General features: G+C 43.8%; 2 protein-coding genes across 2 annotated transcripts in view; one reads left to right on the forward strand and one right to left on the reverse strand.

Moving 5' to 3' along the window:
* The first annotated feature begins 12,245 nt into the window (after positions 1-12,245).
* Positions 12,246-120,947, forward strand: DUSP9 (dual specificity phosphatase 9). Its single transcript, XM_089674940.1, has 5 exons — positions 12,246-12,492; positions 50,708-51,307; positions 61,397-61,912; positions 83,647-84,090; positions 107,285-120,947. Exons 3-5 carry the CDS (start codon positions 61,555-61,557, stop codon positions 107,587-107,589), a joined length of 1,107 nt encoding a protein of 368 aa, XP_089531066.1. The 5' UTR covers positions 12,246-12,492; positions 50,708-51,307; positions 61,397-61,554; the 3' UTR covers positions 107,590-120,947.
* Positions 120,948-212,049: 91,102 nt separating this feature from the next.
* PNCK (pregnancy up-regulated nonubiquitous CaM kinase) overlaps positions 212,050-286,626 on the reverse strand; it is a 166,626-nt gene continuing 92,049 nt past the window's right edge. Inside the window, exons 4-12 of the mRNA XM_089674941.1 lie at positions 253,411-253,485; positions 241,344-241,482; positions 238,506-238,629; positions 238,032-238,107; positions 235,052-235,164; positions 228,950-229,028; positions 218,724-218,811; positions 217,472-217,594; positions 212,050-213,311 (exon numbers count right to left, since the gene is read on the reverse strand). Coding sequence (XP_089531067.1) covers positions 217,478-217,594; positions 218,724-218,811; positions 228,950-229,028; positions 235,052-235,164; positions 238,032-238,107; positions 238,506-238,629; positions 241,344-241,482; positions 253,411-253,485 — 811 coding nt within the window. The 3' untranslated portion in view covers positions 212,050-213,311; positions 217,472-217,477. The remainder of the gene's footprint in view (positions 213,312-217,471; positions 217,595-218,723; positions 218,812-228,949; positions 229,029-235,051; positions 235,165-238,031; positions 238,108-238,505; positions 238,630-241,343; positions 241,483-253,410; positions 253,486-286,626) is intronic.

A 286,626-nucleotide genomic window follows, 5' to 3' on the forward strand; every position in this document is an offset into this window, starting at 1 on the left:
TCATTGTTGGTTGGTAGGGGATCAAATACTTATTTTACTCACTGAACTGCAACTCAATTTATAACATTTGTATAATGTGGTTTTCTGGATTTTTGGCTGATATTCTGTCTTTACCATTTAAAATACACCTATGGTAAAAATTATAGACCCTTCATTTCTTTGTAGGTGGGCAAATCGGAAAGCACCTGAAAAGCAAAAGCAATATTGTGGCTTTTTGATATATATATATATATATATATATATATATATATAATATAAATATGCATTTATATTTAAAATATATATTATAAAATATAATATTTTTAATCTTGATATTAAAATGTATTCTTTAAAATATACATTTTAATTGCATCTTACCATAGATCAGAATGGAAAGCACCTGAAAAGCAATATTGTGGCTTTTTAACACACACACATTTTTTTAAATTATTCTATTTTCAAATATAATATGTATACTTTAAATAATATTATATTATTATTATTTGTACTTTAAAATATACATTTTAATTGAATGTCACCATAGATCAGAATCGGAAAGCACCTGTTGCACCATTGGGGGAGAGCTGTTTTTTCCTGATCTGATCCAATGCTCAGAATAGTCCACACAGGTCCTAGATTCTTAGGATTCTTCCACATGTTCTTGAGTGCTGGAGGAACAATCCCCTTGTATTCTGAAGGGATGCCAACAGCATCCACTAACATGAAGCCACATACCACTGATCCTTATGGATCCCATGGTTTCCATGTGGTCATTAGGCACTTTCTATGGCCAACAAAATATTTAGTTCCTACATAGAGAGCAGCAGAGTATTTCTCTAACCATATGGTACATGGATGGAAATAAGCCGCACGCCTCCAGCTTTATCTGTATGTAAATGTTTGGTCTCTGTGCAGTTCCAGAATCTGGATTGTAAAAGAGATTTAGATGCATGCTGGTAATGATGCGTGCACTGCCTTGCATGTATTACACCGCAGATCCTGATCATAAGCTGAGCCTTTTACAGGAACTGAGACAGATATCATTTTCTGTAACCTCTCCTCCTGTAAATAGTCATTCTTTGAAGTGACATCAGTTCCTACGATCACCAGATGATAACATAATGGATGTGCATCTGTCACTGCTGCTCTGGTATTGCTTGTTCACTTTCTATTACATTGTATATCTATAAAGGAAATATACTCTGCTATTGTATTTTTTTCTGTTAATATAGTTCTAAAACATATGTCATTCATATAAGTACTGTATATTTTGTAATTTTATTTGCAGCCAGCAGATGGTGCTCTCAGTTACATTTCTATGTTTTATACGATTTCTCCTTGCTTCCTATTGAAAAAGGCTGATGTTTATAGACCCCAGTAGCTCAAACAAAAAAATTACGCAATTGTCAGAGTGGCGAATCCTTTTCTTTTTTCAGACTTTTTTCCCCTTCATTTTTAGCTGGTGATCTTGTCAGTAACACACTTCTTGTCCTAGGGTGACAACGCTTACTCACTGTACTGTATCTCTTGAGAAGCAGCATTGCTGCTCCATAGCTTTTATTAGACAAAATGAGTTTCAAAGAGTGTATGTGGTTTTTGTTCAGGAAATTTGAATGTAAAAAGCAAATAAAATTTTGAAGTACTTATGAAAACATTTGTCAAGTCATCGAATGCACTGAGAAATGTTGCTTAAAAATCTACTAGCATATGGCCAGCTTTAGTTTAGATGGATCCCAGTTGACCTACCATTACCTTTTTTGGGTTGTGGGTGGGAACCCTCTCAAACACAGAGAAATTATACTAAATGTATAGATGGTGTGGTGTCCCTTGCTATTAACAAAACCCAAGACCACAAATTTACTAAACCACAGTCCAAGCCAATGGACCAGCATGCTTCCCATCTACATTAATTTGTAACTATTAAAGGGGTGGTCCACCATAGGAAGCATCCAGATCTTCCACAACACAAGAGGTCCCATTTCTGCTTAGTAGAAGAGTATGATCTTCAAGTAGAATCACATGCCTGACAAAGGGGTCCTTCATGGCCCCGAAACATTGCACCTTGCGATGTGGTGATCTAAATAAATGTTAGGAGAATGTCTCAAAGATCTGTGGTGTGCTGGCGATATTTTCTTTGGTTATTAATGTTACCAGTTTCCAGCTGGTAGATTCCATAGAATTTTTGGCCATTGCCAAGAACGTATGAAATTGGAATATTATATAAGATCATGCAAAGAAAGATCTCTCAGACTAGGATTCATCTTAATCAAGGCTTTCCTTTTATGGTTGCAGTAGAATACATAGCATTATTTGTAAACACATCATCTGCCACATAACAGTGAAATGTGTCCACTTCCCCTTAAAAATGTCTCCTAAATTCTCCATAAACTATTTTGCTTCTCAAATGTTTCATATCCCCAGAAAACCTAGCTAGGGTAAGTTAAAATAAAGACAATTATATTTTTGGGAATTGGGAGGAAACAAGGACATCATCTTTTTGGGTATTGGGAGGAAGTCCACTTGAACATATAGAAAGATGCTAAATGTACAGATGGTATCCCTCGCTAGAAACCAAACCCAAGACCTCAACTTTACAAACCCACAGTGCGAGACATAAACCACCATGCTTCCCATCTGTGCTAATTTGCAACTATTACAAGGGTCGATCCACCATAGGAAACATCCAGATCATCTACATTTAACCACATACAGTAAGACAAGAGGTCTCCATTTTGCTTAGTAGAAGAATGTGATCTTCATGTAGGAGGACTTTCAGACTAGGATCTTTCTCAATCAATGCTTTCCTTATATGGTTGCGGAGGATTGCATAGCATTACCTGTAAACACATCATCTATCACATACCATTGAAAATTGTCCACGTCCTCCTAAAAATATATCTTAAATTATTTGTAGACTCTTCTCCACTTCATGTGTTTCATAATCCCAGAAAACCTTGCTGGGGTAAAATAAAGGTTTTTCATGATCTTTTTGGCTTGTGGAGGAAACTTGAACACAGAGAAAGCATCCTAAATGTATAAGTGGCATCCCTAGCTGGAAACCATATCCAAGACCCCACGTTTACAAAACCACAGTGCAAGCGGATAAAGCACCATGCTTCCCATCTGCAATAATTTATAACTATTTCAATGGGTGATCTACCATAGGAAGCATCCAGATCTTTCATATTTAGCCACATAAGACAAGAGGTCTCCATTCTGCTTAGTAGAAGAATATGACCTTCATGTAGACTAGGATCCTTCTCAATCATGGCTTTCCTTTTATAGTTGTGGTGGAATGCATCTGTCAAATGCCACTGAAATTAATCCACATCCTATTAAATATGACTCAAATTAGCCATAGACTATTCTCCACTTCATATGTTTCATATCCCCAGAAAACCTAGCTATGGTAAGTTAAAATAAGGAAAGTTTATCTTTTTTGGGTTGTGTAGGAAACCCAATTGAACACAGGGAAAGCATAAAGATGGTGTCCATTGCTGGAAACCAAACCCATGACCCCAACTTTACAAAATCGCAGTGAAAGCCAATAAACCACCATGCTTCTCATCTACGTTATTTGTAACTATTACAAGGGATGATCCACCATAGGAAGCATCCAGATCCTTCATATTTAGCCACATAAGACAAGAGGTCTCCATTCCGCTTAGTAGAAGAATACGTTCTTCACGTAGAAGTAGGACTCATGGACTAGGGTCCTTCTCAGTTAAGGCTTTCCTTTTATAGCAGCTGTGGAAAGCATAGCATTAACTGTAAACATGTCATCTGTCACATACAACCGAAATTTGTCCACAGCCACTTAAATATGTCTCCTAAATTCTCCATAAACTCTTCCTCTCCTCAAATGTTTCTAATCCCCAGAAAACCTAGTTAGATCTTAGTAGAAAAATATCATCTTCATGAAGGGGTCTTGCATGACCATGAAACATTGCACCTTACTTGTGTGATGATCTAAATACAATTTTGGAAAATGTCTTAGAGATCCGCGGTGTGCTCGTGATATATATTTTGGTCTATGATGTTAAATCGATTTCCAGCTGGTAGTTGCCACAGCACCTGTTTATGTTTGGTCTTTTCCAGGAACGTGTGCAATGAGAATATTCTACATGATCATGTCATGTAAAAGGAGGACTCCCGGATTAGGATCCTTCTCAATCAAGGCTTTCCTTTTATGGTTGCAGTGGAATGCGTAGCATTACATGTAAACACATCATCTGTCACATACCACCGAAATTTGTCCACATCCTCCTAAAAACGTCTCCTAAATTCTCCTCTTCTTCAACTGTTTCATACACCAGCTAGGTTTTCTGGGGATAAGTTAAAATAAGGACAGGAACGGAGTCACCTCATCTGCTTATTGTGTTTGTTTGAAAGTTTTTGTTATTTTTTTTTAATTGAAGTGTCGGGGATAGAAAGCAGACCTGCCGAGAGCCAGATTAGGTTTGATTAGGCTAATTCTGCCTTTTATCATTTAAACGTTGGGTTTGTAGAGAGTTGTGATCTTTGTTTTCCACAGCATACGAAGAAAGAACAGCAATCTAGGCACAGAGGTACTGTAACGGCTCCCATTAAAACTGGACAAAAGCTTGTTGGGAGAAGGCAGTCGGCAATTATGCCGCGCATCTGGATAGTTGGGTTGCTGGAGCTCTTCGTACATCTGTGAGTAATCTGCAGATGGGAACAATGGAAAGAGTGGACCTTCCAGGTTCAGACTACGAGTAAGATGTGAAGTCTGCAGTCAATTTGAAACATTTCAGTACCAAAAGGAGAAAAATGCTGAAATGTTTTTTTTTCTACTATATCTATTAAGTTATTCTATCCTTGCTTGAACCTCTTCAAAACTAAAGCCTGGGGAGATCTAGAAGGCTCACTTCCATTTGTATTAATGTGTTCTGTTCCTACATGTAGTGCTTTGTCCCATTTTCCTATGTGCTTTGTAAAGCTAGTCATGTGGTCAGATGGGGCACCCTCCATGGCCACCCAACAACGCAACCAGCAAGGAGATGACTGGTTTGAGAGACAACACGTTTAAGTCAGACAAATGGAGCCTCCAAAACAGCAACATCTTCTGTAGAGTATATACAACCCTCCCTGTAACCTGAATACTAATGCTCAATGTATGTCTAACACTAATCCTCACTGTAACCCAAACACTAGCCCTCTCTATAATCCAAACACTGACCTTGCCTGCAACCCTAACACCAACTATCCCTATAACCCCAACACTAAACCTCCAGGTAAATGTAAGACTAATCTTCACTGTAACCCCAACACTAACCCTTGCTGTAATCCTAACATTAAGCCCTTATAACTGTATACTAACACTTCCTGTAACTCTAACATTAATTTCAGCTGTAACCCTGACAATAACCTTCCCTGTAACCCCAACATTAGTCCTTGCTGTAACTCAAACATTAGTCCTCAGTTTAACCCTAACACTAATTCTTGCTGTAACACTAACACTAACCCTCCCTGTAACTCTATTACCCTTCCTGTAACCCCAACACTAACTCTTAGTGTAACCCCAACACTAATCCTCAGTGTAACCCCAACACTAATCCGCAGTGTAACCCCAAAACTAATCCTCAGTGTAACCCCAACACTAGATCTTGCTGTAATCATAACATTATTTTTTACTGTAACAGTAACACTAGTTCTCAGTGTTACCCTAAAAGTAACCCTCCCTGTAACACTAACATTAACCCTTCCTGAAACCCTACAACTAATCCTCAGTGTAACCCTAACACTAGATCTTACTGTAACCCCAACACTAGATCTTGCTGAAACCCCAACACTAGATCTTGCTGTAACCCCAACACTAGATCTTGCTGTAACCCCAACACTAACTTTCAGTGTAACCCTAACACTAACCCCCCTGTACCGCTAACATTACCCTTCCTGTAACCCTAACACTAATCCTTCATGTAACCCCAACACTAGCCCTTAGTGTAACCCAGGTGCTAATGCTAAGAAACCTCCTTTAAGAAAAATTATTCACTTTCATCAATCAGGGTGAATTGAGAGGTTTTCTTGAACCCTCAGACTCCTCCTCCACTCACCTTTGTCTTGCCCCCCCCCCCCACCGCCTGCCTCACTTGTGGTATAAATTCTGTGTAAGCTCAGTATTCGTTTCAGACTTTACACAGGCCTACAGACCTGCTCCCCCCCCATTCCCCCATATGACAGTGTTCTGGCCATTGGCCATACCTCCCAAATTTTGAACTTCAGAATGAGGGACACTGGAGGGAGGAAGTGACCTGTGGCGTGTGTAGCACACTGTGGCAAAAATGGGTGTGGCCAAATGCTTAACAGTGGAAGGGGTCTAAGGGGCATGGTTAACCACTTCCCGACTGGCCTATATCAGAAGTACTGCTATAGGGCAGCAAGGCTGCGCAAAATCATGTATATACACACATGATTTTGTATTTCTGGGTAGGGGGTGCATGTGTCCTACCAGCACCGCCATTGGCGGTTACAGCTATCGATCACCGGGTCCCGGCTTGAGATTCCCCGTTGGCACCCGGCGATCGCTGAGGAACACTGACAGGGAAGAGGCCTGTATGTAATACAGATCTCTCCAGTCAGTGAGGACATGCTGTTTTGTATTTCTCTGCACAACATGCCTCCAAAGAAAAAACACTCCCAGCACACAGTTAACCCTTTGATCTCCCCAGATGTTAACCCCTTCCTGCCCAGTTCCATTAGTACAGTGTCAGTGCTTTTTATTAGCACTGCTCACTTTATTGGTGTCACTGGGGATGTCAGTGGAAGTTAGTTCCCCCCAGTGTAAGAATGCCTGCTGCAGTCCCACTATAAGTTGCTGATCACTGCCATTACTAGTATAAAAAAAAACAACAAATCCAGTATCTATACCGCCATTTGTAAACGCTATAACTTTCACGTAAACCAATTAATTTACACGTATTGGGATATTTTGTAGCAAAGACATGTAGCAGAATACATTTTGACCTAAATTTATGACGAAATTAGATTTTTCTAATTTTTAAATTGTTTTACTGGACATGTTTAATAGCAAAAAGTCAAAAAGATATTTTTTTTCTAAATTGTCGGGTTTTTTTTGTTTATAGCGCAAAAAAAAGGCAATCAAATACCATTGAAAGAAAGCTCTATTTGTGAGGAAAAAAAGGGCCTCAATTTCATTTGGGTGCAGTGTTGCATAACCGCGCAACCGCGGAAAGGGGGATAAACAAAAGCCGGGCTTCCTTTTACCTATAAAATACGTTTTTATTGCTGTGCTACAAGCAGGAGTCTCCCGGACACAAACCCCGGCATAATCACATAAAAAAAAAGGAATGAAAAGCTTCCATTATAAATGGCTGGAAGAATGCGTTACACATAGTGTGGAAGGATTCAGGAGTGCGTTACGTACAGAGTGCAGGGTTCAGGAATGCGTTACGTACAGAGTGCAGGATTCAGGAGTGCGTTACGTACAGAGTGCAGGATTCAGGAGTGCGTTACGTACAGAGTGCAGGATTCAGGAGTGCGTTACGTACAGAGTGCAGGATTCAGGAGTGCGTTACGTACAGAGTGCAGGATTCAGGAGTGCGTTACGTACAGAGAGCAGGGTTCAGGAGTGGGTTACGTACAGAGCGCAGGGTTCAGGAGTGGGTTACGTACAGAGCGCAGGGTTCAGGAGTGGGTTACGTACAGAGCGCAGGGTTCAGGAGTGGGTTACGTACAGAGCGCAGGGTTCAGGAGTGCGTTACGTACAGAGCGCAGGGTTCAGGAGTGGGTTACGTACAGAGCGCAGGGTTCAGGAGTGGGTTACGTACAGAGCGCAGGGTTCAGGAGTGGGTTACGTACAGAGCGCAGGGTTCAGGAGTGGGTTACGTACAGAGCGCAGGGTTCAGGAGTGGGTTACGTACAGAGCGCAGGGTTCAGGAGTGGGTTACGTACAGAGCGCAGGGTTCAGGAGTGGGTTACGTACAGAGCGCAGGGTTCAGGAGTGGGTTACGTACAGAGCGTAGGGTTCAGGAGTGGGTTACGTGCAGAGCGCAGGGTTCAGGAGTGGGTTACGTACAGAGCGCAGGGTTCAGGAGTGGGTTACGTGCAGAGCGCAGGGTTCAGGAGTGGGTTACGTACAGAGCGCAGGGTTCAGGAGTGCGTTACGTACAGAGCGCAGGGTTCAGGAGTGGGTTACGTACAGAGCGCAGGGTTCAGGAGTGGGTTACGTACAGAGCGCAGGGTTCAGGAGTGCGTTACATACAGAGCGCAGGGTTCAGGAGTGCATTACGTACAGAGCGCAGGGTTCAGGAGTGCGTTACGTACAGAGCGCAGGGTTCAGGATTGCATTACGTACAGAGCGCAGGATTCAGGGATTCATTACGTACAGAGCGCAGCATTCAGGGATTCATTACGTACAGAGTGCAGGATTCAGGAGTGCGTTACATACAGAGTGCAGGATTCAGGGATGCATTACGTACAGAGTGCAGGATTCATTTTTAATTAATTTGACTCTATTTTCATTTTTTTCATCAAATTTGACTCCTGCTCCCCCAATTTAATTTAATTAATTTTACTCTTCCTCCCCCATTTCATTTTTATTCAGTTTTACTCCCCCACCCCGTTTTAGTTATTTTAGCAACTTGACTCCTCCCCCAATTTAATTATTAATTTATTTTACTTCTCTACCCCCCTTTTCATTTTCATGTTTAATGCTTAATTTTACTCCCCCACCTTCAGTTTATTTTCATTTAAATTTGACTCCTCCCCCAATTTAATTTGTAATAAATTTCACTCCTCCTCCCCAGTTTAAATTCAATTTTCATTTAGTTTGACTCCCCCACACCCATTTTAATTTCATTTTTAATGAATTTCACTCCCCCACCCCCCATTTCTTTTTAATTTTTAATGAATTTGACTCCTCCTCCCCCATTTCATTTTTAACTAATTTGGCTTCTCTACCCCCATTTTATTTTCATTTTTATTTATTTCCTTCCACCACTTCATTTTCATTTTTATTAATTTGACTCATCCTCCCCCTTTTCATTTTCATTTTTAATTACCGTAATTTGACTCCCCCTTCCACCATTTTATTTTCATTTTTAATTATTTGACTCTTACCCCACCCCCTCCATTTCATTTTAAATTAATTTGACTCCTCCCCATCTCATTTTAGTTAATGGAACTCCTCCCATTTCATTTTTTATTTTTAAATAAATTTTCATCTCCTCCCCAGCTTTATTTTCATTTTTGATTAATTTCACTGTGCTTCCCCTCCCCTTTTATTTTCATTTTTAAATAATTTGACTCCTCCTCCCCATTTCATTGTTAATTACTTTGACTCCTCCCCTGTTTCATTTTTATTTTTAAATAATTTTACATCTTCTTCCCCGCTTTATTTTCATTTTTAGTTAATTTAATTTTGCTCCCCCCCTTCATTTTAATCATTTGACTCCTCCTCAGTCTTATTTTCATTTGTAATCAATTTGACTCCTCCTCCCCATTTCATTTTTAATTAATTTGACTCCTCCCCTGTTTAATTTTTATTTTTACATCTCCTCCCCCACTTCATTTTGCATGCGCGGTGGTGCATCATCAGCCAGCTCCTTGAAGGTGCCTGTAAAGAAGATGGTGGTGGATTTCCAACGTTGGATTTGCTGGATGGGTGAGTATGATATTTACGATCAACCCAGCAGGCAAGCTAAGAGGGGGTTAAAAGTATAATTAAAGTGGTTGTAAACCTCAGACACGAAATATGAACAAAGCATATCCCTCTATAGTGTGTACTTGTCTCAGTCCAGAACACTGAGTGTCATTTCTCTCTGCTGCTTCATTCCTCCGCTATCAGCATGAAAAGTCTGACAAGTTTTCCTGACACCAAGAGAAAAAAGGTGACAGGGGAGGGACCTCCAGCACACAGCCTGTGATTGACAGCCTCAGCTCTCTTCCTGTGAGCTGTGTGAAAGGGGGGGGAGGTGTGTCTTCCCTCCAATCAGCTGCCAGCTGAGTTCTGCAGTGCGCAGTTTCAGTTTCCCGCTCCCTGCTTTCTGAAAGCTCGGACGAGCTGTATAAATTCTGGATTTTTAACAGCTGTAGAGAAGGGAGGGCTGCAGATAAACAGGTACAACTTTTGTAGGAGAATTTGTTTAATCTCTGTGCATCACCTGAGGTCAGTCACTTCAATGGGGATATGGAAGGGTTTACAACCACTTTAACCCCAGGGTTTCTTATTAGGGCTCATCCACATATGTGGCCAGGGGGCAGTACAACCAGCTGCTTGAGCAACGGTTTTTCTGCCCCTTGACTATTGGCCTGACTACTAACCTAAAGCCGCTCTTGGCTGTATACCACGGCTGTGATACGGAGTTTAAATGTAAACAGCATGTCGGCAGGCGGTTCTGCCACTGAATGCGACTAAGGCTACGCTCACGTGTATGCGGTTTTCAGTGCAGTGCTCAGGTTGGAGGAAATGCACTACAGCTCATGTAACATGATTTCCTATGACTCTAGTTCACACCTGTGCGTTTTGATCTGGTGCGGTTTTTTAGAAAAGGATCAGGGATTTTTTATTTTTTTTTAGAAGATTGACTTTCAGGTTCAATAGACTTCAATGGAACCACATCAAAAACGCATGCAAAACGATTGTACGTGGGCTTTTGGTGTGTTTCCCGCATGACAAGAGAGACCTCCCCCATAGCAGCATTAACCCTTGACACCTCTCGGCCCTTTAGGGGTTTGTGATGCCGGGGTTTAGGGTCATGCGACTGCTGTGATTGGCTGTCACAGTGGTCACATGATCGGAAAGGTCCCGAACTCAAGTAGTGATCAGGACCTTTCTGTGAGGCGCTGGGAGATGCACCAGGAGCGTACAGGAGGTGCACTTTCAGCGCACGTTTTACTTTTGGTACGCAAATATGAGGCCACTCAGCGTCAAGGCCCAGTCGCCAAGAGACCACATATGTGCGTATTGTCAGTGTAAACAGATTAACACATCTCAAAGTGCATCTAAAATGCATTAAAACACTTGTTAAAAAAAATGCAAAACGCACCAGGAAAATGCATGGACCGCAGTCGCCATAGATGCAAACCTAGCCTAATGCAGTTCTATGGGGGCCGCCCTGTTACCACTCCACAATGCGTCTTGGTAGTGTGCCATTTATGGTTGCTGCATTTTCCTGGTGCGCAATACGCACCAGGACAATGCATGGACCGCAACTGCCATAGGAGTGAACCTAGCCCAATGCAGTTCTATGGGGGCCGCCCTGTAACTACTCCACAATGCGTCATGGTAGTGTGCCATTTACGGTCGATGCATTTTCCTGGTGCGCAAAGTGGTCATAGGTGTGAACCTAGCCTAACGCAGTTCTATGGGGGCCGCCCTGTAACCATTCCACAATGCGTCATCATAGTGTGCCATTTACGGTCGATGCATTTTCCTGGTGCGCAAAACATGCCAGGAAAAATGCATGGACTGCAGCCACCATAGGTGTGAACCTATCCTAATGCAGTTCTATGGGGGCCGCCCTGTAACTACTCCACAATGCGTCATGGTAGTGTGCCATTTATGGTTGCTGCATTTTCCTGGTGCGCAATACGCACCAGGACAATGCATCGACCACAGCCGCCATAAGTGTGAACCTAGCCTAATGCAGGTCTATGGGGGCCAACCTGTAACTACTCCACAATGCATCACGGTGCCATTTAAAGGGTTAAATCAGGGGGTGTCGAGGTGACATATCGCCTCCTCACCACCACCTTGCACAGATCGCTTTTCAGAGGAGCCGCACTGGTGATCCCTTAATAATGTATTCATGAACGCAGAGCCATATTCATTTGCGTTTTTTAAAGTCCACATTTAGCGGACGCAGCCCTTGAAAATAAAAATCGCCATTTCCTCCAGGTCGCCCAGGGGGGTTAGGAATCTCTGCGGTTTTACAAATCTGTGCAAAAAATTTGGAGCGTTGGTTCTTTTTTTTTTTCTTCTTTGCGGAGAACGACGGCACGGTTCCTTCCCCAATTAGGCAGGAGGGCCCCCTTTGCAGGAGCGCAGGAGTTAATTCCGTCTCATGCCTGAAGATGATCATTACACAGGCTCAGTCGTGAAAATGACTCAGAAATCCCCAGGCCCCCACTTTCCTGTGTAACCTGACATCAACCCAGGCCTCTGGTACTGTGCACAGCCCTCCCTGAATCCCACATCAGCCAGTATGGAGAGCTGGGCCGGGTTTCAGGTTGTACACAGCTTGCACGTGTACTGGGAGGAGGATACTGGGGAGTGATGGAAGGAGAAGAAGAGGAGGGAGGCACAGGGGCTTGCTTCATTTTTTTTTCTTTTTTTTTTTTTGTAAGAGGAAACAGCCACCAAGCTGAGCTGGAAATCATTAAAAGTCTTGCCTGCCTGCCAGCGTGCAAAGACAAGAGGGAAAGATTGAAGCAGGTTCTGTCTCCTTTCCTTTTGGCCATCTCTAAGCCCTGTTCTGCATGGACCACATCAACAAGGGTTGTGTGTTCACTTCACCCCGAGCTGGCCAGGTAAGGCTTTTCCATACTGAGACTCCACTGTCTGCATCTGGAAAGGGGCGGTTGGGGAGCTCAAGGGAGCTGCAAGGAAGTCCTTTCCTCACCGAAAAAGGGTGGAGGATTTGTAGAAACAGCAGGGCTGGAGGGGGAGGCTAGCCTAAGCAGAGGCATGAAATAGAATGTACAGATGTAGCCTGGCTTACTGTAGCAGGGGATGGGGAGATCATGGCATTGAGTCCGAGCGTTTCTCTTTTGAAGGAAAGGAGAGGATCTTTTTCATGACACATCGAAAGTTACTTTGTTTTTGGAAGAGGTAGTAACAGTTTTGGCAACGTTAAAGGGTCAGTCTTCTTAAAACATCCTCTCTCAACCAGGGTTCTGTAGAACCCAAGAGTTCCTCCAGAGGTTGCTGAGGGTTCCTGGAATAAAGAGCAATCTCTTCATCTCAGATATGTAACCACTGACACCAAACTGTTAGTGAATTGCCAAAGGGTCAGTCCGCTTAAAGCAGCCTTTCTCATCCAGGGTTCTGTAGAACCCCGAGAGTTCCTCCAGAGGTTGCTATGGGTTCCTGGAATAAAGAGCAATCTGTTCATCTCAGATATGTAACCACTGACGCCAAACTGTTAGTGAATTGTTAAGGGTCAGTCCGCTTAAAGCAGCCTGTCTTGACTTTTTTTTTACCCTAGAACAGCCTCTCTCAACCAGGGTTCTGTAGAATCCAAGAGTTCCTTGAATAAAGAGCAATCTCTTCATCTCAGATACGTAACCACTGACACCACTGACACCAAACTGTTAGTGAATTGCCAAAGGGTCAGTCCGCTTAAAGCAGCCTTTCTCATCCAGGGTTCTGTAGAACCCCGAGAGTTTCTCCAGAGGTTACTAAGGGTTCCTGGAATACAGAGCAATCTCGGTCTCTCAGACATGTAACCACTGACACCAAACTGTTAGTGAATTGTTAAAGGGTCAGTCTGCTTAAAGCAGCCTTTCTTGACTTTTTTTTACCCTAGAACAGCCTCTTTCAACCAGGGTTCTGTAGAACCCAAGAGTTCCTCCAGAGGTTGCTAAGGGTACCTTGGGAAAAGAGCAATCTCTGCCTCTCAGATATAGAACCACTAACACTAAATTGAAGCAGTCTTTCTTAAGTGACATTGTACCTAGAACTATCCAGGCACCATCAGATGGGAGATCGATCAGCCACAGCTCAAGGAACCCCTAGCAACGTCTGGAGGAACCTTGGGGTTCCATGGAGCCCTGGCTGAGAATTGGTAGTTCAGGAGGTAGTAGGTAGAGACTATGCACAGTCTAGTGCAGCCTTTTTCAATCTTTTTACCCAAGAGGAACCATAAAAATAATTTTGATATCTCAGGGAACCCCTGGTAAGAATAATATATCAGGAGTCATTGGGAAAATGCCCGTGGTGGGAAGTGGGAAGTATACCACCCTTGCTGGGGTGGCCAGAATGACACTCTTGCAGTCATGCTGCTGGCTCTGTCAAGTGGCATTGGACCTGGAACTATGCAGGGACTAGGAGATGAGGGGTCAGTTAGCCACAGCTCAAGGAACCTCTAACCAACCCTGGAGGAACCCAGGTTGAGAATGGCTGCTCTAGTGTTTTCAAATCTATAAAATCTATCTACGTTGTTTAATCTATCTAGAAACCATCAAACTGCAGAAGATGCACACATTTAGGTCCTACCAAAATGGAGGAAAGTTTGTTTTTCTTAGGTGCTGATGTTTACGATGTTGCCTTATCCACTACGAGCCATCAAGAATGACAAAATAAGGCCCTGTATAGAGGGGCAGTCAAACTTACAGGTAGCTGTTATTTGTTTCTTTCCTGTAGTTGTATGTTGGTGTTTACCTGCTTTCCTCTAACATAGTGTTAATGCTGCTCAAAGATAATGTACTTCTGTTGTTGGATATTTAACATTTGTTGATCTGTTGACCACAGAGCACCAGTCACCACTTCGAAGCCTATCAGCAGCTTTGGAAATGTGTTGCCTGTAGATTGCTGCTCACTTGTCTGACTTGCTGATGCATCACTTAATATATGACGTGTGTCATTTCACTGACTTTGGTAACGGGTTTATGATTATATTAAGTTGACCATACATGTAAAGTTTGGGTTGAATGAGAGAAATCCACAGGTTCACCCATCCACGATAAATAGCATGAGTGGGTAAATCTAACCTGCCGGCTAATGTGTTTGGGCAGCCGATGAACAGCTGATTAACTGCAGCCACTGTTCAGCCAACTTTTTTTCCTTCAATTCCTGTAGTGTAGTGCTACCCCTGCAGGGGCCACAGGTTTTTACTGGTTCTCCCCCAAACAGTACAGATGCCACCAGCCACCCAAGCAACAGTCCATTCACTCTGGCTCCAATAAGCAGTCTAGGGTTTGTCTTATTTGTAATTTATTTCTGCTAAACTTGTAACAGAGAAGGGTTGGGGGACATGGAATACTCCAAAATGGTTAGCAGACCAGAGAGGGCAATCTTCAATAATATTGGACAGTCTAAGGCAGGAGTATGAAACTGGTGGCCCTACAGCTGTTGCGAAACTACAAGTCCCATCATGCCCCCTGCCTTTGGGAGTCATACTTGTAACTGTCAATCTTGCAATGCCTCATGGGACTTGTAATTTGGCAACAGCTGGAGGGCCGCCACTTTGACAGGCGTGGTCTAAGGCTTCACAGATCGGGACCAGTAGGCAAGTTTCTTTGGCATCTGGTTACCCTGCACCACTACACAGCTGTTGGTACCCAGTGCGATGTCATGAACACCGAACAGTACAGGGGGTACTCTTCAAGCTTCTCTAAGCTCACAGTTCAGGACACTGCTGAGGACAGGGAATGGCCAGTACCTGAGACCTTATAAGCGCATGTCTCAGTACAAGCAACCTCTGACACATATCCCAAAAGCACACAGTCACCAGGAATCAATTCAGGATCATTGCTTACAAGTCCCCCAGGATTGCAGGCACCTTCCAGCCTCCTCCGGATATGGTCCAGTGAGTGAGACCATTCTTCTCTAGACCAGATCCCTTTGTGAAGTCCTGCAATCAGTTCCATATCACTTCAAGTTCCCAGCTCTGCCACCGCTGAGACCTCACAGAATTGCAACAAAATCCACAGGCTGTCTCAGGAGCAATAGCCCCCTGAGGTTTGGAACTCTCTTTGCCAGGGAAAGACAATTTCTTCAGGGCTAAACTATTTACCAGCTTCTCCTGCCACCATTTGGGCACACCTCCCCAAGGATTGGCTAGGCCCTTATCAATATTAACAACTTGCCTACCGGGCACTTTCACCCCCTTCCTGCCCAGGCCAATTTTCAGCTTTCAGCGCTGTCACACTTTGAATGACAATTGTGCGGTCATGCAACACTGTACACATTAATTTTTTATCATTTGTTTGAGACAGATAGAGCTTTCTTTTGGTGGTATTTAATCACCTCTGGGTTTTTCATTTTTTGCTAAACTAAAAATGACTGAAAATTTTGAAAAACGTTTTTTCTTAGTTTCTGTTATAAAATTTTGTAAATAAGTCATTTTTCTCCTTCACTGATGTGTACTAATGGGGCTGCAGTGATGGGCACTGATAGGGGGCACTGGTTGGCATTGACAGGCATTACTGATGGGCACTGAAAGGCAGCACTGACTGGAACTGTTAGGCGGCACTGAAAGGCAGCTCAAATGGGCACTGATATGTGGCATTGATATGCACTGATGGGAACTGGCAGGTGGCATTGGTGGGCACTGACAGGTGGCACTGATGGGGCCACACTGATCATCAGTGCCCTGATGATCAGTGTACATGTCCCCTCTGAGGAATGCCGCTTACTGGCTCTCCTCTCCTCATGAGCTATCAGCGTGAGGAGAGGAATGCCGAAAACAGGTATTTCCTTGTTTACATGTGATCAGCTGTGATTGGACACAGCTGATCACATGACAGAGCCGATGTCATTTCCGCTGATCGGTGATCCTCTGTGTCCCAGGGACACAGCACACCACCGATCGCCAGGGCGCGCATGCACAGTTAGAGTGGGAGGATGTCCTCCTAGAATGAGAGAACCGACAGCCGTCATTTCCTTATATGGCGGGTGGGAGGCGGTTAAGGTTGGTCATTTTAATTCTCCCTCTCTGAGCTCTAGAAATTTCTTCTTGAGGCAGAGGGAGAAATCCAACTCCCAGTCTGTGATACCCTGAACAGACCAGACCAAACAATCACTGCTCCCTAGATTACAGAAGGAGCCAAAGACTAAATTTACCTAGCATCCTATGCTAAGAGGGTGAAACAGAAATTATATTTTACTTGCCGTATAATATTTTAATGAAAATCCATTGAGGGACACAGGAAAAGAGCAATTCTTAGATAACTGGATTAAAGGTAGTTGTCTTCAGGAGGTGGACATTGGCAAACAGAAGAAAAAAATGTTGAAGGCCAGCCACTGTATAACCTTGCTCCTAACCATCATGCTTCAGTTTGGTGAGCAAGCGGTACAAGGGGCCAACAAACCCAGAGAGGTTGACCTATTTCCTTCAATGGACTTCAAGAAAAAAAGATTTTACAAGTACAAAAATCTTACTACGTACAAGTCTCTGTACATTAAATAGGTGTTTCTTCCTGGAGAGCATTCTCCCCTGATGCACCACCCCAGATCACAGATGAATCCTTTCCCTAGCCAACTGTATTGGGTGAATCCCTGGGCAAGGGGAGCCAGAATCTACCTCCTTAGATCAAACAGTCCCAGATGGAGGCTAGTCAGGTTTCCCATCCGAATGCCCTTTCCCTTTATCTGGCCCAGGGGTTGTAGGACTGCTCAACTCTTCCTTCCCTGTGTGCTTGTTGGGGTGGTGGTTGCCTTCAGGCCTTCTGTGGCCTGGCTCCTTCCCTGCTGCACAGGTTGTCCTCTCAGAGGACTTCTGAGGTTGAGTGATCCTTCTTTCCAGAAACTCTGCCTGGAGATAGGTCCCTTCCCACTGAGCCCCCTCCCAGGCTCCTGCATCTCAGCCTCTCACTTCATCTTCCATCCACACTCTCCTGTTGCTGAGCAGGCTCAGTCATTCTTAAGGGGCTGTCCTGATCCCATACCAAGCCTCCTACCTGGGGATTGGTCAGGATCTGTTAAGTACACAGATCAGACCCTCCTCACCCCCACCCACCGAGTTCTAGAGACTTCTCTAGGCCTCTAGACAGAGACTTCTCTAGTCCTCTAGACAGAGACTTCTCTAGGCCTCTAGACAGAGACTTCTCTAGGCCTGTAGACAGAGACTTCTCTAGGCCTCTAGACAGAGACTTCTCTAGGCCTCTAGACAGACTTCTCTAGGTCTCTAGATAGAGACTTCTCTACGTCTCTAGATCAGGCGGAGGTATCAGGGAGCCGTACAGTCTCAATGTTCATCTGGGCTTTAGGTTTAGTGTTAGGAGTGTAGGGTTAGTGTTAGGATTAAAGTGTATCTATAGATAAAACCTTTTCTTAGTTTTGGATAAAGGCTAGAGCTGGCCACTGATAGATAAAATTTTTCAAGTGAAAATTCTTCAAAGAACCAATAAAACTACTCAAAGCTTCACTGAAATCACCTGGTTATTCCAACCCCATCCGCTGCAATTAAGCCCATGAGTAGGTGAAACACGTTAAGGGGCATGGCTTGGGAGGAGGCAAAGCTGCAGAATTTCTGAAACACATAGAATTGGGTGGCTCTCCTGTTGCGCTTCTATGTATTCAAATAACCAGGATTTGTAGCTGCTGACTTTTAATTTTTTGGGGGGAGCCTGGAACTATGTTTTAAGGCCTTCATAGGCCAATTGAAATACATAGAGCAGTAATCAATAGCAATTAATTACTAATCAACTTTCTAACTATTGTAGACTAAAAGGCCCTTTTCAGACAGGGCTGACCCGCCAGTGGATCTGTTTGCTCAGCATGATCCCTGCTGAGCAAGCGGATGACAGGTCTGCCTCTGCTCTGTTGCTGCAGAGCGGACACAGCCTGCTCTTTCCTATGGGGTGAGCGGATGGAAACAGACTACCTGTCCATTTCCATCCGACTGTCATCCGATCCGCCGGACGGATGGGGAATGAATCTCCATCCATCTGTTTTTAGCATACAGAATCGGATTGGATGCCGACTGGTCTGCTGACACCCAGTGGTTCATAGAGGTCTATGGATGGTCTGATCAGGTCCGCCTGAAAAACTGACAGGTGGACTGTTAGTGTGAAAGGGACCATAGAGTAAGTTTGCAAAAGTCAGATCATTCCCAAAGTAAAGACTGATGGGAGTATTCAGTAAGAGTATAAGTGACAACTGACAGAAACCAATCAGTCTTCCCTTTTGACTAGTTTACAAGCAGCAGCAGATTTACATTGATACCATTTATTGAATAAATTGTTGTACATGCTTTCAAGGCATGCTAACCTCGTTTTCAGGGAATACCTGAAGAAGATGCCAATGTGCCTTGAAAGCTTGCCCTACAATCTATTTAAGTATCCAATAAATGGTAGCACCTCAATTCCCCATGTATACTTTTTTCAATGGCTAACCTGGTACAACACTCTGCTGCTCTGGTTTCCTATCACTGTAGTTCTTACTCAATACCCCCTTCAGTCTACACAAGAATGTTCTGAATATGGAAATCCAGTTAAAGTTCACATGTGCACTAAATTACTGTAGGGTCTGCTGAGTTGTTGTTGTTTGCCCTTTAATTACCCTGGGCCGACTATTTATATTGTTATCTTGATCTGGAAGATAGCCATGCCCTCGGCTCCTGGCCCAGTTCCGTTCTCTTGGCCAGCCGAGATGATGGTCTGGCCAAGGATGGGGACGTTTCCACTCACAGCGGTGGCAAGATGGCATTCTCTACGGAATTATCCTTCCCCTTTGGGAACGCTTTGCCTTGGGGGATGTCAAATCCATGGCCCAGCCAAGAGTCCCAGAGAAATTCTCAACAACGTTGCTCCAAACAATTCTGTTAATTTTCCGATGTTCCTTATTATAAAAGTGCAGAAATTAGTATGATGTGGGAAGAGGACATTTGTCATCATTTACGGGTCAAAATTCCAAGAAATGCTTCCCTTCTCCCTGGGGTGGCTTTAGCTTGGGGGTGATGAACTGGAGGAATGAGTATAGATTTCAGAAACGGTCTTACTTTCCTTCTTCTCTTTCTTTGTCTATATCTCTTCCCTTGCTTTCTATCCTATCCCTTTCCTGCTGCCCTCTCCTTCCATCTCCTCCGTCTCTCCTCTTTCCTCCCTCTCTCCAGTACGGAGGCGAGCGCCACATTTTCCATGCTCTGTAAAGCTTTTGATTCCCGAGTAGGGATGTAACAGCTTCACACAGATTCCTGCCCAGTCTTTGCTTCCAGGCTGATGATATAAAGGAGACTTTGTCTGGGAATATGATGTCGTGGTGAAACCACTGGATGGAATTTAAGGGGGGATTGCTAGAGGCAAATAACTTCTATGATTTTCATGGTGTGGGCAACCTTCTAAAATAGAATGATAAAAAAAAAATGCCTTTTGTATGTCTAAAAATACAGAATTTTGAAGTGACAGACAAAGCGGACCTTCTTTTCCCCGGAGTATTGTTTTGGTTTGTCTTAGACTCATTCTTAAATTTCTCTTGTGCGCTCGGCTTCAATGTCATTTTTCACTGTGTTGGAGTTTTAAATGCCAAGTTCACACAGCATGTATTGTGACTATCTGCTAACCTTCCCCTTTATCTCTGGGATTTCCCATTTGCTGTTATTCTGATGTTTCCTTTTTTTTGTTTCACAATATTTTTAGCTTTGTGAAAATGGTTGCTGCAGGCATAGTGCCCTTGTGGGTAATAGTAGCACTATTAAAGTGGTTGTAAACCTCAAGCATGAAATATGAACACAGCCTATCCCTCTATAGTGTGTGCTTGTCTCAAGCCAGGGTACAGTACCAAGTCGCATTTCTGTCTGCTGCTTTGTTTCTTTGCTATAAGCATGAGTCAATTCTGACAAGCTTTCCTGACACCAACAGAAAAAAGGTGACAGGGGAGGGCACAGCCTGTGATTGACAGCCTCAACTCTGTTCCTGTGTGCTGTGTGAAGGGGGTGTGTCCCTTCTCTCCAAATAGCTCTCCTCACTGATGTAACTTCAGCTCCCTGCCCCCAGTTTTTCAGAGCTAAGAGATTCTGTTTAAATTCTGCAATTTTAATGAATGTAGGGAAAGATGGCCTTAGATAAGACAGGTACCAGGGGTGGACTGACCATGCCCAAGGGCCCGGGGTCAGTAGGGGGCCCCATGAGATGCCCCTGGTACCTTTCATAGGCTTTTTTGGGTGTGGTTTGAGTGTGGGCGAGGACACAGGGGCCCCATGAGTTGTCAGTCCGCCCCTGACAGGTACAACATATGAAGGATGATTTATTTAATCTCTGTGTATCACCTGAGGCCAGTCACTTCACTGGGTATATGTAAGGGTATACAACCACGTTAAAATATTAGAGCGAGAGGACAGCCAAGTTTGTCTCTCATAGAAAGCTTGGGTCAGAGGTGGCATGCAATCTAAAATTGTTTTGACTCTTGATGTAGCAGCAGATAAGTAGTCATGTCATGGAAGTGTAGCACTCACCCCTAAAGGGCCCGCTTAGTGGTCCCAAGGTTCTTTTCCCAAACCAGTGTATTACCAGCCAAGCACACAATCTCAGTCTCTCTTCTCAGTGAACAGTCTAGGGCAGATGTATCCAAATTTGTAAATAAAGGGCCAGTTTACTGGCCTTCATACTTTAGGAGGGCCAGACTGTGGCCATTGAGAAAAGAAATTGTTCAGGCATCATTGGGAGTAAACAAGGCATCTTTGGTATTAGGCAGAGGACTAGCACCCCATTGTTGATGTCAGTAGCAGGGATTATGCCCCCTTGTTGGTGTCAGTGGGAGGAATAATGTCTTGTATCAGTGGGAGGAAAAGTTCCCCAAGGGCCAGCTAAAGGCATGCAAAGGGACTCATCTGGCACAGTGGGCTGCAGTTTGGAGACCACTGGTCTAGGGGTTTCATTTTTGGACACTTTATTATAACTTGAGTCAGAGTCCAGCTTTGCTCTAATGGTGCTGCTGCTGATGCCGCTCTCTGTACTTCCATTTGTATGTCACATGGTCTCCTACATGGACTGCTAAATGGACTTATAATATAGTCATACACCTCTACAGCGCCAATTAATTGTTCCCTTTGATAACTTGAAACTTGGATGGGGTGCAGGGCAATGGTGGGATACTACAGTAACGTAAAGTATTATTATGATTATTATTATTATACAGGATTTATATAGCGCCAATTGCGCAGCGCTTTACAAAATGAAGGTAGACATTACAGTTACAATACAATTTGGTACAAGAGGAAACAGAGGGCCCTGCTCGTTAGAGCTTACAATCTCGGAGAACTTGAGGACACTTGTCGCTTCCAGGCACAGTCCGTGCAGTAGCAAATAATGGACTGAACTACACAGGGACACCATAAGAAATGTCCGTCTTTAAGTACAATCTGACACTGATGCTGGAGGAATAGCAGCAGCTCACAGTCACTGTGATCTCACACGTTGGTCTGTACTCACAAATATCTTTGGATATTTGGATGACTTCTTCCATCATCAGTCAGACATGTCTCACCCCCTCAGTCAGCTAAAGCAAAGTTTAGTAGAATAGGTCCCCCAGCTTCAACACAGCTGGGACTTCAAAGAGCAAATAAAAAAAAGAATGCACATGGACTTCCCAGAAGGGCTGCAGCTCTTCAGACTGAGGACTTATCGTCCTGGACAAGAACCAGGCTGCCTCAGGCCCCAGATCATTTATACACTCCCCAGCCACCTACTGCCCCCCCCCCAAGGATTGGCTGGGGCCTCATTAATATTCAGTTAGCTTCTGCCTATTTGACTTGTCCAACCTTTTCCAAATTTAAAACATTTGTAGTCAATAGCTGGCATGTTGTGGGGGATACTCAAATGCAAGAGAAAACAGTACACATTCACCAGGATAAATCCATAATGGAAAGACTTATAACTGCTAACAGGGTACACCTGCAAAACTTGAAAGATCTGAAGTAGCAGGTTTACTGCTCCAGGAATGGCCATTATGGACCTAGTGAGTTGTTTATTGGGTTAAATATTATCTCTGAATGGTGTGTAGCACGTTAATCATAAGTACAGAAGAAATACGGGCTTCGTTCAGTATTGCTTAACCCCAGCCATAGATGGTTTGAATCTAGCCCCGGTTCAGCAGGGACCGGCCGAGATTCGGACCATCTTTGTGCAGGCTGATTGTACCCAAGTCGATTGTTGTACAACATAGGTACACCCAGCATGTCAGATTTTCATGTGATTACTACTACTGGCTATTATAGCCCCTAGCAGTAATCACTGTGTTCTCCTGATGGGGACTGCTTCCCCTGCCGGGAGAACACAATAGCTCAGCGGGAGGGATTCCCCACTGACTGTGTTGATGGGGGAACCAAAAAGTTTTCTCTTTCCTGCAACCCATTGTTGCAGGAAAGAAAATCACATCATACATGACCTGCCTTAGACCAGGCATTTTCAACTATGCTTCTGTGGAACCCTAGCATTCCTCCAGAATTTGCTAGGGATCCCATGTGCTTTTGCTGCTTGACCTCACATCTGATGGTTCCTGAAAAGTTTTGTCACTAGAAGTAGTAATATAACTTGTCAAAAAAAGTAATGAAAATAAGCTAAAACATTCACTGCCTCATACGTGGCAAAGAGGCGCTGATAAAAAAAAAACCACCATATGCATTATTATAAGATATCAACAGACTGCAAAAATGACAAGGGTGGTTTTTGTAAAAATCCAATTAACTTACGTTTTAAAAAAAGTATGATAAAGATAGAAAAAAAAAACATATACTGTAGTGTGTTAAGATAAACAAACTGTCTTCACAGATGGTCTACCTACTATATCTATCAGGTGAGTTGCAGAAATGTTTGATAAAAGCAGCAGGACCCAAAGCCCAACTTAAATTCTTGCATGCAAGAAGTCCCTGAAGTTTGTTAAGGTACATTTAAAGCCATTTTTTTTTAACTTTTGGATTGAGTGGGGAAAGATTAGAACCTCTGTCAGGTCCCTACTGGGAAGTTTTATCTTCTCTATTGGTCCTGAGGATCATTGTCTCCTTTACAGAAGGTGATGGGAAATCCTAAACTTTTGAGTTGTCTCAGGAACAGAAGGTAATGGGAAATTTTCCAACTGGGGCACCTGTTCGGTGACAGCTGGAGGGGATATCCCCTTACCCCCCTTAGCCTTTGCCAGTAACATAGGAAAGGCTTATCTTGATACCTCAAAGAAATGGACAGAGTTTGGTGGGTCAGCAGCTATAACCCACCTGATTGACGTTGTCATTTACTTTATTCAAAATGGAAAATTGTTTCAAATACTTACCTTAATTTTCTTTTCTAGGAGCAAATCCACGACAGCATACTACCATATGTACGTTGCCAAGTTGGTGCCAGAAAAACAAAGAACTGTTTTAAATACTTACCGTAATTTTCCTTTCCTGGCTCCAGTCCTTGGCAGCATACTACTACATGTATACTGCCATTTTGGTGTCAGGAAAGCAGAAAATTGTATCAAATGCTTACTATAATTTTCCTTTCCTGGCGCCAATCCATGGCAGCATATGTATAGTAATTACCACTTTAAGGTAATTACAGCAGTTGCATTGTATAAGAATTGACTTGATTAGTTTGAAGTACATGAACCAAAATTTGGATATATATAAATATAATCTGGCATAGTTCAACGGTAAATTGCAGTAACTAGCTCTCACCGTACTCTCATTTTTGGAGAAGGGAAGCCATCCTCTTCATGGTTAATTGATGAACTACATCTGTTTACAGCACAAATTGAAACCAGGCCCCTGCGTCCAAGGAATCGGGACCAAACTGATTACTTCCATAATTTCCAGCAGAGGAAGAGAGCTGTACTTCCCTCTCCGCTCACTACAACTGATACTATAAACTGAATAAGAGATATTTTTTAATTGGTTTTAACTGAAATGACCGCTTCTTGAGGATATTCAACGATGATTCTTTTACAGTGATTCAAAATAGCTGATGGGTATAGGGCCTTGTTTACTACAGTGAGAAATGAGGTGAATATGCATCTGAAATTACTAGATCAGCCTTCCTCAACTGGGGTGCCATGGCACCCTGGGGTGCTGTCTGGGCTCATCAGGGGTGCCATCATTTGACGTAACACATATAGGCACACTTCACCTCTTTAAAAACTACAGAGGATGGAGCTCAGATCTTAACACTTGTCCTGTGTTTTCTGCAAACTCAGATTTGAGGCCATTCACAAAATGAGATTACCAGAGGGATTTAAAGAATGGCGTAGCCAACAAAGATGAATGGCAGGATGAAAGCTAAAGCCACACAGCAGGTCAGCTGCGTCCCATGAGGTTTTTTTTCTGCATACTGTAAAAGATTAAATGGGGAAAAAATTTGTTCCATTTACCACACATGCTACAAAGGAGTGCAAAACAAAAAAAGAATTCCACTCCAACTGGTTCTTTCCATTGACTCAATTGATTGAAAATGACTATCACTCCCACACACAGTCTTATTTCTCATAGATTTGATCAGAAAAAAGCATGTGTGCACACCATTTGTAGCTAATAATCTTTAATTCTTACCCAGTGTATACCCTTCTCAACCTTCATACCCCAAAGAAACCTTGAAATCATTTTCAAGTCTTGGGAACCCTTATTAAAATTTATCTACAGTTCATAGTACAAGAGCAAGTCTATTATGTTGTATTTAAAAAATGTAAATTGATAACAATATTAATTATGGTCAGAAAAGAAATTCAGACAGATTCGCTTACATTGGTGGCTAGTGAAGGGGCACCTATACATTGTGGTCAGTAGGAGAGGTGTGCCCTTACATTGGTGGTCATTGAAGAATTGGCTGCTCATATTGTGTGTAGCACTACCCTGTTAGGAGTCACTGAGTCCCCCTACAGCTCTACAAAGCCAGGCAACATGCATTTCCTTCCACATGTTGCATTCAGAGTCAATAAACAGTCCTTGAGCTTGGCTTTGTGATTTTATTAAGGGGTTGATAATGTAGATAGGGTTGAGGGATGTATGGGTTGCCCAAGGGAACTGCAAACTTGAGGACAAATACCTTAGCAACTATGTACAGATATGGACAAAATAGTCTATCCTCTGAGAGCATTCCAGCTCTCTGGTGTACCTCCTCAGACCCCAGATAATTCCTCATCTTCACCCAGCTACCTTGAGGGTATCCCTGGGCAAGGGGGCCCAGAAGCTGCCAATTTAAAGCCAGCAGTCCTGGATGGGAAGCCAGTTGAGTTTTCCACCTGACTTCTCTTTCCCCTTATGCAGGGGGTGTAGGAGTACTCACACTGTAATCTCCTGTTAGCATGGTGGGTTGGTGGCTGCCTTCAGGCTTTTCGTTGGGCTGGCTTCTTCCCTGCTGCTCAAGATATCATCCCTTGAAGATGGTGGTACAGTGGAGATTTTCTTCTCCAGAACCTGCCTGAGCCTTCCCTGAGCACCCTCCCAGGCTCCACATTCCAGCCTCTCACTCCATCTTCCACCTGACACACACTGCCGCTGCTGCACAGGCTCTGCCACTTTTGAGGGCTGCCCTAGACACCATGCCGGGCATCCTACCAGGAGATTGGCCAGGGTCTCTCAAACATGCAGAGTCTTCCCTTCTCCACCCCCTTTCAAGAAAATTCTCTAAATTTCTGGAAGGGTGGGGGAGCTTAAGAAGCCCTGATCTGTTAGAGCCTCCCAGCCTGTCCTGAGGTGAACTCCTGTCTCATTCACAGGCTGACTCATCCCCAGGCTGCTATTCAGCCACTGCCTAAAAAGAGAAAAAAAAAACAAATAGCTATCTTGCTAACCTGGAGGGTGTTACATGTGGAAAGTGAGAGGTGCCTCCTTACATCTACATTCAATGAGAGAGTATACCTTTTGCTGTACTGCAATGCAAAGAATCACAAACATGGAATGTGTACACCCCAATCAAATGCCTTTGTAGCCTAGGAAGATGTGTTGGAGGGGCAGTAAAAACAGAGCTCAAGCACACATTTCTACCACTCCACAACCGCAGAAATAAGGCCTAAGAATGGGCTCTGTAAGCAACCTGCACTGTAAGAAATACAAATGCTGCCATTTCTGGCCTCTCCTTGTCAAATGCTAGATACCTGACCATAAAGCTTATCCAGAGCCAGTAACAAGTCTGCAGATTAGTAGTTCTGATTTCACTGGCTGCATACTTGTTTTGGGTCATTGAACTGGAAAGCATTGAAGGCAGAAACAGCCAAGCAACTAGCATTTTGTTAGGGAGTTCCCCAGTTTCAGGATCCACATCTTCTTCAGTACACATTTACTTTAAATATTCTTTTCTTTTTTGACTTGTCTTTAAAAGTTTCTTTAGAAAAAAAAGTTGTATCTGCAGGGCCTGATGGAACTGAAACAGAATGAATTGCCGTAGTGTATTTCTTCTTCATGCCGCTGACAAAATTTGCCGAGACTCGGCTTAATATCCCGGATTCATTCACTTTGCTGCTGGTCCAATATGCATAGATTAAAAAAAAGGCTTTAGCTCTAAACCCAAAGCCAACCTCACTAGTCGCTTCCGGGAGAACAGGTTTTGCAAAATGAAATTGACCAGATCAACACTTAATCCGAATATTATTCCTTTAAAATGAACCACTGGCAGATATAAAGCACACAATGTAATGCCATCGTGTACTCCGGAAAGTAATGAAATGTATTTTTACATACAAGTAGTATCGAAGCTAAATCTCAGCATAGCCATCACTGGCGGTGACCTAAGGTGGCAGAGATGCTAGGGGCAGCACATCATGTCACTGGCTGGCAGTAATAGATAAATTCAAGGAGTCCTCATTGCTGCTCACCCTGTACAACCTGATGCAATGATGTTGGTGCTTTCCCAAAATGTTGTAGTCATTGATTCTAGGTGTATTGATCCAGAGTGGACAGACTGCGTCCTTCAGCTTTTCTGCCCCCAAAATCAAGTGAGTCTTGCTTGACCATGATGCCTGATTATTTTAGTATGAATAGAACAGCTAATAGGGGGGTACAGGCAACCTTTCCATACCAGGCCCAAGTACCCTGGATGACCCAGTTGGGCCCAGGACTGCCTGTAGTTGTCCTTAGTGCAGTATTCTATGGGACCCTAGCCCCATCATTTTTTATGGTGGCCCGGGGACCTTGCTGGAAACTTTGGAGGAGAATCTGAAACTCCAGCCTCTCTGCACCCGCTTCTAATTGGGACTAGGGGCGGGATCCACCTATTCAACTCTCTCTGCAGAGAGAAAGTGTCTGACGCCATGGGCCCCTGTGTCTATATTACCTCCCCTTCCTTGATCTATGGATCCTGGTGCTGGCTCTTATCTGTTGGGGCCGTTGAATAATATGGCTTATCATAGGAGGTGCTGTACACTGGGCTGTATATACTTTGGATCCTTGCGTTGTGTACATTATATACAACCGACCCCTGCATTCTGAACTTTATCCACATCTGACCCATGCACTCTGCACATTAAAGTGTTACTAAACCCAGGACCCTGCATTCACTCTATCTGGTCTCCCACAGTACACACGACATGGAAGTGAAATTATTTTAGTAAATATAAACGGCTTAGTACCTTTTCTCATCAGCAGTTAGAACAGTCTTGTGACTTCAGCAGAGCACTTGTTAAAGCTTGTAGGAGTAGTTTTATTTCTGCTCTAGGAGGATGCAAAACCCGTGACCTTCTGTCTGGACAGTGCTCATTGGCCCTGTGCTGATCACATGCACTCTCCCAAGACAAAAAAAAAACTCTCTAGCAATGCACACTAAAATGAGCATGTGCATGTGGCTACGGGTTCAGTCTGTTATCAGGAGACATGGACATTTGAACAAAAGGAGGGGCAGAGAAGAAAGGATGAAATGGCCTTTTTACACAATGCAGAGGACTAACCCCTTAGGTTCCACAGTGGGTATATCAAGTATGTTTTACTGCATATACAGACTGATTTTACTGTTGTGGGTTTAGTAACACTTTAATACACCTAAGCCCTGCACTCTATGCATTGCCTACACCTGACCCCTGCATTTTGTAATTTACCAACTCCAGACCCCTGCATTGTATACATTACATACACCTGAGCTCTGCACTCTCTGCATTTCCCACTCCTGACCCCTGCAATCTATACATTATGCAATTCTGACCCCTGCAATCTATACAATATGCACTGCTGACCCTTGCACTCTGTACATTACATACACCTAACCACCACGCTCTGTGCATTATCCACTCCTGACCCTGCACCCTGTACATTACCCACTTCTAACCTCTACATTCTTTACATTACATGCACCTGACCCCTGTACCCTGTACATCATCCATCCTTAACCTCTGCACTCTGTGCATTGCCCACTCCTAACCCCTGCATTCTTTACATTAAATACACCTGATCCCTGAATTCTGCACATTACCCACTCCTGACCCTTGTACTCTGTACATTGCATGCACCTAACCACCACGCTCTGTGCATTACCCACTCCTGATCCCTACACTCTGAACATTACCCACTCCCAGCACCTGCATTCTTTACATTATATACACCTGACTCCAGCATCATGTACATTACTCACCCCTAACCTCTGCACTCTGCATTACCCATGCCTGACCCTTGCAGTCTGTATATTACATACACCTGACCTCTGCTCTCTGTGCGCTACCTACCTCTGTCCCCTATGCATTACTCACTTTTAACCCCTGCACCTGGTAAGTTACCCACTCCTCACCTCTGCACTTTGTACATTACCCACCCCTGATGCCTACACTCTGTACATTACCCACTCCTGACCCCTGCACTGTCTGCCTTACCCACTCCTGATACCTGCACTCTGTATGTAGATTCACTTTTTAATCCCCTCCCTCTGTTAGCACCATTTTGCCACATGCACAATTTGCCATGACATGCTGTACATACATCCTTATGTAGCACCCTCCTAGGTATCTAGGGAGAGCTTTAGCTTCAATTGTTAGAGGCTGAGTAGCAGCCTGGGTGTGATAACCAGGTGGGTCAAATTTAGGTCAGAGCTGAGAGGCTCTGCAGACCAACTCGCTGGAATTTCCCCCTGTTCTAAAACTTTGGAGAAAGATCTAGAAGCAGTGGGCAGATGTAAGGAGTGGCTATTCTGTACTCTTAGAGGATTCTGGCCAGTCCCCAACAGGAGGCTTGGCAAGGGGCCAGGACAGCTGTTAAGAGTAACTGAGCCTGCTCAGCCACAGGAGAGTTGGAGGAGAGTTCAGGTGGAAGAGGAGAACGTAAGGCTGAAGAGCAGAAGTCTGGGAGGGGGCCTAGGTGGGACAGGGTCTTACCTCCAGGCAGGAGGACCTGAAAAGGCTGAAAGCTTGGAACTTCACTGGCCCCCTGGGCCAGATAGGGTAACTCTAGTGGAAAACTGGATTAGCCTGCCACCCAAGACTGTTTCACCATTTTATGTGGAAGACACTGAATCCCCTGTCCAGGGATTCTTCCAGGCAGCCAGATAGAGGAGTATCTAGGCTCTGGGGTGGTACTACAGGAAACACTGGCTAGCTCTCCAAAAGAAACTATTTGTTGTACCACTTGTACATAGGTGTCCGTTTATAAACCAGTGGTAATAGATTGCTGCTCAGTTCTCCGGCATTCTCGGAGAACACAGTTCTCCTGTGAATGCAGTTTATGAAGCAGTTCTCCGAACGAAGGGAGAACGGTCTCCAAACGCTGGAAAACGGTCTACAAACTCTGGAAAACGGCTGATTTTACTATAATCTCGTGAGATTACAGTAAAAGATCAGTTTACTAAACAGAAGTAAATTATCTCTGCTTAGTTTGCGGTTCCTCTGATTCTCCAGCTCTGGGCTGGAGAATCTGGAGGGAGAACACAGATCTCCAGTGAAGAGCTGACATGATCTCCTGAGTTCCATAAACTGTGAATGACCAGAGAATAGCTGAGATCCATTGAATCGCAGCTATTCTCTGTGTCATAAACGGACACCATAGTCAGGAAGTTGTCCTCGGTTTCTTGGTTTAGTTGGGCTTCCTGAACACCCCTTACCCCATCCAAGTTCTAAATCCCCTAAATAAAACTTCAAAACAAGCTCAAGGACTGCATTCCTTGGTGTCACCCATAAGAAAGACTGGACAACAACAAATCCTGATAGGACAGCAGATATTTAAATTTTGGCTCTGTATTCAGATGATGTTCTGGCAGATCTGATGTGAATTTACACAGGTAATGAAGATCTGGTGAACGCAGTCACAAGACTTTTTATATTCCCCTAAAAACAGAATGAGAACCTTTTTTGGCAGTTGCCGAGAAGGAGTTTTTACACAAATAGATTTTATATACATATTTTCCCCCAGCTTACAAGAGAAATCTTGGCAGGTTCCTGCTGTCATCCTCTCTTATAGCGTTCACTTATTAACGCCTCCGAGACTTCTGCCAAGCTGCACCTCATTTATATAACTCAATGCTTCCTTGTAAGAGACTCTCTCTCTCAGAGCTCTGATATCCTTCACTGTTCTAATGGAGCTAATTCAAGAAAATCTAAATTTCAAGATCTAAGCATTATAATGAATCTGCATATCAGAGGCATCGGCTGTTAGATATGAAAGAGATCACTGGTTAATATTCTGTCAGATCTTAAGTCATGGGCGCTTATGATAAGATGCTGCCGTATGTTGGCTGCACCCAAGCCTTTTCTTTTGTTCGCTACATACGCTTCTTCTGGTAATTTAATATTTTAATAAAGAATGATTACAAATCAGCACTTATGAATGAGCAGAATCTTTCGAATTGGTTAGATATGCCTTTCAGAGATGCTGAAAATCTCTTTTCAGTGCCAAGATTTTTAAAGTCAACAAGTGATAAATAAGTATAAGTCAGCCTTTCTCAACATTTTTACCCCAGAGGAGTCTCTTAAAATAATGGGATTAGTGGGAAGTGGGAAGAATGCCCCTTACATTTGTGGCCAGTGAGAAGAATGCTCCTTCCATTGGTGGTCAGTGGGAAGGATGCTATTTCCATTGGTGGACAGTGGGAAGGATGATCCTTTCATTGGTGGCCAGTGAAAAGAATGATCCTTCCATTGGTGGCCAGTGGGAAGAATGCTCGTTACATTGGTGATCAGTGGGAAGACTGCTCGTTACATTGGTGATCAGTGGGGAGAATGCTTGTTACATTGGTGATCAGTGGGGAGAATGCCCCTTACATTGGTGGTCAGTAGAAAGAATGACCCTAACATTGGAGATCAGTTAAAATAATGCCTCCCCTACATTGGTGGTCACTGGGAAGGATGCTCTTTTATCGTGGTGGTCCACGGAAATAATAGCTCTTTGTTGGTGGTTAGATGGAAGAATGTCCCCTCTTCCATTGGCAGTCAGTGGGAAGAATCCCCCTTACATTGGAGGTCAGTAGAAAAAGTGCCCCCTTACAGTGGAGTTTAGTAGAAAAAATTCCGTCCCCCCCATACATTGGTAGTCAGTAAACAGAATGCCTCTTACATTGGTGATCAGTAGGGAAAATTTCCCCTCTTACGTTGGTGGTCAGTAGGAAAAATGCCCCCCCTTACGTTGGTGTTCAGTAGGGAAAATGCCACCCTTTACATTGGTGGTCAGTAGAAAGAATGGTGCTTACATTGGTGGTCAGTAGAAAGAATGGTGCTTACGTTGGAAGTCAGTAAAATGAATGTCCCAAACATTGGAGGTCAGTAGAAAAAATTACTCCCCTACATTGGTGGTCACTGGGAAAGTTACCCTTTACAATGGTGGTCAGCGGGAATAATAGCTCTCACTTTGGTTGATGACGAGTTGAAAAAATGTCCCCTCTTACATTGGCAGTTAGTGGGAGAAATCTCCCTTACATTTGTGGTCAGCAGGAAGAATGCCCTCCTTACATTGGAGGTCTGCAGGAAGAATGCCCTCCTTACATTGGAGGTCTGCAGGAATAGTGCCCCCTTAAGTGGAGTTTAATAGAAAGAATTCCCCCCCACCCCCCGCCACATTGATGGAAAAATGGAAAGGATGCCTTTCTAGTGGTAGTCAGTGAAAATAATACCTTATACATTGGTGGTAAGTAGGAAGAATGCTGCCCTCCTTACACTGGAGGTCATTAGGCAGAATACCCCCCTCCTTTACATTGGTGATCAGTGGGAAGAATGCCCTTTACATGGATGGTCAGAATGCCACCCTTATAGATCATTGGTGCCATGCAGTTTTGGACCGAAAACTATCCAGGCATCATCAAATTGGAGGTCAATCAGCCACAGTTCAAGGAACCCCTAGCAACCTGTGGAGGAAACCTGGTGTTCCATGGAACCCTGGTTGAAAATTGTTGATATAATCTGTTAGCACCTACCTTTTGTTTTAGGGTGTGTCATTCTTTTATTACTAAGAGCTCCCCACCCCATGTAGAGTCTCCACATAGCGGACAGAAAGCACAACTGCTAACCTTATCTCACAATACAATTCCAGTTACCTACTATCAGTAGACCAGTGCTTTGCCACCTAGAAAGGTTGTGCCCACAGGTATGAGAATAATGGGATTCTTCATCTTGAACATTGTGGTGGTTTGGGAACTATGCCATAAAATGCTTGGATGTGAATATACCCATTGAGAATAATGGGATTCTTAAACTTCAGCATTGTTGCACCTTAGGAATGGCTCAAAACACTTAGTGTGAATAGGCCCATTGAGAATAATGGGATTCTTCATCTTGAGCATTGTTGCACTTCAGCAATGACACAACAAAACATTTGGGTGTGAGTGGGCCTATTGAGAATAAAGGGATTCTTTGTAATGAGTGTTGTCATGCTCAGGTGTAAATGGGGGTATACCTCAATGGAAAGGACATGTAGCTTTTGGGCACATTAGGTGCAAATTTAAGTGCACCAATGTATATCAATCATTTGTTCACAACTGAGATTATCATGAAAGAGACTCCCTAGCATGACCACCTCTGCATGTTCTGACTGCTAGTGTGCATGTACCATAACCGTGATTGGTGGGCTATTACACCGTTGCTGCCTTGGGTATTTAATCAGTTTTCACTCTCTCTGTCATAAGAAGGGTTAATGGTAAACCAAGCTGGTGGGTAACCCTGCAGCGGTGTTCTCCAGCGTGTTCCAGCGTGCTGTTCCTCACCTCAAACTGTCAGCCCCCAAACAAGTCACTGCGCGACTTGTCCCACTGCTTCTTCCCTTGGAGCATAAAACACGAGAGCTCCTGTAACCCTTCCTCCACTGCAAAAGCATCTCAAAAAGGGCTCAGTGGGCACCATGATGTCAGTTCTTTTTTTTTTTTTCTTCTTGTTGTTTTGTTAGAAAAGGCTTAACTATTCCCTGGCAGAAGGAAGTGATTAGGCACACAGCTTAGGGACCCTGTTAAAAAAGTGCTGATAGAAGTGCCATTGTTGGGAAAAGAGGCTTGCAGCTGCAGGCACACTGTGGCGGTCTGTACTCGGTCACGAGTTGGTATGGGGACAACTAGAGCAAGCTCACATGATTAGCTATATGCAATGATGAGATTACGTCTGTAGAGATGCCACCCAGTACCGGCCGTGGTAAAGTCTAGGGGTGCTTTGTATCACATTTCCTGTTTCCCGGCTATCTTTCATTGATCTATCTGAATGTAGATCTAAACCTGATAACTTATAGGGCTCTTAAATATGTGTATATCCACCTACCCCCAAAATATCTCAAAAAGTCACACTTTCTCCCCAGAAAGTAATACAATATTATAACCTTTTTGAATTTACATAAACATATTCATATTCAAATACCATAATAATAAAATAAAATAAAATTAAAATAAAAATCAAAACATCCAATAAAAAGTGTCCCAATAAACAAAAAATTGTCCCAATAAAAAATTGTCCCAATAAAAACAAAAATAGTGAAAATAGTGTCCAAAAAAATGTCCCAATGTTCAAACTTTATCATCATCTTTATCTTTATCATATCAATAGGATTTCTTCCTACTGGATGATAAAGTTTGAACATTGGGACATTTTTTTGGACACTATTTTCACTATTTTTGTTTTTATTGGGACAATTTTTTATTGGGACAATTTTTTGTTTATTGGGACACTTTTTATTGGATGTTTTGATTTTTATTTTAATTTTATTTTATTATTATGGTATTTGAATATGAATATGTTTATGTAAATTCAAAAAGGTTATAACTTATAGGGCTCATCTGCACAGCCATATATTGCCCAGATCAGCGTATTTCTGCGTCTATGGCCAAGTGTTTCCGATCAGCCATGGACAGGAATCCCATACAAATCAATGATAGGCTACCACTGTCCGCGGCTGTCCATGGCCATTCACTTTTGATTATGGATGGATGTGCTTCTCTGGACACAGGCAGTTTGTATCCAGGGGCACTCATCTGTCCCTAACCACAGGGGTGTGCAGGGGCGGACTGATCATTTGGAAACTCGGGCACTGCCCGAGGGCCCGGGGTCAGTAGGGGGCCCCATGAGATGCCCCTGGTACCTTTTTCATAGGCTTTTTTGAGTTTGGGCAAGGACACAGGGGCCCCACGAGTTGTCAGTCCACCCCTGGGGGTGTGATCACCCCATGTGTCAGCCCATCATTGATTTGTACAGGCTTCCTGTCTGGCCTCACACGTGGCAGAAATTCACTGACCTGGCCGGATGTTATCAGACTTGTACATGAGTCCATAAACATTATCATGTCAATGTCATTTAAATAATTACATTCTGTCTTAAAGAGGAACTTCAGCCCTCCACCACCTGTTAAGTTTAACATTAACCCCTTCTTACCTGAATTGCCAGGTTGAGCTGAAATAGCATACACACCCATCCACAGAATCCAGCACTGTCCTGCTGTGATCCTCCTAAAGTTGATGCACACAATTTCCTGCTCTGTCTCCTTTTTTTGTGATGTCATCAGGAGGTGATGAAAAAACAGGCACACCCCCTAGTATAGTTTTTGTGCAAAGTGCAGAAAGGATGTGGGAGGAGCATAAAGAAATAGAGTATAAATAGTGATGAAAGAATGAAGGTCCGCTAAAAACTGACTTGCCCCAGTTCCTGCTCTGTCACCTTTTTTGTGACGTCATCAGGAGGAGATGAAGAAGCATTTGCAATTTTTTTTGCAAATGTCAGATAAAATTGGGGGAGGAGCAAGATGAAATTAGAGTAAAAAAGGAATGAAGGTCTACTGAAAAGCTGTTTGATGTCAGGAGGTGATGAAGGTACAGCCCCTTTTTTTTTTTTTGCTAATTTGCAGAACTGGTGGATGAAAGATTGATGGTCTGCCGAAAACTGAGGCATACCAGTTCCTACTTCACATCATCATCATGTAACATCATCAGGGGATGAAGAAGGAACAGGCACACCCCAATTTTTTTTTTTTGTAAATTGTAGAAAGGGTAGGGCGAATAGCAAAATGAAAATAGAGTATAAACAGTGAAGAAAGATTGAAGGTCCACTAAAAACTGATGTATGCCAGTTCTTGCTCTGTCATCCTTATTATGACATCATCAGGAGAAGATAAAGAAACAGGCACACCCCCTTATTTATTTATTTATTTTCCAAATTGCTGAAAGGATGGGTGTGGGGCAGATGAAATGGAGTATAAAAAAGAAGAGTGAAGGTTCACTAAAAACTGATGAGTGCCAGTTCCTGCTCTGACAACGTTTTGGGACGTCATCAGGAGGTGATGAAGAAACAAGCATACCCCCTTAAAAATGTTTTTTTTTTATTTGCAAATTGCAGAAAAGGTGGGAGGGAGCAAGATGAATAAGAGTATAAAAAGTCAAGAAAGAGTAAATGTTGACTAAAAACTAACAATTACAGTTCCTGCTCAGCCGCCTTTTTTGTGACGTCATCAGGACATGATGAAGAAACAGGCACATCTCCTAAATGTTTTTTCTGTTTGCAAACTTCAAAAAAGGTGGCAAGAGGAGCAAGTATAAAAAGTGAAGAAAGAGTAAAGGTTCACTAAAAACTGATGAGCGCCAATTCCTGCTCCACCACCTTTTTTGTAACGTCATCAGGAGGTGATAAAAAAAGGGTCACACTCCCTAAAAACAAATTTTTTTTTGCAAATTGAAAAAAGGGGGGAGGAACAAGATGAAATAGCCTAAAAACAAAAGTGAGAGGAATGAAGGTCCACTTTAATAAATCTGCAGCTTTTATTGAATAAATACCTGGTAATCCTGCCACGAAGGTCCTTGTTCAGGCCCCTTTTTATGGGGTGACAACACTCTGTCCCCATCTCCCGGTTGCTATGCTGCCTTGTCACTCTGTTTGTCATATGTACTTCCAGTATAGGCTATAGATATCTGTTCCAACAATCATTGCACAGGCATATTTCGCTTTTGCTACCATCAGAAAGCCCACCCTGAGTTCTGGGCAGCTGCCAATAAAGCACTATAATGTAGAAACGAAGTGGCTTCAAAGATGCGGGAGGAGATCTGCAGCATCAAAAAGGCTGTAAAAAGGGGGTCAAACAGTGGTTTCTTAAAGGAAAATAGTGACCGTTAATGATACACAGTGCTTTAGCAAACAATATGTCATCCAGTTAGGGTTTACATTCCCTTTGCTGTCTAGAGCTGTTGCAAAATTATCACCATATCAGTTCATGTAATGACCACGATGCCTGAGGGCAGGGGGGGGGGGGGTTGTAATATATTTCTCTGCTCCATTCTGCCCATACCTCCCTCTTTTCCCCCAGACAGGCATTTTCTCCAGTAATGATAGTAATGATAGCATTGCCTGCCATCTGTCTATTTTCATTTCAACCAAGTCAAACAAAATTTGATTGCTACATCCCCTGGTGCCACCTAAATGTCGAAAGGTTGAGTGTGACTCTCAAGTACACAGATTAGTTAAAAAAACAAAAAAAAAACAAAGGAGAAATTAAGCTACACTCAAAAATTTACAAAACAAAATGACCTTTAATAACAAAATCCCTTAAAAAAGAAAGCTATTCCCACCGGTGCTAGGTTGCCTCAGGACTCTATTTGCAAAACTTTATTTTATTATATATATATATATTCTCTGGAGGATTCAGGACTGGCAGGTGGCATGATCTGTAGGTGTATCAATGGTCAGGACAGGTAACAGACAGGAGAGGTACTGTGTCCATTAAATGTAAGAAAGGTCTGGGCAGACAGGAAAAGTATTCAGTAACATAGCAAAGGTTAGGACAGGCAGCAGGCAGGAGAGGTACTGTATACATTAAATGTAGCAAAAGGTTTGGGCAGACAAACGAAGAATTCAGTAACACAGCAAAAGTCAGGACAGACAGCAAAAGTCAGGACATGCAGCAAACAGGAGAGACATCCATTAAATGTACTGCTGATCAGAATGGGCAGAAAATGGGAGAGGTATCCATTAAATGTAGCAAAGGTCTAGGCAGGCAGAAAACAGGAGAAGTACCCATTAAATTAAGAAAAGGTCAGGACAGACAGCAGACAGGAGAGGTATCCATTAAAAGTAGCAAAAATCAGAATCGGCAGCAGAAAGGAGAGTTATGCATTACATATAGCAAAGATCATTATGGGCAGCAGACAGGAGAGGTATCCATTAAATGTAGCAAAGGTCTGGGCAGACAGGAGACAGGGTAGGTATCCAATAAATACAAATAAAGTCTATTCAGGCAACTGAGAGGAGAGGTATGCAATAAATGAAGCAAAGATCAGGATGGGCAGCAGACAGGAGAGCTATGCATTAAATATAGCAAAGATCAGGATGGGCAGCAGACAGGAGAGGTATGCATTAAATGTAGTAAAGATCATTGTAATGTACAGCGCTGAGCGAACTGTTGGCGCTTTATAAATACTGTATAATAATAAATAATCAGGATGGGCAGCAGAAAAGAGAGGTATCCATTAAATGTAACAAAGGTCTGGGCAGGCAGGAGACAGCAAACGTATTTAGTAACATAACAAAGATCAGGACAGGCAGCAGACAGGAGAGGTATCCATTAAATGTAGCAAGAGTCATAACAGGCAGCAGAAAGTAGAGTTATCCATTAAATGAAGCAAAGGTCTGGGCAGGCAGGAGACAAGAGATGTCTCCGTGAAACGTTAATATCAAACAAATGGGCAAAGAATAAAAAGGAGGAAGCATGTAGACGATATCACAAGCACAGAGCCACAGGCTGATGCACTTTAAATAAGGTGCCCGCTGCGGCATGGATCAACCCCAGAGCTGGGCGGGTGTATGGCCAATCTACAGTTGACAAGGAAGCCAGTAGGCTGGATGCCCAACAACAGACCCTTGCTACCCAGCAGCTGACAAAGGAGGATAGGAAGCTGGGAGGCTGCCTGATAAGTTTCAATATACCACCTGCCAATAGAATGAGTATTCATCATCTTCTTTGCAGGATGCGTTTAGATTTATCGCATTTGGGAAGCAAAAGGGTCATTTTACATTTATTGTTAAAATACATAAAAAATTTGTAAAATAACATATGTGCAATAAATGACTGAATGCCTCTAGTATTGCTTTTAGTGAATTAAAAAAAAAATGTGAGCATTAAGCAGGTAACATAGGGAAATGAAATACTTCATGCGTTATGCTTTTGTGAATTGAGGCTATTGCACGTAGCAGACATTACCTAATTACTCTCCAGATGCAAGGTTGAACAGCATTTTATAGGATACTATACATTGGCCTCTTCTCAAACCAGGGTTCCATGGAAGCCTAAGGTTCCTCCTGAGGTTGCTGGGGGTTCCCTGAGGAATAGTGAATTGATCTCCCACTTCCAGTGGCCACCTATGCAAGTGGGGAATTTTTCAATTGACCACTAATGTAAGGGGTTACTTGTACGATCACCACCAGTGTAAATGGAAATCACAGTTTTCACTGTCTGCATTCTCTTCCATTATTATTATTAATTTCTGTTCAATTATATTACTTAAAATGGTTTTGGGAACAGCAGGTAGTTTCTGAATAGCAAACTTTCCTTGATCCTAAATACTTTAGGGCATTCTAAAACTTTCTGCAACTTACTGATCACTCTACATTATGTGGGCTGAAGGAATAATTATTTTTAACAAAGGTTCCCCTGAAAATTATTTCAAGGATTCCTTGTTGGAAAAATGGTTGAGAAAAGGTTGCTATACATAAATTCATATTAACTGGCTATAGAGGGGACAGTCCTTTGCCTTTCTTTTATACCAGCCATTCTCAACCACGGTTCTAGGTGTAGCTTTGTAGGTTGTTAGGCAAAATTAGTTGGTTCCTCCGAGTCAGTGGAGCAAGGGTTGATTATTGAGTCGCACAGTGTTTCACAGGCTGCAGCTCTGATTGCTCCCCCTGTATTCTAGAGGATTCTAGAATTATAGTGAGAGGAAGAACAGAATGAACAGCATGAGTTTTTATGGAAATCCAGCCAATCCACGGGGAGGTTTTCCCAGTAGCTGCTTGGAGAGCCCATAAATAGTCTGATGCTTGGGACAGAGCAGCAGAGTTCTTGGGTCCAGTCCTGCTGGAGGAGATCCTTGTGCAGGGGCTCTGTCCCTGGGACAGGTAGCCTGAAGGTACAACTAAGAAGACATCAAGGTCCCAGCTAAGTCTTAGCTGGTGGGCCTATTCGCAAGCATAGTCCTGAAATCAGTTTGGGTTTGGAGAAGCTCATTGAAGAGAACCTGGAGGAAGCTGGGGGAATGTGTCCAGCTGTCCTATGGCGGTGTAAGTCTGAGTCACTCCCGCTGTGGAGTCCCTTGTTGATATCGGAAGGTCGCAACTGATGATCTTGTGGCCGTGTAAATAAATAACCCAAGTGCTAGTTAGTGACTGCGTGTTGCTTTTGGTCTCTGGGAGAGGCCTTAGTCACCATCATCATTAAGGATTCTGTGGGACATTTTTGTACTGCTCAGCTAGCTATAGAAAAATCCTCAAAGTGTTCAGTTCATCAGTTTTGGGGTATCCCATGCTCCCTTCACCCCATCCAAGTTCAACATCACAATAAAACCCCAAAAAAGACACCCTGAGACTGTTTCTTCGAGCCAGTAGAAGAGTGAAGAAAATGCTGTGTGCCTGGCTGGGTGCACTATGGCTGGGAAACAAGTTCACTAGCGGCTCTTTAGGGGGTGCGCTACATGTGGAACTCTAGGGTTCCTCCAGAGGTTATCGGGAGGAAGCTGTGGCTGAGTGAACTCCTTTTTGGTGGTCCTAAACATAGTTTAGAGATGAATGCCACCTTCACTTTATTCTATTTATTAAATAATTTTTGACTGCTGCTGCATTCTTCCCACTAGATGCCATTGTAAGTGCCATTTTTCCTACTGATCACCAATGAACTGTTTTTTGCAAGGGTTCCCTGAGATCTGAATACTATTTCAAGGGTTGAGAAATGCTACTTTTTTTTGCATCTTGCATTTGGTGACCTGGTTATCTGTTTTGTGCTTTTTTTTAAAATTTAGCCCATTACTTTACAATTTGTAAAATGTGACTAATTCCTCATGTCCTATCAGAAACAGCAGCTATGGGAAAACCGGATGGTTGGAGCTTTGTAGCGGCTATCAAACCTCGACCATCACTTTGGTACATTGCATCAAAAATGTTGTTTCTATTCCCCTGTGACCTTCTAGTCAAAAAATGGTGTGAGCTTACTAATGGACTGTGTCAGTGTTGCATGACACGGATTTAAGTGTCTCTTGAGGGGCTTAATTCACTAACATCCAAAGTGGCCATTAAGGGTGGGAAGATTCCTTGTGCGTCAGCGATGATCTAAATGACTACTTCAGGGTCGCCTGTCCATTAGGAGTCACTTTAATATTATAGATTTTATCAATATCCCACAAGCTAATTGGCCATTTCAGGTTGAAAGTACCTAACATGTAGGATTCATTGCCTGTGACTTGAGGTTGTAAATTGGAAAGTATTCTAAACATAATGTGTTTTACTGGCTCTAGACAAGTCAGTCTTTGGCTAAGATGAAATTAGACATGTTTATTTCTTTACGATTTGTTTTTCAGATGAAAATGTATTTTTTTGAGATTCGGATGTATACAAATCTCCATATGGAGTAATGTATACTACATATAATAGTAATGTAGTATATACACATACAGTAATATACACATACATTATAATAAATGTCAACCAATCTGAAAAAAGTTATAACAAGATTAACGAATGCATATGTTTTATTCAGATGAGATCACATGATGTGATAGTAGCACAGGTCCATGGGGAAATTAATTCAAATTTGTTTGATAATTTGGATTTTGATAACAAGCAAATCCGAATTTTGTTCCATTTGTTAATTCGGATGCACATGATGCCAGTCAATATTGTCCAATGAGCTCATGCCATTTCTCCTGTTGTGCTGGACTAGCGTCCAAAATATCTAATTCTTCCAATTCAAATTTGTCCTGATAATATTTTGAATATATAGTGATCTTCTGGAAAAACTGCTAACTTTTTTCGAATCCACTCGGACCAACAAATATATGAAATGAATGTCAAAGATACAAAATGAATTCTGAAAAAAAATGGGTTTAACATAACAAAATTATATTCTTCAATTAAAAAAATACCCCCAAAACTAAATTAAAATTTCCGGCGTGCACATGTCTAGATAAAAGTGTTTCAAAAGCCATTTTTTTACCATTTTGGACAGAGTAGGAAATGGTTAAAAAAACCTGTTGGGTTTTTTGCCATCTTTGTCTCGTTGGGAAGATCCCATTTCACTTTCTGACCTTGAAACACAACAACCAGTTAGAGGAAATCTCTTAATAGTGAGGTAAATCCCCAATGCAAAAAAGTGCCCCAAAAGGAACATTTCCTCTCATGTTTGGGTGCCAACTCACAATTTTGGATTTTCCATGACTTCCAGTTCCAATGACAGTGGTCATCAGGACAAACAGTCATGTTAAATCACCCACGTGGGGGACACATAAATGCATTAAAAACTGACAGAAGTTCTTAATCACCACTTTATTTAAAAATAAAAATAAAAAATGGCTTTAGATGCACTTTAAACTTGAAGATTCAAAAGTTATATTTCAGACGGAGTCTGGTGGGCTGGGTCCCCAGCAGTGATGTTTCCCTGCCATTGTTCCTCGTTCTATTCCCCATGCTCATGCCCATTATTTTTTTAAATTCTTATTTGCTTTTTGTTGAAAAGTATATATATATATATATATATATACATACATAAAGAGCCGTCAGGCATACCCTGGCTTGAGAATATGCAATTCAACAACATCCTAAAAGATGCACAGTTTTAATAAACTTGGAAACAAATTGAACGTACTCTCTGCTCAGTTCCACATTATAGGGGTAAAGCATCAGAATAAACTAAGACAACAATTGCAGACTCCCAAATTGCTTGAGAGGAGAAAGCAAATCAGGATAAGATATGGTCAGCCCCCATTGATGAAGATGCATGTGGTAAATACAGAATAAAGTCAACATTTCTGCTCCCAGGAGTCTACAGTCCCTTTGATATGTTCCCTAGATAGAATGTAAGTCCATCTATGTCTGATTTGTAAAAGATGAAGTAAGCCAAAGGTCCCACATCTTATTACATTTACATGGACACCCTTGAGAAAGGTAGGTCACCTTATAAAGAGGTATAACTGTATTTATCAGAGTTTTCCAAAAATTAGACTTATGCCCACTCTGAGATGTTCCTATCACTCCTGCTTTGTTCCCCATTAAGTAAAATAATTTATAATGTCAGTACATCAATAAGTGATCCTTTTGGTATACTGTAGATGGAGCCTGGTGAGCTGAGCAAACCTGAGCGATTGTGCATCCCTTAGGACCTGCCAGAGAACACACTTGAGGAGCCTCTGTGTCGTATTGACTTACGTTGGGAATATCATGCTGGCATCTAAAAAGGGAGAGCATAGAGTGGACTGGGTGAACTGTACAACTGTAATACACATTCAGAGTAAGAAATCTTATTTATATACGTCGGCCTCTCTTGTGTGGGTGACAGTCACCTTGAACCTAACATTATAAAGAGATCTATGTGTTTTTTTCCCTTTTACTGTAATATAGAACTGCCTTTGAAGACATACATGCACTATATGTAAGTGGTAAATGACAAAGCCAGGTCAGATGGAATGCATGTTTATCTGTAATTTTGGACTTGAACATTTCCTGGAAAGTGCTTTAGTAGCTATTCTGTGGAAACACAAGTGTCCTTCCCCTCACGACATGTTATATAAATGCTTTTCAGCTTTCAATGAAACAACATTTGATTATTTAGGTTATCTCCTATCTGAGATATTACTCTGCTATTGTATATTCAAATAATAACTCCAGTCTAATTAAGAGCAAGAAAAAGAACCTGCACCCTTTTGAAAATATCGTGCCATTGAGATCATTGTTCTTGCTTTTGTGGGATTCACTTCAAGCGGTAGGAGCATTAAAGATGTAGCCACCCACCAACATCTTCTTTAAAGCCTTTCTTGCCCACCTTTATTAAACCTACATCAAAACATAAACAGTTTCCATGCAGGTTTTTTCAGCATTCCTCTTCCACAAAATTGAATACTCATACTAGCGTACTGGTTTTCTTTTGCCGCACCACTGCTCTGGCCTCAGGCTTAGGCCATAGTCAGTCTCCTCCAGATGGTCCTCAAACTCTAGACACACCATTTAGCTGCTTCCAATTGCACTGACTCACACCTCTCTCCTGAATGGAGACCTCCTGGATGGAGCTGTGAACCATAGTCAGCACCTAAGGAGCATCATCAGGATGCTGGTTGCTGGCAAAGTGTGGACCATGGGTTGGAGGCTTCATTCCAACTAGTACTCTACATAGCCTTTGCGCTCCAGGACCACAGTTTATAGGGGACTAAAATTGCAGTTTATTCCACATCCTGGAACTCCACTTCTTGCATGGAGAAGAACCCTAGGTGCCATCAGATCTTCTTCACACCATTACATGACTCTGTCCTGTAACACTATGTTGAGGAGAAAGCTCTTAAAGCAACCCCATGCTTTTCTTTAGTTAATTCCAACTTGCTCCACTAATCCATTCACCCTCCAGATAAAAAAACATTATTTCCAGGTATACAGGTGTTCATAACTAGGGTGTTAAAATTAGATGACCTGTCTCATAAGCTGGATGACTATCATAGCCATACTCTAAATAACCAGAGCACAAGTCACAGTAAATCTCCCTAGTGGGGGACACAAAAAGTGAAGACTGGAGTTTCCCCATTTTATATTAGGTCCCTATTGTCTGCTGTCAAGAACCTTGCAACCCCAACAGCTGCTATGACTCTAATATTTGCATGACTTTACTTCCTGGCAAACTATCCTCATGGGCTCACCTTTACATGATCTCTTCTGCTATAGCATGCACTTTGAAAATGTTTGAATAAACATTTATTGAAAGTGAAAATTATTCGTAAGGGGCAGATGGGTTGGGAGTTTGTCTAACACCAGCTACCCTCCAACTGATGGATACAGAGATTATATGAAAAATCAGGAAATTATGGAAGAAAATGGGCTAAAACATCACAGTAGAGATCATATAAGTGTAGTATTTCAAACACAGGAGTAAGAAATATTGGAAAAGGATCAATAAAGTTCAAAGTTGTATACTTGCATATGTGGGATTTCAATATGCCCATCAAGGGATTGAGCAACCTGAGTTTGGAGCTTGTGGAGAATATAGCTGTCTTCACACAGATGGAATAAGTGGTTCTACTCAATGCTTGTTGGCGTGTTATGCATAATCCTGTGTTGCGCGGAACTGGATCCCAGAGCAGAATAAAGTAGAAGGTGTTTGCCCCAAAGTAGAGAACTAGAGGTTTGGTCAGCAGAGGTGCCCATATTGGAAGATGGTACTTGAGAATTGATTCTTCAAAAGATAGATATTATTTGTCGTATAACAATCAAAAATGCCATCAAAACGTTTTGTGGTGCTGTAATGGTCATGTCTTTAGGACAGATGTATAGATGATTTTAAAATTTGCCATCTTCTGCTGACTTAAAGTGTTACTAAACCCACAACAGTAAAATCAGTCTGTATTTGCACTAAAGCATGCTTGTTATACTCACTGTGGAAAGAGTTAATCCTCTGCATTGTGTAAATATGCTGTTTGATCTCAACTTCTCTGATCCTCCCCTTCTTCCAGTGCCCCCCTTTTATTTCCTGATAAGACATTTTGTGGAGTCACTCTGCACATGCTCAGTTTGGTGTGTATTGCTAGGTTTTTTTTCTTGGGAGAGTGCATGTGATCAGCAGAGGGCCAATCAGCACTGTCCAGACATAAATTAGGGATTCTGTATACTCCTAGAGCAGAATGAAAACTCCTCCTACAAGCTTTAACATGTGCTCTGCTGGACACTGATAGAAGCCACAAGACTGCTCTAACTGCTGATAATAAAAAGGTATTTAGCAGTTTATATTTACTAAAATAATTGCACTTCCATGTTGTGTGTACTGTGGAAGACCAGATATAGTGAATGCAGGGTCCGGGGAGACCAGATATAGTGAATGCAGGGTCCTGGGTTTAGTAACACTTTAAGGACTAGTGCTTACATACATATAACGCACAGATCCTTGGCGGGTCCTGCTGTTTGTCCCAAGTTCCATTCCCTAGTGGACGCAACAGCTAGGCACACAGCAGTTTTTCAGTCTTTCAACACAATAACTAGACAGCAAGTATCTTTTTGAATCTTAATGCTGGTTAAACTTGGTTGGGGTGTGGGGCAAGTCTTCGGATACACCAAGTTTAGTGCAAACTAAAACAGAGGACACTCTCTGAAAGTAGCTAAACACTTTAGGGTAGACCTATTTTGCAAGAGATAGTGGACATACAGCTCAGGAGACTTCCCACTCTGGAAGCTACCCTAGACCAGAAACTTTGGAACAGTCTCTCAAAAAGTTAAACAGCTACAGTCTCTCCATGATCTCTCTCTCAGGCCTCTACTCACTGCATCCCTGTGTACATGGATACCTCCTTCCAGTACTAGCCAGACCCTGAGCCTCCAGTCCAGATCCTCAGCAGACTTTCTCCCAATTGTTCTCAGCAGCTTTATAAATAGGCCCCCCAGCTGTCATTGAGCTGGTACCTCGCTGAATCTCCTGCAATCTTCAGCTAATTTGCTCAGAAGGACAACAGCCCTCCAGGCTGGGTCTCTTCCACCAGGACAAAGACCCTGCTGTTCCAGGGCCCAGATTACTTATATACACCACAGTCCCCTGCTGATTATCCCCTGACCAGGGATTGGCTGAGTCTACATAAATATTTGGTCAAGGGTCTGCTTCTTTCAGCCCACTATATTCCAGAATTTACTAGAATACAGGGGAAGTAGTTGACCATGCAACCAGCAGGACCCAGAACAGCCAAAAGCAATCAAATCCTGCTCCAATGGCTTCAGAGGAGCCAAAAACTAAATATACTTAATCCTATTAGCAACCTAACTAGAAGGGTGCTACATACACTAACCAAATAACTGGTACAAATCCAACAGAAGACACCAAGTTTACCCAATTTACATTTTGACCCAACTGACTGTATTCAAGGACCTTGAAACTCCAACAGCTGTCATGTCTTTAATATTTACTTGACCCTACTACGAAGAAAAAATTTTTCACAACAGACAGGTGTGTGGGAAGTTCACCCGACACCAGCTAGTCTCCGACTGAGAACTGCTGAAGCCAACCCTCAAAGGTCCTCCAATTGGGTAAGAGTCACCTTTTCTATACTCCTCCAAAACTGATAACTTGTCCATTTGCCAAACCCTTTTACTGGATGGATAGAAACATACACCTTTTGTCAGACTGAACAGCTCCCATGTGTGTATTTCTTCTGTGTATTCAGCTGGTTGCCTGGTGTTCAGCTTAATGCATGAGCAATATCAGTATGCATTAGTCAAAAACACTTATGACTAAATTCTCATACCTGGGAAAGGCCCGTATGAACAATCGTACGAGAAAAGAAAAAAATAAACTAAACTATTATAAGGAAATCAAGAATGAAAAAAAACAGAGACAAGGATCTGGGAAGATCAGAAAGCAACTTAGACTACTAAGCATAATTTATTACACTATTTAATAAACAATATTTGGTTCAAGGTTGCAAAGATGATTGAAGCTGAGCTGTCATGTGCCCTTATGGTGTATATAAAAAGCAGGGTGTGTTGTAATGTAGACTTACCAGGTAAGATGGTAAATTTCCAGAGGCTGCTTACTAAACATCTGGCAGCTGTTACAAAGTGTTTGAGAAGACGACAATCAAGTTGCAAAGACCAGACATCCGTTTTGAAAGCTCAGGTATAAATGGAACCAGCGGAACTTAATTACCCGTTAATACAGTATCAAATGATACTTTTAATTATTTTGAACGACAGAAGATGATTTGATGGAATGAATTTGAGTTATTGCATGTTGAACATCTCTCTTTACCATGTTTAACTATCCATAGTGTTTTAGATTTATAGAAGTCAAAGAGCTGTTATAAAATGTAGAAAAAAAGTTCAAAGGGAATATAGCAGAAGGGACTCAAGAAAAGGCCCTACTATTGCTCTCAGCCTCCTCCAGATTTCCAAATTCCTTTTTTGCTGCTGTGATCTGACTTCCTGTTAGAGGTTGGCTATGTTCGTTCTCTATGGTTCCACTCTATGTAGGAACCCTTGCTCGCTTCCTAGATGGACTATGGACTGTGACATTTGTAGTGTGCATAGAGAAGTGTACATGACCGCAACGAACATGCACGGCTCTTTCCGAACAAACAGAAGTGAGAGGGGAGGAGGACAGGTTGAGAAGCTCATGGAGGACATTACAAGGAAGCAGAAAAACACAGTAAGAAATAATTTCATGAAAAATAAATCACAGGGCCATAAAGTAGTGTATGTGTATGGATTATTATTTATAGACAAAGCAGATTGTTTAGTGTCACCGCTATATGAAAATTAAACTACATACATTACATAATAAGGGCAAACTCTTATTCCCTGTGTATCGAGAGATACAGATGAAGAATATCCTTTGCAATACCCTGAACTCTCTCATTGTTCATGCGATGCAAATGACGTCAGATAGAATGATAGAGGCATTCGTCATGTAACAGTGCTGGTTAGGCAGGGAGTGATAATAAAGTTCTCCCGATACCACTTGGACATAATAAACTAGCCCTAAAAGTAGGCAATGGCCAGGTCAATATAACAGTGGACAGCTATGGCTTCTCACCTGCCCTAACAGTAAGCAATGGCCAGATCAGCATGACAGCGGGAAGGGCTCTGGGCACCTACCTGACCCACCTCTAGTACAATGAACCCGCCGGACTCACAGTTCGGGCATCAAGAATGCTTCTCACCTGCCCCAAAGTAAGCAAAGCCCAGGTCAACATGGCAGTGGGTCATGGGTCTCAGCACCCACCTGACCCACATCTAGCATAAATTAACCCACAGGATCCTTGTGCAGCTGTTTGGGCATAATAAGAAATGGCTCCAGCTTCTCACCTGACCTAAAGTAATTAATGCCCAAGTCAACATGACAACAGGAAAGGGTCTCAGCACCTGCCTGACCCACATCTATTATAAATTAACTGTCAAGACTCAGAAGGTCCTTGTGCAGCTGTTAGGACATAGGGCATCATAAAATTGGTTCCTGCTTCTCACCTGGTCTAAAATAGTTAACGGCCAGGTCAATATGGTAGTGGTAGGGGGTCATAGCACTTGACTGACCCACATCTAGTATAAATGAGTCCATGGTTCCCAGAGATTATTTGTGCAGCTGCTAGGACATAGCTAAGCCACCATGAAGAATGTTCTGGCTTTCCACCTAGCCTAAAGTAAGCAATGGCCAGGTCAACATGATAGTGGGAGGGGATCCAAACACCTGACTTACCCACATCTAGTATAAATGAGCCAATGGGCTTTGGAAGGTCCTTGTACAGGTGTTAAAAAACAGTTATGGCATTATAAAGAATGACTCCTGCTTCTTGGTTTCCCTAAAGTAAGCAATATGCAGGTCAACATGAGGAAGGGGGCCTCAGCACCCAGCATCTGCCTGACCCACATCTAATATAAATGAGCCCACTACCCCCAGAGGGTCTTTTTGCAACTGTTAGAGCACAAGTAGGGCATCGTGAAGAATGGCTGCTTCTTAACACTTGCTTTAAAGTAATCAGTGGCCAGGTCAATAGGACAACAGTAAGAGGACTCCGCACATGCCTGTCCCACATCTGGTATAAATGAGCCCACAAGCCCCAGAGGGCACTTGTGCAGCTGTTAGGGCATCCTGAAGTATGGCTCCTGCTTCTCACCAGTCCTAAATGTAAACTTTGACCAAATCAACATGACCATGAGAGGGAGTCTCAGCACACGTTAAAACCACATCTAGTATACATGAACACACAGACCCTAAAGAGTGTTGTGTGGCTGAACAGTGTGCAACTGTTAGAGTACATTTAGGACATCGTGAAGGACAGCTTCTCAACTGCCCTAAAAAGTAATCAACTTTTAGATCAACATGACAGCGGGAAGGGATCTCGGCACCAGCATGACCCACATCTAGTATAAATGAACCCACCAGACTCAGAGGTTCCCTGTTCAGCTATTAAGGCACAGTTAGGACCTCATGAAGAACGCCCAGGTCAATATGACAGTAGGACAGAGCACCTGCCTGACACACATATAGTATAAATGAGCCCACGGGAACCAGGGAGCCCTTTGTAGGCACACAATTTGCACAAATGACTGCCACTGCATGTTTGGGCCACCGCTACTTTTAAAAGGTTCAGATATTTGATGAAAGATTCAATATTTAAGGGTCACACTGGTACATGTAGGTGTCTGTCATACTATCACTTTTTTACACAAGATGGAGAAGACTTTGGATGCAGGATATGCCTTTCTATATGCAGGAAAATTGTACATCTCTGTTCTTCACATGTTGCTGTTAAATATAGGTTCGTAAAATTAGTATGTTTCCTAACATTGCCGAAAGTGTGATGATTATGATGCTCACTCAGCTCATGGAACCCTTGTATCACATCCTCTTCCACTGCTGAGGTCATGTCAGTAGGAAGCCTGCTAGCAGCATAAAGACATACGAGGGTCTTGAGGGAGGAAACTGGAAGGGGGGGGTGGATTTCCAGGAAAAAGTACAGTGAAAGCCTCTCCCTCTGGTTTGTCAATTATTCCCTACATGCAGCACAGGCTCGCCAACTCAGTCTGCTCTTTTTTCCTTCTTTTCAGTTCTGTAGGATCCTCCAAGTCAGACTCTGTACAGTGACACAGGACTTAACCGCAGCAAAACTGAAGAGCAACAAAGGGAGAAGAGACTTTTGAGAGCCATCTCACATCCCATACTGGAATATACCTGGATGCCTTCACGCCAAAGACGCATGACAAAGAAAGCAGCTTCTTTACCTGGATTGCAGCTTGGAATGTCCTGTGGTTTTGGATAGCCAGCTAAATACACCTAACTTTTCGAAATAGAAAATCTGAGTCTGCAACGCCAAGGAAATGCATTGTACTGTAGACCAGAGACAGATCTATAGGACAGAGAGTGGGCCTGCTGTTTCTGAACTAAGAGGACGGTGCCTATAGGAGGGAGACCTATCTCCTATATGGGTCTTCAGTAGAGACTTTGACATTACCTAGGTGGATTATCAGTGTGCACGATGCCATTGAGTTATTTCCTGGAAAAAGCACATAGTAATTAAATTTCAGCTAGCTCACGGAGGATCATTATGTTTGCTTCAATGTTCAGACCACATAATAGTCGCGTATTGTGAGTCATTGCCTGCTGACAAGCGTTTACTCCGGAGCAAGACAAGCACTCTCCTGAGAAAGGTAAGAACATATGTTTATGCATTAATAAGAAGTGCAGAAGAAGAAAAGGACAAATATTTGCGTAAACACATTTTTCATGGGCAGTAGCGGTGGCTTAGGAATAAGCAAGTTAATTGTTAGTGATCATAACCATACAGAGTTATATGGCATTGAGAAGAGAAATATTTATTAGAGGGACATCAACAAGTGTAGCAGAGGAAGCAACTGCAAGTTGGCCCTAGGCACTGGTGGGGGACAATTTTGACCCTTATTCTAGTATTCTTATGTCTTCACGAAGAATCACAAGGAGGTGTAAAACAGTTTTCATTGACAATAGTGATGGCATAGGAATAAGCTAGTTAGTTAGTGATCATAACTACTCTCACATTTACAGAATGAGGCACTGGGAGGACAATTTTCATAAAAACAATTTTCATGGACAGTAGTGGTAGCTTAGGTTGTGATCACTTATTTGTGATGGTAAGCACACTCAGTGTTATAGATGTAGGAATTTGGAAGACAAATGTGTATTAGAACCACAGGAAAAAAGTGTAGTGGAGGAAACAACTGCGAGTGGGCTATATGTATTGGGAGGCCCATTTTTGACCCTCATAACAGAATTTTTATATTTTCTCCACAAAGCATCACAAGGATGTGCAAAAATAATTGTCATGGACAGTAGTGGCTTAGGAATAATTTAGCTATTAGTGATCATAACCAGACTTATAGAGTGAGCCATTACTAGAACGGAAATTTGCATAAAAACTATTTTCATGGACAATAGTGGTGGCTTAGGATTAAGCTAGTTAGTTATTAGTGATAATAGCCATAATTGGGAATATAAGCACTTTTCCTGAGAAAGGTAAGTACATATGTTTATCCATTAATAAGAGATGCAAAAAAAGAAAAGGACAAAAATTTGCGTAAAATCAATTTTCATAGACAGTAGTGATGGCTTAGAAATATGTTAATTCAGCCTTCCTCAGCCTTTTCAACAAAAGAGGAACTTTACCGTTGCAGGGAACCCTTGCTAAAATGATTATATCTACAACTCATACTTTACTGTAGTGGAAAGAATGTTCCTTACACTTGTGGTCATTGGGAAGAATTACCCACTTACAGATACTGTAGCTAAAAAGATCAATGGTGTCAGTGGGAACTTATCTGAGAGGCAAAAATTGCCCATTGCTCAAGGAACCTCTAGCAACCTCTGGAGAAATCCTAGGGTTCCATGGAACCTTGGTTGGGAAACCCTCAGCTAGTTAGTTATAAATGATCATAACCATATTCAGACTTATACAGCATTGGGAAGAGAAATGTGTCTTAGAAGCACAACAACAACAAGAATAGTAGAGGAAGCAAATGCAATTTGGCCCAATTCTGGCCCTCATTCCAGAACTTTTATCTCTTCTCCACAAAGCATCTCAAGGATGTGTAAAAACAGTTTTCATGGACAGTAATGGTGGTTTAGGAATAAAATAATTACTTATTAGTGATCATAATCACAGTCAGACTTTTAGAGTGGGGCATTGGGAAGAGAAATGTGTATTAGAGGCACAACAAGTGTAGTGGAGGAAGCAACTAAAAAGTTGGCTTTAGGCATTGGGGGTTCATGATGGCGCATTGGGTCAGGGACATGAATTCCAAGTAGCCTTTGCTGCTCTCTCCACTGCTGTGGGTAGAGAGCGGCACTGCAGGGCAGTGTGACACGCACCAACAATGAGGAGACTACCGGCATGCTGTAGTCAATCTCCATTAATGCACATAGCAGGGTGACAACACGACTTATGCAGGTGACAACGCCACTGCTGCAATGCAAAGCAGTAGGTGAGCGTTGTCACCCTATAGCAGGAAGTGCTGTGACTGGCCAGTTAAAAATTCTTAGATGTATACCCGTACTGTATAAAATATATGCAAGAAAGGTGTGGATCATATCAATGAATTTTTACATTATATTTATTATGATGTACAAATACTCTAATGAATTACAAGTGATTTTGGTGCTTACACATTTGTTGTAATCTGTGTGTCATTTGAGTACAGTATGTAAATGTTGTATGGTTTTGGTGCACATTTTGCAGACGGCCCAAAGGGGTACAGTTACCATTGGATTGTAGTCCAGCGTAAAGCGATATTACATTCTTGGTTTTTTAAGCACTTTCAGCAGCCGATGTAAACACTTACAGAGAATGCAGCTTCTTTATCTTTTAATCCTTGAGTATGTTCCAGTTTAAGCTGGTGCCATGAGTGCTGCCCCAGGTATCCTTTTTCTTGCTGCATCCTGTGCAGCCACCATGCAGGGACTAGATTTGTGCCTCCCTACATTGTGTGCATCAATAGAAACACACAGCCCCATAGCCCAGGATGGCAAGGCACTGCCATGCTCCTTCCTCCTCCTCCCCTTTCCAAGCTAACAGATTGATTGTAGACTGCACTGTCCACAGTTAACTCTTCCCTGTCAGGACTGCTGTTAGAAACCACCCTAACAATTGCAGAACTGAACAACTTGAGGACTTCTTAACTATCTGGCTCCACTTCCACACAAAAAAGGTATATCCCCCAAGATCTCTTTGTTGATGTAGTATGCCTTCCAGAAGTTAAAAGCTACACACAGTCACTAACTCTTCAGAACTGGGGTCATATACTCACATAGCCACAGGACCACCAGTTGTCTCCTGACAATATCCACCAGGTTCTTCCTAGTGAGGGGGATTTAAAATCTCAACACCATAAGACAGCTGGACTCTTCCCAACCAACTTGATCTCTGGACTCAAACTTGTGAATAGGCCCCACAGCCAAACCTAGCTTGGACCTCAGTGTCCTCCTAAAGGCTTCCTCTAGATTCCTGCCCCAGCCTCCTCCTGCAGGACTGGACCCAGGAACACCGCCCCTGATGCTCTGGCCTCAGACTATTTATGGGCTCTATTTACCTACTGGGCACACCTCCTCAAGGACTGGCTGGGGTCTCAAAAATATTCAGGCTGCATGCCCTGTGTTTCCTTCCACTATGGTCCTAGAATCCTCTAGAAGATGGGGGAGATACCAGCCTACTTTAAAGGATCACTCCACTCAGAACAGATATATTAGTTAGAAGTAGAGGCCGGTGGGCTAGGTCAGCTTCTTATATATCAACTTTTTTTTTACATGGGGCCTCAAGTGTGGCCCCTGACATTGTCAACAGGCCACACATAATGTTCAGTAAATATTCAGTGCCAGAGACAGCAGACACAACCAGATACAGTCAAAGACTAATGGCATGATACAAGAGATAGAGACTGGGGACATAGTACAGGAGCTGGCCAGAGACTGGGGACATAGTAAAAGAGATGGCCAGAGACTGGGGACGTAGTACAAGAGATGGCCAGAGACTGGGGACATAGTACAAGAGATGGCCAGAAACTGGGGACATAGTACAAGAGATGGCCAGAGACTGGGGACATAGTACAGGAGATGACCAGAGACTGCTGGCATAGTACAAAAGATGGCCAGAGACTGCAGACATGATACAAGAGATGGCTGGACACTGCCGATGTTCTTCAAGAGATGGTCAGACTGGGGACATGCTACAAGGGCCTACAAGGTTTACAGGGGCCCCAGGGACCGCACAAAAATTGCTAAACGGCCACAGGTTGGGCACCAGGGTATTAGATGATTGTGGTCTGATTTTGCAAAAATGAATGGGAGTAGGCTGCAACAAATACATCTACCAGAGACCTTGACAAGTTCTACTGGTGGGAAGCAAAGCAAGAAGCTGGACTTTTACACATATCAAAAATATTTAAATGTGGTCAGGAAATGCAGAAAAGTGAGAAAGAATTAATTACAATTGTTGGATTGTGGCACTGCCCCCTCTCACCCTTCAGCACCAAACACAGACCCACAAGAACCAAATGTTACATTGTGCCTTGGATGCTCTTAGCCCTTAAAAATAGTCTACAGTTTTTTTTTTTTTAACAACTTGTATTTGATCAGCTCTCAGGAATTCCAGATGGTATCAATGTGTAGGTTTGTGAATGGGAACAAATGTTGGAGCATCCGTCAAGGCCGGATCTCAGTTTTCAGGAAGAACACAAAGACCTAGGACAGTATCAAGAATATCAATCACTGTGGTGTTGGTGTATTTAAGATGGTGCAGACAGGAGAGTCTAGAGGGCAAAACCTAAAAATGGAGCTGAAACTGTATAAAAATGTAATAGTATAGCCAAAAGACTATATAGACAATGCTGCACTATGTGTGCTGTTTACTGTATCACACATTTTGTAGTTGATAGAAAGGCCCCCCATTACACTAAACCTACCTGTAAGACTTAAACTATCTAATACACTAACTTTAACTGTAACTCTAACATTAACCCTACTTGTAATCATACCATTAACCCCCTCTCTCGGTTGCACTCCTGAACGCCCGCTCGGTCTGCAACAAACTTACTGCCATCCATGACCTCTTTATCTCCCGCTCCCTTAACCTTCTAGCCATCACCGAAACCTGGGTACAGGCCACTGACTCCACCTCCCCTGCGGCACTCTCCTATGGAGGTCTCGTCTGGTCCCATTCACCAAGACTGAGCGGTCACAAAGGTGGTGGGGTCGGCCTGCTCCTATCACCGCTGAGCACCTTCCAGGTCCTCCCTAATCCTCCCTCCCTAACCTTCTCCTCCTTCGAGGCTCACTGTATCCGGCTCTTCATCCCCACCCCCCTAAGGATCGCAGTGATCTACAGGCCGCCCGGATCCATACCCCGCTTCCTGGATGACTTCGCTGCCTGGCTTCCCTTCTTCCTCTCCTCTGAGCTACCAACCATCATCCTCGGGGACTTCAATATCCCCATCAATGACAACAGCCTGGCTACTTCCCAACTCCTCCACCTAACCTCCTCCTTCGCGCTCACACAGCACACTCAATCCTCCACCCACATCATTGGGAACACCCTGGACCTCGTCTTCTCCCACCTCTGTACCCTCAACCAGTTCTCTAACACCCCCTTCCGTCTCTCCGACCACCACCTCCTCACGTTCTCCATCTCCCCTTCCCCTAACTCCCCCCCCCCAGAGCGCCAAACCATCACCAGCCGCAACCTCCGCAACCTGAACCCGGCCCCCCTCCACTCAGCTGCCGACCGCTTACACGACAGCATCCTTCCACTGTCTTGTCCTGACCTAGCCACTAACACGTACAACGACTCACTATCAGCTACCCTAGACTCTCTGGCACCCCTAACCACACGCTACATCAAACCCAGACCGCTCCAACCCTGGCAGAACGACCACACTAAATGCCTCAAACGTCGCAGTCGCGCGCTAGAGAGACTATGGCGCGAAACCAGGTCCCCCCGTTCATTCTCCCTCTACAAATCTGCCTTCCTCACTTACACCTCCTCCCTCCACGCCGCCAAGCAGGCTTACTTCGTAAACCTGATTAACACCCTCTCCTCCTGCCCTCGCCGACTCTTCTCCACCTTCAACTCCTTGCTCTCCCCCCCCCCCCTCCTCCACTCAGTACCTCACTCACCGCCCACGAAATTGCCACTCATTTCCACAACAAAATTGATGCAATCCGTCAGGACATAGTCAACTCGCAATCTACCTCCCCACCTAGCCTCCCCCCCCCCTATCTCCCCCTCATCTCTTCCCTCCTCTGACCTCGCAACCGCACTGCCCCCCTCCACACCCAAGACCCCGCTTACCGTAACCCCACCAGCTCTGCACTCCTTCAGCCCTACTACCACTGAGGAAGTCACCAGGGTCTTCTCAGAAGCCCGCCTCACTACCTGCCCCCTGGACTCTATCCCCTCTCGACTCCTCCAGTCACCCCCCTCTTCCCTCATCTGCTCCCTCACCCACATCTTCAATCTCTCCCTCTCTACCGGCGTATTCCCCTCCCCCCTAAAGCATGCGCACATCACCCCCATACTCAAAAAGCCCTCCCTGGACCCCTCTGACCCAAACAACCTCAGACCCATCTCCCTGCTGCCACTCACTTCCAAACTCCTGGAGCGCTTAGTCTACAACCGCCTAAGCGCCCACCTAACTGACAACAACCTCCTTGATCCACTACAGTCCGGCTTCCGTCCCCTACACTCCACCGAAACCGCCCTCCTCAAAATCACCAACGACGTACTAACCGCCAAAGCCAAAGGCGACTACTCTGTCCTCCTCCTCCTGGACCTCTCCGCGGCCTTCGACACAGTTGACCACCCCCTCCTCCTTAATAAACTACTCTCCCTTGGCATCAGAGCACCGCTCTCTCCTGGTTCTCCTCGTACCTATCCCGACGCTCCTTCAGTGTCACCTACAATGGTGCCACCTCCCCCTCACTCCCCCTCTCTGTTGGGGTCCCCCAGGGCTCTGTCCTTGGACCCCTTCTCTTCTCCATCTACACCTCCTCCCTTGGCAAACTCATACACTCCCACGGTTTCAACTACCATCTCTATGCTGATGACACTCAAATTTACCTCTCCACCCCTCACCTCACCTCCACTTTCTCCGCCCGCATCACTCACCTCCTAAACGACATCTCTGACTGGATGTCGCTCCATTTCCTCAAACTCAACCTCTCCAAAACCGAGCTTCTCGTCTTCCCTCCTGCCCGCGCCCCCCCCCCCATCCTATCCATCACTACTAACATCACCACCATCAATCCCGCCCCGCAAGCCAAAGTCCTTGGAGTCATTCTGGACTCTAACCTCTCCTTCCAACCTCATGTCAAATCACTCACAAACACGTGCAGACTCCACCTCCGCAATATCGCCAAAATACGCTCCTTCCTTACCCCAGACACCACTAAACTACTTGTGCACTCCCTGATTATCTCACGCCTTGACTACTGCAACTCCCTCCTCACCGGCCTACCCCAGTGCAGGCTCTCCCCGCTTCAGACCATCCTCAACTCAGCGGCTAGACTCATCCACCTCACCACCCGCTCCACCTCTGCCACCCCCCTCTGCCTCTCCCTCCACTGGCTCCCTATCGCCCAACGCATCAAATTCAAACTACTCACTCTGACCTACAAAGCCATTCACAACACTGCCCCTAACTACCTCACCAACCTGATTCCCAAGTACCACCCTACCCGTACCCTTCGCTCTTCACAGGACCTCCTTCTATCTTGCTCCCTGGTCTCCTCCTCACACGCACGTCTGCAAGACTTCTCCAGGTCCTCCCCCATCCTCTGGAACTCACTACCCCAATCCATCAGACTGTCACCTTCCCTCCTCACCTTCAGGCGCTCCCTGAAAACCCACCTCTTCAGGGAGGCCTACCCCACCCTCACCTAACTGCTGCTCTCCTTCATTCCTCCTACCACTCCATCCCCCACAGCCACTTCCTCCTGTACCACTACCCCCTCCCTCCTAGATTGTAAGCTCGAAAGAGTAGGGCCATATAACCCCTCCTGTGCTGTTTGTAGTTGCTGTAATGTTTCATGTATTGTCCCCCCCTCTATTGTACAGCGCTGAGCAAACCCTTAGGCGCTATATAAACTCAATGTAATGTAATGTAATGTAATTAACCCTTTCTACAACCCGAACACTAATCCTACCTGTAATCCTAAAATTAACTCTTTCTATAACATAAACCCTCCCTGCAACCCTAACACTAATCATCCTGTAATCCTAGCACAAAGCTTAACTGTAACCCTAACACTAACCCTACTTGTAATCATACCATTAACCCTTTCTATAGCCCTAATACTCTCCCCCCCCCCCATACCCCTGACCCTATGTGTAAACTAACCGTCCTTGTTATCCTAACATTAATACTTTCTATAACCCTAACACTTAACCTACCTGTAATCCTAACAGTAACCCTCCTTTTAATCTTAACATTACCATTTCTATAACCCTAACACACCCTGTATCCTTCACACTAACCCTTCCTGTAACCCTAACACTACCCCCCATTTAACCCTAACACTAACCTTACCTGTAACCATAAAACCTACCCTACCTGTAATCCTACTACTAACCCTAACACTAACCCTACCTGTAATCCTGCCATTTCTATAACCCTAACACTAACACAACCTGTATCCTTCACACGAACACCTCCAGTAACCCTAACACTAACTCCCATTTAACCCTAACACAAACCCTACCTGTAACCATACAATTTACCCTACCCATAATCCTACTACTACATAGTTACATAGTTAGTCTGGCTGAAAAAAGACAAAAAGTCCATCCAGTTCAACCATTAAAAAAAAAAAAGTTATAACCCTACCTGTAACCCTAACACTAACCCTTTCTATAACACCAACACTCCCTCTAACCCCAACACTTATCCTTCCTGTAACACTAACATTTTATGATATTGTTTTGGTTACTATTTATTCACTTTTTTTAAGAACACCTATGCTCAAAATCATAGAGACAGAAATCCAACCTTTTTCTTCAGTATATTTTTTGACGTATTGCCACCTAATCAGTCAATGTCCTAGCATCTCTTTTACTGGGTCTAAAAGGAAGGCCCAGTGTTAAAGGAAGAAGCAGTACATAGAGCCAAAAAAATTCATGCTTTCACGGGGGCGTGCTGATAGGAGGAGAGAGCAGAGAGAAAGAGATGAGCTCATCACTGTGCCACATCTCTTTTCACTGTCTGTTCACAGGCTGGGGGCATGTGCAGGATAACTGGGCTCAGTAGAAGTGGGTTGAATGATGCTGGCCATCAACCTGATGAAATCTAGTGGCAGAAAAAAGTACTGCAGGGAAATTCTCTGGATGGTGGGTAAATATTGAAATAACGCAACAAATGTTTTGGTTAGTTTACTTTTGAATTGGGCTATTCATTTCTTATCTTGTTTCTTTTGGCTGGAGTTCTCTCTTTATACATATCCATTTTATTATTTTGTTCCGGTTATTATTTTATCACATCTTTTTTTAAGAGCACCTATGCTTGAAATCCCAGGGACAGTAATCCAACCCTTCCTTTCAGTATATTTTATGAGGTATCGCCACCTAATCAGCTTACTCCATTGTATCCGCTCATGATTTATTTGACACCCTTTAAATCTGCTGGCCGTTGATAATAAATGTGTTTGTTCCACAAAATACCTTTTCTTCTCCATCTCTACGCCAAGGTATAAAAGCAACAGACTTTATAGAAGAGATATCTCACATTGGCAGGATACAAATAAAATAAACCAGAATACATGAATTTAAAGGAAAAATATAATTTATTTTCAGTAAGAAAAAATTTGGAGTTAATATTGCAGCATTTACCTTAAAGCAAAACTCCAGTTGAAAATAAGATAAATTAATAACCCAATTGAAAAAAAAGGTTAAAAAAAAGAAAAGTAGGTTTTTGCTGAAATATTTACCTACGTCCATAGATTTTCCTTGCAGTAGCTTTTTTCTGTCACTAGATAATCTCAATATGTTGTCCAGCATCATTCAACTTAATTTTCTTAACCCAGTTCATCCCGGACATGCCCCCAATTTGTGACTGGACAGTGAAAGGAAAAGCAGCACAGTGATGTGTTCATATCTCCCTCACTCTACTCAAGCTTGCCCTTTTTTTGTCATTGTAGCAAATGTAGACGTCTGTAGATTAGTCACTAGAGATGGAGTACATAGGCAACTACTGTGATGCTGCTCAAAGTGGAACTATGTAAAAAAATGAAGGTGGTTCTAAGCCTGGGTTCACACCGATGCGGTGCAGAATTCACAGTGGTTTCTGTGCGAATTCTGCACTGCATCACAATCACACCCAGTTCATGAGAACCACTGCGGGTGTGTATGTTAACTTAACAACACCCCGAATTCAGACCGCAAAATGCAGTGCAATGTGCAGAATCGGATCACATGGGTGTGAATACCCATGCGATCCGATTCTAGTGCAAACCAAAAAAGGATCCTGCACCTTTTTGGTGCAGATATGGTGCGATCTGAGCTATACAAAATGTATGGCTCAAATCGCACCACCCAGAATTTGCATGTGATTTGCACAGGAATGCAGTGCGGTTCCTGTGCAAATCACATGCAATATGCCACGCCACACCACTAAAGTCACAAAAATTTTTAGCTTAATGCATGCCCTGTCATGGAGCCTGAGATAGGTTTAGCCGATTTGTAAACAAATCTCTTTACAAGCATTTTATGTGTTCTAATTTTCCAGGGAAATGCCCTGAACCATCGAGGAACACCACAGAAAGCACCTTTACCACCATTCCATGTTGTGAGAGAACCTTGAAACCTATTCAAGCAAATCTGTTTGGGTGGAAAGACATTCTCCTCCCTTTCACACCTATGGTTATCCTCATGTGAGCTGGACAGATGGAGTCCCTTTGTAAATCCACCACCTGGTTGCGGGATGAGCTGGACTCTCCTGCTCAGAACATTCGTATTCTGGACTGTCGTAACCGGGAGCTTTATGACTCCTCTCATGTAGAGAAGGCTCTCCATGTGGCATTGCCTGGCCTTATGCTTCGAAGGCTACGCAAAGGAAACCTTACTGCCCACTCCCTTCTCCCAGGATCTCCTCCAGCTTCGAGAGGAATGGCTCTTCTGTACGACGAGTGCACTGCCAGCCTCCCAACACGTGTAGGGGTTCAGTCAGAAGAACAGGAATCGGTTCTCATTACCTTACTGCAGAAACTTAGGAAGGAAGGGTGCCAAGCTTACTACTTGCAAGGTAAGTGATAACATCTGTACATTTTTAAAAAGTTCCAGGTTTGATCTGTATGGCGTAGTTACATTGGTTCAGCTTGGACCAATCTAATTATGCATATTTCATACCTGAGGGGTTGCTGGGAAAGCTGACAAACTACTAGAGTAGTCTATGCTACTACAGGGATAGCCCTGACCTTCTGGGTCCTGTTCTGAGCACGTTGGTCACAAATGAACAGCACTCTATAAATGGTTGAGGTGAACCTTTCATTCATTTGCTTGCCCTCCATTCATAGAGTGCTTTTCACTGTGGGAAGCAATAGTACAGCTTCTATGAATGGAGGAGGGGTACTGAAGGTCAGCACAGTCAGCACTCTTGACCAATGCCAGTATTAACCCCCACAGCCAGGTTTATCCAATACTCAGGGCAAAGTTGCAGAACCCCCCCTCCTCTGCTAAAGCATGCCGTAGAATGGGTGTACCACCCTGCACTTGTTTTCTCTGCCCCCTTGCTCCTGCTGTCTATGGTTGGCAGGGAGTGTGCACTGCACTTGTGCGGCCAATTGCTTTCTTTCTAGGAACTAGACGGTAGTTGCACATGCACTGTGTTGTTCACATCAATTGTGGTTGGATAGGGTGGAGAGTGGGCATGTTGGAGTACAGTGTGACAGAGCAGTAGCTGGCAGATTAGATATGAAGCGGTAACCGACTGGTTGCCAGTCACTTATCTGGAGCATGCATGCAGTCAGGGAGTGCCCTCCTGCCCACCTTCAGATGCCCCTCCTGCCAACCTCTTGTCCCGGCCCTGCCTGCAGCAACAAAGGTTTACCAGTATGGGGGGGGGGCAGAGGACTTTGGATTTCACCTTAGAAAGTAGCCACCAGCACAAGGGACACTTCTCACTGAAAGATGGAACTGCCCATTATGCTGATTTACAAGAAAAAAGTGCATTAAACTTAGTCTATAATGATAAATAAGATCCAGCATACGAGTCATCAAAAACACTTTTTTTACAGATATAATTTAAAAAAAAAACAAGCAAGAAATGCGTTTCAAGTTCTATATATTTAATTTATTAAATTGTTTTCAGCTTCAGTTCATTTATGCAGTATCTATAATTTCATGCAGTGTTAGAAATTGAATGTAAATAATAATTTTAGCAAAAGTGATTTAATTACGATGATCATAAGGTAATTTGCTTTTCTCCCAGTCTGCTCAAATCAATAAATACATTTTATTGCAGAAGTATATATTTAGATTTTATTCTGTGGGGGGCGAAAAGAGTGAATTAACGAGGATAGGCCTTGAAGAATGGGATTTGGGATATGGTGATCCAAGAAGGTCCGAGGAGTTCGGCTGCAAAAGGTTGGTTATAGACCCATGGGGTGATTCGGATTGTCCATTAGAAAGAGGAAAGCCTGTGTAGTGAATGACTCCAATATAATGATTAATGTATCTGTTGAATCTAAAGGAAATGACTTACAACTGCTGAGGTTGCAACACCCTGTAGGGTAGAAACACGCAACCTTCCATGAGCGCAGGGGGTGAATACCTCCATGTAAAGAAAACAGAGGGCACACCGGCCTAGTGCATTACCTACATAAATGTAATGAATAGTGATATACTTACAAACGACAATGATAAAAAAGTTCATCATGAAACACAGCAATGTCCAGTCTGCCTGTTACGTGATCCTTACAGGAACACTGGACCTCCAGTAGGCTAACGTGTTTTGAGGACTTGCCCTTTCCTCAGAGGCTCCTCCTTGAGGCTCTGAGGAAGGGGCAAGTCCCCGAAACACGTTAGCCTATTGGAGGTCCAGTGTTCCTGTGGGAATCACCATAACAAGCAGACCGGACATTGCTGTGTTTCATGATGAGTTTTCTTATCATTGTCGTTTGAGAATATCACCATTTGTTACTTTCATCAATAAATTTATTTAGGTAATGCACTAGGCCGGTGCACCCTCTGTTTGTTTTCTTTACATATGTGTTTTGAACTTCCCCAGTCTTTTGAGGGCAGCAAGGCATGCAATATCCAAGATCTTCCACAAGGATCCGTAGTTACACCAAGCTCACTCCCAAGTACAGGAGTGTTTTTGTGTTTAGTATTTGGGTGAATACCTCCATGCAGGATAGGAAAAGTCATTCCCAATACCACGGGGGGCCCAGTCATAGATTTTCTGCTGGGTTCTCAGGGGGGTGCTGAATCAGGGGAGTTGGATAACGTATAAAAAGCCCGTTGGAGGTCAGAGGCACCCCTTAAGGATGGATCAGAGCCATCTGGTTTACCAAACATTGATTTGCTTTATTTCACCAGGCCTTGGAGACAGGAGAATTAGGTTAATACAAGTGTGCAGAGCATGTGGTGAGCTTTGCATGCTCATGGAGTGTAATACCTATTCTTAGTCATTTCCTTCAAAGCATTCATTGTAGACTTGGGGCCATACATTTATGATCAATCCCCAATTATACACTGTTGGATACCTATTAGAACATTAGCCATGTTTGTAAACCCTATTTGCCAGCCACATTTACCAATTGTTCTTGGCCACCCCCATGTTCCTGTGTGAATGTAGCCTAAGAAAATATATTTGCCGGGATTAATTCTTTTACAAAGGACATTTCCTTTTCCAGACCTGGCATAGAATACTATGAAAAAAACAAAGAACAGAGGGCTCGCCAGCCTTGCGCATTACCTTAGTAATAGCTAAGGTAATGCACTAGGCTGGTGCGCCCTCTGTTCCTTGTTTTTGCAGTAATCCTTCTGGGTTTCCCTGGCCCAATAGGGGGAAAACAAAGCAGGTGCCAATATGGGATTAGCCAAAGAGTATAGATTAACTGTTTTCCAGTACACTTCTCTTGAGCGTAGGAGATTGGTCTCTTCTTTTTTGCATCAAATATTATGACATTGTGTAAATTCCCGAGATGGAATTTGTTCGGAAAATGGAGAAATAATCTGCGTGATCACAGTTAAATGAAGCTCCATTTTTTAGACATTTCAATAAAGATAAGAAAATACAATAAAAAACTAAGCCGTGCAATGAAAGAGGTCTCGTTGGTGGTCCAATTGGCAGAGGCTCCCATTGTTATATGCCTGAGGATGGGTCAGAGTCATCTGGTTTAATGAAGATCAAAATGCTTTATTTTGCTGATAAAATGTGTTGCGTGGCTTCAAATTGGTACATACGCAGTTCAGGGTGATAAAGTGATGTTTAATCCAGCTGCACACATATATCCAGAAGCCATACATCCATCCAGACCACTTTGTCTTTAAACCAGATGACTAACCTATACTGACAGGTTTTTCTAGACCCTTTTCAACTCACTTAGTTTAAACACCATCCTAAGAACCCTACAGAAGATCCAGGATCGGGACCCCCGTGACATCATTAGCAATCAGAATTATCCTGTGTGGAGACAGGGTTTCCTCCACCTGCCCAAACAGAATATTGGGTGTCTCCACTGCTCAGGGTGACCACAACTTCAGATATTTTTTCGCCTTTATCTCACTGATGAACATTTTGAGCTAAATATCCCTTAGTAACTTACTACACTCTAAGGGCTCTCCCGTCTCCCACTTATCTTCTACGGTGGACACCCCAAGCTGCCCCAGAGAGACTACTGGTCAGTCCTTTTGGGACTGAACCCATCAGACCCATTGTTACAACACACACCAGTGTGCGTGTGTTTTAGTGTGCTGGCTGGTGTGAGCAAGCCCTAAAAGCCATCATAAAGGTACCAGTGGACCTCCATTTGTCTCTATGATGGTGTGTCAAGATTGGTCCTGATATCAGCAGATGTTAAAAGTGGACAGTTGTAATTTGTGTCCAATCATATTGTGAAGGGAAAAAATGCTGGGCTACATGAAACAATGGCACAATCCTTATACAACAAAAAACAAAGTGAAAAAATAAAAATATATATATAGAAGATAAAATAGTTGAAAAAATTATTGATATTGAAATAAAAATATAAATTGATTATATATATATACAGTGGGGATCGAAAGTTTGGGCACCCCAGCTAAAAATTTGTATTAATGTGCATAAAGAAGCCAAGGAAAGATGGAAAAATCTCCAAAAGGCATCAAATTACAGATTAGACATTCTTATAATATGTCAACAAGTTAGATTTTATTTCCATCATTTACACTTTCAAAGTAACAGAAAACAAAAAAATGGCATCTGCAAAGGTTTGGGCACCCAGCAGAGTTAATATCTTGTACTGCCCCCTTTGGCAAGTATCACAGCTTGTAAACGCTTTTTGTAGCCAGCCAAGAGTCTTTCAATTCTTGTTTGAGGTATCTTTGCCCATTCTTCCTTACAAAAGTCTTCCAGTTCTTTGAGATTTCTGGGCTGTCTGTCACGCACTGCTCTTTTAAAGTCTATCCATAGATTTTCAATTATGTTGAGGTCAGGAGATTGTGAAGGCCATGGCAAAACCTTCAGTTTACGCCTCTTGATGTAATCCCCCGTGGATTTCGAGGTGTGTTTAGGATCATTATCCATTTGTAGAAGCCATCCTCTCTTTAACTTCAGCTTTTTCACAGATGGCATCAAGTTACCATCCAAAATTTGCTGAAATTTTATTGAATCCATTTTTCCATCTACCCGTGAGATGTTCCCTGTGCCACTGGCTGCAACACAACCCCAAAGCATGATTGATTCAACCCCATGCTTAACAGTTGGACAGAGGTTCTTTTCATTAAATTCTGTGCCCCTTCTTCTCCAAACGTACCTTTGCTCATTCTGGCCAAAAAGTTCAATTTTAACCTCATCGGTCCACAGAACTTGTTTCCAAAATGCATCAGGCTTGTCTATATGTTCATTTGCAAAGTTCAAACGATGATTTTTGTGGTGAGGATGTAGAAGAGGTTTTCTTCTGATGACTCTTCCATGAAGACCATATTTGTACAAGTATCTCTTTATAGTGGAATAGTGTACCACAACTCCAGTGTCTGCCAGATCTTTCTAGAGGGATTGTGTAGTCAAACGTGGGTTTTGAATTGTTTTTCTCACAATCCTGCGAGCTGTCCTGTCTGATATTTTTCTTGGTCTTCCAGATCTTGCTTTAACTTCCACTGTTCCTGATGACTGCCATTTCTTAATTACATTCCGAACAGAGGATATTGACATCTGAAAACGCTTTGCTATCTTCTTATAGCCTTCTCCAGCTTTGTGAGCGTCAACTATTATCAGTTTCAGTTTTCTAGACAACTGCTTAGAAGAACCCATGGTGCTAATTGTTGGGGCAAGGTCAGATGAGTCTGGGCATTTAAAACCTTTGAGATTGACATCACCTGGTCTGCCCAGACGATGATTGAGAACAATCCATGACACTGGCAGGTCTCAGCTTGGCAAAGGGGGCAGTGCATGCTATAAATTCTGCAGGGTGCCCAAACTTTTGCAGACGCCATTTTTTTGTTTTCTGTTATTTTGAAAGTGTAAATGATGGAAATAAAATCTAACTTTTGTTGACATATTATAAGAATGTCTAATCTGTAATTTGATGCCTTTTGGAGATTTTTCCATCTTTCCTTGGCTTCTTTATGCACATTAATACAAATTTTTAGCTGGGGTGCCCAAACTTTCGATCCCCACTGTATATATATATATAAATAAAACGAAGACCACACAAAAGATAAAAAATATTTTTAAGTATGAATCAAACAAAAGTCATTCAAAAACTCAAGTTTAATCAATAAAATGTTCTTCAGTGAACCCTCCTTTGGATAAAAAAAAAAAATGTGCATCTGTCATAATTCCCATGTAAATATATCCTCCACCATAAATCTGCTCATCTCACGCAGTATGACCTCACATTATACAATGCTACGGTCTAACTGCACTTTTGGTCCCATATGGACTCAGAAGATCAGCTTGCTGAATGAAGACTCCAAAGTAAGCTCCCTCCTGATAAGCATCTTTGTATCAGCCGTATTCCTCATTAAAAAGAATTTGACATTGTGCTTTATCCTTTTAAACTTTTATTCATCAATTAAACATAAGAAATACACTCACGTTCCGGAGGTGTATTTTGCACCAGGTATGATGAAGATCCAGTGATGTACAGATTACACACAAGATAGCAGTATCATCTCAGCAGCAGAGTCCTGTACATGCTCAAAACAGACACCATAGGTAATGTAATGCAAGGGAAAGCATGGGCCCACTTAGTGAATGCTATTGCCTGCTGTAATGCCGTTCCAAGAGCCGTTTACAGAGTACTACAACCGCTGTCCCGATGAATGGTAACATCGTGACGTCATCCGCAGACTCCTCTCCAACGCGTTTGGTCACTAGTCACGTGACTTTATCAAGTATATCACTGGCTGTTCATCATAGCTGGTGCAAAATATACCTCCGGAACGTGAGTGTATTTCTTATGTTTAATTGATGAATAAAAGTTTAAAAGGATAAAGCACTATGTTGAGTTTTTCAATTTCCGGGTGTGAGGGGGCATGCATGCGCCCTTTGCTGCCCCCCTGTCAGTCCAGGAAGAGAAGAGAGAATACCATATTGTGAGTAAAAGCACTACATTTTACACTTACACATTAGATTAGCACATTTAACCCTCTATTGCCCTTCGATCAACCCTATCACCCAGCCAGTGCCATTAGTACGGTATCAGTATGTAGAATCTTTCACTGATCACTGTATTACTGCCACTAGCAATGTCAGATAGTGTCAGGGTCAGTAAGCACCCCTCCCAGCCAGGGTCAGCTAGCTTTAGATCGCCCTCACACTATTGCACTCGCGCTATAGGTCACTATATTGGTATAGTGTTTGTACGGATCAATATACTGATCACGAACAGAACTATACTAGTGCCCCCTTAGTATAGTACAATGTTAGCAGAACCAGCTGCCAGCACTAGCGTTTAGCCCCTCCGCTGTTTTTCAGGGAAGATTCGTACCAATTGATTGTGGGTCAAAGCAATTTATATGCACAATACATGGCTGCCCAATCAAATTCAGCTCTTGCCAGACAATTCACATGGAAACCTATCACAGTTTCCGACTTTACAACTTTTTTGGGCCTAACCTTCAACATGGGCATTAGGAAAAAATGAATTGTGGTCATATTGGTTCATAGACCCAATTCATAATATGCCCATGTTCTCTGCTGCCATGGCCAGGCATAGATATGAGATAATGCGCTTCATGCATTTTAGTGATAACACTCATGAATAAATAAAAAAGAACATTACATATATGCCCAATAAGGACCAGTAAAGTGCTGGTACGTCACTGGACTTTGAGCGGTTATACCAGGAAGATGCCTCTCCCGTCACACCAGGGAACCCGAGAATAACCATAGAGCTGAATGGCTCCACTCATCTCTATGGTCTAAGAAACTGGAAGCAACAAACATTTCATCATGTTGGTATATAAACAGCACCATTTTTAAAATTATTAAAGCATCTGATCACACCAATCATGGTGCGATCAGATGTTTTAAGGGCAGAGGAGAGATCTAAAATCTAATAGACCCCAAATTTCTCAGAAAAAAGTATTTGTCACTGCCTATTGCTATCACAGGGGATATTTACATTCCCTGTGATAACAATAAAAGCGATTTAAAAAAATGAAAGGGACAGTGTAAAAATAAAAAAAACGAAATAAATCAATTAAAAAAGAAAAATCGTGCTCGCGCACAAAGACAAATGCAAGTGTCGGTCCTGTGTTGGTATGTAAACAGAGAGATTGCACCATGCATGTGAGGTATCACAGCAAATGTCAGATTGAGGGCAGTGATTCTAACACTAGACCTCCTGTGTAAATCTAAAGTTGTAACCTGTAAAGGCTTTTAAAGCTTCACTTATGGATATGAAAAATGTATGTAGTTTGTCGCCATTGCACGGGTATGTGCAGTTTTAAAGCATTCATTTTGTAAAGCGCTGAGCAAACTGTTGACACTATATAAATCCTGTATAATAACAGTAATGTCATGTTTGGTATCTATTTACTCGCTGTAACATCTTTTATATTTAATCAAGCAGTTGTGCAATATGTGTTTTTGTGCATTAAAAATTCAAAAAAGTGTATTTTTTCCCAAAAATGTGTTTGAGACAGAAATCAATATACACGTATTGGGATTTTTTTTTTTTTTTTACAAAGGCACGTAACAATACATTTTGGACTGTCTTTATGACTAAATTTGAATTTATTGGATTTTTTTTTTTAAACAAAGTCGAAAATATTGTTTCTTTTTTCTAAACTTTCAGTCTTTTTTCATTATTTTAACACAAAAAATAAAAACTCCAGTGGTGATCAAATACTACCAAAAGAAATCTCTATTTGTGAAAAAGGACATTCATTTTGTTTGGGTACAGCATTGCATGACTGTGCAATTACCAGTTGAAATGGCGCAGTGCCGAATTGCAAAAACATGGCCTGGTTAGGAAAAGGGGAAACCTGGGGCTAAAATGGTTTCTTTGATGTTTACAAGGTGATTTGCCTGGAGTTTTTCTTGAGGCCCCTTGCACACAGGGCCATTTAGCTGCAGCGCATCTTGTCTTGTAGTCACGTCTAGCTCTGCTGCCTGCAGCCTGTCAAAGTCTATGGTAGGCTGTGGCATGATGAGGCTGAAGTTGCACCCGTGTTTAAGGCCCTATGCATTAAGGGATGAATGCCCGGAACACAGAAGTCTTGCCCCTCCTGGGCGCACTAAAACACTATGAGGGGAACACTATAGCTAGATGGCCATGTGCAAGGGGCTTTAAACATCTGTAATATGTACTCTGGACCCAGTCTGAGAAGTGGAAATATGTATCCCACAAACAATGAGAAATGCCTGTTATGCATTCTGCAAGGTTTGACTCTCGAGGATTTTTATTTTTTTTTTGTGTGATTATAAGTGTGAAGCACTTACCTTGAATTATGCCCTCCTGTTTTCCTGTCAAGTCTTTAACATCCTCAATAGATAATTGCAATACAAAGCGAGTGAAAAACATTTATAGAAGCTTCCTGCCAATGATCAGACCTTCACTGGAGACTTATGAGAACACTGGCTATTTATAGCTGATCTTAAAGTCAGCCGTCAGTTCACTTATTGCTTTTGTTGTCTGGATGAAAGCGTGTTGTAAAATATTGTGTTTAATTTTCCAGTTACTAGAAAAGATTTAATATAATGTACAGCATGCTTGAACTGCACAATCACACGGGGAATAGGGTCAACTAAGTCCATTCTGTAAAAAGTGTTTTATATCATTGTTGACATGTTTGTACGTCGTCTCCCAACATATTACCACAAAAACTGGGGCAAAAGCTGTTCCTGGCCTTGATCCACAGCTGATCCATCACACCAAACAATGACCATGTTTGGACAAAACCAAATCCATTTTTATAAGAGTTTAGGTATATTATAATGAATACTGTGTTGCTATAATGTGGTCAGTTTGGTTATAGCTTTCTACTACTGCAGACAAAATCAGAAATATTTGAAGCTCCTACAACTCAAAACCAAACCCCTGTGCGATGTACAACACACTGGAGACTCTACTATCACTTCGTGAGTAAGGTCAACTAAATCTGTTCATTAAAAACAAATTGAATTAACCTTTATCGTGTCCAAGAGGTCAGTGTGACCCAAGTTTGTGCTGAGACAACCAGTTAGGAATTTTTGTGGTTTGGTTTTATGCCCGTAATAGAAAACCAGTATGTGAGGAGGATATAAAAGAGTGTAATCATGTAATCAATTTTATCCCATTGTTCCTGCATGCATTGTGATCCGATGTACATCATAATTCTTCAGTAAACTTATATCAGACGAATGCAACACAATTGGCGTTGATGTCCTTCATTCCAAAGGTGGACTTAATGTCGTTGTTGACATGCCCATACGTTGTCTCTCAACACATTAGGACAAAAGCTAGGACTAATGGTGTTCCAGGCTTTAATCCACATTTGATCCATCAAACCCATTTATGACATATTTGGGCAAAACCATATCTATTTTTATAAGATTTTAGGTAAATTATGAGTACCCTGGTAATATAATAGGGTCATTTGGGTTACAGCTTTCATGTAGAAATTGGTTTACCTACTACAACTCAAAACCAAACTCATGTACAACATACAACATGCTATGACTATCACATGGGGAGTAAGGTCAACAAAGTCCATACAGTAAAAAGTCATTGTTTTATCATTGTTGACATGCTTGTACATCGCCCCCCCCCCCCCCAACAAATTAAGAACTGGGACAATAGCTGTTTCTGGCCCTGATCCACATCTGATCCATCGCACCAAACTTTGACCATATTTGGAAAAACCACATCAAATTTTATCAGGTTTTAGGGATATTATCAGGAGTACTGTGTTGGTTGATTGGGGATACAGCTTTTATCTACTACTGCACCCAAAATCAGAAATCAGGAGATCTCCCAGAAACTCAAAACCAAACTAGTTTAAAATGTACGACACACTGATCACATAATCACATGAGAGAGTTAAGTCAACTAATTCCAGTCAGTAACAGTTATTTTTTTTATATCATTGTTGACATGCCTGTATGTTGTCTCCCAATATATGAAGAAAAAACTGGGACAAAATGGAGTTCCAGCTATGACCATTATTGGACAAAGCAGCATCCATTTTTGAAAGCTTTTAGGTATATTATAAGTACCGTGTTAGTATAATAGGGTCAGTTGGAGTCATACCTTTCATCTACTACTGTAGCCAAAATCAGAAATCGGTAGACCTATAACCAAAACTCTTGACTGTGTGCAGCAAGCTCCATCAAAGACTACCTCCTTTATCTCATATACCTTATTTTTTAGGTAGCAGTGCCATTTCCTACCTGCTTGATACAGTCAGTAACAAAAAGGCTGAGATTTTGAAAAAAGACACAGAGAACCTGGGAATAGAGTTGACTAGATTTGGTCATTTTCTTTGATGGGAATTTGATGGATTTGTTAGTCCTCACTACCCCAGTGAAGCCTAGGAAAAAAGAGAGATGTTAGTGCTTGCTATTTTATCTAAAGAGGCACTAGAGGAGTGATGATAAGCCTGTAGCCTGAGGAGGTCCATCTGTTGACAAAGGAAGCATTCCAGGTGGAATGGGATGAGTGTGGCCCTAGAACGTGTGGTACCCATCTGCTGCTGTCAGGAGGTTGCTAATAGAAAGCATCTGAATTACTGGTAAAAGGATCTTGCTCTGCCATTGTACAACTACTCCTAAAAAGAAAGCTCTCTTTCATGTGTTGCTTCCTGTGGCACTGACTATATATAGGCTTACTGACCCAGGAAGGCACACAAATAAATATCCTCCCCTATAGTACCTATAACCAATCAATACAAGGTTTGAATGATGAAATTAACATGTATTTAAACATCATTTTTTCATTTTTTTTAAATTAAAATATCTAAAAGAAAATGTAATTAAAAGCAGAATTGCATGAAATTACTCAAATTTGAATTAAAACCCTGTTGGGGAAATTATGTCTTTCCTCATTAGTCTAAAGTTGGCTATCGTTTGGCTATTGTCAGTGTCTTTGGAAGTATTTTCTTTTAACATAATAGAGACTTTTTTATTACTTTTTAAAATGTATTACAATTAAAAATCATATTTATGAACAAGATTAAAGTTGTTTTTGTTGGATCTTCATTAGGCTGATTCTTGCTATGTTCTAAAAGAATACTTTGATAAAAATAAAATGATTATATCACACGCTACAACACACATACAAGAAAGAAATTATAAGTAACAGACATTGGAAAAAGAGTTTCGTAGTAGTTAATCAGCTGGTGGTGATGTTAGCCATTTTAATCTGCTACTTTCTAGCCTCTGGTCTCCACCATTTTCCTGGGATCTGGAGAGCATGCCACTATTTCGCTCAGTGCTCCAGCAACATAATTAATTGTTCTCCTCTGCTTCCATAGAGCAGGGGTATAGCACTACCCTCATAAGGGCCGTTGGATTTGGTTTGGGTCCCCCTATACTCTGCACAGCCAGGCAACCTGTATTTTCCACACTTGTACCCAGAGTCAGTAAACAGTCCATGGGTTTTTTTTTGTTAAGAAATTGAACTTGGATAGGGTAGAGGGGTTATGGGATGTCCAATTTGTAGAAATAGCAGAATGAGGATGTTTCCTGCTCTAGCACACTTAGTAGAAAAACGACACACTTGTCTGCATTCCAGCCGGAACCATTACAGTCCTTAGTAAAGTAATCCCCTTCAAGGAGCTTGGTGTCCCTTGAGTGGATTTATAGTAACACGACAATGTGTAGGAACTCTTGGTCCCCTTGGTGCACAGAATACCAGCCCACCTGGCTACGGTATCTGATCCCAAGACAAGGGATTGGGTAAGCTATGGACTGTCCCCTGAAGACTTGATTCTAGCAGACCTCTCCCTTCTAGGCCCTGGGGGTGTAGAGGTACTCACACTGTACTTGTCCTTCAGCTGTGGATAGAACTGCTTTCAGGCTTGTGAGACTAAGGAAGGCAGGGGGGGAGCCTGAACATGGCGGCATGGGAGAGGGTGTAGTAAGCACTCTCCGATAGCCTCCCCTCGTTTATCCTCCCTATGAGTCCTTGACAGAATGGCCAGCAGCATTAACTGAGTGCAGAGACCCACCTACAGGAGAGGGTGCGTGGAGGCCCGAGGACGGTCGGACCCAGGAGAGTGTCGGGAGAGAGACGGGAGAGGGACACCTCTGGGTTTTTCCCCGACGCCTGCAGCTGTTATCGAGGAGGAGCGGGGTTGCCAGGGTGACGGTCGGGCAGCCTGGAGCCAGGAGAGAGCTGAGAGAGGGAAGCCTCGTGGTATCCTCTGGCGTCTCGCGGCGTCACGCGGTGGTTTCGGAGGAGCAGGGTTGCCAGGGAGACGCCAGTGAGACAGGCGAAGCATTGGAGAGGCACCGACACGTGGGAAGCCGCGGAGGAGCTCTGGGAGCTCTGTGAAGGAGAGAGATTGCCCGACATCAGAGCAAGTGGGTGAAGTGGCTGAGAGCAAAGGACATATTGCTCCCACAATATATACAACTTATAAATATCTACCTGTCTCCTCCTCCTAACCTACCTCCACTCCATATCACCTCCATACCATTCTCAACCTTACAACCTTACAGTTTTATAACTTTATATCTCCAATCTCATAATATGGTTAAAAAGCATACCTCCTACACTACTCCTTTCTCTATTAAGTACTAACCTGCATATTAACTCCAATTTAAGAGGACCTGTGACCTGAAGATAAGCTACATGAACTACGAGAGACTCCTAGGAATCCCTTCAAGAGGCTATAAGGGGACAAAAATACAGAGGAGGACTGCTTCTGGAGTGAGGTTCCAACGCGGTGGGTGAGTGATGACCGTGGGTTTGCCTACAGGTCCCCTTTTACACACCATTTACATTGGGTCCGTATATTAGACTTTTATATATATTGAGTTCCTGCACTAGTTTCCTAAGTGCCCAGAATAAGACAGTGCCTTAAAAATTCATCCTGATAATAAAAGAATTAGTGGATTCCTAGGTTAGGTCTGAAGATCGGGAGGAGTAAGAGAACCGAAGTTTCATGAAACAAGAGTAAAATTTTCAATAACAACATGAAAGGTAAAAATATCAAAGGGAGCGGGCCTAAGAACACCCAAACCGGTACGATTAAGAAATATGTGTCACAAGGAAATGTTACTCCAGAAAGAACTCAGGGAATAAGTGAAAAAAGTGAATTGGATATAAGTGTGGATAATAGTCCGAGACTTTCCCTGGGCCCAGTATATAATAATCAAATGAAAGGTATTGAACCGAGAGAGTTGGAAAGAGATATGCAAATACCTAACAAAAAAGAAATGGCGGAGATGTTTAAAGGTTTGGAAAACTCAATAAAGCAAGAGATGGAGATGATCCGGGAAGATCTGGGACAACTGTTAACTAGGGTGGAGGAAGTGGAGGAGAAGGTACAAGCCCAGGCTCAGACCATCCCAAAATTAGAGAAATGGATAATTGAAGATAGAAAAGAATATAAGAGATTGCTTTATAGGATGGAAGAACAAGAAAATAGAGAAAGGAGAAATAATATCAGAGTAAGAGGAGCCCCGGAACTGACAAAGGGGGAAGACCTAAAAGAATTATCTGGCAAAATCTTGAACTTCATAATGGACAACTCGGATGAGGAGATGTTCAAAGTGGATGAAGTATACAGGATTGGGAAGTATCAACAAGGAAAAGGGGTAGAAAAACCAAGAGATATAATTGTTAAATTTCATAACTATGGAGATAGAGAAGAGATATGGAAAAAGATCAAAGGAAGAACAAATATCACATATGGAGGGAAAAATATCCAACTTTTTGCAGATTTGACAGCAGAGACTCTGAGAAGGAAGAGACCACTGAAACCCCTATTAGAAGAGATGAAAAAACAAAGTGTGAAATACAGATGGGGTCGTGACTTAAGTTTAATTGGGTGGAGGGATGGAACTACAGCTATCTTAAGATTCCCGGAAGACATGGAGGAATTTTGTGACAAACTTGGACTGCAGAGACAAATGATACCTGGTTGGGAAGTGGAGGAGGGAGAGTTGGATACTTGTGGGTCAGGAAAGTGGCAGCTGGTTAAAAGAGGAAATAGAGAATCAACAGATAAGGGGACTTTGGGGAGGAGGGGGGGGGAGGTAAGCGGTCATGGGCAGAGTCGAACCACTATAGAGGGATCAAAAGTGGAATATGATCCAAAGGCATGGGAAGCCTGGGGGGGGGTGGGGAGGCGGGAGGGAGGGGGGGAGGAGCTGGCAGGGGGGGGGGTTAGGAAGGGTGGGGGTTGGGGAGAGCTGTGGGTGGGAGGGAAAAGGATAATAAGGGAAATACTCTGCAGGATAGAGAGAGGTATTAAAAGCAAGGGTAAAGAGAAGGAGGATAGTTATGTGATCTCTAGTTAGAAGGGAAAAAAGAAGGATTTAAAAAAGATGGAAGATTTACAAGTCATCACTTATAATGTAAAGGGGTTAAATTGTCCTGGGAAGAGATTTAGGTTATTTAAGGAATTACATCATCAAGCAGCTTCGGTGGTTTTTTTGCAGGAGACACATCTTGAGATAGAATCTAATGTGAAACTGAAATCTAGAGATTACCCAATATGGTATTTTGCAGATTCCCCGATTAAGAGTGCTAAAGGGGTGGCAATAGGGTTCAGAAAAAATATAAGATTTGAACTGAAGGACAGAAAAGTGGACCCAGAGGGGAGATATCTGTTTTTGAAGGGTAAAATACAAGGGGTGGAGTGCACAGTAGCTAATATATACTGTCCAAATAAAAAACCAGAGGAGTACTTGAAGGGTGTGTTAAAAAAGTTGATGGATTTTAAAGAGGGTTGTATAATAGTGGCGGGAGATTTTAATTTTTGTATGGATCCACAAATTGATACAAATTCTAAGGTGCAACGAGAGGGGAGTAGATCTCTGAGACTATTAAAGAAGGTGATCCATGAATGCCAATTGGTAGATTCATGGAGAATCTTGCATATGAAAGATAGAGACTACACATTCTTCTCAAATGCACATCAGATATATTCAAGGTTGGACTATATATTGATAGAACATCACTTTATAGACTCAATGGTTAAAGCAGATATAGGAGTAATGACGCTTTCGGACCATGCCCCTGTTGTATTGAGGATGGGATGGGGAAAGAGGAGAACAGAAGGGGTAGGTTGGAGGCTGAATGAAGCACTTCTCATGGACAAGGATAATGCACAGAGGATTGGGAAGGAAATTGAGAGATTCTTTAAAGAGAATGAGACGGAGGATGTGTCTAAGGCAACAGTATGGGAGGCTCACAAGTCATATATAAGAGGAATTTTGATTGCAATTGGGGCAAGAAAAAAAAGAGAAAGAAGAGAAAAAATTAGTGGGTTCTTAAAGGATATATCGGAGTTAGAACAATTATACAAAAATAGAATGCTAAAAGAAATTAAGCAGAAGATAATAAAAAAGAAAGAGGAACTGGAAACTCTGATGGAAGAGGAGAGAAGGAGAGTGTATAACAAAGTGTTAAGTGAAAACTATAAATGGGGAGATAGGCCAGGAAAATATTTAATGAGAACCTTAAGGAAAAAAAAAAATAGGAATTATATAGATAAAATAAAAAGCCCTAAGGGAGAAATGGTCCACTCAAATAAAGAAATTGCAAAGACGTTCGTGGACTACTACAGGAAGTTATATAATATCACTCCATACGATGAAGTAAATAATATGGATAAGGAAAAAAGGGAAAAAAGGAAGATTTATCTAAAAAATGCGGGATTACCAAAAATAAAAGAGGACCAACTAAACTCCCTTGAAGCAGAGATTACACAAGAAGAGATAAAGATAGTAGTAAAAAGTATGGAGATGGGGAAGAGTCCAGGACCAGATGGTTATACAGCAGGGTACTATAAAAAATTTAGTGAAATATTAAACCCCAAATTGGAAAAATATATGAATGCCCTGGGAGGAGAGATGGACATGAGGGGAGAATCTTTGCAGGCTCATGTGGTACTGTTACATAAAGAAGGGAAAGATGTCTCGCAATGTTCAAGTTATAGGCCCATTTCACTGTTGAATTTAGACACCAAGATATATGCAAAGGTCCTAGCGAATAGGTTGAAGGAGTTTATGCCTAAATGGATACATAGAGATCAGGTGGGCTTTGTCCCAGGAAGAGAGGGCAGGGACAATGGGCTGAGATCCCTGATGCTGATACAGAGAAGTAAAAATGGGGAGGTACCAGTGGTGGCCCTTTCAATTGACGCAGAAAAGGCCTTTGATAGAGTAGACTGGGGCTTCATGATGGACACCTTAGAAGACCTAGGAATTGGAGGTAGAATGAGGGAATGGATTGGAAAACTGTATAGTAAACCCTCTGCAGTGGTAATAGTAAATGGGGAAAAAACAGAGCCCATTGGGATGTCAAATGGAACAAGGCAGGGCTGCCCTTTGTCCCCCTTATTATATGTTTTGTCATTAGAGCCTCTTTTATCAACAATAAGGAAAAATGGAGATATAAGGGGAATTCAGATAGGAAGTGTAGAACATAAAGTGGCAGCTTTTGCTGATGATCTGCTGTTTTATGTGGGGAATCCCAGGATAACACTCCCAAATCTAATGAAATTGTTGAAGGAATATGGAGAATTATCAAATTTAGAAATCAATCCAACAAAAACTGAGATCTTAAACATAAATATCCCAAAAAGTGAACAAGAAAAAATACAAGAAGAATTTCCCTTTATTTGCAAAGGAAGAGATATAAAGTACTTGGGAGTAAGGCTCAGCGCGTCGTATAAAAACTTGTATAAGCTAAACTATATTTCACTATTGAATGAAGTAAAAGGGGAATTAAAAGCGTTAGAGAAAGGAACCCCATCGTGGTTAGGACGTATAAATTTGGTAAAAATGATAATTGTACCAAAAATTTTATACAGATTCCAAATGATACCAATTAAACTCCCGGAAGCTTTTTTTAAAGTGATAAAAAAAATGATAACGGGATATATCTGGAGGAAGAAAAAACCGAGGGTGTCCCATGAGGTATTAAGTAGAGATAAAGAGAAGGGTGGTTTGGGAGTTCCAGATATAAAGAGATATTATAAAGCAGTAATATTAGGTAGAATCTTTGATTGGACGTTCAATGTAGAGGGGAAAAGTTGGGTAAAAATTGAGAATACACTTAGTGGAGCTAAATTGAATAGCATAATATGGTTACCGACACAATATAGAGGACTGAAGGAGGATTTAAGTTTGTACACTGTAAATGTATTAAGGGAATGGGATAAAATGCACAAATATATGAGATGGGAATTTAATTCTATACTTATGCCACTAAGAAATACAGAATTTTTTCCACCAGGTAGAGAAGAGATAACAGGTAGATGGTTTATAAAGGAGGATGTCCAACTCAGAGATATAATGGGGGATGGGAAATTGAAGACCTTTAAAGAGCTGGAAAAGGAAAAGGGAAATATTTTCACCAGGCTGGATGAGTGGCGATACTATCAATTAAAATGTTTTTGGGGAAATCTTAAAAAACCCCTGAGAATGAAAGAGGATTGGAATTTGTTTGAAAGGTTGTTGGATACACGGGGTGATGGGAAACATGGAATAGCCAAAGTATATGGAATTCTCACAGATTTAGGCACAAATATTAAACCATTGCACATTGTGAATTGGGAAAGAGACATGGGGGTGGTACTAGATGAAGGAAAACAGAAGAAAATAAATAGTTTAGTTCAAGGAAATGTAAGTTTGAGGGATGTGGAATTAAATTATAAATGTTTGACAAGATGGCACATTGTTCCGAGTGTGGAGGGTAAGATAAGCGAGGAGAAATCACAGTGGTGTTGGCGAGAGTGTGGGGAAGTGGGGACAGTTTATCATATTTGGTGGGAATGTCCAAAGATTCAAATATTCTGGAAAAAAATAATATATTTAATAGAGAACATCATTGAAATGAACATCGGGTTAGACCCTGGGATATGCCTGTTACATAGTTCAGAAATATCAATTAGTAAATATAAGAAATTAGGTTTAGGGTACTATTTGAACGCAGCAAAAAGCCTGAGCCCCAAATATTGGAAGAAAAAAGAAATACCGAAAGAGGAGGAATGGATAGAGAGAGTAAACTGGACTAGGGAGATGGAGAGGATATATTATATACAGGAAGATAAGCTGGAGATATATCTCGCGAGATGGGAAAAATGGGAAAATTTTGTAACAAGTAGGAGAAAGTGAAAAGTAGAACGTCATAGAGAATAATCGTGTAGGATATGCTTGCTTTGGATACAAGACAAGGAAATGCAGAGTGCGGGGGGGGGGGGGTCAAGGTTTTAAGAGGGGGGTTATTGAAACTATAAGAAATAATCGTATATTTATGATGATAGAGATGAAAATATCTTTTTGTTATTTTTTTTTTCTATTGTTATTTCTGTGCAAATTACTAATAAATATTTAAATACAAAAAAAGAACTGCTTTCAGGCCTTCCAGCTGAGTTCCTCCAAGCTTTGCAGGCTGTCCATACCCGAATGGCAGGGCAGTGGAGCTCCCTCTTTCAGCTTCTCCTCAGCTTCAAGCCACCAGCCTCTAAGTAGAACCCCTTCTCCTCTAAGGCTCCCTCCCAGGCCACACAGCAACACCTCTCAGCAATCCATCTTCCACTCAACTCCCTTGCTAGCATGGCTTGCCTCTTAGCCTGGGATTGGTCAGACTCCCATGAATATGCAGATAGAGGTCTTCACCCTTCCGCCTAATGGCTTCTGGAAGCTTCCGTGGACCTCTAGAACCCGGTGGAGGCGAGTCCCAACCTGATGAGTTATCCAGCCTAACCTCACACATTGCATTGAAGTTTACAGAAAATTACATCAGCTGTAGGTTGAAAATAAAGGCAATTAATCAATAATTTCCTATATGGCTTGTGTAGCATTTTTATATGCGAATTTTATTTTTTGTTATTTTTTTCACAAAAGTGGAGTTACCCTTTATCTCTAACCTTTCCTCCATATATTAAATCTAAGGAAATTTGTGGCTTTCATCTGCTGAGTAACTAAGGAATTCAACTGTAAATACTCAGCTGCCTAGAAAGGCGAGATGGGATCTGTAGTTCTTCACTGCATAAATAGACAGAGGTTCTGTGTAGTTATATGTAAAACTGGGCCCTCCAAATGTCAAATGCACCTTCACATGAACCTCAGATATTAACCGCTGTGTGTAGGTGTTAATTTACGGTTTCCGTTTTTGGCCCTGCGTCCTTACGTAATGAGATATTGAAATGGCATATATTCTAGTTACAGCCCATTCATGTGCAGCTTGCAGAATGGTTAGCTATCCTTCCAGTTACCAGGAAACAGTCCAGTCTGGAAGCAAAACAGAGCCAGAGAAAGCAGAAATATAGACAATTAGAACTAATTATAGTATGTGGACATGTGTTTTCATATTATCTAACGATGCATCCCACAGAATAGATGCAGTTAACCCTGCAACAGCAAATCTTCACAAGAAAAGGATAATTGCGTGTTATTGTACACTTGGATCATCTTCTCGTACACTTTTTATTGAGAAAAAAAAAAAAGCTCAATATGTTTGTGTAGGTGGTGCCACCTTTAGATCTGGTCATCTGGGACTTGTCAGATTAAAAGTGAAGGGCCAAATATGTACTGGAATTCTGTTCATTGTTTCTGTTTACTCTTTATCTGTGGGTTACACAGAAGGACTCCTTAGTCCCACATATGTATGCAATGTTTGTTTCCTCAATCTTTCTGTAAAATGCCAATTCTACTTATGTTCATACCTGAATATTGTCCTGAGAGCTCAATATCTCTCATCTATTTGTAGTCGGTTTGTACGTTTGGTCTTTTCAATAGAAAGATTTTAGTATAAAAAGTGACACAGGTGGAAAAGTGAAGGACCACTGTCAAAGCCCCCCAAAATGGGCATTGCTATGGTTAAATATAGGTATGGTTTAACGCAGCCATTCCCAACTTGGGTTCTTATGGACCCAAGGGATCTCTCCACTATGTGGAGGCTCTACCTGGGTTGGGGAGCTCCTAGTAGTAAAAGAATGGCATGCCCTAAAACCAAAGGTGGGTGCTAACAGCTTACACGCACAAGCCACTTTATTAGGTACACCTTGGTTGTACCGAGTTGGACCCCATTTTTCGTGGCATAGATTCAACATGGTGTTGGAAACATTCCTCAGAGATTTTTGTCCATATTGACATGAGTTACTGTTGCCTATCATCATCATCTTGAACCAGTCTGCCCATTCTCCTCTAACCTCTGACATCAACAAGGCATTTTCACCAACACGAATTCCCCTCACTGGATATTTTCTCTTTTCGGACCATTGTCTCTAAACCCTAGAGATAATTGTGCATGAAAATCCCAGCAGATCAGCAGTTTTTGAAATACTCAGACCAGCCCGTCTGGCTCCAACAATGATGCCACATTCAAAGTCACTTAAATCCCCTTTCTTCCCCATTCTGATGCTCGGTTTGAGCTTCAGCAAGTCTTCTTCACCGCATCTAGATGCCTAAATGTATTTAGTTGCTGCCATGTGATTGGCTGATTGAACAGGAGTACCTAATAAAGTGGCCGGTGAGTATATATCAGCTATTCTTAACCAGGGTTCAATGGAACACCAGATTTCCTCCAGAGGTTGCTAAGGGTTCCTTAAGCTGTGGCTGATTGACCGCCCATAGTTCCAGGGCCAACACCACCATTGAACTTGATTAATTAATTTTAGCTGGTGTTCCCTGAGACCTGAAAATTATTTCAAGGGTTCCTCTGGAATAAGAATAAGAAAAACTGGTTTAATGGGTACAAATTAATCTGAACTTCGTAAGATACATTCAGGAAACCATAGCTGGATCACAATTGGATCAAAAAGGGCATTTTCATTGCTTCTGGTAATTGAAAAGAGCTGTAGAGGAGTGAAAGAAAGGTGTGTATATGTTGACAGAGAAGGGTGGAGGGGTGCTCTATAGAGAACAACACGTTCCTCTGCTGTGTAGATGGATCTGTGAATGGGTGACATGGCTGTGTTGAAGGAGCCATACACAGCCATGCCAAATTTAAAAAAAATACTAAATGCTGCAGGACAAAGAGCCCTGAGATTCAGGTAAGGGGTAGTAGTTTGAGGGTGCAGCACCACATTTAATGTCACAGCCTAAATATGGGTGTAACAGGAAACAATGGCAGAAAGGTGGAATTAGCTTTTAAAACAAATTTATTTAAATTTAAGTACTCTTAGAACTTCCTACCTCATTTTCACTTGTTTCTGTATTTACAGGTGGCTTCAGCAAGTTTCAGGCAGAATTTCCTCACCATTGTGAAACCAACCTGGACTCTACCAGTTGTGCCAGTAGCTCACCGCTGCCCCCGACTCCGGTGCTAGGACTTGGAGGTTTGTCCATCGCCTCTGACTGCTCTGACGCTGAGTCTGACCTTGACCGGGAGCCATTGAGTGGAATGGACTCTGAAGGCATGAGCCCACGTAACCAGCCTCCATCATTCCCTGTTCAAATTCTGCCACACTTATACTTGGGCAGTGCAAGGGATTCTGGGAATATGGACACTTTGGCCAAGCTAGGTATACGTTACATCCTAAATGTCACCCCAAATCTCCCCAACATCTTTGAGAAGGATGGAGACTTTCATTATAAGCAGATCCCTATATCTGATCACTGGAGTCAGAACTTGTCTCAGTTTTTCCCAGAAGCCATTGAATTTATTGGTGAGTATGATTAGAATACATGGTTAATATTGCTTGTTAAATACATATGCATACATGCATTTCTCTTCCCTTATATTGACCCCATTGCCTGTATTACCCCAAACCTTTACACAAGAAACCAGTACTATTTATTCCCATGGTAGATAGGTGCCAAGGAGGCCACATTGCTAACAGTAGGACCAGGTCCTCCTAGGGCAGGTGTGCTCATCATTTCGAAGAGCGAGGGTCATTGAAGTGATTTGGTAAGAGGCCGCGGGCAACAGTGGAATAAAATGCTTCAGAAGTTTGAATTTTTTATTTTGAATAGCATAATGAACATTTTCTTTCTGCAGCCAATGAATTCTGGCAAGAGGGAGAGGAGGAGAAGCCAGATTTCAGCGGTTGCATGCAAAAAATGGAAAGGATCGGTTCCTGTATATGCCATCCCTTCTGATATTCTGTAAAACAGAATGTGACAGGGAGACCGCATGGGCCCCCTGGAGCAGGGGCGGGGGCCACCCTTGTGACCCCTGATGCTACACAAGTGGTTGGGAATTTTTGGTAAAGACACATCTCAACTATGGGGTTTTACCCCCCTCCCCCAACTGCAAATGTAAAAGAACCCTTACCGTCCTGAGCCCCCCTATAAGGCTGCTTTCACACACTGTGGTTTACCTATACTGCAGGTGCAGCACAGTGTACCTGTGGCTTTTCTGTGCATTAGCTGCGCTTTGCCATAGACATCTGCATTTAGGAGTTTTGGCGCACTTTTAGAAAGTGCACTAAACCCGCAGGATATAATAGAAGAGTGCTTCTCTGGTTTGGGGTCGAGGGCCACAGGAGTTCACACCAACCAGGAAGTGCCTTTTCAAGGCTTGAAGGCCCACTTTTATGTTAAAATAAAGTCCCCTACATCAGGTTTTCCCATGCAAGAGTTTCAGTTTCACACTGCATTTAAAGCAAAACAGCCTCCTGGCTAAATAGCAGCTGTCCTCAAGCTACACAGCTTCCACCTATGGTGGAAGGAAAGAAAATCGACTCATCTATGGGCGGCTTTAGAGGGGCCTCTGCTCCTGGGAGCTTACAATCTAAAGATCATATTCCAAGATACAGTATATTCATATTAATAGATAACTGATAATAGTCTGGTTCTCTAAGAATGGATGACAAATAAGCTATCACACTGGTCACATAGTAGTGACAGTAAATTCAAAGTATAAACAATCCTCATGTCTAACTGGGCAAATTAAGGACACGTTTGTGTGTGCATGTCTTTGAGAATGACCTTGTGTCTGGCATCTAGCTGCCTCCCGGATAAGGTTACCTTAATGGATGTCCCTCCTCCCTTTTCCCCGCCACTTATTGCCTTTGTCTGAGAGCTATTTTTACATTACTCCACTCTGTGGTGTTATTGGGATTGTTGTTTGATGAGGACACACAGTTAGATAATGATAAATAGTCCTCTCTCGACTTTGGGGTGAAGTAAATACATTGTGTTTCTCCTTGGTACAAAACATTGTCATTGAATTGCCTAGCGTTTTTATCATCACTGAAAAATCTCTGGAAGTCGAAACTTTTTTAATTGGTATAGGGGTGTCAATTACGGAAACATGCATTAGAATACAAGCATGTAGGGCTGGTGAAAAGGACTTCTGAAGATTGTTTTTTAAAGATGATTGGCTTTAGGAAACAATCTCCAAAAGACCATTTCACCAACCCATTATCCCAGGCACATATGTACATGCCTGTATTTTGAGGGCCAGACAAGTATTCCAGTGCCCAAGGTGAACATACCAAACTGTGCCCCCCCCCCCCCTCCATGATGTGGGTGCCCCCAATGTTCCTTTGCCCCAGCGCCGGTCCCCATTTTTGACAGCATACCCTTAACTACAAACAATGGATTTCACCACCGGAGACATCTCTGCTGCTCTGCTTGGGCAGCCCCAAGGCAGCAAGGATGAAAGTGGTGAGGGTAGGCTATCAGTTTGGTTGAAATTATTCTATGGGTTGCTGCCTCACAACGTGCCCCCCCAACACATAACCCAACCAAGACATTGTCCCAAGAGGAGCTGCCCTTCCTGCCCTCGCCAGTATCTGCTCTGATTCTAAGACATGTTTAAGAGATTGACCCCCAACCTCATACTGCCCTTATAAAGTATCCTGCTTCAGAGACTTTTCATTGACAATAGAGGCCATTGGATGTCTGTCTTGGTTCTCATAGGTTGTCATATTGTTATTGCAATGACTGGCCTAAGAAGAGCATTTTACAAAATGCGATACAAAAAGCTATATATACTGTACATATCTGACTTATAAATACCACTTGTATTCATAGCAGAAAAAAAATCAATTGGAGAGGCATGCCTTATTGTGACCCAGCTGCTTATATTCTGTTCCATTTCTTTCTTGATTGACCTAAAGATGAGCAAGTAAATCTGTGAATCAGGCAGACTGCAAACATTTGACCCTTTCTAGTGAAATGCAATTCTCTAATGCTCTTGAATATTCACATTTCACACTATTCACTTGGACTTTTCAATTCATGAATACTGGTTGACTGGATGCAGGAATTACATGATTCACTGTATATTGCATAATATTCATGGCAAGTCTGCACGAATCTCAGATCAATTAACTCATCTCTGCTGACAACCCTTTGCAAATAGACCTCGGGTATTTACTGAACTGTCGACATACAGAGAGCTTTAAAGGCATAGGATTCAGTTAAACCTATTACCAGCCTGGAAAAAAAAATTATTTACTTGCAGGTGTGTTTGGCAAGAAAGTTAAAGTTAAAGCAAACCTGTGACAATAGAAATATGAGAGCTGGCACTGATGCCTTGTTCGTAATGGTGCAGGCTTCTTAACCTGCATGTTTGTTCCAGGTCAGTGACTGACTAAGTAGTGAAGGCTCCATCAACATGACATCATTTACACCCTACACCCATTTGTTTATCCTCACAGGTTCACTTTAAAGCGACTCTCTCACAAAATGAGAAGATAGCAAAGAATGTTACCCTGTAAAGAGAAGATAATATGCATATTTGTCACACCACTTGTGCAGTTGATCTTCATACTCCTCAAGAGCTACAGAGGTCAGGGAATTCTCTTATGACACATTTCTGGGAGTGTTTGAATGTCTGGTCCTCTGTCAAGGTTGGACTCCTTCAGCCGCTATAGGTTATTACTGTGTGCTGCAGGGATGTAGGGGATGGTGAAAGGAGCCACAGCGCTTAATGGGGAACCAGGAATCCAACACTCCCAGGTGTTATATATTATCTTTTCTTTATGGTTTAACATTCTTTGCTAGTTTGTTATTTGGTACAGGGTCTCTTTAAATGCCTCTGTACATAATGAGTAGAGATGAGCGAAGAAATGAAAAATTCGATTCGACTGATTCGGCGAATTCGTGGACAATATTCGATTCGAGTCGAATAAATTCGCTGTGAATTTAACTTAAAAAAGGGTGTTTCTAGGCTTCAGAGAGACTTAATATTAGTGCAGAACACTGTACCTTTAATTTAAATGCCCTTGGAGTCTGCTGGGGAAGAGAAATAATACTGTCAGTCAGTATGACATGCAGATGAGTGCCGTCGATCTTAGAATCACCGCACACTTCACTCATTTGGGCAGTCACGGGGCCAAAACCAGAGTGTGGAGCCACAGTGTGGCGGTGGAGGCAGCAGCAATGGGAGGCCATACAGCACCCTATGACAAAAATGGAAACCACCAGCAGTGTGAGGAGACCTGAAAGTGGCACATGGCAGAGTGTGGCGATAGAGACAGCAGCAATGGGAGGCCGTACAGGGACCCATGACACACTCTGGACCTGGCAGCAGCATGAGGAGGCGGTACAGGGGCCCATGACAGATTACGGGCCTGGCAGCAGCATGAGGAGTCGGTACAGGGGCCCATGGCAGATTACGGGCCTGGCAGCAGCAATGGGAGGCCGTACAGGGACCCATGACACACTCTGGACCTGGCAGCAGCATGGGGAGGCGGTACAGGGGCCCATGACAGATTACGGGCCTGGCAGCAGCATGAGGAGTCGGTACGGGGGCCCATGACACACTCTGGACCTGGCAGCAGCATGAGGAGGCGGTACAGGGGCGCATGACAGATTACGAGCCTGGCAGCAGCAACTTGGACAGGAGGACGTTCAGCTTCTGCACCGTCGGGTGCGTGCTCGCAAACTGTTGTCTCTTGGAAACGGATTCCAAGAAAGACTGCTGACGGAATCCGTGAAGAGGAGTAGCAGGAGAAGGAGCATCTGAACGAGCGGAATATGCCAACAAGCGACAACAGTGGCCCATGACAGATTACGGGCCTGGCAGCAGCATGAGGAGTCGGTACGGGGGCCCATGGCAGATTACGGGCCTGGCAGCAGCTATGGGAGGCCCGTAATCTGCCAGCACCCTATGACAAAAAATGGAACCCACCAGCAGTGTGAGGAGACCTGAAAGTGGCACATGGCAGAGTGTGGCGATGGAGACAGCAGCAATGGGAGGCCGTACAGGGACCCATGAGAGACTCTGGACCTGGCAGCAGCATGAGGAGGCGGTATAGGGGCCCATGGCAGATTAGGGGCCTGGCAGCAGCTATGGGAGGCCCGTAATCTGCCAGCACCCTATGACAAAAAATGGAACACACCAGCAGTGTGAGGAGACCTGAAAGTGGCACATGGCAGAGTGTGGCGATGGAGGCAGCAGCAATGGGAGGCCGTACAGGGACCCATGAGAGACTCTGGACTTGGCAGCAGCATGAGGAGGCGGTATAGGGGCCCATGGCAGATTAGGGGCCTGGCAGCAGCTATGGGAGGCCCGTAATCTGCCAGCACCCTATGACAAAAAATGGAACACACCAGCAGTGTGAGGAGACCTGAAAGTGGCACATGTTTGGGGCATGATTCATGGCGGATTTAGTCAGTTGTGTCAGGAACTGGTGGTTTGAAATCCAGACTAATCCACGCCTGATTCATTTTCACAAACGTGAGTCTCTCCACACTTTGGGTGGACAGTCGTGTCCTCCGCGGAGTTGCAATACCTCCTGCCGCACTAAACACGCGCTCCGATGCCACGCTACTGGCCGGGCATGACAGCCTTTCAAGGGCAAATTCAGCTAGTTGGGGCCAAAGGTCAAGTTTCGTTGCCCAGTAGTCAAGGGGATTGTCTACCTCGGTTGGCAGGGTGCTGTCCAAGTAGGCCTAAGCCTGTTGTTTGAGGTCCTGCTCCAGGTCCACCTGATGCTGCTGCTGCTGCTGCGGCTGGTTAGTAGTTTCCTCACTGCGCTGGTGAAGAAAGCTACTCATCATCGACTGCAGACTGAGGCAGCCGCTGCTGGTGGAGCTGCCACTGCTCCTACCACCCCACCCCTCCCCTGCTGCCATGGCAGCGGAACACGAGCGCACAGGGCCCACAGTGTCTGAGGATGGACGTTGGCGCAGACAGGCAGAGACCAGCTGACTACATAGGTGTTTTTTATAGTACGTTATTTTGGCCTCCCTCTCAGCAGGTGTGAAAAAGGCCACCATTTTTGAACGGTAGCGAGGGTCCAACAAGGTGGACAGCCAAAAGTCATCCCTCTGTCTGATGGTTATTATTCGGCTGTCGCTACGCAAGCAACCGAGCATGCTATGGGCCATTTGTGCCAAGGAATGCGAGGGACTCCCTGCCTCCATCTCCACAGCATACTGCCACGGTGCGTCTAGGTCCTCTGTCTCCTCTTCCTCCTCCTCTACCAGATGCTCCTGCTCCTCCACTCCTGTCCGCTGAGTGGAAAAACCACCCATTTCACTCAATAATTCCTGAGCACCAATGTCCTCCTCTACCTCCTCCTCTTCTTCCAGTCCTGCCCCCACAGGGGCCATGTGGCGTTGAGATCTGTGCGCCACGTCTACCGCACCCTGACCAGCCATTGTTAACAGCATTTGTTCCAGGACGTGCAACAGAGGAATGACGTCGTTCATCCCATAGTCCTGCCGACTCACGAATAGCGTGGCCTCCTCAAAGGGCCTGAGCAAGCGCAGGTGTCACGCATGAGCTGCCAATGGCTGACATCTAAGTTACACAGGGAGTACCTTTATCTGCTTTTAACATCAGGAAATCTGTGATGGCCTTTTGCTGTTCGTAAAGGCGGTCTAACATATGTAGGGTTGAATTCCACCTTGTTGCAACGTCACAGCATGAGGAGTCGGTATAGGGGCCCATGGCAGATTAGGGGCCTGGCAGCAGTTATGGGAGGCCCATAATCTGCCAGCACCCTATGACAAAAAATGGAACACACCAGCAGTGTGAGGAGACCTGAAAGTGGCACATGGCAGAGTGTGGCGATGGAGACAGCAGCAATGGGAGGCCGTACAGGGACCCATGAGAGACTCTGGACCTGGCAGCAGCATGAGGAGGCGGTATATAGGGGCCTACGGCAGATTAGGGGCCTGGCAGCAGCTATAGGAGGCCCGTAATCTGCCAGCACCCTATGTCAAAAAATTCAACACACCAGCAGTGTGTGAGGAGACCTGAAAGTGGCACATGGCAGAGTGTGGCGATGGAGACAGCAGCAATGGGAGGCCGTACAGGGACCCATGACAGACTCTGGACTTGGCAGCAGCATGAGGAGGCGGTATATAGGGGCTTATGGCAGATTAGGGGCCTGGCAGCAGCTATAGGAGGCCCGTAATCTGCCAGCACCCTATGTCAAAAAATTCAACACACCAGCAGTGTGAGGAGACCTGAAAGTGGCACATGGCAGAGTGTGGCGATGGAGACAGCAGCAATGGGAGGCCGTACAGGGACCCATGACAGACTCTGAACTTGGCAGCAGCATGAGGAGGCGGTATATAGGGGCCCATGGCAGATTAGGGGCCTGGCAGCAGCTATAGGAGGCCCGTAATCTGCCAGCACCCTATGTCAAAAAATTCAACACACCAGCAGTGTGAGGAGACCTGAAAGTGGCACATGGCAGAGTGTGGCGATGGAGACAGCAGCAATGGGAGGCCGTACAGGGACCCATGACAGACTCTGGACTTGGCAGCAGCATGAGGAGGCGGTATATAGGGGCCCATGGCAGATTAGGGGCCTGGCAGCAGCTATGGGAGGCCCGTAATCTGCCAGCACCCTATGTCAAAAAATTCTACACACCAGCAGTGTGTGAGGAGACCTGAAAGTGGCACATGGCAGAGTGTGGCGATGGAGACAGCAGCAATGGGAGGCCGTACAGGGACCCATGACAGACTCTGGACTTGGCAGCAGCATGAGGAGGCGGTATATAGGGGCCCATGGCAGATTAGGGGCCTGGCAGCAGCTATGGGAGGCCCGTAATCTGCCAGCACCCTATGTCAAAAAATTCAACACACCAGCAGTGTGTGAGGAGACCTGAAAGTGGCACATGGCAGAGTGTGGCGATGGAGAAAGCAGCAATGGGAGGCCGTACAGGGACCCATGAGAGACTCTGGACCTGGCAGCAGCATGAGGAGGCGGTATATAGGGGCCTATGGCAGATTAGGGGCCTGGCAGCAGCTATGTGAGGCCCGTAATCTGCCTGCACCCTATGTCAAAAAATTAAACACACCAGCAGTGTGAAGAGACCTGAAAGTGGCACATGGCAGAGTGTGGCGATGGAGACAGCAGCAATGGGAGGCCGTACAGGGACCATGACAGACTCTGGACTTGGCAGCAGCATGAGGAGGCGGTATATAGGGGCCCATGGCAGATTAGGGGCCTGGCAGCAGCTATGTGAGGCCCGTAATCTGCCTGCACCCTATGTCAAAAAATTTAACACACCAGCAGTGTGAAGAGACCTGAAAGTGGCACATGGCAGCAGAGTGTGGCGATGGAGACAGCAGCAATGGGAGGCCGTACAGGGACCATGACAGACTCTGGACTTGGCAGCAGCATGAGGAGGCGGTATATAGGGGCCCATGGCAGATTAGGGGCCTGGCAGCAGCTATGTGAGGCCCGTAATCTGCCTGCACCCTATGTCAAAAAATTAAACACACCAGCAGTGTGAAGAGACCTGAAAGTGGCACATGGCATGAGAGACTCTGGACCTGGCAGCAGCAGGAGGAGGCGGTATAGGGGCCCATGGCTGATTAGGGGCCTGGCAGCAGCTATGTGAGGCCCGTTATCTTGCAGCACCCTATGTCAAAAAATTTAACACACCAGCAGTGTGAAGAGACCTGAAAGTGGCACATGGCAGCAGAGTGTGGCGATGGAGACAGCAGCAATGGGAGGCCGTACAGGGACCCATGAGAGACTCTGGACCTGGCAGCAGCAGGAGGAGGTGGTATATAGGGGCCCATGGCAGATTAGGGGCCTGGCAGCAGCTATGTGAGGCCCGTAATCTGCCTGCACCCTATGTCAAAAAATTTAACACACCAGCAGTGTGAAGAGACCTGAAAGTGGCACATGGCAGCAGAGTGTGGCGATGGAGACAGCAGCAATGGGAGGCCGTACAGGGACCATGACAGACTCTGGACTTGGCAGCAGCATGAGGAGGCGGTATATAGGGGCCTATGGCAGATTAGGGGCCTGGCAGCAGCTATGTGAGGCCCGTAATCTGCCTGCACCCTATGTCAAAAAATTTAACACACCAGCAGTGTGAAGAGACCTGAAAGTGGCACATGGCAGCAGAGTGTGGCGATGGAGACAGCAGCAATGGGAGGCCGTACAGGGACCATGACAGACTCTGGACTTGGCAGCAGCATGAGGAGGCGGTATATAGGGGCCCATGGCAGATTAGGGGCCTGGCAGCAGCTATGTGAGGCCCGTAATCTGCCTGCACCCTATGTCAAAAAATTTAACACACCAGCAGTGTGAAGAGACCTGAAAGTGGCACATGGCAGCAGAGTGTGGCGATGGAGACAGCAGCAATGGGAGGCCGTACAGGGACCATGACAGACTCTGGACTTGGCAGCAGCATGAGGAGGCGGTATATAGGGGCCCATGGCAGATTAGGGGCCTGGCAGCAGCTATGTGAGGCCCGTAATCTGCCTGCACCCTATGTCAAAAAATTAAACACACCAGCAGTGTGAAGAGACCTGAAAGTGGCACATGGCATGAGAGACTCTGGACCTGGCAGCAGCAGGAGGAGGCGGTATAGGGGCCCATGGCTGATTAGGGGCCTGGCAGCAGCTATGTGAGGCCCGTTATCTTGCAGCACCCTATGTCAAAAAATTTAACACACCAGCAGTGTGAAGAGACCTGAAAGTGGCACATGGCAGCAGAGTGTGGCGATGGAGACAGCAGCAATGGGAGGCCGTACAGGGACCCATGAGAGACTCTGGACCTGGCAGCAGCAGGAGGAGGTGGTATATAGGGGCCCATGGCAGATTAGGGGCCTGGCAGCAGCTATGTGAGGCCCGTAATCTGCCTGCACCCTATGTCAAAAAATTTAACACACCAGCAGTGTGAAGAGACCTGAAAGTGGCACATGGCAGCAGAGTGTGGCGATGGAGACAGCAGCAATGGGAGGCCGTACAGGGACCATGACAGACTCTGGACTTGGCAGCAGCATGAGGAGGCGGTATATAGGGGCCTATGGCAGATTAGGGGCCTGGCAGCAGCTATGTGAGGCCCGTAATCTGCCTGCACCCTATGTCAAAAAATTTAACACACCAGCAGTGTGAAGAGACCTGAAAGTGGCACATGGCAGCAGAGTGTGGCGATGGAGACAGCAGCAATGGGAGGCCGTACAGGGACCATGACAGACTCTGGACTTGGCAGCAGCATGAGGAGGCGGTATATAGGGGCCCATGGCAGATTAGGGGCCTGGCAGCAGCTATGTGAGGCCCGTAATCTGCCTGCACCCTATGTCAAAAAATTAAACACACCAGCAGTGTGAAGAGACCTGAAAGTGGCACATGGCAGCAGAGTGTGGCGATGGAGACAGCAGCAATGGGAGGCCGTACAGGGACCATGACAGACTCTGGACTTGGCAGCAGCATGAGGAGGCGGTATATAGGGGCCCATGGCAGATTAGGGGCCTGGCAGCAGCTATGTGAGGCCCGTAATCTGCCTGCACCCTATGTCAAAAAATTAAACACACCAGCAGTGTGAAGAGACCTGAAAGTGGCACATGGCAGCAGAGTGTGGCGATGGAGACAGCAGCAATGGGAGGCCGTACAGGGACCATGACAGACTCTGGACTTGGCAGCAGCATGAGGAGGCGGTATATAGGGGCCCATGGCAGATTAGGGGCCTGGCAGCAGCTATGTGAGGCCCGTAATCTGCCTGCACCCTATGTCAAAAAATTAAACACACCAGCAGTGTGAAGAGACCTGAAAGTGGCACATGGCAGCAGAGTGTGGCGATGGAGACAGCAGCAATGGGAGGCCGTACAGGGACCATGACAGACTCTGGACTTGGCAGCAGCATGAGGAGGCGGTATATAGGGGCCCATGGCAGATTAGGGGCCTGGCAGCAGCTATGTGAGGCCCGTAATCTGCCTGCACCCTATGTCAAAAAATTAAACACACCAGCAGTGTGAAGAGACCTGAAAGTGGCACATGGCAGCAGAGTGTGGCGATGGAGACAGCAGCAATGGGAGGCCGTACAGGGACCATGACAGACTCTGGACTTGGCAGCAGCATGAGGAGGCGGTATATAGGGGCCCATGGCAGATTAGGGGCCTGGCAGCAGCTATGTGAGGCCCGTAATCTGCCTGCACCCTATGTCAAAAAATTTAACACACCAGCAGTGTGAAGAGACCTGAAAGTGGCACATGGCAGAGTGTGGCGATGGAGACAGCAGCAATGGGAGGCCGTACAGGGACCATGACAGACTCTGGACTTGGCAGCAGCATGAGGAGGCGGTATATAGGGGCCCATGGCAGATTAGGGGCCTGGCAGCAGCTATGTGAGGCCCGTAATCTGCCTGCACCCTATGTCAAAAAATTTAACACACCAGCAGTGTGAAGAGACCTGAAAGTGGCACATGGCAGCAGAGTGTGGCGATGGAGACAGCAGCAATGGGAGGCCGTACAGGGACCATGACAGACTCTGGACTTGGCAGCAGCATGAGGAGGCGGTATATAGGGGCCCATGGCAGATTAGGGGCCTGGCAGCAGCTATGTGAGGCCCGTAATCTGCCTGCACCCTATGTCAAAAAATTAAACACACCAGCAGTGTGAAGAGACCTGAAAGTGGCACATGGCAGCAGAGTGTGGCGATGGAGACAGCAGCAATGGGAGGCCGTACAGGGACCATGACAGACTCTGGACTTGGCAGCAGCATGAGGAGGCGGTATATAGGGGCCCATGGCAGATTAGGGGCCTGGCAGCAGCTATGTGAGGCCCGTAATCTGCCTGCACCCTATGTCAAAAAATTTAACACACCAGCAGTGTGAAGAGACCTGAAAGTGGCACATGGCAGCAGAGTGTGGCGATGGAGACAGCAGCAATGGGAGGCCGTACAGGGACCATGACAGACTCTGGACTTGGCAGCAGCATGAGGAGGCGGTATATAGGGGCCCATGGCAGATTAGGGGCCTGGCAGCAGCTATGTGAGGCCCGTAATCTGCCTGCACCCTATGTCAAAAAATTAAACACACCAGCAGTGTGAAGAGACCTGAAAGTGGCACATGGCATGAGAGACTCTGGACCTGGCAGCAGCAGGAGGAGGCGGTATAGGGGCCCATGGCTGATTAGGGGCCTGGCAGCAGCTATGTGAGGCCCGTTATCTTGCAGCACCCTATGTCAAAAAATTTAACACACCAGCAGTGTGAAGAGACCTGAAAGTGGCACATGGCAGCAGAGTGTGGCGATGGAGACAGCAGCAATGGGAGGCCGTACAGGGACCCATGAGAGACTCTGGACCTGGCAGCAGCAGGAGGAGGTGGTATATAGGGGCCCATGGCAGATTAGGGGCCTGGCAGCAGCTATGTGAGGCCCGTAATCTGCCTGCACCCTATGTCAAAAAATTTAACACACCAGCAGTGTGAAGAGACCTGAAAGTGGCACATGGCAGCAGAGTGTGGCGATGGAGACAGCAGCAATGGGAGGCCGTACAGGGACCATGACAGACTCTGGACTTGGCAGCAGCATGAGGAGGCGGTATATAGGGGCCTATGGCAGATTAGGGGCCTGGCAGCAGCTATGTGAGGCCCGTAATCTGCCTGCACCCTATGTCAAAAAATTTAACACACCAGCAGTGTGAAGAGACCTGAAAGTGGCACATGGCAGCAGAGTGTGGCGATGGAGACAGCAGCAATGGGAGGCCGTACAGGGACCATGACAGACTCTGGACTTGGCAGCAGCATGAGGAGGCGGTATATAGGGGCCCATGGCAGATTAGGGGCCTGGCAGCAGCTATGTGAGGCCCGTAATCTGCCTGCACCCTATGTCAAAAAATTAAACACACCAGCAGTGTGAAGAGACCTGAAAGTGGCACATGGCAGCAGAGTGTGGCGATGGAGACAGCAGCAATGGGAGGCCGTACAGGGACCATGACAGACTCTGGACTTGGCAGCAGCATGAGGAGGCGGTATATAGGGGCCCATGGCAGATTAGGGGCCTGGCAGCAGCTATGTGAGGCCCGTAATCTGCCTGCACCCTATGTCAAAAAATTAAACACACCAGCAGTGTGAAGAGACCTGAAAGTGGCACATGGCAGCAGAGTGTGGCGATGGAGACAGCAGCAATGGGAGGCCGTACAGGGACCATGACAGACTCTGGACTTGGCAGCAGCATGAGGAGGCGGTATATAGGGGCCCATGGCAGATTAGGGGCCTGGCAGCAGCTATGTGAGGCCCGTAATCTGCCTGCACCCTATGTCAAAAAATTAAACACACCAGCAGTGTGAAGAGACCTGAAAGTGGCACATGGCAGCAGAGTGTGGCGATGGAGACAGCAGCAATGGGAGGCCGTACAGGGACCATGACAGACTCTGGACTTGGCAGCAGCATGAGGAGGCGGTATATAGGGGCCCATGGCAGATTAGGGGCCTGGCAGCAGCTATGTGAGGCCCGTAATCTGCCTGCACCCTATGTCAAAAAATTTAACACACCAGCAGTGTGAAGAGACCTGAAAGTGGCACATGGCAGAGTGTGGCGATGGAGACAGCAGCAATGGGAGGCCGTACAGGGACCATGACAGACTCTGGACTTGGCAGCAGCATGAGGAGGCGGTATATAGGGGCCCATGGCAGATTAGGGGCCTGGCAGCAGCTATGTGAGGCCCGTAATCTGCCTGCACCCTATGTCAAAAAATTTAACACACCAGCAGTGTGAAGAGACCTGAAAGTGGCACATGGCAGCAGAGTGTGGCGATGGAGACAGCAGCAATGGGAGGCCGTACAGGGACCATGACAGACTCTGGACTTGGCAGCAGCATGAGGAGGCGGTATATAGGGGCCCATGGCAGATTAGGGGCCTGGCAGCAGCTATGTGAGGCCCGTAATCTGCCTGCACCCTATGTCAAAAAATTAAACACACCAGCAGTGTGAAGAGACCTGAAAGTGGCACATGGCAGCAGAGTGTGGCGATGGAGACAGCAGCAATGGGAGGCCGTACAGGGACCATGACAGACTCTGGACTTGGCAGCAGCATGAGGAGGCGGTATATAGGGGCCCATGGCAGATTAGGGGCCTGGCAGCAGCTATGTGAGGCCCGTAATCTGCCTGCACCCTATGTCAAAAAATTTAACACACCAGCAGTGTGAAGAGACCTGAAAGTGGCACATGGCAGCAGAGTGTGGCGATGGAGACAGCAGCAATGGGAGGCCGTACAGGGACCATGACAGACTCTGGACTTGGCAGCAGCATGAGGAGGCGGTATATAGGGGCCCATGGCAGATTAGGGGCCTGGCAGCAGCTATGTGAGGCCCGTAATCTGCCTGCACCCTATGTCAAAAAATTTAACACACCAGCAGTGTGAAGAGACCTGAAAGTGGCACATGGCAGCAGAGTGTGGCGATGGAGAAAGCAGCAATGGGAGGCCGTACAGGGACCCATGAGAGACTCTGGACCTGGCAGCAGCATGAGGAGGCGGTATATAGGGGCCCATGGCAGATTAGGGGCCTGGCAGCAGCTATGTGAGGCCCGTAATCTGCCTGCACCCTATGTCAAAAAATTTAACACACCAGCAGTGTGAAGAGACCTGAAAGTGGCACATGGCATGAGAGACTCTGGACCTGGCAGCAGCAGGAGGAGGCGGTATAGGGGCCCATGGCTGATTAGGGGCCTGGCAGCAGCTATGTGAGGCCCGTTATCTTGCAGCACCCTATGTCAAAAAATTTAACACACCAGCAGTGTGAAGAGACCTGAAAGTGGCACATGGCAGCAGAGTGTGGCGATGGAGACAGCAGCAATGGGAGGCCGTACAGGGACCCATGAGAGACTCTGGACCTGGCAGCAGCAGGAGGAGGTGGTATATAGGGGCCCATGGCAGATTAGGGGCCTGGCAGCAGCTATGTGAGGCCCGTAATCTGCCTGCACCCTATGTCAAAAAATTTAACACACCAGCAGTGTGAAGAGACCTGAAAGTGGCACATGGCAGCAGAGTGTGGCGATGGAGACAGCAGCAATGGGAGGCCGTACAGGGACCCATGAGAGACTCTGGACCTGGCAGCAGCAGGAGGAGGTGGTATATAGGGGCCTATGGCAGATTAGGGGCCTGCAGCAGCTATAGGAGGCCCGTAATCTGCCAGCACCCTATGTCAAAAAATTCAACACACCAGCAGTGTGAGGAGACCTGAAAGTGGCACATGTTTGAGGCATGATTCATGGCGGATTTAGTCAGTTGTGTCAGGAACTGGTGGTTTGAAATCCAGACTAATCCACGCCTGATTCATTTTCACAAACGTGAGTCTCTCCACACTTTGGGTGGACAGTCGTGTCCTCCGCGGAGTTACAATACCTCCTGCCGCACTAAACACGCGCTCCGATGCCACGCTACTGGCCGGGCATGACAGCCTTTCAAGGGCAAATTCAGCTAGTTGGGGCCAAAGGTCAAGTTTCGTTGCCCAGTAGTCAAGGGGATTGTCTACCTCGGTTGGCAGGGTGCTGTCCAAGTAGGCCCAAGCCTGTTGTTTGAGCTCCTGCTCCAGGTCCACCTGATGCTGCTGCTGCTGCTGCGGCTGGTTAGTAGTTTCCTCACTGCGCTGGTGAAGAAAGCTACTCATCATCGACTGCAGACTGAGGCAGCCGCTGCTGGTGGAGCTGCCACTGCTCCTACCACCCCACCCCTCCCCTGCTGCCATGCCAGCGGAACGCGAGCGCACAGGGCCCACAGTGTCTGAGGATGGACGATGGCGCACAAAGGCAGAGACCAACTGACTACATAGGTGGTTTTTATAGTACGTAATTTTGGCCTCCCTCTCAGCAGGTGTGAAAAAGGCCACCATTTTGGACCGGTAGCGAGGGTCCAACAAGGTGGACAGCCAAAAGTCATCCCTCTGTCTGATGGTTATTATTCGGCTGTCGCTACGCAAGCAACCGAGCATGCTATGGGCCATTTGTGCCAAGGAATGCGAGGGACTCCCTGCCTCCATCTCCACAGCATACTGCCACGGTGCGTCTGGGTCCTCTGTCTCCTCCTCCTCCTCCTCTACCAGATGCTCCTGCTCCTCCACTCCTGTCCGCTGAGTGGAAAAACCACCCATTTCACTCAATAATTCCTGAGCACAAATGTCCTCCTCTACCTCCTCCTCTTCTTCCTGTCCTGCCCCCACAGGGGTCATGTGGCGTTGAGATCTGTGCGCCACGTCTACCGCACCCTGACCAGCCATTGTTAACAGCATTTGTTCCAGGACGTGCAACAGAGGAATGACGTCGTTCATCCCATAGTCCTGCCGACTCACGAATAGCGTGGCCTCCTCAAAGGGCCTGAGCAAGCGGCAGGTGTCACGCATGAGCTGCCAATGGCTGACATCTAAGTTACACAGGGGAGTACCTTTATCCGCTTGTAACATCAGGAAATCGGTGATGGCCTTTCGCTGCTCGTAAAGGTGGTCTAACATGTGTAGGGTTGAATTCCACCTTGTTGCAACGTCGCAGATCAGGCGATGCTGTGGAATTCCGTTCTGCCGCTGCAGCTCAATGAGGGTGTTCTTTGCGGTGTAGGAATGGCTGAAATGCATGCACAGTTTACGTGACATTTTAAGGATGTCTTGCAGTGGGATGGTGGATTTTAGGAACCGCTTGACAACCAGATTGAACACGTGAGCCATGCATGGCGCATGGCACAACCTTCCTTGACGCAGAGCAGACACCATGTTCTTTCCGTTGTCAGTCAACATGGTTCCGATTTTTAGTTTGCGCGGAGACAGCCATCTGTCGATTTCTCTGTTCATTACACTCAGCAGTTCCTCCCCTGTGTGACTACGTTCGCCAAGGCATACCAGGTGCAGCACAGCGTGACACCGTTGCGCCCTGCACATGTGATATGCCGGTCGGGTAATGGGACTTGGCACGGGGGTGGCGGCTGAGGACACGGCGGAAAAAGAGGTGGTAGAGGCGGACATGCTTGCTGGACCAAGGACGTGCAAACGTGGAGGCAAAAGCGTCGTGACCTGTCCAAGTTGCTGGTGCGGCTGTGCCGGCACCACGTTCACCCAGTGGGCCGTAAATGACATGTACTGTCCCTGACCGTAGTTACAGCTCCACACGTCGGCGCTGCCGTGCACTTTGGCAGAGACCGACATGCTCAAAGACTGGCCCACCATCTCTTCTACATGTGAATGCAGGGCTGGCACTGCCTTTTGGGCAAAGAAATGACGGCTTGGCACTCTCCACCGCGGCGCGGCACAAGCCATCATTTCTCGGAAAGGTGCTGAGTCCACCAGTTGGAAAGGGAGGGACTGCAGCACCAGCAACTTGGACAGGAGGACGTTCAGCTTTTGCACCGTCGGGTGCGTGCTCGCAAACTGTTGTCTCTTGGATACGGATTCCAAGAAAGACTGTTGACGGAATCCGAGAAGAGGAGTAGCAGGAGAAGGAGCATCTGAACGAGCGGAAGATGCCAATGAGTGACAACTCCCCTCAGCAGAGGTGTTGGAGCCTTGACTGGCTGATAGAGGGCGATTGACGACGTCGGGTGACGGAGCAAGTAACGGAGCGGGTGATGGAGCGGGGGCTGGGGCAGGCAGAACCGCCGTATGTTTATCACGGTTTTCCCAGGCCACCGAATGGTGACGCTGCATATGCTGACGCAACGCTGTAGTCCCAACATGGGCCCCCTGGCCACGCTTGCATTTCTGGCCACATAGTCGACATACGGCTACATTTACTTCCTCGGGCGGCTTGAGGAAAAATTGCCACACCACCGAGTAGGAAACTTTGCCCCCGCTACTCTTCACTGGCTGACTGCTACTTCCTCCGTGCGCACCGGCACCACTACTGGCCGTGGTGGTAGGCTGCAGTGGAGCTGGTGCTCTACTCCGTGGACGTTTGGCTCCACTGACACTGATGCGACCCTGCTGCTGTCTCCTGGGCAACCCACCGACTGTTTTGCTCGCTGCCAAGCTGCCACCCTCTTCTCCTGATGATGCGGAAGAAATTGCCTGATGACGACGAGGCTGCCAAGTGCGATCAACCTCCTCATCATCAAGTAGGGTCTCCGCCTCACTACTAGCCCCCTCGGCTGCGTCTGGGTCAGGAGACAGACCTGTCTCTAGACCGGCTACCGAGCCACTCTCCTCGCCAGTACTTGTTCGCTTGGCTGCTGAAAAGGCCGATGTCTCCCCCCGTTCCTGACCGCCCTCTGTTAGCTCTTCCTCACTGTACAGTGGGGCTGAGCCCACAGCATGCGATACTTCGCTTGGTGAGGGAACAGCAAAGGACAGGGGCAGGTAGAGGACACGTGATTTCAGTGGGCTTGGTCCCGGGCCATGCCAACTAACGGTTGTGTCTGACGTACCCACCGACCGTTGGCTGTAGGTGTCAGAGGTGACCTGGGAAGAGGAAGACGACCGAGCCAACCAATCAATGACGGCAGGGTTGTCGGTGGAGACACGACCGCTGGATGACACCGGGAGCACTGGCCTCTGGCTGCGAATACTGCTGCCTCGACCCCTTCCTCTGCTGCCACGTCTGCTCGCTCCTAAAACATTGCCTCCTCTGCCACTCCTCTGCATGTTGTCTGACATACTATTTAATTCAACGATTAGGTGTCCCTGAGTAACAATTCTCTGGCACTCAGTAACAATTCTGTCTGTCCCTGAGTATGAATTCTGTGGCCCTGAGTAACAATTCTGTGTCTGTGCGAGTAACAATTCTGTGTCTGTGCGAGTAACAATTCTGTGTCTGTGCAAGTAACAATTTTGTGTCTGTGCGAGTAACAATTCTCTGGCACTCAGTAACAATTCTGTCTGTCCCTGAGTAACAATTCTCTGGCACTCAGTAACAATTCTGTCTGTCCCTGAGTAACAATTCTCTGGCACTCAGTAACAATTCTGTCTGTCCCTGAGTAACAATTCTCTGGCACTCAGTAACAATTCTGTCTGTCCCTGAGTATGAATTCTGTGGCCCTGAGTAACAATTCTGTGTCTGCGCGAGTAACAATTCTGTGTCTGTGCAAGTAACAATTTTGTGTCTGTGCAAGTAACAATTTTGTGTCTGTGCGAGTAACAATTCTCTGGCACTCAGTAACAATTCTGTCTGTCCCTGAGTAACAATTCTCTGGCACTCAGTAACAATTCTGTCTGTCCCTGAGTAACAATTCTCTGGCACTCAGTAACAATTCTGTCTGTCCCTGAGTAACAATTCTCTGGCACTCAGTAACAATTGTGTGTCTGTGCAAGTAACAATTCTGTGTCTGTGCAAGTAACAATTTTGTGTCTGTGAGAGTAACAATTCTCTGGCACTCAGTAACAATTCTGTCTGTCCCTGAGTAACAATTCTCTGGCACTCAGTAACAATTCTGTCTGTCCCTGAGTATGAATTCTGTGGCCCTGAGTAACAATTCTGTCTCTGTGCGAGTAACAATTCTGTGTCTGTGCAAGTAACAATTTTGTGTCTGTGAGAGTAACAATTCTCTGGCACTCAGTAACAATTCTGTCTGTCCCTGAGTAACAATTCTCTGGCACTCAGTAACAATTCTGTCTTCCCTGAGTAACAATTCTCTGGCACTCAGTAACAATTCTGTCTGTCCCTGAGTATGAATTCTGTGGCCCTGAGTAACAATTCTGTCTCTGTGCGAGTAACAATTCTGTGTCTGTGCAAGTAACAATTTTGTGTCTGTGAGAGTAACAATTCTCTGGCACTCAGTAACAATTCTGTCTGTCCCTGAGTAACAATTCTCTGGCACTCAGTAACAATTCTGTCTGTCCCTGAGTATGAATTCTGTGGCCCTGAGTAACAATTGTGTGTCTGTGCAAGTAACAATTCTGTGTCTGTGCAAGTAACAATTTTGTGTCTGTGAGAGTAACAATTCTCTGGCACTCAGTAACAATTCTGTCTGTCCCTGAGTAACAATTCTCTGGCACTCAGTAACAATTCTGTCTGTCCCTGAGTAACAATTCTGTCTGTCCCTGAGTATGAATTCTGTGGCCCTGAGTAAGAATTCTCTGGCACTCAGTAACAATTCTGTCTGTCCCTGAGTATGAATTCTGTGGCCCTGAGTAACAATTGTGTGTCTGTGCAAGTAACAATTCTGTGTCTGTGCAAGTAACAATTTTGTGTCTGTGAGAGTAACAATTCTCTGGCACTCAGTAACAATTCTGTCTGTCCCTGAGTAACAATTCTCTGGCACTCAGTAACAATTCTGTCTGTCCCTGAGTATGAATTCTGTGGCCCTGAGTAACAATTCTGTCTCTGTGCGAGTAACAATTCTGTGTCTGTGCAAGTAACAATTTTGTGTCTGTGAGAGTAACAATTCTCTGGCACTCAGTAACAATTCTGTCTGTCCCTGAGTAAGAATTCTCTGGCACTCAGTAACAATTCTGTCTGTCCCTGAGTAACAATTCTCTGGCACTCAGTAACAATTCTGTCTGTCCCTGAGTAACAATTCTGTCTGTCCCTGAGTATGAATTCTGTGGCCCTGAGTAAGAATTCTCTGGCACTCAGTAACAATTCTGTCTGTCCCTGAGTATGAATTCTGTGGCCCTGAGTAACAATTGTGTGTCTGTGCAAGTAACAATTCTGTGTCTGTGCAAGTAACAATTTTGTGTCTGTGAGAGTAACAATTCTCTGGCACTCAGTAACAATTCTGTCTGTCCCTGAGTAACAATTCTCTGGCACTCAGTAACAATTCTGTCTGTCCCTGAGTAACAATTCTCTGGCACTCAGTAACAATTCTGTCTGTCCCTGAGTAACAATTCTCTGGCACTCAGTAACAATTCTGTCTGTCCCTGAGTAACAATTCTGTCTGTCCCTGAGAATGAATTCTGTGGCCCTGAGTAAGAATTCTCTGGCACTCAGTAACAATTCTGTCTGTCCCTGAGTAACAATTCTCTGGCACTCAGTAACAATTCTGTCTGTCCCTGAGTATGAATTCTGTGGCCCTGAGTAACAATTGTGTGTCTGTGCAAGTAACAATTCTGTGTCTGTGCAAGTAACAATTTTGTGTCTGTGAGAGTAACAATTCTCTGGCACTCAGTAACAATTCTGTCTGTCCCTGAGTAACAATTCTCTGGCACTCAGTAACAATTCTGTCTGTCCCTGAGTAACAATTCTGTCTGTCCCTGAGTATGAATTCTGTGGCCCTGAGTAAGAATTCTCTGGCACTCAGTAACAATTCTGTCTGTCCCTGAGTATGAATTCTGTGGCCCTGAGTAACAATTGTGTGTCTGTGCAAGTAACAATTCTGTGTCTGTGCAAGTAACAATTTTGTGTCTGTGAGAGTAACAATTCTCTGGCACTCAGTAACAATTCTGTCTGTCCCTGAGTAACAATTCTCTGGCACTCAGTAACAATTCTGTCTGTCCCTGAGTATGAATTCTGTGGCCCTGAGTAACAATTCTGTCTCTGTGCGAGTAACAATTCTGTGTCTGTGCAAGTAACAATTTTGTGTCTGTGAGAGTAACAATTCTCTGGCACTCAGTAACAATTCTGTCTGTCCCTGAGTAAGAATTCTCTGGCACTCAGTAACAATTCTGTCTGTCCCTGAGTAACAATTCTCTGGCACTCAGTAACAATTCTGTCTGTCCCTGAGTAACAATTCTGTCTGTCCCTGAGTATGAATTCTGTGGCCCTGAGTAAGAATTCTCTGGCACTCAGTAACAATTCTGTCTGTCCCTGAGTATGAATTCAGTGGCCCTGAGTAACAATTGTGTGTCTGTGCAAGTAACAATTCTGTGTCTGTGCAAGTAACAATTTTGTGTCTGTGAGAGTAACAATTCTCTGGCACTCAGTAACAATTCTGTCTGTCCCTGAGTAACAATTCTCTGGCACTCAGTAACAATTCTGTCTGTCCCTGAGTAACAATTCTCTGGCACTCAGTAACAATTCTGTCTGTCCCTGAGTAACAATTCTCTGGCACTCAGTAACAATTCTGTCTGTCCCTGAGTAACAATTCTGTCTGTCCCTGAGAATGAATTCTGTGGCCCTGAGTAAGAATTCTCTGGCACTCAGTAACAATTCTGTCTGTCCCTGAGTAACAATTCTCTGGCACTCAGTAACAATTCTGTCTGTCCCTGAGTAAAAATTCTGTGGCCCTAATAACGTTTCTGTGGCCCTAAGTAACAATTCTCTGGCACTGAGTAACAATTCTGTCTGTCCCTGAGTATGAATTCTGTGGCCCTAACTAGCGTTTCTTTGTCCCTAAATAACGATTCTGTGGCCCTCATTAACAAGTCTGTGTCCCTGAGTAATGGTTCTCTGTCCCTAAGTAACTTCTCTCTGTCCCCAATTCTCGTTTCTGTGGCCCTAACTCTGTCCCTGTCCCTAGTACAGAGCGGTCTGCCTCTGTTCAATGACTGCAGGCAAATGAAGATTTCCAAAATGGCCGCTATATATACCTCGACCATTACACAGTGCTGGCTGGCTGGCTGCTGATTGGCTGATGCGATCACATGTCGTTGAGGAATGCATTATGGGGCAGCGCGCCTTGTCTGCGCGCCTTCCCCGACATCCCCGCTCCGTCGCCGCACATGTCAGCCGCCATTTTCGGAAAAATTTCGATTCGCGCGTCCGAATTAGGCTGTTTTTCGGATTCGGCACGAATCGAAATTTTTCCGATATTCGACTCGAATTCCACTTCGGATACTTCGATTCGCTCATCTCTAATAATGAGTATACAGCCTGTTTAATCCTAAGTACTAGTAAGTCTTCTCCATTTGGGCCAACTACAGCCAGAAGTCAAAAGTGCTCAGTCAGGGTGAAAGCAGTTGTCCACTTACCTAGGTTATGGAAAGGAGCTTACATATCTACTCAGAAACACCATCCAGTGGCTTTAGTGTTGAAAGGCATCCCTAACCAAAGTCATTGCACTTTGATACCTGGAAACCTCAATATTAACATCACGTAAACTAGAGTACCTAAAATTTGGGATGGACTCATGCCTATTCCTTGTGTTGGTGGTCAGGCACTATTGCAGACCCTTTCACACAAAGCAAGCAGGCCTACTGGTACTTGGTTGCCCCCAGGTCTTATACACAAAGCTATGGTGCCTGGCTACTACGCCAGGGCAGACACAAGCTAGGCACAGCAAACAGGTAGCAGACAGGCAGAGTGGCCCAGTGGCATTCCGGGTTCAAGGCAGGCAACATTCAGAGAGTAGTCGGGGTCAAATCCATGGTCAAAAGGCAGGTTGAGTTCATAGAGTAGTCCAAAGTCCAATCCAAGATAAATAACAAGGAAATTCAAACTAGCTGGCAGGGTAGGGATCTGCGAAGATAGAGGTTAAGGCATGGGAACAAGGCAGGTAAACAGGGAGCTTGAAGCATGTGTTGCCATCCCTATCACAAGCATGACACTGAAGGCTTGGCAATCTTAATACAGGTTTGGACACCATCTGGAGGCTGTGTCTAGCAATCACCCAGCAGATGGACAGTCAGACAGGGAGAGGGCAGCTCAGCCAAAACCAGGATGCTGGAATAAGACCAGCAGCTACCATGGGTTAGGAGGTTACACGCTCCTGAGATATAGAAGTTACATTTGCCACTTGTATACCCATTCTCACTGTTCTTGCTTGTATAACCCCAGCAGAAAATTTCCAAACACTAATTGTACTAATCAATTAGTGCCTTCACCTGAAGTCAATCAGCATAAAACATTAACGTCATTAGTTGTCTGGTAAAATGTCGTGCTTCTCTTTTGTAAAAATAGCGGTTTCTTTTCTCTTTTCAGATGAGGCAGCTTCTCACAATTGTGGGGTGCTTGTTCATTGTCTAGCTGGCATCAGTCGATCTGTCACTGTGACGGTGGCTTACCTCATGCAGAAACTCAACCTGTCCCTGAATGATGCCTATGATTTTGTAAAGCGCAAGAAAACCAACATCTCCCCCAATTTCAACTTCATGGGCCAGTTGTTGGATTTTGAGAAAAGTTTGGGACTTAGCAGCCCGGATGACAATCGGCCACACGGCCACTCATTTTTCACCAGTCCTTCCAGCGATGATGTCTTTGAACTAGACTCACTAGACTCCACGTAGGAGAGTTATTTCATATCATGAGGATTTTCAAATATTTTATATCTGTTTTGAGCCTACCCATCTATAGAGGAGCATCAGATAAGTTGAAAAATGTCTTCTCCTTCAAGGCTTGAGATTCAGCAAACATAACTCTAATTGGTCCAGTGTCTTTTCCAATCGAGCATGAAGAATTTCTGAGAAAGGGAAGGAGATGTACATATATTAGGCGGGCATTTTCAAAACCTACAGTATTTCCTCGGTAGTGGCTCTAATTTGATGTGTCTTGACCTGAAAAATCCAGCACAGCTGTTTCTCAAGGAAGTTGGTGGAATAATGTATCACAGATGAGAACCAAAGCATTCAAAAGAAAGATGACCTTACAGAGGACCCTTTTGAAGACCAGCAGCAGTTTACATGGAGCAAAACCTTGTAGCCTTCACCTGAAGTCATCAGCCAGTAAGCTATCAGCAGTACGCTATCCCTTCCAGCATCCAATGGGTTAGCATTGTTCTGATTCATTTTTCCTAATTGCTGAATTTTAGAACAGAGGCATCAGCTGCTCTAAATGAAGTATACTCAACTGGGAATATAAACTCAGACCGGGAACAAACCACGTTCCTTTTTGAAATGGATCACGACAAGGACTGACTCACTTGTTTTGCTTGACTGGAATGATAAATCCTGTGAGCGGAATTCTCAGAGTTTGGAAAGTGAAGGAGCAGGTGGTAAATACACTAACTCCATCTGGAGTCCACGAACATCGATCAAGATTCTACTTTATTGCACAAGATGAATCCAGGCCATTGTAGGTTGGGCCTGAGCATACAAAGCCATGTGTTTTTTTCTCTTGACTTTTGTACAGTATTTCGATTCTAATGTTTTACTAGCTCTGTGTTGAACTGTGTATCTCCTTGGCTGGTTGCCATAGGTGTTTTCTTAAAGATGTCACTCTTCTCAGGCCCAAGGCTACAACAATTTACAAAGCAAAGAAATAAGAACTCAGGATTTCTTCTGGCATTCAAAAAACCTTGTAGGCAGATGGGCTGTTATCAAGAATTTGGATTTACATATTATTACATAAGCTCCACAACCCTGCAGTGCAGGATGGGAATTATCGCTGCTTAGAGTCACAATGACCTTCAAAGGCCAAACCACTTCGAAAAACCACTTCTGGTCTATTGGGGGGCAACACATATCTCTAGAGCTGCAGCAGGATGGCTTTTCTTTTTATATGATTGCTACATAAATTCTAAGTATTGATAGGATTTGTCTACAAGAATTGATTTTAGGGGCGTATTTACAAATTCATGCCATTTATTAACCTCTGCAACTTCATGTTTCCAAAGGTGTAACATCAGCATATTTTTAATATTGCCCTTTGATCCATACAATCTGACTGTATTTGGGTAGACCAATGGCACTTTTGTTGCATTGAGTCCAAAGATTGGGACTATCCAAAAAAGTGTAGGAGGTATTCTTTTAGCTTTATATTCCTGTCACCAGCTAAAAGAGGTTACACCAGAGGCACCCTTCAAAATAAGATGAATATTCAACTCTCTGGCAAGTGGAAACTCCATTCTTTACTCTGTTGTGGATCTACCATTGCTATTTCAGCACTTGTGGGTGTATCAAATAAAATATCACCCCATTGTGCTCCCATTCCATTTCTCCATAGTAGTTATGTTGGGGTCAACAGGAAGAACCACAGTAGGCAGTGGAGGACACATCTGCAATCAAGGCTGCTGATAGGGGGGTAGAGAAGGCCGTCTCATACTGGGCCCAGGATCCATTAGTTCAGCCAAGGGGCCTGGGGAGGAAAGGGGACACTTTATTTTCCACTAGGCACTAGGCTCAGACAGGGCAATCCTGTGGGCCACAGCTCCAACCAAGGTAAAGGAGCAGATAGGGACTATTTCCTTTCTTTCATGCACAGGTAGGGTAGGGTAAGACCCAGCAATTAAATGAAAGTGCTGGCCTGTTCAGGGTTGTCCTAGGCAGAGTCAGGTAGGCTGTATGGGGCCCCATGTGTTCTATTGGCAGCCCTGCCTGCAACTGTCAGATAGCAATTGCGACGGTAGCTCTGCAAGGGAGTTCAGTTTGAATTAGCCGCCCCCCAGACAAGTATAAATTCTTCTTTTATAGGGTTGCTTTGGTGTTACTTCTTTCAGCCCACGACAGGGTCATTTTAGTTTGCCAACAATTGCAGAGTATATGGGTCATCACTAATTTTATGTATTAGGGTGTAATGCAAATATACAGTATGTCTATTAATGTATTTCTTTTTAAAATATGGATAATTTCTTATCTTGATATCATTTTTCTCCCTCTGCCTTAAAGTCCTGTGGAAACTAGGGTTGTCTGCTATCCATTAGGCAGACCTGTACTCTAAATGTAAATGGCTTTTCGAAAAGTTGTCCCCAAGTAAAAACTTTATTATGTGCGGTTTGATTTTCATTTGAATTGTCGGCCACAGAGCCATTGGTCAGTTTTCAAGGGGTCAGTTACATTTTAAGTCATTTATTACAAAGGCCTAAAATTAGCACTTATTGAAAGAGAGATGAACACGGTTTACTCTTATTGCTTAATATAACAATATTCAATACACTGCTCAACAGATATAAAAGAGCCATTTATACTACAAGAGTGTTTATTAACATATAAATATGTAGTATATTTCAAGAATTTAGGAGATATTTGGAATGAATTTGCTATTATGTAAAAAGGTGTTTTCAAACATGTGGAGCTCCTGTGCTGCACTCCCATTAAAAGAATACTTCCTGCCACGATGCTTAACTTGTATGTATAGCCAAAACATTTTTTTTATTATTTTTTTAGTTTTGAATAGTGTAGTTTATTTTTCGCAAGGTAATTTTTTGCTGACTGTGTACTATTTGGTAAATTTCCCTTAACTTCCTGCCCCAGAGATACAACAGGAAGTTAGAGCAAATTTACCAAAGCAGTCAGTTGTCCCTGAAACATTTGGCCCATTGGAAAATGTCTTCTTACGTGTTCTGGGGACAGCTAAAATGTGGGATTTCCCCTCACTTTTTCTTGCAATAGTGGTCACCAGTACAAATAGAGAGCTTCCCCAATAGGGACACAGACTGTATTAAAAATTGGACAGAGGGTTTAACCTTTCCGCACTCTGTCCAAAACTGAAAAAAAAAAAAGGTTTGCCTAGAGATACACTGTGTTCTTTAGCTTAAAATGGCTGAAAACATAGAGCAACAGATTGCACAGTAAAGTTATAGTGATTAATAATAAAAATTAAAAAAATTCACCTTACATAATGGTGTTACCGAATGTAACAGTAAAGTTTAGGTTTATGTTTCAGGAGCCAGAGGATACAATATATTCGGACTATTCTGGTGACAGTAATAAAGGGTCGAGAATGTAAGGTCGTAACTATTAAAGGGTTAGTTCACCCAAAATAGAAGATTCTGAAGAGTTCAACAATCATGGTTTCCTGAGAGTCTCACTGTTGAGATTACACTTGAGTTTGCGGAACTGACAAGATGTTCTGACCATATTAGACTTTAATTCAGCTGATACTGTGGAGGATGCAACAGAAAGAGTGGGAATACCCTGGCCGCCCAAAATGCCAAGATAGCAGGAAAGCACAGCCTAGAGCTATGGAAGTGAGATCTCGCCGTTGGAGTCTTCACGAGATATAATGCATTATCAGATGACCCTGTTCTCTGCAGAATTGATAGAAAATAGATACTGTAGAGTTTGATAAAATAATGTTTTCTTAAAAACTTTAGGGATTACACTGGTGACATTGCACTTGACTTTACAGGACTGTCAAGCTGTGGGAACCACTCTCCCTGTTAGATTTTAAAAAAATGTGGTTTATATTAAGGAGGATGCAACAGGAAGAGTTGGAACACCCAATAGGTGGAACACTCAAATTATCAAAACAGCTATTGCAGGTAGATCTCCCCAGTTGAGCCTCCAAGAGATACAAGAAGCTGGTGACTCTGCTCCCCAGTGTATTGACAGAAAATAGAATATACTGAAGAGTTCAACAACCTAAAAGGTGTCTTAAAAGTCTTAGGGATTACACTAGAGTTTGCAGGGCTGCCAAACTGCTGGGGCCACTCTCCTTGTTTCATTTTTTAAAATTTGGTTTATATTCTGGAGGATGCTACAGGAAGAGTGGGGACACGCTATAGGTGGGACCACTCAAAATACCAAGATAGCTAGAAACAGACTCAAAACCTATGACAGGGAGATCTCACCATTGGAGTCTGGAAGAGGTATGGGGGGGGGGTTTATGAAATAACCCTGCTCTCCAGAGTATTGATAGAAAATAGAAGGCACTGAATAGTTCAACAACCTAATGGTTTCTTAAACATCTTAGAGGTTACACTAGTGAAATTGCACTTGCATTTGCAGGGCTGCCAAGCTGGTGGAACCACTCTCTCTTGTAGATTTTTTTTATTTATATTATGGAAGATGCAACAAGCAGAGTAGGAACATTCTATAAGTGGGACCACTCAAAATACCATGATAGCTAGAAACAAACCAAAAAACTATGGCAGGGAGATCTTGCCACTGGAGTATCCAAGAGATACAGGAAACTGAGTATGATACTGAGTATCAATAGATCAAATACAATTTTAGGTGAACTTACCCTTTAACCTATTCTCTTTTATAGCTACCTTATAGTGTTGTAAATTGACTGAAGTCACAATCCTTAGCAATTCCAAGATAACCGTAAAATACAAATTTTAAGTATTTAGTGCCAGAAATGTACCTGCACTGTCATGGGTCACAGAGGCCAGTGACATTAATGCGGGTGCGATCTAGCAATATCATCAGTTCCCAACTGGTGCTTTCCCAACTTAGGTCAACTAACAATGAATGCCACACACATATATCTTTGTTATATTACTTTCCCATCTTCAACTGGGATCATTTTCCTATGAGTGGAGACACTTGGGATGACCTTTGCTTGAGTCTGTGAAGCCTTTGCATCATGGATATCAAGAGTCTTTGGAGAAATTGCAATGTTTATTTCCTCAGTGCTTATTGTATCTCTTAAAAGTAAGAGTATTCAGTGACAAATAAGTTGTTTTTATAAGACCTATCCAGTAAAAAAAAGTTCACCATTAAAGTGAACCTGTCCCAGCTTTCATACATCTATGAACACCAAACATTGTGATGGTGGGCAGCCAAGCGGGACTGAAAATGACTTTAAAAATAAACCTATAAAAAACGCCATCAGCCGTTGCTGACATATTATTCTGAAAATGTCAGTTGCTTGACTATGATGCTGAACCTCTAGGTTCAATTCTTTGGGTCAATGACAAAAATAAGTTTGCAAATGAGGAGTTCTGATCTTCCAGATGTGCATACATGTTCTAGGTCAGTGACTAAGAAAGTGTTCAGGTTAACAGGTTCAATGGCCTGCTGCAAGCGCTAGGTGTACTCAAACCTCCAATTTGCTGTGATCAGAGCTTACTGTCTTCCCACCACACATGACAAGCTTGTTCAGCAGGAGGCACATCAGTCAACATACACTCAGGTAGGAGATGGCTGAGTGATATTTCCCATTAAAGTTTAGGTAAATCCCAACAATGGACTATCATTTGTTCCCTTTTATCCATAAAATATACCATTGGAAGTGTTTCGTTATATCTGTTTGACAATTACTTGTTGATTCTCCCATAAATACGGTGTTGTCCTGTATGCTCTGCAGTGTTATCTCAAGCAGTTTTATCAGCCTTGCCCAGTTTTCTTACATGAACTAGAAAATGCCTCCCTTATGCTATGGAGAAGAGGAGGGCAGGAGGTGTTCTATAGTCCTAGTTCACTTCCTGTTCTAGGGTGATAACACCACCCCTCCATAGACAGTGAAGATTAAGTGTTGTCACCTGAGAAGAGGAAGTGGGTTACTGACAGAATCACTAGGTACTAGTGACTAGGACTAGTGGACTGCAATATATTACATTTTGGGGGGATTGGGCATTCTTTAACTTTTCTGTCTACTAGTGATACTTGATGAGACTGAAGCTCACCACACAGGTTACAATCTGATTGTAGAAACACTTTTATATCTCCAACAACTGCGTAGTGCAAGGGCCTGCTTGATTGGTTACAAATTGAATAGATAAATTAAGTAGGCCCTTATATTATATAGTTTAGGTCATTCTAAAGTTGATTGTACAAAAAAATTATTCAAAAATGAATCCCTTGCCGCCACCTCTCAGCAACCCTTAAAGTGGGTGTTAATGCCAGAGGCAGAGGTAGCTTCCTAATTACATAATCACTGTAATGGGCTGTCACAGCGGTTAAATGATTGGGAACCTACCATGCTTGCAAACAATGTCTGGGATTTGTTATTGTGCCAGGAGGTCCAGTGAGTGCAATCTCAGCAAAGAACCTATGACACATATGTGCAGTGGCCAAGTGTTAAGGTACACTCACCATGCTGCTTCATATATGCGTTACAGTCAGCAAGAGGTTAAGTTGCACAAAATAACAGTTTAAAAAATTATTCCTGTATCCCCAATACAGTGCCTAAAGTCTTTACCAATCCAGCCGTGAAAAGGTACATGACCCAGGGTCAGGCTAATGACGCTCCATGCTTGTTCCTATTTAGAGGGGAGGCACTTGGTTAAAATCTTCAATCTGGCCCATCTCATTCAAGGACAATAACAACTAGTTGAAAGTGTGGTCAGGGAGAGTTGTGTCCAGAGGAGGCACTTAGTGGACATATCCAACTCAGCCTATCTCATGCAAGAAAAATGGCAATTGGTTGAAAGCTAGGCCAGGGAGAATTAAGGAGAATCTACTGAACAACAAGCGTCGGGTAATATGACCCCAAATGGCCACATTGGTTGAATGTTCCCTAAGGTCTGTAGTACCTTTCACCAAGATATGATTTATTAAAACTAGAGGTATTAGTAGCCTTTCTTCACCAAGTGCTAGCTCATTTTCTGGGCAAACACATACTGACATCAGAATTTCTAGTAGCCATAAATGACTATTTAAATGCTTTCTCTTTTGCGGAATACTAGTCTTGTTTGGGTATTTGAACCTTGTGAATAGATGTTATCAGCAGTATTACAGATCTATATATTTATATTTAGTATATTATTGCTGCTTATAAACTGCACAGTTACATTCCCCTGAGCTGGGGCAGTCCATAAGAAAATGTTACATTAGATCTCTACTTTACTGTCCAAGTAAGTTACCAGTTTTTGTGGGATGGATACATAAAGCATAATGAATATGCTAAAATACTTATCCTGGAGAAAATGCTACTCAAGGTTCCCTACAGTGTTGGTCATGTCAAACATGATTGGTCATGTCATCTTGTGCATTTGGCCATGTGCTCTTTTGTTGAAGGGGTCAATCATAATCCAGATGTATGTCCTCCATAAGCAGAAATTATGTATGCATGCACCCAGGAGATATATTTTCTCCAGGTATAGCAAGTATTTTCTCACTTCTGTGGTTCTTTATCCATCCTGGCAAAACTTCACATAGATTTAGATTATATCTGAGTACAGGTCTACTTTTTGCATGTCAGATAAGTGAAATAAATATCACCAAACTGTGCCAGAGGCCTTCATGTAGGATTGGCAATTTTTCACTTGGTATGTAATAGTCCAAGGAGGACCAACATGTAGGGCCCCTTCAAATTATGTGTAACCAGTGGTGTATTTAGTTCTTGTGCTGCCCTAGGTAACACAAAACGTGGTCATTTACCGTTCCCGATTAATACGCTGTGCCAGTTTCCCTCAGGTGCCAGTTTTGAGAACAAATGCTGGCTCAGCAAATGGTGTAGATTGGTGTTGTGGTAAAGTGAGCAGCACTCTGACTTCCTCATCCAAATGAGTTGAATGGGAACATCAGTACACATCTTCGACTTCTGCAAGCCGTCACAAGTAAAAACTATGTTGCAAAGGATGATCATCGCAAATAATTTATTATCATAGATGGCTAAAATCCAGCCCAACGAATACGCTAATGTGTTTCAGCCATTCGGGCCTTAATTATAGATTGGTGTTCGGTTAGAAAAAATAAATGGGCAACTTTTGGTGAACATCAGTCACCTAAGTTTTTTAGGCTGAGTTCATATGAGTAGTGACTTGGGATTTGATCACATGACCAGCATTAGAAGGGGCCAGGAGCAGAGATTTCACCAAGAAAGGTATGGGGGATGTTATTAGAGTATAGGTCCATGGTAGGAGAATGAATAGGAAAAGGGAAAGAAGAACAATGAACAGATGAACAGCTGGGGAAGAAAGTTATAGACAAAAGGCATTTTAGATGACAGAAGTTTTCTGACTGTAGCAGATACCTATTAAGGGGGTACAGTCTGTATTCATGTACTTTATAGCTCCCAACTGTTCCTCATTTAGAGGGACTGTCCCACCTTTGAGACCAAATCCCTCTGTCCCGTGTGTAGTTTCAGTTATCCCTCTTTTTGGTCCGATGTGCACATCTCTATATAAAATGCACTATTTTACTACCAAAACTGTTATGCTGCACTAAAAACTTTTTATCTTTTTTTAACTTTTTGTGTTATTTTGAAAAGTCAATAGAACGGAAAAGAGGTCAAACAAGCACTTGCGTGGTTTAACCAATGATTTTCTACTCATTAGTTTTTTGTGGTCTGTGTAACCTGGGCTGTGGCAGAGAAGTGTCCTTTGCCTACATATTATGTGCTAAAAGGTGGCCCTTTTCATCCTTTCAGAGAGTTGGAAGGTATGCTGTATCAGGCACCATAAAGTTGGAAGGGTGGCCCAGGCCCAGTGGGGGCTGCCTGTGCATTCCTCCACCAAGTCCAGTCACACTGCAGTTCCAATGCCGTAGTGTTCCAAGCTCGCCAATATACCACCAGTGATGTCTCCACTCCTTGCCTGTTGATATCCACAGGCTCACAAATTCTCACAAATGACTGAATTGGCCAGGCTCTGTGCAGTTGGGATCCTGGTTTGCCACAAACTGAAGAGTAAAGGCAGCAGCCAAGTGATCAGATACTGAGAGTTGGCTCCTGGCTCACACTTGCCCTCATGCAGCCCTTCCTTGGGAATAGGGATGTACAGTCTATATTCACTTGAAGGTATCTTGGCATGAACAGGAACTCAGACTTCCTGAGAGGCCCTAGAAGCTGTGGCACCTCTTGGATGTATGCACACATACCCCACTGTTCTCCTGAGAACATGGGGCATCTGCACTATCAATTGCTTTTTGTTATTACATTGTAAGCATTTATCACAATTTTTCATGCTGTTTTACTTTGTCTCATATTTATACAAAGTTGGATAGTGTTTTGAAATCTGGTGGCGTTTCAATGTGTTATGTGATGGGGTTGACAAGGGGGGGCCTGTTTGTCAGGCTGTACCAGTGATTTCTAATGGCAGCCCTGTCCCTACTCCCCTTGTAGTTAGTGGTCAACTTTTCATTTGGTTTGATGTAAGCAAAGGCAGCAGTGACCATTGGCGGGATTGTGGGCAGGCTATTCTAGGCAGAATTAGCAGTGAACACAGTGTGCACATGCGGTTTATATTAAAGAGACCCTGTACCTTTGCCCATTCAAGGTAGAATTGGGAATGCTTGTGTAAAGCCTATCCCTTTACCATTTTTTTCTTATCTCTGCATTGCTCCTCTGCCACTCCTTCTTTAGGTACAGCCATCAAAATACCAACAACAGCTGTGTCAGAGCTTAGCGGGTGCATTGACATTGCCTGCTTTGTTATCGAACAGTGCTTAGGCCTAGAGATTGACTGCTTCATGGTTGGGGGGGTCACATGCTCCCCATTATCCGGAAGCACTGTATTTTGCAGCGGCAACCAGAAGAAGTGTGGCAGGAGACTGTTAAGTGAATATAAGGTGTTGGGGCTTTACACTGATACTTTCACTTTGGCCTTTATAGGCAAGTGGATGGGGTCTCTTTTAGGGCCCCTTTACACTAGCAACATGCATCCATTGGTGTGCGCTCTAATGGAAAGGGGGGGGGTGCATAGTTAGAATGCATTGCGCTTTTCTAACTTTATTAAAATGTCACAAAATGACATTTCAATTATCTTTATGAATCGTAGCACGTTGTGATGTACTTTAATGCATTGTAGCACACAGGAGTAAATATACAGCATGGCCCTTTTTCACTTGCCACAGTGGTGTGAACTGAATAGGACAAAAGGCAAATTACCTTATCTATGCCTTGGGCAAGTATGCCCTTTGCATACAGTGTGAATAGACACTAACACAATCAGGCGTATTTAACAGATTAGTGCAGGAAAATTTAAGCTGTTAGTTACCATTGGTGGTCTGAATCACCTACAGGCTTCATGTATCTCTAAAAGTTTTCTGTTGGTTAATGCTGATGGTCTGAATCATCTACAGGCTTCGTATATATCTGGACGCTTTCAATTGGTTAACGCTGTGGGTCTGAATTACCTACAGGCCTCATATCTCTGGAAGTTTTCTGTGGGTTATTTCTAATGGTCTGAATCGCCTGCAGGCTTCATATACTGTATCTCTGGACATTCTCTTTTGGTAACGCTGATGGTCTGTATCACCTACAGTCTTCATATATCTCTGGAAGTCTTCTGTTGGTTAACACTGATGGTCTGTATCACCTACAGACTTCATATATCTCTGGAAGTCTTCTGTTGGTTAACACTGATGGTCTGTATCACCTACAGACTTCATATATCTCTGTAAGTCTTCTGTTGGTTAACTCTGATGGTCTGTATCACCCACACTTCATATATATTTGGATGTTTTCTGTTGGCTAATGTGGATGGTATGAATTACCTATAAGATTCATATATCTCTGGAGAACTTTCCTGATAACTACTGGATCTATTCCCTATCAACAGTGAGCCTTAACCCACTTTCCACAACAGTAGATTCACTCATCCTGTTGCATCTTCTGTAATATAAAATAGATTAAAAGTGCAAATAGCAAAAACACCTTGTACCCATTAGAATGGCTAGGCAGACCTCAGGGCAAGATGTAAGAAGTCAGTGGGTGACTTCCTGAACAAATATCAATAGGGTTGGAGCGTTCCTATAATCAGGGGCAGCACAAGGTAGTAATAACATGAAAAGTGTGGTAATTCATAAAAGCTGGTCAAAATTCAGTTTAATTTATTTAGACCATTGAGGGCTGAATCGCAAAGGTTTACAGCATAGTGCAGGTTACATCTTATGAATGCTGCATGTTCTACTTTGTCTGCCATCCATTCTCCAGTTAAGTATTAACAGGACAGAATAATGTATAATAACCTTTTTCTGTTCAATCACTACAAAATTCTGAACAAATCTCAAGAGAAAATTGGATTTTTGACTCCAATGCTAAATCCTTTCTTTGGAGTCCAGTAAAAAGACACAGGATCTTTAGTCTTAACTTAGGATGAGCTTGGGTTCGATTTGGGTTTGGTGCAAACCCATGTTATGCCAAACCTGGAAGAAAGCGCTCAGTGACATTGCCAACTTAATATGACCATGTGGCCATATTAGATCAATGATGTCATGCCCATCTCCGCCCCTTTGTATTCGCCTGGTCTGCAGATGGGTGGCCCAGCACTGACATCTTCCTACTGAGTTTGACGAAACATGAGTTTGGACTGAATCCAAGCTCATCCATAGTCTTAACTGTGGGGAAAAAGCTGCCCAATCACCAGCAGATGCTACATATAACCCATGGTTAAGACCAAAGATCCTGTGTCCTGCACTGTATAATTAAGAGAAAAACTGAGCTCTATTGGAATTTTTTAGTTGGAAAGTTTCAGTCTTTATCGGTAAGGTTGTAGCATATTGATACTTTTTAATTTGATCTTTTTACAGCATGCAAAAAAATCAACCGAATGAAAATGTATTGGACAATGATTGTAAATATGATCATAATAAATAGAAAAAAAAGCATATGTGCAGAGAATCTTCTAAAGATAAAACTCCGAACTCTCGACAAATTCAGTGCAGAACAGATGAATGTAGCCAGCATTGCCATGCCACCTTAAAGCCCTGTGCACCATTACAACAAGCCAGAAGCTGAATTAGATCATTTACATGTATACAGGTGCTTTCATCCCCACAGTTGAATCTTTGTCGGGCTGTGGCTCCCCAGCGCCACCATCTTGAATTTGGGAATCAGTTGTGACTTCCTAATATCTCACAGCTGGCACGCCAATGTGCATGCATAAAAAAATTATTCTCTAATACAATTAATCTGTGTCATTAAGAAAAAAAAAAAGAAAATATCAACCTAAAGTGTCTACACAGAAGTCAGAGCATGGTGCGTTAGTTGTCCATGACCATAAGCGTCCATCTAGACGCTCCATCCAAGAACACCCTTGTGTAGCCCTGCTTCCTCGAAGAAACACTGACCTTCCACATGTTACCTAAGCATTTATATATATTGGATGAGGACCAAGTCTGGTTTAACATATGGTAAACAGTATCAAAGTGTACTGGTACTCAGTTGGAAGTTAGTGGGGTTTTCTTCTCCAAGATAATCTATGGACTGTGTTCCCTCAAATATTGGCCTACCTCTTAAGGAGGCTGAGTCTTCTGGGTCTGGGTGAGAGGCACTCTGTATAGGCAATCTGTACTCAGAGAAATATGTGGAATGCCATTGCTGACCACCTTCTGAACGAGAAACTGCTTGGCTTCCTCCAACTTCAATTGTTTGAGTCAAGGACCCATAACAAGCATGCAGTGAAGTAACAAGTGAAGTCAGAACTCCTGATTTGCATACAGTTCAGTGATTCTGAATGTTTTAAATCCAATGGATTAACATTATAGCTAGGCAGCTAGCGTTTTCAGAGGAGGGAAGCCAGCACTGGCAGTCTACATATTTCCCTCACTACAGGAGTCCTTTAAAATGCATGTTGGTTAAAAAGCCAATCAAGCCAGAACCGAAACATGTTGAGCTACTGCATTATCCAAAAATGTTCTCAGCTCCATTCCACCTTCCAAGCAGAGTCTCACTCTTCCTATTGCATTCTCCATAACAAAGTAAAAAAAAGGAGAATGAGGCCTCCTCTTAATATCTGTTTTAGGATGGAGCTGGGAACTTCAGTTTAAAGGTCGGTGAATGGACATTTGAATTTTTAGTCCGTTTTCCTTTACAAAAAAAGTATTTCAACTTCATAAACGGTGGTTTGGTAACGATGAGCTGCTTAGGCTGTAGTTATCAGCTCACCAGCAATTCCTAAAAATTTTATTTTGCATTGTGATTATGACAGGGATAAAGGAAGTTCCTTATATCACCTGACAATATAACATTCTAGATGGGGCAGAGAAGAAAACAAAATGTATTATGCAAGGATGGGGGGAATAAGTCTTTTTAATTAATGACTTGTATATTCTTTATTTGTTGTACGATTTTTAAATAAAATGCACTTTTTTTTGTACATGTGTGCATTGTTTTTCTTGGTAGATGTCTTACTGTTTAGGTACAACAAACATCATAATTAGTAGGAACATTATTATTATTATTATACAGGATTTATATAGCACCAACAGTTTGTTCAGTGCTTTACAATATAACGGGAGACAATACAGCAACAATACAGTTCAATACAAGAGGGTTAGGAGGACCCTGCTCCTTGGAGCTTACAATCTAAGAGAGACACGGTCAAGCTTGCAGATATATATGTGTATAGAGACTGGACATCATATAAACATAATTATCTCAAGATATAACCAAGAATGGGTCTAGGTTGTTGTGTCAGCTAGCCCTGTGGACTGTACGGGAGATGACCCATCCTCTAACTGTATTCCACATATCATCCTGCAGAGGTATCAGATAAAGTAGAGATAGGGGTGGTGCAAAAAGTAGTTATGGGATAGAAAGGAATATAGATAGTAGAAAGAGGCTCTCAAAAAAAGAGAGGGGGGAATATTAATTGATCTTCTAGGCAGGAGGAAAAATGATCACCAGTTACAAGGAACCACCTCCAGTGGGTCCTCTAAGGATATAAGCCATGTGTCCCATCAGCCATTTCTGGGATACGGTGAGTATCCGGTGAGTTATAGTAATCAACCCGCTAATATTTTTTCAGATTCCTCTGTACAGGAATACTCAATCCAATAAAACCATATTTTATGGGTACCTTTCGGGGAACTAGTATTCTTGAAATTATGCTCCCTCTTAGGCAGGCCTGTAGAAACAAGGTTCCCCCACTGGTTACTAGGGGTTCCTTGAGCAGTGAACAGTGGTGGATTGATCTTCTACCTGCATTGACAACCTGTTTCCAATGACAGGTAATGTTAGAGTTTGGGACCATTTCTTAGTTTGCAAATTTCCTAGAAAAAAGAACACGGGATGGAAGGAGGTTGGATTACCAAAGCAAAAGAGGAAAAAAAATGCATCTAAGTAGGGAATTAGGAGAGTGTGTACGATTGTTGGCCTAGCAAGTGGTATCTGGTTGAAGGCATAATTTAGACCTCTTTGGCAGTACCCAGCCCTCTGTGGCCAGATGAACATAGGGTTACTCTATGAAAATATTGTGGGTAATCAGAGGTAAATTTTGATTTAGTTGAATGCCAACCAACATGCTTAAAATTTTGAGTATGTATCCAAATTATGTAGCACCTTATCTTCCGTAGTGCAGTATTGACCCACCTTTAGGAATCAGTCCCTCTCTTGTTGCAATCAGCTGTCTCCACCATACAGGGATTAGACTTTTTGCAACATTGTGAAGGAATTTAGGTAGGTACCAAGAGATTCTTATGTACAGTGAAATAATAAAACACAGGGGCCCTTTTTAAGTGCAACTAGTAACCCAAGCTCAAGTCCAAGTACTGGATACATGCTAGCCATTGTAACATAGTATGAATATTACCTTCATTGTAGAGGTTTGTGAACTATTTACAATATTAGGCACAGATCACTTCTTACATATGAATACAAATCATTATCATTGCTGCACACTACACTCAAAATGTTAAATAAGACAAACTGATGGTCCAAATAGAATGTAGTGTTATCGGTTATAAGTTGTTCCTTTTTCCTGAGATGCTGATGATACCACCCTTAGGATAATCATTGGGGACATGTGTTGGAAGATGTATTTGGAGGAATATAGACTCATCCTCCCATATCTCAGGAATGGAAAATACTGTGTAAAAAGGACATACAACAAAGCCAATAATGTTGGCCACAGCAGGATGGAGCCATTTATATAGGGTTGACTCTATGCTTTCATGATAAAACAATGCCTCTAATGAATTCAAGGTTTTTCTTTATAGAACATATAGGTTTGGAAAGGGAGGCATAAAAATATTTTACTTGTTGCTACCTCCAGTAGCCTAAGGCTGGATTCACACTTTTTTAGCTTGAAGCTCCAAGCTCCAAATACTCTCAATCTTAAAAAAATCAATTGTTCTCTATGGTGCCTGTTCACACCTGATTGCAGGAACAGGTACCATAGAGTACAATTGATTTTTTAAGTTTTAGCTCTTTTGTAGCTTTGAGCTTCACGCTACAAACAGCTCAAGTGTGAAACTAGCCTAAGCTTTGTGTGCCCCATTTAGATCTTTTATCTTCCACTAAAAGCGAAAAGGTTTTCCTTTAGGGGATGTAGTCCAAGAGAGCACTCCATTATCCATTTCTTAAAAGCCCCAGGGGGGAACCAAAGTGAGTTAATAATAGATACCATTGGAAAATTATACCTTTATATTGTCAATATCTAATAACTTGTTTTATGAGAGGGGATATCAAAATTTAAAAGTTGTCTATGATGCTTCGATACCCATAAAATTAAATAGACTTGGCTACGGATGAGCACAAATTCCAAATGGACCCATCGTTTTTGAGAAGCATGAAGGGCCAGTCTAACGCCCTTCTGAGAAGGACTTCTTCATGGCTTGGGTCTTTACAACTGTTCAATGCTTAGGCTTGGTTTTGCTTCTTTGCAACAATTACTTTTCTGATTGTAGCAAACAAAGGAAGTAGGAAGTGGGATAGGAAGCATCTGCATGTGGTATAATATTCTTAGGAGTATGGTCACCATGATAATATTTATGTGACCCAGCCAAGTGAAGCAGAGGAAGTCCAATCTATTTAGGTCCTGCGTGAGAGTGTCAAGTAAAGGTTTGTATTTGTGGTGCAATAAGTCTGTTCCACTAGCAGTGAGGTTAAGCACTTTAGGATAAGAGGTTTCCTTACAAATGGGAATGTGTCTTGTCATTTTACCCTTCCAGGATATAGGTTTATATTTAGTATTTCAGACTTGAACATGTTGAGTTTGCAGCTAGACAACTGGTGAAAAGCTTCTAGTTATGACATACAGTAAATGCTGGCAAAGAGATTGAGAGTTTTGAACAAAGGAGCACGTCATCAGCAAATTCCACTAATTTGCATTCCAAAGATTCTACAGTTGGACCATTAGGCTTGGATTGTGTCTTATAGTGTTTAGGTGAGGCTCCAGAAGCAGGACAACCCTGCCATGTGCCATTACCCAGCTCAAACATGGACCTCTGCTGATGGCGCTAAGTATAAACTTTCTATTCATTATAACAACTTATGGACCAAAACTGTTTTTGCAAGAATATGAAAATTCATCAAATGAACACCTTTCTGGCATCAGTGGAGAGGAAAAGAATTGGGCGCTTAGAGGGAGACGCTTAGTGTATTAAAGAGATTGCACTAGAGGCATTGTCTCTAGCATCCTAACCTGCCACAAAACCTTCTTGATCTGGGTGGATTCAATTAGGCAGAAGTGGTTTGAGTCTATTTGCTAATATTTTCTCATTCACATTCAGCAGAGATTGGTCTATAGCTAGAATATGAGGCTTATGTAGTAATGAGATGTGAGCTTTTATTGTTTCTGGAAATATGTTCACACCATGTGAACACATATCTCACAAAGTAAGGCAATAATACAGCAGAAAACAATGGTATAACAATAGTTATGTAGCACCCTCCTAGTATAGCTAGGTGGATCTAGATTCTAATGGATAGACAGGAGCTGTTAGCAGCTCAGGTGTAATAGCTAGAGGGGTCAAATTGTGGTCAGGGCTGACAGGCTCTGCAGGTCACCCACTCTGGAATTTTCCCCTGCTCTGAGGTTTTTGGAGGAGGGCCTTGGAGGCAGTGGGTGGATCTGAAGAGTGGCTGGCTGCACTCTTGAGGGACCTCAGCCAATCCCCAAGAGAAGGCTTGGCAAGGGGCTGGGACTCCCTTAAAAGTGATGGACCCTGCTCAGTAGCAGGAGTGTGGTGGGAGAGGTGTAGAGAGTTGGAGGAAGATGTGAGGCTGAGGAAGGGGGCTTCCAGGAGGCCTAGTGGGATGGGGCCTGCCTGTGAGCCTGGAGCTGGAAAGGAGGCAAACGTGTAGCTCAATGGACCCCTGAGTGAGAACCACCTGTAAAGCAGTGAAGGAGCAGTCCATCTGATAGGCCTGGTAGTAACAGCCAACCTGCAAGCAATACAGGAGAGTACACCTGAACCCCCTGGGCGAATAGGGGAAGGAGCACTCTGGTGGGAAACCAGATTAGTAGTCTACTAGTGACTGTTCACCTCATTAAAGGGACAAGAGCAAGATCCCCTACTCAGGAAAATCTCCAGATTGCTGGGTGAAGAGGAGCATCTCTTCTTGCATCTGGAGTGGTACATCAGCGAGATTCTGGCTAGCTTTCCAACAGAGGCTGTGTTGCAGAAGAAAAGCTTGTAAATAGTTCCAGGACGTTTGTCTTTGTCCTCAGTTATCGGTTTTCTTGAGCATCCTATACCCCCCTTACCCTGTCCCAGTTCTAAATCCCCTCAAACAACAAAACAAAAGCTCAAGTACTGATTTCTGACTTTGAATGCAAGCTTGTGTGGAGAATGCAGATTGCCTGGCTGTGCAGGACTATAGGGGGACCCAATTCATCAGCAACCCCTAAGAGCGTAGTGCTACAGTGAGAAACCATCTGTACCCAAGCATTTCCCAGTTCCTGGCACTGCTGAGGACAAATTTGGTTGGTAACATTTCAAGAACATGTTGTGCAAGAAACGGAATGTACTTCAACATGAAGAACACCTTGGGTAACATCAGAGGTCAGAGGGTGTGAGATGTAATAAGCTCCTTGATGTTATGGATGGATGGTCAATTAAAGTATATTAACAGAGGAGTATACCTTAACAAAAAGGTACTTGGGTCAATTGGTGAAGGTAGCTAGAGAAGTCAACTGCAAAGGAGCTAAGGGCAGGTTGGTTGTTGTACTCACAGATCTTACTGGTTGTGAGGTTCAACAGTTCAATGTCTTCCCTGCAAGAGACATATAGTCAGATGATTTTTCTTCTGTGAAAGAGAGATAGTGAGCCCAATACAAAGCCACTATAGTCAATCATTCTATTGGAGAGCATGTCACTTAAAAGCTAAATGATAAGTATATCAAGGTATCATGCTTGTTGACCCATGCTGCCTTCTCTTTAGGGGCAGTTTCTACATGCTCTCCAAATCTTGGAGGGCTGGTCTAGCCACTCCAAGAGTGCAGGTGTGGCGATCCCAAATTTCTCACAAAAGAATGTGAGTTCCTCTAGGTTAGTGATCTCCAAACTGTAGCATGGGGGCCTTTATTCGGCCTTTGGGGCACTATTCCTTCCACTGATATGAGACACTATTCTGCCAACTGATATCAACAATGGGGCACCATTTCTCCCACAACAATGGGGCACTATTCATACATAGTTGGTAAGGTTGAATAAAGACACTAGTCCATCCAGTTCACCCTGTGTGAATGTGTGTGTTTATGTCAATACTATTTCCCATATCCCTGTGTATTGTGTTTACTAAGATGCCCATATAAGAGTTTTTTGAAACTATGAACACTTCCCGCTGACCCCACTGAATGTGGAAAGGAGTTCCACATCCCTACCCCTCTGACAGTGAAGAACCCCTACATAGTTTAAGGTTAAACCACTTCTCCAATTTCATTGAGTGGTCACATGTTTTCTTAGGATCCCTGAAATGGAATTGTTTTTGTTCCCTATGCTAGCATCACCATTGGGGTATTTGTTTTCCACTATATCTCCTCTCAAGCGTCTCTACTCCAGGGTGAATAAGTTTTATGTTTGTAGACATTCCTCATAAATGAGGTCCACCAGTCACCCTATTTGCTTTGTTGCACTGGACTCTCTTCAGTTCCAGCACATCCTTCCTGAGGACTGGTAATCAGAACTGGATAGCAAACTCAAACCATGACCATCCTCCCCCGAATACCAAATAGGGAGATGTTTACTCTCACTGATGCCAATAAATATTCCACTCCTGCTGGCAGTCCTGCATAGTCCAGCCCCCCTAAAGTCAGAAGGACAATAAACAGGTCCTTTGTTTAGAAAGGTTGGTGTCCCCTGCTCTAGGTCATGGAAGACTGCTGTCTTACCCTCTAAATTAGGTATTCAGGCAAACAGGGATCCCAGCCTGTATTGGATATTCTGTTTTTTCAGGATTTTTACAATTGGTTTTAGACCTTGTAATTTTTGTAGTTCCTCTCTTGCAAGTTCTGCATAAATGTGTGATGCTCTATCAAAATCAATAGATGGAACTCCCCACAGTTTTTGCACAATTTGCTCTTTTCATCAATGTAGTTTAATCTATAAAATAATGTCTTTCAGGCATGATAAGGGAGCTTGTGATTAGGAAAGTTTTGTATTTTCTATCTATGTGGGTGTCTACAGGTCTCTGTAGTGTGTGTTAAAAATGTCTTGAAGCATGTGCTGGAGATCTTGGTCACCAGTAGCTTCAGGGAGGCTTTAAAATTGTTGATTATTGTACAATGCTCCTAGTCCTCCAATTAAAGGCAGATATTCCTTTGCATGTGACCTCTTTTTTGAAGCTTGAAGACCTCCAAAGGATTTGTGTGTGATAGTGCTAAATTGATAGAAGTGAAAATTGGTTCTGATGGATCTACTGTACAGTGATTTTTTTCCAGCTGCCTTTAGTGCCACCAGGCTTCATCAAGTCTTAACACAAGTCCCCTATTGCATGCTATTGTGTTAACATTAACTGCTCAAGCCCTGAAGAAGGGTGGCTTTTTCCCTTGAAACATGCTGTCTGTATTAGATGCTTCTAACCATTAGATGTTTTAGAAAGTCCTTCAAGTGAGATGAACTTTTGTACCAGGCACTCAGTGTACACCCAAGGGATTATACCACAGATCTGCAATGGCAGTGAAATGGGCAGTTTGTGTTGTTTCCAGGTCTTCAAGGCAAGGTTACCCCTCATTGCCATGTTAAGAACAGCAAAGTCCTTGGAGGGAATGTCATTGCGTTCCTGTGAGTATATCTGAGTTGGTATTATCTGAAGCTTCTAAATGTGGTGATGTGCTTCTGTAGTGGGTGGGAGAAGGGGTTTCCAAAGCACATTTACACTGTTCATCAATGTGAGTCTTCATAGCTAAAGATAAATATTTCCCCATAGCGCTGGTGTTATGTGGATCATCACCACCTGTGGATGTCTTTGTCCTCTTGCCCATCAAAGTAAATGGTAGTAGTAGGAGTTAGACGGGTCACAATACACTTCAGGAGGGGTTGAGGGGAAAGTCCACTAGATCTTAGTGGGGTGGATCTTGCTTGCTTTTGAAATTGGCACACTTAAATCTCTAAATGGGTTCCTTGTGATGTATGATAAAAACATGTAATACAGAGATCCTCTAAGAGCTGCAGAATGGTTTTATATCGAGGGTGCTATGCCTTTTAAAGCCTGGAGAGTATGGAGGAGTGGGGTATACTATAGGTATGGCAAGCTGTAGTCCTGGCTGTGTTGAGAAGAGTTCTTTTCTTAGTGGGGGACTCTAACATGCAGCACTGTAGGCAGGAAGAGGACCGTTGCAGAAAGACTACTAGCAGATTGCATTAATAAGCCACAGCAGCTTCCTTTTACACAAATTGGGCTCAGTGTGGGAGAGTCTGCTATACCATGGGTCCAATAGGGGAAGCAGCTGGCCAATGGTATAATGTTGTGGACAGGACTTCTTGGGGTGACCCTTGCAGGACAACTTGGTATTGGTAGTGGAGTCCAGAGGTGTGGGCTCTCCTATTTCCTGACTGCTGCTACATGGCCACAGGGCCATGTAAGAATTAGGAGCTGGGAGAAGGCAAATCAGTTAGTAGTCTCTGCATGATTTACTGATGTCCTCCAACATCACCGGTGATGAAGGGGATTCAGTGATAGGTACCAAAACCATCCATTGTAGAGAGATTAGCCAGGAAGCAGAGTAGGACATAGCACTTTATTGGCTAGGACATGACCCTGTTTATTGCTTTTTATATTTACCTAGCACATGAAAAGTTGTTACCACCATTTACCAGTTGCCTCTTCTGCCCTTGTCTTGGCCTTGGTCCAGTAAGTCTGCCTTGTGGCTCGGAATATGTCTTATCCTACAACGTTACCCACAACAGCATTTTTTCCTTCTTCTGCATTACCTGTTCCTATTGCAAGTATTCCCAGTTGTGTTTAATGCATTTAACATCTGTTTCAAGTCTAATTCTAATCATCAGTAAGGCAACCGAGTTGATTTGGTACCCTCTGATGATTAGCAAATCCTCCCTTCTCCAGAAAAAAGGCAGATACACATGACACATTCACTAGTGTAGCTGAGAGGTGAAAGAGGATCTTTGCGCACTGAATAAAAATGAATACTTCCAATGCGTCACACCAGCCACACTGATAAAGACGTTCATTTCTGTAAAGTAAGAAAACAGCAAGCCTTTATGGACTATACCGCATCATTCACAGAGCAGCTCCCAGTGCTTCAACACAGTCACAGTACTGCAGCAAACTTCAAATTGTTATACAAATCAGTCATACTTCTGTGCTGCAGTGCAGTGTGTTATGGAACACACAGCATGCATGTATATTGCTGGGTCAGGATGTGACTGCGGCTGTATATTAGTAATAGAAGATTTGCACAGGTAGTTTTTGGTAATGAGAGCAATGTACTGTCCAATACCCCATTCATACTAACCCTCTCTACAATTCTAGTGCAATCCTCACATTAACCTCCCTTGTAATTCTACCCCTAAATCCTATTCTGTAACCCTAACACTAACCTTATCCCGAATCCTACCCTTTAATCCCAACACTAATCCTCTCTGTAATTCTACCATATAATCCTAACACTGACTCTCCCTCTAATCTTTCCGTTAATCCTAACACTGACCCTCCCTGCAACCGGAACATTACCCCTTCTTTATATCCAAACACTAACTCTGTAATCCTAATAATAACCTTCCCTGTAACCCTAACACTAACCCTCCCTGTAATCCTAACACTAACCCTCCCTGTAATTCTACCATATAATCCTAACTATAACACTAACATTAACTTTCCCTTATATCCGAACACTAACACTCTTTGTAATCCTAATAATAACCTTCCCTGTAACCCTAACACTAACCCTCCCTGTAATCCCTGACATTAACCCTTCCTTTAATCCTAACATTAACCCTTCCTTTAATCCTAACATTAACCCTTCCTTTAATCCTAACACTAACCCTTCCTTTAATCCTAACACTAACCCTTCCTTTAATCCTAACACTATATATGTAAAGCGCTGTGTAAATTGATGGCGCTATATAAGTACCTGAAATAAATAATGTGATCTTATAAATAAATAGTGCCGCGCTCCTATTACCTAGTATATATATCTCTTTCTCCTAGAGGTGCATGATTGTTTAACTATAACAATTCATAACTCTCTGTGACCAATAAATACAATAATAACATAAATAACAATAATAAATAGTGGGTCACGTTGCATCGGAAAGGCTTGGTGATTCCAGTACAGACGGAGGCAGACAGCACTACAGAGGCAGAGGCAGAGTATGTCTGTAGATTGTCATCTATGATTGTCATCTATGCTGACCTGGAATACAACAGAGTGGTACACTATTGTACAACACCGCATTTGGCAGCAATAAATCTCCTTTTATGCACAAAGATAAGGCACCATGGTCTGTTTTCTTCTTTTTTTCAATTGACCAACACTCCTCAAGCTGGTATAAGGAGGATTGGAGGAGGTGATAACCCCAGGAGGGGAATAAGGAGATCCTTAGAGAGCTGGTCAGGATATCTACTCATGAGCAGCTGCACAAGGGGATAGAGGAGAGAACAGGAGAACCCCTATAGATCCATATCCACCTTCTGGAACAGCCTGCATGAGAGTATCATCCCATCCTATCAATCCTGGAAGGATTAAAAGCGTATTTGCCTGGATTTATTCAGGCAAATATTAAGGTGAGCGCATAGGGAGACCACTAAGCACTCGGCGAGAGGGAATAAGGAATCCACCTGCACACTGCACTTTATTTTAAAAGACTTTTGATATTTATTTTATTATATGCACGTGCACATTTATATAAGTTATTGCACAATATAAATGGAGTAATCACAGTGGATCAGAGGAGCACTAATCTAGAGTGTATGGATTTGTATTTTCTCAGTCACAATCAATTTAGGACTAATTGCTATTAATCACATGTATGAAGATTTTTGATTTGATTTTTTTGATTTATTTATTTATATAATTTGTTTGATTCACTAGTCACAGTGACCCACTATTTATTATTGTTATTTATGTTATTATTGTATTTATTGGTCACAGAGAGTTATGAATTGTTATAGTTAAACAATCATGCACCTCTAGGAGAAAGAGATATATATACTAGGTAATAGGAGCGCGGCACTATTTATTTATAATATTGTATATACACTAGCAAGTGAGTCGGTGCAAGTGCCAGCGCACCAAACACATCATATATAAAAATATAATATTATATATTACCCACTGAATACCTCATTTCATAATAGCTCACAAGTATTTATTATTTAAATAATGTGATCTGCTGTGATTGGTCACAGCGGTCACATGACACTGGTAACGGGCCAGTGTAGTGGACACACCAGGTGACAGATTGTGCGGCCGCGTGAATGGCTCGTTTTGACAGGACGTCATATGATGCCCAGTCACAACAGCAAGTGTCCCTCCCGGTCGTCAATCTGCTATAGGCCGGGCGGGAAGGTGTGAAAAAATTAGTAAAAAAAGGTAATAAGAAAGGGATATTAAATAAAAAAGAAGCAAGGTATCTAATTCTGGAGAATCCTAAGATGCCGGTTATATATTATACCCCGAAAATTCATAAAAGGAAACAATAAACCACCAGGGAGACTAATAGTCAGCGGAATAGATTCAGCATTTAGCATGATGGGGGGATATATAGATTTTTTTTTTCTCCAAGAAAAGGTATTACAGCAACCTGCCTACTTGAAAGATAGTGGGGATTTGATTCATATTTTGAAGGATGTTAGTTGGGAGGACAATTATATTATGGCAACAATAGATGTTAATAGTTTGTACACCAGCATAAAGCAGCAGGATGGAATTGAAGCAGTTAGATGGGCAATGGATAGTGATGAAATAATGAGGTGAGACCAGAAGAAGTTTGTTCTTGATTGCTTGGATTTGGCAATGAGAAATAACTTTTTCTGGTGCAACAATAAATATTATGCTCAAGTAAAAGATGTTGTGATGGGAGCCAAGTATGCACCTAGTGTAGCCAACTTAGCAATGGCCAAGTGGGAATCTGAGGATATCTTTAGGAATATGCAGAAAGAATTGGTCTTTTACAGGCGATACATTGATGACAAAGTCGTGCCCTGGAGCGACTATGGCGCAAAACCAAATCCAAACAAGCCTTCACCCACTACAAATCTGCCTTCCGCACCTACACCTCCTCCCTCCATGCTGCCAAACAGGCCTACTTCTTGACCCTCATCAAGGCCCTCTCCTCCAATCCTCGCCGACTCTTCTCTGCCTTCAACTCTCTACTCTCTCCACCCCCACCTCCACCCAGCACCTCACTCACTGCCCTTGAGATTGCCAATCACTTCAAAAACAAAATTGACACAATTCGCAAGGACATTGCCGCAACTCACACGCCCTCTCAACCTGTCCCCTCTCACACAGCTACCCCCTTATCCCCACTCCCCCTCGACATAACCCGCAGGGACTTCGTCGCTGCTCAAACTCTCTCCAACCCCCTTCACCCTCACTCAGCTACCCCCTCATCACCCCTCTCCCACGGCCCCACCACTGCTCTGACCTCCTCTTCCACCCCACCCTACATTCCTCATACTGAAGCTCCCCCAACACTCCACACCCTTGACCTTACTACCATCGAGGAAGTCTCCAAGACCCTCTCTGATGCCCGCCTCACCACCTGCCCCCTCGACCCTATCCCCTCACAACTCCTACGACCTTCCTCCTCCTCCATCCTACGCTCCCTCACCCACATCTTCAATCTCTCCCTCTCCTCAGGCACTTTCCCCTCCCCTCTGAAACATGCACACATCACCCCCATACTTAAAAAGCCCTCCCTGGACCCCAATGACCCGAACAACCTCAGACCCATCTCCCTGCTCCCATTTACATCTAAACTCCTCGAGCGCCTAGTCTACACCCGCCTATGCTCTCACCTCAACGACAACAACCTCCTCGATCCCCTACAGTCCGGCTTCCGTCCCCTACACTCCACCGAAACTGCCTTACTCAAACTCTCCAACGACCTGCTAACCGCCAAAGCTAATGGACACTATTCAGTGCTCCTACTCCTTGACCTCTCTGCGGCCTTCGACACAGTCGACCACCCCCTCCTCCTCAAAAAACTACACTCCCTCGGCCTCAGAGATTCTGCTCTCTCCTGGATCTCATCCTACCTGTCACAACGCTCTTTCAGCGTTACCTATAATGCTACCACCTCCCCCTCACTCCCCCTCTCTGTTGGGGTCCCTCAAGGCTCTGTCCTCGGGCCCCTTCTCTTCTCCATCTATACCTCCTCCCTTGGCCAACTCATACACTCTCACGGCTTCAACTACCACCTCTATGCCGACGACACACAAATCTATCTCTCAACCCCCCACCTCACCCCCTTGGTCTCAGCCCGAATCACACACCTACTGAGCGACATATCAGACTGGATGTCGCTCCACTTCCTTAAATTGAACCTCTCCAAAACCGAGTTTCTTGTCTTCCCCCCAGCCCGGACCCCACCCCCCATTGATTTCTCCGTCACATCCAACAACGCTACCATCAAACCCGCCCTGCAGGCCAGAGTACTGGGTGTCATTCTGGACTCCAACCTATCCTTCCAGCCCCAAGTCCAATCTTTAACAAACTCGTGCAGACTCCACCTCCGCAACATCGCCAAAATCCGCACGTTCCTAACCCCAGAAACCACTAAACAGCTCATCCACTCCCTCATCATATCACGACTCGACTACTGCAACTCCCTCCTCACTGGCCTGCCTCGCCGCTGGCTATCCCCTCTTCAGTCCATCCTGAACACGGCTGCCAGACTCATTCACCTTTCCAACCGCTCTGTCTCCGCCACCCCCCTCTGCCAATCCCTCCACTGGCTTCCGATTGCGCAACGGATCAAATTCAAAATCCTAACGCTGACGTACAAAGCTGTCCACCATACTGCCCCGAACTACATCACTGACCTAATATCCAAGTACCGCCCAGCACGCACACTCCGCTCCTCACAAGACCTCCTTCTCTCTAGTTCCCTGGTCTCCTCCTCCCATGCCCGCCTCCAGGACTTCTCCAGGGTGTCACCCATCCTCTGGAACTCCCTGCCCCAACCCATCAGATTATCACCTACTCTCCTCTCCTTTAGGCGCACCCTGAAAACCCATCTCTTCAGGGAAGCCTACCCCACCCCCTGCTAACTTGCCTCCCTCCTCCACTCTTCCTACCACTCCATCCCCCACAGCTATCTCCTCCTGTGCCACCACCCCCTCCCTCCTAGATTGTAAGCTCGAAAGAGCAGGGCCCTTGATCCCCTCATGTTTTGCATTGTATTGGTATTGTTCTGTCACATGTTCTGTCTCCCTTTGTAATGTACAGCGCTGAGCGAACTATTGGCGCTTTATAAATACTGTATAATAATAATAATAATAATAATGACGTGATGGTGATATGGAAAGGTAACAAGGAATCCCTTAAAAAATTTATAGGAGGAGATTAAAAATAATAATATTCATGGATTGACTTTTACATCCATATGGAGTCGGGAAAAGATACCAGTTCCTGGATCTATTTACAGTTGGTAATAAAATTCTAACCAAAACGCATATAAAAAGAGACAGAAATAGTTTCCTACCGACCAGTACCTGTCATCACCCAAAATGGGTGGTAAACTCAGATGATAAGAATGAAAAGGAATTGTGATTTAGAAGAAGATTGAGAAATGCAGCAAAGACTTGATTGATACGTTTGTAAAAAAAGGGTAGAAGGGTAGAAAAAAAGAAACCTTGCTGAAACTTAAAGCAGATGTAAATAAAATTAACAGGAATCAATTTTTGCAAGGGAAAAATACCCGAGGCAACAATAAATTGATGGAATATGCATTTATTACGGACTTTAATGGTGATTATAGAACAGCTGAGAAAATTATAAAAACACTCTGGCCTATCCTAAAACAGACAAAAATTTAGGAAAAGTATAGCATCCCAAATTTATTTATAATAAAGCCAAAGCCCTAAGGAACATGATAGTGAAAAATGTTATACATCATCCCCCTAGGACACGGGTGTCAAACTGGTGGCCCTCCAGCTGTTGCCAAACTACAAGTCCCAGGAGGCATTGCAAGATTGACAGTTACAAGCATGGCTCCCAAAGGCAGAGGCCTGATGGGACTTGTAGTTTCGCAACAGCTGGAGGGCCACCAGTTTGACACCCCTGCCCTAGGGGTAGTCATTTCTTTGATGCAAAGGGGTTTTATAGATGTCAAAAATATAAAGCATGTAGAACCAGTAAACATAAAGATAAAAAAAGAACCCATTTTCAGTCTAATGTCAACAACAGGTGGTTTCAAATTAGCTCCTTAATATCATGCAAAAGCACCCATGTCCGCTATATATTGGAGTATCCATGTCACTTCCAATATGTGGGTAGAACCACTAGAGAACTAGGGAGAAGAGTGGGGGAACATATGAATAATATCAGAAAAGGATACACTCAGCATAGTGTATCCAGACACTTTAACCCCTTGACTTTGAGAGCACGCAAATATGCGGCCTCTCGACGTCTGGGCCTTGACGCCAAGCGGCTGCATAGTTACGTGCTGAGATAGCGCGCCCTGCGCACTCCCAGTACATATGTCCGTGACTCATGGAAAGGTCCCGAACTCCGCTTTCGATCTGGACCTTTTCTGATCATGTGACCGCCGTGACAGTGAATCATGGCAGTTCACATGACCCTAAAACCCTGCCCCGCCTCCAGGCTTCTGAAACTCTTAAAGGGCCGGGAGGCGCTTGCGCGAAGAGGTTAAAGAGTGCCATGGCACAGTTGCTAGTTTGCTGAACTTCTATGGGATTGACAAAATAAAAAAACATTGGAGGCCAAAATAAAAAAACAAAATGATATCCCAAAATGAAACAAAATGGATATACAAGTTGGACACATTGACCGCTGAAGGCTTCAACATAGATATTGACCTTAACTGCTTCATTAGCAATTACTAAATTCCAGAGTCTCCTAAACTATAAGGGTGCTTTAAATGTTTTATGTTCTATATTTCTGGGTTTTTAAGTATGCTTTTAGGGCATGGGCATATTCACTTTATAAGCATGTTATATGTGCTCTCAATGCAAGACCTTATTCCACCTTTGTTTAACATTCTGTACTGACCGATGTACATAACCTGGGTAATGGGGAGATGTAATAATTATATGCCAGTCAATATTTCACCGATGGATGGCTGTTAGCAATTTTGCTGCCTTCCAAATTATGATGCAAGTAGTTGTATAAATAACTAGCAGCGCACAAGAAAAATAATTGGTATGTAAATGGTTAACCAATAGGGTATATAAAGATCACACTGAGAACTTCCTGTCCCGGCCCCTGATGATGTCAGCACAAGGAAACGTACGTCGAGGCAGGGCTACAGGAAGTTGTGATCTGGTAACTTGGAAGTGGTGAGATATACATGCAGTGTGGAGCACTCTGAGCATTGTGAGGCAGAGAGAGCCGGGCTATACATTGAAGGTTTAAAACATTCCCGCCCCGGCCTATAGCAGATTGATGGCCACACTCGCTGGGTATCATATGACGTCCTGTGAAAACGCAGCGGCGCGATCTGTCTCCGGCTGTGTCCACAGGACACAGCTGATGACATATCACTACATCGGCCCATTGTCAGTGTCATGTGACCACTGTGACCAATCACAGCAGATCACATGTCAATTGTATACAATGGATGGCTTCCTGTCATGCCATTCATTGTATACAATTATGTTGTAAGCTGTGACTGGTCAAGGCAGTCACATGATACAGACAAGGCCAATCACAGCCCAGCTGTATCATGTGATCAGCTCTGCCCACTCACAGCTAATCACAACAAAAGACTGAATGAATCCGTTTCATTCAGTAACAATGAGTGCAAATATCAATGAAATAGATAGCAATCATAATGTGTTAAAAAAAAAAAATCTTGATCACTTGCCCAGAGTAATTCAATGTTACTATGGTAACATTGTATTGCTTTGGTCACAGTGTGCTAAAAAATAAAACAGTAACAAAAAAAGAAAAAATGTAAAAAAATTTAAAAATAGAAACATTTGAAAAAAAATAAAATTCAACTATTATTGTTTTCACCAAACAAATGTAGCAGAATACATTTTTACCTAAATTTATGAAGAAATGTTATTTGCAAAATTTTATAACCGAAACAAAGAAAAGTGCGTTTTTTTTTTCAAAAGTATCAGTATGTTTTTTGTTTTATTTAGCAAAAAAATAAAAAACTCAGTGGTTATTAAATACCACCAAAAGAAAGCTCTATTTGTGTGAAAAAAATTATAAAAATGTCATATGGGTACAGTGTTGCATGACCGCGCAATTGTCAAAGTGCGACAGCGCTGAAAGCTGAAAATTGGCCTGGGCAGGAAGGGGGTATAAGTGCCTGGTATTGAAGTGGTTAAGATGTGCCAAAGCTTTTTTTCATAGGATTATTTGGTAGGACTACACAAGTATCCTCCTCACCTAAAATTCTTTCCATTTCTTCTTCATAATCCTCCTTGTTAAGAACCACTATTCCACCCCCTTTGTCCGCTGGTCTAGTGACTAAATTCTTCCTACTCTCCAATAGCTTAATAGCCCCTCCTGATTTCAGGGTCTGTCCTCCAAGCTTTAGTGTGTACCTTCCTTATGTCATCCTCAACCATTTTTTAAAAAACCTCTATATGGTTGATGTAATTTCATATGAGTACAGTGTTGCATGACCGTGCAATTGTCAAAGTGCGACAGTGCTGAAAGCTGGCCTGGGCAGGAAGGGGGTATACAGTTGCAAGAAAAAATATGTGAACCCCTTGGGATTACGTGGAGTTTTGTATGAATTGGACATAAAATGTGCTCTGAACGTCATCTAAGTCACAACAATAGAACACAGTCTGCTGAACATAATACTACACAAACATTAGATGTTGCCATGGTTTAATTGCACATAACATGTAAACATTCACAGTGCAGGGAGGAAAAAGTATGTGAACCTTTGGACTTAATAACTGGTTGATCCTCCTTTGGCAGCAATAACCTCAACCAAACGTTTCCTGTAGTTGCAGATCAGACCTGCACAACGATCTGGAGTCATTTTGGACCACTCCTCTTCACAAAACTGTTTCAGTGTAGCAATATTCTTTTGATGTCTGGTGTGAACCGCTCTCTTAAGGTCATGCCACAGCATTTCAATCGGGTTGAGGTCAGGACTCTGACTGGGCCACTCCAGAAGGCGTATTCTGTGCTGTTGCAACCATTGTTTTGTTGAATTACTTGTATGCTTTGGGTCATTGTCCTGTTGCATCACCCATCCTCTGCGGAGCTTCAGTTGGTGGACAGATGGTCGTACGTTTTCCTGCAAAATGTCTTGATAAACTCTGGAATTCATTTTCCCATCAATGACAACAATCCGTCCAGGCCCTGAGGCAGCAAAGCAGCCCCAAACCATGATGCTCCCTCCGCCATGTTTTACAGTGGGGATGAGGTTTTGGTGTTGTGTGTTCTTCCCAAACAACTCAATCTTGGTTTCATCTGTCCACAGTATATTTTGCCAGTAGTGCTGTGGAACATCCAGGTGCTCTTTTGCAAACTTCAAACGTGCTGCAATATTCTTTTTGGACAGCAATGGCTTCCTCCGTGGTGTCCTCCCATGTACTCCATTCTTGTTTAATGTTTTCCTTATTGTAGATGTGTCAACAAAAATGTTAGCATGTACCAGAGATTTCTGTAGGTTTTTAGCTGACACCCTGGGATTCTTCTTTACCTCATGCAGCATTCTGAGCTGTGCTCTTGCAGTCATTTTTACAGGACGACCATGCCTAGGGAGAGTAGCAAGAGTGCTAAACTTTCTCCATTTGTAGACAGTCTGTCTTACCGTGGACACATGAACATCAAGGCTTTTGGAGATACTTTTGTAACCCTTTCCAGCTTCATGCAATCAACAATTCTTGATCGTAGGTCTTCTGAGAGCTGTTTTCTGCGAGGCATGGTTCACATCAGACAGTGCTTCTTAAATCCAGTAAACCCAAAACAGGTGTGTGTTTTTTAAGGGCAGGACAGCTGTCAGCAACACATCCAATATCATCACACTGATTGGAGTCAAGGTTGGCTCACTCCTGGCTCCAATTAGCTCTGGGAGAAGTCATTAAGCTAGGGCCTCACATACTTTTTCCTCCCTGCACTGTGAATGTTTACATGTTATGTGCAATTAAACCATGGCAACATCTAATGTTTGCGTAGTATTATGTTCAGCAGACTGTGTTCTTCTATTGTTGTGACTTAGATGACGTTCAGAGCACATTTTATACCCAATTCATGCAAAACTCCACGTAATCCCAAGGGGTTCACATACTTTTTCTTGCAACTGTAACTGCCCAGTTTTGAAGTGGTTAAACCCAAGGGCAGGGCTTAATGCACAATAAAATGTGAGCAGATTCACTGATGGTTTTATATATGTTTATGTAACATTTTAATAAAGGGTATTTTACACTATCGAAGCCTCCTTCTCCCCTTTTAATATATGATACCTCTGGAGGAGCTGATTATAAGGAGTATGGTGGATTGGTCAACTGGCATGAGAGTCCATATACACACACAAGCGCATAAAGACCAACTCTTCATTGAGAAGGTTATGGCTGTCTGGTGAGTTCTCGGTGATGGTACATGTAGGTGGCGTGGAACACAAGAATCAGAAAGCGGTGGATTTTTGCATGAAGCATTTTAATTTACAGAAGTTTTACATCATTGCACCTTATGGATGGACTAATTTGCAGAATATACGTGTTGTGGTGTAATAATATTAATCACATGTGGACATTTGTTGGTTTGTACCATAATTATAGGAATCACATGGGGATTTGTTTTGTTTTGCACTTTAATTTATTGTGCACTTTTTATGTAAGTGCTGTGTATTTTGATTTATATTAACTTTCTAAGCTAACCTAGAAATCCTCTTTCAATGTTGCTGATTTTTACAATATGACCTCATGCTTGTATATCTGTGGAGACAAAAAATAAAATCAGTATTTGCACATTTCTGCTTCCGTTCCCATGGACTTCTATCCCGCATCACTCACCAGCATCCTGTAAGCTGCTTCCAGGGCAGACTTTCCTGCATATAAAGGGGAAGTGAGGCTTCCTGATAGCCACAGATAAGGAAGACTTGTGGATTGCTTAACATAGAATGTGATATATTAACTGTTTCCAGTGAACCTCCTCTTACAATAAAAACAACCTGACAAAAAAGGGGTTTCCCATGGTGTTACTCTGTTTCCTTCTACTTACTTCTGTCTATCATGTCTATCAACACTTCAACATGCTTGCCAAACCTGAAATAGGACTTCCCCTAAAAACTGAAGATTCATATTTTGGCTCTTGCAGGTTGATTGATTCCCTAACTGGCTTATATCTGTTTGGGTCTCTAGAGGCAAGATCTCATCCTCTTACCTATGGTGGCCTCTATAGATACCTATATATATAGTTTATATTGGAGTGGTTGGCAACTCACATAAAAGATATCTTGCTGTGGGAGCCTCCATTAGATATAAGAAGCTAATGCATAATTCAAATTGCATTCACTCAAGAGTTGGTAGGGGAAATTAGGCATTAATACAAAATTTGGCACCCCCGTTACCACTGAGCATTTTAGTGAATCCCCTAGGTGGCTCTGTGGGCTAGATTCTCAAACCACAGGGCAGAATTCTTGACCTTTCATGGTGTGGAAGAAATTGGGGTCAGTCATTTTAGAATAAGGGGCACAACAAACTCAGGGAGAGAGGGATAAGGCACAAGACAACTGAAAAGTGACCAAAAATGACTTTAGTTTCCACCAGCAACCATTAATACTGAAATGAGAACCTTTTAGCTGAGACCCTTAACTGATAATCTTCAAACTGTTGAGTAGCTTCAGGCAACACAAACCTTTTAAGTTGAGCCACCAGACTTCCTACAATATCCACTAGCAGAAGCTGCTACTTAGCTCTTTGGCACACTCGTTAGAAGTTTTTTCCACCGGAGCTTCAACAACACTTTGGCCTTCACTCCACCTGGATCTCCAGCAAGACAGTGCAACCTTTGAGGCTGCATGCTCAGGCCCTTTCTTGGCTTCAGCATCCCCAGGCAGCAGGCCTGGGAGGAACTGGCCTTCAAGACAGCCCCATCTCCTGACAACATCCCTAGAGGCAAGGTCAAAAGACCCTTTTTTCCCTTTTTGGAAGGTCATTACAAATATATCTTCCTTCAACATGTACCTCTGGCAATAAATCTCCTAGTCCTTGGCAAGGGAAACATATGTAGTGCTATTCCCATAGGAGTCACAGGAATACTGTCCAGGTCTTCCTCACAAGCTTTTCCCTGCAGCCAGGCACACAGGCTTATTCACACGTTTCTCCAATGACCAGTCTAGGAGTGTTGTCTTTGTTGTTTTGGAGAACTTGGATAGGGTTGAGGAAATTAGATAGGATACTCCCAAAAAGGGTTGATAACTATCTGTAAATTTGCAGACAGTCCATAAATTTTAATCTTTTACAGGGCTGTCTGTAAATGTCCGTTATGGACAGTGGCTATCTGTAAAAAACATGGCTGTGGGTCAACTTTGGAACTGCTCATGTGCAGTTCCATACCTGCCCAGGCTCGAGCAAGCTTGGGCATTTTCAGCTGTTCTTGGGCAGGTGGGTGCATGTGCAGTGATGTCATGGCATCACTTGGTGCCATTTATGAATGGGCTTGCCTCTGACAAACGCCCCCCAGCATCCATGCACTCTGGACTGTCTCCTGTTGTCTGAGTACAGAACTGGGACCACTCTGAGTATCACATCCGCAGTCTCTGACCATCTCCTGTACCATGTCTGCAGTCTCTGACCGCCTCCTGTACCATATCTGGAGCCTCTGACCGTCTCCTGTACCATGTCTGCAGTCTCTGACCGCCTCCTGTACCATGTCCGGAGCCTCTGACTGTCTCCTGTACCATGTCTGCAGTCTCTGACCGTCTCCTGTACCATGTCTGCAGTCTCTGACCGCCTCCTGTACCATGTCTGGAGCCTCTGACCGCCTCCTGTACCATGTCTGGAGCCTCTGACCGCCTCCTGTATCATGTCTGCAGTCTCTGACCATCTCCTGTATCATATCTGCAGTCTCTGACTGTCTCCTGTATCATGTCTGCAGTCTTTGACCATCTCCTGTATCATGTCTGCAGTCTTTGACCATCTCCAGTATCATGTCTGCAGTCTTTGACCATCTCCTGTATCATGTCTGCAGTCTTTGACCATCTCCTGTATCATGTCTGCAGTCTTTGACCATCTCCTGTATCATGTCTGAAGTCTGACCATTCTTGTCTTGTACCATGTCTGTACAGTCTCTGAGGGGGAGCCTGGAGAAGAGTCAAGAGCAGGAGCACCGCCAGTATGGGGGTCACGGAAGGAGTCAGACATGTGTGGACTGTGGAGAGGAGAATATAGGATGAAACCAGAGCCACCAAGCTGGAGCCTTGTCCCGCTGTAGTTGCCAGCAGTGAGGGCGAAGAGGCCTTGTAGGCTTCAGTTATCGGTGGTCTTGGGACCAATTCCTGTTCGGTGTACTTTGTTCAACGGTACAGATGGGATCTTGACGGATTACTTTATCACTCCAATACCACTTTAGTACCACCATACTGATGAATCATGCCCTATACGGCTCACCTTTCTTGCTTATAAGAAGGAAACCCTTTTGAGGGGCTGTCAATTGTCTGTCCGACATATTGGGGTCCCCCTATCGACTGGCCCTAGCTGTGAGGGCTCAGATCCCCCTCCCCAATCCCAGCTATGATGCCTGTGGATTAAGTAACTCCTGAAGAAGCGATATCTTTCCAAAACATGTTGAAACACTACAGTCATTGACATCAGAATATGTCTCTTTACACCTTTACTGGGATACAGTATATGTGTATGCATTAACACTTTACTTACAAGATTAGTAACTGCACAGAGTGGATCATCCCATTGGGGGTCTACACTCACTGCAGATGTTTTTACTAATTGCTGCATATTTGTGTATACTCAAAGTAACAATTTTAATGAACATTGTTGCAGTGCCTATAAAGTACATTTTATGGCCTTCCCTCCCTGTTTGTTTATTTCAATAACCGCTAAGATTTGCACAGCCAGGCAACACGCATTTTCTCACCTGTACACTTGGAGTCAGTAAAACAGTCCTTGAGCTATTTTTTTTAGTTTTTCTTTCTTTAAGGGGCTAAAACTTGGATGGGGTCTAGGAGTATATGGGATGCCTAAGGAACTGCAGAACCTGAGGTCAACTTCTCAGCATGTACAAAAATGTGGATTAGCAACAGTCTCTATTAAGGAGCACTAATGCCCCTTTGGTGTACCTTCTCAGACCATGGATGATTCCTCCTCTTCACCAAGATGCACTGAGGGTATCCCTGGGCAAGGAGTCCCAAGAGCTTACAATTAAGTAGTCCCAAATGAGAACTAGTTGGGTCATGCACCTGACCGCCCTCTCCCCTCATCTGGCCCAGAAGGTGTAGGAATACTCACACTGTCCTGTCAGCGTGGTGTGTTGGTGGCTGCTTTCAGACCTTTCATTGGGCTGGCTCCTTCCCTGCTAACAGGCTGTCCTCCCAGGGAGACGTTAAGGCAGTAGAGATACTCTACTTCCGTCTGTGAGATGGGGAAACAGCTCTCATTGTTTGAACACTGTTTGTGTGCAGTAACTTATTGTGTGGAGTAAATTAAATGTTCTGGAGTGACATTCTGCGGTTTAGCCACAAGATGCCACTGTTTTCCTAACACAGTGTCAGACTGCATAGATATTTCTATATTCATAAAGAGGTGGGGTTTTTCACACAGAGTTTAGAGAACAGGAAGGAGAGAGACAGCAGCCATGTTTTGGAGGATGGTGAATGCAGGAGCCGTGTGAGCAGAGAATCTGATGGCATCCAGGTGTGAGAACATCCCTCAGTAACCAGAGCTGCAGCTAAGTGAAGCTAATCGTGTCCAAGACCCTGATCCTGTTCAGAGAAAGGAAGATTGCTGCCAGGAATGCTGATGAGAGCAGAGGAACAAAGCAACATACACTGCGATACCGCATGCTTGTTGGAGAGACATTTGTTCTATTCAGAGTCACCAGCGGATGCAAAGCAGACCCAGGTCGGTAAGATCGTGCATGCACCTCATTTCAGTGTTGGCACCTAGAGACCAGGCCTATAGTTAGTTAGGGTCTCTGTTTGTGTCAGGCCACAAGTGTTATTACTGATCATTGGAAGGACTCCATAACTTAAAGTGACATTTCACAATGGAGAGCTGATAACATCCCACAAACTCAAGCCAGACTGGCATTTTGCTCACAAGGAATAATCAGGCACGTGCTACAGGAGCAGTTATGGGAGGGGGAGTACTGTAGATTTGTGTAAGATTGTAAGCTGTTGTGCTGCACCGCAGGCTAGCCCAAACCATACACCCATACACTGATTCCTGCTCTTTTAGGGTAATAACGGGTAAGGTGTGGCAGCTTAGTTGTGCCCACCAGTAGGTAAATTACTACACCTTCTACCTTCATCCATCAGGAGGCGCCGTGCTGTGCAGCACAAGGGTCTCAGCCTTTAGGCTGGGTGTATGTAAATTTATTGTATGTTCTCAGCATTTTTGGTTGTGTTTATTTGCCACATCTAAGTAAAATTCTGTGGTGGCAAAAGCTGGTGTTGGGGTTGCTTTCCTCGTTCGTGACTTCACTGTATCCTGGGGAGCCCACCCCGGTACATGGCTTACATGTCCAGCAACCAGCTTGTAAGTAGGCTCCCCTCCCTGGGACCCCCTCCCAGGCTCCACACTCCAGCCTTCTCTCAATCCATCTTCCACCCAACTCTCCTCTCTCCCCAGGCTCTATCATATTTGAGGGTTGCCCTGGTCACCATGCCCAGCCTCCTGCCAGGGGATTGGCCAAGGTCCCTCAAACATGCAGATCTGCGCCTCCTCCCCTGTTCCAGAAAGTTCTCTTGTTTCTGGAAAGGTGGGAGGGCTCCAGAAGCTTTGACTTGTAGAACCTAAGAGCCTGTCCTGAGGTGAACTTCTGTCTACAGTTGCAAGAAAAAGTATGTGAACCCCTTGGGATTACGTGGAGTTTTGCATGAATTGGACATAAAATGTGCTCTGAACGTCATCTAAGTCACAACAATAGAAGAACACAGTCTGCTGAACATAATACTACACAAACATTAGATGTTGCCATGGTTTAATTGCACATAACATGTAAACATTCACAGTGCAGGGAGGAAAAAGTACGTGAACCTTTGGACTTAATAACTGGTTGACCCTCCTTTGGCAGCAATAACCTCAACCAAACGTTTCCTGTAGTTGCAGATCAGACCTGCACAACGATCTGGAGTCATTTTGGACCACTCCTCTTCACAAAACTGTTTCAGTGTAGCAATATTCTTGGGATGTCTGGTGTGAATTGCTCTCTTAAGGTCATGCCACAGCATTTCAATCGGGTTGAGGTCAGGACTCTGACTAGGCCACTCCAGAAGGCGTATTCTGTGCTGTGGCAGCCTTTGTTTTGTTGAATGACTTGTATGCTTTGGGTCATTGTCCTGTTGCATCACCCATCCTCTGCGGAGCTTCAGTTGGCGGACAGATGGTCGTACGTTTTCCTGCAAAATGTCTTGATAAACTCTGGAATTCATTTTCCCATCAATGACAACACTCTGTCCAGGCCCTGAGGCAGCAAAGCAGCCCCAAACCATGATGCTCCCTCCGCCATGTTTCACAGTGGGGATGAGGTTTTGATGTTGGTGTGCTGTGCCTTTTTTTCTCCACACATAGTGTTGTGTGTTCTTCCCAAACAACTCAATCTTGGTTTCATCTGTCCACAGTATATTTTGCCAGTAGTGCTGTGGAACATCCAGGTGCTCTTTTGCAAACTTCAAACGTGCTGCAATATTCTTTTTGGACAGCAATGGCTTCCTCCGTGGTGTCCTCCCATGTACTCCATTCTTGTTTAATGTTTTCCTTATTGTAGATGTGTCAACAAAAATGTTAGCATGTGCCAGAGATTTCTGTAGGTTTTTAGCTGACACCCTGGGATTCTTCTTTACCTCATGCAGCATTCTGCGCTGTGCTCTTGCAGTCATTTTTACAGGACAACCGCGCCTAGGGAGAGTAGCAAGAGTGCTAAACTTTCTCCATTTGTAGACAGTCTGTCTTACCGTGGACACATGAACATCAAGGCTTTTGGAGATACTTTTGTAACCCTTTCCAGCTTCATGCAAGTCAACAATTCTTGATCGTAGGTCTTCTGAGAGCTCTTTTCTGCGAGGCATGGTTCACATCAGACAGTGCTTCTTGAAACCAGTAAACCCAAAACAGTTGTGTGTTTTTTAAGGGCAGGACAGCTGTCGGCAACACATCCAATATCATCACACTGATTGGAGTCAAGGTTGGCTCACTCCTGGCTCCAATTAGCTCTGGGAGAAGTCATTAAGCTAGGGCCTCACATACTTTTTCCTCCCTGCACTGTGAATGTTTACATGTTATGTGCAATTAAACCATGGCAACATCTAATGTTTGTGTAGTATTATGTTCAGCAGACTGTGTTCTTCTATTGTTGTGACTTAGATGACGTTCAGAGCACATTTTATGCCCAATTCATGCAAAACTCCACGTAATCCCAAGGGGTTCACATACTTTTTCTTGCAACTGTATATATATACACACACACACACATATACATACCAAATACACACACACCGAGGCTCTTCTGTATAATATGCCAGTATATTCAAAACTTTTTTGGACATCTAGCATATGTAAGGGATTGTTTCATGTAGTGGCCAGATGTGGCCATTTGTTTGCCTCAGGGCATCACTCCTGCCACTGATACCAACAGTAGCATTATTCCCATCAATGACACCAATGAAGGGGCACCATTCCTCCCACTGACACCAATGACTGGGCACTATTCTTCTCACTGATACCAACAATGAGGCACTAATCCTCCAACTGACACTGATGAAGGGGCACTAATCCTCCAACTGACACCAATGATGGGGCACTAATCCTCCAACTGACACCGATGAAGGGGCACTAATCCTCCAACTGACACCGATGAAGGGGCACTAATCCACCAACTGACACCGACGAAGGGGCACCAATCCTCCAACTGACACCGATGAAGGGGCACTAATCCTCCAACTGACACCAATGATGGGGCACCATTTCTCCCACTGACGCCAATGATGGGGCACTATTCCTTCCACTGACACCAATGATGGGGCACAAATCCTGTCACTGACACAAGTGATAGACCACTAATCCTTCCATTGACACCAATATTAGAGCACCAATGATGGGGAACTATTCCTTCCACTGATGCCAATGAAGAGGCACCATTCTTCCCTCTGACAATAATGACAGGGCACCATTCTTACCAATGAGGAGGCACCATTTCTCCCACTGACACCAAAGATGGAGTACTATTCCTTCCACTGACACCAATAATGGGGCACCAATCCTCATCTTTAAAATTTTCCCCAAAAAATTGGGTAATATGTTTTTGTGCACAAAAGTGTATTTTTTTGTACTTCATAAACCTATGCACTAATGCTGTATCATGTGATATCAAAAATTGAAACTACCACCATTTTACTCTACAGGATGTCTAATTTCAGAAAATATATCCCCCACATGGAAGAACAATATATCTTGAATAGATTTTAGAAATATTTTTCCCAATTATATTGACATATATTTGAAATACTACAATACAATTTATTAATATACACACATACATACACACACACTGTATGTTGAGTTGAATTTTTATTACAAATTATATGAAAAATATTTTTAAAAATACATTTTCAAATATACTGTATGTCTTTAAAAATACATTTAATCTACATTTTTGGACTGCATTTACAAATATATGTAAAAATATGTTAAAATGACTTTTTTATGTAAAAAAAATCTGAAGAATATATTTAAAAACATTTATTTAAAAAAATATATATATTGTATTGAAATATATTGAATACGGCCACAATTGTAGTTTTTCAAATATATATGTCAATATATTTGGGAAGAATATTTTTTAAATATATTTCAAATATATTTTTCTTCCATGTGGGACTGTGGGGCTTTTAGCTAATCTTCAGGCCCAAAACTAGTTTTTTTTAAAAATGTATAAATGAATGCAGAAATGGATCTGATAGTGAAAGGCTTGGGGGGAGGTTCTGCTTTAAGTCAGAGATTTTACATATCATGTCTATTTTTTGTATCTTGAAATCTGTTGTTCAGCAGACTGAATAGAGAAGTCTACATCCTTTCCTCGGAGCAGGCAAAGCAGCGAACCTATTTCCTCCTTGCAGCAGCTTATTTGGGTTAACAAGCCATTGTTTCCTGCTGCCCTTCCGCCGGCTGACCCATCAGTAGACATATGTATGTTTGGCTCCGGACGCGCTCTCCAGTTTATCATCTCTCCAGCCAGTTCAGTTATTTATGTAACACCTAATGGCTTGTTTAGCCCTGCAGCTGCACACAGTGGCCATGGCAACAGCACTGGGAGCCATGTGGCCCGGGCCTGGGCAGCTCCTGTCTCCATCCTGCATTACCATGGGGAACTTTGGCTTCCTGCCTTCGTGAGGGGAAGTGAACCTCACTCATGTGCGTGCTCACCTCCACCCAAACCGATCTGGGAACTAGACTTTGAAAAATGTGGATGTGAGATAGATATTTATATCTACTAAAAACATCAGGTATAGGAGACTCGGAGAAGCTATGACATTTTTATTTATTTTTTTCTTCTTTTCATGCAGTCAGAGCAGAGGAAGGGTAGATCGCAATTACCGCTCAGCACTGGTAAACAGGATGCATGCCCAGTGAAGAGCACATTATGAGCAAAGGCACAGAGATAATTCAACTGTGTTGAGCCATTTTCCTGGAATTTAGTTTTCAGCTTCTTGCATCTCTCAGACAGTCTAAAGGCTTAGTGTACCTTTACTGAAAATCTGCCTGTGCAGGTAAGGGGCGTCTGTAAATAAAAACAAAGCTTTGACCAAAAGTTAAATAATGCCTTTGCTGAAGGTGTAGGCCATTTATGTACCTACTGAAGCCTGGTCAGATATGGTATCATCATCTTGTCCTGCTGTGTTGCTAAGACTCTTCCAGCCGTTAATGCCACCACAGGAGCATGCCCTCAATCCCCTGCATGTGTGGGCCACTACCTTTTCTGTTGTTCAGAGCTTCTGGGGCAGGGGAGCAAATGCAAGGGGGTTTGAATCAGCGGGCAGTGTCTTAGCAATGTCCTAGCAACATCATCCTAGCATGGGGATGCCATCTCTGGACATTTTTAAGGCTTTGTGAGGTATGTAAATGGCCTACACCAATAGCAAATTTGTTTTTTTTTTAAGTCTACAGGCATCCAGTTTTTTGGGAAACGTGAACTAACCCTTTACCTGCTTTTATAAACAACAGCTGTTGGCACACGGCTACTGTCAAGTTAGTAGTCGACTCTCTGTTGGAAGTGATTCACTTCAAACCCCATTAAGATATTGCTGAGGTGGACATAGAAAATTACAAGGCCCACAGAACCCCAGGCTACCGCAATCCCAATCGAGCGATGTGCTGTACTAGGTCCACTTTTTCCAAGAAAAGGAAGCAAGAGAGAAGGGCCTGTTCCACTTCGATGGGGCATACATCACCATCTACTCAGACTTATTCAGAAGGACACTCATCAGGAGAAAGGATCTTAGAGGTTGAACGAGAGGGACTTGTGTCTTTTTTCATCCAGACTAACAAATCTCCACCAGCTGGCCAGAAGTGAAATGCAGTATCACTGAGGCTACCCATTTCAACTACTCGTGCGAAAATGCAAGCCCACATTCTGCGAACAAAGGACTTCCTTGCCTTGCCTGCCATAGACTTGGATCCCAGGCTGTAACCTCAAATTGCCTGTCATTAACAAGATCTCTCCCCTTGCCCAGTGGCAGCACACACTATCACAGTTACCGCAATCCCAAACTCTTCCAACTGAGGGATGTGCTGTGCTGGGTCCACTTTTTCCAATAAAACTAAGCTTTTATGACCTGTGTCAAAGAGAAGGGCTCAATGACTTTGATAGATCACCATAAACTCTGACCTATTCAGAACACTCATCAGGAGAAGTACCCTACGCCCACTCGCTGGAAATGAAATACAGTACCACTGGGGTTACTCATTTCATTTACTCATTAGAAAGAGTGGGCAAGCCCCCATTCTGCAAGGACCTCCTTTTCTTTCAGGTGGGACTTGGCTTGCCTGCGATAGACTTGGAGCCCTGGTTGGATTCTTTGCTGCTTGTGATAAACAAGATCTCTCCCCTTGCCCAATGGCAGGAAACACACACTATCATGGTAAAAGAGGAATAAACCTCCATGCCTCAAGATAACTAATTGTCATTTCATACCTCATTAGGTATGCTACCACTCCATCTAGTGCCTTGCAACTGTCCTTTGGTGGATCCATGTTCTTATGCCTGTGCCCCTTGCCTTTTGAGCCATATACCCCCTCTGGAACTGCTCTTCAACCCATAATTTTACAACCCATCTGAAGGAGCTCCCCTGGGCCCTCATCAGCCCTGCACCTACCTGGTGTTCATGTTGTTTGAATCCCCCACATCCACAGAACCTATAATTGTGATCACTGGACTTCACATGCTAGGATTGCTGCTGCCAATGACTTAGTGTCCCTGGCCAGTTAGCCAATCTCACTTTACATGTGTAGCCAGCCAAACCACTCAACGTTCTTGGTATAGCATAATTGGCTCTCTTTGAATATTCCAAGTTATCCTTTTTGAGGTTCAGGTGCATATACAAGACAGCAATGGGAAGATGGTTTGTTCTTTGAAATTTCAACTTGTCCTGTCTTTTAAAAACTTTCATTGGTGCTCGCCTGCAACCCTGGCACCCCACACAATTATGTGATTTGGGAATGGGGTGCTGTATGGAGCCTGAAGCTTTCACATTGACTCCCAACCTTATAAAACTATAATCAGTTGTTTGGGATCATGTACTCTGCTGTACTACCATTACTGTCCTTCTCTTAAGCAACAACTGTTTATCGATGTTTTCATTTCAGTATTGTTGTAATGGGTTCTTCGCACGTATCCTTGGGTGCACTGACATTCTACCACACTTTGTACACACCTGGGCCCCATATAGATGAAAAAAACCCATGATGTCAGACACCTGGGGTTTGGTGCTTAGGGAATTCCAACACTAGTCTATAAGGGGTATAGAGGTGTGAGAGCTGGACTGGTTAAGAGATAGTATAATAGGATTAGGGAAAAAGAATACCAACAGAGATTAGAGGAAGTTGTCTACCATTTGAGGTTGGAACTGCCATTTCCTGAGCCATGAAAGGAAGTTGGTGGAGACAAATCAGAGAAAGTCTTCTGCTGGGGGAGGGGGGGGGGCCAAGTACAGCATTTGACCAATAATCCCCCTGGGACATGCTTGAGACTCAAAAGGAGCAAGGAGAAGTTGGGGAAGGATACCTAACTCTTTAATGAAGACTGCTGAACAATGGCTTTTGCTTTTTATGAAGAGCACCAGTCTACAATGAGTACCTAATGTAACTGCCAAGTCTGTGAGCCTGATCTGTTGTCCATGGCATATGCCTTGATACAATGGTACAAGGCTTCCAGTAAAGAGTTTTAAGGCATCCAATTACTCTTGCTGCACGTGAGATGCACCAAGGCCACCCCCCCCCCTTTCAGGGCCTGATTCAACCTAGATGACTGAGGACTACTTGTTGTGAAAAAGAGGTACTTCAGGGAACAGCTCGTTTGAAGTTTGAAGGCCAGAACTGGAGTTGTAAGCTTGGAGCTTCATCTTTAGGAATTTTCAACATTCTCTGGTCTAGTCCATATGGGTATACAGGTGCAAGAGTTGAACTGGTCAAGAGATGGTACTTTTTTTCCCTCATCATAGTACAACAGAAGTTCTGTTCATTGGAGGGAGTGGTCTCCCATTTGTGGAAAAGAGTGTTTTTCCTGAGCCATGAGTGGAAGTTGATGAAGACAGTCAGAGAAAATATTCAGTTGGTGCAGAAAGCCAAATCCAGCATGTGACCCACGTTCCTCCTGGGGCATATTAGAGACTCCTGGCACAGAGAAGTTGGAGCAGGTTATCTAAATCTATAATGAAGACTGCTGAACAATGGTGTCCTCCTGTTATGAAGAGCACCTGAACCTGTTGTAACTGCCTATTCTGTGAGCCTGATCTGTTGGCCATGAGATATGCTTTGGTTTTATGGTACAGGGCTTACAGTAAATTGTTTGAATGCACCCAATTACTCCAGTTGCATGTTGAAAGTGCCAAGGTGACCCCCTCCCCCCCTTAAGATGTGATTCAACCTGGAAGACAGATAACTAATTTTGGAAAAGAAGAGGTACTGCAGGGAACAGCTCTTGTTTGAAGTGGAGTATAGCAGCCAGAACTGGTGAAAAACCCATTGGTGTTAGAATCTTGGAGCTTAATTCTCAGGAGTGTTCAATACTATATAGTCCAATCCACACAAGTGTAAGAGCTGAACTGGGTAAAAGAGGGTATTTTATTCCTTGTCATAGTATAGTAACAGAAGTTCAGTTTTCTCATTGAAAGGCGTTGTCTCCCATTCTGGGATAAGAATGCCATTTCCTCAGTTATGAAGGGCACCTTCTTTTGGGGGAGAGAGCCAGGTCCACCATGTGACTTACATCCTTTCTGGGACATGTTAGTGACTCCCAGCCAAGATAAGACAGAGAAGGATACCCAACTCTTAAACCAAGTCTGCTGAACAATGGCATCCACCTGTTATGAAGAGCACCTGAACCTGTTGTAACTGCCATATCTGTGAGCCTGATCTGTTGGCCAGGCTCACAAATATGCTTTGGTTCGATGGTACAAGGCTTCCAGTAAAAAGAGTTTTAATGCACCCAATTACTCCAGTTGCATGTTAGAAGCACCAAGGTGACAACCCTTCAAGGTTTGACTCCACCTGGAAGACTAAGGACTACTTAAGAAGAAGAAGTACTGCAGTGGTCAGTTCTTGTTTGAAGTCGAGTATAGCAGCCAGAACTGGTGAAAAACCCCTATAGCGTTAGAAGCTTTAGCTCCTCTGGAGTTTTCAACACCCTCTAGTCTGGTCCAGGGGTATACAAATGCAAGAGCTGAACTGATGAAGAGATGGTATTCTTTTTCCCTTGTCATAGTACAGTAACAGAAGTTTTGTTTTCTAATTGGAGGGAGTTGTCTCCCATTTTGGGATAAGAGCACCATTTACTTATTATTATTTATTTTACTGCAGGGGACATCTTGTGGGGCAGAAGAGGTACTGCAGGGGACATCTTGTGGGGCAGAAGAGGTACTGCAGGGGACATCTTGTGGGGCAGAAGAGGTACTGCAGGGGACATCTTGTGGGGCAGAAGAGGTACTGCAGGGGACATCTTGTGGGGCAGAAGAGGTACTGCAGGGGACATCTTGTGGGGCAGAAGAGGTACTGCAGGGGACATCTTGTGGGGAAGAAGAGGTACTGCAGGGGACATCTTGTGGGGCAGAAGAGGTACTGCTGGGGGCAGCTCTTGTTTGAAGGTCAGTATAGCAGGCAGAACATTTTTTTGTAGCGCTAGGCTTTAGTTCATGAAGTCCAACCAAAAACTGAAAGCTTATGGGTATAGGTAGAAGCAAGTAGAACTCCAAATATTCAATTAAAATACAAGCTGTATCATAACTATGTAAACTACACACCTCTATGTAAATCCAGGAGCATGACATTGTATTTAAATCCACAGATTTTTCATGAATACATAGCTGGACTCCAGGGATGTTACTTTCCATGTGCTCAGAGTTTCTTTTTAACGTTTAACTCCAGCCTTCCCTTCAGTCTTGCACAGTTGTACCGCTCCTCTTCTGGACTGAAATGGCTTCCTCTGATTTCACTGCACACTGTGGGAGTTTCACAGTGTGCATTAGAAGATGCAGCAAATCGGAAAGTCCACCTCATTTTCTGGCTGGATGATGTCTAGCATCATTTAGCTCTTTCCTCCCCAGTCTGACTGTCCCTGGCCTACCCTTTTCATTCATTGAATTTCAATCCTTCCATTAGCAGAGGCTTCACATCACAAGTGGGTGTTACCTAGAGCCTGATGAAGGAGCATGCATGTTCCGAATGCGTGCCACGCCTACTGCTACTGTACCTGGAGCTGATATCCCTCCCGTCTTCCCTAAGGATCCACACCGACCAGGAAGTACTGGGATCCACCAGCACAGCCAAGGACAGTGCTTTGAAGACTTGAATGCAGTGGGACCAGCCAGGGGTTGCACAGCGGTTGACACCAGTTTGACAAGCGCTCATTTGACTACTACTATTGTGAGTTGCCAATTTTGTGGAATAAATGATTTTCTTATATTGATGGCACTGCTTCTCTCTCTTTTATGTTACTTAGAGCCTGACTAGGAATTGATTCGCACTACTGCCACTGCGCTAAAATCTTCTTTTATTGAAATCGACCACAAAAAAATGACATCCAAAGTACAGTAGTTTGGCGCTTTTCAGCCACAAAGTCTTAGTCATAACCCATAGGCCGAAACACATCAACCTACTGTACTTTGAATGTAATTTTTTGTGGTCGATTCCATAAAAAGATTTTAGCGCGGTGGCGGTAGTGCAGATCAATTTCTTCATTGAGATGTTCAACAGATGAGCAACTGTGGATCGTGCACCTGCCTAGTCGCTGGGATGGACATTTAGTTGGCGGACTGACAACTCATGGGGCAATAGGGGATCATGGGACCCCTGTGTCCTTGCCCAAACTCAAAAAAGCCTATGAAAAAAGGTACCAGGGGCATCTCATAGGGCCCCCTATTGACCCTGGGCCCTCGGGCAGTGCCCGAGTTTCCAAATGGTCAGTCCGCCCCTGGTAGTAGCTCCTTTGTCCTCTTTTTGTTTGCCTACAGCCCGACTGGGAATGCCTACTTCTTCAGACTATTGAGGAAAGTGGAAAGATAGAGCTGGACCCATAGGTTTGTTTTACTGGTATAGTTATCTTAAGGTATTGATATTGATGTGAATCTGGACTTCTTATCAGTGGCGTGGCGCTTCAACTCTTTTTACTCCTCCAGAATGACACACACTCACCAAGCCTTTTTGATATTTGCATAGCTCCTCCAAAGAGCCACCCTACTGCTTGCATCAGGGCTCTAGAAAGGAGTACTGAGGCAGGTGGCTGTGATGACATAAGGAATATTATGTACAGCACCCTGATGGCTCCTTCCACTGGCCATGGTCTGCCTGCATTGCATAGAGAAACACAGAGACCTAGTAATTGTGTCGCTGGGTCTAAAATACGCTATGTTATTTAATAAGGTCATTAGCATGTTGATGAGGAGAGGAGTGGGGGGGCAGGGAAGGTAACACATAAGCAGATTAAACTGCGCTTTAAGCAATAGTTTTGCTCTAATTTGCTCAGCCAAGGAAGCTTTCAAAAAGGGTTTTCTGCATATACACAGCTCGAAACTCATTGCCAAATGTGATCATCTATTTGTGTCATCTTTTATCTCCTTGTGGGTACCAGTCAATCTGCTAACTGGCATCGATGCACTTATCAAAGCATTAATCTTCCCCCAACTTGGCAGGAAAGCTTCTGTCATCTGAATGCGAATGAAGGCAGAGAGGGAAAAAAAAGTACAATGAAAAAAAAAAAATCCATTAGAGAAGAACGATGGTAATCATTCTCAGCGCAGCCAATGTCCTGTGCGTTTCGGCGAAGGCCCAGGTGAAGAGGAAAATTGAAGGCCTTATGACAGAGACATCTTTGTTACCCATTGTAGTAGTCAGTCCTTTCACTTTGGTATTTGGCCTGGAAACATTAAATGCGGAGGGGACATAAGAACTAACAATTTGTTCTGTACAGAAGGAAATTATGAGAAAACAGCAGTCATGGAGGATCCCCCCGACCGTACGCGTTACGTCCATTACCCATTGTAGTACTCAGTCCTCTCATTTTGGTAATTGGCCTGGAAACATTAAATGTGGAGGGGACAGGAGAGCCGACGCTTTGTTCTGTACAGAAGGTAATTATGAGAAAACAGCAGTCATGGAGGATCCCCTCGACCGCGACCGTACGCGTTACGTCCGTTACCCATGTTGGCATCAGGGGCATTTCTAGGTTCCCAAAAGACCTTGAGCACTTGAGAGCACTTAAATGTTTCATAAATGCACTCATAGGTTGACTGAGTGCAGGTAGGAACAGAGCCCAATGTGAGCAACATCTCCGAGCATGGGCTGCCAGGGTACATAAAGAGTGCAGGGTTGGAGGAGGCTCTACTTGCAGACTGCGGGGTTGAGGGGTGCACTTTGTACGATGTGCGGGGTTTGGGGTGCACTGTGTATGGAGTTCAGGGGTGCACTGTGTATGGAGTGCAGGGTCGAGGGGTGCACTGTGTACGAAGTTCAGGGTTACACTGTGTATAGAGTGCAGGGCTGAGGGGTGCACCATGTACGGCGTGCAGGGTTGTATACATAATATACACACACACACACATACATAATATACACATATACATAATATACACACACACACATACACACACACACACACATATACATAATATACACACACACACATATACATAATATACACACACACACACATACATAATATACACACACACACACATACATAATATACACACACATAATATGTGGAGGAGGCGCAGGGAGGGTTCTGAGCACCCTCCGGGAGAGGAGCAGTGCTTCTGTATTTACAAGTGACAGAAGTGAGCAGTGCCGATGGTGGTGGAATTAAGGCTGAAGAAAAAACCCTGGGGGCAGGTACTTTGGGCCCCACAACAATGACTGGGCCCTGGGCAGCTGCTTCTTTTGCCCTGTGTTAAAGACGGCCCTGGATCACATGATCACAATGTTAGCAAAGCTGTTATGAATCAATTTTCCCTTCTTGGTGAGCTGTGATTGGCCCACAGCTACCACATGGCACATGGGCCAATCACAGCACCCTGTACCATGTGATTAGCTGTAGCAAATCACAGATCACTAGTATTTGTACTGTCATGATAAATAGTAAAAAATCATGAAAAATAATAAAAAAATAAAAAAAATTAAAAAGAAAATTTTTGTAAGGGTTTTTTTTGACTACTTGCCAACTCACTTCCCTCAATGTGTGGGCAAGTGGAAGCTCTGGGCAAAGGTATGTACCCTTACATGGCTTTCAATTTCCAAGTGTGCATGTGCAAGCGTGTGCGCCCCACGGTCAGTCCAGGGAGAGAAGAGAGAACACCACATTTTACATGCACATGTTAGATAGCACATTTAACCCTTTGATCTCCCCTATTAACCCTTTGATCACCCCGTCACCCAACCAGTGCAATCAATACAGTGTCAGTATATAGAATTTTTCGCTGATCACTGTGTTACTGCCACTAGTGACATCAGTTAGTCTGTAAGTGCCTCTCCCAGCCAGGGTCAGCTAGCGTTCGATTGCCCGCACACTATTGCACTCACGCTATAGGTCACTGATCATTACTAGTATAGTGTTTCTACGGATCAAGATATTGATCAAAACCATTCTAGTGCCCTCTTAGTATAGTGTCCCTAAAAATTCAGTGTTAGCAGGAAATTTTTTCTGTTATTTTCCAAAAATTTGTGGCAAAAAATAATGTTTTCCATGGACTCAATATGCCTCTCAGTAAATTCTTTGGGGTGTCTAGTTTCCAAAACGGGGCATTTGGGTGGATTTTGTACTGCCCTGGCATTTTAGCACCACAAAAGTAAAAGCTGCATAAAATTGTAATATATATACACCATAGTTTATGTTAAGAGCCACCTGGCAGTGTCTCTAGCAGCCCACAGCACGGATTTCCTCAGGACGCGGGGTATAAGTCCCAGCCTACTATTCACCAGGGCCCCTGATGGTGGGGATGGACTTGGTGCAGACTGGAACCAGGTCGCGACCCCTGAGCGCAGCCGGCAGTGGTAGAGGGCACTGGCAGGGGAGTGTGGGAACGGAGTCTGATGGGAAGAGGCAGGCAGACTTACTAACAGTGCATGATCCGTGCGGGATGGATGGGCCGGGTCGGTATGGTGCGGGCAGCGAGGTACAAGAGGAGCAAGCAGAGAATGGTCGGGGTCACAAGCCAGGTTCAGCAGGTTGCGGGCAGCGCGGTACCAAGGATCAGGTAAAGAATCGTCAGGCAAGCCAGGGGTTAATCAGGAGAATAAGCAGGGTCAGGTACAAGCAGAGGTCGGCAACGGTATACACAGGAACACAATATCAGGAACAGAGCAGGTAAGACCAAACGGCAATTGACATACCTTAGTTCCTTGTTTAAATAGCCCAGCCTGCGCTGCCAGGCACGTGTCCGCGATCGCGAGTGAGCGAACACCGCCGCCAGGTCCTGTCGCTCGTTGGCTAGTGAGGACTGGTGTTCTGCGCATGCGCTGCCCGGCGCGATGCTGCAGAACACCCGCGTCCTGACAGTTTGTAGACGCTATAACTTTCACACAAACCAATTAATGTACGTGTATGTTGGGATTTTTTTTTTCTTACCAAAGACATGTAGCAGAATACATTTTAGCCAAATTTTGACTAAATTTGAGTTTATTGGATATTTTTTATAACAAAAGTAGAAATGTTTTTTTTTCAAAATACAAAAAAAACAGTGGCGATCCACTATCACCAAAAGAAAGCTCTATTTGTGTGAAAAAATGACATAGATTTTGTTTAAGTAAAGCTTTGCAAGTACCAGTTGAAATAGCATGGTGCCAAATAGCAAAAAAATTACCTGGTCAGGAAGAGGGGAAAACCTTTCAGGGCTGAAGTGGTTATAAAAAATTCGCTGAACGAATATCACACACCTTCGGTACAGTCTGAACTAATTTTCCCTGTATTTTCTGTAATAGAGTCATTCCTATGATTGTCAGTGGCCAAAATGTAATATTTTTTTTTATTGCGGTAGATCAGAAGCCTATACTGCTTCCGGCCACTAGATGGAGCTGACGATCACAGGAATTATTCTATTGCAAAAAATACGGTGAAACGTCACCCCGCCTGCACGAATGCACGCAACATATGTTATATAAATAGACCCTTTACCGTGTCATCAACCAAATTTTGAACAAAACAGAATCGACTTTGCTGAAATGATTTGGATGGGTCTGGGCGAAAACTCAGATTGAAGGAAAATAGATAAATATATTCATTAAAGGGTATGGTCTTTTCAATCTCCCGATTGTATTTTTCTCCCGGACAGTAAAATCGATCGATAATATGACTATATATAAAAATCGTTTAGTGTATGACCACAGAACAGCAATAGAGAAAAATCAAATCCCCTGCCCTTCTGTGTGACGGAGCTGTGTAAATGTCAGGACCGGATGTATTGAACTACTCTTATAAAAAAAATGTGTTTAGACTTTACAGTTTTTCTTTTAGACCCTCAGTGATTTTTTTTTACAATGCCTGCTAGACTGTATGTATCTGCTGTCTATGTGCGTGCCCGCAGGCAGGCAGAGCGTTAAATATTCTTTATTGCGTGCTGGAAATAAGAGCGAGGCTTTCTTCTGGGTGCTGGCACATTGTTCAGTGCACCCAGCAAGTCCCCAGCCCACTCCAACAGGAAGAGCCGTGACTGAGCCCACTGGGGGATTATCCGTGAGGGGGGGTGAGTGGGCGTGCGGGGAATGACTGTAAATGCATGTTTGAGATGAGGCCGTCCTGTGTGTGTTCTGGTGATCTCACCAGCCGGCAGCAGGGAAGGGAAACCGAAAACGGAGCCAGTTCCAGATTATCATCAGCACCTATTAGATCGAAGTTTATTTACGGGGCATTTGTTACAGCCATCGGATGCAGCCAATTGGTATAATTGGACCCGTATATGGGGTACGAACCAGAATGCAGAGAAAAGAGAATCACAGTCAGTAGACTCACAAAACATAAAAGGAGGGTTTTGTTCACTTAGCAAAGTGAATGTTCACTGAGCTTAATGAATAGGGTATCAATCAATCATGTGCTCCCATGTTTTTTTTTTTCCTCTACATGTTTACAATTCGTAATTATTATTTTACAAATATTTATTTTTAACTTTTTGTAAATTTTCATATTTTTATTTTATATTTTCCAACACACAACTGGGTATCCAAAATACACCTTTTTACAATTTATAACGTTTTTAAATTATTTAATATTTTACAATCATTTCTTTTACAATTATTTATATTACGATAATTTATTTCTACAGTTTTTAAATTTCCCTACATTGTTTACAATCTTTTATTTCCCAACACACAACTGGGTATCCAAAATGCAGCTTTTTACTATTTTTAAAGTTTTAAAATATATTTTTCAATTATTTATTTCTATTATTTTAATATTCCTTATGTTTTTACAATCTTATATTTCCCAACACGCATAACTGGGTATCCAAAATGCACCTTTTTACAATTTTTAACGTTTTTAAATTTATTTTACAATGATTTATTTCTACCATTTTAATATTTTCCTATGTTTTTACAGTCTTATATTTCCCAACACACAACTGGGTATCCAAAATGCATCTTTTTCCAATTTTTAAAGTTTTTAAAAGGTTTATTAATATTTTTACAATTATTTATTTTACAATGATTTATTTACAAATTATTTAGTTCTACAATTTTTAAATTTCTCTACCTTTTTACAATCTTATGTTTCCCTACACACATAATTGGGTATTCAAAATGGACACAAGTTCACAGTTTTACATTTTGACAATTGTTAATATTTTACAGTGATTTATGTTACAATGATGTAATTCAAAATTATTTTACAATTACTTTATTTAAAATTTTCCTACATTTTTAGTGTCATATTAACCTACACACATAACTGGGTATTCAAAATGAAGAAAAAGTTCATCTTAATGCGAAGTTCACCTTTTGTTTTACAATTTTTTAAATTTTTACATTTATTATTGCTTTACAATAATAGTAAAAATGTATTACTACTTTACAATAATTTTTGTAATTGTTAACTTGGTCTTTGTTCCTGAGATCTTCCCACTGATCCTCTGATACTTCCAGTGACGTCATTTCTGCCGATGCATTCCGCACTGGTTGTGCGGCCATTTCTGGGTTACAGACGCCGTTGACATCCTCATTGCACTCCATTACATCCTCATACCAAAGACAGATCCTCTCTACTGCACCCTGGCTCCAGCTGTCATTCTGGCATGTCAGTACCCTTCTGTTCCTTCCAGGTCACGGCTCATGCGCATATTCTTTTTGGAAAAACGATCGTATGATTTGACCATCGAGTCGAGCAAATATTCCTCTGCAGGCACTAAATCCCTGGGCCACCACCATAACTGGAACCAGTTCCTATAGTCATAGGTCACTAGTATGCTCTCTATACAGTCTCCAAAAAAGGAGGAGAGAGGAACCACTCACCAGTTTGGTGGAGCGGGGATTATGGTGTGGGGTCGTTTTTCAGGGGTTGGGCTTGGCCTCCAGTGAAAGGAACTCTTAAGGCGTCAGCATACCAAGACACTTTGGACAATTTCATGCTCCCAACCTTGTGGGAAGAGTTTGGGGATGGCCCCTTCCTGTTCCAACATGATTGAGCACCAGTGCACAAAGCAAGGTCCATAAAGACATGGATGAGCCAGTTTGGGGTGGAGGAACTTGACTGGCCTGCACAGAGTCCTGACCTCAACCCCATAGAACACCTTTGGGATGAATTAGAGCGGAGACTGCGAGCCAGGCCTCCTCCCCCGACATCAGTGCTTAAACTGACAAATGTGCTTCTGGAAGAGTGGTCAAACCTTCCCATAGACACCATCCTAAACCTTGTGGGCGGCCTTCCCAGAAGAGTTGAAGCTGTTATAGCTGCAAAGGGCGGGGCCAACTCAATATTGAACCCCACGGACTACAGACTGGGATACCATGAAAGTTCATGTGCGTGGAAAGGCAGGCGGCCCAATTCTTTTGCAATATAGCGTATTTCTAGGACGCACCTCTAGGCAGGGGCGGACTGACCAATTGGAAACTCGAGCACTGCCCGAGGGTCCGGGGTCTGTAGGGAGCCCCATGAGATGCCTCTGGTACCTTTTCCATAGGCTTTTTTGAGTTTGGGCAAGGACACAGGGGCCCCATGATCCCCTATTGCCCAGGTGCCCCATGAGTTGTCAGTCTGCCCCTGCCTCTAGGTACTTTCACTTTATACTTTCAACAGTTTCCTCTTCTGCCCACCAGTGACAAAGTCTCTTCAAGACTTTGGCTTGGTAATATTAGCTGGGCTATATGCTGTAAGACCTGGCAACCTACCCTGTAAAATAATTGCTAAGGGAATTCATGGAAAAAGTCGCTAACGAGTGACAGTCCATGCAATCGCCAAGGGTCTGATATGACTGAATAGATAGATAGATAGATAGATAGATAGATATGGTGTAACTACAGGATGTGCAAACAGTGTGAGACCTATAAGTCTACGGACCCCAAGGATAACTGCAAATGCTTATTTTCCAGCACTATGGACTACACTACTCACAAAAATATATACCAATTTTTTTTTTTTTTGAAATGTTAAAAACTTTCTTCCCTAAAACACCATTCACACCTGCGTGATGAGCTTTAGTGTGATATTTCAAGCTCTTTTTGCATGCTTGTCATGCTAGAGCATAGGGCGTTCCATTCACTTGAATGGGCTGCCTTACGCACAACAAATGACCAAAGTAGCTCATGGACCTTTTCTTGAGTGGTGAGCCTTGCATGTTTTTGTACTGCATGTTTTGGTGCATTTTGTCACACAGTAAAATTGGCATCTTCTAACCCATATCATCAAGAATTAATGACACTGTAGGCGCTATGAATGTTTTGGCGTGATGGCACAGATGTGAATGGGCCGATGGTAGAACCCTTGGATTTTTAGGAACATCAATGAGAAAGGATAGTACAGTAAATTGATAGGTGAAAAGATGGCAGAACAAGGCTCTTCTGTAAAGACAGTAAGCTGCTGCCACCTTATGGTGCAATGGTGGTGATGGCCGTGTGAAGCTTTCATTCATACAAAGCTCAGCGCAGTTCTATGGGATCATTCACACTGGGAGCATTTTCATTCATTCTCTCGGATTTTCCAGTGCAGGCAAAATGCATGAAAAGGAGAACATCTGTTCAGCAAGGCTTGTTACACAAACATGCAGCATGGACTTTTGTGGAGCAAAATCCATCAGATATTTTGGTGCATTGACCTGAAATTTCTTAATGCAGTCAACAGAACAGACTCATCACAGCACAACATTCTCCTAGAAATATGCCGAAATGTGCATGAACCAACATGGGATAAAATGCATGCAACAATGCATGCCGTGAAGGAGGGTAGGGGAGGAGGCTTATTTTTGTTAACCTGACCGGTTTTTATTAAAGAGTATTTTGGAGCCATAAAATATTGTGTGCACTTTTAACCTCCCTAGCGGTCTGATTATGTCCATATTTCTGTGCTCAAAGCGGTACATTTTTTTGCATGGAAATATGTATTTTTTTTATTGTAGGCCTGTAATTTTTAGGAATAACTCACTGAAATCTGTCCGAACAAGAGTCTAGTAAACATCCCGGGTATGTTACAATTTGAAACACGAAATCAAATAATTTAATAAATATTCATAAAAAATAATATTATAATAATAATAATAATAATAATAATAATAAATTTAATTCAATAATATGATCAAACCAAAAATACTGAAATTTGAAATATACCGCCAAGTTGGCACATCACTGAGCAAAGTTGCAAAATCGTTTTCAGTGTCTGATGATGAATTTCCCCACAAATCATTATCACTCAATTCTGCAAGTGCTTCTGATTTACTATCGCTGTTTTCTAGCTGGTCTAAAATCACTTTTGACCTAAAGGAACGCTTTTTGGACACCATGGACGTTTCTCAGTTTCCAGGCAGAAAGAACAGTAAAAATGCAGGCAGGGCACAGGACAAAGCACTCGGGACAAAATGTATGTGAAATGGTTTGATACAGTAATGTTTTACTATGTGATTTTAGTGTATTTAGTGATTATCACTTTTTGTCATTTTCAAATTTCCCGCCATTCCGTCCCCCGTACGTCCCGACGTCGCAGGGGACGGAACCCAGAAGACAGATGCCGGCATCGCCTGGAGGACATTGTCGGGGATACTGCAGGGGGGACATTGCGGGAGCGCAGGACAAGGTAAGAGAAAAACAGATCTCAGAGCAGCGCTGCATGGTAAGCCCGAGTGTAGCTCGGGGTTACTGCTTGTGGTACTGAAACTTTACCCCGAGCTACAATCGGGAATACCGCCAGGGAGGTTAACGAGGAGGACTGAAGATATAAATATTTAAAGCATAACTCCAAACAAAAATAATAAGATAGAAACAAAATAGCTTAATAAAATATTAAATTATAAAGCCAGCTTTTGCTGCAATATTTGCTTTCAATCCAGAGAGTTCCCCGCAATCTTTTTTTCTGCCACTAGATGTCCCTATTTTGATGGTCAGCACCATACAGCCCACTTTCTCTAATGCAGGCCATAGATGGGGAGAAAAAACGGCAGATTTTTCTTTTAAAAAACGAAAATTCGGTTGTTCAAGCGGCCAACGTTACCATCAATGGTAAAAAAAATCGGCCGATTTTCATCCCTTCTACAGCTGGCAAAAAGTGTCCCTGCAGAGAGCTCCGCTATTTCTGACAGTTCTCTGACAGTTCCTTCACATTTACAGCGGTTGAAACATTGTATCTATTTGTTTCCATTTAGGATACAGATGTTTTTATTCGGAAACAAATAGATACAATGTTTCAACCGCTGTAAATGTCAAAGAACTGTCAGAGAACTGTCAGAAATAGCGGAGCTCTCTGCAGAGATACTTTTTGCTGGACTGGAATTCTTCTTATTTTCATCCTACTTCTTCTTCTTCTTCTTCTTCTTCATCCTCATCCTCTTCTTCTTCATCATCCTCTTCTTCTTTTTCTTCATCCTCATCCTCTTCTTCTTCTTCATCCTCTTCTTCTTCTTCTTCTTCTTCTTCATCCTCATCCTCTTCTTCTTCTTCATCTTCTTCTTCTTCATCCTCATCCTCTTCTTCTTCTTCATCTTCTTCTTCATCCTCATCCTCTTCTTCTTCCTCATCCTCTTCTTCATCTTCTTCTTCATCCTCATCCTCTTCTTCTTCTTCTTCCTCATCCTCTTCTTCATCTTCTTCTTCATCCTCATCCTCTTCTTCTTCTTCATCCTCTTCTTCTTCTTCTTCATCCTCATCCTCATCCTCTTCTTCTTCATCTTCTTCATCCTCATCCTCTTCTTCTTCTTCATCTTCTTATTCTTCATCCTCATCCTCTTCTTCTTCGTCTTCTTCTTCATCCTCATCCTCTTCTTCTTCTTCTTCTTCTTCTTCTTCATCCTCATCCTCTTCTTCATCATCCTCTTCTTCTTCTTCTTCATCCTCTTCTTCTTCTTCTTCTTCTTCTTCTTCATCTTCTTATTCTTCATCCTCATCCTCTTCTTCTTCATCTTCTTCTTCATCCTCATCCTCTTCTTCTTCTTCTTCTTCATCCTCATCCTCTTCTTCATCATCCTCTTCTTCTTCTTCTTCTTCATCCTCATCCTCTTCTTCTTCTTCTTCCTCTTCTTCTTCTTCTTCATCCTCATCCTCTTCTTCTTCTTCTTCTTCATCTTCTTCTTCTTCTTCTTCCTCATCCTCTTCTTCTTCCTCATCCTCTTCTTCATCCTCATCCTCATCTTCTTCTTCTTCCTCATCCTCTTCTTCTTTTTCTTCTTCTTCTTCATCCTCATCCTCTTCTTCTTCATCATCCTCATCCTCTTCTTCTTCATCCTCATCCTCTTCTTCTTCTTCATCCTCATCTTCTTCATCCTCATCCTCTTCTTCTTCTTCCTCATCCTCTTCTTCATCCTCATCTTCTTCATCCTCATCCTCTTCTTCTTCTTCCTCATCCTCTTCTTCATCCTCATCTTCTTCTTCCTCTTCTTCATCCTCTTTTTCATCCTCTTCTTCATCCTCTTCCTCTTCTTCTTTTTCTTCTTTTTGTCTTCCTCTTGCAGGTCACTGCTCATGCGCAGATTTTTTATCGGTAAAAAATCGGCCGATTGGCCCATTAATGCCGATTTTTTTCCAACTTTACCAAAAAAAAAAAACGGCCAAAATCCCGAAAAACGGCCGACCAAATCGCCCACTAACGATCCAAAAATCGGCCGATTTTATTTTCGGCCGACAAATCGGCCGATTTTCGACCCATCTATGGCCTGCATTAGCCTAGGAAAGGAGAAGCAGTACAGTAATAATCTCACCGCTCATTCACTCTGCTTTCTCCTCCCATCTAATGTACACTATATTGCCAAAAGTATTGGGACATCTACCTTTACACACACCCCAGTCTTAGTCCGTAGGGTTCAATATTGAGTTGGCCCTGACTTTTGCAGCTATAACAGCTTCAACTCTTCTGGGAAGGCCGCCCACAAGGTTTAGGAGTGTGTCTATGGGAAGGTTTGACCATTCTTCCAGAGGCGCATTTGTGAGGTCAGCACTGATGTCGAACGAGAAGGCTTGCAGTCTCCAACTCTAATTCATCCCAAAAGTGTTCTATGGGGTTGAGGTCAGGACTCTGTGCAGGCCAGTCAAGTTCCTCCACCCCAAACTGGCTCCTCCATGTCTTTATGGACCTTGCTTTGTGCACTGGTGCGCAGTCATGTTGGAACAGGAAGGGGCCACCCCCAAACTCTTCCCACAAAGTTGGGAGCATGAAATTGTCCAAAATGTCTTGGTATGCTGATGCCCTAAGAGTTCCCTTCACTGGAACTAGGGGGCCAAGCCCAACCCCTGAAAAACAACCCCACACCATAATCCCCCCTCCACCAAACTTTACACTTGGCACAATGCAGTCAGGCAAGTACCGTTCTGGCAACCGCCAAATCCAGACACGTCCATCAGATTGCCAGACAGAGAAGCGTGATTGGTCACTCAAGAGAACACGTCTCCACTGCTCTAGAGTCCAGTGGCGGCGTGCTTTACACCACGGCATCCAACGCTTTGCATTGCACTTGATGATGTAAGGCTTGGGTGCAGCTGCTCGGCCATGGAAACCCATTCCATGAAGCTCCCTATGTACTGTTGTTGTGCTAATCTGAAGGCCACACCAAGTTTGGAGGTCTTTAGCTATTGATTTTGCAGACAGTTGGCGACTTGTGCACACTGTGCGCTTCAGCATGCGCTGACCCCGCTCTGTCATGTGATGTGGCCTACCACTTCAGGACTATTTTGTCTCTCCGTCCCGGTGAAATGGGAGTTTTGAACCCCAAGACGCATTGGTTTTCCACGTTTTGTGTCCTGTTTAATAAAGCCAGTTACTGCACATATTCAACTGTTGTGGGGGTCTAATCCCACTAATTTATTTATTTTATTTCAGCTACTTATACAGCACCATCAATGTACGCAGCACTTTTACATATATATTGTACATTCACATCATCCCTAACCCTTAAGGGGCGTACAATCTAAGATCCCTAGCTTACATTCATACATGCACAGGTCAATTTAGACAGGATACAATTAACCTAGCAGCATCTCTTTGGAGTGTGGGAGGAAACTGGAGTACCTGGAGGAAACCCATGCAGGCACAGGGAGAACATGCAAACTCCAGGCAGGTGGTGCCATGGTTGGTATTCGAACCAACGACCCTAGTACTGCCAGGCGGAAGTGCTAACCATTTAGCCACTGTGCTGCCCCCATCACTAGTACTCTACAAACTTCTCCGGAGACACTTTATGATACCCCTGTGGATAGAGAGCATCCTCCAAAGAGTTTAGATTTGAGGCCAATGATTTTTTTCCCTCTGGAGTACAGTGCTCCTAAAATATACACTACTACTTGGTCACAGGCTGTAGTAAGGGACAAAACCTGTGAGTGTTATCGATCTTCAGTGTAGAAAGTTCAGTTCCCCTCCTCTGCCAGATAGGACTGTGCTCTCTGACAGAGCTGTGTAAATCTCAGGACTGGATGGACAAAAATACAAACCCTTTGTGGCAGAGAAGAAGAGGATGTGACTGTTGATACTCACTAGTCCCGCCACTGACCTTTGCTTTCTTGAACTGCTATGCCATTCTCTCCTGTTGTATGCAAGGTCCCCTACTGAGGTCTGTGCTTCCACCTGCCAGCCCCTGTATCTTGTAGTGATGTCAGGTTGGTGGATAGAACCAAAGCACTCAAAAGGGGGGACAGGCATCCAACACACCTGGAGGTGTAGTGAATGCAGGAGATTTGGACTACTTACAGTAGGTCTTCAAGAGATTGAAGATCAGCAGGGCAGCTGGTGATGGGTCAAGGAGTTAATAGTCTTTTTCACGGGCACTTCTTTTTAGGAAGTGAATGGGTCTTTAGTTGGAAGACCACCAGTGCCCACACTGCTAAAGGAAACCATCTAGAACAGCCTCTCTCAACCTTTGCAACACAGAGAAACCCCTAAAATAACTTTTGGGTTTCAGGAAACCTCTTCTAATAATTATTATATTTAGAGACATTGGTACATTGCCATGAGAAAATACAGAACATAGCATACAAATAAAATGTTCCCTCACATTGGTAGTACCTGGAAAAGTGTTCCCCTACTTTGGTGGTCAGTAGGAGAAGAATCACCTTACATTGGTGATTATTGGAAAACAGACCTCATTACAAATGGTGGTCAGTGGAAAGAATGTCCCTTCCATTGATGAGCAGTAGGAAGATTGTCCCTTACATTGATAGTCAGTGAAGAGCTTCCTTTTTTTGGTGGTCATTGAAGAAGGGCTTCCTTAGATTAGTGGTCAGTGGGAGAAGGATTACCTTACACGGGTGATTATTGGAAAAGGGAACCCATTACACTGGTGGCCGTTGGAAAGAATGTCCATTCCACAGATGAGCAGTGGGAAGAATGTCCCTTAGATTGGTGGTCAGTGAAGAGTTCTCTTACTTTGGTGGTCATTGGAGAAGACCCCCTTAGATTGGTGGTCAGTGGGAGAAATATCACCTTAAATAGGTGATTATTGGAAGAGGGACCCCGTTACACTGTTCGGTGGTCAGTGGAATGAATGTCCATTCCATTGATGAGCAGTAGGAAGAATGTCCGTTAGATTGGTAATCAGTGAAGAGCTTCCTTACTTTGCTGGCTATTGTAGAAGAACTCCCATAGATTGGTGCTCAGTGGGAGAAGGGTCATCTTAAATTGGCGATTATTGGAAGAGGGACCCCAAGTAGAGGTAGAATTTGCTAATTTCTTAAGAAGGTACTAGTAACCTCTTGAGGAATCCTGGTTGAGAAAAGCTGGTCTAGAACCAGTTCCATTTCTACTCCGCACGGTTATGTAATGCACTCCACTTTTTTCACACTGACCACTACTGTATGTATAAAAGTCTTCTATCTTATTTACTGTGTGCCATTCATCCAGTCCAAGGTAAGGAGTCGGGAAAATGGTGCATGGTGGCCAATGCTATGGAAAAAATATGTCGTAATAAGTACACATAAGTGACTATGTTTTATGTTCACTCTTGTAGCCCTAATGAAAGGGGGAAGTGGTGCTGCCCCGTGAAACACGTTAGCTGTTTTAATTTGACTTTTTACCAACAACTAAAATTATCTTGGACTCTTTCATCCAGGTTTTGGTCTAGCACTCCTTTCTGTATTTCTGTGGTTTGTTGGGGTATACCACCCTTATCTGTAGGCACTGTTTCATTGAAGATCTAACGTTTGCGCTATTCCTGTCAGGGCAGGGCTGTGGAACGGACAGGTAGGCCTAGTGGCAGGGTAACTCACTGGCTGACGACAACCACCACCAACAGACCGAAGTCCCTCAGGGCGCGGAGTCTAAGTCCCAGGCTGCCCTTCACCAGGGCCCCTGATGGTGGGGATGGACTTGACGCAGCCAGGAACTAGGTCGCGGCCCCCGAGACACCCCGGCTGCGGTAATGGCCGCCGCCAATGGCGTGTAGCTGGTGAGAATGACAATAGCGTAGTCAGGCAAGCTGGGTCAACAACAACGGGACAAAACAGTACAGAACAGTAGACAGAGAATCACAGGTCACGGGCCGGGTTCAGCAACGGAAGGTCAGATCGAAGGAAAACACAGAGAATGGTCTAGTCACAAGCCGAGTCAAATACCAGAAGAGTCACGAGCATATACACAGAGCTGTAGCAAGACCAAGACACAAGACACAAGTGCAAAGAGCATGTGCGGATCACAGGCTTATATGTACTCAGCCACACCCCTCTGGGGGATGGACCTCAGAGACCTGAAGGCATAAAAGCCTCCCACCATGCTCAGCATAAATCCAAGATGGATGCCAGCACATGGAGTAACATAACCTCTGGGAAAAGGTAGGACCTTGACAATTCCTCCCACTAAAACCAAGGATGGGGCAAGATTCCTCCCACTAATACCAATGATGGAGCACTATTCCTTCCACTAATAGCAATGATGGGGCACTATTCCTCCCACCGATTCCAATGATGAGGCACTATTCCTCCCACTGATACCAATGATGGGGCACTATTCCTCCCACTGATACCAATGATGAGGCACCATTCCTCCCACTGATACCAATGATGAGGCACTATTCATCACACTGACACCATTGATGGGACACTATTCCTCCCACTAAATACCAATGATGGGGCAAGATTCCTCCCACTAATACCCATGATGGGGCACTATTCCTCCCACTAATACCAATGATGGGGCAAGATTCCTCCCACTAATACCCATGATAGGGGACTATTCCTCCCACTGATACCAATGATTGGACACTATTCCTCCCACTAATACCTATGATGAGGCACTATTCCTTCCACTGACACCAATGATGGGGCACTATTCCTTCCACTGACACCAATGATGGGGCATTATTCCTTCCACTGACACCAATGATGGGGCCTTATTCCTTCCACTGACACCAATGAAGGGGCAAGATTCCTCCCACTAATACCAATGATGGAGCACTATTCCTCCCACTAATACCAATGATGGGACACTATTCCTCCCACTAATACCAATGATAGGACACTATTCCTCCCACTAATACCCATGATGGGGCTCTGTTCCTCCAACTAATACCAATGACTCAACATTATTCCTTCTACTGACTACAAGCACAATGTCATTTTTTTTACTTCTGATGCTGGGACATTTTCTACACCCACTGGGCCCTCCGGTCCTCCTAACGTTTGAAGGACAGTAAACCGGCCCTTTGTTAGAAAGTTTGGAGACCCCTGCTCTAAAACAAGGTTTTTCAACCAGGGTTCCATGAAACCTAGCGCTTCCTCCAGAGGTTGTTAGGGGTTCCTTGAGCAATTTCTACTTCTCAGATAATTTCCCAGTGACACTTTTGATCTTTTTAGCTATCTGTAAGGATGCAATTCTTTCCAATGGTCACAAGTGTAAGGAACATTCTTCCCACTGACCATCACACAAATGTATCATGAGTTGTAGATATAGTCATTTTTAGCAGGGGTTCCATGAGCCCAGAAACTTATTTCAAGGGTTCCTTTGGATTGAAAAAGTTGGGAAAGGTTTCTCTAGAAGGACACTAAATGCCCAGCAGATGGTGATAGAAGACAGCAGTGAAGAGAGCACCCTTTTCTGTGCTGAATTCAGTCCAATATTTGCAATAATAATACAATTCCAGAATCAGCAGTGATGAAGTGTCTGTCTCAGTCCCGAGCTTTAACACATAGTCAATTGATTTAATCTGTCTGGAAATTAATTTGCAGTAACCAATTCTGAAAACAACACAAAATGCTGTTTTTTGGGAATGCCAGATCAGTTCTAACTACACAATTAGTATCGCTCACCACGTATTACTACTAGCCAGTAAAGCAGTATTTTTTTTTTTTGCTCCCAATTGAAAATAAAAACAGACATGCTTATAAATATGTGATCCTTATCAATTCCAACCATTTAGATTGTTTTGTCACTTTTATTGGATATGATTGATCAAAATAATATTCCAAAATCCAGTTTTTGACATAAGGCATGTCAACAGGATTGTGGTGTGGTACAGGACCAGCTAAAGGTCACAGTTGCCGTAGGCCATCACACTGACAAGACCCCCCCCCCCCCCCCCCCAGAACCTTCTCTTTGCATACTGTTGCCCTTGTATGTAGTGTGACAATATGTTGTTCACTACACAGTCCTGACTCCTATAGTCTATACACAATGTTGTATGTTATATACTCTGACCCCGGCACTGTATACATCATGTTGTACATGACAATTCCTACTCCTGTATATTTTACATTATGTTGTTGTAGCGATACCCCCGAAAGGGCTGCTTAAGTTTGTTCACTCCGCCACTCTTCCTTTCAACCCCAAGAACTGTCTCAGCCCACACTGGCACACCTGGCAATAGTGTAAGTGCAAGGACCAATGAAAAGCACACACTTTATAATAAAACACAGAGATCAGCTTTACTGTAGACCTCTATGGGAAATAATAAACATTAACAACCAGTATATGTTAGGAGAATCAAGAAAACAACAAATACTGTGACGGAAAGCAATATAACTCACTTTTACACTCGGGCTGCTTTCAGGGGATTCCAACCATGAATAACCCCAAGAGCAGAGGCAAACACTTAAATGGCAACCTCAAAGTGGATTTAACTCCTCTTCATAAATTTGGCCCCGTGGTGTCCAAGCAGGAGGAGAGCAGAAGAATGACTCCCTGTTGTGTCAGACTTCTCCCTTCTAAACCCCGACACCATGACCCCAATAGGAAAACACTGTACCCAAATGATGCTTAATAGCTACTTTCAAGGTAAAGCTATTCCCTCACACACCATGCAATATAGAGGCCTGACTACGCATGCGCGTGCACGTATGGCACCAGTAACTTCAGTCTCTTTGTAACTGGATGAATGTTGGGATCTTCAGCTAGCCACTTTCGTTGGTGCACTTAAACTCCTTAAACACTTAAAGTGTAATTGTAATCCTGTGGCAGTATTTGTATAGCAAAGTGAACACGGTGTCTGTTCAGCAGGGCCATCTACACAACCCAGTGCCTGGTGAATATGAGCAAGGTATGATGTCTCTGTATGTGTGCAATGTTCCTGTCATCTGACAGTGGGAGAAATCCCTCTCACCAGATCCTGTGACAAAAGCCCAAACGATCGTCTTGGAAATGACAGGTTCCTCTGGTCACCTCACGATGAGCACTTCACACTGTCAGTGTAGGCACTGTACTGTAGACCACTTCCCTCAGTTTGGATGTTCCTTTGTCTGATGCAGATCACCAAGCATGCAGTGCACTGCCCATCAGCACTTCTTTGCCAGGTCCAATCTCTCTCCTGCCACATGCAATCTCCCTCTCCCTCAGGAGAAAACCCAAGATGGCCCCTTCACTCTGCTCTCTCTAAGCATGATGGCTTTCGTGGTTCTTTTTTAATTCTATCTCCATATTAGCCTATAAGGCCGTTTCTGTTCAAAACTCCATCGTCCACAATGCTTTGCAGCTGCACTTCCTGCTTGAAAGAGTCCTTGTCATTGGCTCCTTTAATGGCTCTCATAATTGGCTCTCTCTCTCTTACAGTCTGAGAGGAGAAAGGGGGGGCTGAAATCCCTCACTGCTTTGTCTGTGTCAGGGCAAGTGTCAGGTTACACAGGAGAGGCCAGTCAGCAGATCACAGCCATGAGACAGGATTAATATCTCCTGCTACACACTCCCCCCACCAAAGAACCTTTGGTCCTCCAAAGGCAGTAACAATCCTTGACCTGGTACATGCTTGATATATACACGCGGAGAAAACAAATTAGTACACACAGGAAATTAAATTATTCACACTTGCATAAGAATCTGGCAGAGGAACCTCCCACCATGTAGCAAAGTGAGGGTTGTCCTGCCCATAGGCCACACTAATGGGAATGGCCCAACCAGATGTGCCAGGGGGTGAGTTGGGGCTGTTCTCTACCGAAACTGCTGTAGGAGAACCAGGCGTCACGAGAGTCCTTTGAGAAGCATGTACTACTTCTTCAGAGTTTTCACCCAACACATCATATGTCAGTCTTTTTGGGGGTTGAATAACTCTACGCTCTCTCTGTTCCCTGGGCTCTAGCAATGGTTCTGGCGTTTCTCCCGATGTTGGTTCTGACACTACTGACTCATCAACCCTCGCTTCTTGCTCGACGCTCTCTGTCTCTCCCAGTTCAGCTTCCTCCACGTCTTCTCCCTCATCAACAATGGACCACCAGTCTTCAGGTTCTAACTCGGGTGGAGAAGGCTCAGGCTCTTGCAAGTCTTCTGCAGGTTGGGCCTGAGGCACAAATTCAGGAGCCTCTGGCCTAAGAGGAACTACGTCAGTCACTCCAGTGAAAGAAGGAATGGTGGGTTCGGAAATGTCAGATGGCCACAGCAAATCTGTCCCTACCTCCTCACTCTCACTGTCCTCTTCATCTGCAGGAGGTGGTGTGGGTTGAGACCTGGTCACAGGTCTAGTCCTCTGAGAAGTTGAGGGGGTAGACTGTGCATCAGATTGTGATGGTAGACGGACTGCATCTGACAAAGGCAAAAGGTGGTTGCGGTGCCAGGTTTTGAGTGGGCCAACACCCTTTTCCGGTCGAATCTGGTAAACTGGCAATCCAGGCAATTGTTTGCAGATGACATAGGGCTCTGATCGTCACCTATCCGCCAACTTGTGTTTTCCAGGGATGCCCAGATTTCTCAGTAAGACTCTGTCTCCAGATTGTAAGTCCTGTACTCGCACTCTGAGATCAAAGTTCTCTTTGTTTCTCTGTCCCCTGGCGTCTGAGGTGGCTTGAGCCTTCTCATAAGCAATCTTCAGGCTTTTCCTTAGGCGGTCCACATATCCTCTATGGGAAGCTGCAGAGGTATGGTCTACAGAGGTTCCAAAAGCCAAGTCTACTGGCAGTCGGGCTTCCCGGCCGAACATCAGCCGGTAAGGAGAGTATCCTGTAGCGTCGTTGGCAGTGCTATTGTAGGCATGTACGATGGCTGCTACGTGCTTACTCCAGTGTTGCTTTTGCACTGAAGTCAAAGTCCCGAGCATATTCAGGAGGGTACGATTGAATCTCTCTGGCTGAGGATCTCCCTGAGGATGGTATGGAGTAGTCCTCGACTTTTGGATGCCTAGTAGACTCAAGAGTCTCTTGATGAGATTGCTCTCGAAATCTCTCCCTTGGTCTGAGTGGATACGTTGTGGTAGTCCGTAATGCACAAAGAACCTTTCTACTAAAATCTTTGCCACAGTTGATGCTAACTGATCTCTAGCAGGAAAAGCCTGGGCATACCTGGTAAAATGGTCAGTCACTACCAGGATATTTCCCTGTCCACTCTGATCCGACTCCAGGCACAGGAAGTCAATGCACACCAACTCCATGGGTCCCTGACTTTGAAGGTGGCCCATTGGGGCAACTCGTTGAGGCAGAGTCTTCCTCTGAATACATCGGATGCAGGAGTGACAGTAACTTTCAACTTCTGTCCGCATGCAGGGCCAGTAGAAGCGGTCTCTTACCAAACAAAAGGTTCTTTCTGGTCCCAGATGGCCATGGTCATCATGGAGAGCAGTCAGCACCGTTTCTCTGTGTTTTGCAGGCAAAAATAGCTGCCATTTCTCTTCAGGATCATCAGAGGGGCCCCTTCGGTAGACCACTCCGTGGCGTAACTGTAGCCGATCCCACTCATGATGTAGCCGCCTTGCCTCCCTTGACGATGTAAGAAGCAAATCAGGGCTTTTGCTTTCTAAAGCCTTCAATACTAGGCCGCAGAGGGGGTCTTCCAACTGATCTCTTCGCAGATCCTTCCTGGAAAGCTTGGGCAGGCCTTCACCCCCAACCTGGGTGACATTGCAATAACACCTGGGAACGCCAGATGCCGAAATCCCAATGTCTTCTGCCCTGGACCCACCTCTTGTTCGGTGTTCCACTCCTTGGCATAAGGCTCGTACCCCTTCAGAGGGCACCTGAGTCCACTCTTCTGGGGAATCCTTGGAACAGTGAGGTCTTCGGGATAAGGCATCTGCATCCCTATTCCCAATCCCTGGCCGATAACTGAGGCTGAAAGTGAACTCCGATAAGGCAGCTAACCACCTGTGGCCAGTAGCATCCAGCTTAGCTGTAGTGAGAATGTATGTGAGGGGGTTATTATCTGTTTTTATCACGAATTCTGCTCCATATAGGTAATCTCGAAGTTTGTCCACTACTGCCCACTTCAAGGCCAAGAATTCAAGCTTGTGGGTGGGGTAGTTCTTCTCAGCGGACGCCAAACCCCGACTCACATAGGCGACAGGTCGCAAGCATCCATTCTGTTCTTGATAGAGGACTCCCCCTAACCCATCTCTACTTGCATCCACATGCAATTCGTACGGCTTGGTTGGGTCTGCATAGGCCAGGATTGGAGCGGTGGTTAGACTCTTTTTCAGCCGTTCAAAGGCCTCTTCACACTGGGTTGTCCATTGTCCTTGAATAGATTCCCTAGGCCTCCTGGGTCCCACTGCTGGCTTCGCAGGTCTAGAAAGATCTGCATCATCATTGTCTTCTTCGTTTCTGAGCAGTTCATTGAGTGGACGGGCTATCCGAGCGAAGCCCTGGACGAATCTGCGATAATAGGAGCAAAACCCCAGGAAAGATCTGAGCTCTGTGACATTTGTGGGCCTCGGCCACGAAGTAACAGCTTCCAGCTTCTTGGGGTCAGTGGCCACTCCATCGGCAGATACGATATGACCCAGGTAATTGACCGAGGGTTGGTAAAACTGGCACTTCTCCAAAGACAACTTCAGTCCCTCATCATGAAGTCTCTTGAGTACCTTCTCCAATCTCTCCTCATGTTCCTCTAGGGTCTTCCCGAACACAATGATGTCGTCCAAGTATACCAGTACTTCAATTAAATTCATGTCACCCACCGTCTTCTCCATCAGCCTTTGAAAGGTAGCTGGAGAGTTGCACAAGCCTTGAGGCATCCGGTCAAATTCAAAGAACCCTATTGGGGTTATGAACGCGGTCTTTTCTCGGTCTTCTGGGTGCATGGGGATCTGGTAATACCCATTCTTCAGGTCCAGCACACTGAACCACTTTGCCCCTGATAGGCTTTGCAAAGCATCCTCTATCCTGGGGGTGGTATACTGATCAGGAACAGTTCTTCGGTTTAGCGTCCGGTAGTCGATGCACAATCTTAAAGATCCGTTCTTCTTCCGGACCACCACTATCGGAGAGGCGTATGGGCTTCGGGACTCTCTGATGATGCCTGTCCTCTTCAACTCTGCCAGTTGCTCACGCAGGTCTTCCAAATCTCCCAATGGAACTCGTCGAACCCTTTCCCTGAATGGAGCGTCTTCTCGAAGCCGGATCCGATGATGGGCACTCTCTGCACACCCCACATCGAACTCACTTCTGGAGAATGCAGCCCGCCACCCTAGGAGTTGATTCTTCGCTCTCTCTCTCCATTCCGGGGAAAGAGGGGTGTTCCTTGGGTAAAATGCATCGACAGGGATTTCTTTCTCTCTTCCGTCCCCTAGCTCAGTGGGCAAGATTGGAGTTGCAGGATCCACATGTCCTAACAGCACCCGAGCTGGGATTTTCACTGGGGCAGCAGTTGGGCTATGAACACTGACCGAAACCTTTCCGTGGCTCCTCCGTAGCGCTTTTGTTGACACTACCTCCGGGAGGATCTCCACTCCTGTGTTCTCTTCACAGCCACCAGCCTCAAGGACAATGAAGGGGCCTGGCTGCTTCCAGGTCAATTTTACTGATGCCTGTAAACATGCCACCTCTCCGGGTTGTAGCACCTTCTCATGTTGATCCAGGCGCCATATCTTCCCTATTCTTTCCGCTGGGGTTCTCCTTTCTTGTACCAGGCGCTGATATGCTTGCCTCAGCATGGGATGTACAGAAGTGGGTTGATCATTGGGCTCTTCGACCAATGGCGCCAACAGCCTTCTGACAAGATTGGTGTTGGTCCCTATGATTAGGGGACTCCTATTGGCCCCAGGCGGCCGGGGACAGATGATGGCTAAGGCTTCGAAAGTCTCAGCCTTCCCTGTCATGGAAGGATCAAAAGTTAGTCTGACCGATAGGTAACCATCATAGGGAAACTTCTGGGTTCCTATGCCCCATATTTCCAGATCTTCCAGCTTCTGCAAGGGCAAATGCTTCAGATGCTTGTCATAGAAATCTCGATACAGAAGGGTTACTTGGGCTCCGGTGTCCAGAAGAGCCCTGGTATAAATCCCTTCTACCTGAATCGGGACGACAGGGGAGGGTCCCACTAAATTCTCAGGGAGTGGTGAACAGGTAGTCGTCTTCTTCTGTTCTGCAGTTCTTATCCTTACTCTCCTCCTGGGGGAGTTTTGGCTCGGCCTAAGCCGTGGTTGACTCCCAGGTTTGAGGTGTGCACTGACTCCCTGAGGTGAAGTGGCATCTTCCCTAGGCTGTTTGTAAGGGATGGTGGGGTCCTTCTGGATAGGACCAGATTTTCTCCTCGCCCCCCTTTTACTTGGTTGAGTGGAGCTAGCTGTGGTGGTGGGGTCCCTGGGTTGCTCCTTCACCAGGGCCCTCTGAAGTTTTCCGCCGGTTTTTGGCGCTTAGCTTCAGGCTTCCTGGGGCTCGGACAGACTCTCCTGACATGTCCGGTCCCTCCACAATTAAAGCAGGTCATTTGAATGGTGGGACTAGTTGCTTGCGTTGGGGCAACTCCTGACAGGTTTTCAGAAACTGCTCTCGTCTCTCTTGCTAAACCCAACGGTCCCGCCATTAGTAAGGTCACCATCTCCATTAATTGGGACACCTGAGTCTTAAGGAGTTCAACTTCAGGGGTGTCACCTCCCACATTGACTACCCGGACCCCTACAACAGAGTCTGACTGTCTCTCTTTGTCATCCAACATGGCTTCCTCCTCTCTCACAGTCCGGATCAAGTCTGGATAGTTCAGGAGGCCACCATCTCGCCGAGTTCGTAATAGAATGGCAATAGGGTCTAGGGGCCTGGCTCCCCGTAGGACTTGTTGCGCCCGAACCTCATCTACTCTTTCAGGGCCTATTCCCCTTTTTAGCAGAATTTGGTGTATTATCTTGTCTAGACGTCCCATGTAACTGGAGAGTTTCTCCCCTTCATTTTGGTAGGTATGCTCTAGCTGATAGATGAGGTCTGAAGCCTTTTCAGTGCGCCCAAATACATCTTGTAAAATATCTAGATAGCCCTGAGCAGTGCAATCCTGTTTGCTAAGTTTTAGGTTGCGAATGGCCTCCAATGCAGGGCCCCTTAGGCTCTCCGTAATCCTCTGTTTCTTGTGGGCCTCAGGAATGTCCCATTCACTTAGTGCTTGCATGGCTTGGTCTAGCCACTCTTCAAAGCCATCCTCCCCAGTAGGTATTGGTTGCCTACCCGAGAAGAATCGGAGCTCCCGATACATCCCTGTGTATGGAGAGGGGTCTTTGCGGCATTTTAACATGAAGTCCCCCAATGCAGTGAGGAATTCCGGGCCTATGGTGGCTAGAGGTGTCTGGGACAGGGGTTCTTCCCTCTCAGGTTTTGCACAACTAGGCCCGGGGGTATTCAACTGAAGTAACTGGAGCCTTGTCCCATCCTCTATTTGGATATTGGCTCCTTGGAAACTGTCAGGGATCCCCTTCTTCCACTCTAGCAGGGCATATGCCAGGGTGGTGTCTGAGGCGGGTATCACATCTATCACCCACGTTTTCTTTCCCTCTGTGGGTAGTGCATTCACTATCTTGGTAATCTGTTCTTCGGTCCCCATTTCTCTGGGGAACTCGACCACTACACTCCGTTCTGGGCAAGCATTTTCCCTGCTGCACCACTTGGTCGCAGCTGCGACGTCCATCTTAGGAGTTGGTATAGGGCACTGCTTGAGTGGTTGTTGGGTGATTGAGCAGCAAGTAATCCCGGACGAGCCCCCACATGTAGCGATACCCCCGAAAGGGCTGCTTAAGTTTGTTCACTCCGCCACTCTTCCTTTCAACCCCAAGAACTGTCTCAGCCCACACTGGCACACCTGGCAATAGTGTAAGTGCAAGGACCAATGAAAAGCACACACTTTATAATAAAACACAGAGATCAGCTTTACTGTAGACCTCTATGGGAAATAATAAACATTAACAACCAGTATATGTTAGGAGAATCAAGAAAACAACAAATACTGTGACGGAAAGCAATATAACTCACTTTTACACTCGGGCTGCTTTCAGGGGATTCCAACCATGAATAACCCCAAGAGCAGAGGCAAACACTTAAATGGCAACCTCAAAGTGGATTTAACTCCTCTTCATAAATTTGGCCCCGTGATGTCCAAGCAGGAGGAGAGCAGAAGAATGACTCCCTGTTGTGTCAGACTTCTCCCTTCTAAACCCCGACACCATGACCCCAATAGGAAAACACTGTACCCAAATGATGCTTAATAGCTACTTTCAAGGTAAAGCTATTCCCTCACACACCATGCAATATAGAGGCCTGACTACGCATGCGCGTGCACGTATGGCACCAGTAACTTCAGTCTCTTTGTAACTGGATGAATGTTGGGATCTTCAGCTAGCCACTTTCGTTGGTGCACTTAAACTCCTTAAACACTTAAAGTGTAATTGTAATCCTGTGGCAGTATTTGTATAGCAAAGTGAACACGGTGTCTGTTCAGCAGGGCCATCTACACAACCCAGTGCCTGGTGAATATGAGCAAGGTATGATGTCTCTGTATGTGTGCAATGTTCCTGTCATCTGACAGTGGGAGAAATCCCTCTCACCAGATCCTGTGACAAAAGCCCAAACGATCGTCTTGGAAATGACAGGTTCCTCTGGTCACCTCACGATGAGCACTTCACACTGTCAGTGTAGGCACTGTACTGTAGACCACTTCCCTCAGTTTGGATGTTCCTTTGTCTGATGCAGATCACCAAGCATGCAGTGCACTGCCCATCAGCACTTCTTTGCCAGGTCCAATCTCTCTCCTGCCACATGCAATCTCCCTCTCCCTCAGGAGAAAACCCAAGATGGCCCCTTCACTCTGCTCTCTCTAAGCATGATGGCTTTCGTGGTTCTTTTTTAATTCTATCTCCATATTAGCCTATAAGGCCGTTTCTGTTCAAAACTCCATCGTCCACAATGCTTTGCAGCTGCACTTCCTGCTTGAAAGAGTCCTTGTCATTGGCTCCTTTAATGGCTCTCATAATTGGCTCTCTCTCTCTTACAGTCTGAGAGGAGAAAGGGGGGGCTGAAATCCCTCACTGCTTTGTCTGTGTCAGGGCAAGTGTCAGGTTACACAGGAGAGGCCAGTCAGCAGATCACAGCCATGAGACAGGATTAATATCTCCTGCTACATTGTATGTTACATACTCTGACCTTGGCACTGTATACACTTGTTGTACATGACATAATTCCTACTCCTGTATATTTTACATTATGTTGTGTGTTATATAATCTGAGCCTGGCACTGTATACACTATGTTGTACATAACATAATTCCTACTCCTGGATATTTTACATTATGTTGTATGTTACATACTCTGACCCCAGCACTATATACACCATGTTGTACATGACAATTCCTACTCCTGTATATTTGACTTTATGTTGTATGTTCCATACTCTGACCTCTGCACTATCTACACTATGTTGTACATGACAATTCCTACTCCTGTATATTTTACATTATGTTGTATGTTACATACTCTGACCCTGGCACTATATACACCATGTTGTACATGATAATTCCTACTCCTGTATATTTTACATTATGTTGTATGTTACATACTCTGACCTCTGCACTACATACACTTGTTGTACATGACAATTCCTACTCCTGTATATTTTACATTATATTGTGTGTTACATACTCTGACCCCGGCATTATATACACTATGTTGTACATGACAATTCCTACTCCTGTATATTTTACATTATGTTGTATGTTACATACTCTGACCCCAGCACTATATACACCATGTTGTACATGACAATTCCTACTCCTGTATATTTTACATTATGTTGTATGTTACGTTACATACTCTGACCTCTGCACTATATACACTATGTTGTACATGGCATAATTCCTACTCCTGTATATTTTACATTATGTTGTGTGTTACATACTCTGACCCCGGCATTATATACACTATATTGTACATGACATAATTCCTACTCCTGTATATTTTACATTATGTTGTGTGTTACATACTCTGACCCTGGCACTGTATACGCTATGTTGCACATTACATACTTCTGAGCCCTCCACTATCCAGCAGTATATAACATAAATGTACTTTGTAGGCTATGTTTTATAATATGCTGGCTTGTTTCTTTTTGTAAGTGTTTTTAATCTGGGCACAAATAAATCGTATAAATAGTGAGCACTATGGTTCTACTTTTCGGTTTTCCATAATACATGTTATACGAGAGCATCAGCTGGAGGAGTGTGTACTGTGGCGGTGCTGGGTGAGGAGCTGGAGGAAGACCACAGTCTGTCCATATGTTGAGCACATAATGACCTATTGATGAGGTCATAAAGTGAGGTGAGCAGGTTTTTCACCTGGTGGCACGGTTGGCACTGAAGAGAGAAGATTTATGCACATTGCACAGTGGTGTTATAAGAGACTTTTTCATGGGACTTTAATTATTGTTTATTATTTATTTTTATATGAGATATTCGTCTGTTGCACTACACTTTACTGTTATTCATGTCCTGATAGTATGGTGACCTGCTGACGTGGCACCATCCACAGGCAGCCTAACTCTTCACTAAGACACAGAAGTTGAATCCACTGCAATTTTACTTCAGGTAAGGCTAGTACAGAGGATGTTCTTCCAGCCCTTCGAAGTCTGAGAAGGCAAAGACTTTCCTAAACCCTGTTCCTGCAAAGAACTAACCCTGAGTGACAGAACATGGAGCAAACAGGTAGGGTCTAGCTAGGACTGAACTAACTAGTCCTGAACAGGAGGGAAGGGCAGAGGAAGACCCGAAAATCACATTAGTAAACAAGTTGTCATTGCCCAAATTTACCACTACATGTTGGCATGCTACAAAAAAAATGGTAACCTCATGCAGTTCAATGCAAAACGTTAAGAAAATGGGGCAGAACAAGCTAAAAATAATGGAAAAAAAGGGAAAAAGAAGCTAATGCAACCACCACATCTAAGGATTGCGAAGCCGAAATATAATACAGTGTTGTCTTTTGGTTTAGATATGCATTACGTTCATTGGGCTCAACTGCAAATACCGCTATGGGTACTGTCGTCGTGTATCATCTTCAATTAATGGGGAGTAAATGTGGCTGGGGGCTTTAGGTTGGTAGGAATAAATGATGTGTGAAGCAGATCTACTGATCTAATCATCCACTCAAGCTCAACTAACTCGCTCTCTCATCTCAGCTGGCCATAGACATTCAAAAGAGGTTAGACCTGCCGATACATACCAAAAACCCTCAGGATCAGATGGTAAATTCCATGAACATTCATTCCTTTGTTTAAAAAAAAAAATTAAATAAATAAATACACACACACACACTATATTGCCACAAGTATTGGGCCGCCTGCCTTTACACGCACATGAACTTTAATGGCATCCCAGTCTTAGTCTGTAGGGTTCAATATGGAGTTGGCCCACTCTTTACAGCTATAACAGCTTCAACTCTTCTGGGAAGGCCGTCCACAAGGTTTAGGAGGGTGTCTATGGGAATGTTTGACCATTCTTCCAGAAGCACATTTGTGAGGTCAGGCACTGATATTGGACGAGAAGGCCTGGCTCACAGTCTCCACTCTAACTCATCTCAAAGGTGTTCTGTGGGGTTGAGGTCAGGACTCTGTGCAGGCCAGTCAAGTTCCTCCACCCCAAACTGGCTCATCCATGTCTTTATGGACCTTGCTTTGTACACTTGTGCGCATTCATGTTGGAACAGGAAGGGGCCATGCTCAAACTCTTCCCACAGAGTTGGGAGCATGAAATTGTACAAAATGTCTTGGTATGCTGACGCCTTAAGAGTTCCCTTCACTGGAACTAGGGGGCCAAGACCAACCCCTGAAAAACAACCCCACACTATAATCCCCCCCTCCTCCAAACTTTACACTTGGCACAATGCAGTCAGGCAAGTACCGTTCTTCTGGCAACAGCCAAACCCAGACACGTCCATAGGATTGCCAGACCGAGAAGCGTGATTGGTCACTCCGGAGAACACGTCTCCACTGCTCTAGAGTCCAGTGGCAGCATGCTTTACACCACGGCATCTAACGCTTTAAATTTCACTTGGTGATGTATAGCTTGGATGCAGTTGCTTGGCCATGGAAATCCATTCCATGAAGCTCTCTACACTGTTGTTGTGCTAATCTGAAGGCCACATGAAGTTTGGAGGTCTTTAGCTATTGACTCTGCAGACAGTTGGTGACTTCTGCGTACTGTGCGCTTCAGTATGCGTTGACCCCGCTCTGACATTTTACGTGGCCTACCACTTGGTGGCTGAGTTGTTGTTCCCAGTTTCTTCCACTTTGTTATAATCCCACTAACATTTGACCATGGAATATTTAGTAGCCAGGAAATGTCACGGATGAACTTATTGCACAGGTGACAACCTATTACTGTACCACGCTTGGAGTCACTGAGCTCCTGAGAGCTACCCATTCTTGAGGTTTGCAGAGTAGAACAAAAAGTAATGTATGTAGCCACAGGAAAAAAGAATAGGTGCTAGGTGGAAAAGCCCTTATAGTGTCGGAATAAAAAAATATAAAGTATGAAATCATATTAAAACAGAATGAAAAATACAGATGTGAATTACATCTGTGAAGGTTTCAAGTAACCAAATGTAATGTAACCAATGCTCAGTGCTTGTATCTTTCTCCACACCATTGTAGAATTGGTTGCACCGAATGCTCAGGGTTCAGTCTGAAGTTCACTTGAGGCACATCAGGATGTAGGTGTGTTTAAAAAACCCTGAAAGAGTTGTAGCAGAGGCGCTGGTGGAAGGGTAATGTACTTGTGTGGTGGACCGTGAGGGAAGAAATGTCTGTCGAGACATTTCTTCCCTTACGGTCCACCACACCAGTACATCATCCTCCTACGGGCACCTCTGCTACAACACTTAAAGTTTTTTTCCAAACACACTGACTTCACCTACCATTCTTTCTTACATATATAGCTAAAAAATCTTTGAAAAGATTATATGGTGAATATTTTTAAATATGCCCCTTTTTCAACACAAAGGTGGGCAAAAGAAAGGATGATGCCAGTATGGTGACCCACCCCATCCTTTCGTAGAAGTGATCAGTCTGCAGGCACATCTTCTATTAGTCCCTTATGTCTAAGAAAGGAAGTTGTTCATTTATCTTAGAAAAGGATATGAATTTTTAGCAAAATAATTATAACAGACTGATGTTGCCATAAAATAACATCTTTGGAGCTGGAAATTCAATACTACCCAGCTCCATCCTCGGTTTTGGAACAATTGTCTTTACAGTCAGTATTCCTTATGGATTGTGCTTTTTACTGTATATAACACACTAATTTAATCAGCTACAAGTCTGGCAAAACGTATTTGAATGGGAACCTCTAAAGCAGCCATTCTTATCGTTCACATAGTATAGTGGTCCGTGGAACCCTAAGACTCCTCCAGAGGTTGCTTGAGCTGTTAAATGATTGACCTCCCATCTGATGGTGCCTGCATAGTTCTGGGCCCAACGCCACTTGGTAAAGCCAGTGGTATTACACCAGTGAACTTTTCAGCTGTCTGTAAGTGTTGCATTCTTTTCACTGGCCACCAATATAAGGAGCATATTTCCCACTGACCACCATTATAGGGATTTTTCTTCCCACTTACCACCAATGTGAGGAGTATTCTTCACACTGACCATCAATATAAAGAGCATTCTTCACACTAACCACCAACGTAAGGAGCATTATTCCCATGGCCCACCATTGTAAGGAGTATCCTTCCCACTGGCCACCATTGTAAGGAGCATCCTTCCCACTGGCAACAATTGTAAGGACCATCCTTCCCACAGGTAACCAATGTAAGGAACAATCTTCCCATTGGCCAAATGTAAGGGGGATCATTCCCAATTAATTGATTTTAGCAAGGTTCCCTGAGACCTGAAAATTATTTTAAGGGTTCCTCTAAGGTAAAAGGGTTGAGAGTCTCTTCTCTAGTGTGACATGCATGCTAAAACTGATAATATAAAACAGGTATTTAAACCAGTGTTATCTATACTTTTCGGTGGTATGAAAACCAAATGATGGGGCTATGGGACTTGATCTCTATATAATTTTAAAAAATGAAACCGCTTTCTCTGCCTTACTGAAATTAAAATCAAAGTAGAGAAATGCAATGTTGTCAGTATGTAAGTGGCCTGGATTCTCCACCATCAATGGTCATGGTGGCTAAGGGCACCCCCTACTGTTCTCCTGGACTAGATTGGGGTACACATACCCCTGTAACTGGTGAAACTCCACCATCTGAGATCAATCACATTTTCTTGGCCTACAACAATAAAGAACGTCCACATATCCAGCCTTTTAATGATTTCTTTACTTGTTGCAGAAGCATATTAGCAGTTCCTTACAATTCATCTTTCATCTCCAGCACTTCAGGTCCAAGATTAGCAATTCACCACAATGCAGTTCCAGCATTAACATAGAATGGCAGCCCACTCTTCCATCCTCTTTACTATAAGTCTCCCATAGGTGATTTCTCCATAAGAGTCTGTTGTTGGCCTATCTTGAAGGGTCCACTTCCTCAGGCTACAGGCTTACATATAGGTTTTACCAGGGAAATTCTTTTCCCATCACCTTCTGCCCCAGGCTCCCCCTGCTGTAGCCTATATAAGACTAAGTCCATCCACCCAGAGGAGGGACCTCCCTAAAAAGGGATACTAACCCCTGCCTTCAAGTAGGTGGACCACAATTCTTTGCTCTGATAAAACACTCATGATTTTCATCCAGCTCTTCTGTTTCCAGCAATCCATATGTAAATTAAAACTGTTGCTATCTTTTGAAGCGATACTGGTACCTAATTGGACTGGTGATGATAGTGGTTTCCACAGTCTAGTGAAGGTGAAATGTGGACATATTGACAATCCATTTACAATCTGTAATTGCTAAAAGGTTAGGAAGTGACATAGCCACAAATGGAGTCTCAATTAAATGTTTTGTGTAATTTTGCAATTAGTAACAAACTTTAATTTCTTTGTCCTCCATTGTTGCGCACATTACAAGCCTGTATTGCAACTCCATCACGGTAGAACCTACAAGATAGTTGTATGAGTAAAAAAGCGTAGCCACCCTGCCCAAGGCAGGAGTGACTGTCTAAATTAAGACTTTCTGAATGCTAAACAGCCCAAGCTGATTGACAGTCTGTCTTTACTCAGTTGGTCATCCCCTAAGCCCAGCATTGCTATCGCTGCTGCCAATTGGTGTCACCGGTACCCCTGGCAATAGAGTGAGAGGCCAGAATAATACTACAATAGTAGTAGATAAATCTGCTTATCTGGCCAACTGCTACTTTTACTTCCAGTACTGCATACTAGGGAGGGGAATAAATATTTGGGATAGACCTGGAGCATAGTTCCCCTAACCTGGATGGTGTGCTCTGCTGTTCTTCCTAGGCTTGTGGCCTAAGAGACGTTTACACATGAGTGTGCTGATGGAAGCCTGCCTGTCCAGGGTGGTCCTGTGTACAAGGACACACACAGGATGGGAGTCTGGAAGGAGGAGAATCGATGCCTGGGATGGAGAACCAGAGGTGACTCTGCTGTTGGATATCCTGAGGGCAAGGAACTCATGGAGAAGCTTGAGGGCTCATCAGGAGGATCACTGAAACAGTTGCTGCTACTAGAGAAGCTTCTAAAAAGGGTACCAAATGCTGGTTTCAACCTAATGGCCCTTCTTTCTCAGTGATGCGTGGGGTGGAGTACCAGTTTGGGAGTTCATTGGGAAGGATCACTGAATTTGTTGCTGCTACTAGAGAAGCCACTGCTTCAAAAAAGGGTTTCAAATGCTGGCTTAATCTTTCTTTCCTGTATCTCTAAGGATGGCATTTTCAATACAGTAAAGTCAGAAGTCCCTACTGTTTTCTCCTAAGAGTTGCTACATGGAATAAAATGCTTCAAAATGACCTAGAAGTAACTGGTTCCCAATTTTTCGCAATTCCATATTTTCAGCCAAGGACTCACCCCTTGGAAAATGCCAGCCCACCTGGTCTCTGGGGGGATTCTTGAAATGAGCTTGGGGCTCATGGTGTGCAACAAAAAGGTATAATAAAAAATGTACACGCATTTTTCTCCATAACAACCTCCTCGATCCCCTACAGTCCTGCTTCCGTCCTCTACACTCCACCGAAACTGCCTTACTCAAACTCTCCAACGACCTGCTAACCGCCAAAGCTAATGGCCATTATTCAGTGCTCCTACTCCTTGACCTCTCCGCAGCCTTCGACACAGTCGACCACCCCCTCCTCCTCAAAAAACTACACTCCCTCGGCCTCAGAGATTCTGCTCTCTCCTGGCTCTCATCCTACCTGTCACAACGCTCTTTCAGTGTTATCTATAATGCTACCACCTCCCCCTCACTCCCCCTCTCTGTTGGGGTCCCTCAAGGCTCTGTCCTCGGGCCCCTTCTCTTCTCCATCTACACCTCCTCCCTTGGCCAACTCATACACTCTCACGGCTTCAACTACCACCTCTATGCTGACGACACACAAATCTATCTCTCAACCCCCCACCTCACCCCCTTGGTCTCCACCCAAATCACACACCTACTGAGCGACATATCAGACTGGATGTCACTCCACTTCCTTAAACTGAACATCTCCAAAACCGAGTTTCTTGTCTTGCCCCCAGCCCGGACACCACCCCCCATTGGACTTCTCCATCACATCCAACAACGCCACCATCAAACCCGCCCCGCAGGCCAGAGTACTTGGTGTCATTCTGGACTCCAACCTATCCTTCCAGCCCCAAGTCCAATCTTTAACAAACTCGTGCAGACTCCACCTCCGCAACATCGCCAAAATACGCACATTCCTAACCCCAGAAACCACTAAACAGCTCATCCACTCCCTCATCATATCACGACTCGACTACTGCAGCTCCCTCCTCACTGGCCTGCCTTGCCGCTGGCTATCCCCGCTTCAGTCGATCCTGAATACAGCTGTCAGACTCATTCACCTTTCCAACCGCTCCGTTTCCGCCACCCCCCTCTGCCAATCCCTCCACTGGCTTCCGATTGCGCAACGGATCAAATTCAAAATCCTAACACTGACGTACAAAGCTGTCCACCATACTGCTCCGAACTACATTACTGACCTAATATCCAAGTAACGCCCAGCACGCACACTCCGATCCTCACAAGACCTCCATCTCTCTAGTTCCCTGGTCTCCTCCTCCCATGCCCGCCTCCAGGACTTCTCCAGGGTGTCACCCATCCTCTGGAACTCCCTGCCCCAACCCATCAGATTATCACCTACTCTCCTCTCCTTTAGGTGCAGCCTGAAAACCCATCTCTTCAGGGAAGCCTACCCCACCCCCTGCTAACTTGCCGACCTCCTCCACTCGTCCTACCACTCCATTCCCCACAGCTATCTCCTCCTGTGCCACCATCCCCTCCCTCCTAGATTGTAAGCTCGAAAGAGCAGGGCCCTCAATCCCCTCATGTTTTGCATTGTATTGGTATTGTTCTGTCACATGTTCTGTCCCCCTTTGTAATGTACAGCGCTGAGCGAACTATTGGCGCTTTATAAATACTGTATAATAATAATAATAATCATTAAATAACTGTTCTCCATAAAGTATAGTCTTCCTTACAGAAAAGGGATATATAAGGTCGTGGAGTTAGCTCTATATGGGGAAGAGAAATGCACCACAATGCCTAGAAAGGGAAAAAAGTGTGAATGTTTAACATGAAATATTCCAGAGACCAGAGAGAGGTTGTAGGAATAAAGTCTACATATCTGCCATAAACAGGTCTAGGTAGTGCACTTTGGGAGAGAAGGTGCTGTAAATTTGGCTTGTGTTATGACAATCCCAGGCTTAGCAAAGACCAGAGACTGAACTACTCGTGACATGTTTTCCAGAGAACCACTTCAGACTCTTAAAAATGTTTGGATTTGGACTACAGGGGATGGTTTGGAAAGAGCAGCAGTAAGCGGCATGTGTGTGAGCCTACCACAACAATTGTAAATATATTAATTCCGACATTATAATGTCCATGTATAATGGCACTTATCAGTGCATTTCATTCTTAGGAAATCACTTATAGTCATCCTAAACACATCTGCCTGTAAATGGAGCAAAGTGTGTCCAAGAGTTTTTCTAAATGACCTATGAATTTATCCTGTTGTCTCTGGAGCCTTCAGGAAGAGTATTTTCAATAATTACATCATTTGAACTGTTTTTGTAACATTAACTTGACATTTCTTTTTGACGTTTTTGGTTGCTTGCGGTTTCATATTTTAATTTTTGTATTTAACTTGCAAGAATATAAAGGTCTCCTAGCAGCCATCCCAGAAAATGTGCTTTTAAAGACTAATAGTTTTGAAAGGTAAATGTGCTTATTCCTACAAAACTGAGATCAACAAACCCACTATGTGCATTTGCTCGTTGTTGTTCTTTCCATATGGCATGGGCCTTGACCCTGGAATGTCTTACATTATATAGCCAAATGTTTGTGGACACCTAACCAAAGTATATTGTACTATGCTGGACAGCCCCCCAAATAACTGACTTTGCAGACAAGGGACTATTACTGATACGCATACAAAGACAAGGTGGCACTTAGGTGTCACTTCCAGCCTGAGGAAGCTGCTCTGTCTTTTCAGATACTAATGGGTGAGCGCATGTCTCTGAATACCTATGACTGAATATATGACTGAATACATCTTTAATAACAAGGAATGAAACTACATTCGATTACATATTGCTACAGGTCACATCTCAGCTACTCAAATCTGTACATTTATGTCACACAAGGGATTTTCAACCAAGGTTCCATGGGACCAAGGGGTTCCTCAAGAGGTGGTTAGGGTTTCCTTGAGCAATTTCTGCTTTTCAGATACGTAAGGGTGTAATTCTTCCCAATGACCACAAGTGTAAGGGGCATTCTTACCCTTTTGATTCAACAAATGCTTATTTTTGCCTTAAAGAATGACATTAGTACTATAGTCCCAAAGGGTAAACGTGTGTGGGGGGGAGGGGGCTCATATATATCTGGACAATTAATCTGCTGGAAATATAAATTATGTATTGCAGTTTGAATAATTGTATAGCGATACAAGTTTGATTAATGTTGTATTTTTTATATAATTGTAGACTGTATTGCAGATAGCTTTTCTCTGCCCCTGAGGAAGCCCAGGTTGGGCGAAACATGTTGGGAAGTATCATCTGTGCACCACAGGAAAAAGTCAAGTGTGTTGTGATTGTTAAGTCTCTTGTAACCATTCATATTAAGTAATTTTATTGACATTAGTAAATTGTAAAAAATTATTTTAAAGAAGATATTTCAAATTACTACTACGCACCTTTAAAATCTCACTACCTATTTTTCTCTGTATACATTCATATAGAGATGTGGTGCAAGACGATGATTGTCAACCGCTAGTCATCTAATTTTCCACCTTTGGGATGACATGGAACACCAATTGTGAGATCTTATCCAAAATCACTCCTGACTGAATGGGTATACTGTAAATTCCCACAGATAGCCTCCATAATCTTGTGAAAAACATTCTCAGAAGAGTGGAGGTTATTATAGCTAAAAAGGGGGCAATTCCATATTACTTTTTGATTAGTGTGATGGTCAGGTTGCATCAAGATATTACTAAGTAATTTACAGAGAACATTTACTTCAGTTCCTGTCCAAAAAGGTTGCTCACAGTGCAATTTCCCTACCACCACCATTGGCCCAATTTTAGAAGGAAGGACCTACCAGTATGATTGTCAGAGGAAACCCCCAGGGAGTACAAACAAATGCAATGCATGGTGGGTTTTAAATGCAGGGCCAAGGCAAGCTTAGTGGGCAATTGGCCAACCTGATGTTATTCACATATAATTATATAGTAGGTTTTCTTTAAATATGTATAAAGAGAATTTGGCAACCCTAATACTACTAAATAGAGAGGCATTTCTCAACCCTTTCACTCCAGATGAATCCTTGAAACAATTTTCATGTCTGGGGGATTCCCTGCTAAAAAGCAAATCATTGGGGGTCAGTGGGAGAAATGCCCCTTATGTTGGGTGGTCAGTGGGAAAAATGCTCCATAAATTGAGGGTCCTTGGGAAGAATGCTCTTTAAGTTGGTGGTCAGTTGGAAAAATGTTTCTTAAGTGGTGGTCAAAATGCCACCCTGGCAGACAACTAAAAAGATCCCTACTATCATACTATTTCAAGTGGTGTTGGCCAAGAAACTATGCAGGCACAATCAAAGGGGAGCTCAACCAATCACAGCTCTAGCAACCTCTAGAAATCCCTAGAAACCAAGAGCTTCAAAGAACCCTGGATGAGAATGTTTGAAATAAAAATATTATTTGGAAACTACCCCAATACTCTACTCGTAACATCTTATCTAAATTATTATGAATATGAAGAAGATATAGAACCATATCAAAAACCAATGTTGAAAAAAGTCCTTTAAAACATTTAGAACACACATGCTGTTGTCTGCAGTACCTACAGTGCACATGCCTACAGGCAACATAGGCAAAAGGGTTAGTCGTTCTTAATTAATGGCCACACTTTTTTCTATAGGAATAGTCTTCACACATTAGGAGGTGACTCAAGCAAAGAGCTATGACTTGGGGCACCAAATGCTGCATATACAGGTCAAAAACAAACCTAATCTGACAGGTATTAATGCTAAAATTCATATATCACTGTGCCGGACCAGCAGTCCAGATATGAAATTTACCAAATGTTGCTTGCCTTTAGGCTGCAGTGATGAAAATTGGACTTGCTGTTGCCCTTTGTAGACAACCAATGCACATCATTGCTTATCAGTAAACTTTCTCCATTATGTTTGGTTCACTGAAATGTCCATTTCCCTTTTTTCTTACTTTTCATTAAAAGAGAAGTATGGCCAAAACTTGTTTCAAGGGGACAGCTGGAGCATCGGATCGATACTAAGGCAGGTAGCTATGTACTGTATGTCTATTTTCTCCATTCCCTGCACGTCTCTTCTAATATCATTATTTTGCATCTAATTAACAGACGAAATTCCCATGTATTAATTCCTGCTTAACCTCGACCTATTTTGCATTTTTTTTTCCTCTTGACATTATTTGAACTGGCAGTTACACTGTTTAACATGTAGACTGTAGTATACAATGGAGAAGATAGAAACTTGCATTATATAACACTCATTAGCAATGATTCCACAGAAGTCAAATTGTCTTTACGGTATCAGAACCTTTAGCCCACTTTGATCACTTGTTGTCACCCCATACCAATGCCTAAACCCGCCTATTTCAACCTTTGTAACACAGAGAAACCTTTGAAATAACTTCCCAGGCTCAAGTAACTCCTGCTAACTATCCTTACAGATAGCCAAAAAAAGATAATTGTTGATAGTGGGTCCTCATCTGCAGAAGCAAAGGTTGCTCATTGCCCAAGAAACCCCTAGCAACATCTGAAGGAACTCTAGGGTTCCATGGAGCTCTGGTTGAGAGAGGTTGCTCTAATCAGACCCCCATTCACCAACCAAAGATCCAGATGGACAGAAGCCCATGTCCATCTCCCAACTTGGGGGTTGCTTATAGGCTCTTCATAATTGGTGCCCAATGGCTGATTCTCTGAACAACCACTGCATTCCATAACCTTAAAACCAAACAGAAGATATGTCGTTTACATTATTTTAGAAGCATTGGGCTTTTACGGTGAACTGAAACATTGTAATATTTAAGTTGAGAGGAGTTCTCTCACAAGCTGGAAAAGTTGTAATTATGAACATGCTGCAGGTCTGAGGAGCACTCGTGGAGAATACTTCAGTTTAAAGGCTGCAGATAACAGTAACAAATAAGTCTCCGATATTTGAGTTATACTAGATTGAATCTTTTTTAAATACATTTTTTTATAAATTTTCCTTGCTACACAATAGCATAAGCCACCTACAAAGTATTTCTGTAGTGACATGGTTCCAGGTATAAAGAACGCAGTAAGGTTGCAAAACGAAGGAAATTACCTTCAAAACTAGAGGACTTTAAAGGCACTATACTTAAATCACAATACAATTGATAAAAACAAAATGTTTACTATCTTTTAATAAAATGGATGAAAAATAAATATCCACTATGTGAAGAATGTTTTAACATGTACATTAATTGCACATCAACTTTTATAAAATTACATAGATGCATGACTATTGTGTGTGTGTCTCCCACTGAGGAATGCCGATGCATTTCCCAGGTCACATCTGCTTCATCGGTGACATAGCGGGATCAACTAAAAAGGTTTAAAATACGATTTTACATTACAAATAGCAATATAAATATCAACATTTATAAACACAGTATTTACTAAACCATTTACAGCTGACCACATCATCAGTTAATACCACCTAATGGCCATTAGCTCTTGAGAAGATGCCCCACAAGAGGCCTCAGAAACTCAACCCCTGAACAATACAAAGGAGGGTGAGCTGGACACTGGGTCAAAGAGAAGGGAGGGGAGGTGAAGACTGCCACCAGCCACACGCTACCAGCTACATAGTTACTATATATATATATATATATATATATATATATATATATATACACACATACATAGTCCACTGAAAAAAGACAAAAGTCCATCCAGCTCAACCATTAAAAAAAAAAAGTTATAATCCTATACCCACAGTTGATCCAGAAGAAGGCAAAAAACACAGCAAAGCATGAACCAATTTGCTCCTGCTGGGAAAAAAATTCCTTCCTGATCCCCCAAGAAGGTAATCGGATATTCCCTGGATCAACTTTATAAACTCTATAAATGTTAATATCCAGTTATATTCTGTGTATCTAAGCACACTAAGTATGGCAATTCAACAAAACCAGAAAAAAAGGGGAGTAAAACAAAGAACAGGCGGTAAAGGCGCAGAAGAGGAGGTGGGAGGAGGGATTCAAGAATTATGAATAATGGACACACCAGGTTCTAAATAGCTATACCCCTAAGAAAAGGAGCACAAATGCATCCCGTTCTTAATGGGGCACCCTATTATTATAGTGGCTCTAGAATTCCCAAGTTAGGGAACAAAGATCAACAATAATAAAACATTGCTTAAACATGTACCTATACTTTTAAGAGCAGGAGCACAGAGGCATCCTACTCTTTATAGGGTCTCCTATTTTGTTTGCATCAATTGTATTGTGATTTAGGTATGGTCCCCTCATTTTAAGGGTCATTTCCTTTGTTTTGCAATTTCTTGATTTGTTGGGATGTGGCTCCATGCGCCTATTCCTTGAGATGTGGCAAATCTAATTTCTGTTGTAGAACGCAGTAAAGTTGCCACACCAGTGAATGTAAAGTCCAGAGAGATGGCTTACTGGATGAGTAATGATATGAATAGGGATATATTTAAAAAAATGCCAACACATTTTGGGACCTTGCACCACCCCCTTTAGGGATTGAATTTGACTTCAGCGAAAAGACTACCCATGCTGCCCAGTATAGTTACACTGACAAATTGCACAACCTGATGACACTGTTTCATAGGGGATCTCTAAATATTTTTGAACTAAGTCCAGTCAATGCTGAAGTCATATCTGACTCGAGCCCTAAGGAAGAAGACTATGCGAGCTCCCGAGTCTTTTTTTTTTTTTTATATCCTAATCATCCAGTCTTTCTGAAGACTATTACCACTGGTGTGGTGCCTTACTACATTCTGTGTATCTGGATCCTTCTTGAGATCCCCTCTCCTGTTTGAGGGTACTCTTGTTGCATGAGAGCAGCCTTCCCAAAGCAATCCATACTAATATTAAAATGGGTGGCTACTCACAGCTTTGGACATTGGTTATTGGAGATCTACAGCCTCCTGTGGATATATACTGTAGTGACATAGAGCCCAGAGGAAGGAACCACAGAGCACTGCAGGGGAATCAACATCTGTCTCAACTGAAGGAAGCTTTACAACACAACAAAGACTTTATTCATCCTCTGCCTTGAAAGGTAAAATGTTAAATGTTCTTTTACAGGGTGTCTGCGATGACATTTTTTAGCTGAAGAGACAGAGTCTCTTTAATTATTTTTTTTAATGAACATAGAACTCATTAGTCTGTGTCTTTTATATCTCCATGAAGATTGGCTTTAACAACCCGAACAAACAAACAATGATGAAGACTCTCAGATCAGCTCATCTAGCAGAAGATCGAATTTTCAAACTACCAGCCGAGCTGACAAAGCTGCTCCCTGCCATAAATACACCAGATGTAACAAATGGCAATCATCTTTTATCCCCTATGCTTTTCTTAATAGCTTGTTATAAAAATATATAGTGTTGCGCTCCCAAACCTCCAATCAATATATTATTATTTAAATCACTAAATCTCTATTATAAAAAACACAATAATTAAGAATGATGTGTGTGATTGATCATAAATTCTAATACTCATATACTTAGAATTAATTCAGATAAACCATGTGTATAAATCAAACAAATATCAAATAATAAAAAATATATATAAAAAAAAATAAAAAAATAAAAAATAGATAATAAATATAAAAAATAAAAAATATAAAAATAAAAAAAGTGAAAATAATGTCCCAAAAAGTGACTTTGTGCTGAAAAATCTTCAATCTATAATGATTATAAATCGGTGACTGCTTGTGAATCCTCCCTCAAGTGAAGATGTGCGCTCACCTCATAGGAAGCCTGCAGTTAGGCTATATAAGCTTGCGGTTCTCCTCCTTTGGAACCTGCTTGTTTAGAACTCCTGCTTTAAGATATCCGTGGTATACGACATATACTATGGGGTGAACCTCCTCTCCAGAGGGTGCAATTCCTTTATATATTCATCTCCTTGCAGTTCTCATAGGAAGCCTGCAATTAGGCTATATAAGCTTGCGGTTCTCCTCCTTTGGAACCTGCTTGTTTAGAACTCCTGCTTTAAGATATCCGTGGTATACGACATATACTATGGGGTGAACCTCCTCTCCAGAGGGTGCAATTCCTTTATATATTCATCTCCTTGCAGTTCTCCACATACAAAAAAGATCTCGACATGGTGCTTTATCTTTTATAAAGATTGACTTTATTTGCTTAGGGTATGGCACTCACATGTAATGTGTACGGATAGTGGTAGCACAAATACGATCCAAAACTACCGCTGACTGTCGGAGCTGTGTCCCCATGGTCCGGCAAACGAACTGACTTCCTCCGAGTGACGTTACAGTCCCACCCCTACGCGTTACGCCACTGGTCACGTGGCTTCATCAGGGGAATTTGATCAATCAAATCCCCCTGATGAAGCCACGTGACCAGTGTCGAGATCTTTTTTGTATGTGGAGAACTGCAAGGAGATGAATATATAAAGGAATTGCACCCTCTGGAGAGGAGGTTCACCCCATAGTATATGTCGTATACCACGGATATCTTAAAGCAGGAGTTCTAAACAAGCAGGTTCCAAAGGAGGAGAACCGCAAGCTTATATAGCCTAATTGCAGGCTTCCTATGAGGTGAGCGCACATCTTCACTTGAGGGAGGATTCACAAGCAGTCACCGATTTATAATCACTATAGATTGAAGATTTTTCAGCACAAAGTCACTTTTTGGGACATTATTTTCACTTTTTTTATTTTTATATTTTTTATTTTTTTATTTTTCATATTTATTATCTATTTTTTATTTTTTTATTTTTTTATATATATTTTTTATTATTTGATATTTGTTTGATTTATACACATGGTTTATCTGAATTAATTCTAAGTATATGAGTATTAGAATTTATGATCAATCACACACATCATTCTTAATTATTGTGTTTTTTATAATAGAGATTTAGTGATTTAAATAATAATATATTGATTGGAGGTTTGGGAGCGCAACACTATATATTTTTATTTCGCGTTTTGCCACATTGGTAGTTATGTGCTAGAGGTTTGCGATCCTACTTTAAAGTGTATAAATAAGGAGTTTTTGTCTGCTTTCTGGCTCGCAAGATATTTCAAATATTCTTAATAGCTTGTTCCCTAGTTCCCGGTGACTGGGCGAAATGAGTCATATTGCTTGGCTCCAAATTGAGCGTACAACTGACGATGGGAATCTCCTGGCTCCATTCCACACACCATGATGCCATGGCTAACATTAAGCTCCAGCTAAAATTTAAGACATCACATTAACAAAAAAGACTTTTAATAAACTGCTTAGAGGGGATTTCCAATTTTTAGAACAAAATACCCATTTCATTCAAACCAGATGTAAACAGATATGTCACTGAAAGATACAGTATGTCTGGTATTTCCTGTGTATGGTTATTTAAAGAGACCTTGATTTGCTAAAGGAGTATTTCAGGACTCTTTCATATGGGTGGTTGGGGGGTTATAAGAGCAGGCAGTTGAGCAGTAGTTTTTTGGAATCCCGGCTGCCCACCTGGAGTTTAAAATACAAGAGGATGTTCACATGCTGTGGCAAGATGCCACCTGTCAATGGGGCCATGCTGCAACTGCAGGCCAAAGACTTGGCTCTGTTGCAGCGCATTATCACCATATTAAAGTTAAGTCTGGCAAAAAAAAAGACATTCACTTAGCTTAGTGAATGTGGTAAAGTTGAGCTGTCTTCAATCATTTAATCCTGTGCAATCCAAAACTCTTATTTTCATTTTCCTTGATTGGGTATTCTTTGTGTAGCACCCTCTAGTGTGCTACCAGAGTTGGTGTAGGTAAATTTTGTGTGTATGACTCATGTTAACTGTGGGAGTCTTTAATTGGGTTGAATTACTGGAGGTCAGGCTGGATGACTTAACAGGATAAGACTATCACCTCCACCTAGTCACCTAGTTCTAGAGGACCATGGAAGCTTACAAAAGCCAGTGGTCGGAAGGGTTGGAGACTTAAATCTGCATGTTTATGGGAACTTAACCAAGCCCTGGTAGAGTTGTGGGGCCAACCCATAAATATGAGAGAGAGTCAGGCTGGCAGAGGAGTCGGGTGAAAGATGGAGTGCTGAGGAGACTGTCAGTGGACTTGGAGGGGTTTCCTGGGTATGGGGGGTGGGGGGGCTGGCTTCCAGGCTGGACTCAGGAAGATCCATTCAGTGAGTACATCAGCACACCCAGGGATTCACAAGCAGAAAGACTGCCACATGTAGCAAGCTTTCAAAAGGAAAGAGTTGTTCTTAATCCTTTATCCTTATCTTGGGAGATCTTCAGAGCAGCTAGAAGGGCTGGTAGTGCAGCCTGTGGAGCTGGGAGTATGTACTACTTTTTTGTGACCCAGAGCAATTTCAGCCTATTCAAATGGATGGGCAGAAAACTGAACCACACTGAGTTGTAGAGGAATTGCAGAGGAATGCGGACTGCGATTCAGGTGTGAACCGGCCCTAAGATAAATGGCAATTCTCTTGAAAAGTGAAAAACCTCTATTCCTTTAGTAAATCAAGGTTATTGTGGGGTTAACTTACTAAAGACAAATAGACCATATCATTTTCAAGTGCATTTGCTCCAGAGCATAGTAAAGCTTAATTTTTCAACAAATAATAACATGCAAGGGAAAAATGCAGAAAAAAACCCAGAATTTTTGCTTTCACATGATTGGATGATGGAAGTCAACAGAGTGCACAGTCTATTTGCCTTTAGTAAACCAACTCCAATGTCTATAATAAAACAAACATATAAAGCAGCTTCAGAAAGCCTGCAGGTACAACTGAATTGATATGATGTTGACCCCCTCCCTTTGTGGCTTTGACAGCTTCTACTCTTCTAGGAAGGTTTTCCACAAGATTATGGAGTGTGTCTGTGGGAATTTGTGCCCATTTGTGAGGACAGGTACTGATGAATGAGAAAATCTGGATCCCAGTTGGCACTCTAATTCATCTCAAAAGGTGTTTCATAGGGTTGAGGTCAGGGCTCTGTGCAGGCCACTAAAGTTTGTACACACCAGAATGGTAAACCATCTCTTAATGGGTACCATCATGCTAGAACAGAAAAGAGCCCTCGTCAAACTGGTCACACCGTGTCTTTTTGGAGCTGACTTTATACACAAGGGCACAGTCATGCTGAAACAGAAAAGGACCTTCACCAAACTGTTACCACAAGGTTGCATCCACACAGTTGTCTAAAATGTCCTTGTGTGGAAAGCACATTTTGGAAACACCTAAACTCACCAAATTGGAGGGGTGTACTTTTTGGCCATATTGTATTGTATATGTACATTATTTCATGTATCTTGCCCTCAGAGATACCCATGTGAATAATATTGTTCTTTCAGAAAATAGGGGTGAGGGTGCGAAAACTGGCTGGTGTTTTGAAAGAGGTGCAGACAGAAAAAAGGTGAAGAACCACTGACCTAAAATATGACAACAGCAATTCTTTTATGTCGACTTATCCTCTGTTCTAGGCTCCAAGTGGCCGTTTTTGGGGAGCCAGGGTCTGATTGGACACTGAGCTTTCCCAAGATTTGAGTGTGCCCACAGTGCGGAAAAGTGGTGGGATAGCAAAAGTTCTGACTAAGAAGAGTTAAAACAAGTGCAGAAAATGGTTTTTGATGAATAGGGACAGTGTAGGGGCAGCACAGAGGGTCCCTGGATGCATTAGTGCATCCTGTATTGCCTGCATCCTGTATTGCCAACACAATACCCTATTGAGAGGCCACTTCATGCCAGCCAAGGAGACCTGTTTAAGAAGCACTCCTTGAGCGCGCTGCTGCCTGTAGGTTCTGTAGATTGATTGCCTTGATGGCAAAATGTAAAGTGCCTTGCTCTATAGATACTTGGAATAATTACTAGAGTGTTGTACTATTCCTTGCATAAAACCAGAACATTTCTAGAAGACGTGGTCTTGCCTGGTCCCTCTAAAGTGTTAGCCCTGCCCATGCTCATTCTGCCAGTGATGCAGGTTCTTGTGATGGGTGGTAACAATGCTGCACTGCTCCTGAATTCAGAGCAGAGTTGCCACTCATCTAGAATATGTCCGATTCCCTTACAGTGGAAGGAGAAGATATTGAGGGAGGTGTGGCTATTAGCATTATCACAGGTCTATAGCTTTTCAATCAGCAGATGGCCACACAAATGAAGGAAAACTAGGCTTAGCCATAGAAGATAAAAGGAAGGTTTTTGTTTCCTTTGAAGCTTGTGCATCGCATAGACATTGGATTTGGGACTTGTTTGTTTAGACTGTCATATAGGAACATTTTAGTGTATGTTTAGAGTTTGCTTTGGCTTACAGATAAAGTACATTTACCAAAAAGGTTCTTTCCATCCTTTGACAACTGTCTACATCAGGATTTTTCATTTGGGGTTTTGGGAGAGGTCCCAGGGGTCCTGCCATTAGCCACCAGATTTATGTGCAACTGATGGTACCTTTATAATTCTGCTCTCTAGTGATGGTCAGCAGTAAGGGATGAGTGGTGAAGCTTTGGTCTTTTAGATATGTATTCTAAGATGAAAAATGTGCACCCTTAAAAACTATCGCAAGTGTTCTTTAGCCATTGAACACCAAAGCACATATGTACTTATCACAGAGTATTTGTGCTCCTAAAAAAACATGGGTTTCCTATTAAAAATATAAACATTATTGATGCTAAAATACCGTAAGCTGTAGAAATGAAAATTTCAGGGAATCCCCAAGACGTGAACATTTTTCAAGGATTCATCTAGGCTAAAAAGGTGGAGAAAGCTTTAGATGATGAAACTAGCATTTTTCTTTCCTGTTTTCTGGCCAACTGACTTAATTCAATTGCGAATCAGAAAACAGTAATAAGAAGAGGTATTCTGAGAACCATAGCATAGAAACTCCTGCCAAAAGGGATGGATGTTTTTTACTTTCCTCCTGGGAAATGTAGTTAGAATGAGGAAACACAAGCATACCTTTTGAAGATCCCAAACCTTGATCCTGGGTTAAAGCTCAACTCCAGACAATTTTTCCCTCCAGTTTTTCATTATACAACAGTTTGGGGTAAGAAACTATTAGGCATTTATTTCTGTCTGTGTTGTTATGGGAGATTTGTCTTTGCTGCCCATCTATTTGATGGGTGTCAGAACAGGAACTGAGAGAAAATCCCCAATAAGGGATAATAGCAGCAATAAAAGCATACTTTCTAGTAGAACCGCAGTTCTCAAACTTTTTACCCCAGATGAACCCCTACCGTTCAGGTCTTATGGAACCTCACTAAAACCAATTCATCAAAGGTCATTTGGAAAAATGCCCACTACATTGGTGGGAACTAGGATGAATGCAACTCTTACAGTGATGGTCAGTGGAAAGAATGCTCCTTACATTGGAGGTCAGTGGGAAGAATGCTCCTTACATTGGAGGTCAGTGGGAGAAGGAGGAGGACACACTGAAGGAGCTCTCCCTGAGAACCAGCATTTTCAAGCCTGGGCCTTGCCTGCTAGCTTGGCCCAGGAACCATGCCTGATCCAGGGGGAGGCCCTGGGAGGGATTCCCCTGATGAGACCGGGCCTAGTGAAGAGGAGGAGGTGGAGGACCTGACTGTGGGTCCCGGCCCTGGTGAGGATGTCGATGTCTTCAGACAGAAGATTGTTGATAGATTTGTGACTATTGGAAGAGCTGAGGAGAAACTCAATGTTTTGAAATCTGAACACAAAACCTTCAGAGCCAAATACTGCCAGGCCTGGAGCAAGAACAGATTGGGCATGAAGCCAGCGCTCCAGCACATGGAGGATAAAGTAAAGAAACAATCTTTAATATTAGAAAAGTTGAAAGCCAGAAGTGGTGCATTTAAAGAAAAATTTGAACATGAGAGGAGATTTGCCAGCCAGACATCAGTGAGCTCTGTGGATCAGCAGCCTCAGGTAATGGATGACCCAGTTCCATCTACATCAGCGTCTCTCCCCCCATGTCAGGCTGTGGAATCACCAGTGGCAACCAGCCAGGGGGTTGAGGGTGAATATGGAACCCTGAAGTTCATTCAGCACATGGAGTCACCCCTGAGAGCAGACAAGTTCGCCTTCACTGATGACCCTGCAGAAGTCCCTGAAGATGGACAGAGGAGATACAGAGCAGCAAAGCCAAGACTGGTGGAGAGATCCCAATACACCAAGATGGCTGCTCCCAGCATGTCTGCCCCACCTGCTGTGGTGACTACTGCTGATGAGGAGCTCTGCAAGCAGCCTGCTGTGGAGGAATCCTCATCCAACCTGGAGGGAAAATCCCTGTCAGAGAGGTCTCCATACCATCAGGGGAATGTGGATGAACCTGCACCAAGCACCTCACAGATGGAAATTGCTGTTCCTGCTGAGACCAGTAGTCCCTCTACAGGCAAGATGGCTGCCACCTGCAGAGAGACTGTTTCACCTGAGCTCCCAGGTGCTCCAGACCTGATTGATGCTGGTGGGGGAGGGGAGCAGCACACTGCACCATGTGGAGAGAAAACAGCAAGTATGGATGTCTCACTTGTTGCTGTGTCTGAGAATCCAATCCAGTCCTGGGCTGAGTCTCCTTCCTTGGAAGGAGAGATGATTGATGGAGCTTCTATGGTTGCAGCAGTGAGTGTGGACATTGCTGTGAAGTCTATGACTGTTGAGACTGCTAAAGCAATGGATGTGTTGGTGGTGGGTGGAGGTGAAGGGGTTAACATTGCTGACAGAGGTAAAAATGACATTTCTCCCCCTGCTGAGCAGAAAGAGGATACACCATCCAATTCCGGATCTGTGCAATCGGTATCTGCCAGAGTTGCACCAGATGCTCCCAGACACACAAATATTTCTGCTGCTGGGAGGATTGGGGGGAGCTATGCCTCTGTTTTGGGGAGTCGCACCAAGGGGGGTGGGGGGAGTGTTGGGAATGCTAATGGTCACAATTTGGGGAGGTTTGGTGGTGGGATGGTTGGTGGGGTCAGGAGAAGGAATGTGGTACAGTTGAAGTGGGAGGGGGAAGGGAACCCACCAGTAAGGGGGAGGGTGGCGGAGTTGATTCTAGAGATGGGGTTTAAAGCCTGTGATGTGTTTGCATTGATCTGCCCAGTAGGCAGCTATGAATACGATTTGTCATTTGTAAAACCTGAAGGCCTGGACCTGTTTTGGGAGAGATATTGGAGGTGCAGGAGCCTTCAGCAGTGGAAAGGTTTGGTGGCAAAGGTTGTTTCCAGACAGCCTTTGATAAAATCGGTGACAATCCTGGTCCGGAATGAATCTATACCAGAGGCTGATTTAGTAGTTTGGCTACGCCGACATGGTGAGGTCCTCACCCCACTGCGGAAGGTCCTGGATGAGCATAGGATATGGACAGGGGCCTGGACGGTGTCAGTGCAATTGAGGGTGCTGGGCAATGTGGTTCAGCATCTTCCCTGCTCAGCCTTTCTGGGGAGGGATAGGCTGACCATTTTCTATCAAGGTCAGCCTAAAGTTTGTAACAAATGCGGGGAGAGAGGCCATTTTGCATCGTCCTGCACCATCAAGAAGTGCTCACTGTGCCAGGATTTTGGCCATTTGGCCAAAGAATGCACCGAGATTCGGTGTAATTTGTGCCAGCAGATGGGTCATCCATACAGTCTGTGCCCAGAGGCACTACACAACCTGCCAGGACTGGAGGCTGAGCTGCAGAGGCTGGATAAAGAGGATGAGGCAGCTGATGCCGGGGAGGAAACTGTAGTTGTACCTCCTGTGTCTGTTGTGTCCTCTGTTGTGTCAGATTGTGTTTCCCCCAGTAATGTCACCCCTGAGTCTGTCCCTCCTGTCCCTAATCCTACAGTACGTAGATCCTCCAGACTGGCGGAAGCTGCTGGGGGGGCGGGTTTAGCTGATCTTCCCTCTCGGCCTACTCCACCTCCGGTACCTGTCCCCCGACAGCGCAAACGTGGTCAGGAGGTTGTGGGGGTGCCGGATGGGGGTGGAGCCGATGGGGCTCAGGGAGGGGTATCCATGTCCCATGTCTCACCTCCTGCTGGGGGGGATTCGGCTGATGAGGGGTGGGAGAGGGTGAAGGAGAAGAGGAAGAAGAAGAAGAGGAGGATGAGAAGAGCTGTCCTCTCTTCCTCAGAATCAGATCCAGGAGGGGTCCCTCTTGGCAATACTTTTTCAGTTTTGTCAGGTGATGAGATGGTATCGGATATATCCATTTCTTTATCATCTATGGATGAGGGGGAGTCACATACTCTGAAGAGAGCTGTTTCGGGTGATGAGAGTGTGGTAGAGGTTAGGAAACGACTACCCCAATCATCCTGATGGCAGTTCCCACTCTGTTAAAGGTGGCGACCATTAATGTCGCCAGCATTAAATCTGCAAGAGCTCGTGATACGGCCTTATTTTTGCTCAGCGAGTTTGATGCTGAGATTTTATTTTTGCAAGAGACCTGGCTCAATACATTGGCCGATGTCTATCTAGCAAAAAGGGAGTGGAGATGTGGTCCCTCCTTTTGGTCTCTTGCGGCTGAACCTTGCAGCGGAGTTGCGGTCCTTTTTAAAACCGATATGGTAACGTGCCGGCGGGTGATTGAGGTAGAAATGGGGAGATGCATGGTCTTAGACGTCTCTGTTAGGGGGCAGGACCTGCGCCTGATCAATATCTATGGACCCCAGTCAAAATGGGGCAGGAAATGCCTCCTCACAAAGATCAAGCCCTTCCTTTTTACGTCCCAGCAGGTTGTCTTTGGAGGTGACTTTAACACCATAATTAGGCCTGAAGACAGGAGAGGCTCCATAGACAGGCTGGGTTATGATAGCGTTTTTCTCAGAGATTTGGTTAGACAGGCAGGCCTGGTAGATGTGCACATTAAGCACTGCCCTGGCAGCACGGGGTTCACATTTCAGAGAGGGAATAGTCAGAGCAGGATAGACAGGTTTTTTTTAAAGGAGAACTCTGCTTTCTCAGCTCCTGAGTTGAAGGCGGTGGAGTTCTCTGACCACTGTATGCTGTCTGTGACTCTGAATGCTTCGGACACTACACCCAGGGGAAGGGGTGTCTGGAAACTGAATTCGGCTCTCCTGGAAGATGTAGAGGTAAGACAATCCTTTGAGGATTTTTTTCAGGCACAGGTTTCTATTCTGGACTTTTGCAGCAGTAAGTCAGAGTGGTGGGACCTTGTGAAACAAAGGGCGATTGGACTTTTCAAGGCCATAAGTAAGAAGAAGCAGCTTGGTATGTATATTGCCTACCAGCATTTGCGGAGGAAGCTTGATCGTCTTGTCTCGTATGGAGGAGATCCAGGGGAGATCTCTGAAGTGAAACTTCTTCTTAGGAAGTGTCAATACGACCGGCATGCCTCCTTGATTCTGGAGAGGGATTATGGGAAATATCACTCACCTGATCCTTACCAGAACTGTAAGCAAGGCATAGCAGTTAAGACGGTCATTGGCCTGAAAGACAGTACGGGTTCCCTGATAAAGTCCAGATCAGGGATCTTGGAGATCTTTGGGTCGTATTATGCAGACCTCCTGGGAAGAAAGGACCTTAGCCGGGACAGGATGGAAAGCTTTCTGGATTCTACTCCAGGATTGGGAAATGGTGCATTGCTTTTGATGAATTTGACAGAACCAATTTCAGCGGATGAGGTAGTTCAGGCTATAGACAAGCTGGCTACCAAAAAATCGCCTGGGCCAGATGGATTGACAGCTGAATTTTACAAGTGTTTTAAGTCCATTCTGGCTCCCTTTTTAGCGGAGGTTTTTAACAGCTGTCTAGAAGAGGGTTCGCTCCCTCCCTCCATGAGGCAATCCGCTGTGATTCTTCTGTCAAAAGGTAAAGACCCCTCAATGATTGAGAACTGGCGCCCCATCAGTCTTCTCAATGTTGATAGAAAGATCTTGGCAAAGATTCTATTTTGGCGCTTGTCGTCAGTAGCAGGCGATTTGTTGTCCAGCCATCAGCACTGTTCGGTCCAAGGTAGAAGTACCTTTTCAGCAGTTTTGGCTATCCGGGAGGCTTTGGAACGATGCAGGGCTGCTGGATGGAGAAAGTACTTGCTGGCATTGGATCAGGCGAAAGCTTTTGATCGAGTGAATCATGAATATCTGTGGTTGCTGCTTGGTAGATACGGCCTGCAGGGGAGGTTTATAGATTGGCTGAAGACATTATATAAAGGGGCTGAGAGCTTCCCACTTGTTAATGGTTGGGTTGGGCGGCCTTTTGAGGTCGGCTCTGGTGTGCGCAGGGATGTCCTTTGAGCCCCCTGCTATATGCTTTCGCAATCGACCCCTTTGTAAGAAGGCTAGAGGGCGCATCGTTGTGCGGGGTGCCTCTGGGCATTGCTGGCGTGCCGCCTTTGAAGGTCGTTGCCTATGCTGATGATGTGTCTGTTATTATCTCTGGGACTGAGGAGGCGCAGGAGGTGGTCTCTGTGATAGAGCAGTACACGGAGGCTTCTGGCTCTAAAGTCAACCATGAAAAGAGTGAAGTTTTCTGGATGGGCGAGGAGGGTGAAAGCTTCGAACTTCCGGATGCCTTCCCAGAGCCCCAGCAGGAAATTAAAATTTTGGGCATCAAATTTGGTCCTGGTGACTATGGTCATCGAAACTGGGAAAGCAGGTTGGTAGTTGCCAATGCCAAAGTAGCAAGCTGGAAGAGATGGAGGCTTTCCTTGAGAGAGAGGGTTGACTTGATCAAAACTTACCTGATCCCGATCTTTTTATATGTCAGCTTCGTCTGTATCTTGCCGGTATCTCTCTATGCACGGGTCTACAGCTGTTTTTTCCAACTGTTATGGGGAAATAGGCTGAACCTGATCAAACGCAATGTAACTTACCTGTCCAGGCGGGAGGGTGGCCTAGGAATGGTCAACCCGATAGTTTTCTTTTCTTTGCTCTTTTTAAAGTACAATCTTGGTAATATGTTAGCAGAGACCCCGCCGGGATGGGTGGGTATTTTTCAGTCTTGGTTTAGGCCTTTTCTGCATTGCTGGGAAGATGGCGGCCCAGTGAAAAGTCTGAGAGTCCGACATGGCAAGCTCCCGGCTTATGTTGCCCCGTGTCTGAAAATACTTCGGCAGTGGCAGGTGACAGTGGAGGATATCAGGTCCCTTCCCAGGAAGCTTCTGGGGGAGAGGATTTTGGCTTCTGCTTTCAGTGTGTCACTGGCCTTAAAGGATTGCCCAGGCTCCGTAATGAGGGAGGGATTGCGTTTAATTAACTTGGAGAGAATCCCTTTGAAGTTTAGGGATCAAGCCTGGCTCGCTTTCCATGGAAGGCTCTATGTGAGAGGGAACCTGAAGCACCGCCCTGTGGATGATCGGGATTGTCCTAGAGCAGAGTGTGTTGGTAAAGTGGAGTCTATGGACCACTTTCTGCTCCTGTGTCCCTTTAACATAGAGGTGTATAAAAGGGTGGGGAGGGTTCTGGGCATCCCCTTTCTCTATCGCATGAGTTATGCAGAGTGGGTGTACGGGGCATTCCCAGCTCGCTGGGACTTTGATTTGGATACACTTTTTCTAGTTAGTATAGTTGTCCGTTACTTCACATGGAACGCACGGTGTCAGATTACCATCCGGAAGAAAGTCCTCCCTGTAGAGGTGGTGGTGCACGATATTCTGGGTGAGGTTGGGAAGATTCGGGGTCTTGAGAAGGGCAGGGAGCCTCGGGGGGTCTGGATAAGGGCGTGGAGGAATATCAGACCTGCCTTTGGTGAACTGTCCATCTCTGGGTGAGGGGCTCTTTCCTTATGCTGTTCTTTTCACTCCCATAGTTTTTGTTGATTAAGATCTTTTTTGAAGAAGGGCTGCATGCATAAGGGGGGCGGGGTGGTTTCTTGACCTCACAGGTTTGATGTCTGGTGTAGTGATGTGAGTGGTAGTACGATTTATTTCCCCAATTATGTCATGTTCATTTCTGAGACGTTTGCTTTTGTCTGACAGCAGATTTTGCTATGTTTATTTTCGTTTTGCTGTAAATATATATAATTTTTTTATATTCTGTATAATATTTTATGTTTATTGATTGCAAGACTTTTAATAAAGAAAAATTGGGAAGAATGCTCCTTACATTGCTGATCAGTGGGAAGGATGCTCCTTACATTGCTGATCAGTGGGAAGGATGTTCCTTACATTGCTGATCAGTGGGAAGGATGTTCCTTACATTGCTGATCAGTGGGAAGATTGCTCCTTACATTGGTGTTCAGTGGAAAGAGTGCTTCTTACATTGGTGCTCAGTGGGATGAGTGCTCCTTACATTGGTGCTCAGTGGAAGGAATACCACTTACTGTATATTGGTTGGGCCAGGCTTACAGACAGCATTGCATTGGTCCTGGAACTATGATGGCACCTTCAAATGGTAGGTCAATCAGCCACAGCTCAAGGAACCTCTAGTAATCTCTTGAGGAACCCTAGGGTATCACGTAATGGCTGTATCAGAGAGCGGAAGAATTAGAACCTCTATTAGGATTGTACTGCTTTCTGTGTCCCCATTAATTTGACTTCTCCTCATTTACTGTCTAGTTGATGGATGCCAGAGACAACAGAAATAGAAATCACAATCACTGTACCAGAACAGTGTCTATGATTGACCATGAAAAATGTCCCTAGAATTATTTCACTCACTCCAGCGTATGCAGCAGTATGTAACTTGTGCTGCACAATCAACATTTTCATTTGTAGGTGCTCATGGTGAGTGTTGACATTTGTATATGCATGTATAGAAGGGTGGGGTAGCTCAACATTTTTGTCGGGGCTTTGAAGCCCTTGGGTGTAACTTTAATTGTTTATACTTTTTTATTCTTAATAAACAATTTTTCAAGTACATATGAGACCAAAGATGCCCTATGTGATATTACTGTGCTGTGACAGGTTCTCTTTCATGAAACCTCAGGGGTCTTGTAGACCCCTGATGTCTCACCTGCTCTCCATTAAAAATAATGGAGTAGAGATTGCGCTCCATTAGCTTCTTTCCTAGCTACAGCTATTGTAAAAAGTGACAGTGGAAGCCATAAGTGATGTACTACTCATCGGTATCGGGTCCTTACTAGATAGGGTAGGGTAGATCCCCTCTAACCGGAACCCCTCTTATGCCAGTCCCGATCTGCAGATGGGAGTCCAGGAAACATGGAGGGGGCATGTAAAGGGGGGGAATGGTGGTCAGTGCCCATTGAGGATGAGAACGCACACGTAGACCAGGCATTGCGGCAACATATAGTAACAAACACAGGCTGGAGCACTTGCAACTAACCACACAGCAGAACTCACATGAACATGCACTAGGCTAGGTTCATACTCGACAGAAGAGGTAGTTGGAAGGCAGACCACTACAGGCACCTGGATCAGGAAGGGCTACTATCCATGGCACAGTGTCAGTCCCTAATCTGTCTCTCCTCCACAGGAACCTATGCCTATGCTGAACGATCTGCCCCTAACTAGTACTGCCCACAGTAATGATGGCTGTGTGGGTCAGCCAGGGCAGCAGTGTCCAATCTTCAGCGGCTCCCCCCATGAAGCCTTCGGAGCTATTAGAGGAACATGCCCCCCCCACACACACTTGTCCTCTGCTCTCTTTGCCTCTGCACAGGACCTCCCTTGCGAGGAGGCCAAACTACACCTGCCTACAGGCAGATGGGCATGTTTGGGGATGGGGATGAATGTACTGGGGGTGTGTAATGCCCTCAAGGTTTTTTTTGTTAGAGGCTGAGTAGCAGCCTGGAGATAAGTCAGTCTGGGGAGTGAGGTAGTGAGGTTACCTCAGGACAGGCTGGGAGACTAACAGGTCAGGGCTTCTTGAGTCCTCCCATCTTTCCAGAAACCTGAGAGCTTTCTGGAAGAGGGTTGGAGGCGGCCCAGATCTGCATGCTTGAGGGACTCTGGCCAGTCCCCTAGCAGGAGTCTGGGCATGGTGACCAGGGCAACCCTCACGTGGCAGAGACTGGGGCGAGGTGTGCAGTGTCTGGTGGAAGATAGAATAAGGAGCTTGGGGGGGGAGCCCACCTACAGGTAGGTCACTGGAGAAGAGGATCTCCACTGCCTCAATGTCTCCTGGAGAGCACAGTCTGTATAGCAGGGAAGAAGCCAGCCCAGCATAAGGCCTGAAGGCAGCCTCTAACCCACTAACAGGAGAGGACAGTGTGAGTACTCTTACACCCCTTGGGCCAGATAAGGGGAGAGGTCGGTCAAGTGCAAGACCCAACTAGCTTCTCATCTGGTACTGTTGATACGGCAACCCTTGGGCCCCCTTGCTCAAGGATATCCTCAGACAGCTGAGTGAAGAGGGAGAATGATCTGGGGTCTTAGGAGGTACGCTTAAGAGCCTTTAGTGGTGCTCTTCTAGAAGAGACTGTTGCTAACTGAATCTTTGTACATAGTTGCTAAGGAGTTATTCTCAAGTCTTGCAGTTCCTCGGGCATCCCATATATCCCTAGACCCCATCCAAGTTTAACTCTTTAATAAAAACCACAAAACCAAACTCAAGGACTATTGACTCTAGTGTGCAAAGTGTGAAAATGCTTGTTGCCTGGCCGTGCAGAGCTTAGGGGGACCCAATTCAAATCAATCAGGGTAGTGCTACATGTGGAAGTGATTGAGTAGCTGTAGATCTTGGCTGCTGAGCTTGTGTAAATACCACCCCCCCGCTTTTGACAAATAACAATAGCATGTGAGTTACCATTTTGTCTGTGTTTTTGAACTTAAATTCAGCAGTTTTTGCAAAATTCTGAAAAAAGTCGCCCTCCTGACCAGGTCCCACTGTTTTATATATTTAATTTTGTAGAAATTACTCTCAATGCTCTGAAGCTTTTCTTATCTTTTGTTATTATTAAATACTAACAAAGGTCCAGCATATGTGCACCGATATATGGTAGCGTTCTTATAGCCAGTCCTTATATAGTAATGTCCTCGAAGCAACCAGCACCATCCTGTTTCACTCAACCTGACAGGTTAACTTGAAGGTTTAGAAATTTGTGAGGATTAAGACTGAACTAAAAGACAAATCCATGCAAGATCTTCTGGTTAGCAATTGTATTTAATGTAGTACAGTTAAATCACAAGAGTACACTCTTCGAGAGATTAAACTACAGTCCTAATACACGGATAACTAGTTTTGTTTCATGACACCAGAAGCCTAAGCACACTTTCAATAGTTTGGCACATCTCCACAGGGGAAAAGGGGAATTTGATGAGTGTTGGTGAGTTCACAAAGTATCCTGTGACTGTTATCATACGTTTTTTTTTTATTATAACAGTGTCTCCTCCAACCGAGCGTCAGCAGCATTTTTACATCATATTGACAACAGGAGGAGCACAAGGTCCGTGATTTGGCACAAAGATCCAAGGGTTCACAATGAAGTGAGACATATTTCCACTAGAAGATAAACAGCCAATACATCCAAATCCAAATACAATTCAGCTCAGGGTCTTCCCAGCCTTCCAGGTCCCAATCCTCCATTCTTGTGGCATCTTTTCTTCCACCTTCCAGTCAGCCACTTCAGAAACTTTTGCTTGCCCTTTGGACAATGATTTCCCGTACTGGGATACATCATCTTCTGCACCCTCCAAACTTTGAGGAATTTTTTTTTTTTACAGATGTGATGGTGGCTTAAAAACAACTAAAATATGAACATGGAAACACACAAGGTGAAAACTCAGAAAGGTCCAACTAAGTGGTGAAGTTTAGACAAAATGCAATCTTTGGGACCTCTGATATGGCTCATACTTGCACAAGATCTCATAATGCCCCCTTGAAGCCATTAACCTGACGGCAATAAAAACTAAACAAGAGCATTAAGGAACATATTTTTCATACTTAAATAAATATAAGCATTTTAAGAAAATGATGTGGAATAAAATGTTAGTATGTGGCAGACAACAATGTGTAAATCTAATGGGCCCACGCATTGTCCTTGGGTTCTGGGTTCCATGGCCATCCTCCGCATTACTCATTACGAGAGAGGACTTCGACACAACACAACCATCAAGCGATCTAAGTCTGTGTCTTTTTATGGCCCTTTGAATGAGGAGGTAGTAGGGGACAAGCCATACCGAAGCAGCCTTTTGTACTCCATCTCAAGAACTTCTCAATGAACCGTGACCAGCTGGAGGAACGGGGGGTTTGAAGTGGGGCCGTGGTGGGCTAAGGGAAGAACAGCCATTGGCCGCTGTAGGCATCATGCAGACAGGTGTCACCACAAGCTCATGCAAGGGTGTAGTGCCTGACATGGAGATCCCTGGTATGGGGGGACTCCAGACGTCAAGTCTTCACTTTCCAGCTGTTAATGGTAATGGAAAGAAGAATCAAAGTCAGCAAAGTCATTAAAGAACCTAAAGGCAATACAATGTGGGCAAAAGACACAACGTACATTCTTTCTTACATGATACAAGGTTATATACTCCCCCATTGCTTTAGTATATATAGGAAGGTAACATTCCAATGAAAATAACTAAGGAGTTTTGTGCATTACAGTTACACCATACCATTGAAACTGGTCAAACCAAATCTTTGGAGTTGGCTTTAAACATAGGAGTACAGAAAAAGGGCCTTCAACCAAACCGTTGGAAGTCTACAACTGTCTAAACTGGTTTTGTATGCCTAGGTTTGTCAATGAAGATCACATGATAATATGCTTGACTTTATGTACTTGGGTTTAGAATGGGATGCCCAGCAAGCACATATAGGTGTGATGGTCAGGCCTCCACATACACTTGGCTATTTAGTGTATCTCCAGAGATTCATAGTGGAGGTTATTACTGTGCTTCTTTTAAAGAGTTGTTTCGCTCAACCTGATATTTCAGTTACATTACATTATTTTTACTGGGTCCTGTGGATGACTAAATTGGCAAAATTATGCTGTTTTCAGTAGGCCGAATATGTTGACTACTCAAAGAGGCACAAGTTGATCCAATTGGTAATTCAATAAAACACAAAGGTATGGGTATTGTATGAATGATAAAGTAGACCTTCACCCACAAATGTCACTTTCTCTAATCTGCCTCTGCCCCCAACCTCTTACACAAGTGGATTTTATTTTTTACCTCCTTGGTATGGACACCTTGAATCCTTGCCTAGCTTGTCCAGCCACGTGTTGTCGTCTGAGATGTCTAGGTCATATCCAAGGAGGCAGTATTTCAGTTTCTCGGTCTGGGATCTTGTGTATTAGCCACAGATTTTTGGCAGTACCCATAGACTGTGGGAGCTTGTGCATGTGCAGATGCACCATGGATCTCTCTGTTAGGTCCCATAGATGTGGCATAGATCCATGGCATATGTACGAATGAGATAACCCACAATGCAAGATGGAGCAAAGCAACAAAGAGGAACTTTGGGTAGGAAGGAAAGTGTCAGGAATGGACTCCGCACAGGTGGTGGGACTCACCTGCCGTGTGGGCTGCAGTACCAGAGCTGACCAGCGGGTGCTCTCAGCAGCCAGAAGCTCACACGAGCAATCAGCCAAACCTGGGGCTGATTGCAGAAAGGTGTATTTAAGGCATGACCAGGCCTGTGCTCTGGGCCTTGGTGTATGTTTTCCCATGAGCCTCTGTACCTGGTACCCTGTGTTCCTGCTTCGTTGCTGACCCGGATTGATCCTGACCTCTGCTGACCGTCTCCTGTTGAACCCCTGGCTTGCCTGACCATCCTTCTGCCTGATCCCCTGTACCGCGCTGTCCGTGAGTTACTGAACCCGGCTTGTGACCTTGACCATTCTCTGCCTGCTCCTTTTGGTACCTTGCTGCCCGCACGTTGCTGACTTGGCCCATCTGACCACGCTAACTACTCTGCCATCCATCCATCCTGCACGGATCCAGCCGTACCTGCACATACCTCTGGCGGATCCCTCTACCACTAGCAGGTGTACTCAGGGGCCGCGACCTGGTTCCTGTCTGCTCCAAGTCCATCCCCACCATCAGGAACCCTGGTGAATAAGCAGACTGGGACTTAGACTCCGCACCCTGGGGAATCCTGTCCTGGGGACCACTAGAGGTACCACCAAACGGTCATTACAGAACCCTACGGCCGGCCTGACCGTTCCACCTCTCCAGCCCTGACTACGCCTGTGTTCCTGCACCTCCTAAGATTAGTGGAAGGTTGGTTTGCTCACTGTGCGTATATATATATATATATATATCTGAGTGGCTAATAATAAACTGTATTATACTGTACCTGAGGCCTGCATTTCCCTGTGTCAGTCCACACCTTTCTGGTCATTCCTAGATTCCTGACAGAAAGCAAGGCTGGACTCCATGGACTGGTACTTATATGTTTTTTAATTTACACACAGGGACAATTATTATGGTTTGGAGATATTTTTTTGTAAGGTAGGGTGAAGTTCCTCCTTAAATGAAGCTAAGGTTCTGGACTGATTCTACATTCATAATGAGGCGGCTTATCAATACACTAGCAGCTGTTGTCATGACAGCACTACAATAAATGAATAGGCTCATCAATAGTAGATAATCTCTGGGCCAGAAAGAGTAAAAACAAGGCTTGGCTTAAGAAGCACACTAGTCCAAATTTGTGTACATGAAAGATCTCAACAAACCTGCTTAAGCATTCATGTTTATTTATTGGAACTGCAGCCAACACATTTCCACTGTGGTTCCCAAATATGTGTAGGCTACAGCGGATTGTGTTGTTTCATCAAACTTGGCTGAAGGATGCTCAGCAACCCTCATACACTCAGACTTATTAAGGGCTCTACAAGAGACAAAGCCGTCTATCAAGCACATAATTGCCAGACCTAGTTAAAGTATATCTAAAACCCTGATGTCCAATCTACAGCCCAGGGGCCACATTCGTCCCTTGGCACTTTTTTATGGTCCTCAAGGCCCTGCATACACTGTTTCTCTATTGCCACTGTTTTAGTGGTTATCTCTACTAGTCTCATGGTTATCTCTACCGGAGAATATTGGACGAATGATCGTCCATTTTTTTTTTGCATGCCAGTCTCATCAAAAAGTGAAGAGGTTACGAATGTTACGAAAATTCTTGTACAGCAGAAAGAAAATTCGGAAGTGATGTATTGTATTTGTAATGTATTTTCAGACGAACTCTGTACTGAACAAACGAAAGTCATACGATCTGGTATCGTACGAGAAAAATTTTCGTGTATGTCCCTTCAAATAATTTCAGACGAAAGCTGTGTACTAATGATCAGATTATCGTACAATCACTTCAAATGCGGCATTTTTCATACCATTTTCTGATCATATGTATAGGACACAAGTCTCCACTAACTCCCACAGCATATCTTCAATCTCTGGCTCTGACAACTCATGTATCATGCCCGCAGTCTCCGATCATCTCTTGTATCGTGCCCACAGTCTCCAATCATCTCTTGTATCGTGCCCGCAGTCTCCGATCATCTCCTGTATCGTGCCCGCAGTCTTCGATCATCTCTTGTATCGTGCCCGCAGTCTCCGACCATCTCTTGTATCGTGCCCGCAGTCTCCGATCATCTCTTGTATCGTGCCCGCAGTCTCCGATCATCTCTTGTATCGTGCCCGCAGTCTCCGACCATCTCTTGTATCCTGCCGGCAGTCTCCGACCATCTCTTGTATGCTGCCTGCAGTCTCCGACCATCTCTTGTATGCTGCCTGCAGTCTCCGACCATCTCTTGTATGCTGCCTGCAGTCTCCGACCATCTCTTGTATGCTGCCTGCAGTCTCCGACCATCTCTTGTATGCTGCCTGCAGTCTCCGACCATCTCTTGTATCCTGTCTGCAGTCTCCGACCATCTCTTGTATCCTGTCTGCAGTCTCCGACCATCTCTTGTATCCTGTCTGCAGTATCCGACCATCTCTTGTATCCTGTCTACAGTCTCTGACCATCTCTTGTATCCTGTCTGCAGTCTCTGACCATCTCCATATCATTTCATGTTTGTCTCCTGTAACTATCTCCTCTTATCTGTGTGCAGTCTCTGACACAGATGTGCAGTTATTTCTTGTCAAGAAAGTTGGCCATCACTGATCTAAACCCAAGAATAAAAATGGAATATATTGCAGCTTACCAGTCCTTAGATGTGGTAGCTGCATTAGTTTCCTTTTTGGTTTATTTTCACCTGGTGATCCTGCCTCATCTATGGTAACAGAGCTCACTTACAAAACCAAAAGTGGAGTTTAAGCATCCTCATCTACTTTACACCCTTGCGCTGATCAAAACCCCCATTCCACCCCGCCTCTCACAATTGAAAATCATTTTTTGGGGGTCATCTTCAGGCGCTTCTAGAATTCTCGCCCTTGTGAGAATGGTGCCCCCTTTCCCGTAGCTTCCTGGGATATCCAGTTCACAGATCTCAGGAGGCTTCAGGCTACTGTACTGTGCATACAGTGATGTGCATCACCACGGGGCCAACTGGCTCTTCAGCGTGCCCCTGATGATGTGCCGATTCTGACAGAATGAACAGTTTTTTTTCCTCTCTCTTTTCGTTCTTACCTCCAATCACCACTTATCTTTCTCCTCCTGGACCGTCTCCCCTGCGTTTTCATCAGTATCTACTTCAGCACTTTGACCCATTTTAGTAATATGGCGCAGGAAGGACGTTGCATTAAATGCCCTCTAAAAAAAACAAATAGAATACGGCTGTAATATTATTTTCTTTTCAATTTATGTTTTAAAAGCCTTGTTTCTATGCATTGTTACTACTTATGCATGTCAGCCATGTTCAAAGTGCCTTGATCATCCTCTGAAAATCTTTCACCCAAGGGCTCTCTCAAAAATTTGGCTCTTTGCAGTTTCTAAAGACATGAAATACCCATAAGGCAAGGCCATCTTAATATATGAGCACACCTGGACAAGGGGTCACCGGGCGCTGTGTTGAGGGGGTGCACTAGCGATTTGGCCACTTGTGCTTCTCTTCTTTGACAGGAGTAACTGCAATGTCACTCCTGTCAGAAGGAGCAGAGGCTGGTCTATGTTGGAGACACACTGTGACGGGGACATTTGATGTATATGGATACTGTGATGGGGACACCTGATGTACAGTATTGGTACACCTTATGGATGGGGACACCTGATGTACAGTATTGGGACACCTGATGAATGGGGACACCTGATGTAAGGGGGCAGTGTGGTGGAGACACCTGATGTAAGGGGGCAGTGTGGTGGGGACACCTGATGTAAGGGGGCACTGTGAAGGGGACACCTGATGTAAGGGGGCACTGTGAAGGGGACACCTGATGTAAGGGGGCACTGTGAAGGGGACACCTGATGTAAGGGGGCACTGTGATGGGGACACCTGATGTAAGGGGGCACTGTGATGGGGACACCTGATGCAGGCTGTTAGGGGCCCCAGTGCATTACTTTGCCCAGGGGTCCAGGATGCTATTAAGAGGGCACTGCCATAAGGAACCTAGTAGCCAGATCCCGTACAGTATTTTATGCGTGTCTACACACTCTCTACGAACGTGACAAACATCCACACAACTTGCTGTATTTTGTGTAATATATTTATCTCCTATGATCGTAATCGCCATCTAGTGGCCATACTGCAATTTATTTCCCGATTGAGGTCATGTTAAAATAATACTGTATTATGGCCAATAGATGGCGCTTACGATCATAGGAGATAATTATATTACACAAAATACAGCAAGTTTCTTTGGAGTGGTTCATGGTCGTCCAGAGAACGTTTTATATAAAGACCCTGAAGATGTGCATAGCATTCATAACACGATGACCATCTCACCTTCCACTGAGTCCGGGCAAAATTCTTCTGGATTTGCTCACTCACAGAACCGTGGATGTCTCGTTCTAGAGCCGTATCTCCGGAGATCCTGCCAGGAGCAGATAGAGATCAGTATGTGGGATTAGAGGTAAAAAATCTGATTATAGTACATAGCACAATTCTTACTGCCCCTTCATATACACTGCAATGATTAATATAAGGCCACTGACATCACTCAGATGGATGGATGGACAGTGTTAAGTGACAGAGGGAGTGATAGAGGGATGGATGGTATTGAGGGCAGGAGGGATGGATGCTGGTAATGGAGTGGAGTGATGGACAGTGTTAAGGGAAGGATGGATACTGTAAAGGGAGGGATGGGTGGACACTCTAGATAGATAATGGATAAATAAATCAATATCAATATGAGATCAATACAGATATACGTAGATAGATCATATGTGTAGCTGGAAATGGATGGATGGACACTGTTGAGAGAGAATGGGAAGGATGGACACGATTGATGCAGGGAGGGGGTGATGGATGGATGGATGCTGTTGAGGGATGGATGGGTGGAGTGAGGTACAGTACACTGTCAGAGGGGCAGATGTATGGATGGAGGGGCAGATGTATGGATGAATAGATGGACACTGAATGGATGGATGGCTAATAGATTAATTGATGTGCATTGTTGAGGTAAGTAGGAGGGATGGAACACTGTCAAGGGAGGGTGGATGGATGGACAGTGTAAATGGATGGTTGGATGGATGGATAGGTTGACACTGTCGGGGGAGGGAAGAATGGATGGATGGACACTAAGGAGGAAGGTGGAGGGGATGAATGGATATTACTGAGGGAGGGAGGGATGGAGTTATAGACACTGCCGAGGGATGGATTGGTAGACACTGTAGAGGTAGACATGGATGGATGGATGGATGGATGGATGGGTAGTTGGTAGATGAACCGATGGACATTGTTGAGGTAGAGATGGATGGATGGATAGATGGACAATGTAAATGGATGGCAAAATTAATTTTCACTGTCAGGGGAGGGAAGGAGGGATAGAAAGATATGATTAAAAAGACACAGTTGCTGGATGGATATGGATAAATAGGCACGATGGATGGATGGATGGATGGATAGATAGATAGATAGATAGATAGATAGATAGATATAGAGATAAATAAACAATGGATGGATAGATATGGATAAATAGGCACGATGGATGGATGGATAGATATATATGGATAAATAGGCACGGTGGATGGATAGATATATATGGATAAATAGGCACGGTGGATGGATGGATAGATAGGGATAAATAGGCACGATGGATGGATAGATAGGCATGGTGGATGGATTGATGGATGGATAGATATGGATAAACAGACACGATGGATGGATGGATAGATATGGATAAATAGGCACATTGGATGGACATGGAAAAATAGGCACGGTGGATGGATGGATAGATATGGATAAATAGGCACGGTGGATGGATTGATAGATAGATAGATATGGATAAATAGGCACGGTAGATGGATTGATAGATATGAATAAATAGGCACGATGGATGGATAGATATGGATAAATAGGCACGATGGATGGATGGATAGATAGATATGGATAAATAGGCACGGTGGATGGATGGATGGATAGATATGGATAAATAGGCACGGTGGATGGATGGATGGATAGATATGGATAAATAGACATGATGAATGGATAGATAGATAGATCGATAGATAGATAGATAGATAGACAGATAGATAGATATGGATAAATAAACATATTGGATGGATAGATATGGATAAATAGACACGATGGATGGATAGATATGAATAAATACACGATGGATGGATGGATGGATAAATAGGCACGGTGGATGGATGGATAGATATGGATAAATAGGCACGGTGGATGGATGGATAGATAGGCATGGTGGATGGATGGATAGATATGGATAAACAGACACGATGGGTGGATAGATATGGATAAATAGGCACGATGGATGGATAGATATGGATAAATAGGCACGGTGGATAGATATGGATGAATAGGCACGGTGGATGGATGGATAGGTATGGATAAATAGGCACGGTGGATGGATGGATAGATATGGATAAATAGGCACGGTGGATGGATGGATAGATATGGATAAATAGGCACGGTGGATGGATGGATAGATATGGATAAATAGGCACGGTGGATGGATGGATAGATATGGATAAATAGGCACAGTGGATGGATGGATAGATATGGATAAATAGGCACGGTGGATGGATAGATATGGATAAATAGGCACGGTGGATGGATAGATATGGATAAATAGGCACGGTGGATGGATAGATATGGATAAATAGGCACGGTGGATGGTTGGATGGATAGATATGGATAAATAGGCACGGTGGATGGATAGGTTTGGATAAATAGGCACGGTGGATGGATGGATGGATAGATATGGATAAATAGACACGATGGATGGATGGATAGATATGGATAAATAGGCACGGTGGATGGATGGATAGATATGGATAAATAGGCACGGTGGGTGGATGGATGGATAGATATGGATAAATAGGCACGGTGGGTGGATGGATGGATAGGCACGGTGGATGGATGGATAGATATGGATAAACAGACACGATGGATGGATAGATATGGATAAATAGGCACGATGGATGGATGGATGGATAGATATGGATAAATAGGCACGGTGGATAGATATGGATGAATAGGCACGGTGGATGGATGGATAGGTATGGATAGATAGGCACGGTGGATGGATGGATAGATATGGATAAACAGACACGATGGATGGATAGATATGGATAAATAGGCACGATGGATGGATGGATGGATGGATAGATATGGATAAATAGGCACGGTGGATGGATGGATAGATATGGATAAATAGGCACGATGGATGGATGGATGATAGATATGGATAAATAGGCACGGTGGATGGATGGATAGATATGGATAAATAGGCACGGTGGATGGATGGATAGATATGGATAAATAGGCACGATGGATGGATGGATGATAGATATGGATAAATAGGCACGATGGATGGATGGATAGATATGGATAAATAGGCACGGTGGATGGATGGATAGATATGGATAAATAGGCACGGTGGATGGATGGATAGATATGGATAAATAGGCACGGTGGATGGATGGATAGATATGGATAAATAGGCACAGTGGATGGATGGATAGATATGGATAAATAGGCACGATGGATGGATGGATGATAGATATGGATAAATAGGCACGATGGATGGATGGATAGATATGGATAAATAGGCACGGTGGATGGATGGATAGATATGGATAAACAGACACGATGGATGGATAGATATGGATAAATAGGCACGATGGATGGATGGATGGATAGATATGGATAAATAGGCACGGTGGATGGATGGATAGATATGGATAAATAGGCACGATGGATGGATGGATGATAGATATGGATAAATAGGCACGATGGATGGATGGATAGATATGGATAAATAGGCACGGTGGATGGATGGATAGATATGGATAAATAGGCACAGTGGATGGATGGATAGATATGGATAAATAGGCACGGTGGATGGATAGATATGGATAAATAGGCACGGTGGATGGATAGATATGGATAAATAGGCACGGTGGATGGTTGGATGGATAGATATGGATAAATAGGCATGGTGGATGGATGGATAGATATGGATAAATAGGCATGGTGGATGGATGGATAGATATGGATAAATAGGCATGGTGGGTGGATGGATAGATATGGATAAATAGGCACGGTGGGTGGATGGATGGATAGATATGGATAAATAGGCACGGTGGGTGGATGGATGGATAGATATGGATAAATAGGCACGGTGGGTGGATGGATGGATAAATAGGCACGGTGGGTGGATGGATAGATATGGATAAATAGGCACGGTGGATGGATAGATAGATATGGACAAATAGGCACGGTGGATGGATGGATAGATATGGATAAATAGACACGATGGATGGATGGATAGATATGGATAAATAGACACGATGGATGGATGGATAGATATGGATAAATAGGCACGGTGGATGGATGGATAGATATGGATAAATAGGCACGGTGGATGGATGGATGGATAGATATGGATAAATAGGCACGGTGGATGGATGGATAGATATGGATAAATAGGCATGGTGGATGGATGGATAGATATGGATAAATAGGCATGGTGGGTGGATGGATAGATATGGATAAATAGGCACGGTGGGTGGATGGATGGATAGATATGGATAAATAGGCACGGTGGGTGGATGGATGGATAGATATGGATAAATAGGCACGGTGGGTGGATGGATGGATAAATAGGCACGGTGGGTGGATGGATAGATATGGATAAATAGGCACGGTGGATGGATAGATAGATATGGACAAATAGGCACGGTGGATGGATGGATAGATATGGATAAATAGACACGATGGATGGATGGATAGATATGGATAAATAGACACGATGGATGGATGGATAGATATGGATAAATAGGCACGGTGGATGGATGGATAGATATGGATAAATAGGCACGGTGGATGGATGGATGGATAGATATGGATAAATAGGCACGGTGGATGGATGGATAGATATGGATAAATAGACACGATGGATGGATAGATATAGATAAATAGGCACGGTGGATGGATGGATAGATATGGATAAATAGGCACGGTGGATGGATGGATAGATATGGATAAATAGGCACAGTGGATGGATGGATAGATATGGATAAATAGGCACGGTGGATGGATAGATATGGATAAATAGGCACGGTGGATGGATAGATATGGATAAATAGGCACGGTGGATGGATAGATATGGATAAATAGGCACGGTGGATGGTTGGATGGATAGATATGGATAAATAGGCACGGTGGATGGATAGGTTTGGATAAATAGGCACGGTGGATGGATGGATGGATAGATATGGATAAATAGACACGATGGATGGATGGATAGATATGGATAAATAGGCACGGTGGATGGATGGATAGATATGGATAAATAGGCACGGTGGGTGGATGGATGGATAGATATGGATAAATAGGCACGGTGGGTGGATGGATGGATAGGCACGGTGGATGGATGGATAGATATGGATAAACAGACACGATGGATGGATAGATATGGATAAATAGGCACGATGGATGGATGGATGGATAGATATGGATAAATAGGCACGGTGGATAGATATGGATGAATAGGCACGGTGGATGGATGGATAGGTATGGATAGATAGGCACGGTGGATGGATGGATAGATATGGATAAACAGACACGATGGATGGATAGATATGGATAAATAGGCACGATGGATGGATGGATGGATGGATAGATATGGATAAATAGGCACGGTGGATGGATGGATAGATATGGATAAATAGGCACGATGGATGGATGGATGATAGATATGGATAAATAGGCACGGTGGATGGATGGATAGATATGGATAAATAGGCACGGTGGATGGATGGATAGATATGGATAAATAGGCACGATGGATGGATGGATGATAGATATGGATAAATAGGCACGATGGATGGATGGATAGATATGGATAAATAGGCACGGTGGATGGATGGATAGATATGGATAAACAGACACGATGGATGGATAGATATGGATAAATAGGCACGATGGATGGATGGATGGATGGATAGATATGGATAAATAGGCACGGTGGATGGATGGATAGATATGGATAAATAGGCACGATGGATGGATGGATGATAGATATGGATAAATAGGCACGATGGATGGATGGATAGATATGGATAAATAGGCACGGTGGATGGATGGATAGATATGGATAAATAGGCACGATGGATGGATGGATAGATATGGATAAATAGGCACGGTGGATGGATGGATAGATATGGATAAATAGGCACGGTGGATGGATGGATAGATATGGATAAATAGGCACGATGGATGGATGGATGATAGATATGGATAAATAGGCACGATGGATGGATGGATAGATATGGATAAATAGGCACGGTGGATGGATGGATAGATATGGATAAACAGACACGATGGATGGATAGATATGGATAAATAGGCACGATGGATGGATGGATGGATAGATATGGATAAATAGGCACGGTGGATGGATGGATAGATATGGATAAATAGGCACGATGGATGGATGGATGATAGATATGGATAAATAGGCACGATGGATGGATGGATAGATATGGATAAATAGGCACGGTGGATGGATGGATAGATATGGATAAATAGGCACGGTGGATGGATAGATATGGATAAATAGGCACGGTGGATGGATAGATATGGCTAAATAGGCACGGTGGATGGTTGGATGGATAGATATGGATAAATAGGCACGGTGGATGGATAGATATGGATAAATAGGCACGGTGGATGGTTGGATGGATAGATATGGATAAATAGGCATGGTGGATGGATGGATAGATATGGATAAATAGGCATGGTGGGTGGATGGATAGATATGGATAAATAGGCACGGTGGGTGGATGGATGGATAGATATGGATAAATAGGCACGGTGGGTGGATGGATGGATAGATATGGATAAATAGGCACGGTGGGTGGATAGATAGATATGGACAAATAGGCACGGTGGATGGATGGATAGATATGGATAAATAGACACGATGGATGGATGGATAGATATGGATAAATAGACACGATGGATGGATGGATGGATGGATAGATATGGATAAATAGGCACGGTGGATGGATGGATAGATATGGATAAATAGGCACGGTGGATGGATGGATGGATAGATATGGATAAATAGGCACGGTGGATGGATGGATAGATATGGATAAATAGGCACAGTGGATGGATGGATAGATATAGATAAATAGACACGATGGATGGATGGATAGATATAGATAAATAGGCACGGTGGATGGATGGATAGATATGGATAAATAGACACGATGGATGGATGGATGGATGGATGAATAGATAGATAGATAATGTTGTAGGTTTGAATTGCACAGGTGACAGGTGTACTGTAAATCTTACCACCAGACAGATATGGATGACAGATATTACTGTAGATCTGTATTCATTAATAAGTCATACAATGTATTTAGTATGTTAGAGAGATGAGCCCATCATTCTGCTGCTTCTCCTTCACTGTCCATTCACAGGCTGGGGCAGGGACAGGACTTTGTTCTATTACTTACCTGCAGTAGAGAAAAGTCAGGTCTCCTTTGAAGTTAGACAAAGCTGTGCTGTGTGGCAGAGCTGTGTAAATCTCAGGGCTGGATGGACAGCAATACAAATCCTTTGGCAGGTAAAACCTCCCCTTATCTTTATTTCATCTGTGTATTTAGATGTGTGCCCGGAGATCAGCTCCAACTCCGTATTTCTTCCTTTCATTTGGAGGATCTGACTCCCGCCTCTCCTTCGGGAACCGCGGAGCCCCAATCGGGTCATTTTTCTATCTAACCAAAGAGATTGCCTTTGCTGGGAGCACCAACACTGCGGCATCCATCACACAGAATGGGTACACAAGTATCATTTACTCTATTAAATGTTTTGTCGTTTATTCATCACATAAGAAAAACTGCACTCAATTATCGGGACTCCTGAAATGCTCCCAGAATGCAGTGGGGACAGGCTGGGAGCTCTGCCAAGCACTGCGGGGCCATGGGATGCCGGTTTATTAGGAGGAATGAAGACATATTTTTTCTGTTGGTGGTTTAAAGAAACTAAAGTACAAGCTGGAGGGAAAAAAAAAAATAAAAACAGATTGGAATTGGAAAAGGAAGGTCTGAGAAATTGCGAACGCATTGCTTGTACACATTGTCCTGCCTGCAGGGGCCTCAACCACCAAAGATATTTTACTATGCATTAAAACTTGGCTGCTGGAAAAGATCTAAATACACAGATAAAACTACATATATGGGACTTGTTTTACCTGCCAAAGGATTTGTATTGCTGTCCATCCAGTCCTGAGATTTACACAGCTCCGCCACACAGTGCAGCCAAGTGGTTCACACCACTTATAGCGAAGGAATACATTGCTTTCCCCACTCCAGCCTCCGCCTTATAAATGGATATTGGAAAAGCAGCAGCAGACTGGGGAGGTCAACTTTCTGCTCACTCTGCTCTCATGTCCTGTTTTCAAAATCACTGGTAAACACAGTTGCATGCAAAACACCTGAATGGCTCCCGGTCTTACCACTCCCTCTCCCAGTCTAAATACTGCGGTATACGGAATTGCAAGAAGATGATGAATCAATGAGTGCCGAGCTGCATTCATCTGTGTATTTTATATCATCTGGAGTTCAGATTTAAGGCTGGCCATTGTTCAGGAGACCAAGGAGGGGGTCTTAGGCCGGCCATACATGGGTCAATTTTTGATTTAGAAAAATCGGACTCAAGAATAATCGGCCGATTTTCGCTCTGTTAGTGGGGCAATGGCACCGGATGATTTTTGTGGTTCCTCCCCATTTCGTTTATCGGGTATGCTGGAAAATTCATGAAAAACAACCGATTTTAGAAATCATTGGTGGCACCATCGGATTACAGAACAAACAATGTTTTCGATTTACGATCGACAAATCAGTCAGAATTCGACCCATGTATGGCCTGCTTTAGGCAGGATATATATTTCTTACTATTTGGGTTGTAGTCCCTTTAAGGGGGACAATAGGAACACATTTTTAGTACTCCGGGGCAGGGGCGGACTGACCATTTGAAAACTCGGGCACTGCCCGAGGTCATTAGGGGGCCCCATGAGATGCCCCTGGTACCTTTTTCATAGGCTTTTTTGAGTTTGGGCAACGACACAGGGGCCCCATGATCCCCTATTGCCCGGGGGCCCCATGAGTTGTCAGTCCACCCCTGCTCTGGGGTTCTCACCCATGCAGGGTAGTGAGTAGTTTAGAGGTAGTCTGGTAGGAGAGGACTGATTTATAGTGCTGATTCAAAGATAGAATGGAGCCAACTACTCAGTATCATCCATAAAAGTGAATCTTTATTAGCTCCATAATATAGCAGGCTAACGCGTTTCGCCTTACAGCACATCTACAGTATGAATAACGTTTCCTAGCCGAAGCGCGTTGGCATGTTATGTGCTGTACTTCATTACAGTATGTAGCCAATAAAGATTTGCTTCTATGGACGACACCGAGCATCCAGCTCCATTCTATCATTGGATCGCGACTGCAGTATGGAGGCACCTAAGCCAGAGCACCCTTTCCCACCTCCTGAAGGGTCATTTGCGGTTGAGTGCATTTGTTGACTCTGATTTACAGTGTTTTCCTTAGATTGGCAAGTCCTCATTTGGGGCCCAGAATTCAGAGGCTCATTGGAGGGAGAGGAGAAAAAGCCAGCTTACAGTTGCTGCAGAGAGAGCCATAGAGGGGATCAGTTCCAGTAATTGCACACCCACCGTGCCAATCACCCTCCCTGCCCACATTCGATTCACCCATCTGCCTGGGCCCCCCACATCCGATTCACCCAGCTGCCTGGGCCCCCCACATCCGATTCACCCAGCTGCCTGGGCCCCACACCCAACCCCCCCCCCCCCTTCTGGCCAGAGCCCTGTACAGGACAACTGGTGGTGGACAGCTGGGGTCTGAAAAGGAACAGGAGGAGTCAGCACCTGTGCGGCGGTTCACAGCTGCAAGCGACTCTGGACCGCCTGGTCTCTGAGACATTGTTCGCTGAACTCCTGTGTGCATTTTTGGCATCCAAAAGCAGATGGGAACTCTAAACCCTGGTGTGGAACTTTCATACTGGCGGTGAGCCAATGTGTTAGTTTCATCATACCAGAAACATGGACTGTTTTTCATTTCCTTTGCTGATGGAAGGTATTTTGTTTGCATGGTTTTGAGACAATAGACAATAAAGACTGATTACTTTACAAATGGCTGGCTGGTGATCCCAGGCTGCCCATATATAGCCATAAACTGTACGATTGATTGTACAATCTCCTTTATATATTTCTACCATCACCTATGAAGTATATGATTTGATACTAGTTGAATAGATTGCTTTGGTTTGTGCTCATATTGGACAGCCTCGGCCAATGCAACCGCAACGCAATAGCAAGGGGAAGAACATTGTCTTCAGTTGGAGTTGTTCACACCTACGTGTTGCATTGGCCAAAGTGATGCCTGTATATAAATACACCCGTATATGTTTCTCTCATTGGAATGGAAGATGAGTGGTCAGCATGGTGGTCTTACCATGGATGCTGCAGGGCTTGCTCACAGGTCAGCCTCTTCTCCGGCTCCCTCTCCAGCAGGTGTCGGATAAAGTCTTTAGCTGGTTAGATGGATTAAAAAAAAAAATGTATTTAGGACCGAAGTTCTATAGCTCCCTACAATTTATTACTGACAATAGAAGTCCAATCGTAACAGAGAAACTTGGGTCTGGTGTCATAGGAAGTCCAGGGCCATCGGAAATTCTAATCTGCCATTTCTGGTATGCTGGTACCACACTGTTCTATGACAGTGGTTCCCAACCTCAAGCACTCCTCAATTGGTAATGTTTTCAGGATATCCTTCACCTTGCACAGGTGCTTTAATTATTCTTTTGAATTTTTGCATACATGTTTAACCCCTTTCCTACCGGGCACTTATACCCCCTTCCTGTCCAATTTTCAGCTTTCAGCGCTGTCACACTTGGAATGAAAATTGCGCAGTCATGCAACACTGAACCCATAAGACATTATATCTTTTTTTTCCACACAAAACAGAGCTTTTTTTGGTGGTATTTACTCGCCGCTGGGTGTTTCATTTTTTTACGCTATAAACAAAAAAAAGAGCAAAAAAAATTTTAAAAAAAGGGGTTTCTTTTTTCTATTATAAAATTTTACAAACATGTAATTTTTCTCCTTCACGGATGTGCGTTGATGAGGCAGCACTGATAGGTGGCATTGAAAGGCGGCACTGATATGCAACAATGATGGGCACTGATAGAAGGCACTGATGGGCGGCACCAATGGGCAGCAAGGTGGGGGGCACTGCTGGGCACTTGTTGGTGGCACTGCTCATCAGGCACTGTTCCGTCCTAACAATTGCCGGTTATCAGCAGTACTTTCCTCATGCTGTGATAGCGTGAGGAAAGTGCAGCTGATAACTGGCAACTGTATTTACCAGTGATCTGCTGTGTCATTGGACACAGCTGATCACGTGGTAAAAGGCCGCTGTGATTGACCTTTTACCACATCACGTGATCAGCTGTGTCCGTGGGACACAGCGATCATGGAGATCGCCAGGAGCATGCCCTCATGGTACCGCCGGGAGGGCATCATAGGACACCCTCCCAGAACTGGACAACCGCGCTGTAACTGTCATTTGGCTATAGTGCGGTTGGCAAGTGGTTAAAAATCATTTTAGGCCTGAAGATTACATAAACTCCCCAAATATTATATATTTCCTGAAAGCAAACACTCTAGGGCAGTTGTGTCAAACTGGCAGCCCTCCAGCTGTTGCGAAACTACAATTCCCATCACGCCTCTACCTTTTGGGAGTCATGCTTGTAACTGTCAATCTTGCGATGCCTCATGGGACTTGTAGTTTGGCAACAGCTGGAGGGCTACCAGTTTGCCCTAGGGAATAAAATGGTGGTAGTTCCAATTTTTTTTTTATCATTTCAGTAACATTTCAGTAAAAAAACATTTTGGTGCAGTATAAAAGCTGAGGTTGTGCTGAGTAAATAGATACCCAACATGTCAAGCCTCAAAATTGCCCGTGAAATGGCGACAAAGTTAGGTACCCTATATTTTCCATAGATGTTTTAAAAGCCTCTACAGGCCATCTGTTCAGAGTTAACTGAGAATAGAGAGCCTGGATTTACTGATCTTACTCCAGTGTGCATGACCAAATGTAACGCGTTTATCACAATCAACGTTTTATACGTAGGTGCCCCTGACGAGTGCATATACATTCATGTTGCATGGATTTGGGGGCTCAAACATATTTGGGAGGAGATTTTAAATGCTTGGGTATAACTTCAATATTTTGCATTTTTTTTGTTATTTTTTTCTGCTTTGCATAGAGTACAAGTCCCCTATGCGATGCACTTTTTTGGTGACAGGTTCTCTTTAAAGAAAACCCCAAATATAAATCTACAATATAATCTCAAAGACCCCTGATGTCTTACCTGCCCTCCAATGAAACTAAGAGTGCAGATCACACTCCATTAGCTTCTTCCACATACTGGCTGGATACCAGGACCTAGAGGTGGTGTTTTAAATGTCCCTTCTGTGTCAGTAACAAGAAGGGTAGATCAGCGAACGGATGCTTACTGATCATCCTCCTCTGTACCTGGTGGCATGCTACTTCCGAGTCCGCCAATAGGTGCGTGGAGCCCAGGAAACATGGCGGGAGCCCACACGGGAGAAGGGCCCGCTCTTACTAGGGTGTGTGATGTATAACTTTCATGTGAAAGCCAAGTCGGCCTGTCAGGTTTACACACATTCCCAGCAGCTTCAGTGTGTGTAAAATCCCCCAAAGCCACCACCATAGTATTTACTGTATGTTGGTGGCAGTAAAAAGGTTAAATCAATGTCCATGGCTTGGTACTTATGAGACCTATTTTATAGTTACATAGTTAGTCTGGCAGAAAAGTCCATCCAGTTCAACTATAAAAAAAAATAATATATAAATGTTAGTATCCAGTTATATTCTGTGTATCTAAGAAAGAATCCAGGACTTTCCTACAGCAATCCACTGAGCTGGCCAGAACCAACTCTTGAGGGAGTCTATTCCACATTTTCACAGCTCTCACTGTGAAGAAACCTTTCTGTATTTGGAGATTAAATTTATTTTCCTCCAGACATAATGAGTGCCCCCTTGTCCTCTGTGATGACCTCAGTGTGAATAACTCTACACTGAGTTCACTATATGAACCACTGATGTATTATACATGGAGATCATATCCCCCCCCTTATGTATTATACATGGAGATCATATCCCCCCTTATGTATTATACATGGAGATCATATCCCCCCCTTATGTATAATGCAGGGTGATCATATCCCCCTTATGTATTATACATGGAGATCATATCCCCCCCCTTATGTATTATACATGGAGATCATATCCCCCCCTTATGTATTATGCAGGGTGATCATATCCCCCTTATGTATTATACATGGAGATCATATCCCCCCCTTATGTATTATACATGGAGATCATATCCCCCCCTTATGTATTATACATGGAGATTATATCCCCCCCCCCTTATGTATTATACATGTTGATCATATCCCCCCTTAATCTCCTCTTCTCAAGAGAGAATAAATTCAGTCCCTCTAATCTTTCCTCATAGCTGATCTCCTCCATGCCTCTTATCAGTTTGGTTGACCTTCTCTGTACTTTCTCCAGTTCCCCAATGTTCTTTTTGTGAATTGGTGCCCAAAACTGAACTGCATATTCCAGATGAGGTCTTACTAATGATTTGTACCGGGGTAATATGATATCTCTCCTTCTGGAGTCTATACCTCTTAATACAAGAGAGGATTTTGCTCGCTTTAGAACCCGCAGCTTGGCATTGCATGCCATTATTAAGCATGTGATCTACCAGAACTCCCAGATCCTTCACCATTGATTACCCCAGTTGTACCCCCCTAGTATGTATGATGCATGCATATTCTTAGCCCCCAAGTACATAACCTTACATTTATCAAAATTAAACCTCATTTGCCACATAGTTGCCCAATTACACAGAGCACTGAGGTTGGCTTGTAAATTGGAGACATTCCACTGTACAGCTTGGTGTCATCTGCAGAGACTGAAATGGGATTTTTAATCTCAGACCCTATATCGTTTATAAATATATTAAAAAGTAAGGGTCCCAACACTGAACCTTGGGGTACTGACAACCCTAGACCAATCAGAGTATGGATCATTAACCACTACTCTCTGAATACCATCTTTTAGCCAGTTTTCTATCCATTAACATACTGATTCTTTATCCAAAAGGAATTTCCTAAAATGTGACCTGATGGGGGTACTTAAGGGCTGCTATTTACAAAGAGAAGTGTATGTTTAAATTGCTTACAAACAGAACAAATCATCAGGGAGCTGTCATTTTGTTAGCAATCGGACGGGAACTCCATTCATCTATACCAAGCCCTTGTCCTAGATGAGGGTCTCATAAATGTTAATGGGGAATTCCCACAAAACAAATGGCATGGGGTTCTTCAAAATTATTCCAGTACCTTTAGGACCAATGTTTTTTTGAGGGGGGCCCCATGCATGAAAAAGTGGATTTTTATGGGGGAACCCAATACAAAAATCAAGAAAAAAACATGGGGTCCCCCCTTTATTTAATTCCATATCAGACCCCTATTCAAGCATGCAGGCTGGCAGGCCAGGAAAGGGGGAAAAAAAAAATCCCATGATGCGCATCCACATCAATCACGATGTGCTATGCCCGTCGAAAGAAAAAAAACCCGACGATGCCACTCAGCAAATGTCAGCTTCCTGGGTAGAAATATAAGGAAAGGATGGGGAAAGTGGTAAACATCATTTCCCAAATATGGCCATGTGGTTATATTTAGGTAATGATGCCACCCCCTATCCTTGCCCCTTTGCTTAAGCAACCAGAGATTCCTGGTAATGTAAATGAAAGGGCCAGGTGAGGTGACATCAGTGGTTGGTAATGGTATGGAGGATGTGACGGTGCCAGCACCTGCTACTTCCTTAGCAACAATTGACAGCTGGAAGTTGTCATGTCAGTCCATGCTGAACACTATTGTTTGGTTTGATAGGAGGGTCTCCCAATTTTTCTGTAATTGTCAGCACTATGCTGATGTCATCTGGAGCCCATCCTACCAGCTACCAATTGTAAGTATGTGATCGTGAGCCTTCGGTGACAGCTCGGTCACAGTTTTGGGGGATGCTAGCGGGTGGCTTGGCATTAAGAACCACCCACTATGCCACCACTAATAGAGAACAAGTCATGGCTGAACTTTGTAAGAATCTGAATATTCAGTTTTCAATGACTAACGACTTTTCAATGACTTGGGTAGGCAGCTCAATCAAGCCACAAGGTCCCTATTGTCCTCAAGCCTCACTGGCTTTCATTTCAATCAAAATAACACAAAACCACAAAAGATAGACAGAAAAAACACAAAAGGACTTCAAAAGTTAAACATTTTTGCTGCAATTTAAGTTATCAGTAGCATTGTATCAGTAGAGGTATCTAGTTCTCTACAGACCAGTTTACAGTGTACCTTCTCCCAATGTGTCTCTAATGGCTGACAGTTATGAGCTAGGACACCTCTATTCCCCGGGGATCCTATTATTTCATTTTTTTTATCCAGTAAATGTCTTTTTTGCTGTTTTTATTAGAAGGGTTTTTTTTGTGGCTCTAGAAGCATAGAGAAATCTTTTCCCTTTACAAGCATTAAGTGAATTTAAACCGTCTGGCATAAAAAGTATTGGTGAGATGTGATGAAAGGAGAATCCAGTAAAGTCATACAGAGCAAGTCATGTAAGATGATAGTAGGATCTTTTCTAGGAAGAGACATCGAGACCAGCTGGATACATGGCAGATATATATGTACAGTATGTCCATACCCATGCAATAATTAACCATAAAGTCTTTGATTGCCTCTGTCTAGAGGAAGCCTTTCTCAACCTTTTCAGAACAGAGGAACACATGAAATAACTTTCTGGTCTCAGGGAACCCTTTCTAAACATTACTATATCTACAACTCATGAAACATTAGTGTGATGGTCAACAGGAAGAATGTTCTTTTCACTAGTGGTCATTGGGAAGAATTACAGCCTTACAGATAGCTAAAAAGATCAATGGTGTCAGTGGGAACTTACCTGAGAGGCAGAAATGGCTAATTGCTCAAGGAACCCCTAGCAACCTCTGGAGGAACTCTTGGGTTCCATGGAACCCTGCTGAGAAACCCTGGTCTAGGGCGTTAGTTTATTCCTCCTACAGTTCATTGGCCCAGCAATGGCAGCAACATCTGGATTCCAGACAAACCAAGCTCAAATAAGGTGTTTAATTTGACTGCCTTTAGCTGGTTTAGTTTGTTAATTTATTCATACTTCATGCTTTTTTTGTTGCTGTTCACTATTATGGGTGTTGTAGTAGGTACATATGGTGAAGAATGACCATAATGTCCCCTACAACATGTTTTCACTTTGTGAGTGATCTTGGTCCTTAAGCCTTCCCGTCCCCCCTGTCCCATTTACCAAACCACACTCCATATTCTATTGAATAGCATCCACTGAGATGTGCCCCACCTCTATTACTGTACAAAACCTATGAAAGTCCAGCCAAAAATAGGAACAGATAGGCTTGGTTACACACTGTACCTGATTCAGATATGTCGTCCCAGTATGGTGAATCAAATTCATACTCTGCTTTTATGATTTGATTGAAAAGCTCCGAGTCGTTTTCATCATAGAAAGGCGGATATCCACAGAGTCTATAAAATAGTAACAACTTGAGAAACATCTGTTCATCAATTTAGTTACAAGTCACTTTAAATTAACCTGCGACCTGTGGTCAGACTATAGATGTTCAAGTATTTATATATTCTTAAGCAGTAAATGTGCTTTAAAACAAGCCCTTACTGAACTCTGTAGCTAAAAGGAACTGTGGAGCCATTCGTCTTTTAAAGTTCCCATCTGAAGCACTGATGTTTTTCAAGTCCTTACGATAGCAACTCAGTTCACCATGCCTCATCAGGAATGATTCAGCAGCTTAGCTCACTCTGTACCCACTACCAGCAGTGCGTGGGCATCTCAGCTTACCTTGCTCCACGCTATTAGGACTTGTGGCGGCTGTCAATGTTCCTCCAAAAAAACTATCCACCATATTTGACAGTTCAGAGGCATCATGTCTTTTCATGGACACCTGTTTTAACTCTTGAAAGCCTGTAGCACCACAAGGCTACCTTGGTCATTTCACGTGGTTGCAGGGCAGTTGTGACACAGCCCCATTGACTTGAATAGGCAACAGTACTGCCTACCAAAGCAGACACGGCAGGAGAGGTGGGATGGGTGGAGACCATAGCAGTGTTTGGGCTTCAGAGCTGAAAGTCAATATTTGCATATTGGGTGCCTCGTGTTTATTGGCTGTTCTGGCTGTCTGGATAAATAATAATTGTAAGGCATGAGCAACTCCAGAGCTCTGACATTTCCTTCATCTTTCCTACAAAGTAAAAGGCTTACTTAAAGAAGAACTATTATTATTTATATTTTTGCTGTTTTGTCCCCCGTGGAACAAAGTACATGTAGTATTTTGTCCCATGTTGGAAGTACTTCCTAACCCTATGTAGCACCCTCCTAGTTTAACCAGGGGGAGTTAGTGTTTAATTGGTAGTAAGGAAGGCTGAGTAGCAGTCTGGGTGTAATAGCTAGAAGGTCAAATCATGGTCAGGAGCTAAGAGGCTCTGCAGGCCGGCCACTCTGGAATTCCCCCCTGCTCTAGGGCTTTGGAGGAAGGCTCTAGAGGCAGTGGGTGGATCTGAGGAGTGGCTGGCTGCACTCTTGAAGGACCTTTGCCCAGCAGGTTTGGCAAGTGGCTGGACACCCTTAAAAGTGCTGGAGCCTGCTCATTTACAAGAGAGTTCAGGTGGAAGAGAGAAAAAGATGTGAGGCTGAAGGAAGGAGGCTGTGAGGATGCCCAGTGGGATGGGGGCCTACTTGCAGGCCTGGAGATGGAAAGCTCTCCAGCCCCCTGAGAGAGGACCACCTGTATGGCAGGAAAGGAGGAAAGCTCTCCAGCCCCCTGAGAGAGGACCACCTGTATGGAAGGAAAGGAGGAAAGCTCTCCAGCCCCCTGAGAGAGGACCACCTGTATGGCAGGAAAGGAGGAAAGCTCTCCAGCCCCCTGAGAGAGGACCACCTGTATGGCAGGAAAGGAGGAAAGCTCTCCAGCCCCCTGAGAGAGGACCACCTGTATGGCAGGGAAGGAGCAGCCCAGATGATAGGCCTGGTAGCAGCCACCAACCCACCAGCGGTACAGCAGAGGATCTGAGTGAGTACACCTGCACCTCCTGGGCGAATAGGGGAAGGAGCCCTCTGGTGGGAAACCAGATTAGCCACCTGCCAGTGACTGTTCATCTCTTAACGTGACAGGCACTGGATCCCCTGTTCAGTGACACCTCCAGATTGCTGATTGAAAAGAAGTTCACCTAGAGTCTGGGGTGGTACAATGGGAGATGCTGGCTAGTTCTCCAGCAAAGACTGTGCTGCAGAGTAGGATTGTAAATAGTTCCAGAAAGTTGTCCTCTGTTTATCTGTTTCCTCGGGCATCCTGTACCCCCTTAACTCTATCCCAAATCAAATTCCCTAAATAAAAAAAAAAAAAGCTCAAGGACTGATTTCTGACTCTGGATGCAAGCTTATGTGGAAGTGTGTGTTGCCTGGCTGTGCAAGACTATAGGGGGGCCTAAATCATGTAGCGACTCTAGGGGGTACTGCTACACCTAGCTATGAGGTCTGACCTGCCTCCCCTCCTCCTACTGCAGTCAAACCGACAACAGCCAGAAAGGAGAGACACTTCAAAATGACAGCTTGTCTCAGCTCTGAGCACTTTCCCGAGACAAGCAGTGGCAAGAAGAATATCGAGAATAAGGGGGAATGTGCCAGCCTCTGCATTCCTCTTGCTGTTACTTTTCTCAAGAAAGTCTTCAGAGCCTAGATGACCATTATGAAGTGGTCGTCTCCTTCCTAGCTGTTGTTGGATCAGAAGGGAGCGAGCAAATCGGACCTCAGTGCTAGGGTTAGAAAGCACCTGGCAACATGGGACAAGTATGGCATGTACTTCCTCCCACAGGAGACTGAAAAAATATATATAACGATAGTTCTTTAAACTTCAACTTCTACTTGAATATGCCTGCAGTCTATATATTGCCTAAATACCACCTACCAACTATTGCTGGTTTCTGAAATATGACACGGTTACTGACATAAGCTTCAGTTCTGTAAAAAATGTTATGTTTGCCTAGAATTTGCGTTGTAATTGTAACAAAATATATCATAAAATCAAAAATAAGTATGATATAGGGGACTTTTTTGAGTAAAGTATAGGATGTTGCTCAAATAAATTACATGAAAATTTAAAAATGAATTACTAGGACTGCCTATTTAAAACAATTCAAACGTTTATTGTGTTCTTATGACAGAATTTAAATGGTTTTAACTGAGTGGCCCTAGGAATTTTTTATTTTGAATTTTTGTTTAATAGATCTTTTTCATTAAAAGTTTTTTGGTTTATTTGGGTAATACCCAATGCTTACTCAAAAATGTCCCTAAATCATATGAATCAGTACTGGGCAATACCTACAGAATGTATGAGATGACGCCTAAGGCCCATACATCGACAGCTTTCCCATATGGCTTCTGCTCCAGGAGTTCAGGGGCTGCAGACACAATAAACAGCAATTTCAGCTGTTGGGAAATCAAGCAATTCATTTTAATTGATAACTCCTATCATCCTTTACGAAGACCATATCATAATTTTTTTATTACTATAAAGCTATATTTCATTTGATTGTGAACTCCATATAGTGGCCATAATGCAGTATTTAACTGGCTGAGGTATTTCAGGTAAATACCGCATTATGGCCACCAGTTGGAGCTAACGATCTTAAGAAATATATTAGAAACTGTAACATTACATAGCACAATCGTTCAAATTTGTTCAATTCTTGATGTATATGCAATACGGTTTTGTACTAAAGATAATTTACAAGCCTTGCAAACTCTTCTTTCATTTCTGTAGGTAGAACTATATGGTAACAAGTCCTGAAGCTCTTACCCACATAGCCTGGAGTCCCACAAGCTGTGGCCATCATTCCACCATCTTCAATCTTGGAGAGGCCAAAGTCACTGATCATGATTTTGGAGTCTTCAAAAGGAGTTGCATAGAGGAGGTTCTCTGGCTGTAAGCATAAAGTATAAGCTGAAAAAAAATAAAGATATATACTACATGTGGCACATGTGAAGCTTCTGATGCAAGATGTTGGGAAACAGCGTGGAGGAATCCTTGGAGTGAAAGAATAAATAGAAGTACTCAAGGAAGTGAACCAGAACTTCCTATTGCAAGGGCAGACACTGAAATTAAAGACAAAAAGGTGTGAGCATAAACCATAAATACCTACTCAGGAACAAGGGATCTTTTGGTACAGTGTATGGTCCTTTAACCGGTGCTCCTGCCTAATGTCTATGGGTATTGAGGAGCGCCTAGTACAAAAGCTCATATCATTTAGAGGTATTTTTGAAATTGTTTGTATCAAAACACATCCAATACGTTTCAGGGCTGTCAAATCATGCCAGCACTATGAACTCCTGGCTGGTCAAAGCATCGTTAAGATTCGACAGCCCTGAGGAAGGGGAGATCTTTCCACTGAAACATGTTGGCTGTATTTGTTGACGCTCTTTACCATGGGTCTTCAAACTTACTAAACAAAGGGCCAGTTTACTGTCCTTAAGAGTTTAGAAGGGCCGGATTGTGGCCAGTGGGGGTAGAAATTGTCCTGGCATCAGTAAAAATACACAATGCCCCATCTTTGGTGTCAGTGTTAGGAATTATGCCCCATTGGTGGTGTCAGTGGGAGTAATAAATAGTGCCCCAAGGGCCAGATACAGACAAGCAAAGAACCACAGTTTGGAGACCACTGCACTTTACCAATATACCTTTTAAAAAGACCTCTAAGTGAATTTTTGTACTGAGTGCTCCTCAATACCTACCCCAGAGTTTATCATCTGCTGAGCACTCTTTGTTGCAATCAGAGAGATAGCAACCTAGGACCAGAACCACACTGTTCCTTCATTGTGGATCAGCTCCCTTGAAGGAAGATGCATGCCATTGTATGTTCATTAAAACCAACCCTCACCTCTATTGATCCAGTGCCACACATCAGACATTGTCTTTTTGTGGTATTTAAGGACTGAAGTGTGGCAACTTATTGGTTTACTTTTGTAAGGCCGGCCATACATGGGTCAATTTCCGAACGATTTTTGGTTCGAAAAATCGGACCTAAGAATAATCAGCTGATTTTTGCTCTGTTAGTGGAGCAATGGCACTGGACGATTTTTGTGGTTCCTCCTTATTTCGTTTATTGGGCATGCTGGAAAATTTATAAAAAAAACAACCAATTTCGAAATCATTGGTGGCACCATCAGATTACTGAACAAACAATGTTTTAGATTTTTGATCGAAAAATCGTTAGGAATTCGACCCATGTATGGCCTGCTTAAGAGGAACTCCACTTGCTCAGGATGCACTTATAAATCCATCATGGGAGAGATTGTAGAACAGGTCTGTGGGCTATACTTCAGGGGAATGTTGAGACTGTTCCCTTGTGCTGATAGGAGGGAAGAACATTTGCTCCTTCTTTGGGAGTTATGTGATGCCTTTTTGAACTGTGAGAATTTTGAATCTCTCCATTTAGACTTGTGCTACTTTGGAAGATAAGTGTAGCAGTATGAAAAACAGCTACATCCGATGTTCAATTTGTGTAAGTTTGATTATACAAAAAAAGAATTCATCTTCCTAAATAAGAAATCATTTATTTGCTTAGGAGAATTGTATATGGCGGAACGAGGACAGGCACCAGTAAAGGCTCTGTAGTAACCCTAGTTAGCCTGGCTCCACCAGGCTGGTTGTTGCCTGATGTGCCCGATGGAGTGAGGTTCTCCACACCCACTGGTGCCTCCCTAGGCATTTTGGAAATCTGGGTCCCTGTGTATGGTATCATGGGGGCTAGAGCAATATTAGTGCTAAGCCACAGTGAAGTCCTTGGTTGAAGCTCACTCAGTGACTTGCGTGGAAGGGAGAGCCCAGAGTTCAGTAGGCAGATCTCAGACTGCCATGGATTGAAGAGGACAGGTGATCTGTGCCCCAAGGAGTTTGCTGCTCTTCAGAAAGTGACCCAATGTTGCTCTTCAGAAAATAACCCAAAGCTACCGACTTGTCCTTGTATCTTTCATTCTATTCCACAGAAGAGAGAAGGCTCAAGACCCACTCATGGGGTGGTCTCCCAACAGATAGGGAATGATGATGAAAGCCTTCAGACATTTCTGACACTAATTTCCCTTATATACAGCAGAAACCACTGCATTGTAAGAGATACTCAAAATTAGAATCATTGCTTCCTTTTATTATGCGACTGTATCTAAAGGCAACCAAATGTATGCAAAGGATACCATTCGAGGAGGGCTACCAGTTCACTCAATGATATCGGGTGCTGACTTGATTAGGCCAATGCTTCCTCGAGTACCAAAAAACTAAATCCCCACCTTCACTTTTCTATTCAATGCTTATTAATAAGGTTTATCACTTGGATACATACACCACAAGACAAAAAAACTTAACTGCCTGCCTGACCTTGCTCCATCTCCTCCATTTCAGCCCAACAGGGGCTTAGTCATAGAGGGCCACCAAATACTTCCATATTTCCATATACAATGAAGGCAAGGCATACTGGTGAAGAGTGAAAGACAGTAGGAGGCAATGGGAAATAAATGCACTGGCAGCATCCATAATTCATCAGTACAGTTTCCTTTAAAAAGTTCCTTATGCTTTGCAAACATTAATAAAGCCATATATAATTGGTATCCTACAGTTTTTAAGCTTCATTCAAGTCCACAATACCTTGAGATCACGGTGTACAATTCCCATATTGTGCAAATATTGCACAGCGTCCAGGACCTGTCGGATGAGCTGACTGGCATCCTTCTCTGTGTAATATCCTCGCTCAATGATCCGATCGAAGAGCTCGCCACCCGTGACGCTGCAAGAGAGATGTCATGAATCAGTGTGCTATTCCAGCAACATTCAATGTATTAAAATGTCAATCAGAAAATATGGGGGATTAGGTAAGTCAGACTCCAGAGTGAGTGGATTAAATATGTTTCAGCTGTCTACCTGAAGGTAGCAGATAATCAAAGCTGCCTGGGTCACCTAATCCGCTCTGTTCTGAATCTAAGAAAACATTTCAGCTCAACCTTGAAAGAAAAGTCCTATCGGTGTATAGAAGGGGTGAAGTTCAATATTTTGGTTGAGTTGGTACTTTTATTTGAACATTAGCTTCACTTGTTTTTCAGGTAAGCTGGGGTAGATATATACACTATATAGCCAAATATTTGTGGATAATGCTCCCAACAATTGGGTTCAGGATTTTCCAGCGAAGGGTACTGCTAATGCTACAACATACAAAGATATTTTAGACAATCGTAGGCTTCCAAGCTTGTGCCAACTGTTTTGGGAAGTCCTTCTGTTCCAGAATGACTATACTTCTTGGTAATTCTGGTGTGAAGAACCAAAAGGAACAACTTCGTGTTGCAGCAAGGATTAAAAACCCTGTGCTACCAGCACATAGGAGAGTCAGACCGCAGCTCTCAAACACTTGGCTCTCCTGCAGTCCGACACGTCCCATTAACCACTTCAAGTCCGGATACTTTCACCCTCTTCCACTCCAGGCCAATTTTTAGTTTTCAGTGCTATCACACTTTGAATGACAATTGCACGGTCATGCAACACTGTACCCCAATGAGTTTTTTAGCATTTGTTTGAGACAGATAAAACTATATTTTGGTGGTAATTATTCACCACTGGGACTTTTATTTTTTTTGAAAAAAAAAGTGTTTTTCTTATAACATTTTGCAAATAATCTTTCTTCATAAATCTTTGCAAACATTTATTCATCTTTTTAGTAAAAAAAAAACAAAAAACAAATTTTATAGCCCAAAATTTAAATTTTTCAAAAAAGTTTATTTAATATTTTTTTTTTAAACATACTGTCACCCTAGCAGTATAGTGTCACATAGTGACACTGTACTACTTGTAGGGGGTGCTGAAGATTTTTTTTTTTCTTACACTGATTGCTTTTACAACCATAAAGGCTGTAAAAGCAATCATTTCTCCTTCCTGCAGCCATTGAGAAATACTGTGAGAGCTGTGATTGGTCACAGCTTGTCACATGGTAAAAAGCTGTTGTTAGTAGCCTTGTACCATGTGACCTCTGTGATCATTCACAGATTTCACAAGTAGTAAGCAATGTCAGGAAGTGACATCTTGTTTACTACTATTCATGTGATCACTGATTGACCAATCAGTGATCACGTGAATCAGGACCTCACACAGGAGGTCCCGTACAGCAATCTGTGTTTGGAGGACACAGCGGGCACCGGTTGTGGTGCCACGCGCACAGGCAATGGATGCAGGGGGACGTTTAGAAATGTCCACCCGCATCAGCAGAGCTCCCGCCCGGCCATTTATCTACATAGGCTGGACGGGAAGTGGTTAAACACTGCTCTAATCAACATCTCTCTCCGCTGGCCTGGCCGCATCATTCATTCACAGAGTTCGGTGAATGGGAATCTACAAGTACCGACAAGCCCATGAGGATGTCGGCTTGTAGATCTCAATGAACTACCACAGCGCTGTTGTGCACTCTGGTAGTTCATTGATTCTTCCTGTCCAATGTACAGGCAGGCAGCTCACACTTACAGTCTCCAGGAGTCCTGGATGACACCAGCGATCTGCTGATTGCTGGTACATTGCTTTCCAGGCTCCTGAAAAAAAAAAATAGTAAAAAATAGTAAAATGCACATTATTTTTTAAAGTAAACATTTGATCCAGTTCCAGGGTGCTGTATTTTAAAGTTCTAATTGATACTAAAAAAATATATATTAAAGCTGAAGTTTAATGGATTTTTTTTATTAACATCACCAGGGATGGTGTTTGCCATGAATGAGGAGTTCTGCGTGCTGGTTGCTGTTGTGTTAGGTTAAAATCTAACATCTTCTGCCCATGGCTGCCCCCGCAGAGGTTATCTTCCAGTACTGCAGGAGTTAATACCTGTGACAGGCACTCATCAAGTGTAGCCTATAGATGCCCTTCCTGCCCTCGTGCTCCATTCATAGAAGCTGTACTATCAGTTCCCACAATGAAAATGGTCACCCTCATCCTTCCCTAGACTCACAGCTACCTGTATTTCCTATACCAATGAAAATCCACATAATTCCACTTGCTCCAGACTCTCTATCACAAATATCACCTTATCCAAGAAACAAAATCACAGTACATTCCCCGTAAAGCATTCTTTGCCACCTACTGCTCACCAAAACCCACTTTAGAATAATGACCACCTCCTACAGCAGCTGAGAGGTACCCACCAAACTCATGAGCAACCATTACCTAAACCACCTCCTAGACTCATAGCTTTCCAAACCAGCCACAGTACCGATATGTAACTGAAAACACCCATATTCCGATAAGCTGCAACCACTTCCGAACACTGCTTTTCTCAATGTTCTCAACACAGATGAAACAAATTAAATAATTTTCCAGGCCCAGGAAACCCCTGCTAAAAATTATATCTATAATTCATGATACACTAGTGTGATGGTCAGTGGGAAGAATGCTCCTTACACATGTGGTCATTGAGAAGAATTCCCCCCTTACAGACATCCAAAAAGATCAATAATGTCAATGAGAACTTATCTGAGAGGTAAAAACTGTTAATTGCTCAAGGAACCCCTAGCAACCTCTGGAGTTAATGTGGGGTTCCATGGAAACCTGGTTGGGAAACCCTGTCCTAACATCTTGATTAGAGATGAGCGAATTATTCAAAAATTTGATTCGGCCGATTCGCCGAATTTGTGGGAGAAATTCGATTCGATGCGAATTTATTCGCCGCGAATTTAACTTATTTAAAGGGTTTCTAGGCTTCAGAGAGCCTTTATATTAGTGCAGAACACTGTACCTTTAATTTAAATGCCCTTGGAGTCTGCTGGGGAAGAGAAATAATACTGTCAGTCAGTATGACATGCAGATGAGTGCCGTCGATCTTAGAATCACCACACACTTCACTCATTTGGGCAGTCACGGGGCACGACGAAGAAGAAGAAGAAGAATGAAAAGAAGAATGAAAAGAAGAAGAAGAAGAATGAAAAGAAGAAGAAGGAGAATGAAAAGAAGAATGAAAAGAAGAATGAAAAGAAGAATGAAAAGAAGAATGAGAAGAATGAAAAGAAGAATGAGAAGAATGAAAAGAAGAATGAAAAGAAGAAGAAGAAGAATGAAAAGAAGAAGAAGAAGAATGAAAAGATGAAAAGAAGAAGAAGAAGAATGAAAAGAAGAAGAAGAATGAAAAGAAGAATGAAAAGAAGAAGAAGAAGAAGAAGAAGAATGAAAAGAAGAAGAAGAAGAATGAAAAGAAGAATGAAAAGAATAAGAAGAAGAATGAAAAGAAGAAGAAGAAGAATGAAAAGAAGAATGAAAAGAAGAAGAAGAATGAAAAGAAGAATGAAAAGAATAAGAAGAAGAATGAAAAGAAGAAGAAGAAGAATGAAAAGAAGAATGAAAAGAAGAAGAAGAAGAATGAAAAGAAGAAGAAGAAGAATGAAAAGAAGAATGACAAGAAGAAGAAGAAGAATGAAAAGAAGAAGAAGAAGAATGAAAAGAAGAATGAGAAGAAGAATGAAAAGAAGAATGAAAAGAAGAATGAAAAGAAGAAGAAGAAGAATGAAAAGAAGAAGAAGAAGAATGAAAAGAAGAATGAGAAGGAGAATGAAAAGAAGAATGAGAAGAATGAAAAGAAGAATGAAAAGAAGAATGAGAAGAATGAAAAGAAGAATGAAAAGAAGAAGAAGAAGAATGAAAAGAAGAAGAAGAAGAAGAATGAAAAGAAGAAGAATGAAAAGAAGAATAAAAAGAAGAAGAAGAAGAATGAAAAGAAGAAGAAGAAGAAGAATGAAAAGAAGAATGAAAAGAAGAAGAAGAAGAATGAAAAGAAGAAGAAGAAGTGTCAGGAATGGACTGGCCAGCAATGGTGGGACTCACCTGCCTTTTGATCTGCAGTACCAGGGCTGGCCAGCGGATGCTCCCAGCAATCAGAGACTCAACTTTGCAGCTAGCTAACACCTGGAACTGATTATGCTGGGGTATTTAAGGGATGGCCAGACCCACAGACTCTGCCTTGGTGTTGTGTTTGTCCTGGGCCCTGTATTCTGTTTCTGTCCTGCATCCTGTTTCTGAACCGCTGCTGACTTCTCCTGCTCTGATCCCGGCTCGCTCCTGACCATCCCTCTGCCTGACCCTCTGTACCACGCTGCTTGCTACCTGTTCTGATCCCTGGCTTGTGACCCTGACCATCCCTCTGCCTGACCCTCTGTACTACGCTGCTTGCTACCTGCTGAACCTGGCCTGTGACCCCGACCAATCTCCGCTTGCTCCCCCTGTACCTACCTGCCCTATTGATATTGACCCGGCCTGCCTGACGACGCTTGCTTGTATGTACTGTTATCTGTGGGTGGTTGGTTTGGTTTGGTTTGGTTGCACTGTATTATGTTTTAGTATTGCACTGCGTTTATACAATCTCTTAGTGTCTGTGGTGAACATGTGGAATAACGCTCCAGAAAGTAACCCACATCATCCTCTAATAACCACACCAGGGACTCTACCTGGTCTGCACTAAATGGTGGCAAAAATTCATCCCTGCATTCGGGGGAACCAGATGAAAACCAAATCAGCACAAACCTCAATCAAAGGCTGCACCTCAGAGAACTCTGTGCCCTGATCTACTAGAACATGAGCGAGCCGTATACATTCTAGTAGTTGATCCCGGGGATACTCCTTCAGAGTTTGATAAGCATACTCCCTGTCATCAAACACTAGCAGATATAAATACACAACCTCATCCAGATCCATCCTTCCCAGCAACAAGCCAAGATGGCTTCCCTGTGCAGCCACTTCTGGTCAGGATTGGCCTTGGTGTAATGTCAGGGCTCCCAGGTGTGACCAGAGGTGTGTGGCTGACGCAGGGAAACGCAGACCTCAGATATGTTATAAACAATATAATTTATTAACACTAACAATACAAACATAAACGCAGTGCAATACTAAAACATAATACAGTGCAACCAAACCAACCACCCACAGATAACAGTACATACAAGCAAGCGTCGTCAGGCAGGCCGGGTCAATATCAATAGGGCAGGTAGGTACAGGGGGAGCAAGCGGAGATTGGTCGGGGTCACAGGCCAGGTTCAGCAGGTAGCAAGCAGCGTAGTACAGAGGGTCAGGCAGAGGGATGGTCAGGGTCACAAGCCAGGGATCAGAACAGGTAGCAAGCAGCGTGGTACAGAGGGTCAGGCAGAGGGATGGTCAGGAGCGAGCCGGGATCAGAGCAGGAGAAGTCAGCAGCGGTTCAGAAACAGGATGCAGGACAGAAACAGAATACAGGGCCCAGGACAAACACAACACCAAGGCAGAGTCTGTGGGTCTGGCCATCCCTTAAATACCCCAGCATAATCAGTTCCAGGTGTTAGCTGGCTGCAAAGTTGAGTCTCTCATTGCTGGGAGCATCCGCTGGCCAGCCCTGGTACTGCAGATCAAAAGGCAGGTGAGTCCCACCATTGCTGGCCAGTCCATTCCTGACAAGAAGAATGAAAAGAAGAATGAAAAGAAGAAGATGAAGAATGAAAAGAAGAATGAAAAGAAGAAGAAGAAGAATGAAAAGAAGAAGAAGAAGAATGAAAAGAAGAAGAAGAAGAATGAAAAGAAGAATGAAAAGAAGAAGAAGAAGAATGAAAAGAAGAAGAATGAAAAGAAGAATGAAAAGGAGAAGAAGAAGAATGAAAAGAAGAATGAAAAGAAGAAGAAGAAGAATGAAAAGAAGAAGAAGAATGAAAAGAAGAATGAGAAGAAGAATGAGAAGAATGAAAAGAAGAAGAAGAAGAATGAAAAGAAGAATGAAAAGAAGAAGAATGAAAAGAAGAATGAAAAGAAGAAGAAGAATGAAAAGAAGAAGAATGAAAAGAAGAATGAAAAGAAGAAGAAGAAGAATGAAAAGAAGAAGAAGAAGAATGAAAAGAAGAATGAAAAGAAGAAGAAGAAGAATGAAAAGAAGAATTAAAAGAAGAAGAATGAAAAGAAGAAGAAGAAGAATGAAAAGAAGAAGAAGAAGAAGAATGAAAAGAAGAATGAAAAGAAGAAGAAGAAGAATGAAAAGAAGAAGAAGAAGAAGAAGAATGAAAAGAAGAATGAAAAGAAGAAGAAGAATGAAAAGAAGAAGAAGAATGAAAAGAAGGAGAAGAATGAAAAGAAGAAGAAGAAGAATGAAAAGAAGAAGAAAAATGAAAAGAAGAATGAAAAGAAGAAGAAGAAGAATGAAAAGAAGAAGAAGAAGAATGAAAAGAAGAAGAAGAATGAAAGGAAGAAGTATTCCAGTACAGCAAAAAGTGTATCTGCAGAGAGCTCCGCTATTTCTGACAGTTCTCTGACAGTTCCTTCACATTTACAGCGGTTGAAACATTGTATCTATTTATTTCCGAATAAAAACATCTGTATCCTAAATGGAAACAAATAGATACAATGTTTCAACCGCTGTAAATGAACTGTCAGAACTGTCAGAAATAGCGGAGCTCTCTGCAGTGACACTTTTGCCGGCTGATCGGGAAAAATTCGATTCGTGCACCCGAAGTTTGCTAAAATTCGGATTCAATGCGAATCAAATTTTTCCTGAATGAAAAGAAGAAGAAGAAGAATGAAAAGAAGAAGAAGAAGAATGAAAAGAAGAATGAAAAGAAGAAGAAGAAGAATGAAAAGAAGAAGAAGAAGAATGAAAAGAAGAAGAATGAAAAGAAGAAGAATGAAAAGAAGAATGAAAAGAAGAATGAAAAGAAGAAGAAGAAGAATGAAAAGAAGAAGAAGAAGAATAAAAAGAAGAAGAAGAATGAAAAGAAGAAGAAGAAGAATGAAAAGAAGAAGAAGAATGAAAAGAAGAATGAAAAGAAGAAGAAGAAGAAGAATGAAAAGAAGAATGAAAAGAAGAAGAAGAATGAAAAGAAGAAGAAGAAGAATGAAAAGAAGAAGAAGAAGAATGAAAAGAAGAAGAAGAAGAATGAAAAGAAGAAGAAGAATGAAAAGAAGAAGAAGAAGAAGAATGAAAAGAAGAAGAAGAAGAATGAAAAGAAGAAGAAGAAGAATGAAAAGAAGAATGAAAAGAAGAAGAAGAAAGAAGAAGAAGAAGAAGAAGAAGAATGAAAAGAAGAAGAAGAATGAAAAGAAGAAGTATTCCAGTACAGCAAAAAGTGTATCTGCAGAGAGCTCCGCTATTTCTGACAGTTCTCTGACAGTTCCTTCACATTTACAGCGGTTTATTTCCGAATAAAAACATCTGTATCCTAAATGGAAACAAATAGATACAATGTTTCAACCGCTGTAAATGAACTGTCAGAACTGTCAGAAATAGCGGAGCTCTCTGCAGTGACACTTTTGCCGGCTGATCGGGAAAAATTCGATTCGTGCACCCAAAGTTTGCTAAAATTCGGATTCGATGCGAATCGAATTTTTCTTGAAATTCGAAACGAATTCCACTTCGCCAGGTTCGATTCGCTCATCTCTAATCTTGATATTAAAGTGTATCAATGAACTTCACTTTAGAATAAGGACCACCTTCTACAACAGCTTAGGGCCACACATTAAGCCATCTGAACTCATAAGAAACCATGACTTATCCCACGACCTAGGCTTATTATGTTCCACACCAGCCACAACACCACTCAAACTGCCAACACCCAGAATCTGATCATTTGCAATCCCTACCTAACATCTGGTTATTAAAGGATATGAAAAACTCCAACAATGAACTTCTCTGTAGGCTAATGACCACCATCTATGCCAGTGGTCCCTTGGGGCACAAGTTGTCTCCACTAATAATAGGGCATAATTCCTTCCACTGACAATGAAGTGGCAAATAACTACCAATGGTGGGACTCTATACCTCCCACTGATAACAAAGATGGGGTATTGTTTATTCCACATAAGTCATGACCTTTTCTACTCCCAATAGTCCTGCCCTTCATAAGCCTGAAGGACAGTAAACTGGCCCTTTGTTTATAAAATTTGGAGACCCCTGATCTATACCCATAGACACCCACCCACCACCCTAAAAACTCTAAACACCTGAGCAACCATAACCTATACCACCTCCTAGACACATACTATTCCATATCTGCCATGCACCACTCAATAGCTGACAACACCCATAATCTGATAATCTGCAACACCTAATATCTTGATATTAAAAGATATGGAAACCCTAACAATTAACTTCTATTTAGGTTAATGACCACCATCTATACCAACAGGCACCCATCACCCTCTCTAAACGCCTGAGCAACCATGACCTATACCACCTCCTAGATCACTCAATAGCTGGCAACACCTATAATCTGATCATCTGCAATGCCTACCCAAATATCCTGATGTTAAAGGATAACTAAACCCAAAAACAAAAATGTAATATAGTTAAGCTTGCAGTTCTTAGATGTGGTGGCTAGATCAGTTTCCAAGCTAAGCTGAGAAAATACATGTTGATTCTGCCAGAAACGCGGTTCCCTTGCCCCTTCCTGTGAGCTGCCCTAAAGGTTATCTTCAAAAGAGCAGACAAGGGTGACAACCATGGCAAAGTGGAGGAGTGACATCACCCAAAAGGGCAGAAAGTGTGTTATTTGCAGGATCACCAAGTGAAAAATCAAAAGAAAATTGAAAAAAAGTAAAACAAATGCAGTCACCCCACAATAACAGGTAAACTGCAATATATTATATTTTATGGTTTTGGGTTTAGATACACTTTAAAGATTTTGGAAACTAACAATGAACTTACTTGGTCCCTTTTGGTTTCCTAAATATATCAATTAAAGCATTTTGTTATATTTGTGAAAAAAATAACCTGTGATCCTGCCAGCCATCTTTTTAACTGATCATTTCTTTGGATCTCTGTCTATGCTGCCCCCTCATCAGTTGTTCAGATCGCTTTCTGATTACTACAGACCTCCCGCAGCCGTCTATGTTACAGAGAGGGGAAGGTTTCTGTAGTTCTGTTTTAGTGTGGCAATCCTGCCACTACGTAGACACAATGCAGTAATTGAGGGCACAAAGTAGGTTACTGGCCAGGTGAAAAGACCAAAAGATTGAAAAAAGAAAACTAATGTAGCCACCACATCCAAAGTCTTAAGCTGCAACATATTACATTTTTTGTTCTTGGGTTTAGCTACACCAAAGAGGTTTGATGTGTCCTAAAGCACTGTATTCTGACATAGTAACAGATAACTTGTTGTGACAAATGGAAGCATTGTGACCTTGGGACTGTTGATATCCTCTGTAATCATCCAACAATTGCATCCTCTGACATACCAAAGTGTTATCACGTTGCCATGTTTGGTCAGGATAAGGCACACATTTGGATTTATACTATGTTGCCTTCTACCATTCAGTGGGCACTATTTGCTAGTTCTATATTAACAGGGAAAACATAGTTTAGCACAAAAGTCAAAAGGGACCTTTAAGATGAAATCTAGTACACAATATATATATTGAATAAATATTATATTCACCACTTATTAAAATTACACATAAGGTGTATTTAATTCCATACCATAATATAAAATATATATGAGGATATTAAGATCACAACTCCGTCCCCATTTACCAGTCACTACATTAAATTAGAAAGGATAGTTTCCACTGGTGATGGGTGAAACGCCTTTTCTCAACATGTTTCACATGTTGGATTCTTCAAGTGATCGGGGGAAATCTTGCATTAAGAAACAAAAAAAGGTATTAAAATCACAACTCCTTCCCTAGGTAGACACTCCCCATTTATCATTAATGGATATTTTTCCATTAAGTAGTCCAAAAGATAGTTTCTACTGGTGATGGGTGAGAAGCCTTTTCTCAACGTGCTTCACATATTGGATTCTTCAAGCGATCGGGGGAAATCTTGCATTCAGATACAAAGATATTAAAATCACAACTCCTTCCCTAGGCAGACACTCCCCATTTATATTTTTCCATTAAGTAGTTCAAAAGAACAGTTTCCATTTGTGATGGGTGAGGAGCCTTTTCTCAATGAGTTGTGCACTTTGACTTCTTCAGGAGATCAGGTAAAGTAGGTTTCTACAATATCGTATTAAGATACAAACACATTAAAATCACAACCTCACCCTGTGTGATTTCCACAAAATCACACAGGGGCCCCATGATCCCCTATTACCCGGGGGCCCCATGAGTTGTCAGTCCGCCCCTGAGTGGGTGGTAAATGGGGAGTGACTACGTAGTCACTCCCCATTTACCACCCACTCAGGGGCGGACTGACAACTCATGGGGCCCCCGGGTAATAGGGGATCATGGGGCCCCTGTGTCCTTGCCCAAACTCAAAAAAGCCTATGAAAAAGGTACCAGGGGCATCTCATGGGGCCCCCTACTGACCCCGGGCCCTCGGGCAGTGCCCGAGTTTCCAAATGGTCAGTCCGCCCCTGCACCCACTACATTACTGATATTTTCTATTAACTAGTCCAAAAGGATAGCTTGCACTGGTGATGAGGAAGTGGCCTTTTATCAACACTTTTCAAACTTCTATCTTCTTCAGGAGATCAGTAGGAAATACTGTATCTTGTGTTAAGATACAAGGATATTATCACATCTCCTTTCCTGGGTAGATCTTCTCCGTTCATCACTCACTATATTAGTTTAGATTTTTCCATTAAGTAATCCAAAAGGATAGTTTTCACTGGTGATGGGTGAGAAGCCTTTTCTGAACGTGTTTTACATTTTGGCTTCTTCCCTAGGTAGGTACTCTTTATTACCCGCTACATTAAGTGATATTTTTCCATTAAGTAGTCCAAAGGATAGTTTCCACTGGTGATGGGTAAGAAGCCTTTTCTTAATGCATTTCATACTTTGGCATCTTTAGGAGATCAGGAAAATGTGGTTTCTACAATATTGTTTTAGGATTCAAAGAAAAAAATTACAACCTCATTCCTAGGTAGTCGCTCCCCATTTACCACCCACTACATTACTGATATTTTCTATTAACTAGTCCAAAGGATAGTTTACACTGGTGATGTGTAAGAAGCCTTATCTGGACACTTTTTGCACTTTGTCTTCAGGAGATCAGGGACGGATGATTTCTACTATAATGTATTAAGATCAGGGGCGGACTGACCATTTGGAAACTTGGGCACTGCCCAAGGGCCCGTGGTCAGTAGGGGGCCCCATGAGATGTCCTGGTACCTTTTTCATAGGCTTTTTTGAGTTTGGGCAAGGACACAGGGGCCCCATGATCTCCTATTGCCCGGGGGTCCCATGAGTTGTCAGACCGCCCCTGATTAAGATAAAAATATCAAATCTCCATTTACCACTTGTAACATTTATGGATATTTTTCCATTAACCAGTCCAAAAGATAATTTCTACTGGTGTCTTTTCTTGAGCGTTTTGTATTTTGGCTTCTTGAGGGAAAAAGGAAAAAAGGAGATAAAGCCTGCTGTCGGCTGACTTCACAGAGCCGGTTCAGGCTGGGGAAAGATTGCAACTATATGGTCGGGATCCATCCAGGAGCCTGGACTGGCATCTGGCACAGTCTCTCAGTGAGCCACTGATAGGCTGAGCCAGATGCTCCAACCCCCTCCACAGCTCTGCTCTCCAGTGAGCACTGGGTGTGGGGGCAAAGCAGACGGCGGTGACTGACAGCCACCACTCTCTTCTCAGAGTGGCGGGGAGAACTGAGTGATCAGTGGTGTCTGATCACTCAGTTCTTAGCCTTAGAGCTGGCAGGGGACAGATGCAAAATTAGATCAAAACTCCATCTACCTAGAGAAGTATGATTAAATGATCTATACGCATCTCTTTAATAAAACAAGAGTTACTTACAGTTCCATTGCCAAGTAAAGGTGAGTGGGGCTTTCATAAATATCTTCCAGGGCAACAATATTTTTATGCTCAATCCTACAAAAGATAAGGGAAAAAAAATCAAATTACATGAAACAACTAGATTTTTATTAAAAACAGTGAAAGCATCCAAAATTAAAAACAGCCATAAATGATCAGGACTTGATAGCAGGGGAGGATGAAGCTGGGGCCAAGGGGGCATTTGCCCTTAGACCAAGCTCTCTAGGGCATGTTCTGCTGGTATCCCTAATTTGAGATACTTCACCATTCAGGCATTGATCTGACATTGACATTGGGACCTACAGTCAATGACACATGCTGGGCATTATTTGGTTTCTCACTCCCCATTCAGACCCATGATTACAGAATCTGGCAGAGGGAAGTCTTCCAGCATCAACTTCCTGTCATGAGACTGAAATGCAGAAAACTGAAATGGAAGCTGATGTTGGAAAAATTGGAAAATGTGAAAAGGTGTCACAACAATCTGTATGCTTTACGGCCACCCATCTTTTGCCATGCCCTCTAATAAATGCTGCACCATGGCACACTTTGTGTTGTGCCATGACTTTTGCTCTCCAAAAGCTGCCCCTACTATAAAAGGGTCACTTTATATTTGTTTGCCCATCCAGGACAAAGGTTACCAGTCATCCACTGCTAGTTTCCTTTTACCAGCTAGTGACTTACTGGTAGATTACCAGGCTATCAACCCCAGTTGCCCATAATATGTGTACATTTTTATGACTAGGGTAGGAACACGTGGTTGCATGGAAACTGTCACACAATATCAGGTCACGTTCCCAATTATCAGTGGCTGCAGGATTCTAAGCCGTACAGCCACACATAAAGGGGTGTGGGATGCTGATGAGATCATTGGCCTAATATAGCCAAAATGGCCATATTTGGACAATGTCATTGACCGAACATGGCTATGTGGCCATATTATGTTTTAAATGCAATTTGGTCTGCAGAATCTGAATCACAAGACTGGCTGAATAGAATTACAAATCCTTTGGCAGGTATAATAGTTCACATATGATTTTTTGAACTGTGCATTTAGTGGTTTGTCTGAATTATGGCTTTTGAACAAAGTGCAACTTAAAGCAAATTGAAATATATTTTATTCATTTACTTAAAAAGTGTTTTGGTTGATGTGTAACATGGAAAAGTTTTATTCGAGGAAGCAGACTGTGCAGGTTCCTCCCATGATCAGCAGAACTATTCTGAGTGCCGTTGAGTAACATACAGTTTGATTGCGCTTTTTATGACATTTTAGAAGACATCTTTATTCCCCGATCTGTGAAATCTCACGAACATAATTATACGGTGGGCGGGTAAAGAAAAAAAAAAAAAGGATGGACGTTGCTTTGAATAATTTCATCTTTCCTGGGAGACCAAGCACACAGAGTTCTGAGGTTTCCATAGCAACCGTGAAAGTTCTGCTTTTGGGCTTAAGTATGAAGAAGCTATAGAACTGCCGAAAAAGATTAATTTTTGATCAGATAACAGCTTACAAGGCCACATTTCACATTTTTTTTTCTTTTTCCCCTTTGTGAAGGGCGAGCTTGTACAAAAGCTGACTTGTATTGAATTTTTATAAAATACAGGTAGATGGGTTTCAGATGTGCTCTCCTTGCATTCAAATGTTTAAAACAGATCAGAAAGAATATTACGAATTTTCAGTTGGTATCAAACTTTTTCAGACTAGGAAGCTCAGGGCCCAACAAAGACTGGTTATCTTAACGGAAATTCATGGAGCGGTGGAAGAAAATATCAGCTCATGTACTCTGCTTGGCCAATATAGAAGACCTTTTGACTAATGGAAAGTTTTCTTCAGATCCTAAACGCTATTTACTTTTCTTCCTGTAAAAAGGCAAATATTACTTGTACAAATAAGTTGTACTGATAAGAAATAAAATTTAGAATTTTCCTTTGGTATCAAACTTTTTCTGGCTGAGAAGCTGGAGACCCAACAAAAAAGACTGGCTATCGTAATTCAAATTACCAGTGTTGTGAAAGAAAATATCAACTCATGTACCTTGCTTGGCAAATTATAGAAGACCTTTTGATTTTTTTTAAATCCTAAACACTTTTTACATTTCTTTCTGTAAAGAGTCAAATATTATTTATACAATTAAGTTGCACTGGTAAGAAAGAAAATTTTTTAATTTTTTGCTGGTATCAAGCTTTTTTTTTCTGGCCAAGAGTGTGGAGCACCAACAAAGAGGCTGGTCATCGCAATTGGAATTCATAGAAAACAGTGGAAGATAGTATTAAACTAACATACCTTAGTTGACCATTAAAAAAGACCTCTTGCAGGTATAGAAAATTTTCTGTTAAAATGTTAAATAGCTGTCAAGGTCTTCTTAAAGCTTCTTCACTATTTTTTTTTAATTTCTCATTTAAAATTTTATTGTGAGAAAGAAATACAAAACTTAAGGGAACACAAGGTAAAAAGTAAAAAATATTAGTTGTACATATACATTGTACAGATAAGAAACAATATTGAGATTGTTCCATTGGTAAGTGAAAGAAAGTATCTGTTCATTTATCTTACATGGCCAATATAAAAGTCTTCTTGCACATATAGAATGTTGTCTGTTAAGTGTTTTTAGAACCCTCCTCATTTAGCTAGGGGGAGCTAGATCCTAATGGTTAGACAGGAGCTGGTTAGCAGCTCAGATGTAATAGTCAGAGGGGTCAAATTGTGGTCAAGGCTGAGAGACTCTGCAGGCCAGCCCCTCTGGAATTTCTCCCTGCACTGAGGCTTTTAGAGGAGGGCCTTGGAGGCAGTGGGTGGATATGAGGAGTGGCTGGATGCACTCTTGAGGGACCTCAGCCAATCCCCAACAGAAGGCTTGGCAAGGGGCTGGGACTCCCTTAAAAGTGTAGGCGCCTGCTCAGCTGCAGTAGTGTGAGGAGTCGGGTGGAAGAGCTGGGAGAGGAAGATGTGAGGCTGGAGGAGGAAGGCTGCCAGGAGGCCTAGTGGGATGATGCCTGCCTGTGAGTCTGGTGTTGGAATGGTGGAAAACGTGGAGCTCACTGGCACTCTGAGCAAGAACCAACTGTACAGCAGGGAAGGAGCAGCCCAGCTGATAGGCCTGGTAGCAGCAGCCCATCCGCTTGCGGTAAAGAAGAGGATCTGAGTGAGTAGACCTGCACGCCCTGGGCGGAGCGGGGAAGGAGCACTCTGGTGGGAAACATGATTATCCCCCTACTAGTGACTGTTCACCTCAATGACAGGGACAGGAGCCAAATCCCCTGCTCGGGAAAAGTCTCCAGCTTGCTGGGTGAAGAGGAGTACATCTAGGGTCTGGTCTTGTACAACAAGGAGATGCTGGCTAGCACTCCAACAGTGATTGTCACAGAAGAGAAGCTTGTGAATAGTTCCAGGAAGTTTTGTCCTCAGTTATTGGTTTCCTTGGGCCTCCTATACCCCCCTTACCCTATCCCAGTTAAATCCCCTCAAAATACAAAACAGCTCAAGGACTGATTTCTGACACGGAACGCAAGTTTGTGTGGAGAATGCAGATTGATTGGCTGTGCAGGACTATAGGGGGACCCAATTCATCAGCAATCCCTAAGGGGGTAGTGCTACATGTTGAAAAGAAAATCTTCAGGGCCTAAATGCTTCTTAATCTACATGAGTTGTACAAATTTGTGGTACAGATAAGAAAGAATATTGACCAATGATACCACAAAGCTAATTCACTCCCTGGTTCTCTCTCTAGTCTCTTCTACTGCAACTCCCTCCTCATTGGCTTACCTTTACATAGGCTATCCCCCCTCCAGTCCATCATGAATACTGCTGCCAGGCTCATCCACCTTACCAACCGTTCAATTTCTGCCACCCTTCTCTGCCAAAGAATATTGAGCAGAATGTTCCTTGGTATCAAACTCTTTCCCAAGCCATCTTCCAGGACAGCTTACATGAGAGTGAGGCTCCTCCGATGAGGAAACACGTGATCCACTTTGTCTATAAAAAGCCTGACATACCCACTCCCCCCCCCCCCCCAGGTCCCCAGTTTTATGTGTTTCCTCCAGCCAGATAGATTAAATAACAAAACAGGGAATGTTTCCTATCAGGCGTCAATGCTTGGTGCAGGGGTGTCCTGAGTGTGATCATCCCTTCTTGAGGGGTCTTGCAGTATAACTTCTCCACTCCAGTACCTTTTTTAGCTTTTTTTGGGCACTCTATAATAGGCAATCCATAATACACTTGAGCTTGAGGAAGAGCAACAAGACTTATCACTGCACGATCAACTTTATGTGGGGTGGCAGAAAAAACGCCTGTGTACCTTCCCGGTTCATTTTACTCTAATGCATACCATAAAGAGGGAATGGAAAGAGCATGAACAGAAGGCATTTATACCAAAATTACCTGAAAAGGCAGTTTCCTTTTAAAGAGGAAGCTGCATCATTTTGGGAGAGTTGTCCTAAACTGGACACCCCTCTATCTATAATTTCTAAGAGGACAGACCTTTCCTTTGAAGACAGTGGAGCTCTTAAATATCCCATGGACCACAAAACAGAGATTTTTTAAATGTGCCTCAGAGGTGATTGCGGTTAATTTCAAGCCAAAATTTGTCGCTCATGCTCTAAATATCTGGCTAGGTCAGCTTCACTAGCATCTAGAACAAGGCATCCCTGCAGAGCAAATTCTTCAATCGGCTTTAGTTCTAGAGAAAGCTGTAGCTTTCATTGCATTCACAGAGGCCATTAAGTTCCGGGCTAGAACTGCCACACTCCTTATCTCAACAAGGAGACATGGCAAGAGGACCTGACCAGGGGCAGACTGACCATTTAGAAACTCGGACACCGCCCGAGGGCCCGGGGTCAGTAGGGGGCCCCATGAGATGCCCCTGGTACCTTTTTCATAGACTTTTTTGAGTTTGGGCAAGGATACAGGGGCCCCATGATCCCCTATTGCCCGGGGCCCCCATGAGGTGTCAGTCCGCCCCTGGACCTGACATCAAGTGTTAAGCCCTGCAGACTCCTGTTCAAAAAGGAAACTGTTTGGTACTGAACTGTCTTCAGTATCAGATCAGCAGATTGGAAAAGGAAAACCTTTTTTTCCTAACAAGAAAACTGGAAGGAATTTATGTTCCAACAGACAATGTCATGGCAAAGAAAGCAAGGAGCAAACGCAATGGAAATGCTGGTCTTTCAAAAGAGGAAAGGAAAAAGGAGGATTTCTTTTTAACCCCAAAGACAAGTAAAAGCCTTATTCTCAGTGGATCAAGCTGTCGTGTGGGGGGAAAAACTGGGCACCTTCCTCCTACAGTGGCAAAAAGTCACTCAAAACCCTTTCATACTGGACATTATAAGGAATAGAATTTAAAGATCTCCCGCCTCAAAGATTCTTTGCCATACCTATTCCCCAAGACCAAACAAAAGCAGAAGCACTTTTATCTCTGCTAGAAGAAATGTTGCAACAGGTGGTGATAAGTCTTGTTGAAGAACAGGAAAAAAGAAGGAAGGTTCTGCTCTGACATTTTTTCTCAGAAGGAAACTCTCGGGAAAATACAGGATGATTTTGAATTTGAAGAGAGTAAACTAATTCAAAAAATTCAGGATGGAGTCAATTTACACTGTGAAAGATTTGTTGTCACCAGGGTTTTTGGTCTTGGTGGACCTGAAAAATGCATATTTACACCCAATAAGGGATACCTTACAGAAACTTTTGAGGTTCACACTCAAGGGGCCAGGAAGGACCTTGTACTTTCAGTTCAATGCCCTCCCTTTCAGTCAGTCTTCAGCTCCCTTCATCTTTACAAAGGTGCTGGCGAAAGCATTGCAAGTCCTCAGGTTAAGAGGGATAGTTATCACTGCCTACCTGGATGATTTGTTGATTTATGCAAGCTCGGAAGCAATCATTAAGAAAAACATGGCAGATATGTTCTTACTGGAATTGGGCTGGTTAATAAATCTGGAAAAATCTCAGCTAGTCCCGAAAAACAAGATAACATATCAAGGATATACGATAGATGCACTGAACACCAAGATATATTTGACCTTGGAAAAGGTGCAAGATCTGCAACAAGATACGATTCAATTTCAGAATGCACAATAAGGAGAGCCATGAGGCTGATGGGACAAATGAGAGCAGCAATACTGCGGGTCCAAATGGCGCAGCTGCATTCAAGGTCCATTCACAGATACCGTCTTTCCCAGTGGGATGGTCTGTAAAGTTCTCTAGATTCAAGGATGCACATTCTCAAGAAGGTTAAAGACCCCTCAGATGGTGGATGAAGCCACTAGTGCTGGAGCAGGGATTCAGATGGAAGCAACAGGATCAAGTCAGAATAATGCCAGCACTTGCGGATGGGGAGCACACCTGGAAGGTCACATAGCCCAAGGGAAAATTGACATTGGAAAGTTCCTCCAATCTAAGAGCTGGCAGCTGTGGGAAAAGCTCTCCTTTTCCCACAGAAGAGTCACCGAGTTTGACAGAGGAGAATCTCTATTCTTTGACAGCAATACACCTATAAGGATGCCTGAACCAGTTAGCAGTTTAAACTGCAGGGAGATTGCAGGTGGAATGGTGCCTGAGCCCAGTTGTCTTTGCGCACAATTATAAGATCTAGAAAAGGTTCTCCCATTGGAAGCAGGGAAAATAATATGGCAGATGCCCCAATAGTTAATGCAATTTTGGAGTTTCTGCAGGCGGGCACGGACAAGAGGTTATCAGTTAATGTTTTTAAAGTTCAGGTGGCAGCCCTCTCAAATTATTTGGAACTGAACCTCCCAGAAGATTCTCTGGTAAAAAAGATTTTTAAAGGCCATTTTAAAAAGTAAAATTCCAGTAAAAAAGAAATTCCCCTCTTGGGATTTACGCACAGTCCTCAGGAGTTTTTTTTAACATGAACCCTTTGAACCCCTAGACTAATGCTCACTTGAATATCTTATGATAAAGATAGTTCTTCTGCTTGCGCGGATTTCCATAAGGAGGATCAGTGAGCTACAAGCGTTATCGGCTCCAGAACTCTAATACAATATTCTCATGGACAGAATTATCCTAGCTTTGGATCTGGATTATCTACTGACTACAGACTATACCAGAACTGAGGAAATAGTTTTATCCTCCTTCTATAGGAACCCCACTAATGCAAAGGAGTATAATACAACTGATGTCAGAAGGTGTCTTATAACCTACATTGAACATACAAAGAAGTGGAGAGTTTCATCCAGCCCATTTGTTTTGTTCAGGGGACTAAGGGAAGGTCTCAAGGCAACACAAAAGGCACCATAACAAGATGGTTGAAGGATGTCATTACGGCACATGGCATGGCACACAGCCTCACTGCCTCCCCTGCTGAAAATTAAAGCACATTCAGCTAGAGTAATGGCTTAATGGCTGGAGTAACGGAAAAGAATTGCAGGGCAGCGACCTGGTCCAGTTTTCAAACATTTGTTAAGCACTTGACCTCCAGTATCGACCAATGGTACTTCCAGGCTGCGGTACCCCCCAAAAGTATTTCTAGTCCATCCTCCCATGTAAGCTGTCCTTTAAGATGACTTGGGAGTGAACTGAATTTCCAAGAATCTTCCAGGACAGCGCAGTTCCCTCCCAATATTGGGGACTATATAAAACAAAAGTTTAATATATGGACTATTTTGGTATACATATACAGTATACTGTTGTATGATCTTTCCTAGGCCTTTGGATATATTCCAATATTGAGGGCCTGGGGATATGTCAGGTTTTTTCATAGACAACGTGGAACATGTGTTTCCTGGTGGGAGGAGCCTCACTCATTTAAGCTGTCTTGGAAGACACCTGGAAATTCAGTTAACAGGTAAGAACTGTGTTCTTTCAGGCCAAGAGACTGGAGCACCAACAAAGAGACTGATCATTGTAACTGGGCAGTGGAAGAAAGTATCGACTCATGTACCTTGCTTGGCCATTATAGAAGACATACAGAAAATTTTATGTCAAATGTTGAAATTTTCCTCAGGCCAAAAACACTTCCTCTACTTTAAATTCAAAATTAAAATAAAAAAAATGTGAATGGATACAAGGTACAAATTTTGGTCTCTGGTCTGGGATTCTATAGCTAGTTTTAGCTTAGGGCTTGATAACCAGCATAGGCTAAATCCAGGTTAGGTTTGCGGTGGCCACGTTGGGATCACAGGTTTAGCAGTCCACTTGCATGTCAGAATAAAATCTATTATGGAGGGACTAAAGTGCAGAGTAGATAGGCTGACTGAGTAACTGTCACAGTTCCTGCTGGGGGTAAACTCCATTCCAGGCTTGTTTGATAACAATTGGAGGATCTGCCCATGACTTCAGATTTTGTCTTCAGGTCTCCAACACAGAGGCCGCACCATCCTCAAAGGTCCCTGTAACTGGACTGTGCTTCAACATTCATGTGGAGGTATCTATTAACTAAATGTATATTCCCAGGTATATTTGCACAATTCCACCAGGACTCCTATCGGTCCCATTTGCCGATAATACCTTTTATACATTGGATGTATGAACTAATAATCTTTTCTTCAATAAAGCTTGTATTATTTTTAAACTGGTGTGCATCTACAGTATATACTTGTTATGAAGGTTAGGTTGCAGTAGTTCTTCTCCCAATTACTTTTAGAATACCGAGTAATTTCCCAGAAAGGGAATCCCCTCTGCTTACAGAGCTCCTGTCCTGGGTTGAGGCACTGCCAACTTTATCATACTCACTCTTACACTTAATGAAGGTTCTGCTCTTCTTATTTACTGAGAGGTTTAGTGCAATATCCTGCTTGTGGGGGGCCATTTCTTATAACCCTGCCAAAAGAGGGCTACAATAGTTTTCTATTAAAATGCTGCAAAGTTGCCAAGTGCTTCGGGCCCTAAAACACTCTCACATATCATTAATAGTTCTTCACACTTAATATTAGTTGTACAGATAGGAAAGAATATATTGAGAATAATCAGTTGCTATTAAACTTTAATGCCAAGATCCTTGAGAACCAGCAAAGAGAGTAGTCACCATAACTGGAATTCACAGTAGGGCAGAGCAGTGGAAGAAATTATTGGCTCATGTACATTGCTTGGTCATTATAAAAGTCTTCTTGCACATACAAAAGTTTTCTGTTAAATGTTGAAAAGCTGTCAAGTTATTTAGGCCCCATACAAAATTACAATGTAACGCACTCCTGAAATCTTCACTCTGTACGTAGCGCACTCCCGAACCCTGCAGTCTGCACGTAGCGCACTCCCGAACCCTGCAGTCTGCACGTAGCGCACTTCCGAACCCTGCAGTCTGTACGTAGCGCACTTCTGAACCCTGCAGTCTGTACGTAGCGCACTTCTGAACCCTGCAGTCTGTACGTAGCGCACTTCTGAACCCTGCAGTCTGTACGTAGCGCACTTCTGAACCCTGCAGTCTGTACGTAGCGCAATCCTGAACTCTGCAAAATTGTACATAGCACATTCCTGAACCCAGCATTCTAAAGGAAATGCATTCCTGAACTCTGCAGTCTGTATGTAGCATAATCTTGAACCCTGCAATTTGTATGGAGCGCACTCCTGAACTTTGCACTCTGTACATAGATACATTCCAAGTGATAGAAGACACTGGTACAGGTGCATAGTGCACACCAGTGAAGTGAACCTGTACCAGTTTCTTCTAATCACTTGGAATGCATCTCTTCTTGGACAGTTGGTTTCCCAGCATGCCTGGTCCAATCCAACCAAACTGACTGCCCTGTTTTCCTTCTACCCAAACCTCTCCTCTTCCTTCCCACTCTTTGTCCTTTCTCTTCCCCTTTTTTCTTCTTTCCTTTTCACTACTTCTTCACCCCTTTAGTCTTCCCCTCCCCATTTCCTCAACTAGAATTCTTTTAAGTCCCCTACCTTATCTTACATTCTCCTTGCTTATTGCCAGGAACAGAGACTCATCGCACTCACTCTGTAATATCTGTGACTTGGGGTTCGTCCTCCAATCTGTGATCCCCCTGTGCTTAGATGGTATTGCTTAACTTCTCGTCAACTATACATAATGCAACTAGAATTCTTTTAAGTCCCCTACCTTATCTTACATTCTCCTTGCTTATTGCCAGGAACAGAGACTCATCGCACTCACTCTGTAATATCTGTGACTTGGGGTTCGTCCTCCAATCTGTGATCCCCCTGTGCTTAGATGGTATTGCTTAACTTCTCGTCAACTATACATAATGCATATGTCCTGTGGCAAGGAAGGTGGACCTTAACACTTACATGCCACACATGCTTTCCTGGCGGCTGAGGTTTTTTCTGCTGAGAGTACACTCACTACATGCTCCCGGCACAGTCCCCAACCAGCTCCCTGTCTCCAGTTCTGTTGGGGAGCTACAGGGACAGGCTCCTGATCATGTGATCAGGAAGTCTGTCCAGCACACCACCTTAAGACCCAGTTAAAGAGCTGTGGTGGGTAGTAGGTAATTGGTGTACCACAGATGTCCTTACTAACTGCCAGCATGTATCCACCTAGCACCTACTGTAAAACTTGGATCCCATCGTACACTGCTTTTGTTACATTGCAACTCTGTATGCACTTCCCCCTACTCCTCTGGTGAGTTCAATGCACTTTTTGTACATCTCTCAGAAACTTAAAACCTAATAAGATATTTCTAAAAGAAATACAAAAACTGAGGGGGTATAAAAAAGGTAGAAAGTCAAAGATTTGTTGTACAATCATGAGGTGGTCTCATCTCATGGGTCAATAAACAGTATTAGTTTATGGTTTAATTGTTTAAGAATTGTATCTTGTGCAACAGGGAGATATAGGAGTAATTTTGTTAACCTCAAGCCAGCTCTAAGGGACACAGATAGGTAGGTAACCTGGTGTATATGCATTAGGAGAATAAAGGAAAGGAACGTATGGGAGAGTGTGGGGGAATGGGATGTTAAGGTTGGTTCTCAGTTGTGATGTGGAGCCAACCTAAGATATTGGGTCCTACCATACAAGACTGGTGTAGAGAAGGATTTCATTATGTCCCTTCAACACCAAAACAAAACCTTATATTATGTTTTAACACGTAGGATTTTAGACCCCAGTAATGTCATTGGGGAGTCCCGTTCTTAAAGTTCCACATGCTCTTAAAACCATCCTCACTTGTGACCCCTTCATTCCAGGCAAGGGTGTAAGGAGCTTCTATATCCAGGCCAGGAGTTGGAGCCTCACTGAGATTAAAAGCTAACTCCAGCTTTCAAAAAATGCTTGATGCTACAACTTATATTTAGGGTGTAACATGGTTGGCATGCTCTGTCAACCAGGCGCTGTGTAGTTTTTTGATAAAAGTAATACACCTTATATGGAGGTGTGCCTTTAATAATTCATATGGTAAAAAATAAATAACCAGCCTGTGGCTTTAAGAAGCCAGGTTCCAAGATGGACGGCTTGTCCGCTCAGAGGGAAGCAGTGGAGTAGAATACAGTTGTGGCCAAAATTATTCAACCCCCACTGAAATTGAGTGTTTTGGCCAGTTTGACATTGCTTTTGATCATTCAGTCATCTTGCTTACATTTACATTAAAGAGGCACTTGTAGGTCAGACAAATATAACATAACAGTTATAATGAAATAACCACAAATGTCTTTTCTGTGCTCACAGCATTATCAGTTTTATTCAACCCCCAAGTGACATTCAATCTTAGTACTTAGTACAGCATCCTTTTACAGTTATAACAGCTTTTAAACGTGAAGCATAGCTTGACACAAGTGTCTTGCAGCGATCTACGGGTATCTTCGCCCATTCTTCATGGGCAAAGGCCTCCAGTTCAGTCACATTCTTAGGCTTGCGCACTGCAACTGCTTTCTTTAAGTCCCACCAGAGGTTCTCAATCGGATTTAAGTCTGGTGACTGCGATGGCCACTCCAAAATGTTCCAGCCTTTCCTCTGCAACCATGCTCTAGTGGACTTGGAGGTATGCTTGGGATCATTGTCCTGTTGAAAGGTCCAACGTCTCCCAAGCCTCAGGTGTGTGACGGACTGCATCACGTTTCCATCCAATATCTCCTGGTACTGAAGAGAATTCATGGTACCTTGCACACGCTGAAGCTTCCCTGTACCTGCAGAAGCAAAACAGCCCCAAAGCATGATTGACCCTCCACCATGCTTCACAGTAGGCAAGGTGTTCTTTTCATCATAGGCCTTGTTCTTCCTCCTCCAAACATAGCGTTGATCCATGGGCCCAAACAGTTCTAATTTTGTTTCATCAGTCCACAGAACACTATCCCACAACTTTTGTGGTTTGTCCACATGGCTTTTGGCATACTGCAGTCGACTCTTCTTATTCTTTGGAGACAGCAAGGGGGTACGCCTGGGAGTTCTGGCACGGAGGCCTTCATTACGCAGTGTGCGTCTTATTGTCTGGGCTGAAACTTCTGTACCCACATCTGACAAATCTTTTCTCAGTTCCTCAGCAGTCACACGGGGACTTCTCTCCACTCTACGCTTCAGGTAGCGCACAGCAGTCGAAGTCAGCATCTTCTTTCTGCCACGACCAGGTAGCGTTTCAACAGTGCCCTTTGCCTTGAATTTGCGAATGATGCTTCCTAAGGTGTCTCTTGGTATGTTTAACATCTTTGCAATCTTCTTATAGCCATTGCCCTTCCTGTGAAGAGAAATCACCTCTTCTCTTGTCTTCCTGGACCATTCTCTTGCCTTCACCATGTTTGTAACCACACCAGTAAATGTCTAGAAGGAGCTGAGTATCACAGTCATTTTAAAGCTGCCTAATTGGTGCTTATTATGCTTGATTGCTGCTCGGTGACATCCACAGGTGTTTTCAATACCTGATGGAAAGCACCTGTATGAACCTCTGTTCTTCAGAGTGGTAGTCTTTAAGGGGTTGAATAATTGTGGCAATGAAGAAACCACATAAGAACCATTTACTACTGTATTACATAAACAATTGATGTCATTTTAGTTGCATTTGGGTAGTTACAACGTCCTTGTAGGATTTGATTCTGAATACAATTCCAAATGTACACTATAGTCCCTAAACCCCTTTACAGCATTGGGGGTTGAATAATTTTGGCCACAACTGTACCTGTCAGTGCAGGGACCACGTGTACCCGACGTCCCAGTGTCCTGGATGACGTCACCATGATGTGGAGAGAAGGAGGGGGGGAACTCTTGCTGGAGCTGCAGCTTTAGAAGGAAGAGGCCGGTTGCCGGGACAACATGTTTCACGCACATGCGCTTTATCAAGTCTTGTTGTCATATCGTGGTGACGTCATCCAGGACGCTGGGACGTCGGGTACACGTAGTCCCTGCACTGACAGGTATTCTACTCCACTGCTTCCCTCTGAGCGGACATGCCATCCATCTTGGAACCTGGCTTCTTAAAGCCACAGGCTGGTTATCTATTTTTTACCATATGAATTAATAAAGGCACACCGCCATATAAGGTGTACTGTATTACTTTTATCACAAAACTACACAGCGCCTGGCTCCTGTTCATACTTCCCACAAACCAATGTGTTTTTACCATGGCAGCAGTGAGTTTTTTCCCCACCAATCACAGTTGACATATACCATTCACTTATTTCCTTTGGGACACATCTGTGCGCTTTTATCCAGAATGCTCTGTCAACCCCCAACTTTCCCCTAGGATTGCAGGGTTTTCAATATCAGTTCAACTGTGCTTGGGTCCACAGAGGTAGTTGTGAATAAAAAAAAAGTTCCATCTGCCATCAGAGCACAAGTGTGGTGATGTCAATGTACTTGTAGTCTGTTGATACTTTCTCCACCTCCATACTTCTTGTATACAGCTAGAGCACTGCATCCGCAATACACAGATCATAACTGCAATGCTTTGCAGGTTCAAATGCAAAAAAATAAAAATGCACATTTTTGCTTTTTGCAAAATGGGTGCATTTTTTTTTCCTTTAAAGTAGAGGTAATACCTAACAGGAATGTTGTTTACTTTGTTGGAGCACTGATTATTATACATTCAATTTTATAAAAAGGAATGTTTCACTATTTGTAAAAAAATAAATACATACACACACACACATCTCTCTCTCTCTAATATATATATACAGTGGGGATCGAAAGTTTGGGCACCCCAGCTAAAAATTTGTATTAATGTGCATAAAGAAGCCAAGGAAAGATAGAAAAATCTCCAAAAGGCATCAAATTACAGATTAGACATTCTTATAATATGTCAACAAAAGTTAGATTTTATTTCCATCATTTACACTTTCAAAATAACAGAAAACAAAAAAATGGCGTCTGCAAAAGTTTGGGCACCCTGCAGAATTTATAGCATGCACTGCCCCCTTTGCAAAGCTGAGACCTGCCAGTGTCATGAATTGTTCTCAAACATCGTCTGGGCAGACCAGGTGATGTCAATCTCAAAGGTTTTAAATGCCCAGACTCATCTGACCTTGCCCCAACAATCAGCACCATGGGTTCTTCTAAGCAGTTGTCTAGAAAACTGAAACTAAAAATAGTTGACGCTCACAAAGCTGGAGAAGGCTATAAGAAGATAGCAAAGCGTTTTCAGATGTCAATATCCTCTGTTCGGAATGTAATTAAGAAATGGCAGTCATCAGGAACAGTGGAAGTTAAAGCAAGATCTGGAAGACCAAGAAAAATATCAGACAGAACAGCTCGCAGGATTGTGAGAAAAACAATTCAAAACCCACGTTTGACTGCACGATCCCTCCAGAAAGATCTGGCAGACACTGGAGTTGTGGTACACTATTCCACTATAAAGAGATACTTGTACAAATATGGTCTTCATGGAAGTGTCATCAGAAGAAAACCTCTCCTATGTCCTCACCACAAAAATCATCGTTTGAACTTTGCAAATGAACATATAGACAAGCCTGATGCATTTTGGAAACAAGTTCTGTGGACCGATGAGGTTAAAATTGAACTTTTTTGGCCGGAATGAGCAAAGGTACGTTTGGAGAAGAAGGGGCACAGAATTTAATGAAAAGAACCTCTGTCCAACTGTTAAACATTGGGTTGGATCAATCATGCTTTGGGGTTGTGTTGCAGCCAGTGGCACAGGGAACATCTCACGAGTAGAAGGAAAAATGGATTCAATAAAATTTCAGTAAATTTTGGATGGTAACTTGATGCCATCTGTGAAAAAGCTGAAGTTAAAGAGAGGATGGCTTCTACAAATGGATAATGATCCTAAACACACCTCGAAATCCACAGGGGATTACATCAAGAGGCGTAAACTGAAGGTTTTGCCATGGCCTTCACAATCTCCTGACCTCAACATAATTGAAAATCTATGGATAGACCTTAACTAGTTGCCGACCGCAGATAGCCGAATGACGGCTTCACTGCGGCCGGCCAGTTCTGGGTGGACGTCATATGACGTCCCCCCAGAACGCGCTCTCCTGCGCGGCCCAGGGGGCGCGCACCCGGCGATCTCCGTGATCGCTGTGTCCTACGGACACAGCTGATCACGTGATGTGGTAAAAGGCCGATCCCAGCGGCCTTTTACCACGTGATCAGCGGTGTCCAATGACACGCTGATCACAGGGAAATGCAAGTGCCGGTTCTCGGCTGCACTTTCCTCACGCTGTCAGATCGTGAGGAAAGTACTGCCGAGAACCGTCAGTTGTCACAGCGGGGATCGGCACCGATCATCAGGACACTGATGATCAGTGCCCTGATGATCGGTGCCCAGCAGTGCCACCCGCAAGTTCCGCCCACCTGTGCCCAGCAGTGCGCCCACTAGCTCCGCCCACCTGTGCCCAGCAGATCACCCACCTGTGCCCAGCAGTGCACCCACCTGTGCCACTCTGCAGTGTCACACACCTGTGCCCAGAAGTGCCACCCACCTGTGCCCAACAGTGCCACCCACCTGTGCCCACCCACCAGTGCTGCCCACCAGTGCCACCCACCAGTGCAGCCCAGCAGTGCTGCCAGTCAGTGCCACCAGTCAGTGCCCAGGGGTTGTGCCAGTCAGTGCCGCCAGTCAGTGCCCAGCAGTGATGCCAGTCAGTGCCGTCTATCAGTACCCATCATCAGTGTCACCTATCAGTGCCGCCTATCAGTGCTGCATATTAGTGCCACCTATCCGTGACACCTCATTAGTGCTGTCTATCAGTGCCGCCTATCCGTGCCACCTCATTAGTACTGCCTATCAGTGCCCTTTAGTGCTGCCTATCAGTGCCCATCAGTGCCGCCTATCAGTGCCCATCAGTGCTGCCTCATCAACGCACATCAGTGAAGGAGAAAAAATACCTGTTTGAAAAATTTTATAATAGAAACAAAGAAAATTTTTTTTTTTTTTTCAAATTTTTTGCACTTTTTGTATTTATAGCGCAAAAAGTAAAGCGCCCAGTGGCAATTAAATACCACCAAAAGAAAGCTCTATTTGTGAGAAAAAAATGATCAAAATTTCATATGGGTACAATGTTGCATGACCGCGCAATTGTCAATCAAAGTGCGGCAGCGCTGAAAGCTGAAAATTGGCCTGGTAAGGAAGGGGGTATAAGTGCCTGGTAGGCAAGTGGTTAAAAGAGCAGTGCATGACAGACAGCCCAGAAATCTCAAAGAACTGGAAGACTTTTGTAAGGAAGAATGGGCAAAGATACCTCAAACAAGAATTGAAAGACTCTTGGCTGGCTACAAAAAGCGTTTACAAGCTGTGATACTTGCCAAAGGGGGCAGTACAAGATATTAACTCTACAGGGTGCCCAAACTTTTGCAGACGCCATTTTTTTGTTTTTTGTTATTTTGAAAGTGTAAATGATGGAAATAAAATCTAACTTTTGTTGACATATTATAAGAATGTCTAATCTGTAATTTGATGCCTTTTGGAGATTTTTCCATCTTTCCTTGGCTTCTTTATGCACATTAATACAAATTTTTAGCTGGGGTGCCCAAACTTTCGATCCCCACTGTATATATATATATATATATATACATATACACACACATACACACACATACATACACACACCTATCTATCACATACACAGAAGTGAGTCCAGCCCTCACATTTTTGTGAATATATCTTTTCATGTGACAACACTGAAGAAATGACACTTTGCTACAATGTAAAGTAGTGTGTGTACAGCTTGTATAACAGTGTAAATTTGCTGGCCCCTCAAAATAACTCAACACACAGCCATTAATGTGTAAACCACTGGCACACACTAAAATATTTACAAAAAACTGTGAAGGGTGTACTCACCTCTGTGATAGTGTTTTAGCTTGACAGGATTTTTTGTTAGAGGCTGAGTAGCAGCCTGGGGAGTAAGGTAGTGAGTTCACCTCAGGACAAGCTGGGGGCTCTATATCAGGTCAGGGCTTCTGGAGCCCTCCCACCTCTCCAGAAACCTTAGAGCTTTCTGGAGGAGGCCCAGATCTGCATGTTTGAGGGACCCTGGCCAATCCCCTGGCAGGAGTCTGGGTATGATTACCAGGGCAACCCTCAAATGTGGCAGAGCCTGGAGGAGGTGTGTAGAGGATGGACTGAGGAAGGCTGGAGTGAGGAGCCTGGGAGGGGGCCCCACGGAGGGGAGACCACCTGCAGGCAGAATTCTGGAAGAGAGGATCTCCTCTGTCCCACCATCTCCTGGGGAGGACAGCCTGTGAAGCAGGGAAGGAGCCAGCCCAGAATACGACCTGAAGGTAGCCACCAACCAAGCAGAAAAGGAGGAGTACTGTAGAGTGAGTACTCCTACACCCCCTGGGCCAGATAAGGGATGAGGTTGGTCAGTTGCAAGACCCAACTGGTCTTCATTCTGGGACTGCTTAACTGCAAGCACTTGGGATTCCTGTGCTCAGGGATACAATCAGTACAGCTGGTTGGAGAGGAGGATTCATCTGGGGTCTGAGAAGGTACACTAAAGAGCCTTTATTGCTCTTACAGAAGAGACTGTTGTGATCTGTATTTTTGTACATAGTTGCTAAGGAGTCATCAAGTTTCATAGTTCCTCAAGCATCCCATATACCCCTAGACCCCATCCACGTTTCCATCTGGGGTCTGAGAAGAAACACAAAAAAAAAAAAAAAAAAACAAAAAAAAGGGACTATAGCATTCCTTAAAGAGATTGTATTCCATTTTCTTGCTAGACCACATTTTTGAACAAAAGTTACCAAGAAATTCATCCTCAAGTTTCACAGTTCCTTGGGCATCCCATATACGCCTAGATCCCCCTCCAAGTTTAACCCCTTAATAAAAACCATGAAACCAAGCTCAAGGAATGTTTACTGGCCCTGAATGCAAAAAGAGGAAAATGTGTGTTGCCTGGCTGTGCAGAGCTTTATGGGAACCCAAAAGTCAGCAACTCCTAAGGGGGTAGTGCTACAAAAATAAGAACAGTAATAAATGCAACCATATTGCAGAAAGAAAAAACAAAGTGCATTTATTAAGTTGTTGGCTTAGGCTTCTTCAGACTTCCTCCAAGTCCAGTTCTGGACCTTAGTAGAGACCCTCATTTATGGGATGGAGGAAGCATCAATGGATTAGGACAACCTTTTTTTAGTCAAGGCACACTTTAAAACTATGGATGCCCTTCAGGACTGTCCATTTTAAAAAGGGCACCCCATTCTAAAATATGAAAAACTATTCGAATAGCTTTATAGAACGCAGCAACATCCACACATGTAGGACACCCAAAATTACACCGTGTTCCAAATTATTATGCAAATGATATTTTTCTCATTTACCTAAATAATTGATGTAAATAAGTCAGCATAATTCTCATGTTGTCAACTATTAAGAGTACAATTCAAATTTTATTGAACAAACCTAACAGTATTTTTTTTAAAACATAAAACACTTCCAATGCACTGTTCCAAATTATTACACACAGTAAGTTTCAAAACACTTTATAGGTTGTAAAGAACTGAAAATTGTCATTTGTTGTGTTTGCAGCATATTTACTGAAATCAAAAGCTATTTCAATCAAACTTTTAACTTTTTAAACATTTTAACAGGTCACGTTATATTTTAACATAGGACCCCTTATTTGATAGCAGCTTCACAAGTCTTGCATCCATTGAACTTGTGAGTTTTTGGATAGTTTCTGCTTGAATTTGTTTGCAAGATGTCAGAATAGCCTCCCAGAGCTGCTGTTTGGATGTAAACTGCCTTCCACCTTCATAGATCTTTTGCTTGAGGATGCTCCAAAGGTTCTCAATAGGATTGAGGTCAGGGGAGGATGGAGGCCACACCATGACTTTCTTTCCTTTTATCCCCATAGCAGCCATTGATGCAGAGGTTTTCTTTGCAGCATGAGATGGTGCATTGTCATACATGAAGATGATTTTATTACAGAAAGCATAATTCTTCCTTCTGTACCAGGGAAGAAAGTGGTCAGTAATAAACTCCACATACTTTGCAGAGGTCATCTTTACACCTTCGGGGACCCTAAAAGGGCCGACCAGCTCTGTTCCCATGATTCCGGCCCAAAACATGACTCCACCACCGCCTTGCTAATGTCGCAGCCTTGTTGGAACAGGGTGGCCGTCCACCAACCATCCACTACTCCATCCATCTGGACCATCCAGGGTTGCACGGCACTCATCAGTGAACAGGACTGTTTGAAAATTAGTCTTCATGTATTTTTCTGCCCATTGCAGCCGTTTCTGCTTGTGATCATTGGTTAGTGGTGGCCGAATAGAAGGTTTATGCACAGTTGCAAGACTCTGGAGGACTCTACACCTTGATGTCCGTGGGACTCCAGAGGCACCAGCAGCTTCAAATATCTGTTTGCTGCTATGTAATGGTTTTTAGCAGCTGCTCTCTTGATCTGATGCATGGATCTGGCAGAAATCTTCCTCAATGTGCCTTTATCTGCACCAACCCGTCTGTGCTCTGAATCAGCCACAAATCTCTTAATAGTGCGATGATAACACTTAAGTTTTCGTGAAATATCTAATGTTTTCATACCTCGTCCAAGGCATTGAACTATTTCACTCTTTTCAGCAGCAGAGAGATCCTTTTTCTTCCCCATATTGCTTGAAAATGGTGCTCTGCTTAATAATGTGGAACACCCTCCTTTAGTAGTTTTTCCTTAAATTGGGCTCACCGGCCAATCTAATTATCACAGGTATCCGAGATTGTTTTCAGTGATCAAAAGAGCCCTGACACACAATGCCATCCATGCGTTACACTGAAAAACAAAATATTTAATCTTTGTGACACTTAAATAGAATTTGCATAATAATTTGGGACACGGTGTAGAGGTGATTCATTCTTCCGAAGCAAATCGCGTTTGTACACTGGTACTGAATAGTATTCCAATGTTTCTCTTCTCCCCCAGTTTTTCTCCATCACTGAGCTAATCTGACCCCAGCACTGACGGAGGGGGGGGGGGGTAAAACTAGGATGCTGTGCAGGAAGCTGACATCCTCCTTATCAACTGATGGCATCATTGGTTGCCAGGATGCCAGCAGCTAGAAGGTCTTAATGGTGAACAATGAAAACCTGTGGCTTTGTGTAACCAAAAGGCGAGCTTCTTCCACCCGCTGGCTTGTATACAAGTTTTGGGAAATTTGTAGACATTTTGCCAAGGCACCCCTGAAGAAACCTCAAGGCACCCTGGTTGAGAAAGGCTGGATTAGGAGCAAGGAGACACCATTGCACTTGCATTCCATTGGGAACAATAAAACCCTCTACCTAAATAGATGACGCAACTGTGTGGACAGAGCCATGCACAGCCAAGCAAAATGAAAAGAAAAAAAAAATTATATATGCACACACAAATATATATAATACTGTGGGGAGAAGAACCCTGCAATTCAGAGAAGGAGCTGTAGACTGACCATGTTTAATGTTAATCCTAGATTTTGTCCCCATAACAGGAATAGAGAGGAGACCTTCCAGTGGGGACACTAGTTTTGTGACAACCAGGTATTTCCTCACTTCAGAGGGCTATCCTGTCACTTGCTGTTGTGGCTATAGGACAGGAAGTGACAGAAAATTTCCCCAATAGGACACTCCCTTATTAAAAATGAAGTTTTGCCTTTAGTTCTACTGTAAGAGATATCTTTCTATGAGGTCCTGAAGTAAAGCAAAGGTTCTTTAAACAAGTGCCTTTTTCATGTGTTGCGTAAATTTTAAATATGCTGTAGGCACATTATGGGTTTTTTTTTTTTACATTTGATAGATAGGCACCCATAGATCAATGGTATCCTCCTGGTGAATGGATTCAGAAACGCAGAACAGTCCATTTAACATGATTTCCTATGGGACATGTTCACATCTCCGCGTTTTTACCCGGTGTGTTTTTTGGAAAGGGTCAGGGACCTTGAGGGTCAATTCAGGGAAGTTCAGTTTTTGGTTCTATAGACTTCAATGGAATATCTGCAGAAAAGTATGTATTGCGGTTTTTATGTGTTTTAATCTGCCTAACAAAAAAAAAAAAAATCATCAAAAATGCAGATGCAAAACGCAATGCAGGAACAGCTCAAACACAACCTGCATAGGTGTGAATACAATAGATTACTCCAAATTAGGATAGGTTCACACCTAGCATTCAGTGAACACACATTTCTGCATGCTTTTTTGCATTACACGCATAGGACAACTCCTTCCATCCAATGGGCTTCCCTATGTGGGCCAAAGTAGCTTATGTACCATTTGTGTGTTGATTGTACCAGCTTGCTGCATTTAGGGTGACATTAACAATGAATAGTACCACAAGCACCACACAAGTTTTTTGCATGTTCACGAAAGGCTGAGGTGTAAACCTAGCCTATGCTCTGCAGTATTCTTATACAGTTGCAAGAAAAAGTATGTGAACCCCTTGGGATTACGTGGAGTTTTGCATGAATTGGGCATAAAATGTGCTCTGAACGTCATCTAAGTCACAACAATAGAAGAACACAGTCTGCTGAACATAATACTACACAAACATTAGATGTTGCCATGGTTTAATTGCACATAACATGTAAACATTCACAGTGCAGGGAGGAAAAAGTATGTGAACCTTTGGACTTAATAACTGGTTGACCCTCCTTTTGGCAGCAATAACCTCAACCAAACGTATCCTGTAGTTGCAGATCAGACCTGCACAACGATCTGGAGTAATTTTGGACCACTCCTCTTCACAAAACTGTTTCAGTGTAGCAATATTCTTGGGATGTCTGGTGTGAATCGCTCTCTTAAGGTCATGCCACAGCATTTCAATCAGGTTGAGGTCAGGACTCTGACTGGGCCACTCCAGAAGGCGTATTCTGTGCTGTTGCAGCCATTATTTTGTTGAATTACTTGTATCCTTTTGTCATTGTCCTGTTGCATCACCCATCCTCTGCGGAGCTTCAGTTGGCGGACAGATGGTCGTACGTTTTCCTGCAAAATGTCTTGATAAACTCTGGAATTCATTTTCCCATCAATGACGACAATCCGTCTAGGCCCTGAGGCAGCAAAGCAGCCCCAAACCATGATGCTCCCTCCGTCATGTTTTACAGTGGGGATGAGGTTTTGATGTTGGTGTGCTGTGCCTTTTTTTCTCCACACATAGTGTTGTGTGTTCTTCCCAAACAACTCAATCTTGGTTTTATCTGTCCACAGTATATTTTGCCAGTAGTGCTGTGGAACATCCAGGTGCTCTTTTGCAAACTTCAAACGTGCTGCAATATTCTTTTTGAACAGCAATGGCTTCCTCCGTGGTGTCCCCCCATGTACTCCATTCTTGTTTAATGTTTTCCTTATTGTAGATGTGTCAACAAAAATGTTAGCATGTGCCAGAGATTTCTGTAGGTCTTTAGCTGACACTCTGGGATTCTTCTTTACCTCATGCAGCATTCTGCGTGGTGCTCTTGCAGTCATTTTTACAGGACGACCACACCTAGGGAGAGTAGCAACAGTGCTAAACTTTCTCCATTTGTAGACAGTCTGTCTTACCGTGGACACATGAACATCAAGGCTTTTGGAGATACTTTTGTAACCCTTTCCAGCTTCATGCAAGTCAACAATTCTTGATCGTAGGTCTTCTGAGAGCTCTTTTCTGCAAGGCATGATTCACATCAGACAGTGCTTCTTGAAACCAGTAAACCCAAAACAGGTGTGTGTTTTTTAAGGGCAGGACAGCTGTCAGCAACACATCCAATATCATCACACTGATTGGAGTCAAGGTTGGCTCACTCCTGGCTCCAATTAGCTCTGGGAGAAGTCATTAAGCTAGGGCCTCACATACTTTTTCCTCCCTGCACTGTGAATGTTTACATGTTATGTGCAATTAAACCATGGCAACATCTAATGTTTGTGTAGTATTATGTTCAGCAGACTGTGTTCTTCTATTGTTGTGACTTAGATGACGTTCAGAGCACATTTTATGCCCAATTCATGCAAAACTCCACGTAATCCCAAGGGATTCACATACTTTTTCTTGCAACTGTAGGTATCCTGCTAGAGCACAATAAGATTTATACAGTACGTTTTGGTAAAGGCTCATTCACATTTGTAATAACTTTTTTTTTGTTAGAGGGCTATGAGGAGATATACCACCTCCTCACTGCCTGTTCAACTCCTAAAAAGCCTGCACCACCCACTCAAAGGGGTTCAGTGGTGGTATTCCCTAGTGAACGCTCCATCGTTTTTGCTGCTGCAAATACAAAACCCCATCTGGTGACTGTTGAAGCCAAAGGAAGGGGGTCAAGAGGAAGATAAAATCATGGCTCAAACTATTTGTACCACTTGCAGCCTCCCATGAGAAAAAGTCCCACGTAGCGCAATGCATCTTAGAGGACTATGCTAGTGGATTTGTGAACTAACCATGCACATGGATAAATGCGACAAGAACGGACACATTGGGAGCAATAACCCACCTCTCCATTTGTGAGCATTAAAGTGCATTGAAATAGGTTTTGATTCATTTCTGTTGCCAAAATGAAAAAAGGTAAAAAACCCACCAAAAACACAAAAGGGTGAATAGGTCCTTGAGGTTAAGGGTTGGGAGGTGACCAAAGTACAGGAGGTGAATTCAAGGTTTAACTGCTGGAGCCCACTTTCTACCAGATACTGTGGTTCCATACAAACTCTAGCAAAGTTGGAAAGCCACAGTATTCCTCAACAGTTACAGCAGTACCCCCTGGTAGGGTTCACACGAGGCACAGAGTCTAAGCACCAGCTGGGTCTTCACCAGCACTCCCAATGGTGGAGATAGACCCTAGTGCTGCATCCTGGCATCAGATCGCAGCTCTCAATCACCCTACCAAGAGGTGAGCAAAGAGAGGAAGATTATGGTATAAAAACTGTAAAAAAACTGTTTAGGAAGGGAGAAATCAGGTCAGCAAGCCTAAGAATTGGTAGCCTAATATATGCTACAATTAGAGATGAGCGAATCGAAGTAGGCGAAGTGGAATTCGTTTCGAATATTAGGAAAATTTCGAATCCGAAAATAAGCAGACTTCGGATGCGCGAATCGAAATTTTTCCTAAAATGGCGGCGACATGTGCGGCGACGGAGCGGGGATGTCTGGGAAGGCGCGCAGACAAGGCGCGCTGACCCATAATGCATTCATTCATGACATGTGATCGCATTAGCCAATCAGCAGCCAGCCAGCACAGTGTAATGGTTGAGCTATAAATGGCGGCCATTTTAGAATTCTCCATTTGCCTCCAGTCATTCAACAGAGGCAGACCTGGCTGTAGTCAGGGAGAGAGTTAGGGACAGAGAAACGTTACTTAGGGACACAGAAACGTTAGTTAGGGCCACAGAATCGTTACTTAGGGCCACAAAAACGTTACTTAGGGCCACAGAATTGTTACTTAGGGACAGACACAGAATTGTTACTGAGGGACACAGATTTGTTACTGAGGGCCACAGAAACGTTACTTAGGGCCACAGAAACGTTACTTAGGGCCACAGAATCGTTAGTTAGGGCCACAGAAACGTTACTTAGGGACACAGAATTGTTACTCAGGGACAGACACAGAATTGTTACTGAGGGATACAGAATTGTTACTGAGGGCCACAGAATCGTTACTTAGGGCCACAGAAACGTTACTTAGGGCCACAGAAACGTTACTTAGGGCCACAGAAACGTTACTTAGGGCCACAGAAACGTTACTTAGGGCCACAGAAACGTTACTTAGGGACAGACACAGAATTGTTACTGAGGGACACAGATTTGTTACTGAGGGCCACAGAAACGTTACTTAGGGCCACAGAAACGTTACTTAGGGCCACAGAATTGTTACTTAGAGACAGACACAGAATTGTTATTGAGGGACACAGAATTGTTACTGAGGGCCACAGAACCATTACTTAGGGCCACAGAAACGTTACTTAGGGCCACAGAATTGTTACTTAGGGACAGACACAGAATTGTTACTGAGGGACACAGATTTGTTACTGAGGGCCACAGAAACGTTACTTAGGGCCACAGAAACGTTACTTAGGGCCACAGATTCATTACTTAGGGCCACAGAAACGTTACTTAGGGCCACAGAATTGTTACTTAGGGACAGACACAGAATTGTTACTGAGGGCCACAGAATTGTTACTGAGGGCCACAGAATTGTTACTGAGGGCCACAGAACCGTTACTTAGGGCCACAGAAACGTTACTTAGGGCCACAGAATCGTTACTTAGGGCCACAGAAACGTTACTTAGGGCCACAGAATCGTTACTTAGGGCCACAGAATTGTTACTTAGGGCCACAGAATTGTTACTTAGGGACAGACACAGAATTGTTACTGAGGGCCACAGAAACGTTACTGAGGGCCACAGAAACGTTACTTAGGGCCACAGAATCGTTACTTAGGGCCACAGAAACGTTACTTAGGGCCACAGAAACGTTACTTAGGGCCACAGAATTGTTACTTAGGGACAGACACAGAATTGTTACTGAGGGCCACAGAATTGTTACTGAGGGCCACAGAACCGTTACTTAGTGCCACAGAAACGTTACTTAGGGCCACAGAAACGTTACTTAGGGCTACAGAATCGTTACTTAGGGCCACAGAATCGTTACTTAGGGCCACAGAATCGTTACTTAGGGACACAGAAACGTTACTTAGGGCCACAGAAACTTTACTTAGGGCCACAGAATTGTTACTTAGGGACAGACACAGAATTGTTACTGAGGGATACAGAATTGTTACTGAGGGACACAGAATCGTTACTCAGGGACAGACACAGAATTCTTACTTAGGGACAGACACAGAATTGTTACTCAGGGACACAGAATTGTTACTGAGGGCCACAGAACCGTTACTTAGTGCCACAGAAACGTTACTTAGGGCCACAGAAACGTTACTTAGGGCCACAGAAACGTTACTTAGGGCTACAGAATCGTTACTTAGGGCCACAGAATCGTTACTTAGGGCCACAGAATCGTTACTTAGGGACACAGAAACGTTACTTAGGGCCACAGAAACTTTACTTAGGGCCACAGAATTGTTACTTAGGGACAGACACAGAATTGTTACTGAGGGATACAGAATTGTTACTGAGGGACACAGAATCGTTACTCAGGGACAGACACAGAATTCTTACTTAGGGACAGACACAGAATTGTTACTCAGGGACACAGAATTGTTACTGAGGGACACAGAATTGTTACTCAGGGACACAGAATTGTTACTCAGGGACAGACACAGAATTGTTACTCAGGGACACAGAATCGTTGAATTAAAGAGTATGTCAGACAACATGCAGAGGAGTGGCAGAGGAGGCAATGTTTTAGGAGCGAGCAGACGTGGCAGCAGAGGAAGGGGTCGAGGCAGCACTATTCGCAGCCAGAGGCCAGTGCTCCCGGTGTCATCCAGTACAGTGAGGAAGAGCTAACAGAGGGCGGTCAGGAACGGGGGGAGACATCCGCCTCTTCAGCAGCCAGGCGAAGAAGTAGTGGCGAGGAGAGTGGCTCGGTAGCCGGTCTAGAGACAGGTCTGTCTCCTGACCCACACGCAGCCGAGGGGGCTAGTAGTGAGGCGGAGACCCTAATTGATGATGATGAGACTGATCGCACTTGGCAGCCTCGTCGTCATCAGGCTATTGCTTCCGCATCATCAGGAGAAGAGGGTGGCAGCTTGGCAGCGAGCAAAACAGTCGGTGGGTTGTCTCCATCGCCACACTCTGCCATGTGCCACTTTCAGGTCTCCTCACACACTGCTGGTGTGTTCCATTTTTTGTCATAGGGTGCTGGCAGATTACGGGCCTCCCATAGCTGCTGCCAGGCCCCTAATCTGCCATGGGCCCCTATACCGCCTCCTCATGCTGCTGCCAGGTCCAGAGTCTCTCATGGGTCCCTGTACGGCCTCCCATTGCTGCTGTCTCCATCGCCACACTCTGCCATGTGCCACTTTCAGGTCTCCTCACACACTGCTGGTGTGTTCCATTTTTTGTCATAGGGTGCTGGCAGATTACGGGCCTCCCATAGCTGCTGCCAGGCCCCTAATCTGCCATGGGCCCCTGTACCGTCTCCTCATGCTGCTGCCAGGTCCACAGTGTGTCATGCCATGTGCCACTTTCAGGTCTCCTCACACTGCTGGTGTGTTCAATTTTTTGTCATAGGGTGCTGGCAGATTACGGGCCTCCCATAGCTGCTGCCAGGCCCCTAATCTGCCATGGGCCCCTATACCGCCTCCTCATGCTGCTGCCAGGTCCAGAGTCTCTCATGGGTCCCTATACGGCCTCCCATTGCTGCTGTCTCCATCGCCACACTCTGCCATGTGCCACTTTCAGGTCTCCTCACACACTGCTGGTGTGTTCCATTTTTTGACATAGGGTGCTGGCAGATTACGGGCCTCCCATAGCTGCTGCCAGGCCCCTAATCTGCCATGGGCCCCTATAGCGCCTCCTCATGCTGCTGCCAGGTCCAGAGTGTCTCATGGGTCCCTGTACGGCCTCCCATTGCTGCTGTCTCCATCGCCACACTCTGCCATGTGCCACTTTCAGGTCTCCTCACACACTGCTGGTGTGTTCCATTTTTTGTCATAGGGTGCTGGCAGATTACGGGCCTCCCATAGCTGCTGCCAGGCCCCTAATCTGCCATGGGCCCCTGTACCGCCTCCTTATGCTGCTGCCAGGTCCACAGTGTGTCATGCCATGTGCCACTTTCAGGTCTCCTCACACTGCTGGTGTGTTCCATTTTTTGTCATAGGGTGCTGGCAGATTACGGGTCTCCCATTGCTGCTGCCAGGCCCGTAATCTGCCATGGGCCCCTGTACCGCCTCCTCATGCTGCTGCCAGGTCCAGAGTCTCTCATGGGTCCCTGTACGGCCTCCCATTGCTGCTGTCTCCATCGCCACACTCTGCCATGTGCCACTTTCAGGTCTCCTCACACACTGCTGGTGTGTTCCATTTTTTGTCATAGGGTGCTGGCAGATTACGGGCCTCCCATAGCTGCTGCCAGGCCCCTAATCTGCCATGGGCCCCTGTACCGCCTCCTCATGCTGCTGCCAGGTCCACAGTGTCTCATGCCATGTGCCACTTTCAGGTCTCCTCACACTGCTGGTGTGTTCCATTTTTTGTCATAGGGTGCTGGCAGATTACGGGCCTCCCATTGCTGCTGCCAGGCCCGTAATCTGCCATGGGCCCCTGTACCGCCTCCTCATGCTGCTGCCAGGTCCACAGTGTCTCATGGGTCCCTGTACGGCCTCCCATTGCTGCTGTCTCCATCGCGACACTCTGCCATGTGCCACTTTCAGGTCTCCTCACACACTGCTGGTGTGTTCCATTTTTTGTCATAGGGTGCTGGCAGATTACGGGCCTCCCATAGCTGCTGCCAGGCCCCTAATCTGCCATGGGCCCCTGTACCACCTGCTCATGCTGCTGCCAGGTCCAGAGTCTCTCATGGGTCCCTGTACGGCCTCCCATTGCTGCTGTCTCCATCGCGACACTCTGTCATGTGCCACTTTCAGGTCTCCTCACACACTGCTGGTGTGTTCCATTTTTTGTCATAGGGTGCTGGCAGATTACGGGCCTCCCATAGCTGCTGCCAGGCCCCTAATCTGCCATGGGCCCCTGTACCGCCTCCTCATGCTGCTGACAGGTCCAGAGTCTCTCATGGGTCCCTGTACGGCCTCCCATTGCTGCTGTCTCCATCGCCACACTCTGCCATGTGCCACTTTCATGTCTCCTCACACTGCTGGTGTGTTCCATTTTTTGTCATAGGGTGCTGGCAGATTACGGGCCTCCCATTGCTGCTGCCAGGCCCGTAATCTGCCATGGGCCCCTGTACCGCCTCTTCATGTTGCTGCCAGGTCCAGAGTGTGTCATGGGTCCCTGTACGGCCTCCCATTGCTGCTGCCAGGAGGCAGCAGGGTCGCAGCAGTGTCAGTGGAGGCAAACGGCCACGGAGTAGAGCACCAGCTCCACTGCAGCCTACCACCACGGCCAGTAGTGGTGCCGGTGTGCACGGAGGAAGTAGCAGTCAGCCAGTGAGGAGTATCGGGGGCAAGGTTTCCTACTCGGCGGTGTGGCAATTTTTCGTCAAGCCGCCCGAGGAAGTAAACGTAGCCGTATGTCGACTATGTGGCCAGAAAGTCAAGCGTGGCCAGGGGGCCCATGTTGGGACTACAGCGTTGCGTCAGCATATGCAGCGTCGCCATTCGGTGGCCTGGGAAAACCGTGATAAAGATACGGCGGTTCTGCCTGCCCCAGCCCAGGGTTCTATTTTGTCATAGGGTGCTGGCAGATTACGGGCCTCCCATTGCTGCTGCCAGGCCCCTAATCTGCCATGGGCCCCAGTACCGCCTCCTCATGCTGCTGCCAGGTCCACAGTCTCTCATGGGTCCCTGTACGGCCTCCCATTGCTGCTGTCTCCATCGCCACACTCTGCCATGTGCCACTTTCAGGTCTCCTCACACACTGCTGGTGTGTTCCATTTTCTGTCATAGGGTGCTGGCAGATTACGGGCCTCCCATTGCTGCTGCCAGGCCCCTAATCTGCCATGGGCCCCAGTACCGCCTCCTCATGCTGCTGCCAGGCCCGTAATCTGTCATGGGCCCCTGTTGTCGCTTGTTGGCATATTCCGCTCGTTCAGATGCTCCTTCTCCTGCTACTCCTCTTCACGGATTCCGTCAGCAGTCTTTCTTGGAATCCGTTTCCAAGAGACAACAGTTTGCGAGCACGCACCCGACGGTGCAGAAGCTGAACGTCCTCCTGTCCAAGTTGCTGCTGCCAGGCTCGTAATCTGTCATGCGCCCCTGTACCGCCTCCTCATGCTGCTGCCAGGTCCAGAGTGTGTCATGGGTCCCTGTTCGGCCTCCCATTGCTGCTGCCAGGCCCGTAATCTGCCATGGGCCCCCGTACCAACTCCTCATGCTGCTGCCAGGCCCGTAATCTGTCATGGGCCCCTGTACCGCCTCCTCATGCTGCTGCCAGGTCCAGAGTGTGTCATGGGTCCCTGTACGGCCTCCCATTGCTGCTGTCTCCATCGCCACACTCTGCCATGTGCCACTTTCAGGTCTCCTCACACTGCTGGTGGTTTCCATTTTTGTCATAGGGTGCTGTATGGCCTCCCATTGCTGCTGCCTCCACCGCCACACTGTGGCTCCACACTCTGGTTTTGGCCCCGTGACTGCCCAAATGAGTGAAGTGTGCGGTGATTCTAAGATCGACGGCACTCATCTGCATGTCATACTGACTGACAGTATTATTTCTCTTCCCCAGCAGACTCCAAGGGCATTTAAATTAAAGGTACAGTGTTCTGCACTAATATAAAGGCTCTCTGAAGCCTAGAAACACCCTTTTATAAGTTAAATTCGCAGCGAATATATTCGACTCGAATCAAAATTTTTCCACGAATTCGCCGAATCAGTCGAATCAAATTTTTGAATACTTCGGTCATCTCTAGTCAGACAAAGAAGCATAATCAGTAGAAAGACAAAGCCCCACTCACTGCCAGGGCTGGAGCCTAAATACCCTTTTGGTCCAAGGACACACCCAACATCATTTCATGGAAGTCCTGGAAGGGATTCTGTGAGAACCATTGGAAGTCCTGGAAGGGATTCTGTGAGAACCATTGGAAGTCCTGGAAGGGAGTCTGTGAACACCATTGGAAGTCCTGGAAGGGATTCTGAAAGTAAAGCTGACCAGTAGTTTCTTTAAAGAATTTTTACTTTTAGAACATCCATTCTATTCTCTGATTGTTAGTGAGGTCAAATCGACATTTAATTTTGACCAGAGCAACAAGATAAACCAAAAGAGGATGGGAATTTTTCTTTAACAAAACTAAATTCAAACTGTGAAAAATTAGTTGTGATTGCCTGTTTTTTTGGCTTTTTTTTTTCTTTGGCAAACATGATTTTCAATGAGATTACCATGCCGATGTGATCCCATTGACATCAGTGGGTGCGTTTACCAGATGGTGTCACCTGTCGAATTCAGCAAGACAAGTTAACCACTTGTCCTCCAGAGGATTTCCCCCCCTTCTTGACCAGGCCATTTTTTGCGATACTGCGCTTCATTACTTTAACTGACAATTGCGCGGTCATGCAACGCTGCACCCAAATTAAATTTATGTCATTTGTGGTATTTGATCACCTCTGTGTTTTTATTTTTTTCACTATAAACTAAAAAAGACCAACAATTTTGAAAAAAAAACCCAATATTTTTTACTTTTTGCTATAAAACAGGGGTCTCCAAACTTTCTAAATAAAGGGCCAGTTTACTTAACTTTAGACTTCAGGGGGGCCGGACTATGGCCATCGTGAGTAGAAATTGTCCTGGTATCAGTGGGAATAAACAATGTTTCTTTGGTATTAGGGGAAGGAAAAACACCCTGTCGTTGGTGTCAGTGGGAGGAATAGTGTCCTATGCTTACTAAAAGTGGAAGCAATAGTGCTCCATCGTTGGTGTCAATGGCAGGAATAGTGCCCCATCATTGGTGTCAGTGGGAGGTATAGTGCCCCATCATTGGTGTCAGTGGGAGGAATAGTGCCCCATCATTGGTGTCAGTGGGATGATTAGTGCCCCATCATTGGTGTCAGTGGGAGGAATTGTGTCCCATCATTGGTGTCAGTGGGAGGAATTGTGTCCCATCATTGGTGTCAGTGGGAGGAATTGTGTCCTATCATTGGTGTCAGTTTAAGGAATAGTGTCCCATCACTAGTGTCAGTCGGAGGAATAGAGTCCTATGCTTGGTAATACTGGGAGCAATAGTGCTCCGTCATTGGTGTCAGTGGGAACAATAGTGCCCCAACATTGGTGTCAGTGGGAGGAATAGTGCCCCATCATTGGTGTCAGTGGGAGGATTAATTCCCCATCATTGGTATCAGTGGAGGAATAGTGCCCCATCATTGGTATCAGTGAGAGGAATAGTGCCCCATCATTGGTATCAGTGGGAGGAATAGTGCCCCATCATTGGTATCAGTGGGAGGAATAGTGCCCATCATTGGTATTAGTGGGAGGAATAGTGCCCCATCATTGGTATCAGTGAGAGGAATAGTGCCCCATCATTGGTGTCAATAGGTGAAATAGTGTCTCATTGTTGATGTCAGTAGCAGGAATTTTGCCCCATTGTTAGTGTCAGCGGGAGATATAGTGTCTTGTATCTGTCGGAAAAGAAAAGCTCCAAGGGCCGAATAAAGGCGAGCAAAAGGCCACATCCTGCCCTTGGGCCGCAGTTTGGAGACCACGGCTATAAAACATATCCTGTAAAAAATTAAAAAATCTAATTTCTTCATAAATTTAGGCCAAAATGTATTCTGCTCCATGTCTTTGCTAAACAAAATCCCAATACGTGTAAATTAATTGATTTACGAGAAAGTTCTAGCGTTTACAAATGGCGGTAGATATACTGGAATTAAATTTATTTTTTACTGGTAATAGTGGCAATCAGCAACTTATAGCGGCACTGCAGTGGGGATTCTGACACTGGGGGAATCTGATTAACTGCCACTGACATCCATACAGTGATCTGCCACTGTACTAATGACACTGGGCAGGAAGGGGTTAACATCTGGGGCAATCAAAGGGTTAACTGTGTGCTGGGAGTGTTGTACGAGGGAGAAATGCTGCTGTGCAGATAAATACACAGCAGCATGTCCTTACTGGCAGAAGAGAGATCTGTGTTGTTTACACAAAGGTCTCTCCCCCTGCGGAGGAACAGCCCCACATACATATACATACACATACATATATATACATACACATACATATATATACATACACATACATATATATACATACACATACATATATACATATACATACATACATACATATATACATATACATACATATATACATATACATACATATATACATATACATACATATATACATACATATATATACATACATATATTTACATATACATATATATACATATACATATATACATAT

Source organism: Staurois parvus, unplaced genomic scaffold (assembly GCF_062004578.1).
Source record: "Staurois parvus isolate SC_StPar_1 unplaced genomic scaffold, SC_StPar_1.0 ptg000154l, whole genome shotgun sequence".
Lineage (NCBI taxonomy): Eukaryota > Metazoa > Chordata > Amphibia > Anura > Ranidae > Staurois > Staurois parvus.

Coding starts and splice junctions, on each gene's coding strand:
- DUSP9 (XM_089674940.1), top strand. CDS start 61,555: ATGGAGTCCCTTTGTAAATCCACCACCTGGTTGCGGGATGAGCTGGAC. Junction 61,913..83,646: donor CCAAGCTTACTACTTGCAAG/GTAAGTGATAAC, acceptor CTGTATTTACAG/GTGGCTTCAGCAAGTTTCAG. Junction 84,091..107,284: donor AGAAGCCATTGAATTTATTG/GTGAGTATGATT, acceptor TTCTCTTTTCAG/ATGAGGCAGCTTCTCACAAT.